This window comes from Microcebus murinus, chromosome 12 (genome assembly GCF_040939455.1).
Source record: "Microcebus murinus isolate Inina chromosome 12, M.murinus_Inina_mat1.0, whole genome shotgun sequence".
Classification (NCBI taxonomy): Eukaryota; Metazoa; Chordata; class Mammalia; order Primates; family Cheirogaleidae; genus Microcebus; species Microcebus murinus.
Genome location: NC_134115.1, coordinates 29777638 through 30031797, shown reverse-complemented (window position 1 = coordinate 30031797; position 254160 = coordinate 29777638). Strand labels below are relative to the sequence as shown.

Genomic DNA, 254160 nt, shown 5'->3' with positions numbered 1-254160 from the left:
GCCTTCTAAGCTCTCCTCCCTGCCTGCAGGCCCACAACCGCCAGCCACCTTGTATACGTCCACCAGCTGAATTTTCTAAAAGACCACTTTCACCATATCTTTCTTCTACATAAAAATAAATGCCTTCCATGGCACTCACTTAAACGCAGCAATGTTTATTCACCTGATAATCCCCGTTCAACTACACGGCTTAGGTAAGGATCAGCGCAGACTATGTGTGTGAAAATAACTTGAAGAATATAGTACATTACATTCATGTAGCATTTCAGAGATTTTGAAGCACTTCACATGTCTTAAGATTTATGTTACTTTAGTATACATACATTTTATTTCAATAAAGTGGGCTTTATTGAACTTCCAGGTCTTACTCTTTTGTCAGCTGGCTGATATGAAATGTAAACAATAAAAGTTATTTCTTTCTTTTCTTCTTTTTTTTTTTTTTTTGGAGAGAGGGTCTTGCTCTGTCATCCGGGCTGGAGTGCAGTGGTGCAATCACAGTTCACTGCAACCTTAAACTCACAGGCTCAAGGCATCCTCCAGCCTCAGCCTCCCAAGTAGTTGGGACTGTAGGAACATGCCACCATGTCCAGCTAATTTTTCTATTTTTTATAGGGACAGGGTCTCACAATATTGTCAAACTGGTCTCAAACTCCTGGCCTCAAGCAATCCTCCTGCCTCAGCCTCTAAAAGTGCTAGGATTACAGACATGAGGCTACCGTGCCCAGACTGAAATGTAAGATTTCATAGTAAATTATATTAAATATCATTACCATATCACATTATATATAAATAAAGCAGAACAGTCATCTAGTTTTTCATCACAAGAAGGCACAACAATAAGACTTTTGCCACAATTAAAACTCATTCGTACTATGTATTGAAGAGGGCAGAACAAAGTTGTATGAAGCACAAAAGTTTGTAACTTCTTGAAATCAGCTAGATAAAAGTTGTTTATTTAATTGAAGGACCTTAAAATATGAAAAATATGTGGAGTGATTGCTTGCTTTCTATTTTTATAATGTCTAAAATATAAGTTCAGAAAAAGGAGTATTTCTGGATGAAAGACCAATGGAACTCTGATCTAAAGCTGACGTTAGATAAATTTTTATTTATGCAGTGCACTGATTAAGAGCATGGCCTCTGCAGCCAGTAAGCCTACGTTCAAATCTTTTTTTTTTTTTTTTTTTTTTTGAGACAGAGTCTCGCTTTGTTGTCCAGGCTAGAGTGAGTGCCGTGGCGTCAGCCTAGCTCACAGCAACCTCAAACTCCTGGGCTCGAGCGATCCTACTGCCTCAGCCTCCCGAGTAGCTGGGACTACAGGCATGTGCCACCATGCCCGGCTAATTTTTTTATATATATATCAGTTGGCCAATTAATTTCTTTCTATTTATAGTAGAGACGGGGTCTCGCTCTTGCTCAGGCTGGTTTTGAACTCCTGACCTTGAGCAATCCGCCCGCCTCGGCCTCCCAAGAGCTAGGATTACAGGCGTGAGCCACAGCGCCCGGCCTACGTTCAAATCTTATCTCTGCTACTCACAGGTTATATGGCCTTGGAGAAGTTACTTAACTTCTTTAGATCTCAGTTTTCTCATCTATAAAATGGGAATAATAATACTGCTTGCTCCATAGGGCAGTTGTAAAGATTAAATGAATTAATATTTGCAAAATACATACTTTGCATAGGGTCTGGCCCATAGCAAACATTTTATAAGAGGTGATGCCCATTATGATGCCGATTATGATGATGATTAGGAGACATAATCAAATTTAAACACCAAACCAAGAACTTGTCCAGGTTCTTCTATGTATCCTGTTTAAGTAATTTACCTCTGCAGGGCTGGATCCTTATTTGTAAAATGGCCTCCTCTATGGTCATATGTAAAATAATTCTGTGATTATAACAGATGTGGAAATGAGCTCTCTTATCAACTAATAATAGAGTTTCAACTCAATAATAGAGTTTCAACTCTAATCCTTAGAGTCTGATCAATAATTTTTGGAGTCAGTTGAGATTCATCCCACTGCAAGAGATGGAAAACATGAGTCAAACTGGCTGAAGACAAAGGGAAACTTCTCAGCTCATATAACTGAAAAGCCCAGGGGAAGCTCCGGTTTGAGGTTCAGATTGATCAGAGCCTCAACCAGTGACACCTGGATTCAGTTTCTCTCCATCTCTTGACTCTGCCTTCTGCAGTTTTTGCTTTATTCTTAGGTTCTGTGCATGGCTTTTTGTAGCTTCAGGCTCCCATCATAATTTCTGCAAACAGGCCCAGCCAAAAGGAACCCAGCTAAAGTTTCCTTAGCCCACAAATAGGCACAAGAGATATTTTTGAGATTATAGAAATGTTCTAAAACTAGATTGTTGTGATGGCTACTCTATAAATTTACTAAAAATCATTGAACTATATCCTTCAAAGGGGTGAATTTTATGCTATGTAAATTATACCTTAACAAAGCCCTTAAAAACAGAGTTTCCTTGTATTTCTCTGACTCTTATGGGGCCACATGCCCATCTCTGAACCTACCACTGGGTCAGAGGAATGTGATGCTCTGATTGGCCAGACCTGAACGTCACACCCACTCCCCAAAGGCAGGGATAAAGTCAGTCTCATCCAAACAACAGTGACTGAGAGTGAGAGGAAAGGCTGGTTTCCCAGTTGAAAATCAGGTGAATGGCTGCTGCTTCTTAAAGCCTGAGAACTCTAGTTGACCTAGGACTAATTTAGGCTCCCAGGACCTGTCTGAACTCACATCTGGCTGGGCTTGCCATAGGCTTAACCACTGATACACGTCTGTCTGATTAGGCCTAACTTTTGTTTTTCCTGCTCTTTCCATGGGAGAGGTCAGAGCAAAGCAATATGTCATATAAGTGGGATGAAGCCCATGCCGGATTCTCCTTCTTGGAAACATTGAGAGTAGCCACCCCCAGAAAAATCCAGAATGTCTTTCTCTCCTAGTTCAAGCACATCCTCACTGTCTGCTGTATTGACTGAGCCTGGGTGCTGCTCAGGGTTTACTGGGGCTCTGACACAGGCCACAGAAGTGGCAGGTGTCCTGTCACCTCTCTGTGCCCCACTCAGCAAGCCACCAGACCAGTGCTTCCTGAGAACAGACCAGGAACAAATTCTCCACTTTATTTATTTTTTTGTCATTTTATATCCTTTATCTCACCTCTCCTCTGTCTCTCAAACTTGATTCTCAATGCTTGTGACTGTGGGTTCAAAGGAGGGATGAGGTAATGGGTTAGAGCGAACTGTATCGTTTAACTGATTTTCCAGGGCACAGGGAGAAACAGTGCTTGAGGCTCTTTTTGCTTTGTTGTAGAATGGCAAAATGACAACAAAAGCAGACATATCCGGAGTGATTCCAAGAGCAGAGGTGCTGTGCTATATCCATTGTTCTTTTAATCCTCACAACAACCCCAGGAGTAGATAATCTTATCCACATTTTTATAGGTGAGAAAACTGGTTCAGAGAAGTTAGTTAAGGCCACACAGCTAGTCCGAATAAGGTGGGAACTTTGAACAACTGGCTGCTTCTCTGCTTCTAACAAATCTGGATGTCATCCGAGGCCCTCTCAGCCTCAGCCATGTCCTTGAAACCCTCTGGCTTCTGGTGAAGCAGCTGCTCCCAGCTCACCAGAGTAGAAGCTGAAAGGACCCACCGACCTGAGTCTGTAAAGCTGAAGTCTTGACTACTGGTGGTGCAAACTGACACCCACCCCCACACACACACGTGGGTGCAGAAGGATCTGTTTGGCCAGCACCATGTTGGTGGTAGTTGTTATTGTTGTTTTAGTGAAACTGAATGCCTTTTCTGGGGCATCTTTTTTTTTTTTTTAATAGCTCTGCTATTAATAGCTTTATCCAAGTTACTTCACACCTGTCTGTTAGCTGTCTGGCTCTGGAAGGCATTTGCCTTTATATCTCTGAAAGAACTAGTAGCTTGTCAGATGCACTTGCCCAGCCTTCTTCTCCACCCTGTGGTGTCAGGAGGTCTGACCGAAAAACAGGAAGAATACATTTTCTCATGTAACCAATGTGTGTTTGCCTAAGAAATGGTAAACTTAAATTTCACTGTAGATCAATGAGGCTTTTAGGGGTGGGGCCAGGTAGCTAACCGTGATTGCATACTATTATTTCCATCTAACGTAACCATCACATCATCCCTATATAGTACACAATTCTGTAATTCCCACTTACAGATGAGAAAACTAAGGCCCACAGAGGCGCCATGACTGGCCAATGGTAATAGAAGTCAGACCCCAACCCCTCACTCTTACACTATTCACTGCCTGTGTGTGTTCTCAAACCTCCCCACACGTTAGGATCACCTGGGGAGCTCTTTGAGCATTCAAGCATACCAATGTCTTATTCAAACCAAATCCAATTAAATCTGAGTCTCTGGGGGGTGGGCTGAGGCATCAGTGGATTTTATTCTTCTTGTAGTTGGTTTTAGTGCCCCAGGTGATTCAAATGTGGTGAGAATCCTGCACTACAATAGTCCCCCCTTATCCCTGGGGGACACATTCTAAGACCCCCAGTAGATGCCTGAAACCACAGAGGTGCCCAACCCTATATACATTATGATTTTTCCTATACACACATGCCTATGATACAGTTTAATTTATATATTAGGCACAGTAAGAGATTAGCAACATTTACTAATAACACAATATAACATTTCTAACAATATTCCAGCATTACAACTCTTGCACTCTGGGGCCATTATTAAGTAAAATAAGGGTTCCTTGAACATAAGCACCATAATACCACAGTAGTTGATCTCATATTTGAGAGGGCTACTGAACAACTAATGGGCAGGTAGCATCTATAGTCCGGATACTCTGCACAAAGAGGTGATTCACATCCCTGGTTAGACGGGGCTGGATGGCAGAGAGCTCATCATGTTACTCAGAATAGTGGGTAATTTAAAACTTATGAGTTGTTTATTTCTGGAATTTTCCATTTAATATTTTTGGACCTTGCTCGGCCGCAGACAGTGGGAACAGAAAGTGAAACTGTGAATAAGGGAAGGCTACTGTATTTGAAGATCCAGGGATACAAATTCACACTTCAAGTGGGTGCTTTGTTAAGGAGATGGGTGATGCTCACCTCCGATGACAGGCCAGCAGATGATCCTGGGCAGTCAAGTGTGTGTTTCCCCATCCACATCTATGGTGCAATAACACGAAGTGGTATCGTGTAATGCTAATGGCTGTAATGGCGGTAGCCAGTTTCTGGAGACAGAGGACTTGGGTTTGAATCAGTGACTCTCTTTAGCTGTATAACTTTGGGCATGTTATTTAACCCCTTTGAGCCTCAGGGGTTAATAATGGACCCCACCTTGGAAGTTGTTTGAGGAGGCGAGTGAGGGCACGCATGCGCTGGGCTCAGCACAAAATCTGGCACGTTGTGGCCGTTAGTTGCTGCCAGCTATTGATGGCAATTAGTATGCCTCCAAAGGCATACACGGAGGAGTTTGAAAGACAAATTCAAATTCCGAAAGGGTTTCTGCCTCCTCACTTCTGATCACCAAGTGTTTAGGATTAATTAGCCTCTTCACTTGAAAACTGAGTTCATTTGCCTTGGGGCTGTAGCATCCAGGGCAATTGTCCTAGAGGTAGCCCAATTACTGTGCTGAGAAGTCTGCAAACAGCCAGTGGGGCTGGGGTATGGACCAAGCAAATACAAAGGGAGCTCTAAGGGCTCTTACTCTGCAGGTGGTAGGGCCAGGCTAGGGGAACTGAGGCCCCGGAAAAAACTTTTAGCTCCTGGTAAGAGAGAGGTCCAGAGGCTGAGGAGGAGGATCAGAACAGAATGGGTGACTGAAAGCCAATTTCGGATCCGGGTAAGAAGTCAGGAGGTTGACAAGGATCCAAGCATGACCTTCCCCCTCTTCCTTGGGCTTTTTGTTTATGCTGTTACCACCTTACAACTCTGCTTTTCATTTATCTGAATGTTCATCCTCTTAACCCCCACTCAAGACTTGCCTACTCTTTGACCCTTTCTGGACCTCTCTATATAAAAGTTAGCACTGTTTCCTCTGAGTGGCTCTAAGCTTTTTGCCTGCCATTGTTAGTTGCCTTTGTATGAACATATCTTATTTAAAAATAGTTTTTTTTTGAGAGAGAGAGAGTCTCACTTTGTTGCCCAGGCTAGAGTGAGTGCCATGGCGGCAGCCTAGCTCACAGCAACCTCAGACTCCTGGGCTCAAGCGATCCTCCTGCCTCAGCCTCCCAAGTAGCTGGGACTACAGGCATGCGCCACCATGCCCAGCTAATTTTTTCTGTATGTATTAGTTGGCCAATTAATTTTCTTTCTATTTATATTAGAGATGAGGTCTTGCTCTTGTTCAGGCTTGTTTCGAACTCCTGACCTCGAGCAATCCACCTGCCTCGGCCTCCCAGAGTGCTAGGATTACAGGCGTGAGCCACCGCGCCCGGCCTTAAAAATAGTTTTTAGTTTGTAGTGGATGGAGACGACATGTTATACTTCTATTCAACTCCTTCTCCTACAGAGATTAACACAAGTGTTTGGCTCTTCGTCACTTTTTTTTTTTTTAAGACAGGGTCTTACTCTATCGCCCAAGCTGGAGTGCAATGGCATCATCATAGTTCACTGCAGCCTCCAACTCCTGGCTCAAGCAATCCTGCCTCACCCTCCCAAGTAGCTGGGACTACAGGTGTGTGCCACCACACCTGTCTAGTTTATTATTATTTTTTGTAGAGATGGGGTCTTGCTATGTTGCTCAGACTGGTCTCAAATTCCTGGCCTCAAGGAATCCTCCTATTTTGGCCTCCCCAAGTGCTGGGATTACAGGCATGAGCCACCATGCCTGGCCCTTTTTGACTCTTAGTAGATAAAAGTGCATTATTTGCATATGCAACATCACAGAACTCAGAAATCAAAAAAGGCTTAAGGATCTGCTAGACCAGGAGTGACACATCTCATCTTGATCCATAGGCCAAATTCATGCAAGGTGTTTTATCTGGCCAGGCTGGCGCTCTTTTGTTCTTTTAATACAGCTGGTGCCCAAATTACAATGGTTTGATTTATGGTTTTTTGACTTTATGATGGTGCAAAAGTGATATGTATTCAGTACAAACTGTACTTTGAGCACCCATACAACCGTTCTGCTTTTCACTCTCAGTACAGTATTCAATAAATTACATGAGGTATTCAACACTTTGTTATGAAATAGGCTTTGTGTTAGACAATTTTGCCCACCTGTAGGCTAATGTAAGTGTTCTGAACACATTCAAGGTAGATTAAGCCAAAGTATGATGTTCGGCAGGTTACATGTATTAAATGCCTTTCCGACTTAGAGGGGTCTGTTGGGACATAGTAACCTCACTGTAAGCCAAGGAGCATCTGTGCCAAATGCAAATGCCTTTAGGTGGGTCGAGCCTGTCCAGTCCATTGCAGTCTGGCCTATCCCCCAATGCCTTGCCATTTTACACAATTGATCTGCACAATCCCTAAAGGAATCCTAGTTTGTCAGCCCTAATTTGAGCCTAGCTCCCCCAATTCTTGGATCTTCCCCACATATCTTATACATGGCTCTCATGGAGCTTGTGAGCAAGTATGTACCATTGATGGAAAACTCTAACATAGTTCTTCCTGAATGAAAATCCTAACTTAGAGTTGCTTGCTGAAATTAACCTGCTACATATTAACCACAGTAAATCCTTTTGGTAGCTCACTTTTTACTGCTGAGTGCTTTTCCCCTTCCCAAGCATTCCATCGCAAGGTTGAGATAAGCTTTTTTAGAAGCATTTCCTAACCTGTTCTTTAGGAAGAAGGCATGTAATTTAGAACCGCATTTGACTGTGCTTCAACTATGCTCCTCTGAAAATGACCTTCTTGGTAAACATTCCCCTTCATTCTTGTAAAATAAGGGCTGCAACATGTTTGCCCAACCTTTTGTACTTACAAGGGAGATTTCTCAGACATCTTGGAATAATCTTACACATCTGTCTGGCTCATCAGATTGTGAGTGATTTGAGAGTCTGGGATGCACCAGTACCCCAGAAGGCTGGACTCTGAGTATATGATAGATCTAAGTAGATCTTATCTCATGTTGCCCCATTAGGCCTAGATATTTTCACAGCTTCATGCTGTACAGAAGTTAGCTTGTGCCTGAATGCACAGGAATGCAACCCCAGCAATTATTTACCAGATGGAACGTGCTTTTTGTTTTGTTCTTTCTGTCTTAAGGGAACTCTGTCAAAGTTGCTGGTTCTAGTTTTGACGGAGTGGATTTTTAAACCTGTTATAACCTGATGAAGGGGGAAAAATCCCCTATTTTTCTGTTTTCAGGACAAATAATCTCCATATGAAGGGCCATCTGGAGAGCTGGGTGTATAATAAATCACTGTTAGCGCCAATTATACTTACTGGGGCCCAGTTATTATCTTGCAAGTCGAGACAGGAGAATATGGTATTGGCTTCTGAAAACAGTATTGTCAAGAACTTCCTTGTAGGAGAGCCAAGGGTCAGGAAGACCCCAGGCTGGGAGTCTGGGAAGACAGGAGCTGCTCTAGTGGGAGAAATGGAAGACCATTTGAATGTTTCTCTTCTCCTTCAGCTATAGTCCTCACAAAAATAAAATATGTTCTTCTCTATGTAGCTATTCTTACATACTTTTAAAAAATATTGTCCTTTGCAAGTTGTATGGATCCATTGATCTTAATCAAGATGCTGGTTTTCAAGTTAATGCCACCTAATAGCTGAGGCACCTTCAGTGAGTCATCTAACTCCTTAGCCTCTCCTTACCCATTTGGAAAATATGGCTAATGGAAATGACCTAACATGGCTAAGTGCCTGGTATGGAGGTAAACAATAAAGAAGAATTCCCTCTCTTGTAAGAAAAAGAAGTCCAAAAGAAGAATAAGTCTACATACAAATAATTTTATATATCATAATTGTAAACAGCAAAATAACTAGATAGACCCTAAATGTTAAACAAAGGACTGTTTAAATCAATGGTGTACTGGAGATATTGCGCTTCTTCTATTAACAATTTCTACTCTCTCATTTTTCCCCATTAAAGGCATGGAAAGTCAACCCAGACAGGGCCATTGCATCCCATCTCTTTAATCACAATGATTGGTGCAGAATGAATACACGATCCAGTCCAGGTTAAAGTCCTTCCCTTAGATTTTTTTTTCTGCTGAAAAGACTTTGTATTTCCTTTTTCATGGAGAATTATATGATTGATGCCCCCTCGCCAATCATGGGGGAAGTCTGGAAGAAGATTGAGCGGGGAAGAACTATGGTGACATCAAGCCTCTGGTCCCTAGCACTTAGGCCCCCAGGGCTGCCTGGTTCTTGCCAGTCAGTGAGCAGGCCCAATATTCTTCCATTAAATCCTCTCTTTCTTCATGCTAGTTGGGAGTTTACTTTATGATTTTATGTTACTCGCAACCACAAGAGTTTTGTTTTGTTTTTGAGACAGGGTCTTGTTTTGTCACCCAGGCTGGAGTGCAGTGGCACAATTAAGGCTCACTGTGACCTTGAACTCCTCAGCTCAAGCAATCCTCCTGCCTCAGCCTCTCAAGCAGCTGGGATTATAGGCACATGCCACTATGCCTGGCTAATTTTTTTTTTTTTTTTTGAGACGGAGTCTCGCTTTGTTGCCCAGGCTAGAGTGAGTGCCATGGCATCAGCCTAGCTCACAGCAACCTCAAACTTCTGGGCTCAAGTGATCCTCCTGCCTCAGCCTCCCGAGTAGCTGGGACTACAGGCATGCGCCACCATGCCCGGCTAATTTTTTCTGTATATATATATTAGTTGGCCAATTAATTTCTTTCTATTTGTAGTAGAGATGGGGTCTTGCTCTTGCTCAGGCTGGTTTCGAACTCCTGACCTTGAGCAATCCGCCCGCCTTGGCCTCCCAGAGTGCTAGGATTACAGGCGTGAGCCACCGCGCCCAGCCCCTAATTTCTTATTGTCTTGGGCCCTTTCCAAGTGGTTCCTTGATGTATTGGGTGGCAGGTGTGCAACCTCGTGGCAGTAGGAGAGAGTGAGCTTCAGATTTGCATGCCTGGGTCCTTATGCTGTGATCAGGGTTGGTACTGACATTTTTTAGCAATGGCTCTGGGTACCTGGTTGACATATACTATTGATGTGTGTGGGGAAACTGTGGCTTTTTCTGGCTCACTCAGAACTCAATGATCTTCCGTTGTGACTTACTCCCAGCCTCTATCTGGACTCTTGGTCAAGCAGGCAAGGGGCACTCATAGAGATCCCATGTCTAGTTTTTTGTTTTTTATTTTTTATTTTTTTTTGAGACAGAGTCTCACTTTGTTGCCCAGGCTAGAGTGAATGCTGTGGCGTCAGCCTAGCTCACAGCAACCTCAAACATCTGGGCTTAAGCAATCCTCCTGCCTCAGCCTCCCGAGAAGCTGGGACTACAGGCATGTGCCACCATGCCTGGCTAATTTTTTCTATATATATTAGTTGGCCAATTCATTTCTTTTATAGTAGAGACGGGGTCTTGCTCTTGCTCAGGCTGGTTTCGAACTCCTGACCTTGAGCAATCCGCCCGCCTAGGCCTCCCAGAGTGCTAGGATTACAGGCATGAGCCACCATGCCCGGCCTGGTTTTTTGTTTTAGTTGTCAGATATCTTTTATTGAAATATTTTTCTTTGTAGTTCATAGCTAGCTGAGCATTATACTGAACTACTATTGATGTTATGTATGTATCATACTGTGTATGATGTCATGAAGATGGCATCCACCAACATCGCAGCCCTCAAACTGGGCAGTTTCTGGGGTCGCTTTAATGGCTCTGGAGAGTTCTCCAGCTAAACATTGGTGCAGCATCTGTTAAACAATGTTGACAATCTCAACAAAAGTGGTATTTCCTCTGTGCTTGGTGTTTTTCTGCTGCTTTCTGTCTCTGGTTCCTTGAGGGCTTTGATAATCAGGGCAGAGGCAGAAGGTACCACCTCAGTCTCAGCCTATCTGTTCTGAATGCCTGGTGCATTGTAATCCTTCGAACTTTCCAGTCCACCTGTGGCTTTGACAATGTTGTTATTAACATTTTATGGATACAGACTCAGGGGGCTGATCTTGGAGGCCAGGGTAGACATGGCACTGACTTCTCCACCAGTGTATCTCAGGTATATGACTTTGATTTCATCGGGGTTGAACTTGGGCAGCATGGCAGAGATGGCTGATATTGGACAAATCCAGATGTCAGATGACCGAGGAAAGGTACACCTTGGCTTCCTCCAAGCCAAAAGGCCCATGCTGTTCTTTTATTCTTCTTCAGTGTAATAGGTTGGCAGGGACCACTTGTGGGGTGGGGGGTTGGGGGGTGGCAGGGTGGGATGGGGGTGCATGCACGGGTTGAAGGATGGGTCACTTTGCTGAGTTTCAAATTAAGAGTAGGACACAGGCTCCTTTTCTTCTTGGGATTCCTTTCTCTCAATTTATCTGCTACCTGTGATCTCAGTCCCGAATGGAGAGGCCAGGACACATAAAACTCATTTTTCTCCTCCAACTGCCATCCTTTCTTCCCCTGGCATTCCTTTGGTTTGGAAAAGAAAAACTTTGCATCTTTTCTGTGTTTCAGGGACTCCTCTTATGATAAATGTCAGTTCTCTCTACCAATGGCTTTAGAGTTCAGGTTCACTGTTCTGACCCTTGATGTGTTAATGAAAGCTATAGGAATTTAAAGAATTCTTTTCTTTACCTGAAACCTCTGACTTTTAAAGACAATCTTTCTAAGGACTCAAATTTGGAAGTCAAAAGCTAGAACTATTCTTTTTTTTTTCTCTATTTACATTCTTGCTATAAAAATCTTAAATTTCCCTGAGGCATAAGAGATACCTCAGGTTAACCAAGGGAAAAGTTATTCAGGAAATTAAAAGAGGAAAATACATTTAAATTACATTACCGTTATTATATTTTTCTAATTTTCCATAATATCTTTTGCCTTTCACCCAAACTCTCTGTCAATCCCTACTCAAATTGCAAAATGGAGTAATGATAATAATGATTGCTGATTGAATACTTAGTATCAGTCAAATGGTGTTTTAAACTTCACAATAACCCTGCGGATTTTCATAGTCCCACTAAACAGATGAGAAGCTGTGCTTAGCAAAGACAACTTGTACAAGGTAGCAGAGCTAATTTGGGGGAGAAAAAAACATTTAGAAAACTCATCTGCATATTGTTTGCTTTTTCTCACTGGGCCAGAAGTCAGACATTTATTCGAATGTCTAAAACACAACTAGAGGGCTGGGCGTGGGGGCTCACGCCTGTAATCCTAGCACTCCGGGAGGCCTAGCACTCCGGGAGGCCGAGGAAGCCGGTGGATTGCTTGAGGTCAGGAGTTGGAAACCAGCCTGAGCAAGAGCGAGACCCCGTCTCTACTATAAATAGAAAGAAATTAATTGGCCAACTAATATATATAGAAAAAGTTAGCCGGGCATGGTGGCACATGCCTGTAGTCCCAGCTTCTTGGGAGGCTGAGGCAGAAGGATTGCTTGAGGTCAGGAGTTTGAGGTTGCTGTGAGCTGGGCTGATGCCATGGCACTCACTCTAGCCTGAGCAACAAAGCGAGACTCTGTCTCAAAAAAAGACCAAAAAACCACAATTATAAAAAAATCCGTTAAATAAGTGATGTTGCTGTTTAATGCATTGCTCAATACATGACAACCGTTACTATTTAATGTTACTTCTACTGATGACCAGGAAGGTAAATATCTTAGTTTGCAAAGAATAGCACCCATCATCGGCAAAACCTTGGTACAGTTTGAACAGCTGAGCAGGAAAGTAGGTGAGGTGCTTTGGGAAGACAGGAGATCCTGGTTGAAGTGGAAACAAGGAATTGGGTTTCCCCTTTTCTTTCAAATGGGAATTAAGGAGACCTGGGATCTTTCTCAGGCTAGGCCAATACTGGGAGGAGGGTATTAAAGGTCCTCTCTATGGTTTAGTTTCCTTCCCCATAAAATAAGGGATCTGGGTGTCACCAGATGATTGCTGAGGTTTCTCCCAATATGAGGAGTCCTGGGAAAATGGCATCCTTAGAGATGGGAAAGTCGAAACAGCCCTGACAGACAGTGGACTTCATCTTCACCCGGCCACCAATGTCTCTCTGCCTTTTGTCCTCCTCTGACCTCCCTCTGCTCAACCCCAATTCAGGGGAGGGAGGAAGGAAGAGAGGACAGAGAGAGAAAAAGTGGGTGTGGGCAGTGAGAGAGATGACAAAATGGCAGATGATGGGAGAGTGGAGGGAAGACATAGAGATCACACACATACACTTTTTAGAGAAAGCACATGGGGAAAAGGCGGGGCACAAAGAAAGAACATTTACGTTCTTTTGTTCATCAAAAAAAAAAAAAATTGCTGACATTTATTAAGCTCTTGTCCTAGGCCTGGAACCTTGCTTAATTTGTCACATGTACCATCACATTTAGCTCTCAAAGCATCTTATTTTATAGATAAGTGAGAAACCGAGGCTTACACTGGTTTCACTGCTAAATTAGTAAGAGGTGGGACTAGGAATTTGCCCAACACTGCTAAATTAGTAAGAGGTGGGACTAGGAATTAAACCTCAGTATCTTTGACTCCAGAGCTTGTGCTCATAAACTCTAGTCCATATTGCTTTCCTGCCAGCCTCTCCTCTCAGCAAGGGAATGTCACTATTTCAGGTAAGGCCGACTTAGTATTTAGACTTGATCTCATTGCTGACCTAGTTTAATAGAATGATGAGTTCACCACCCACAGGCAGACAGACACACAGACAGGCAGGCACCTGCCTACACGCTCACCCCTTGATAACATTCAGGAAGGCTCAGTGAAAAAATTCTAAACAATGAATAATAGAAAGTCTTTTTTCGTTAGGTGCCATCACATAGGGACAGCTGTTTCAGTTTCTTAATTAACTCTGGCTTAGTCTAATACTGAAATTAACTCTTGTTCCTTTTGGATGCAAGACCATTCCTGGACACATGCCTAGATGACCACAGATGCCTGAGGTTTCTTGGGGGATTATATATACATAAATAAGTGGTGACTAGCCCTCCTTAACTATCAGGTTATTAAGTATGAAATGTCTGATTTCCTTAAGTACTAAATTTGACAGTTGATATCTCTGACATTTTACTTTGACACTTATTTTATTTTTATTGTGAAAGTACATCCTCAGTCTTTCAAACTCATGTTTTGCCTTGTGATTATCCTTCAAATTTTTTTAGAGCAATTTTTGTGAAACTGTGGATAAGTCAAAAATTCCTGTTATTAACTATTTTCAAATATGAATTCCGTTATGGAAACAATGGAGTGCAGACGGCTCGAAATATCAATGAAGTGTTTGGGAAAGATGTGGCAAATGAATGCACAGTACGGTGATGGTTCGAGAAGTTCCTTTCTGGGGATTTTATTCTTGACAATGAGCCACATGGGTGACCTGAGACTAAGGTGGATAATGATGAGCTGAAAGCTGTAGTGGAGGCGAATCCATCTCAACCTACACGTGAATTAGCGGCAAGATTTAACATTACTATTGCAACAATATTGGACAAATTGAAACAAATTGGCAGGGTCAAGAAGCTGGATAGATGGGTTCTGTATGAATTAAATGAGCATCGGAAGAGAAATCATCTCGAAGCTTGCCTTCCTTTGCTGTCACTAAATAAAGCTGAACCATTTCCACATCATACTGTTGCATGTGATGAAAAATAGATTCTTTTTGACAATCGAAAGCATTTGATACAATGGTTGGATAAAAATGAAGTGCTAAAACACAGCCCTAAGCCAAATATCCATCAAAAAAATCAGATGTTGTCTGTTTGGTGGTCCAGCGCTGGTATCATCCACTATAGCTTCATGAAACCTGGTCAGTCGATCACAGCGGATGTCTACTATGACCAATTGGATGATATGACGAGGAAATCTGTGATTAAGCAGCTGAGATTGGTCAATGGAGACAGGCCAGTCCTCTTACAAGACAACGCTTAACCACATGTTGCACAAACAATGCTGCTCAAACTACAGAGGCTGGACTTGGAAACTCTTTGTCATCCACTGGATTCACCAGACCTTGCACCAACTGACTACCGCTTCTTCCAGGCTTTGGACCACTTCTCGCAAGGAAAAATATTCTATCCTCAACAAGCCGTGGAAAACGCTTTTTGGGATTTCATCACCACTTGCTCTCCAGGCTTCTTCACTGCTGACACAAACGAGCTACCAGCAAGATGGCAAAACCGTGCTGACAGTTTTGTGCATACTTTGACTAATTGCACTGCTTCCTGTTTGAGATACAATAAACGACACTTTTGATTCAAAATCAGACATTTCCTGTTTAGTGACCTTCATCCATCACATTTTCTCAGTATCATACTTATCAGAAAACCAGAGTAGGTCTCATTATGGGATACATCTGGGTCACCCGGGATCATAGGAATTACAGTTGAAGATCACAAAGCTGTGCTGTGATGATGCCCCATTGGGGGCCATCCACATAGTGATGACTTCCCTGCCTGACATTTCAACTGCTGAGTTTGTAAGGAAACTTGGGAAAGACTGCATCAGATCCCTCTCCAGTATTCTCCAAGGTGCATGCACCTTCCCTGGATCTTTCCCTGTTTCAATGTAGGGATATCATATGGGTTTTAGAATCAGTCAGACTCATGTTCAAAGTCTGCTTCTTCCACTTACTGAGTGGGAAGCAGTAGGACAAATCCCGGGCCCTTGGAAATGCAGTGGTCTCTCCTGTGAAAAGGAATCACAATCTAGGGTGTTGTGAGAATCAGGTGAGCCATTGCTCTCGAAGCACCAGCACACAGCCTGGAGCACAGTAGGTGTTCACTCTCTTTCCCCATGTTTTGATTACCTATTGCTGCATAAAATACCATCCTGGACCTTAGTGGCCCTAAGAACTATAACCATTCATCACGAAGAACTTTAGTGAGCTTTACTTGAATGACAACATCCTTTGCTTACAGTTCTGCAATCTGGGCTGGGCTCAGCCAAGTGGTTCTTCTAGTGGTGTCACCTGGGGTTGCTTATGTTCTTGTTCCTCATCAGGAGGCTCAGCTGGGGCTGGAAGTCCAAGATGGCTTCACCCACGTGCCAGGCATCTAGGCTGGGATGTCTGGAACAGCGAGGACCTGTCCAGGTATCTCATTCTTCCTATGAGGTCACTCTATCAGGGTGACTAGCAGGGCCAACTACACAGGTGTGTAACATAAATAGTCACACAGGACCCCATGATTAGAAGGGCCTCTGGTTGGTATAATGCTCTGTTGTCATTATCCTGAAATTCTTATTAATTTTTAAACAAGGAAGCCTGCCTTTTCATTTTACACTGAGTCCTGCAAATTACGTAGCCAGTCCTTGCAGCTTTCTTTCCACAGTGGCTCAGAGCACCAAGGAGGTGAAAGCAAAAGCTGGCAGGCCTCTTAAGATCTAGGCTGGAACTAGCACAGTATCACTTTGCCATATTGTATGGGCCAAAGCAGGTCACGAGGCCATCCCTGATTCCCTATTCAAGGGGAGGAGCAGGGAAGTCTTTGGGGCAATCCCTGACCTCTATTTCCTGCTTTCAGCATTCCCATGAGCAACTGAATACTGATAGGGCTCTTCTGGTGGGAAGAAGCAGATACCTCGACAAGCTACCTCATAAAAAGAGGGATCTATGGTAGAGACTTAGAAATCTCTCAGAAACGAGGAATGACCACTCCTTGGTAAAGCAGAAAGAGAGTTGGAAGTTCAAGGTCTGAGGCTATGCTTTGCCTCTCTCGGGTCACATTGGCTTTCTTGGTCAGCCAGCCATGGCCTGGGGAGGGGTCAGGGGAACTGGCCACTCAGAAAAGACCCCTTACAGAGATGGTGGACAAGGCAGCTCTCTGCAAGGGGCTGTGAGTGACCTTATGAAAATGCTTTTCTTTACATTTTAGCCATTTATGAAACACCAATAATTACATGCAAGACAGTATCTGGGTCTATGGGGATACAACTCTGGCCCTAGGCAAGAATGGCTTATTCTTTTCAGTCACATAAGGGTATATCTTTTTCACTCTGATTGAAGTACAGGGACAAAGGAGGAATCAAAGATTTATTCTTACTGTTCCTTTTGCCCAGGGAATCAGTCCCAGGCATTGGTGCCTGGGTCACATGTCCTCAGGTGACTAACAACACCCACCTACCATGGGGGTACAGAAAAATGCATTCTTGTGCTAAAATCCCAATAAACCTCATAGAACAGCTGAGTGAAAGAGGACAGACATTGTGACCTTATCTTACTTGGTTCAATCCCACTCCAGGTAAGATGGCAGACAGAGAGCCTAAATTCCTACATGGTTAGCCCCATCTCTTGACCTCTCTCCTCAGCATGCCCCCACCTCCTCCAAGTCCACCTCCTTATGGTTCCTTCTTTCCCTTTCATCAGTCAGTCCAGTGTCCTCACCCCTGTCTTAGGAAACCCCATCTCATCCCCCACTACACAGCTCCCCACCTTGGTTCCTTCTTGGTCCTTTCTTGCAAACTCCACTTCAGGCCTCAGCTGGTGCTATGGCTTTCCTCTGCCAGCCTTGCTGGCTCTGAAAAATGAGGGTTGAGGTTCAGTCTACTGGAGGGAGGAGACGGTAGGTGATCAGGTCCCAGGGCAAGTTCCCACCAGTAACAGCTGTGGCAGTTTTCTTCATTTGTTGGATAAAAAACAAGCAACTTCAAAGTGAGCTTTTTTCCCCAGTGATAATACAATCTAATGTTATATGACCAGCTCCTTGCAAAACAATAACACCAGCCTATACAACCTCTATTCCTCCCTGAAGTGGCATTATAACCCTCCCATTTTATAGGGCCCTGTCTTGAGTACTCAGACGTCCTAATGTCTACTTAGATAAGAACTTCCTGATCTTTGGCCGGGTGCGGTGGCCCACACCTGTAATCCCAGCACTCTGGGAGGCCGCGGTAGGAGGATCGCTCAAGGTAAGGAGTTTGAAACCAGCCTGAGCAACAGCAAGACCCCCGTCTCTACTAAAAATAGAAAGAAATTCATTGGCCAACTAAAATATATAGAAAAAATTATCCGGGCATGGTGGTGCATGTCTGTAGTTCCAGCTACTCAGGAGGCTGAGGCAGAAGATTGCTTGAACCCAGGAGTTTGAGGTTGCTGTGAACTAGGCTGATGTCAGGGCACTCTAGCCTGGGCAACAGAGTGAGACTCTGTCTCAAAAAAAAAAAAAAAAGAACTTCCTGATCTTCAAGTCCCTTCCCTGATATAAAGAGGAATAGCTCCTGCCCTCAAGGAACTGCAGTCAAGAGGAAGGGATAGTTCTCTATGCTGATAAAAAGCTAGAGAGTGAAAGGCCAATGAGTGGTGGGAAGTTTCCAGAAGCAAGTGCAGGACGAGGGTGGATTAGCCTATGGCTGGGTGTAATGGAGGGTGGGACCTCCCTCAAACCTCACCCACAGGTGTGTGCACACGTGCCCCTCCAGGAGTGGGGGCGCTCCCTTGGGGTGGGGGCTGGGCCTTATCTCCTCATCTCTCCAGGAAGGGCTTGCTGTGAGGATCAGAGGTCTAGCAGGTGCAACCAAGCATGGGCACAGCCGCGGGTTCCCTCCGGAGACTTCACTAGAACTCCCTCCTCCCCACCCTTTCATCCCCAACACACATTTAGCTGCACATTCTGGGTTCCCACCCGGAGGAAAGTCATGAAGGAGATTTTAGGACTGTGCCCATCTGCCAGTATGTTACTTGATTCCTATTTCGACTCCTTTCCCCACAGCTTCACAACGTGAGAAAAAAGCCCCCAGCGTCTTGAATCCCTCGGTTTATGCTGCGTGGCATCTCACCTTGCCACCCTGCAACCGCGCGGTGGAACAGGCCGGCGGGCGCCGACACCGCCCCGCGCGCATGCGCACTACACCCGCGGGAGGCGCTCGGTTGATTTCTCCAAGCCCCATTCATTCTGCTTCCCTTTGCTCAATGCTCTGTGGAATTGGGCCATCCAGTTTCTTAATCAATTGCTGGGTTCCACGCGATCCTCTTTAGAAACTTTTTGCCTAATGCACATCTAGGGGCGTTCACGTTTCGCCTGCGGGGTTGGAGCCGGTGGAGCCGAGCCAGCTGGGGAGGCGGCAGACAACCCCCAGGCCTCTTGGAGTTTAATTACTGCAAATCCGTCATGGCTGCCAAGTCCTCTCTTTCTTCTTTATTATTAACGGGGAAACTTGCCGCCCGGGGGCTTTGTTTCAATTGGAAGCCCACGTGTTTGATGCCCTCCAGGGGCACTTACCGGCTGGGTGGACACAGGTGGGCTGTTGGACTGCGTGTATTTACTTTCCAGAGGAATGCATTGGAAACGTGCTGCGCACAGGCCGCAGGGAGGCAGAGTCAGGTTGGGGGTTTCGGGAGCCACTGAATACCCTCTGGGTTCCACTGATACCCTTTCTTCTTTCCACCCTGAGGCCCTCGCCCTTGGCCTTTGCCAGATGTAAGCTGGCACTGCAAGTGGAATGGACCAGGCATTTATTTTCTGGTAGGTTAGGCCTCTGTCCTGCCTGCACCTTTGGCCTGATTTTGATCAAGGTTGCCAGCAGCGGATGCAGTGTGAAGGGGTGTTGGCTAAACTTTCTGGAGGTGTCAATTGTAAATAGTGCTACCTTACATTTTGGACAGCCTTTTTGAGTTTCCAAAACACGTTTCCATGCATTAATTATTTCACTGGGTTTCCTCAGTAGGATGGAAGAATGTGGGGCAACTCTTAAACCTTTCTGTGAAAAAAATCCCTGAAACACAGAGCAGTGTAGTGGCTTGGCCCAAGCTGCAGGACTAGGAAGTGGAAGAATTGAGAAACCAGGACTTCTGATTCTTAGTCCAGAGACTGTTGGCAGTCACACAGACTTTTTTTTTTTTTTTTTTTATCTCACTAATAACCCTGACAATCCTGCTTGATAACAGAACACTTTGTTCATCCATGTCCTGTTCTTTCATTGCATAACGGAACTGATGATGGTTCTGATTGCTCAGCGGTAACTTTTAGAGCCATAACACCTTGAAAATCACTCCCTTATCCTTGCTACCAGTGATTTGCAATCGAATATGTGCGAAAAAGAGTAAAGGTGAAAACTGTTTAGTTGTCAAGCTAACGCTGCAAAAAGCATCATCAAAGTAGGCACCGGGTTGGATTGAGTAGCATCGTTCTAGAGACAGCAATGTTCCCCAAAGATGGGCTGTAGCATCGGGATTTAGGGATGAGGAATGTGCCTACATCTTCAAATGGTTTTCAACCAAGGCTATGCTGCATTTTCTCTAGTAATTTCATGACTAAAAACTTAGTGACTATGAGAGATTTAGTTCGTTTGTTTTTTAAGAGACAGGTCTCACTCTATCACCCAGGCTGGAGTGCAGTGGTGTCATCATAGCTCACTGCAGCCTCTAACTCCTTGGCTCAAGCAATCCTCCACTTCAGCTTCCCAAATAGCTGGGACTATAGGCCTGCACCACGATGCTTGGCTAATTTTTTTGTAGAGGTCTTGATATGTTGCCCAGGCTGGTCTTGAAATCCTGACCTCAAGTGATCCTCCCACCTCGGCTCCCCAAAGTGCTGGAATTATAGGTGTGAGCCACCATGCCCAGCCAGATTTAGTCTTTTAATCAGGCTTTACGAGGTTAGGTTTATGATTGTTAAAGATAGGGTCCAGGATGGTTCATGGGAAAGCAGTAGGAAAGGGAAAAATCCTCTTCTTACCCATGCATTAATTATAGATAAAGTCAAGAGTGAATGGAAAGCCATTCTTTTGGGACCAATTGACTCCACTTGTTTATCCTCCCTCAGGTGCTGATTTTAGCCAAGAGCTACAAGAAATCATCACTAATAGCTACCTTAATTCATTACTTTGGTCACTTACATTCATTGAACACTCATTATAAGCAAGGCACTGGGGACACAATGATGAGCAAAAGACATCATTTTGATGCTTGTCTTTTTCTACTCAAACCTAGTTTTATTCCATTTCCTTGTTGCCTTCATTCTTCTCCCACTGGCCCCCAACCCCAGTTCTATAGCTCTGATTCCTGATCATTTGTACCATTTGTGGCAAGATACTCAGAAGATGAATTGCTGGTACAGCAAAACATTCCACCTTCATCTATTCAATCCACACTCTCCTTCAAGATATGATAAGCCCTAAGTCTTCCTTCATATCTCCTTCACATCCCCTCCTGGGGATGGTCCTGCCAGGCCAGTGGTTGTGAACATTATATGAGTTAGACTATAATCTTGGTCTCTACACAGATTCCTTCCCCTGCATGAGTTTGCTTTAAAGCAAAATGTCCTGTAGTGAGCCTTGTGGTTTAACTACCTTTCCCCTTTCTTCCTGATTCCCTGAGGTACTCCCAGTTCCCTTGTTGTTAGCCACATGGGTGTCGACCCCACTTTTAGCTCGAGGGATAAACCTTGGTTAGCATGGGCCAACCACATTCTGGAGTTTAAGACAATGCATGGCATGACAAGCCCAATCAGGTCTACGCAGGATATTCATGTTTAACTTTCCAATTAGAGTGAACCCAAGGATTTCTGCTGGGAATTCTGGGACACTGAAGCTCTCTTCTTTGTGGGGCTTGGTGGCATGAGATTGTGAGGCTCAGGACTGCCTTTGCCATGATGGATGATCCCAGAATTTCCTGGGAGCACTGCTGAAAGCCTGAGGGTGGTCTTCCAAGAGGAAGCAGAGATGGAAAATGGAACTAGGACATGTTGTGTGGGTCCTAAATCAATACTTCCTCTGAATTATTCTGTTTGTTACATGAGCTAATAACTCTACCACCCCCTTTAAAAATGCCAATTTGAGTTTCGTTTTCTGTTACAAAAAAAAGAAACCTACCCTTAGGCTAGTAGAGTTTCCCAAGTGGTGTGCCATGGTGCACCCATGGTGCTGGGTTACAGATACTCCTTGATGCTGATCATCTTAGCCCTGTAGGAGGGACTCAGGACAGCCAGAGCTCCAGGACTGGTCATTTCCAGAAGCAAGTATCCTTATCCATTTACCTCAGTGACACGGCAAATAAAAAGGTTTAATGTGCCTCATTATGGCAATTTTAAAATACACGCAAATATTATTTAAACAATCTTCATTTAAAATGTACAGCCTGTTTTCCTTCCTCTTGAATGTGGGCTGAACTTGGAGACTTGCTTCTAAACAATAGAATAGGGCAGATGTGAGGGTGTGTGGCTTCTGAGGCTAGGTCATAAAAGACATTGCCATTTTTACCTTGCTTTTCGGAATCACTCAACCTTGGGAAAATTGGCTGCCATGTCATGAGGACACTCAGCAGCCTGGGGAAGAAGGCCACCTGGAGCAGACTGAATCCTCCATCAATAGCCACCACAACTTTCCAGCGATGTGAATAAGCCACCTCCTTTAGACTCAGTCAAGCCTGCAGATGGGGAAGCATTTTTCTTAAGCCCCAAAAGGAATACACAGCAGTCATACCTTGGATGTACTCAGCACTCTAAGAATATATTTAGAAACTGTAGGATTTTTTTGTTTTGCTTTTGCAAAATGATACATAATCAATAGTAGCTTTTACAAGATAATAAGCATGTAAAAATACATTCAAAACAAAGGTTCCCTGTCTTTGAAAACATACTTGTAACCACAATTATCAATGACAGCTCTAAAAGTTTGTTTTCTTTTTAAAACAAATCTGTTGTCATGGCAAGCACTACTTACAGAACAGAATTCTGGAGTATAAGACAATGTGTGGCATGACAAGCCCAATCAAGCCTATGCAGTATATTCATGTTTAATTTTCTTGACATTCTTACGTGATAGTGACAGTTGCACCCTTGACCTTGCTAAAGGAGGGGAGGCATGAAGCTTATCAGAAGATTCTCTAATAAGCTTTCATAGAAGGATTTTCCAAAGTAAAATCAAGAAGGCTATCAGGACATAAAAGTTTTCTCTAATTTTCAGGAAACAAAAGGCCTAATTTGCTTTACTTTTAGGAATGTTTAAAATACTTCTTTCCTAATCCCATATTTAGGATACAAAATCAGAGGACCAAAACCCAAGTTCTTTGTTTATGCCATTACTTTAAAAAGTGGAGCCATGCCCCCACTTAACTATCTGGAATTGAGAAAAGAGCCAGGAGTTAGCCCAGAAAGAGCCTGAACTGCCAATATGGATGAGTCTGTACTCACCAACTCCACAAGTTTCTCTCTCAGGTAAGCCCATGGGGCTCTCAATCAGAATTCTGTCATTCTTACTTTAGACTCAATTCTCACTTCTTTGGGTATCTATATTCTGAGTCCACGGATCAGAGGCATCTAGTTAGAAAAGTTGGAAGCTTCTAGAATGGCACTGTCCAATATGGTAGCCAGTAGCCCCATGTGGCTGTTAAGCACCTGAAATATGGCTAGTCCTAACTGAGATGTGTTCTAAGTATAAACTATGCAGCAGATTTCAAAGACTTAGATTAAAAAACGAATATAAAATGTCTCATTAATAATCTTTAATATTGATGATACATTGAAATAATATTTTGTATGTATTGAGTTAAATAAAATATAATAGTAAAGTTAACTTTACTGGTTTCTTTTCATGATTATTTTTTAATGTGTCTATTAGAATTTTAAAAACCATATATGTTGCTTGCATTATATTTTTATTGGGCATTGTTCTTCTAGAAGCAGGCCTACTCATACTTTATTCATTCATTTAGTCAATTAACACATTCCCCCCCCTTTTATTTTTTGAGACAGGGTGTTGCTCTGATGCTCAGGATAAAGTACAGTGGCATTATCATAGCTCACTGTAACCTCAATCTCCTGAGCTCAAGCAATCCTGCTTCAGCTTCCCAACTAGCTGGGACCACAGGCACACGCCACCATACCCAGTTAATTTTTAAATTTTTTCTGTAAACATGAGGTCTTGATATGTTGCCCACGCTGTTCTTGAATTCCTGGCTTCAAGCGATCCTGCCTGCAAAACACTGGAATTACAGGCATGAGACACCATGCCAGACTTAACAAATATTGAGGGTCTTCTATGTGTTGAGTACAGGGTTAGAGAGTAAGAATGCTTCAATGAACATAGTTCTGCACTCATGAAGCAAGTATACCCACTGTGGTACAAGAGAGATTGGAAAAGAAAAAAAACCCTCAAAACCCAAATTGACACCGGTATCTAAAAGCAGGGAACATTTAGTCTTGAATATCCCAGAATATTAGGGCTATTAGAGTGAACAGCCAACCTTACGTAAGTTAGTGCCTAATCCTTTTTGTTTTAGGGCAGAATCTAAGATAAGAAGTGTTCATAATGATGGCCATCCTTGAGCCACTCTGGAAAGATGGTATGCTATAGGCTCTATTCTAGTTTGTTTTGTACTGTGGCTGCATACACATATGTATGATCTTCCTCACTGAACAGAGAAGCTTTGGAGGGTAGTGACAATGTTTTTTGACCTTGGTCTCACCCAGTGTCTCCCACACAGAAGGTACTAAATACATATGGAATTAAAGTATGTCATGTGTACTCATTTAAGAAAGCAATTAGGTTTATAATATACTTTAGAAAGAGTTCTTCCTCCAGTGCCTAAAGAATAAATGTTGGGTATGTAAACTAGTAAGTTTAATTATTATTATTTTTTTTAAAAAATCCTTTCTGCATACAAATTCATGCATACCTGATAGTATAAACAAAAGTTCTGGAATATCCAAACTAAATTCTCTCTTATGACCACCAAGGTTAAATATGGCATAAAAAGTGCCACTATATGACCAAAGCCACTATTATGTATCTTTCTTCTTCTCTGAAGTGCTTTGCGAAATATTAAGCATTGTCAAAACAAAATAAAACACAAAACGCGAGTTGCAAAGGGAAACATTTTGCCTGTAATTCATATTACATTTTTAGATCAGTCAAGGTCATCTCTTATATTAAAAATATATAATTTAATTCTCAAATAATAACTTTGTTCATCTTTCTCTTAAAGTACATTGTCAAGAGAATTCAAAGCTGAATATATCTTGTAGCTGATGTACATATGCTGACAACACAATGTTCTGAAATGAAAACAGAGATATTATTCTTTTATAAAAATAAACTTGGTCCCAGAGAGGAGAAAAAGAGAGAGTAAGCAAGAGCAAGCATAAGAAAAAAAGCAAAGCATTATAGGGAAATTGTTTCCATTTAAATGAATGCAGTATCCATGATTTTTGGCTGACTGTCCAAGTACCATGTATCTTCTAAATCAGTGCTTTGAGTGTGTTCATCTATAAATGCATGTTAAATTAACTTATAGCAAAGCAAAAATAACTATACAACACTTAACCACCATTACCAAAAGGGTAACAAAAAAAGTTACCCCAAAAAAGTTACCCTACAAGTTCACAAATACTCGATAGATTCTCAAATTTCCAACCATCATGATTTTTAGAATTTTAGTAAGGCTTCCCCTTATAGATGTATTGAAAATGTTTCCCACTCCTACAAGTTCATCTTCCCTTCCCATAAAGAGTGAAGTTCAATTTGAATAGGTTTGTGAACAGTTTTTCTATTTTGCTTTGGGCAGTTTGAGCTTATCCTGTAAATTCAAATATAGGCCAGAGGAAGTCACCTCTGTCAGCTGGACAGTGACTGACCAGCGAGCAGGAGAAGCTACCTATGCCTTGTTTTGTACAATACTGTGAAAATACACACTTTAATAAATACACAGATCCTCCATCTGCCTCCCTTCCCTCTGTAGGGCCAAAATCTGGTCAGAGTCCACCTGGGTGTAATTCCATGGTTCCTTGGATCCCGAAGCTTTCAGAGTGCTGGTGGTTCAGGGAGTACGTGGCTGGTCCTGGGTTGCAAATGTCTTATGTTTTAAGTACCAGTGAGTCCTTCTCCAGGGTTGCAGGGCCCCAGTCTCCATGCATGGAGATGGCTTTGCTTAGCTGCCCTGTGACAACTGGGTTTCACATTTCCTGAAACTAGATCTGTGGAAGGAGTCCCTGAAATTAAGATAGGAGAGAGAGGGCACACAGAAGTAAGAAAGATCAATGAGCCTTTTAAAGGGAGGGAGGGCGGAAATCACCCAGCAGAAGGGGACATCAGTCATAGAGAACCAGTCAATAATAAGTGAAAGGGCTAAGACCCCTTCACACTGTGGCGAAACAAACAAAACAGAAAAAACCAACACAGGCCATCATTTGGCTCTGGGAAGACCACTGGCACAAGACCAACACCAAGGGTTCCGGTGGAGGTCAAAGGGAAGGTCTGGGGAGGACGGAAGCAGAGTGGAGCAAGCTCTGGCCGGCTCTCTGATCCCAGGCCCCACTCCCGCCCCCACCCCCAGGTCTGCAACTCCCCGCGTGCAGCAGATCACGCCTCAATCTGCTGGGCCTATGTGCTCGCTTTTATCCCCCAGGAGGAAGCCTCCTCTGCCCTGCTCTTACCTCTTTTGACTCTCCACTCTGAATATGGGCTTGTAGAGTTCTGGAATTTTCCGCTCGATCATTGGCCTAAGGCTCTCTTTCAGCTTGTTGTAATTCTTTTTGAGTTCCTGCTGGTACTCCCTCTGGTCTGCGGTGATAAGACGCTTGTTTTTCTCTACTGCCTCCCCACATCTGAGATGAACATATCAGGGTGGGGGAAATGAATGAGTTTGACAGTGTTTAGAAATTTGGGAACAATGAACCTATTTAACATTTTTTTTGAATACATTTTAGGGTGTTTTCAAACTTGGTGGCATATCAGGATCACCTGTGGAGCTTTGCAAAATGCAGATTTCTGGGCCCTACCTCTGACTCCATGAGTCAGAACTGCCAAGGGGTGGCACCCAGAAATCTCGATTTTTGAAAAGTTGCCCAGGGGATAGTGATGCTGAGAAGCTCTGGCTTGCTCTGTGCCAGGCGCTAGGCAAGGAGCTTTATATGCATTAGATGTTTAATTTTCCCAACAACCCAGGAAAGTCAGTATTTATCTCTATTCTATTCCCGAAGCTCAGGAACGTTAGTATGTTTGCCCAAGATAACACTGCGAGGAAGTGGTGGATCCAAGGTTCAAACTCAAGTCACTGCAGAAGAGAACCTGTTATGCTTGCAAAAAACTTGCTGTGGTTTATGGCAACATGGCAGACAGATGCCATCCGGCTGCTCCTGCTATGTACACATGGAAGTGCAAGGAAAGGGCAGCAAACATTTGTTGAAAGAGAAAGGGAAGCACCAGGTGCCAGAAGAGAAGAGAAAAGCCCGAGCCCGAGGGATAGCACGAGCTGGTGCCATGGTAGCTGACACTCGAATTGCCCGCTGAGATTTCAGGATTGCACATGGGTCCTAGTGGTTAGGTGGAAGGGATTTCAAAGCCCACACAAGATCAGTGATGCAGCCTTGGCCAGGGCAAAGTGGAATTCTGGATATGTCACCTGTAGGTAGTTCAGAGCCTTGAAGAGCCACCACATCTATGAAAAGGGGGTTAGAGAAATGCTGCAAATTGTCCAAAGAGGTGGAATGGAAACTTGCTATCAGCTTAGGGCTTTTCAAGGGGGGGGGGGAGAGAAAGTCACCTTGCGAAATTGAAATTCTAGGCTTTCAGCACATATGGTTAAAAATTTACATTCCTCTACTGTATGTGCTCCAAGGTGAGATATTAACTGGAAAACCAGTCCAAGATGATTGAAATCCGTAGGGCTGAGACAAAGCAATGTAAAGCTTCTCTAGAGGAATACTTTCAGAATCAGGGCATATGGGCCCCACCATAGAACCAGCAACTCCTGCCAAAGATTAGCTCACAATAAAAAATTACAAACCGTATGAAGGAACCAACAGATGCATCAAGCAGAAGATACATCAAGCCCAACAAGAATTAGAGATAACAGAACAATGTAAAAACCCAAAGTTAATATAGAGAGGAAATATTAATAAAATGTATAAAATCCATGATAATAAAACAAATAGGGAATATGAAAAGAGACCGGGCAAATTTTAGAAAAGGACCAGATAGAACTTTCAGAAATAAAAATGTAGTCACTAAAAGAGAAAATCCTCAATGGATTAAATAGTTAAATAATAGACTAGACACAACAGGAGAACTAATAAAATGTGTGGCAGATCTAAGGAAATCACCAAAGAAATTATAAATTTTAAAAAGTGAAAAGAAGTGGTTAAGAGACATGGAGATTAGAGGCCCTACCCACATCTGACAGAATCTCCAAGGGAATGGAAAATGAGGGAGAGGCAACATTCAAAGATTCAACGGCTGATCATATTCGAAAGCTGTGAACAGACACAAACCCTCTAATGAACAAAAGCAGATCTATACCCAGCCCCATCATGGCGAAACTGAACAGCATTAAAGACATAGAGGAAATCTTCAAAACTCATTGTGGTTATCTGACTTATAATCCATTAAACCTAGTGTTTCAGTCTCCTACACAGTATGGTACACACCAAAGAAGAAATTAGTAATACCATGTTACTTAAACATGATAAAGTCTTGTCTTTTGTTTTCTACTCTTCTACCCAAGGGAAGTTACTAATCAACAAACCTCAAAGGGGTAGCATAATGGTTGTAACTTAGCTTACATGCAATAATTAGTCATATTTCTATTATCCTTCAGATGAGTAAGATTTGGGTTATCAACATGGCTTAACCTATTTTCCTAATAGTGGTGCTAGATTAGGGTTAAGTTAAGGAGATACCCAGATGTTGGTAATCCTCCCTGTTAATACCGAGCATGTTTTCAGGATGACAGTCAAAGAGGAAGAGGGTGGCATGTGATAATGGCAAGGAAAAGCCACTTGGCCTGGGCAAAAAATCAAACCTGTGACCACAGTATCATCACGGAAGTAGCCTGCTACAGAAGCAGGACTTGATTTAACTCACCCAGAGACCAAAGAACTCCCTTAACTGGATTTTCACCTATCTTTTAAGTTTGGCATTAATTGAAGCAAATTATAGGATACCTAAAGGTTATATATAAAAGGTTTTAGGGAAGACCAGAAGGGGAGGTATACAGCCTTTGAATCCTGAGAAATCTATATCACCCCTTATTATTTTTTTTATTGCTTCTTAACTAATAGTTATGGGTACTACTTTGTATAAAATAAAATAAGTTTCAGGATGACTTCAAGGCCAAGGCTTATAACACTGACAGACTACAGGAGGGGCGATGAGGCCTGCAGAAGGTAACTGCTAACTTGGGGATGTCTACTCTGACAACTTTGGCAGAATTAACTAAACTCTCTGTAGTTTTTGCCTGTAGAAATAGTAGTGGTTAGCTAACATACACTGATTGCTTACCATGTGCCCAAGACGGGGTTAAATGCTTTACGTGCAGACAGAACAAGAATTGAAACCAGCTGCTACTCATTACCATGATGACGTCATCATTAAAATCTTCCTTTTTTCTCATCTGTAGAATGGGGGGTCCTTTGTGACTGCCTCAGTGAGTAGAACACGGTGGAAGTGGTGCTGTGTAACTGGGTAATGAAGGGTAATGTGGCTCCCTCCCCTTCTAGGAGTCCTGAACCCTGCTGTGAAAAGTCTAGTTACCCTGGAGGTGTGCTACCGGAGAGACTGTGGACAGAAAGACGGTGAGAGAGAGAAGAGCCCTCACTGCAGCGGGGAGGCACGGGCCTGGGAGCGCACAGCTGTGTTGTAGGGAGTGAACCCCAAGGCAGACAAGGCCCAGCGGCAGCCTTATTTCCCGCGGTCCCCACTGAGCCACCTCTACCTGCTCTGGATGAGCTGCCCACGTGGCCTGTGTGGCTGCCTCCCTCAGGACAGTGTCCCAGTGGCCCTTCGTGGGAAGAGGGGTCAGACTGAAGGTATGGGCTTGGGGAGGTGTCCGACCTGGCATCTGACACCCGGAAGCAGGTTCTGAGGACCTGATGAGCACATCAGAACCCAGGTTCTCCAGAGCAGACTAATGAACAGTCTCCAGGGCAGGTTCACATTACGCTGGCCTTAACCTCCTTCCAGCCCTGGGCTTTTGTCCTGAGGAGCCACAGTGCCCCGGGGTTCCCATGGTTGCTTAATATCCTCTAAGTCAGTGTCAGCCCCAGCCATTCTCCAGCGCAGTGTCCCCAGCCCCAAAGCAAGAGAGCAAGAGGACCAAGAGCTCTTCCAAGAGCATGGAGGAGGTTGGCTAGGAGAGGAGGGCAGAATCACACTGCAACAAAAACGGAGTTTTCCTCTTAGAATCACTGCAGGTGGGATGGGGGTTGGGGGAGAGCCGTGTGTGTGCGTGTGTGTGTGTGTGTGTGTGTGTATGCATGTGCAGGCTGTTCTACTTGGTTTCCAGTTTCTGTCTAGCAATGCTGCCCCACTAATACGAGGTATCTATGACCCTGTGAAAGTGACAAAAATCACTCGTATGTCACCACTGTTGATCTGCTTCTGAGCAACCTCTCGGGACATTTCAGGCTTTGTTTTCCCACCAAATATTCAGATCTCTTTCCACCTACTGCTGCTGATTCCACCGACACTATCCGCGCAGTGTAGTATGGCCACTTGGATGAATGCCCTCTCCTTCCTCTTCACAGACCTTAACTCCAATTTCAAAATAGCACCATCAGACACCTGTTTTCCGACTCTGTGACTGTGGATACGCAACAGAACCCTGGTGGGGTGTATCTGAAACCACTTCTCTTAAAGGGAGCCTGTAACTGGTACCATTGAGTGCTATTTTCTATTTAAATATAAAAATAAATTTAGAATCACTTAGTCTTCATGGGAGTAAGAACATTCAGAAAAAGTAAGAAGAAGAAAATTTAAAACTGAATTTCAGCGCCTAAAAGTGGGTGCTTTAGGGGAGTGGAGAGGGAGATGGAAACTTGCATCTCTGTCTCGGCTTCTGAACGCCTGAACATGCTGCTTTCACTGCAGTGGCGTTTTAGTATTGCAGGAAAACGCAGAAGCGGATTGAGGTCCCAACTTGGCAATGCTCTGAAGAGTTGCAGGACTAGCTGGACGAGTGCTGGCTGCAGCAAGTCTGCTGCCAGGATTCCTCTGGCTGTTTCTGCTTCTATTGCAGCTGAGTCAGAAAGGCCGCGGCCCGGCGGGAAGCAGCCTTGGTGGGCCTGGTCAGCGCCCATTTCTGCCGTTAGTTCTCAGCATCGGAAGTCTGTGCTCACTGACCTACAGCCCACGTCTGCTGAGAAGCTGCAGCTTAGTGGCCGGGAAACCTGAGAGCTGTTCAGCCCCCAAATATTCTCCACAACTGTGTCACCTCTGCTGTCTCAGAGCAGAGCCGGGGAGAAAATACCCCAGTGCAGACAACTTGACAAAACAGTTACTCTATTCATCAAAAAGCTGTACCTTCCTGATTGCGCTTGGGAAAGAATTAAGCAATGGGGGCAAAAGGAAGGTTTCCTTGTCTACTACTTGTATCATGGGTGTAATTTATATGCCATAACCTTTACCCATTTTTAAGGGTAAGTTTGACAAATTTTAGAAAACGTGTACCCTTGTGCAGCCATCACCATGGTCTTACCCACTACTTCTGATCTCCATGACATAAAGCGGAGGGAAAGTCTGGGCGGCAGTGTTGCATCGCCTGCAGCCGTGTCCCATTTCTCCCGGGACTTAACCCTTCCATGTGCTGTAGCATGGTGCTGGCCACTAAGCAAGGGCTCAGTAAGGGTTTGCTAAATGAATGGATGAGCTGACGTCTATAGTTGGTTCAAAGTGTAGCAGTTTGAGCACACTTGCTGCTTTGGAGGGAGGAACGGGAAGGCAAAGGAGGTGAGTGACAGCAAGGATGGCCTGAGGGATGAAGCCCTCAGGGAGGGAGGGGAGGGGAGGGGGCTGGAAAAGGTAAAAGGGAGGTGGGCAATCCAGCAACTTCTATCGGCTCTCTACTCAAGTTTGGTCCAGTGTAGCAGCAGCAGCAGCACTTGTTTAGAAATGCAGAGTCTCAGGTTCTACCTACTGAATCAGAATCTGCATTTGACAAGATCTCCAGACAGTCTGTAAGAACGCGAAGTTTGAGAAGGACTGATAGACAGTCTTGTGGCATTTCTAGAAAACACAGCAGTGCAAGCAGCAGCAAGAAAGGCAGGACTGTAGCCTGGTTTCCCACACGGAATCACCTTTAGAAGGGTTAGAGAACAACATTTTAAATGATGAATTTGATTTTGAAAATCCACCATTTTTGCAGGCAATCTGGGCAGAAAGATAACATCTTCGCTCAGAGTCTAATGCACGACTTTGTTAAAGGACCGTCCCTAGGAAAATCCGTTTCCTTTCGTATCCCTTGCCTTGGACTAGTTTCACTCAGCCCCGTGTTCTCTTTGTAGCAACTTTTCCTGGGGCTAGGAGCTAATTAGAAATGCATTTTAGAAGGGATTTCATAAGGACATTTTAACTAGGTGGAGTTGGGCAGAGGATCACACCCGTGAGATGCTGGATTGCAAGGTTTGCACTAGTACAAGAAATCCATGTGACCTCTAAACACAATGAAAACCACTTCCTCTTTGAACAAGTTTCCTTTTACATTTACATTCTATTCAGAGACTCATTTACTAATATTACTGTCTTTCGAATCTTTCCTCCTTGTCCTAACATGCTCCAGAGAACGTGCTGCCCTAGCTGGACTTGGAGGAGTCCGGACGCATCATGAACTTTCCTGACTGTGAGCCCTGTGGCTGTGTCGGTCCCCTCACTAGTGTAGCAGTCCCTCATCCGCAGGGCACACGTTCCCAGACCCCCAGTGGACACCTGAAACCACAGATAGTTCTAAACCCTACATACACCATGTTTTTCCTCTACATACATACCTATGATAAAGCATTTTGTTTTGTTTTTGAGACAGAGTCTCCCTCTGTCACCCTGGGCAGAGTGCAGTGGCATCATCGTAGCTCACTGTAACCTCAAACTCCTAGGTTCAAATGATCTTTCCACCTCAGTCTCCCAAGTATAATAGCTGGGGCTAAAGGGGTGCGCCATGACACCTGGCTGATTTTTCTATTTTTATCAGAGACGGGGTCTCGCTCTTGCTCAGGCTGGGCTTGGACTCCTGAGCTCAAGCAATCCTTCCGTCTTGGCCTCCTAGAGTGCTAGGATTACAGGCGTGAACCACTGGGCCTGGGCTAGTTTAATTTATAAATTAGGCACAAAGATGAACAATAACTACTAGTAAAATAGAACTAGTATAACAATGTATTGCAATATAAGTTACATGAATGTGGTTGGTTGGTCTCTCTCTCTTTCAAAATATCTTATTGTATATATTAGTTTCAGACCACCAGTAACTGAAACTATGGAAAGCAAAATCACAGACAAGGGGGGACACTGTAATGCCTCCCTCTTCCCCCTCTCCCCTTTCTTCCAACCATATGTTCAAGACAAGGTTTAAGAGGTTTTTCTACAAAGCCTCCCCCCAAACACTCCAGTCTGTCACTGATCTCTCTTTTCTGATCTCTCTAATCCTATATTTAGCACACGCATAGGGTTCTCAGCACCAGCTACACTGTGTTGCTGTTTAGCTCTGCAGAGACATGGCCTGTCACCAAAAGCAGAGGAATACCCAGGTCTCGGTGTTCCCATAACTAATGTCACAGCTGGGTCACAGTGAGTGCTCTGTCAACATTTCATAGATCCTTCTGCAGGTCCAGAGAGGCCTGGGCCACTGCCAACTTTGGAGGCCTTCAACCATAATTAATTTTAAATGAAAATATGTGAAAAATAAATAGATCTAGAAAATCCCCCAAATATTTTTTGTTATATAAATATGTACTATGTACTGAAGAAAAAAATTTACCTTTTTTGTAATGTCAGAATTGCTTTCAAAGATAGGAAACAATTCAAATATCAAAACATTAATAAATATAGTCTATGCATGTGCATGTGTATACACATGTACACATACATATACACAGAGCCACACATGCGCATTACCAAGCAGCTGTGCTTTACTGCAGGACAAAGCTTGTCCCCTCCATCACAGCAAAGTTGCGGACCTATCACGTCACCCGACACTAGCAGGCTGGCAAGTTTTCACTGAATTTAGCAAACTTTAACTTTTTAGCTTCCTTTATCCCCATCTACCAAGTGAGGATATTTCTACATTTTATATGCCGCTCTAAAGTTCATGGATGAAAAGAAGTATTGGTACACATTTTTTTCTGTTGTCATTTGTTCTTATAGATGAAATGCCCTCGCATCCTTCACAATCATTCTTTTAAGGACCACAGGGGACCCAATATATCAGTCTGCGTTGCAACAGATTACAAAACCTTACCCAAAGACCCACTTCTTTTTTTTTTTTTTTATTTCGGCATATTATGGGGGTACAGATTTTAAGGTTTCAATAAATGCCCATTTCCCCCCCTCCCCCCACAAGTCTGAGTCTCCATCATGACCATCCCCCAGATGGTGCACATCTCACTCATTATGTATGTATATACCCGCCCCCCTCCCCCCTCCCACCTGCCCAATACCCTATTACTGTAGTACCTATGTGACCACTTAGGTGCTGTTCAGTTAATACCAATTTGCTGGTGAGTATATGTGGTGCTTGTTTTTCCATTCTTGGGAAACTTCACTTAATAGTATGGGTTCCAGCTCTAACCAGGAAAGGAGACCCACTTCTTATCCAGGCTACACTGGCTGCCTTTGAGGCAGCTCCATTGCAGAATTCAGGAGCAGAGATGAGGCTTGTCTGACATGGGGAAGTGTCACTGAGGTGATACCTTTGAAAAAGCCCAGTTTTAGAATCTTGCCTCTATCTCTCAATTGGAGGCAGTATCTATTTTTGAGTTTCTAATGATAAGTTATTAGATGATTTAGGAAATCACAAAGACTGCCAATGCCAAGAACTTCTGGGACTCTACTGTGTCAGTGGAATATCAGCACGTTGAGGCAAGTGTGGACAATTTGGATTCAGAAGACCTGGTTTGCACTCAACTCTGCCTCTAACTGGCTGTGCAAACTTAAGAAAATTATATCCTATCTCTGAGCCTCCAATTCCTCCTCTTTAAAATGAGGATAATGATGATACTTATTTTACAATGTGAAAGTGAGGTACATGGGAAATGACAGACATGGAAACACTTTACAGTTTGTAAGTTACTTATTACTAGTACAAGTAGTGTTGCTCTACTGCAGTGGTTCTTGAACATTCAGTGTGCGTCAGAATCACCTGGAAGACTTATTAAAACACAGATTGCTAAGTCCCTCCTCCAGACATTCCAATTTAGTAGGTCTGGGTGATACCTAAAACTTTGTCTTTCTTGCAAATTCTCAGGTGATGCTGAAGCTGCTGGTCTGGGACCACACTGTTGAGAACTACTGCTTTAATAAAATTCCCAACCATTTTCCTTCTTACCGCATTATGAATTCCTTAAAGCATAACCTCAACTTGTTGTGATGTCGATAGAGTTTTGGGTCAGCTGGAATTTCAGCCAAGAACACTTGGGCTACTTCCAGTGGTCCCTGATGGAAAAAACAAAAAAAATACTGATAGTGAAGAGAAAATTCAATTACTTGAATTGTTGGCATGACTTAGTTTAAAAATTTAATTTTGTACTTGGTTTGAACCAAACAAAAAAATCAAGAAAGGTCTTGAACTTCTCAAGAAACTTTGATTACTTGAAAGTCTAGAGTTTTAGGGAAACAATCAGAAGTACAAATGTATTTTCTCAAAGACTACTAATAATAGATTTTCTTTCACATATAAAGGCAATAGAACTGCATTAAAGAGTATGTACTTTGAGTTGCTTTTATAAAAATGGGGCTTGCCTTGATCCATCCATTCATATTCACTCATTTCATCTAGTTGCCCCAGTGGCAAACAGCATTTGGATAATTGTTGGTTTGAGTCAGAGATATCCATAGTATATATGTAGTCCATGGTTGTGACCTTATAAAGTCTTCCATTTTCATCAAAGGATTGGCACTTGCAAAGGCAAAAGTTTCCTAATTTTTTCTGATCTTGGAAATGCAATAGGCATTTCTCTTCTTTACCATTGCTGCTTCCTTGATGCTAAGCAGACAGAATTTTTGCAGGGGAATCCAGTTGTGCTGAGTGAGAAAAGACTCATGATGCTCATTGAATATCTGAGTGTGGACAAGAATGGATCTAGAACTGAAATTAAGGAGGCCACAGCGTATTAGGGCTAGTACCTCCCTCCAACTGAGACTCGTTCAGCTCCATGCTGAACTTGGGAGTTAGCATGATAACAAGTCTGAAAAGATACAGTCTTGTGTGATGTGGCCCAAGAAGCCTGGTCCCAGGTCACTCTTGGTTGGCAAGGTCCTTGGCGTGCTGGGTTCATCTGGAAACTGACCCAAGAGTCGGATGTTCTAGACCAGGGATTCTCAAACTTTTTAAACAGGGGGCCAGTTCACTGTCCCTCAGACCACTGGAGGGCCGTTGGAGAGTGCGGTGCACATTCCACACATGCGCACTGTGTGCCCAGGATGAGTCAGCTGCTAAGCAGGACAGGCAGCGGTGGCAAAAACACCCAGTGGGCCGGATAAATGTCCTCGGCAGGCCGCATGTGGCCCGTGGGCCGTAGTTTGAGGACACCTGTTCTAGACCCTTTCACCTCTCACCTACAGGTATTCGTAGGTTAGTCTCAAGCCCTGGAAGGACTCTGCCTAAATGCGGCATGACTAAGCACTCCTTACTGGCCCCCAGATCTAGATTGTATTGCCACATCTGGCCCCATAGTGGAGACTCCTTTGAGAAAATGGTACTCCTGGTCTATTCATCTCTAGGTTTTCTTTCCTACCTTGGGTTGTTGCATGAAAGAGAAGAGGCATCCTAAAAGTCTTCTAAACCTCACAAGTGTTCAGGCTAAGTTTAGAAACATCTGTGTGTTTATATTGGATCAGAGTCCTCATCAACTCCAAAGAAGGAGGGTGGAGATATATGATAACCAATGTGATAAGAACCAGAGGAGCTGCCACCAGCTGGTTTTGTTACCTGGTTTACAGTAGCTCCTACAGAGCCTTGCAGCACCATTTGAAGCATCTTTGCATCAGGGGGCTCCTGGTTAATGGCAACCGCCAACTGCAGGGTCTTCTTCTTCATATCTTCAATGGCAACTTCAATTGGTGTCAAAACAAACTGAACATAGGACAGAAATGTAGGCAAGTCATTGTCTGGACTCATATGCCACAGATAAATCTGGAACTATGATGGGAGGGCACCTGGATTAGAAGAAACAGCTAAGGGAAGACTTTTAGAATAATTTAAAATAATCATAGTAGGTTAAGAAGAAGGAAGGGCTTAACATTTCTTGAGTACTTATTATGTTCTGGGAACTTTACACACATTTATCATTTACTCCTTTCAACACCCTTCTTATTTTCTCCATTTTACAGTCAAAGGGAGATTGTAAAGTTAAGTAAGTTCCATAAAATGACACAGGTAGTAAGTGGGGAGATCATAATTTGATCATAGTTATGTCTATGTTCAGACTTCATGTTTTTTCCACATTGTCAGATATCCTTTCTTATTATCGAACAAGTTACTTGACTTAAAATTGGGAAAGCTATTAGAAGCACAGCACTCAAGATTTTCTTCCCCATCATAATACAAGCTTCTGATATCACTTGTGCCTTCTTCAACTCACCCTAAAGGAGAATTCCTAGTAAATGGAATTCTCTCAAAGGTCAATCTAGCTACTAAGTTATCCTGCTTTGGGGTAGGGTCCTTCCTGAATGTTAGGGGTGGAGTCGTATCACCCCCAAATTCATATGTTGAAGTCCTAATCTCTAGTACCTCTGAGTACTAGAGATTAACCTTATTAACCTTATTCAGGATATGGCCTTGACAGAGGTAATCAAGTTAAAATGAAGTTATTAGAGTAAACCTTAATCCAATATGACTGGTGTCCTTGTAAGAACAGGAAATTTGGACATGAGCATGCATAGAGGGAAGATGATATGAACAGACACAGGGCGAAGATGGCCATATCCACAGCCCAGAAGGATCTGGAACAGACCCTCACAGCCTCAGAAGAAACCAGCCCTGCCAACACTTTGATTTCAGACTTCTTTTCTAGCCTCCAGATCTCTAAGATGATACATTTCTGTTGTTTAAGCCATTCTCCATCTGTGGTATTTTGTTATGCAGCCCTAGCAAATAGACACACTGAGGTTTTCGGGGAACTACAGATGGCCAAGAAAAGTTTTGAGAATGCATTTTGGTGCCATGATTTTATTTTTGTGCCATGCCTAACATGTTTCCATGTTTAAAGGTCTGAAATGATAAGAAGTACAACAGGTGCTTTCTAAACCTACCTCCTCTTGACTGAGTCACTAGGTCTGACTCTCTTTGCCCTCTGGGAAACCCACGGTCTGATGCAGTTACTTTGCTGAATGCTAGCTGGTGGGTTACTCTCTAGGTAGTTCAGCCACTTCTACTCCTGCCCGATGAGGTATATATTCACCACAATGCATCTGTGTTTGCTCACCACCTCAATTACATCTGTTATACTTGTTATTTTAATGACCTAATCTAATTAAATAACGCACAAGCTGATAAACTATAGGTGTGAAAAGAAAAAGAGTTGCTTGTATGGAATCCAAGCTGAATGCTTGGGCAAGACATTATGAAAGGGAGTTGCTATAAAAATTCCTGTCATGTTAGGTGTGCACAAGACAACTATAAAAGGCTAGGGGAAAAAATTGTAAAAATCCAGAAGCCTTCTGCTTTCCTATTGCTTAACGAGGATCGTTAAGCCCTCACCTCTGCTTTACAGAAAGCAAAAAACATCTCAGACAATGCACTCTGGGCGTGGTTTATACAAGAAGGACAATGCTGAAGTGTGATCAGCCAACTCATAATCACAGAGAAGTCTGTGACCCTCTATAAAAAAGGATGACAAATAAATGTACATGTATGTGCTTTAAAGAAAAATAAAATATTTATGGCATGTATAATTCTGAATGATTCTGTGGTTTGAGAGACTTTCTTAATCAGTGCTATTAAAATGAGTACAGTCTTCTACTGTGCATAGAAGTCTTTCCTGCCAATGTATAAATGAAGAGCCTGAAGATAATTAGCTTGTGCAAAGTCACAGGAGGAAGCTGGCACTAGAAGCCAGTGGGTCAACTTGTCTACCTTGTATCGTGTCCTTCCTACAGCACATCTCCAACTTATTGGGGCTGCACACTTGTGGTTCTTTTCTCTAATAATTAACACATATATAGTTGAATCACCTATGAGCTTTTAAATATATGAACATTTTATATAAATATTTAAAATTTAAATATACTTATCTCATACACATTTATAATTAGAATATAAATATATTAGATATTATAATTAAATATGTAAACATATTTATACTAAAGATATAACTTTAAAATATTAAATATAAACTAGTGCTATAAAATATGTAGCTGACTAAATGGGATTCCCTGACACTGTGAGAGTGAAAGGATAATCACATTATCATATTTCAAGTGCGTCCCTTTTTGCTTTTAGTCCAGTGCGCCATGAAGGAGTGAGCGCTCAGGTCTGTGTGTCCTGCTAGCAGGTCGCCCAGGCTGCCCCCCTGCACCACCACGTCCAGTGGTGGCTGTTCCCTTCTGGGAGCCATTACCTCCTCCTTCTGGATGACGGCGATCCTGGTCTTGATGTAGGGGAAGGCGTGCATGGTGGTCAGCACGGTGTTCCTTCTGTACTGCTCGTGCAGCTCTCCCCGAGGCCGGCCCTCCAGGGTGAAGGGGGTGGTGTACATGAACCTTCTCAGATTGAAGTTCTTCTCAAAGTAGGTGACCCGGTCTTTCATCTCATACTCGTCAAAATAGGGCTCTACGAAAGTGATCTGTATGTAGGCCTGCGGGGGGGACGGGGCGAGGGAAGGAGAGGTGAGCTACTCTGCAAACAGCCATCCTGGTGCACGGGAGGTGCACGGGAGCGGCATGCTGGAACACAGCGCAGCAGTGCTTTTCCCAGGTCAGGAAAGCTACAGACACCAGGAGCCGCAGCCGAGCATCTTGCCAGCAGCCATTTCTTCTGCCCGACCCCAGGGAGACAAAGGACTCTGAGCAGAAGGAGAGGGGAGTGTGGCTGCGGGAAGAGTCAGGCCCACTGGCCGCCCCCTCCTAGAAGAGCAAACTGGTCCAACAGAAGCCTTGGTATGAGAGTTTGCAAACTGCTATTTAAGAGACATCAACATTCCTTGTCAGAATGACTATGACCACTGCACACTTATTAGAAAGCATGAACTGGCAAACTAAAAAAAAAAAAAAAAAACCTAATACCAAGTGCTGGCAAGGATGGAGGGCAGCCGGGACTTTCATACGTGAATAATAGGAATGCAAAACGCACAGCTACTTTACAGAACAAGTTGGCAGTTTCTTATGCAGTTAAATTGCACTAACCGTGCAACCCAGCAATCCTGCTCCCATATGTGTACCCAAGAGAAATGAAAACATATGTGCACACAAAAAACCTGTACACAAACATCTACAGCTACATTATTCATAAAATAGATGAAAACTAGAAGCAACTCAAATGTCCTCAAGTGGGGAATTGACAAGCAAACGGTGGCGCGTCCACACAACAGAATACTACTCGGCAATAAAAAGGAACGAACCACTACAATGTGGATGAATCTCAAATGGATTAGGCCAAGGGAAAAAAGCCAGACTCAAAAGACTATATGATTCCATTTATTTACTGCAGGACTCCATTTTGTACATCCTGGAAAAGGCAAGCCCACAGAGACAGAACATAGATCGGTGGCTGCCAGGGATTGAAAGTAGAGAGAGGATGATTAGAAAGGGCCCAGGGAAATATTTTGGAGTGACGGATCTGTTTTATCTCTTGACTGTGGTGGTGGTTACACGTGTTTGTCAAAAGTTGTAAGGCTAAACACCAAAACGGTGAATTTCACTGCATATACCTCATTTATACCCCCCCCCCATACACACACAGAGTGAAGAAGGGTACTTATTAAGGAAGAAGGCCTCTTTAAAAAAAAAAAGGGGACAGTGAGCACAGACATTGGGACACCCATCCCTGAAGGGGGTAGGTGGGGTCACTGACCTCAGACTGTAAATCACTACTTAATCTAATGAAGTCTGGTCATAATTTTGGGTTTGGACTCTCATTCCAAGCTCTCATACCCACTTTGGAAGTTTTAAAAGAGGGGAAAAGGACACTATGTCAGGGAGGTCACTGGTGATTTTATATAACTTGTGCTCTGCACAGATCACTGTGGGCATGCAGCCGATCCTGTCTTCCAAGGACCCCAAACTCCTGTCTGAAGTTCAGTTCAACTCTTGCTATTGCTTTCAAGCCTAGGCTAGGAAATGTGTCTTAAGTGAGCAAGTGTTCTGATAAAAATGTAGAAAAGACAAACTCTTAGATTTGGCCATTTCTTCCCTACTTGCATCACCCTCATAATATCCTGGAAGATGGGATTGAGGGAAGAGTTTGGACCTTTTGTTTTATAGCTCTGCCAGATGCAATTGGTCCTCTGTTTCCTGGGCCCTCAACACCACCTTGCATTTGCATTATTTGGAGGCTAGAAAGCTCATTCATGAACATATCTGTCTGTGGCATGGCTGGGCAGGCAGGTAGCACCCTGTGGGATACTAAAGAATACCTCTGGTCTTTGTTCACATTTCCTGGCACAGAGCTTCAAAAACTCTTGGAATGTCCTGCGTGATAGGTGTGTCTCTGTTATGCTAATGAGGTGATTCTTGGCAGGCCCCTAGACAGCTTCTGGATGCCGAAGCATCACCAAAAAGACCAATCATGTGATGAGGGGGTTGGAACTTTGAGCTAGCCTGACCTCCAGAGAGAGAGGGGAAGGGCTGGAGACAGTTCAATCATGCCAGCGTAACGAAACCCCAATAAAAACTCTGGACATGGAGACTCGGTGGAGCTTCCTGGTTGGTGAACACCTTCCAGGAAGGTGACGTGCCTGGATTTCCCAGGAGAGGGCACAGACACTATGTGCACCTTCCCAGACCCTGCCCTGTGTGTACTCTTTATATAAAACTATAATTGTAAGTGTAGTACATATGCGAGTACTTCTGTGAGTCATTTTAATGAATTATCTAACCTGAGGGTTGTTGTGGAAACTCCCAAATTTGTAGCCGGCTGGCTGGTCAGAAGTGGGGTTGAGCCTGATGTCTGAAGTAAGGGCCATCTTGGGGAGGACTGAGCCTTTAACTTGCAGGGTCTGATGCTAACTACAGGGCGTTGATATCAGAAGTGCGCTGCAGTACTCCCAGTTTGGGGTGAAATGGACCATACCCCTGTGTCTAAGTGAGAAGACAGAAGGCCAAGCCCTTGGTATCATTCCACCAATGGCACCGGGACCCTATGCTTGGCCAACAGGAATACTTACTTGCAGCCTAAAGAAGGTTGTCACTTAAATGCTCTCAGTGAGACAACTGTATCTTTTTTTTTTTTTTTTTTGAGACAGAGTCTTGCTTTATTGCCCAGGCTAGAGTGAGTGCCGTGGCGTCAGCCTAGCTCACAGCACCTCAAACTCCTGGGCTCAAGCAATCCTCCTGCCTCAGCCTCCCGAGTAGCTGGGACTACAGGCATGCGCCACCATGCCTGGCTAATTTTTTCTGTATATATATTAGTTGGCCAATTAATTTCTTTCTATTTATAGTGGAGATGGGGTCTCGCTCTTGCTCAGGCTGGTTTCAAACTCCTGACCTCGAGCAATCCGCCTGCCTCGGCCTCCCAGAGTGCTAGGATTACAGGTGTGAGCCAGTGCACCCGGCCTGACTATATCTTTTAAACATGTTTTAAATTGAGAGTTTAAAGGTTTTATAGAAAGGCAATAAAGAGCAGTTGTTAGGAGTATAAGTTCAGGGATAACAGACACTAAGTTTGAGTACTGGCTCTGCTCTTTGCATTATCTTGGAAAGTTTCTGGTCCTTTGTATGCCTCAGTTTTCTCATCTGTAAAATAGGAACAATGAAACCTACTTCAAAGGACTGATGGAGAATGAATTGAAATGATATATGCAAAGGGCCTAAGAGTTCCAGACACACAGCTGGTGCTTAATCAACAATAACTCCTGTTACAATTCCTGTGTCTGAGTATGTTTTCTTTCAGATCTGACCAATTTGTAGTTGAACCCTAGACAAAAATATTTGGCTGTGTTTAAATGACTCAGGGAATCCAGATGAAAGAGGCCATTTTGTGTTCTCAGGGTAGGATATGGATTTAGAACCTGATGGTTAATTTTTGCAAATTTTTTTATACCTTGTTTGGATCCAACTTGCTTTTGTCGACAGGAGTAGAGTCTTTTATCACTTCCACAAATTCCGCACCAAAACACTGACCATAAAATCCCTAGGTAAGAAGAACCAACAGTTTATAAAGGTTATTCTCAACAAAATGCAACTCTTTGTCTTCTCAGAAGTGAAATAAGTTTGGAACAAGTACAAGGTAGAATTTGTTCATTGATTATTGAGAGTCTCTCTGAGCAAATGAGCAAAGTTCAGCATTTCCTGAGACAAAAATAAAAATATAAGGAAGTTCAGCACTGTCAATTGATATATGCTTCCCTACAATAGCTATGCTTGGCTTCTAATTCAACCAACCTCATCATATTTCCACTCTGGGGCATGATTTATTTGAATCAAGTAAGTCCCATGGTTGTTTAGTGCAAGGAGTAATTAGGCAACAAGTATTGTAAGTCTTACAGTCATAAGAGAGCATATATTCAAAACAATAGTGACAGTGTGTAAGGAATAAATCTTTGGTTAACTGTCATCAGTTTAGCAGACCCCAGTCACTCAGCCTGAGAGGGTTTTGCTTTGGAGGCACCCTCTAACTTTCTTCCTGAGTTCTTAGTCCTTGGCCTTTCACTGTCTGTTTCCTTTTTCCTGATCTTTCTTTGGGCTGTTTCTCTTTTCCTCCATCCTTTCAGCCTTTCTTCCCAGAACATGCTGTTCTTTTCTGTTACATTATGGACCGAATGTCAACAGCAGGTTGGAGCTGGGGCTGGCCACAAGCCGCTGTACAGCTACTGTTGAGCAGCTCTGTATCAGAATGGAAGAAGTTGTCCAGTGACACCAGAAGGATGGCCACACCATTCTCCAGGGGTGATTCAGTAATTCGGCCAGATTACTTCAAAGTCAAGATGCTAGCTTTCAAGCCAAAAAACTCTGTTACTTCCTATCTGTTAGCATATATTAGTAACATCTGGAAACATAAGAAAGCACATGCCATTGACTGAATTTTGCATAGACTTGAAAATAAACTTTTGCCATACAAATTTACAAACTTTGGAAAGCATACACGGGATCTTAGGGGAAAACTATCCAAATCTTGCTTTACCTCAGATCTCACCTACTACCTTCACGTTAGACATGCAAAGTGGAAAAATTTATGTAGAGATCAATGATGAATCCATGATTTATGATTATGTACTTACTTGGGGTGATGACCCATTCTAACATTTTGCAAAGTACATTTTTGCGAAGTACAGTGTCAAGCACACAGAATCACTTGTCTTACCTCCAGTCTATGGGAGATCTCAGGAAGCTTGGTAATTGCAGGCTCTTTGTAAACAAATTCCTGCTCATCCAAATCCCCAAATTTGGATCCATAGAAACCAACTCGGAAGTAGGTTCCAAACATTCTCTTGTGATCCTGATGAACAAAATATGAAATTATTAGTTATAAATTATAGTTATGCAATTCCTGACGATCCATTGGGTTGCAAAGGCAGGAATCTTTTATTGTGTTACAGAGTATTTTATTCCAATGGCTGATGTACACAGAAATAATTCCTTTAACTAAATGTAATGTTTATGGGGTAAACTTTGCAAATAATAACCAAAAGACCAGATTTCAGGGCCTTCTTTGAAATGAATTTAAACGATTCTCACATTTCCTGGTTACAAAGGAATTTGAGCTGCCTTCTTTCACACTCGGATTTCTGGTCCTCTATTTGCAGCCCTTTTCTGTTTGATAGGTGAGAGCTAAAGTAATGAAGTGCTCAAGGCAAATCACTCCCTCAAGGGGAAGGAGGGCTAAGATCTTTAGCATAGGGTCACCTGCAGCCAGGTAACCCAGGGTCCCCAGCTACCTTGTTAATGATGTTGTCAAAGGCCTTCTGCAGCTTGTCGTGAGTGGAGGTCAGCTTCCGGAAGTCTCGATGGGCTTCCAGGATGGGGATGACCAGCTTGTAGACCTCGTTAACCGTCTCATACAAGCCTCCCTGGGAAAAGAGAAGAGAATCAGAGAGAATTCAATTCATTGGAAACTGATGAAGAGCAACTGGAGTTCATTGTCCAAACAATGCCCTGGAGAATCCATGTATTGTTGCAATACAGCATTTTACAGGGCAGGAGGGATGTCTGAGGGTCTTTGGGACGGTTGTTAGCATTCAAGCTGAACTAGACGCATCACTAAGTGGTTCTGTGTGGTGATATTAAGCAGAGAGAAGGGTTTTCAGGGAAAAAAACAGGAGAGGAGTTCGGCAGCAGAGGCTAAGAGTATTTCAGCGAGGCAGCTTTAGTGTATTTAAATTTCACCAGAGGTTCTTCTCCAACCACATGCTAAATGTAAGCCCTGAAGAAATTAGTAACATTCAAACCAATTACTTTTCCTGAATTTGAGGAAAAACAAGAGTATATATTAGCCATTTTCTGAATCCTGAAAGGGAAAGCAGGAAAAAGGAAAAGATACTTAAAGCAATAATGAAAATACACAGACATTATAGGGAGGAAACTTGGAAATGAAAAGTAGAGAACAAAGAAGACCATGGGGATGAAAACAAAATTGACCAGCTAAATACAGTCAAGTCCTAAATATCTACTTGGCTTAAAAATTAAAGGAGGAAGGACATTCAAATGAAAATTGACGAGAGGCTTTCCCTCTTGCCCTGAATCTCAATGACTTAATAATCTAGGTATGTTTCCTCTTATTGGGAATGTTTAGACCCAGGTTAGGTTAATGAGGAGAGTCTCAGTGATTTCTGCTCCCGCTTTTCTCCGAGTGGTGCTGGTCTGTAATGCCCTGGACACAAGTCAGTTCCTTCCCTCTCCTGCAGTCGCTCCACCCCTCGTTCTTTCTCTATGGGGAGAGAAAACATGCCTCCTCCCTTTCTTGTGCAATACCGGGCAAGCCATTTCACCTCCCTGTGGCTTAGTTTCCACCCTATTAAATGGAAACAATCCTGTGAAACTGCTGCCCAGCCAATGAGCACGGGGCGAAAACCAGAACCTCGCTGAGATGAAAGGCTCTCTCGCCTCCCTCGGGTGCTGATGCAATTTGCATACTTCAAAGTCCTCCCCAGCTTCCCCGCCCTGCACACCCTGCACACCCTGGCACGCGTCCTGGGGAAGCGGGGCTGACCGGGCTGGCACCCAGAGTCCCCACGGAGCACGCGACACTGACCGTGCTGAAGAGCTCAGCCGCCTGCTCCAGGAGGCCCACCAGGCCGCTTTCAGTGAAGTACCGGCCGGAGCACACCCCGTCCTCGTCGGGCGACAGCGTGTCGTCAGAGACCGCGGACTCCTCCAGCACATTGGAAGAAATATTCTGAAAGAGATGACAGAATAAGCCCAGGGAACAGGGGACCAGACTGGGAAGAGACCGCAGGCATCCGAGTGCAGGAATGAGGACGCGTGGTCAGGTCCTCACCTGGCGGAGCTCACACCAGGTGTGGCACCCCACCCGCCAGGGTTTCTGCCTGCCCTCCGTTTGGAAAGGACACTCTGTGCAACTGGTCCCCCCAAATCTTACCATTTCCTTTTCTCTTTAACTATGAGGAGGTTGTTATATAAAGGACGTTTTACGTCAATGTAGTAACATCCTTGCGGCAGATTTAGGAAGGTAATAGCAGTATCTGAGAATGTTGTCCATATCTACATTTGTGAAATAAATATCACACTCTGGGACAGAGAATTTCAGTGACCTCAGTTCCTAGGAATTCAGTGACCTCGGAGTTATTTTCCTTGCACACATTTATTATCTCCAGTGTATAAGTCTTTTCCAAAGGCTCACTTTTATTAGAGAAGAACAAGGTCGGAAACCAAAGTATAGAGCATTGAAGAAATCAACGCTGGATATCTGTTTTTAATGCTGCTCCCAGAATCCTTTCATCCTTCTACAAAGTGAAGCATCCTGATTTGGGGCAGGGAGGGGTGCGTGTGTGTCATAACTCCAGGTGTGGGCCTGTGGCCCTGGCTGAGCCTGTCAGAGCATTCCATTTCCCTGGCCATTATCACCGGTGCAGGGATGGACACAGGGATCAGCAAGATGCACTAGACTTTCTCTGCAACTGCTAGAAAGGAGATATCTCTCTTTGCTGCTGGACTTGAACCTGGAGATGCCGACCTAAACCTTAATGGGTGTGGGAAGCCTGTGAAGAATGAAGCCGACACAATAGAAGGCAGAGAACGTAAGTGGTGATGACACTGAGGTCTGATGACGTGGTTTGGGCCTCCAGGACCAGTTTGGCGGGCGCTACTCCAGGCTTACCTCTCTCATGAAGGCTGACGAATTCCATTTTTACCTGAGGACACTCTGGGTGGGGTATTCTATCATTTGCCAGCACACATTTCCAAACTGATCTGGTAGGTCTCATTTGAGAGAAGTAAGAATTCACTTATAAGCATCGACATCATTTGGTTTCTCTTCTGCAGCTGAGAACACCTAACTCATCATGTTCTGTACCTCATGAAGGCCTCACACTTCAGTTTCTTTCTTTTTTTTTGAGACAGAGTCTCACACTGTTGCCTGGGCTAGAGTGCTGTGGCATCAGCCTAGCTCACAGCAACCTCCAACTCCTGGCTCAAGCAATCCTGCCTCAGCCTCCTGAGTAGCTGGGACTATTAGGCATGCACCACCATGCCCGGCTAATTTTTTCTATATATTTTTAGTTGGCCAATTAATTTCTTTCTATTTTTTAGTAGAGGTGGGGTCTCGCTCTTGCTCAGGCTGGTTTCGAACTCCTGACCTTCAGCTATCCTCCCGCCTCGGCCTCCCAGAGTGCTAGGATTACAGGCATGAGCCAACGCGTATGGCCCACACTTCAGTTTCTTTTGCCTTCCTTTTCACCTTATTCACCCTTTCCCTGACACCCAGGCTGGGCCACATTATAAATACAACATCTTGTGCCTCTTTTTTTTTTTTTTTTTTTTTTTTTTTTGAGACAGAGTCTCACTCTGTTGCCCAGGCTAGAGTGAGTGCCGTGGCGTCAGCCTAGCTCACAGTAACCTCAAACTCCTGGGCTCAAGCAATCCTACTGCCTCAGCCTCCCGAGTAGCAGAGACTGCAGGCATGCGCCACCATGCCCGGCTAATTTTTTCTCTATATATTAGTTGGCCAATTAATTTCTTTCTATATTTAGTAGAGACGGGGTCTCGCTCTTGTTCAGGCTGGTTTCGAACTCCTAACCTTGAGCAATCCACCCGCCTCGGCCTCTCAGAGAGCTAGGATTACAGGCGTGAGCCACCGCACCTGGCCTTGTGCCTCTTTGTAACAGTATTTCTCATAATTGTTATTGAATAAAGAATAGAATACTTAGTTATATTGTGTCTATCTGGCTACAATGTCAAGTTCAAGAGGATAGAATACGTGTTCAATAAATATTTTCTAAAGGAAGAAATGAATGGATAAAGATATATGAAAAGATAGAGCTGTATGCCCCCATGTAGAGATAATATGGAGTTTTCTCTTGGTTCTATAATAACTATTCTGTATCACCTTGGCATGTCTCATTATAAGCAAATCAATTGAATTGTAGCTAAAATTAGGACAGTAAGGGCTACTAAACGTAAAAGTCAATGAAATACACTTAATATTTAAGTGATAAATACTAAATATAGTAACTGGGAAAAGGGCATAAAAGAATGATAAGAAATAGTTTAGTCAATGAAATAAGAGAAGGGGAGGATGCAATTCAACATAAAATGATAAACCTAAAGATTTTCTGGGAATTGAAAGAGTACTACTATAATATTTATCCTTGATAATATCAAATGTCCAAAATAAATTTGATGAAAGAAGCAGATAGGTCTAAACTCATTTTTATAACTTTCTTGTTCACTTTTATGTGATTCAAAGTTAGATGCAATATTTTTATGCTTTTGGAGAAGAATTGATTGATTGGCTTTTATAACAAATATTTCTGAATTGAGAGTAAAATTCATTTGCCAAGCATGAAATGAGAGAATAAACATGTTTGTTATTGAGGGCTGTAAGGAAGGAAGAGTTAATAGGAGGTGAAACCCAGCTTGGCAGATGAAAAGCACTCTGGGAAACCAGGAGCTCTTTAGGTTTAGATAAACTCTTTAGGTTTATCACTTTATGTTGAATTGCATCCTCCCCTTCTCTTGTTTCACTGACTAAACCAGGAGCTCCTGGCTCCACCAGCAGTACTTTCCACGACGGATTCTCTAAGGCTGGGAAAGCTACTTTGAATTGTCCTTCCCTTCTGGTTCACACTGTATCATAAAATTGTGTTGAAGAACAATAATGAGAACAAGGCCTTTCATAAAATCAGCCGTGCAAATTCAAACAAGAATAATATAGACACTTACTTGTCAATGACTTTGTAAATCTGGCTTGAAAAGTGCTCTATTCCTGCAGCTATATTGTTCGTGCTTTCAGGGATGGTCATCTCTCCAGATTATGTCTCTTTCAAAAAAAGTACTCAGCATTTTTTTTCCCTCCCTAAAGACTGTACTAAATTATTCAGTGAGGACAGTCCAAGTGACCACTGTGCATCCCAGCCTGAGCCAGCTTTTAGGGTTGGCAGACAATTTCCTTTTGCCAACTATGGGTAATTTCTAGCTTATACTAAGAAAATACTGATTGAGGCTTTCCTGGGTCAATTTGATTCTTCATTTTGGATTAGAGAGTGGGCCCCCACTAAGTTGAGGAGTGGAATCAAAGGAATGAGTCGTAAAGGAAATCCTTTTCCCAATGTTCAGGAATACTTTCACGGATGTTAGTATTCTGTGCCAACCACAAGTCTTTGAGAAAGAGTTTAAATGACCTTAGAAAAACTGCTCTCTCAGTTCCTTCATCTGTGAAGTGGGAGTAATAACACCTTCCCTATAGACCTGCTTCACAGGTTTATGGGGAAGTTCAAATGAGATCACACACGTGAAAGTGTTTGAGAATGTCTCCTACAGTGCCTGTTGACTCTAGGTACCATTATTGTAAACAATAATTAAAAAAAAAAAAAAAAAACCCATGATGGTAAAGCAATTAGAAGAGGCAAGTGTAATACATTAACACGGGGTTTTGCAGGGTTTTTTTCAACCTTGGCATTATTGACATTTAGGGTCAAAAAATTCTTTGCAGAATATGCAATTTCTGTGCAATATGGAATGTTTAGCAGCATCCCTGGCTTCTCCTACTCCCAGTTATGATAACCAAAAATATCTCCAGATGTTGTCAAATGTCCCCAGAGTGGGGGGAATAATTGCCCCAGTTTTTCTACGGAGAACCACTGCTGTGTAGGAAAAGCTGAACTTGCCCCCACCTGGAAGCTGACACTGCCCACCGGCAGGTAGCTGTGGTCCTCCAGCATGCTCAGGTACTCGGCCACTAATGCAGCTGCGTGTACCAGGCACATGGCGGCCTCCGTGTAGCACTTCCTCTTGGTGTGTTTCTCTGCCATGTTCTGGAGCCAGGTCAGCCTCAGATCAGGAGATGTTTGGTAACTCTTGGCAATTCTGAAGACCGATTGAGAAACAGCTTTAAGGACAACTGGTTAATGACACTGTTCTATTGTGTGTGGTCGCTTCCCTCCTGACCCCGAGTCTTTGCACACATTTTCAGAAAACGAAAGAAAGAAAAAATATTTATTAGTTCAACTGTTTTCATTCCATGTGTAGGGTATGCTAGACCCCCAAGAAATAGCACTTAGTAAAAGCCCTATGGATAAAAAAAAGACTTGAAAAAATGATGTCTACTATAATGGATCTCAAGCAATTTTCTTCCTTTTCTTTCCTTTCTCTCAAAATAATAACAGAAGACAAAAGTACTACCCTTCTTACAATGTTGCATCAGAATAATTTTGGTCCTGTAGTTTCTTCTGAACAAGGACTGGAAGGCAAAGTTTTTTTTTTTTTTTTTTTTTTTGAGACAGAGTCTCGCTTTGTTGTCCAGGCTAGAGTGAGTGCCGTGGCGTCAGCCTAGCTCACAGCAACCTCAAACTCCTGGGCTCGAGTGATCCTTCTGCCTCAGCCTCCCGGGTAGCTGGGACTACAGGCATGCGCCACCATGCCCGGCTAATTTTATATATATATATCAGTTGGCCAATTAATTTCTTTCTGTTTATAGTAGAGACGGGGTCTCGCTCTTGCTCAGGCTGGTTTTGAACTCCTGACCTTGAGCAATCCGCCCGCCTCGGCCTCCCAAGAGCTAGGATTACAGGCGTGAGCCACAGCGCCCGGCCGGAAGGCAAAGTTTTAAACTACAGAGTAAAATATGATTCTAAAGTAAAACTATACATGTATATCAGAATATAACTGGAACAAAACCATATAGGAAATAATTCATATAATAGTTGATAATTCTTTTCTCACATTCTATGGTAAGTAGAAGACAGGGTAAGTAGGGGATAAAACAGGTACTTCACTTTAACTTGGGGAGATCTTTCCAAAAACTTATTTATGAATCAACCCACTCTGAATGTTTAATTTCTACCAATTTCCACATATGGTTTTGGATGTCATTCAAAACACTGCACCCACGTTATCTTTGGTAATAACACTAGTAAGAACTCCACAGTGACAAACCCTAGACCCGCAAGTGATGCCCTTTGAGTGTGTCAGGAAAGCTCACCTGTACATGAGATCCATAAGCATCTCAGGATCTTCCTGAAATTCCCTCATTTTCACTGTGTCGTACAAGATGCTATTCAGATTGCAGAGAAGCTCCTCCACCTGCAAGAGGCATAAGGCCCCAAAATAATCTTGGTTTTGTTGTCCTGGGTGACGAGTTAGGATTACATCGAAAGCACAAGGGGAAGCCACGGAAAGTGTCTACTCAGAGAGCAGCAGAGATCGGGGTGGAGGTGGAGTCTAGCCCCATTCTCCCTGGCTTTGATCTTCACAAGTCTAGGTGCTTCTGAGGCCCAGATGTGAGCTGGCACTTGATATCCATGCATTAGCCCTGAATCCTTATGCTATCTCCCTCTCCAATACTTTTTTCTTTAATTGTTATAGTTTGAAGTAGTTTTAGTTATTTGCAACCTGAAAAGTTCTAAACCCTGCTCTGGACCATCAGGGCTTTTTATATCAAGAAAGAGGCAGATTAGGACCTTAGCTTGGGTTCCACATCTCAGAAGTTTTCCTGGATCTTCCCAGGGCTTCAGAGATTTTAGAACCTCTTGCAGCCACTTGTTCTTAACTACAAAAGCCAACAGAGAAGTGGCCAGGGGAGCCTGCAGCACAAAAAGGATGAGGACAATGGCTTCATCTCTAGACCTAGCAGGTGGCTCGGCCACAGAATGTTGTCCTACCCACCCCATCCCCTCTACCAGCTTGCCAGGGCTCCTAAAATTTCCACCACTAGATTGATTTCACTGAGTGGAGGCACTGAAGACCTCTATTAACCTGCCCATATTTTGCTTGGTCTTGCTGGTGAATATCTGCATAAATGATGAGATTAATTGAAAGGAGGGTGGTCAAGAGGAAATGAGAGAGGTAGGGTTTGATGCAGAGAAAAGGAGAGAAAAAAGGTTCTGAGAATGAGGGTGTGAAATTGCTAGAGCAGGCAGGAGACTGTGCAAATAGGGCTGTCAGACTAAGGGAACAAAGAAAAAGTCATTCATTCATTTTCACTTAATTGAGAACCTATCATAGAGTAGGCCAGGAGTTGGAGTTAAAAGATAAATGAGACATTCTAGAGTTCCATGGGCATGTAACGGAGATGGAAGAGATTACTGTCCTTGCAAGTTTCCTTAGGACTAAGCTTGTTTAGGAGCTGTGTCTAACTGGGCCCTTCCTTACTCTCAAGTACCCCTCAGCAGTAAAGCTGGTCCTTTATCATCCCCTTAGACCCAATTCATTCTCTCCACTATGTACAACTCCCACTTCACTTTTCCCCTGCCCAGCTCAATCCTACCCCAGCCTTTCAGTATTAGTCCTGGCCCCTGGCCTTTCCTGGCCACCAGGTTGTTTATTAATCACCCTTCCTTTTCTCTAACCTTACACGGCATTTACTTTCCTATCATACACTTGGCACTTAAGTATCAGTTGTCTTGTATTGCCACCTAATTGTTTTGAGACTGAGCTCTCCAAATAGACCATTAACATCTTGAAGCTGGGGATAGTGGTGGATTTTTTTTTTTTTGTACTTTTCAGAGCACTGAGAACATATGCATATTGGATAATAAATATTTGCAAATTTTATATATTTATATATAAATTATATATGTATGTATATCTAAAATAGTTGGCTGATCCCCAACCCATGCATGAGACAAGGTATGTGCTTTGAGTCTACCTGGGTGGGAAAAGGAGTGGTCTGCATGGCCGTGTCCTCTTCTGAATAGGCCAAAATGGTCCTCAAGGATCTTCTCAGGTGCTCCTCATTAAAGTCTGGTGCTTTGCCCACCAAGGATGCCAGAGACATGGTGACTTGCATCTTTACTCTTGCAAAGTTCTGCATCAGTAAAAATAATAATAATAAAAAAAGATGGAACAAATCAGAGGCACTTGGCTGGTCAGTAATTGAAAGCAGGAAGGCCAGACAAAAACAACTGCTGATGTTTCTTTTACATCATTTCCTTTTCTCTCAATAAAATGTGAGCTACACTTTGCACAAGATTCATATTGTTGTTTAAATGGTTTAAATGGATCCTGCTCTCACATAAATCTGTCAGGCCCCCTTTAAATTTTCATTGAGGACTGGGCTGCCTCTGCACTGCGCGCTGGCAGGTTCCTACGAAGTTGGGTCTGCATGTCCTATTGTGCCAAGACTCTCTTCTTGGGACTGTATTTAAACTGAGAAGAGGAATGGGACCTCTGTGGCGAGGATTTCTAAGATTTTGGACTCTGCGTAAACAGCAACTTTTTCTTTTTCCTTTTCTTCCAGGCCCATGGAGAAATATGACTATCCCAAGGGCCCCTGAGGAAAGACCTAAAGCAGTGGTCCCCAACCCTTTTGGTGCCAGGGACTGGTTTCATGCAAGACAATTTTTCCATGGATGGGGCAGGGGGTGGCGGGATGGTTTTGGGGTGATTCAAGCACATTACATGTATTGTGCAGTCAAACCTCTCTGCTAATGATAATCTGCATTTGCAGCTGCTCCCCAGCGCTAGCATCACTGCCTCAGCTCCACCTCATCATCAGGCATTAGATTCTCATAAGGAGTGTGCAACCTAGATCCCTCGCATGCGCAGTTTACAGTAGCTTTCTCACTCCTATGAGAATCTGATGCCTGCACTGATCTGACAGGAGGCGGAGCTATGCAGTGATGCAAGGGTTGGGTAGCAGCTGTAAATACAGATGAAGCTTTGTTGGCTTGCCCTCCACTCACTCTTGTTGTACGGCCCAGTTCCTAACGGGCCACGGACTGGTACTGGTGTGTGGTTTGAGGGCCGAGGCAGGTGGATTGCTCAAGGTCAGGAGTTCGAAACCAGCCTGAGCAAGAGCGAGACCCCGTCTCTACTATAAATAGAAACAAATTAATTGGCCCACTAATATATATAGAAAAAAATTAGCCGGGCATGGTGGCGCACGCCTGTAGTCCCAGCTACTCGGGAGGCTGAGGCAGGAGGATTGCTTGAGCCCAGGAGTTTGAGGTTGCTGTGAGCTAGGCTGACGCCATGGCACTCATTCTAGCCTGGGCAACAAAGCGAGACTCTGTCTCAAAAAAAAAATAATAATAATCGTTAATATATTCTAAGAACCTTGCCTTTCTTCCATGGGCCAATTTATCTTTTAATATCATGTAAGCATGCTTACTAACATAAACCACAAATGGAAATTCCAAAAGGACACAACACAATCAAGACAAACGAAAGCAAATGTTGACTGTTCTATAATAAAGCTGAATTCCAAAGGCTTTTTAGCTGTGATTAAAACTCAAGTCTAGATGATATGGATCATTTAAAATTCTTTTTCACCAGGCATTCTAGTACCAGCCAGTCAGAATTTAGAAACAGGACACATTCTTCTGAATTCTTAATCCATCTATTGCATTTATTCTCACAGATGAGAACTTTTAATCTACATATATTCTTCTACTTCTTTTTGAAACATACTGATAGAAACCACTGCATTCATCTTTCTTGACATTCACTTTTAGATGCAAATTAAAATGAAAGCTGCTATCCATCTAGATACTCAATTGTTTCTTTCTCACAGGACAGAAGTAAATTGCAATACTGCAATACTGCAAACTTTTTCTTATGCTTTGCATTGATTTTCTCTACTATTCTAGGTCACCCGGCTGGTCTGAAGCTTTGTTGGCTTGCCCTCCACTCACTCCTGTTGTACGGCCCAGTTCCTAACGGGCCACGGACTGGTACTGGTGTGTGGTTTGAGGGCTGGGGACCACAGTCCCAAAGGCTTTTAAATAATAATCGTTAGGCCGGGCGCGGTGGCTCACGCCTGTAATCCTAGCACTCTGGGAGGCCAAGGCGGGCAGATTGGGGCTTTGCATTGATTTTCTCTACTATTCTAGGTCACCCGGCTGGTCTGAGCTCTTACACTGGTGGCTCCAAAACTGAACCTCATGAGGAGGTAGAGGGTGGCGCAGGCCTGGCTCCGGGTGACGTCCATGCTGCTGCTGCAGTGGTGTAGCACACGCTGACACAGGTCTGCACACTGTTCCACCTCCTCCTCGAACAGCAAGTCTCCAAACTAGGAGAGACACAGGCGGCCATTAGACATCACTTGGCACCATGACATGCTTTCTGGACTGTTGAAATATGCAAATGTCTGCTTGGACAAGCAAAAAGCCCAGAAGAGTTAATGCATTGCTTCATAAAGATAATGAGCTACGTGAGTCAGAGGATGAATTTAAGCAATAGAGCCGACTTAGAATTTAATTATGAACTGTACAACTAAGGTCAGGGCTGTGTTATTAACTGCATTCTTAGCCAGCTTGCGTTCATTGGTGAAGTCACAACTATGAAGGAATTAAACTTGAGTTTCCTGAGTTCCTTGGAAATTACTGGTGACTGAGAAAGAGAAAATGGTCCTGATAAGGGTGAGCAGAAGAATTCTACTTTCTAAATTTAAAAGATCCCGCATAGAAGGCAGCAACTGAGATCTTCAACAAAAGAGGAAAAAATAATCTGCGTAGACCATTTCACTCAAGGATAATCTCCATTCTTTAGGCTATGAGAAATTCATTTCTAAACCTTGGGGAATTTTCTGACATGACATTTTATAAAAGATACTCATGGGAGCCAGATATAGAGCTTAATCTCACTCAGATGAGGTATTAAAGAAAAAGGGTGAAGTTGCTAAGTCGCTCAATCGATTTTTGCTCTCATGTCCCAGAGCTTCAGTGAGCAGGCATTTCAAATTTCCAGATTTAGGCCCACATTCCAAGTATGAGAGCCACTGTGTTCTCTCTCCATGGTGACTTCCCATAGAACAGGTGCATCAGTATTCTTCCTAGGAGGACTTAAGACCTTTACTGCGATGCCACTTAATGCACTCTGTAGGTTTTGGTCTACCTGAAGAGAAAAGTGTGAAGCTAGATGAGAATCTTACTCTTAATGAAGAGTAAGAAAACAAGCGTCCCACGTTTACCTTGGCAATGAGGGCACGGAGTGTCGCAAAGCAGTGAGTCAGGTAGGTGGTGCTCTGATCACAGCTCAGAGAATTCACCAGGACCCTCAGAACACCTCCCAGCAGGCTGTCTTTACAGTCCAGGGCCGAGGTCGCCTAGGGGAATGGAACAACAGCATCGCTGAATCCCCGCACTGTGCCAGTGAGCTGGGGGCGTAGAGACACAGGGACCCTGCTGATGACCAGCACAGAGACTCTGATGTTTCATCTCTTTTGGTGGCAGGTATTAAGGGTTTGGTGAGCTCTTATGGATGGTTGACGTGTCATCTGTCAACCATCAGAGCCGAAGACCTCTTTCCAAATGACTTTACTTCAATACTCCCAATTGATTTGGGATTTATACCAAATTCTGGGCTCCTAAATGAAGCAGTAAAGCATAATCTCTCCCCATTCTGAGTGACAGATTCTGGAATATTCTTTCTTTGTACACAAGCTTTCCTTTGGGCTTTGAAACACAATTGTGGGCTTCCCAGCACTACAGGGACTGCTTGATGGCAGCGATGTTTCCAAATAGAAGCTTATTTATCAGCTATAGCAGGACTAACAACACCAAGGATAATAACAAAAAAGTTTCAGCTGCTTTGAAAACTGCACATACGTTTTGAGGACTGGTGTTAGATATGTAGCACTCAAAGTTGAGCTGTATAAAGACATACTCAGGCCGGGCGTGGTGGCTCACGCCTGTAATCCTAGCACTTTGGGAGGCCGAGGCGGGCGGATTGCTCAAGGTCAGGAGTTCGAAACCAGCCTGAGTGAGACCCCCGTCTCTACCAAAAATAGAAAGAAATTAATTGACCAACTAAAAATATATATACAAAAAATTAGCCGGGCATGGTGGCACATGCCTGTAGTCCCAGCTACTTGGGAGGCTGAGGCAGTAGGATCGCTGAGCCCCGGAGATTGAGGTTGCTGTGAGCCAGGGTGACGCCACGGCACTCACTCTAGCCTGGGCAACAAAGTGAGACTCTGTCTCAAAAAAAAAAAAAAAAAGAAAAGAAAAATAAAGACATACTCAGTATGATGCCAAAACGTCATCAAAGACACCACATACTTTTTGTCTTTAGTTTTATACAATAATTACTTTGATTTTAAACAACTTAAAAGTTAGATAATTCACATGCCACTGTGTTTCAACAATATTTTCTCTAGCTCTAAAAAGCAATACTATCTTTTATATCTGCCCCCTTCTAAAATTAAAAAAAAAAAGCAATACTGAATCTACTCTAATAAATGACTTCTCAATGGAAATAGGTAAGGACTCATTTTTCAGGGTAACTAAAAACTCATTATAACCTAGGCTCCTTGGAAATATTTGGAAATATCATACAGAAGATGAAATTAGTGCAGTGCAAAGGTCACAGTGACCCTATGCTTGTCTGTAGCAAGGATGGCAAATTCATGGTACAAATGACTTTCGTTTACCAATTTGAATCTAAGGCAGGCATCATTTATCACACTTGGCACTCTCGTTTTACCTCGCCTGGTCACAATTATAGCTCCCATACCATATAGTGACCATTATTCAACTGGAGTTAACCCATCAGAATAAACCTAGGTACCCTCCCTGTTCTAGATACTAAACTATAAGCCCACCACCCACATTATAAACTTTGTGTATATTCATGCAGATTTAACCATGAGGGTTAGTTTGTCAAACACCTGACCTTTTCCAAGTCAGCAGTAAGTCAAAGAAACCAGAAGAATGTTCGGTATCTCTGGAATTTGTAAGGTGGACACTATTGTAAACAGAAAGCTTCCCAACTTCATTTTTTTAAAAAAGAGAGCTTTGTGATCATGTTTTCTTTCACAATTTTGTATAAAGAATTCTTTATTAAATTCTACTTAACATATTCAAATTGCACAAATCAGATTAGGTGTTTGTCGTCCTCACCTGGATAATGTTTTCCTGCATATCCAAGATGATTAAATTTGCTTCTGTAGCCAGATTGCCACTGATCAAAGCTTCTTGATCTAACTCTGCCTTTGTTCTAAGAAACAAAAAGAGGTCAAATTAAAGTGCATATCAAACTTGGCCAGGTTCCGATGATAGCAATCTATGCACAAAGGCATAAAGAAATCTTCAGAATAGTCAACCTTGAAATGGAAACAAAGCAGCTGGCTGTGAGTAATTAAGGAGTGCCAGGGCTTTCTGTGATCCATGTCTTGTTAGAAAGATTGTTGACCTAAAGTCTCCAGGCCATCCTCATCCACACTATTATTAATGATGATGACAATTAAAAATAACAATATGGGTTGAGAAGCAATTATTGGTTGCTACTAGCAATTATGCTGTCCCATTAGACTGTTGCTTAAAGCCTCAGGGTCATGCCTACATTTCATTCATGAAAACCTTCCCAGATCTGAGCAAGGGGAAGCCCCTGCAACATGCAGGAGAAAGGGAGAAGGGATGAAAAGGGAACTTGGCAAACGGTGGTGCTGCTGGGTTAGGCAAGGGTGGTACTTCAGAACAGGTTCCTGGAGAGTCTGTCTCTTAATTTCCCCAAGACCACCTTGGCATGCTCAGCCAAGTGTATGGGGTTTTTTGTCCTTTTCCGCTGGGAAGCAAGGGTGCATTCCTACGAGGCAGGTGATCTAGTATCCTACTGGCCATTCCTGGTCATTTCCCACTAGGAATAGGAAATTGCCTGGTGCTGCTTCTCTATTAGATATCAGAATGTTTTATGCACTAGAGCTGTGGTTCCCAACCCCCAAGCTGTGGACTGGTACCTGTCTGGGGCCTCTTAGGGATCAGGTCCCAGAGCTCCATTTCCCCCAACTCCCACCCGATTCATGGAAAAACTGTCTTCTGTGAAACTGGTTCCTGGTGCCAAAAAGGTTGGGGACCGCTGGAGAGTCAGTCCGTCTACTCTCATGAAATCCAAGTGAAGCCGGAAAGTGGTATCTTGGATCACCATCCAAATTTAGTTGTAAGGAAAGGTAGGTATGAAGAGTTGCTGCTCCCAACGTGCCCAGTGGCCAAGATGTTACTACTGGGTTGCAGCATCAGCTCCAGTGTCCTGAACCAGGATTACCACTTAGCTGTTCTGGAGTCCCTTTAACCCAATAATGGGGCAATTGTAGTTGCTTACATAGTATTGAGGGCTCAGAGTAAATATTTTTGTGTACTTTAAACATTTTCATGCTTAGGATAGGATCTCTGGTCCCAAGCCCACTTGGCATGTTTTTCTCATTCTTCAAATGATAATGTATGTGTAAAATAAGTGAAATCTACAAGCTCTTTTTAATTAATTTACTGGCAGGTTTAAATTTAGAGCAACACTGTCCGATAGAAACAATGGCGGCCACATATGTGATTTTATATTTTGTTGTAGCCGCATTAAAAAAATCAAAAAGAGGTGAAATTATTTTCAATATATTTTATTTAACCTAAAAGATCAAAAATACTGTCTACATGTTATCAATATAAAAATTACTAGTGGAAGCTGGGCGCGGTGGCTCACGCCTGTAATCCTAGCACTCTGGGAGGCCGAGGCGGGCAGATTGCTCAAGGTCAGGAGTTCGAAACCAGCCTGAGCGAGATCCCTTCTCTACCAAAAATAGAAAGAAATTAATTGACCAACTAAAATATATATACAAAAAATTAGCCGGGCATGGTGGCGCATGCCTGTAGTCCTAGCTACTCGGGAGGCTGGGGCAGTAGGATTGCTGAGCCCAGGAGTTGGAGGTTGCTGTGAGCGAGGCTGATGCCACGGCACTCACTCTAGCCTGGGCAACAAAGTGAGACTCTGTCTCCAAAAAAAAAAAAAAAAAATTACTAGTGAAATATTTCCCTTTCTTTTATTTGCAATAAGACTTCAAAATCTGATGTGTATTTTCCCCTTATACCTCATCTCAATTCAAACTAGCCATATTTCAAGCATGGTTTGAAAGCCATGTGGCCAGTGGCTACTGTATTGGACAGCGTAGATCTAGAATGTCCTGTTTTTCCCCCAATTTTTTTATTGTGGTAAAATACACATAACATAAAATTTGCCATCTTAAACATCTTTAAGTGTACAGTTCAGTGGTACGAAGTACATTCATATTGTTGCGCAACCATCACCACTACTAATCTGCTTTTTCAAAGGCCCACCTACCATCTGCTCCTTTAAAGTGGTGGTTCTCAGACTCGTCTGCACAATACTTGGGAGTTTTACCAAATACTGATTCCTGGCTCCTGCTGGAGTTTGTGACTGAATTGGTCTAGCATACACCTGGGCACTAGAAATTTTAAAAGCTGCCTAGATTGAAAATTACTGCTCTAAAAGAAACAGAACCAAAATAACTAGAAATGATTAAAAAGTCACCAGAAAGAGAAAGGTGAAAAACACCACTGTTATAATTACAACAAGTTTTCCAAATAGATATATGTTGAACAGTTATAATTTTACTATGGCTTCCCTATGGTTTCAGGCCATAGTCCCTGAGGATTTGTAGATATGAATCATTAGCCCTGACAAGGAGCATTCCACCAGTGAGGTCAGAGCTGAGAACCGACCTAGAGAGAATCGGGAGGCCATACATGGTAAGGCCCAATATCGTGTGTTACTGCAAGCAAAAGGACACATGAATTTACACAGTTTAGGCAAAACATTCCTTGTTAGGCTCGCTGAGACGATGAGCTAACCACCTAAGCAGTTCTGTAGTACCTATGGCATTTATTTATTTATTTATTTTTTGGGTTGTTTTTCCTTGCCTGAACTAGAAGGTAATATCTTGTAAATCAGTTCAGGGAATTTAGAGCAAGAATACTCAAAATAAATACCCAAAACAAATAGGCATTTTTAAAAATACCAACAACCGGGTTTTCCAAGTAGCATCTATAATAAAAATGTATTTATCTTTTTAATGAGTTAAAATAAATTTGACTCTCAAAAGTGCCATATGTGACCCAGAATGATTCATTCTTGTGGTAACAGCAAAGATATAAACTCATATTTATTTGCAGAACAACATTGCTATTCAAGTCTGCCCCATTGCACACCCCATGATGGGTGCTTCATACACCATGGGGATACCCTACCTACGCCTGTCAATTGTATGTGTGTAGGGGGTGTCTTTAACCATACAGTGTCTTGCTCAGTACATCCTGGGATTCATTAGGCTACCTGTGGCTAAGAGGTATAGGAGATGTGCTATGTATCCAAACACATTATATTTAATTTTAGCCATCATATGTCTAAATTGTACATATAGCAATAAATATCAATGTACATTAATATATCTATCTCTACCTATCTATGCCATATATTGCAATCCAAGTAGGATTTTTCTTCTTTCATTTCTTTATAGTTTTTCCCCTGATAGCAATATATATCATGATACACATCCAGTTTAGGAAATACAGCCAAGCATAAAAAACAAAATACCAGTTATTTATATTCCCAACACCTGAAGAAAACCACAATTAATATTTTTCATAAATTTCCTTCTAGCCTTTTAAAAAGGTATTTATTATATGTCATTAGAGATTTGAGATTATACTCTAAAACCAAGGGTCTATTCTGCTTTGTTCACTCCATATTATATCATAAGCATTTCCCATGTCATTAAAATTATTTCAAAACATTTTTATGGCAACCTAATATTTTGTTATATATTTCCCTATTCTTCAGCATGGAGAATATTTCCAATTTTTTTTTTAAATATAAGTAATGCTGACATAAATATTCCTGAATATACATCTTTGTATACATTTCCAGAATGGAAATATGGGTTTGAAGTTATATGGTCTTGGGCACTGTATCCTTTCTCTATTTTCCTGCCCCTCCCCATACCCCTTATCAGTTGCTTTTATTAAGCCATTTGAGGTTGCTAAATAAATATTAGTTTTCTTTAAATGCTTATCAGTATGATACATTTTTAAGAGCTGGAAATCACAACTCATACCTTTGATTATCCTGGGTCCCTGGATGAACTGTATTTACACAGATAATGATGTTTCATTTTCTTACCCTTGGAAGGATGCAGTTGTTTCAGTAATACAAGTAGCCTGGGAAAAATAGTTTTGAACTTTAAGTAAAAGTAACACAAAGTTGCCGAGTGACTCACTTATCTAGCTTCTCATTAGCTTGCCGCCAATGTGTCTGCTCTTTCTTCCATCTCAAATTTTCATTTAGGCCTGAAAATCGGTCATTCCCTAGGAGTTAAGAAATGCATGATAGGAATTTGATTAGCATGAAACCCTCCAAGATAACCAGAAGTTCCTAACAAGCTTAACCGCGGGGCCTCAGCACCACTTCTGCGGCTAATTATAGTCCACGCTGGTTGCTGGTGGGAGACAAAGTCGCTGTGCCTGTGTTGGGTTGGTCTGCTCTTTGATTGATAAGACTAGAACTTTGGAAGAACCCCTGTTTTTTGGTGGGGTTGGGGAGCACATTGCTCGTGAGCAGAGGGGCTCGAAACACAGGTGGCTCACTGAATTATTGGGAAGGAGAGTGTGGGTGTCCAATGAGGGTGCCTGACCACAGCTGAAAATGCTGAGCTCCCGCCAAGTTCCCTGCCATTGTGTCCCATCGAACAGGACAAGCTGTCCCTCTGTTTTACTGTGAGCACGGTGAATAAGACTGACGGGACATGGGCATTTCACTCTTTTCTAGAGTGATGAGCTCAGCCTTTTGGAGATCTTTCCTGGTGTGGTAGGCTCCTTAGATAACTAGAATACTCTGAAACCATTTTGGGGAAGTGGTTCTGCTCTAGTAGCACCCTGGACGATTTAGGGAGATGATCTTGGGCCCAGAACTATCCAGTTTCTTGATCATGCTCCGGAGAGACTAGTCAAATGTCACCTGGAGAGGTCTCAGCTTTGAGGAGACACTTTCCACCTCATCCATGACCCACAATCTTGGATGTGACCTTTTACCATCAAGTTTTAATTAAAACAGGTCATGTGGGGGACATTTTCAGGCTTCCTGTGATCACAGAACATCACTTTTTCTTAGAGCCACAAGGATATCATTATATATGTTAAGCACAGAATCCCAGAACGTGCTGTCTCTGATATTACCATAAATGTCTCAAACGAGTCATGGCATCTGTTCATGTTGGAAGGACATCACTTCCCACAAAGCGTGAAAGACCATCTAACAGGAGGCAGGGAAGGGCGTGTGCGACACACCTGGAGTTCGGCGGCGCATCATCTCCCCGCGGGCCCCTTCCCCACGGAGCAAGGCCTCTTCCAGCCTGGCCTTAACATCCCTCGACTTCTGCAGGACTTGGGTACTGACTTTGTCAGAACTCTGTTTTCCCTGGACAGGACAGAGAGGAGGACATTTAGTTCGGTGAGATCTCTGTTGATGTGGAGAATTGTCAAAACAGAACATTCTGCAGTGATGTCGGCCAGTTTTGCCATGTGCTACACAGAGACGTTGTCCTGGGAGGTCCTGTGGCTGAAATTCTGTTAACAGGTACAGGGCTCTCTTTGCAGAAGGCAGAGACCCTTTCCTTGTAAAATGGTACTATCTATAAATGCAAACAGGTTATAGATTTAAATACAAAAATAAGAAAAGATGATGATGCCGCCATTGCCCAAACAATGGGGAAGAGTAACAAGGCAAGATTGAACCTCGGAGATAAGAGCTGGTGTAAGATTGAGCCACTCCACGCTTACCTTGTACTCAAAGCATGAGACACAGATGAAAAGCAGATCTAAAATCCTGTTAAGTTGCATTGACGGCAGGTCAGCAATCCACTTCCTAATGAGGCTCTGGTCAGCATTTTTCATGATCCAGAGAAAGCAAATCATGAGGTTGCGGGTGGTGTCGGCATTCAACATGTTATACTGCTTGTAGGGCTGGAAGGAGGCAGATGGAGGGATGGAGGCAGGGGAAGAAGTTAAACAACAGAATAATTGAAAGTGTTCTCTTAGAATGCTGTGGCTGTACTTCTTTGGCCAGGGACCCGTCTCCAGGAGCCCTGCCTTGTGTAGGCAGGAGAAGCTGTATTCTTGGAGATGGGCTGCTCAGCAAAGAGGCTCAGTGGGGCCAGTATCAGAGCCGGGTGTTCAGCCACATACCTGAGTACCCTCCGCCTTAGGAGCAGTGTGGTGTGCTGATGTGCCCTGGTCTTCCACCATGCTCTACCATCTCAACAACACAAAGGGACTTTTGTGTTGCTAATATCCCCAGGTATTTCTCCTCCATGCTGGATAGCAGGAGGGTTGGACCCATAGAAGAGAACTAACCTGGCTGGGTGCCATGAATAACCTCACTGTTCAAGATTTAGCTTCTTTGCTACATAGTCCAAACTATAACATAAGGGTCATGAACTGCTCAGCAAATTAATCAAATCTGTTGGTGGAGTCCGCTGTCATGGGACTTTAACTACAATTTATGTTTGCCTGGGGGCAGGGGTGTGGGGGGTTCAGGCTATTTGCTTTCATGCTTTGGCCACAAGTATTCATTCTAGAGTGCTGAGCGCACTTTCTATTACTCATCAAATCAACACAAACAACAATGAGAGGCTGCGCCCTTGGTTCACGCAGCGCAGCTAATATCCAGAGGAATGCAGTGGTGAAATGGCAATGAGGTGTCTATCTGTGAGCATGTCAGGAGGATGTTAGTTTTGGACGGAAACAACAGAGGTTACGAAGTTACTTTAACTTCAGTTATTCTGAGTTTACTGACAAGAATAAAGGACATCTTGAGGTGTAACTTCACAGGCAATAGGTTCTAACAGGTGAACTTTGGGCTTTTGAGTTTCCCCCTTAAAGGCGAATAATGTAAACGGCACACACCGCCGCCAGCAGCTAAGAATGTTGGGAAGATGGATATTGGGAAGGTGGAGGAGGTCATAAAACACACACTGTTTTTCAAGCTGTAAGATCAGTGATGTCAAAAATCTCAAGTGTCTTTTCTCTTTCTTGTCTCCCTGCCTCTCGGCCTCCCCAGTTCTCATGGGGATAGGAGGTTGCTGAGTGCCAGGGGGAGACAGGAAAGTCGTCTAGCAAAGAAGAGTTAGGTCGAGACACAGCCCTGGCAGCAGACAGCCAAGTTGAGCTCATTGCAGATATAAAACAAACACTGAAATGGCACATGGAGTGAAGCTGGAGGATGCAATGCTGCCTTGACAAGGGACGGTCAGAGCTCATCAACGCACAGAGGTGAATCCCACCGTAAGTGGATCAGAGGGTGCATTCCTGAAGAACCCCTTCCTTAAGCCACAGGGTCAGAGCAAGGGGATAGAGCCAAAGAATGCTCCTCAGGCTCCCGAAGGGCCTAGAAACGCTGTAGTCTTTTGCTTACGAAGCACTTACCCTAAGCTACCAGTCTTCTGAAATCTTTTTCTGGAGGTAGGCACAGAATTAATAATAAACATGTAGAATAAACACAGCTCAGGGCCCCCCCCCCCCCGGAGGGAGCCCTGGTTTGATCTCCTTTTGCAATGATCTTAGATTTCCCAAGCTTTCCTCTTTCCTGGTTTCTTGAACCTTGAACGCAGCACCACTGGGACTGCCTGAATTTGGTCTGCACCCCTCTCGCTGTTGCCAGAACGCTGTCTCGCTTGTGTGTTCCTCGACTGGCAGCCTCACGATGACTCCTTCCAGCACAGTGAGGAAGAAACCATCACTGCCGACTCTAAGCTGGGTTCTCCCATCAGAACACGGGAAAGACACAAAATGAAACTAAACCAGACAAATATGCACCAACATACCAAGGAAGATAGCATTACTCCACTTGTCTTCAAATAATGATTCCCAGCTATGGCCAGGGCCACATTCTGGTTGATTGCACTGACCCCTTCTTGTTCTTCATCTGAGCCATTGGTGCGGCTTTTCCCACTACGCACATCTGCAGCTGCAACGAAAACATCAGCACTGGAGCCAAGCCAAAGGTGATATTTCCCTATGTCCCTATCCAATAAAGTGACTGATACTTCTTACCACTACAGTCAGCACAGTAACTTTAAACCTGGCATTTAGCATTATTTATCTGCCACCATCTAAAGAAAAAGCAAGGAGGCGAATAAAAGAGACAAAATGCCCAGCACAAGATTATGCTAGAAATTAATTTTTCAAATTGTGTAAATAAAAGTTTTCAGAATTTTCATAACACTTTTATTTTTGAGACAGAGTCCCACTCTGTTGCCCGGGCTAGAGTGAGTGCTGTGGCGTCAGCCTGGCTCACAGCAACCTCAAAGTCCTGGGCTCAAGCAATCCTCTTGCCTCAGCCTCCTGAGTAGCTGGGACTACAGGCATGCACCACCATGCTAGGCTAATTTTTTCTATGTATTTTTAGTTGGCCAATTAATTTCTTTCTATTTTTAGTAGAGATGGGGGTCTTGCTCTTGCTCAGGCTGGTTTTGAACTCCTGAGCTTGAGCAATCCACCCGCCTTGGCCTCCCAGAGTGCTAGGATCATAGGCGTGAACCACCATGCCCGGCCTACACTTTTCTTTTTTTTTTTTTTAATTTCAGAATATTACAGGGGTACAAATGCTTTGGTCACATACATTGCCTTTGCATAGCCCAAGTCAGAGCTACAAGCGTACCCATCCCCCAGATAGCTCCCACCCCACTGTTAGGTGTGAATTTACACATCCCCTCCTCCCCCACCACCCACCCGACACTGATGAATGTTACTTCCATATGTGTGCTTTAGTGTTGATCAATTAGTACCAATTTAAGAGTGAGCACATGTGGTGTTTGTTTTTCCAACCTTTTTCTATAATACAATACTTTTTAAGCTTTATTCATATATTTTAAATAATGACCAAATAGGAAGGAACCTACAATTACAGAATTAAGCAAGTACCTTACATAATAATAAGTAATTATCACAAGTTCAGTGATGATTTATTAAATTTCAAATGTTTAAAAAGAATGTTAATTTACTATATCTATGTAATACAGATATATCCATATTTATAGTTAGGTCTACCGTGTTTCTCCGAAAATAAGATAGGGTCTTATATCTATTTTTCCTCAATAAGACACCCTGGGGCTTATTTTCAGGGGATGTGTTATTTTTTTTAAGTACGGAACACAATCTACATTTATTCAAATATAGTTAAGTCGTCTTCTCCTGGAACATCATCATAACTCTCCAAACCCCGAATTCCATCCTGAATTTCTTGTGACTCTACTTCCTTTAGAACCATTGGCCCCAATCTCTCATGTCAAGCAATAGAGCTCTCATGGGGCAGATGAGAAGGGCTGCTCGTCTTCTTTACTGCTCTGAGACAAAATGCATGGGTTGTGCAGACACGCTGTGTAGCCATGCCCATCACTAGGTCTTATTTTTGGGGTAGGGCTTCTATTGAACAAATGCTTAGAAATCCTGCTAAGGCTTATGTTATGGGTAGATCTTATTTTCGGGGAAACACAGGACATGTACGTAAGCAGAAAAAGGATCAACCATTTAAAAGGCTTTTTTTTTTTAAAGAATGCTACCAATCATGCACACACAAACTGTTTGTTCAAGTGGTTCTGAGAAAATTGTGTTAAAACACTTGCAACTGATTGATTCACTAAAAACTCGTGTTTTATTAGACCTGTCAACACTATAGCCATTTGGACCTTCGATTTTTCATGAAAGTTTGAGAGTAAACAGCATTTTCTCTGCTAAACTTGTGAAAATAGAACCCGATTATTTATTTATTTATAACCCTATTTTTAGAAATAATAATTCATTGTTGTGTTTGAAGGCAATTGGGTCCTTAAACAAATGGTGAAATAAATAGCAGGTGGAAATTATGCAAGACCTGGTAACATTATCACGACTAATGTAAAAGATACATTCCCAAATCCTTTTAATATGCACAGGGTCACAGTTACAAGAAAAAGAAGGAAAGACATAAACATTTGCAGTGCAAAATGCTTTTATAGAAATTCTCTGGTTCCATCTTTATAACAGCTCTAATAAGTAGGCATCATTATCACATTTTTACAGTCTATAGAGGAAGGAAAGGCATAAAAGTTGGACTTTTCAAAGGTCACATATAGTAATAAATAATGGCTGGAGTTTGAATTCAGATGTCTCTTTTTGAAAGATGATATTCTTATTAGTTTATCAATCTAATGAGTCTATATTTAATAGATGTGCTATATTACCTGGAATAATAGGACACTTTTTACTGCTTTCCCTCTTGTTAGCCACATCATGACCATAAAGTAAAGAAGCCTTTGAGGCTTAAGAGGCTCAGAGACCAAGTGTTAAAAAGTTCTGATTCCAAGTGACTGATACGGAAAATTCTAATCAACAAGAAAGCTTTGCAGAATGTGTGCTAAAGTGGTTCCCTGCTTTGAGAACAAGCAAGTGGTAGCTCTTGGAACTTTCTAGAAACTTCCCAGCAATGAATCTTGAAATGGATTCCAAGTCACACGCCGTGCTCTGCCTTACATCTTTAAATTTTGAAAACAATTCTGTTCTCAGTTCCCTCCAGTCAGGAGCTACTAGAGGAAGCTACCCATCTCATTGTGCAGCTTGCTCACCCTGTATGTCACACGTATGTTTCTGCAATTTCCTCGCCTTTCTGGCCCCAAAATACTCAACAGACCCTAACCCCTGGCTCTCACCTTTCTTTTCATAGTTCCACCTTTAGCAGTTTGCTGGAGGAATGTTTTTAAAGAAAGAAGATAATTACTTCCATAGGAAGGATTGTCTTTCATTTTGTGATTTGCATGAATTGAAGGCAATAAGTATTTGGTCTCATTTTTATGAACTGAATACTTGAAACCATGGGGTGGGGAACCTGTGGCCTTCTGATTTCAAGATTGTTCTTTTTTAAGCACCAAAGGAGGCAAGGAAAGCTCCATCTTTCTCTGCTGCACCCCTTTTAATAAAAAGATTTGTTCTATATAATTTGGATTCAGTCAAAAGGCTTCACCAAGGACCCAGAAGGCCACATGTGGCCCTAAGGCCACAGGTCATTCACCTCTAATTGGGGAAAGCAAGTAGCACCCCAAAGGGATCAGAATTGTGTGTGTGTGTGTTGGGGGGAGGGCAGACAGATAGACTGTCTTTCTCAGATCTCACATAAGAAGTTCCTTTATTTGGAAGGGTTTTTCCCCCTCTACATTTCATAATCCATGCTGTAATATGTAAAATAGACTCAGCAGGTTCAGAAATCCCTTTAAGACAATTTTTCCTTTCCTCTTGCTGCTAAGCAGGAGATATTGACCTCAAAATTAGCCACTTAGTGACAAAGGCAAAGTTTCTCTGCTATGGCAGAATTTCCTAACACTAACAGACACTACGATTTTTTTTTTTTTTGCATGGAATAATTGTTAGGGTTCATTCGAGGCTGCTTCTTTGCTTCAACATCCATAAAAGAAAAGGGATGGAATGCCTTTATTTCAAGGTGTTAGAGCAGTGATCTCCAAAGGGAGTAATTTTGTTACTATTTTGTCCTTTGTGGGACATGGTTTACAAAGTTCATCATATACTAGCCAATCAGCGAACGAATGAACGAACAAATGAACAAACAAATAAGTAAATAATTTCTAAAAAGAAAACGCACATGGAGCTATGTGCCCTTTTTTTCTTTTTAACTGACTGGGGCCTGTGTTCAAAAGGTCTGGTGACCACTGCTGTGAAGAGTTGCTCCTATCAGCATGTTAGCACTAGAGCTGATGACAGGGACCTCATTCTGGTGGGACATTTGGCAGGGGCCCCCATCAATCTCAGGTAGGAGACAGAAGAGATCCTTACCTGTAAAGTCATAGAGCTGTGGCAAAGAATCCAAAATGATGCCAACCAAAGGCAGGTAAAGGGCGGCAATTTTGACTTTCACCTCCGGTTTGACACAACGAGGGTCCAGGTCATGAGAACTTAGCAGGCTGTGGATGGCGCTGACAGCTTTTCTTTGCACTTTGCCGATTCTGTTGGCAAAACACAGAACGCTAGAGGTTATGGTGAAGGGAGCTTGACCAAAATGCTCTTGGACAGTAGAGCTAGATCAAAATGCTTCTAAACAACAAGGCGACAATGTGGAAACCAAGCAAAAGAGGGTAGAAATGTATATTAAATAGAATCCAATTTGTCTGTACTCTTTATTGTTTCCTATCATCTGGTTTGCATTTAGGGTTTGCTCTTCTTTTCCTCCTTCAGTATATATTCTTTTGACATTCACCCAAATCTCCATTTATGGTAGACAAATTGTAGTATATTTACAGAGGAATAATACATGCAGTTGAAAGAAAAATATGAACTGCTGATATGTGCAACCACACTGAAGGATCTCAGCAAAGGAATGTGAAGTTCAGTAAGAGGTCATACCAGCTGGTGATAAAACACAGAATAGTGGTTAACTGTGGGGGGAACATGACTGAAGGGGGCAATAGGAATATCTTGGGGTGCTAGAAATATCCTTTATCTTGATCTGGTGGGCAGTTACCCATAGGTAAAAATTAATTGCACTTTACACTTAAGATCTAGGCCCTTTATTGCATATAAATTATACTTCAATAAAAAGTAAATAAAATAAAATAAAGCATCTAGTAGAGTATCTGAAACCAAGCTGAAGATGTTCAATTTTTAAAATATACCTTTTCTTTTCAAATGGAACAAGGTTACATCAGAATTGAGGCTTATATGGAAAATATAAGCCAAAATTTTAAATGACTCAGATTTGCACACTGTGGCTAAAATAAGATAATTGTAAATTGCATTTCAAGTTGTTTTTGTTCTGACTACCAGCTTAGTCTGGAGTTCTGGCATTGGTTGTGTTTTGAATAAGGCAATACAATTTGCTAGCTTAGCACAAAGATGCTAGATAATTTCCAAATGCTTGAAAAACACTTTGGATTTAATAACATTTGTGGGTGCACCCAGGCGTGGGGGGTTCCAGGGAGGCCCACTGGAAACTGGAGCTGTGGCTTCTTATAAGGGTCCAGGTACTGAGATATGTCTCATTGGCTCTTTCCTCACAGCTGGGCAGGTGTTGGTAAGTCTATTAATTGTCTTGGCAGCAAAGAGAAGTGCTGATCAATAGAAAGTATTGTTAAAGGGAGAAATTTTCCTGAGGTTTTAGCCCCACATGCTGAAGTCGTGACAGTAATTATAATGACTTTGCAGGAGAGTAACTGACAACCCAGCAATCAGGGATAATTGTGTTGCCAAAGGAATGACACTGTTAATTAGTTACTCTCTGGGGGGTAGAAAAGGTACTAAGTGTGTGTGTGTGTGTGTGTGTGTGTGTGTGTGTGTGTGTGTGTGTTTGAAGAATGTATCCATCTGATTAAACATAATTACATGATGATCTCTAATATACTCTACCCTGTTGCTAGTAATATATCAGCAACAAAAACAGATGCCAGGGCTGTTTCTAGCCAGAATGAAAATGGAAAATAGAAGTTATGCTAATGTAAATACTACAGATTATTTTCAGAAATCACTTAAAGCAGTGCTATTAAAGAACAATTAAGAAATGCGCGTGTGTGTTTGTATATGAAGGCAATTTTCTTCATGTTCAAACTTTCTTCTCAGCATCTTCTCAGCGTATGTGTCAGTGTACTTTTTGTTGCTGTGGAAATTTATGTCAATTATAGAGTAGGAAATTCAATTGCGAAAACTGGGAGAAATTTAGTTAGGGTTGAGAGAAGATGGAATCGAAGCCATGGAAGATGAAGCTCTCTAAGGCTATTCTCAGAACCTGAATTTGTGTTAGGAGGTAGAATTTAGAGCTAAGAACATGAGATTTTCCCCACTGCCCCACAAGGAGACAGAGACATACATTCACTTGTGCTATGTCAATAGGTGCAAAGAGCTTGGAATATATTTGTTACTGCAGTTGCACAAACTTGATGTACTCCTGTAATTGTTTTATGCAGGGATATCGTGTTTCCTAAATTATAAACACTTTGAGAGAACTTGAGAACTTCCAATTAGACAAAAATCCATTATATACAGCAATGCTACCATTAATTAGCATACTTTATTCTGGAAACTTCTTTTGCAATAGAATTCATAGGAGTAGGTTCAGCAGGCAGGGAGATGGTTTGGTATGGTAGAATAAGTCCTGGAAAGGGTCTCAAAAGACCACGGCTCTAGATTTGGTTCTGCTATGTAATGTTGGGCAAGTTCTTTCAATTCTGTGTGCCTAATCTGAACACCAAAAGGACTAAAAAAAAGTTATTCTGTGGTTCCTCTCTCTCCCCTAATTTTTCTACATTCCCATCAGTGACACCTTTTGAAGACACGGATGGTTCTATTCCTCAGAACTGACGGACAGTAGAGTTTTTTTGCCAAGCTCGGGAATTTGGACTGCAAACTTTATTAAGGAGCATCCTTTTTTTTTTTTTAGCTTCATGTTCCATTTTAAATGTCAGAAACATACCCTTCCCCTTCGCAATCCAAGGCAGCAGACAGTTCCGTAAAGAGCAGCCCGGTGAGGAAGTGCTGCTGGCGGTACTCCGGAGTCAGGTCAAACATGCTGGCGATCTTCTGGTCCTGGAAACTGGAGCAGGAGCTCGAATTCTACAGAAGCACAAGGAGCAGTTTTAGGAATAATGAGAACTGGAATTAAGAGAGCAGTGCCGAGTATTTATGGAGCATCCCTTGCTCCAGCCAGACTTTGGGAGATAGGTACTGCTAGTATCCCATGTGACAGATAAGGAAACTGAGGCATGAGTGGTTACATCACTTTCCCATTCCCACAGATGGAGGTCTGAGAAGTGAGAAAGATGAAAATAAAGCACTCAGAGTCTACTGAAAAATGAATATCACTTCCTTCCCTACCTGAAGTTGAAGATTAAAATCCTAGAATAAAATCTGGATAGGGAAAGAAGAACCACATCTAATCTTGTGTCTGTGAGCAGGCAATTCCTCTAGAACCAACCACTCCCTTTATTTAAGGCCCCTGTTTACTCAGCTGCATTTCTGAATATGGCTTAAGCACATTGAATTTTGTTGGCCTGGAACTAGAAGTGGTATCAGGCAGGGAAGTGTCAGATTCACCAGTCGTAGGTAATTCCTGTCCTGTGTTCTTTCTTATCCTGGGAGCACACTTTATATTTCACTAACAGCATCTAAAGTGCCTCTGAAAATCCTTCACCAAGCCGTGGGGTTTGGTAACTCCCTGGGGCAGTCAGAAGGGGAATGTGGGGAGAGGATAAGGCAAGGTTAGGTCCAGGGTAGTCCTAGGATGGAACCTGCTGGGCGGGATGCAGCAGAAAGTTTACATATTTGGAATTGCTGCTTGTAAGTTGGACCTTTTCCAGTCCACGTTAAGATGGTCACGTAGCCCACATCTGGGTCATGTCATGTGGCATGAATGGCAAAGATTCTTTTCCATTAATAAGACAAGACTTCACCTTTGTGCTAGTGTCAAGGAATATGCAACAGAAATAGAACCTAATAAGGAGAACTTTTGCCTGCTGCTCCGAACTACTGATTTGCTCCCTGTAAATGAAATATGACTATAAAACAGCAATTCCTTAAAGTTGTTCTAGAGGACACTAGTCCTTTGAGCAATCTATGGGGTGGGAGTGGGGTTTCCATATATCAAATCACTTTGGGAATCACTGTTTATTACACGTCCCTCCTCTCATTTCCTTTTCCACTTTTTGGGCATTTACAATTTACATTCACTAGTTCAACATTCTTGGATGGCCTAATGCAAAGAAACCTGGTTGACATAGGGTCTCCCAAACTTATTTGACTTTGGAATCTTGTATTTGCATAATATAATAGTTGGTTAATATCAGACCAGGGAAGATATGAGATTTTTCTATGAGTTTCTGAATTGTCATAGTGCTTATGGATTCCTTGCTCTACTTGGCCTGATCAGGGACCCATAAGCCTAGGAAAAAACCAGTTACTGAGCCTGTAAACTGTTAGCTAAGATGGAGTAACTTTGGGTACCATACTTGATCTGGTTTGATTAGTTTGATTTTTCTTCTAATTAATAAGATGAACCTTTATAGGAAATACAAGATTAAACTAAGCTAATTGAATGAAATAGCTTGAATAAATCTGCTAGCTGGTTACCTGGGAAGATATGGAGGGAGAAGGCGATGTTGGAGCAGTATCAGCATTCATAAAAAAGAGGTTCAGATTGAGGTAATGTTCATGGCTACAGAGGATTCTCAGGAACTCCAGCCTCATGGAAATGAGCGTTGGAAGGTTATTGAGCTTGGCTGACAGCTGGGAAGAAAAACAAAAAAGAGGAATGAAGACTTTACTATAAGGCAAATGGAGCTGAGGTTGGCAGACACAAAAATATCCTTTCTCCCCAGATGAAGGCAATCAATTTAATAAAAATTAATGGGATAGGCCGGGCGCGGTGGCTCGCGCCTGTAATCCTGGCACTCTGGGAGGCCGAGGCGGGCGGATTGCTCGAGGTCAGGAGTTCGAAACCAGCCTGAGCAAGAGCAAGACCCCGTCTCTACTATAAATAGAAATTAATTGGCCAACTCATATATATAGAAAAAATTAGCAGGGCATGGTGGTGCATGCCTGTAAGTCCCAGCTACTCGGGAGGCTGAGGCAGGAGGATCGCTTAAGCCCAGGAGTTTGAGGTTGCTGTGAGCTAGGCTGACAGCACGGCACTCACTTTAGCCTGGGCAACAGAGTGAAACTCTGTCTCAAAAAAAATAAATAAATAAATAAAAAATTAGTGGGATAGTGCATCAGATGGCAAATTCTACGTTATAGGGAGGCCAAATAAGTTTTCATTCATTACTGTTTCCCTTAAAAATTTTAGCCTAATAGCTATCCAAAATGAGGGTTCTTGCCCTGACTCCCACTTTGTCAACCTTATAATACCATGGCAGGTCTGTGTTGAAAATAATCTTGCGGTATGTCTTCAGTGTAACATAATATAATTAATTTTACAAAAACTCGACTGTGTCTGAGAAATTAAATGAAAGGAGTAGACCTCACACGGGGCCATATGAAACTAATAGAATATGACTGGATGACTTTAATGCCAAATGTTCTTTTGTACTTTCTAATTAAAGGCCCCACTGGAAAGTTCTCTAACCAGTTTCCTAGAGGAAGGCATCAAACAACTTAGGAAAGTATGTACTACCTGTGAAAAAGTCCAGGAGCTTGCCCAAAAGCAAAGTTTGCCCAAAAAGTCAAGGAGCTTGAGAAAGAAGGAAATAGAGGAGAAAGAGAGAGAGGAAGCTGGAAGACTTTTTAGAAAACATCTTCCTTTAAAAAAACAAATAAACCAACCATGAAACAAGCAATGAAAAGCAGACAAAGGTGACTGTCTGGAAGAGGTCCCTTGCTTTCCTCTGGTGAGTTAAACAACCAAAAGACCCAGACTCAGAGGCACCTCCTCTAAAGGCAAAGTAGGGGAAGAAGGGGGTACTGGTGACCTGGAGCCCCTCAATATTTCATCATAAACACCCTCCCACCCCAGCATAGGAATTCGAAGCATGTCATCCTTGCACAGGGATATGCCTCCTCTTCACTCACTTGGAGAGCATTTTTCTAAACTATAGAATTTAAATGAACACATATTTTCAGCCACTTGAGGAGAAGCCATTGTGTTGTGGGGCATTTTGCCTATAGAATTGATCCATGGTTAGAAATTTGCTTAAAACAAATGAATTTATATATTACACATGAAATAAAACATATGCCTTCCACGCAAGAACAGTTTCCAGAACCCATACCCTTTCAATATGTACTTCTGGCTGACTTTGGACGAGCGGGGCCACCAGCAAACTGAACTGATCAGAACCTGGTCAAATGCCCATCACTGAGAGTCTCTGGTAAAGAGGTGTTGGGTTAAGCTTGAAAGCACAAGAGAGCTGCACTTCAAAGAAGGCCCCACTTTGGGTATCTTTCATAGGTCTCTTGAGATATTGTTAAAGACATAAATTTCAAAACTAATTTGAGTTAAGTTAGCAAAGAGGAGTAAAGTGCATTCCCAAAACACCTTCCCCAAAGGTAAAGACCCACAGTGCCAGCACCAGTGGCCCTACCCAAGCGATGGGTGTTAACTTAGTACTGCATTGTAGGCGACCGAAAGTAATTGAAGAAGTAAATTTGTCTATTGTTAGTGACTGTTAATAAAAGATTAAGGTTATATCCATTGCCATGAAGTCTTTACATGGCAGAAAACATGACAGGATGTTTGACTCAGGGTATACAAACTGATAAAATCCGACAACTTTGGGAAAATACCACTTGCCTCAGGTATGAGGTTCATTCTGTATCTAGAGAGCTGGGACCAGCGAATTAAATCACCATGAACTGGGGTCAGTAGCCTTGTTAGGCCTCAGTGCCACTAATGGGGATAAGCAATGTCCACGAATGTCACAGGCAGACGTAGAGCATAGCATCAGAGCGTCAAGATCTGGGGAAGTCCAACGCAGCCTTGTCTTTTTGCAGAGGAGGAAACGAATACCTCAAAAGTTCATGCTACCCAGTCCCAGGGGTGACTAATGGCATCATGGGAGTTAGAACACAGGTCTCCTGACCCCCGGTCTAGGGCTATCTGGCAGGGGAAAGGAAGAAAGAAAGAGTAGGCAGCTAAAAGAAAAGGAAAGAATTTAAAGAGAAAGATTGTGAGCAAGAGAAAAGAAAGAGAAAGAGAAAATGAAAATGTGCATTTTGCAGGGCAGGCAGACTTCCACTTTGGATTGCCTTATTTCCTTTTTTGGGACTAAAAACTGCCCATGTGGGACTAGCAAACCCTGGGCCTAGAGTGGTATTCTAGTATCTCTTTCCCGTATATCCAACTTAAAGGTTTGAAAACAGGTTAACTTGTATTTGAGATGCACCCAGTGACCTGGAATCCTAATCCTAAAAACCTCAAAAGGAGGGCAACAGGAGCAAAGTACCCCTGTGCCATTCTGTTCTGGGGCATCCTGGACAGACCATGCACTGTAGGGGCAGGAGGTCAGGGTGCATGGGATTGGTGATGCTCGGGGACTTCCGAGATTCCTTAGGATTCTTTTCTGTTATTCTGCTTCCTTGTCAGGACTTCCTTTAGAAAACTTAGTCTTTTTGTTTATATAGCGGATGATGGTCACATCATTTTCTTAGATAATGCCATAATCTCCTTTCATTCTTATATAAGCTCCAACACTATATGGTGCTTCCAAAACTTGGAGTGAGTTTGATGGATGATCTAGTAGCATGCATGTGAAGCAAACTTGTTAATAGAGATTATTTTTGTATTCTTTTAAGTATTTGCATGAGCATATTCTATGACTGTAAATAAGGCCATTTTTTAAATAATAAAATCGTGTTAAAATAATAATACGGTGAAAAAAAAGAAATGTTAGTGGTTTTTGAGGGGAGGGGTTATGCAAATGAGCCAAAGATCCTCTCTGTGTGTTGGCTCCTGGGCTGTTCATTTCTTCACTACAGACATCCATGGGTTAGCTCACACCAAAGTCAAATTTTCACACATCCAATTATTTAAAAAATAGCCCCAACAAGCAGATCTTTTAGTGCCTGTCTGCTGTGCAGATTCCATAAAACCTCTCTGGACAGCTGTTTTTCCTATTGATAAGATAGAGCCTTGTATTATGTAATAGTTACATCCCACCAAGCTGCTAGTGCCCACCCAGCTTTCTGACCTAGAGACTCCCAACTGAGCCCTGTAGCAACCTCACCTGGACATACAAGCCCCACCCTTGCGGGATGAGAAGAACAAAATGGCTAGCTCCGGGGACCACTCACCTGGTTGCAGTAATGTTTGATGAGGTTAAACACAAAGCCACGGTCCATGAGGGAGAGAAGGTCATACAAGAAGAAAGCCAGGCTGATGTTGATCTTTTCCGCTTGTTCGTTTTCCTTAAACACAAACATACAAACACCCAAATCATTTTGTGGTAAAACCTGAACATGAACTCCCAGATCCCTGGTGGGAAAGTTAGGAAAGGCAGGTCTTTTATTTCAGCCACTGTCCCTCTGGGTGACACTGGGCAAAGGAGATGAGTCTGCAAAACATCTTAGCAAATATAATTTAGCTTTTAACTGATGCCATGACTGTTGGGTTGGATCAAGTAATTCTTTATATACTGCTAGTACATAGGTGCATTTCCTTCTGGTCACTTTTTTTCCTACATGCATATTCGTATGTATATAATTGAGCTCGTTTTCTATATTCAAGATTGGGTCCTCAAATTTTTTGAAGCCTGGTAACTTTTTTTGTAACTATTTTTTGGGCAAGCTAACTTGAAATGTATTCATTGTCTTCAATGAGACAGTTTCTTAATTTATAAGGATTATTGTAGAAAATCCAATCAGGATAAAAGAATCAGCTTTTGCCTAAGGAATTTTCCCCCCAATTAGGCAGCATTCCCAGCCTAAGAGAGGTCAGAGTCATACTTGGTAAGGGTGAATTTCTGCCTGGATTGAGGCTAGGTTTTTTAAATTTTAATTTAATTAATTAATTTTTTATTTTTTGAGACAGAATCTCACTCTGTCACCCCAGCTAGTGTGCAGTGGTGTCATCATAGCTCACTGCAACCTCAAACTCCTGAGCTCAAGCAGATAGATCCTCCTGCCTCAGTCTCCAATTTTTCTATTTTTTTTTTTTTTGTAAAATGCTCAGGCTGGTCAAATTCCTAACCTCAAGTGATCCTCCAGCCTCCACCTCCCAGCGTGCTAGGATTACAGGTGTGACCCACTGTGCCTTGCCTAATTTTATTGTCTAATTATTTTGTGCTCATATATATGAGGAATTTTACAGCACTTCAGAGCAATCAGCGATTCACTTTTTCATGTTTATGTCCTTTATTCTCAGAATGACAAATCAATTTCCTCTGACACTATTAAAAATATGACTTGAAACTATTTTCCTCTTGTTATGATGCACAGTTTGCAAATTCAGGCCATGCTGACCAGTCACTGGGATGGAGGTGGATCTGGTAAAGAGGTTTCTGCAGTGCCAATGAGAAATCCTGGAGCTCTCAGCACCCTCCCACATGGCTACCCCTGCTGAGTACTCTGCATGACTGTCTGTATATCTGGGCTTGGCATCTCCAGTGTGGCTTTGCTGCTAGCTGTGTGACTTTTGGAAAATTTATCAACCTCACTGTGCCTTATTTTCATGCCTGCCAATATGAAGATACCATTGCTGTTCTAACAAAGTTTGCCAGGAGGAATAGCCAAACGAAAACCTTCTCCCAAATTCTTGGCAGCATTTAAATTCTTTTTTTTGTTTGTTTTTTGTTTTTGAGACAGAGTCTCACTTTGTTGCCCAGGCTAGAGTGAGTGCCGTGGCGTCAGCCTAGCTCACAGCAACTTCAATCTCCTGGGCTCAAGCAATCCTCCTGCCTCAGCCTCCCAAGTAGCTGGGACTACAGGCATGCACCACCATGCCCGGCTAATTTTTTCTATATATATTAGTTGGCCAATTAATTTCTTTCTATTTATAGTAGAGACAGGGTCTCGCTCTTGCTCAGGCTGGTTTCGAACTCCTGACCTCGAGCAATCCGCCCATCTCGGCCTCCCAGAGTGCTAGGATTACAGACGTGAGCCACCACGCCTGGCCTCAAATTCTTAATAATGATAAAAGTATTAATAATAAACACTGTTCCCTAAATTTTATAGTTAACTTTTAACATTTTATTTCATTTTATGTATTTTTGAACTTTTATTCTGAAACCATTTCAAAATTATAGAATAAGTGCAAGAATAGTACAAAGAACTACTATATACCCTTTAAGAGTTCATCAATGTTTGACATTTGTTACATTTGTTTTACATTCTATTTCTTTCCAGAATTGTTTTTTCTCCTGAACCATTTGTGTGTAGGTTGCAAATATCATGCCCATTTACCCCATAATACTTAAGGATATTTCCTAAGAGCAAACATATTCTCTTTCTTATCTATATTGATATAATCATTTAAACTGTAATCCATATTGCAATTTCTTTATAACAATTTCCCAGCCCCATCCCTGGGTCCAGTCCAGTATAACATACTGCATTTAACTTTCACCACATAATTATATTTTAATTACTGTTTTAAAAGTTAATGCTCATTTTTCTCTTATTATGAAAGTAACACGTTCCAGGTAAACAATTTAGAAAGTAAAGAGTAAAATACACAGTTACCTTCTGAGGTTTTACTAAAAGGGCCGCGATCTCCGAGGTGACCACATTAACAATGGTAGTTATGTCATCTTTGAAACGGTCAGAGAAGCGAGTCCTCCGAAAACTGTCCCGTTTGTCCATGTTATGTACATACTGGGCCATGCTTTTCACCTATAGAGGGGGTGGGGGGAAATGTCAACATGGAGATTGGCGACCTGCTTGTACAATGTGGAAAGGGGGCAACACTCGGAGAACAGCTCTTTAACAATACACTTTCTAACACTGTGTCTGCGCTGGTGGTGCCCAAGCAGCCTCCGGACTGAAATGCTCCCGACCCACGAATGGTTACCATGGTGGCGGGAGGTGGGAAGGGTGTCCTCTTCTTGACCCCAAGTCAGGGGGCTCCCTTCTTGCTGCTGACAAAGCCAGGGCTTCATTCTTTAGCTACAGTGTTAGAAAACTCCCCTTCTCTGAACTGCCTACGTCCTGGAAGGCAGACCCGGGCTGGGCTCCTGGAACCACTAGGGCACCACGCCATCACAGCACGTCACACATGGCACAAAAAGGAACGTTTATGATCTTGTTCTTGATGTGAACTGGAGTCTTTTCTGTTCCTGAAACTACAGTAAGGACAACAGGGGAGAAATGTTCCTCCTATTTTGAGTTTTACAGTTTTTCTTAAGGGAGCAGAGTTTTCCCAGAGACGATTCTGTGGTTTCCAACAGAGTTATTAATACTTCCTGCTTCTATAAATCTCAACTATATTATATGTTGAGTAGGATTTTGTTGGCTAGCTGGAAACTTAGCCACTATTGGAACATTGCCTCTAGAGGAAATTATGCTTTGAGATATGTGTGTGTATTGTATACACACACACACACACACACACACACACACACACACATATAAAATCTATGTATGTGTCCATTGGTGACTGCCTGTATTATGACTAGGATAATACCAGCTCACTGCCTACCACAATTTTAAGTCAAGTTCATGCTTATCTTTTGGACTTCTTCTTGGGACCAGGAGATTCATGGGTCAATACAATCCGCCTTTGATACCATCTAAGGTTGAGTCTTGCCCTTGTTGGAAGTTGGTTAGAACTACTAGCAACATAGGAAATACTGGGAGTTCTTGTGGTTGGGTGCCTACACTCTGAGGTCATTTTCATGAATGTGTCCAGGCTAGTCAGAGAGTCACTGCAAAAAGAAATGAGCCTGGAAGTTGAGAAGTTAAGAGTTGAGACACCCACATTCCATTCCCTGCCCCTACCCCAGTCTGGGCTGGAAGAAAAGGAGACAAAGATAGTTGTATAGAAACTGACTTCCACTTCCAAGAGCTATATGGGAGAACTTTTATGTACTAACATCAGATTTCAGTTTCTAAGGATGGCAAGTTTTGTTATCACTGAGACAAACAGAAAGAAAAAACACAGAGAAGGCGAAATAAGAAGAGAAAAAGGGGAGATAGACTTTATGTGTTTCCTGTTTTCAGATAATACCACAGCCAGCTCAGGGAAGACTTGAGAACATCCCAGGTTGTGCTAATACACTTGTGCTAATGTCCAAGTGTAAGAACCATGGTTTCTCTCCACTGCAGGGTCCTGTTTCGTTCAGGACGCATGGATGTACCCAAATCTCATAAAGCTGAACACACTTGGTGGGATGACCTTGATGAGGGGTGGAAACTGGACCCCATCTTTGTTCAACAAAAGTGTCTCTCTCACTACATGCTCCTAACAAAGGACGTAGGAAGATACGACCCCTTTGTTTTGGGCAACCCCAATCCCGAGTCTCTGCTGGCTACCCCACCTCAGCACCAGGCTGTATTCAGCTCCTGCCTGCAGAGTTTGGCCATCCTACAACCAAATAAATAATTCTCACAACACCGTTGTTCCAACTAATGGCCTCTTTCCAGACTGTCAGCAACTTGCCAGCTACTCTGTCTTCTGTGTCTCCAGAGAAGAATACCCAGTAGAAGAAATACTAGCAGATGCTTGGCCCATGATTTGTGGGCTGGGGAGAGGCAGGAAAAACTTCCCCCCCATACTGGCCTTTGTGGCACATTCAAAGTAGGGAGACCTCTAAAGAACTCCTTTAGTGCAGAACTTTGTGTCCTGAGTGAGTAAACTAGGTCACCCATGTATCTCTGGGTCTCCAAGGTCTGGCTCAGCAGTTTCTAGAAGCACAGGGATTTATTCATTAGCAAGTGCGGAATTCACCCAAGGATTGTGTTTGATAGCTCCAATGCCAAAGTGGTTGTTCATTAGCACTTGGGCATTGACACAACTAAAGGGTGTTAAAGTTGTTGGCTAAGCCTAAGGAGGCTGTTGTTTCTCTCTCTTCAAGCTTCTTGGGGGGAAAAAAAACTGTTTTGGTTTTTGAACAACTTCCTGGGCATCAGTCAGGCAAATATATAAACAATGCATGGAGGACTGGGTGCTCTGTCTGCATCTGAGATCAATTTCCTTGTAAAGTCCTGGCTAGGGCTGATAGTTTCCATTTGTCTCTCCCCCAGCCCCCGGATGGATTTCTTGCCCTTCTCTGCCTGTCTCTGAATGCTGGGGAGCTGGGCTCTGGACCGCCCAGAGCCTCTGGACTGCTGGGGGAGAGACAAATGGAAGCTATCAGCCCCCTTGTCTTCTTGTTGGAGTTGGCTAATGTGAGGCACCTGCGGGGGGGGGGGGGGGAGAGGGCGAGGGGGAGAGGGTAATGAGGGGTGCACAGAGCCCAGGCATTACTCACTCTCACTGCCCTCATCCCTGTCTCAGTGGGGCTCTGGCAGAGGCAATGTTTTGCTAAGGCTCCAGCTCCTGTCATGTGGACCTTCTCTGCCTCCAGCTTTCTCTATGCCTCAGTGGCACTGTTCCCTACCCTTGATTCTTTAGAGCTAGGACAGATAAAAGCTCTGGCCATTGCTGCACCCCAGGTGCCTCACCAACCCTCATTGGCTGCTGTAACCGTGTGTACACCCTGGGCAGAGTCCTTTTGATCAATGCTTTTCAGTGAACCCTTTTGAGTAAGGCCAACTCTGTCCTGCCAGGACCCTGCCGAGCCCCGTGTAACTGGTGTCTTGGTTGACCTCCCTGTGGGCAACCCCCTCAATGTGCTCATATTAGCAGGGGCTTCCTTCCCAATTACTTCATCTGCTCCCCATAAGGGACTCTCTGGAGGTAAGAAGGGCTATGTGCTTTAGCTTTCGCTTTCTCTCCTGGGCCCACCAAGTCCTAGTAAATAAATGTGCAAGATTAGAAAGTTTTCACCTTTCCTTAGCTCCCTGCAGTTGGGGTCAGTGAAGCTGTATTCCTGAAGCCTTTGGTGGACCTGGAGACCCTCTTCATGGCCAACACCCTTCCCCCAACCCCATCTGTAAATTTGGGATAATAAAAACTCCTTTTGCCTCGAGGTTGGATGAGGATTAAATGAGATAATGCTTTTTAAAATGTTTAAAACAGTGCCTGGCATATATATAGTAAGATGCACAATCCATTTTAGATGTTATTATTTTTTCTTCCCCAGGGATGCCAGCTGCTACTGGGACTCTATGAAGGACAGAGGCATTGTTACACTGGCAGAGAATACAAACTGCCTTCAAAAGAAAGCTCTAGATGCCACAAGGAACCACTCAGGGTTAGCAAAGCTGTGTTCACTAAGACTGGGAATTAATTATTAGCATGAATCATCATCTCTAGATAGATTTTGACCCAAGTGAATCTTCTTTATGGAGAAACTTGATGGTGGGGGGGATGTGTAAATAGAAGCAGGATATACAGGGCATGGCGTGTTGGTTTTGATAATTCTTGTGCCTCAAGACAAAAGAGAGGAGTGGGTTTTATGGCCAGTCCATTTCCTGCCAGAGCACAGAGCTCATGTGTCACTGCTAATGCTCTTGCCCCAAAACTTGTGGGCTGCAGCCACCCACCTTCATCAGCCTGGCTTTTGGACTGTAAAAACTTCCAGTGCTGGCTGGGTACAAATTCCAAAAGACCCCCCTCTGCTTAGGATTTACAGAGCAGAGGTGGCGTGGACCAGTGGATCATTATTGTGTTTAGAAGTCACCTGGGACAGGTAAGTGCACACTGCTGGCCTCCACCCCTCCTAATTTTAGGAGTTCTAGGGAGGATCTCCAGAATCTGTTTCATTTTTACTAAGCACCCCCAGGTGATTTTGTTGTAGGGATTTAGAGCTGTGCTTTCAGACGTTTCTCAAACTAGGGGTTGGGGACTTCATGAAACTCTGAAAGGTTTGAATCCTGGATCCATTTCTGTGGCATAAGCCTGACTTCTTTTTACCTCCACTGCACATCACTTCCCATTTCCTCCCCAGGGTGTTTTACTTCTGTTTCTTTTGACCCTTTTGTTCTTTCTTTTTTTTTTAATTTTCAAATTATTTATTTATTTATTTTTTTAAATTCAGTTCAGCATATTATGGGGGTACAAATGACCCCTTTGTTCTTTATGTCCTGTTGTTCAGCATTGCTTTCTTTTTCTTGTGCTTGAACTTACATATAAAAACTAGAGCTTAGGTGGAAACCCTACCATTTCTCTCTCTCTCTCTTTAAAAAATATGATTCACTTAATGTCACAGGGGAAAGAGCCCAGTGAATATAAAGCTAACACTATCGCTAAATCTCAACTGACTCCTAATCCTCTGAATTATTTTTATATACATTTTTACATAGGTGGTGTCTGTGCTTTTATCCTTTCTTCATTTAACACCATTTCACTGTGCATTGATCAGCATTGGCCAATGCTTATTCTTAGAGGCTTTGTGGTAAAACCCTACCACTTGCATTAATAATGATACGAAAATAGTTAAGACTATTATTCTCCTTATTTTAAAATTAAGGAATTACAGCTGTACCTTTTGCTTTTTTCGCTGAAGAAATGACAGAAGTTTTAGGGCAAACAGATACACAAATTTCATACTTTTTCTAACAAATATTAGTTGGCACCTGTATGATACCAAGCAGTGTGCTGGGGCTAGAAATGGGGTAATGAAGATGACAGATCCAAAACCTAGAAATCTACTGGCTGAGATGGAAAAGCAATTGAGATAAGTACTAGGAAGGAAAGAAACAGGAAAGGTGTTTAAAAGGAGATAATAGGTGGAGACATATTACAGCATACAGTAGTCAGAAAAGGAGTCTTAAAGGTGGTGTCATTGAAGCTGAAACCTAAAGAGAAGGACACTGTGAGCTGGGGGGGTTGGGGAGTGAAGGGTCAGGAATGGGGAGAGAATCCAGAAAAGGCTTTGAAGCTGAAAAGACCTCTTCAAAGAACCAAAAAGGAAACAACGCGGCTGACTGAGGGGGGACCGTGCATGAGACGAGGCTAGAGATGGAGGTAATCGACAGAATTAGCGAGGGCTTTTCTGGCCATGATAGAAATTTGTGCTCTATTCTCAGCACACTGAAAGTCACTGAAGGGGTTTAAAGAGGGGAGTGGCATTATCTGTTTAACATGGGCTGCTCTGTGCAGAATCTATGAGCCAAGGGCAAAAATGGGCACAGACAGGAAAAAGAGGACGACGCATGGTGGCCCGGCCAGGTGGGAAATGGGGAACATGATGGGAGGCAATGGGTTGGAGGTAGATTTTTAAGGTAAAATCAGCAGACTTTATGGAAGGTGAATGAAGGGGTGAGAGTTCAAGGAATGATCCCAGGTTCTTAGCAGGAGCAACTTGGTGAACAAGACGTCAATTCCTTTCTACCACGTTTCCCTTTTCCCTTTGCAGTTAGTTCTGAACGAGCAAGAATCTCACCAGGAGCTCGAAGAAGAACCAGGCGTACTTGAAGACTGTTTCTCTCACCATCCCAGTGCTGACCACCATCTGCAGGGCAAGTTCCTCGTGGAAATGCTGCACAACAACCACAAAAACCAGGTGATTATTCACCAACTCCTCTTTCCTTTACGTTTTTCCCTCCAATTTAATAGCTTGTCAGTTCCTGAACATGTGTCCTAGATGTCCCAGGCCAAGTCAATGCCGAAAAACCCCGAGACCAAAGGCCACTGAGGTGGGTAGAAGGTTGGCATTGGTCCTGGATAGGAGAGCTGGGTTTGAAGGAATGGACTCGGAGGAAAGTGAAACTGCCTCCTATGGGGGAGCACTGCAGGGTAGCCGCTGAAACTGGTCCCATCTCTCCTCCTCTCAGATGCTGTTGCACACCCTCTATGTGACCACGGGTGAGCCATTCCTCTCTTTGCCCTCAATTTTCTCATTCATAAAATCAGGCAGTGGGAGAGCAGTTCTCCAACTAGAATGTGTATCAGCATCCCCTGTAGGGCTTGATAAACACAGGGCGCTGGGCCCCACCCCCAGAGATTCAGTAGGGTTGCGGCAGGGCTGGGGATTCTGCATTCCTAAAAAGTTCCCAGGTGATGCTGCTGCTGCTGCTGGTCCAGGGTCCCACTCTGAGGATGACTGTCTAGATGGCATCCAAACTCCCTTCCAGACTGGATAATTTTTGTTTTTGTAATCCCCCGATGGCATTGTGGGGAAAGGTGCTTGGTTGGGTTTATGAGTGTATCTCCTGCATTAAAAGGCACAGTGCGGCCGGGCACCCTGGCTCACGCCTGTAATCCTAGCACTCTGGGAGGCCAAGGCGGGCGGATTGCTCGAGGTCAGGAGTTCGAAACCAGCCTGAGCAAGAGTGAGACTCCGTCTCGACTCTAAATAGAAAGAAATTAATTGGCCAACTAATATATATATAGAAAAAATCAGCCGGGCACGGTGGCGCATGCCTGTAGTCCCAGCTAATTGGGAGGCTGAGGCAGGAGGATCGCTTGAGCCCAGGAGTTGGAGGTTGCTGTGAGCTAGGCTGATGCCACAGCACTTACTCTAGCCTGGGCAACAAAGTGAGACTCTGTCTCAAAAAAAAAAAAAAAAAAGGCACAGTGGTGTCAGCCTGAACTCACAACTTCCAAATTCCTATGTCCCAGAGTCAGATGCTTGAAAAGCCCCGCAGCTCCACTTTATAGCTCACTTCCCTTCAAGTCCTCTGACTACTCAATGTAGCAGATGGGGACTTACATCTTTCCCCATTTCCCAGCTTATCTGGCTTCTGGTGAATGCTCCAGACAATAGTTTTGATGGGGAAGAAAGAGTTCAAGACTGAAGGCAGGGCGACCACTTCATCTCAGTGTGCCTGATACTGTCCTGGTCTTAAAATGGAAAGTCCTGCATCTTGGAGACTGCCTCAGTCCTGGCAAATCAGAATGGCTGGTCACCCTAACTAAAGGCAAAATCGATGTCTGGGAATTTTCTGTGCTTTCATTCATCTTATGCCCAAAAAACCCAGATCTCATTTTTTTTTTATTGTTCAGTGGGTAAGAAAGCTAAAACAATATGACATCCTTATGTATGAGTTACGTTTTTTTTTTTTTCTTTCTATCTTTCATAGAAATGGTGGAGTGGGGTGTGGAGGGTGGTCTCACTATGTTTCCCAGGCTGGTCTCCAACTCCTGGCCTTAAGCAATCCTCCAGTCTTAGCCTGCCTAAGTGCTGGGATTACAGGCAAGAGCCACCATGGCTGGCTGAAAGTTAAGTTTTAAAGTCAACCCCTAAAGTAAAAATTGATTAGGGCAAAGATTGTTCTTGATAGTCTTTTAAATTACCCACAGAGTATAGTATACCTGCAACCCAATTTACTAATTCTTATGCACATTAAAATTTGAGAGCTACTTAGCTAAACTAAAGGAAGACAAATGGAAAATCTCTGTGCTTGGGAGTTTTAACTACCTAGATCCCCAGTGGGTTAATGGTGATGAATGGAAAATGTTTAGGTACTTCAGCTATTAGTTGGTTTCACTTCATTTTGTGACATTAATCAAACCTTAATAATCTTAATACAAGTTTACTCATTTGTTTGCTGTTGTGAGTTTTAAGTGAGGCTCTCCCATCTGGGAGAGGCATGGAGTTGAATTTTAATCTAGCATGTGGTCTAACTGTGCACACTATGTAACTGGGCTACACCTTGATTTTCCCATTGCAGGAAAGACATGCCCAGCTTCCAAGGTAGCCTCTGGAAAATAGGTCAGTTTGGCTGCCAGAGTCTTATGGCAAGAAGAGATTAGACAAGGATAAGCTGCTGCTTAAAGTAATTTATGCTGCTTCTTGGGCTGCATTATTACAAGAACACCTTGCTCTAGAGGTTATAGAAAATAGCCAAGCAGCAAAACCCTGTTTGCCGAGAGCTATTAAGGAAACATATTGGCTAAACTTCTGTCTGAAATGAAATGACTCTCTTCTGGTCATTTGAGGTCAAAATATGGCAATTGCAAACCAAACAGGACATGCCTTAAGTAAGTCAGGCTGCAGGCAAATAATGGTTTTAAGAAAGATAATGGTATTCACACCCAGTCACTGCAAAGGGACTATGACAGCCTAATGCCAAATTTTAGAGTTAAGTGACAAGTTTGTTTTTAGTCTAACCATACCTTTCACTTTTCCTTTCATAGTGAACTCCTGGTACCTCTCCCTGGACACGTGGTGCTGAGTGATGGCAGTCTGCAGCTCCAGCCTCCCAGGCTAGATCCCTCCCTCATCCAGCCCAAGGGGAGCGGGCTGAGGCTCATTCCCTCCTCTGAGGCTCATTCCCTCCTCGCCTGCTTTTCATAAACATTTCCCTGCAGTGTCAGCTGTTGCAAATAGCTTCTTGTGTTATTCTTTGCAATGAGCATGTTTACATTTTAATCCGGGTCTTGAAAAACACTCAAGACTTGACTTAAGTAGCTACTATAACAGGTGCCCCAGAGAAGAAAACTTGGGACAGACCGCCCATGCCTCAGACCACCCAGGCTGTGACTATGATTGGAGGAATTTTGTTGGTTTAAGAAATTCTGGTAAGCAGTTTCACAGCTTGTACAGTTTCTGAACTCATAGGTAAGACTGATGATGGAGAATTATGAGAAAGCATTTCATATTACTTTATATAGTATCGAAATAAATGAAACTTAATTATTGCCTTTCACTTTTGTCAAGGATGAATTGTCTCCAGCTCACCTTCTACTGACAAAGGGGCTCATGCTGTGGTTCTTAAAGTGTGGATCAGCATCAGCCGGGAACTTGTAAGAAATGCAAATTCTTGGGCCCCAACTCAGATCTATTGAATCAGAAACTCTGGAGACACAGTCCAGCAATCAGTTTTAACAAACCTTCAAGGTAATTCTGATGCATGATAAAGTTGGAGAACCACTGAGTTAATGGGTAGTCAGGTGGTCAAAAAATGGAGATTAAGGTAGAGCTGCAAAAGTGTGTGTGTGAGATAGCAAGGTGGAGAACAAGGTAAGAGAGCACTCTGATGGTGTCTATTTTGAATCACAGAGGGAGAGCATGGACAAATCCTTTTTTCCTTATCCTGCGATTATCCTCATACTGCCCTGCTCAGTACCTTTTTGCTGGCTGGCCTTGGGGCTGCAGTCGAACTTGGAACATCATTATTGCCAGAGCAGTAGTAAGACATCCTGTTACAGTTGCGGTCAGCAATCTGAAACACACAAACCATGGCTTCATAGTCAACCGACAGTGGGACAATGGAAAGGTGAGCCAGCTCCCCGGAAATCATAACCTCAGGATTCATTCTTTTTTCATAATTCACTTTTAATATATATATATTTTTTTTATGGTTTCAAAGGTAAAACAATTGCCATAAATAAGTATAAAACAGAGAAGGTGAAGTTACTCCTGATTTCACTTGCTCCTGAGATAATCACTATCGTTAGTTTGGTGTGCAGCAACCTATAGTTAAAAACCAGTTAGGAATCAGGGCCTGCTGAATAGTTTCTTCCTACGTTCTAAGTCTGACTTTCTTGGGAGAGCAGGAAAAAGGTGTGGGCACAGTGCCTCCCTGTGGTTTAGTATGGTGCTGTACTCAGTCTCCTAAACTATAAACCGTCAAAAACCACTCTGAAAAGAAGTGGAAAGGTCATTTTCTATTCTTTTGGTTTGACAAAAATTTCTCCCCTTGCTACAAAATAATTAGAAAATTGTTAACCCAGACCACATAGAAATATAATATTTTCATTTTCATTCAGGAAAATGATAAAGATAAAGGCTGTCAATCATATCTGCAGGCTACCTCTTCCCTGGGCAATCAGAAAATGGGACCTTGAAAACGAGGTTGAGCCATGTTATGCCAGCAAATGTTTAACAACCAGCTCTCAGCGGGAAGGGGCTAATTTGTAGCATTTGCCAATTTCTGTGCTGTAAATATCTCCATCATGGCTGATTTCCATCTACCAACATGACATCATGGAAATGCAGAGCTGGGAAGAGATGTACAGTAGCAAACCATTGTATCACATTTCTACCATATAGATGCAACTGGTGTAAACACCTCAAGAATACAGATAATAGCAACATGTAGCAAAGTAATTAGAAAGGGATGAGGTTTACCTTTTTAAATTGAACTTTTAACTTTGGAATGATTAAATTGTTATAGTTATTATTAGATTTATAGACAAGTTGCAAAGGTACGACTTTGCAAAGGAACAACAGAGAGTTCTTACATGTCTTCCATCTGGTTTCCCTTAATGTTGATATCTTATATAATAGGGGACGTTTGTCCTAACTAAGACATTGACACTGATGGCTTACCATTAACTAAACCACAGACTTTATTCAGACTATACCAATTTTTCTGCTAATGTCTTATTTCTGTTCTGTAATACAATTCAGGCTACCATTTCATTTCAATTACCTTAGTTTTTTGGGGTTTTCTTGAGACAGAGTCTCACTGTATTGCCCAGGCTAGAGTGAGTGCCGTGGTGCCAGCCTAGCTCACAGCAACCTCAAACTCCTGGGCTCAAGCAATCCTTCTGCCTCAGCCTCCCGAGTAGCTGGGACTACAGGCATGCACCACCATGCCCGGCTAATTTTTTCTATATATATATTAGTTGGCCAATTAATTTCTATTTATAGTAGAGGCGAGGTCTCTCTCTTGCTTGTTTCGAACTCCTCAGGCTGGTTTCGAACTCCTAACCTGGAGCAATCTGCACGCCTTGGCCTCCCAGAGTATGGGATGAGAATTATGTCATAATTTAAAAAAAAAATTCCAAATGAGAGACGTTCAGCAATCTACCTATTGCTCCTCAAACCTGTCAAGGTCATGAAAGACAAAAGAAAGTCTAAGAAATTGTCACCGGCAAGAGAAGCCTACGGAGACATGACTGCAACATGTCATGTATTACTCTGGATGGGATCCTGGAACAGAAACAGGACACTAGAGAAAAACTGAGAAGACGTGAATAAACAATGAACTCAAGTTAATGATAATATTGCATTAATACTGGTTCATTAATTGTGCCAAATGTATCATTCTATTATAAAATGTTCACAGGGAAACAGCACAGGGTCTATAACACATTTCTGTACTACAGTCACAATTCTGTAAATCTAAAGCTATTTGATAATAAAAAGTCGATCAAGAAAAAAATAAAGAATTCATGGAAGGAGAGATAATATAGGGCAAGTCATCAACCCTTTATTTGTTTAGAAAATTTGGTGTTGCTCCTTGGGATCTTTATATAGGACAATCAACCTGTGGCTGCTAATGAATGTCAAAGGAAGATGTTTAAAAAAACCCTCACACAAAACAAAATTAAAAACCACCTTTCTAGGCATTAAGAAAAGCAAAAGCAAAATTTATTTTCCTTGAAAATAAAATTTCTGGTATTCACTAACTCCATGTGGCTAAACCAGCGATGCTCTGAAGTATTTTACCAGAGCTAACTAGTTCTGAGCAGATCCTCAAATGCCAGTCTTGTCACCGCATCTTTCAGGTGGTCTCAATCCACCCAAAAGGAAAGCACGTTCGTTGCTCTAAAGCTGAAGATTAAAGCGTCTGACCAAGAAGAGGGCAGCAGTTGTGGTTGTTTTTGTGTTGTTTCTCCAATTTGTATTTAAAAAATAAAAAAGACCTGTGTCCCCTTCCAGGGTTTGACATCTTCCCTACCTTTGAAGACATGATGCTCTTCACTTCCTCGTCCGCCGCGGAGTGCGCGGTCCCGGCGAGGTCTGGGTTACTGCTGCTCATCACCCGGGCCTGCAGCAGCTTGGAGCTCACGGCAGCAGCGGACGTGCGCCCGTACGTGTGGTAGCGGGGGTCAGGGAGGGCAGGGGGGGCACCTGCACCCCGCCGGGCATGGACATGTCAACAGAAAGGGGACCAGAGTCACTTCCTGACTTAAGAAGGAACTGAAGAGGGACAGGGTAGACGAAAACCCACTAGATTAGGCCTTGGAATTAAGGTCTTATTATCAAATGCTAGGGTGGAGTGGAGAGGGAGGCATTCTTTCGTGGGGGAGTAGATAGGGTCTGAGGCACTAGGGAGTGGTGAAGACTGCGGTAAACTGGAGCCGCTTGTCTCACCCAAAGGCAGAGGGTGCTACTCAGCTCCAGCCTATTATTGCCATGGGGAATCAGACTCGCCCCCGCCCCGCGGTTGCCAGGGCTTCTGATTTCTCATAAGAAGCTGAAAATATGGATATTTTTTATTTACTGACATTTAAGTGATGACAACTTTTTAATTCATGCAGTCAGCTTTCCTGAGATTCAAAAATCCATAGAGTCACCTGAACGTTCTGAGGATCAGCATATGCAATGTATGGATATGTTTCATCTTTAAGTACTGGGATGTTTTTAAAAACACTTCTGTGAGTTTATCAGATACCACCAGAATTTTAAAAAACTCAATCAAAATTACAAATTTACTTGAAATGAGGGTTCACAGACTAACATAAGTGACAAGTTTATTCAGGCCTGGAATTTTGGGAACTCATGGATTCACTTCTTATATCATACGGACCATGGGGAAATCGATTATTTCAAAAGTTCAGTTTGAGGAAAATGAGAACAGGGATTTATTTTTTCATAATGAAAAGGTTAAGAACCACTGTCACTGGATGTATGTTATTTTCCTTATCATTATTATCCTAGAACCCTAGGCATTAGTCGGCACTTTTCCATCTTTTAAAAAAGAGATCCCCAACTGAACCACAAATTATAACAGCAACTGGATAAAGACCAGTGAGAGTTTATCAAATAGGCAAAGTGGGCCTAGAGCATAAAAAGAGGCCAGGAAGAAAGATCTAGAGAGAAATTTTTTAAATTTCAGCATTCATGTAAGTTTTGTATCATTCTGAAAAATAAAATGGAACTTTTGGGTGTTTTATTTTATCTTGGATGACACAGCAGTGGGGTGGAGGTGGGGGTGCCCTGCCCGCCAGCCCCCGCCCTTGGGGCAATGCTACCTGACTTGGGTAAGTCCCTCTGCAGCTCCGGCAGGCGGAAGACGTAGTGCACGTAGGAGGCCAGCAGGCAGTTCCGCCCGTGCTGGTCCTTGCTCAGGTCCTTGCTGTTGTGCAGACTGTTGGCGATGGCCACCACGGACTCGAAGGCAAACTGGGAGAAGTTGGCTGAGAAATCAAGAGAAAAAAGGGCAGTGCCAATGTGTCCTGACCACCGACCAGGGTAACCAGGCTGGTCGGTGTGGTGGCCCCGGCAGGGGAAGCTGTTCTGGTGAGCTCCAGGATGCAGGCTCTGTCTGCCATAGATGATGTCCCCACTCCCTCTTTAGATCTTCCTCCTGCTGCCACTGAGTGGCATGATGTTTTTCATGACAAAGACATGACTGTCCAGATGTCTTCCCTCTCTAAACCAGGCTGTAACTGGTGCCACTCAGCGGGGGCTGCAGACTGACATTATCAGTATCACCAAGACACTACTTAGAAATGCACAATCTCAGGCCCCCACCCTGGACCTACCGCGTGAGAATCTGCATTTTTATAAGGTGCCCAGGTGATGCGTATATACGCTGTGATTTGAGATGTGCAGTTGCACAACCCAGATTCTTGCGCAGATTAACCTAAAAATGCATGTGCATCATGGCAGTCCCCACAGGAGGTGAATACAAACTACTGATTTACTGTACATGCCCTCTGGGTCTGGCGTACCAAACCTCTAGCATTTGGCTCAAACCTACTTATCCAACACACTATCCTTTTCTACTCATATTCAACTTCCCTTAAAAGGAGGCAATCATCCCATTGTCCTGTCACATGGCCACTCTTTCTCACCTCTGTGACTTTTTGCATGCTGTTGTCCTCACCTAGCAAGCCTTCCTTGCTCCTAACTGCAAAATCACACCAACCCTTCGATGCTTAGCACAAGTTCTACCTCCTCCATGAAGCCTTTGACAATTCATAGTACAGGGCTTAAGTGTAACTGAATTAGGTGATTCTCTAGCTATTTCTGGTGGGAAACTCAGTCTCTCTGTGAAGGCTGGAAATCCTTCATGGGCAAGGTGCATTTCTCATACTTTGTTGTCCATCCCCTCCCCCCGCTGTGCTAGACACAGAGCAGGTTCTGAATAAAGGCTTGCAGACTAAGTGCCTCCACTTAGTCTGCCTGTGCCAACACTCCGTGGTGCCCTCGTGCAAGATGGCAACTTGCTATGGAGAAAAAGCTTAAAATATGTAAATAAACATTTTGTTTAGGGACAAGTCTGCATTCAATAGCTGGAAGACACAAAGCAGTGTGCCACATAAGTGGGGGCATGGAAGGGAACTGAAGGAGGGCAGGGGTTTCTGCTCTGCGGGAATCGAGCTGGAGAGGCAATAGCTGCCTGGAGGAACAGTTAGTCTATGACTCAGGATGTCTTTTTTTTTTTTTGAGACAGAGTCTTGCTTTGTTGTCTGGGCTAGAGTGAGTGCTGTGGCATCAGCCTAGCTCACAGCAACCTCAAACTCCTGGGCTCAAGCAATCCTCCTGCCTCAGCCTCCTGAGTAGCTGAGATTACAGGCATGCGCCACCATGCCCGGCTAATTTTTTCTATATATATATTAGTTGGCCAATTAATTTCTTTCTATTTATAGTAGAGACAGGGTCTCGCTCTTGCTCAGGCAGGTTTCGAACTCCTGACCTCAAGCAATCTGCCCGCCTCGGCCTCCTAGGACCCAGGATATCTTATCTGCATAACCACAAAAGATGCATCTTAGGATGTGATGCAAAGCACGGATAAGGAGGACATGCCCTTCCCAGCTCTGAAAGCTCCCCCACTTCTGTGTCGCAGCCCATTTCAGCACTTGCTCCTACTCCATCGCCTGACTGTGCAGCTGGCCTCGTTCCCAGCACTCCCGTGCTCTTCTGGGTCTCTGCTGGTGCCATGTCCACTGCATGGCCCCACCTTGGGCGCTTTCACTCTACCCCTCCTTCCAGGTCACCTTCTTCAAGGGGCCTCCTGCGTCCTCCCAGGTGAGTGTTTTCGCTTTCTCTTCTTCGATACCACCCTTCCCACCACCCCCGCAATATTTCACTGCGGCCCTTTGAGGACTTCTGTCCTGTGCCGCTGGCTCTTAGCTGTGTTGTGGGTCCTCCGAGGTCTGAGATGCTCTTAGTTATGGTCGCAAAGGCTACAGATTTTAGCACAGTGCTGGGCACGCGAATGGTACCCCAAAACATCTTCTGCACTGGAGTGCAAAGGACCTTATCAGCACAGCTGAAAACAGTGGCAAATGAAGATGCCTACACCAGCCAGTCCACCCTGGACCCTGGTCATGCCTCCAATATAAGCTTTTGACATATACTGTATTTAATTTGCTAAAACTAAGCATTTAAAATAGACTGTCAGAGAGAAAACAGATGAGTGGCTGCCAGGGGCTGGGGGCGGGGTGAATGGGGAGTGACTGCTAAAGGCTGTGGGGTTTCATTTAGGGTTGATGGAAATATTCTGGAATTAGATAGTGGTTGGTGATAACTGCACAACCTTGTGAATATACTAAAAACCACTGAGCTGTACACTTTGAAATAGTGAATTTATGGTATGGGTATTGTATTTCAATAAAAAAGGTGGTCACATTGCATTTCAATTTAGAGAGTTCCTTCCCTCCATTTAATATGCGTTGTCTTACTTCTTTAAAATGTTCTATTTCTTTGTTAGTAAAGAAAACAAAAATATTAATATCTTAGAGGCAAAATAAAGCCATAAATTACTAGGAAGATAATTTGAAAGACTGCCTGTAATCATGCAATGGAGTTTATGGGGAAAAAAAAGCTATGATATTAAGAACCCTGTTTTAATGTTTCTTTTTCTTTTTAAACATGCAGAGAGTCTCAATAAAATAGCACTGAACTTGGCCTCCCTTGAACTCACATCATCAGTGGAAAGGAAGATCCCATTGTCCCCAGACTTCTGGAAGATGATGTTTCATTAAACAGGGCAGCGCCTGCCCGCTCCTGGCCTCTCCCAGCCCCGCAGGCTTTACCTGTCTGGCCGGCGATGACCATGGGCTGCACGGACAGCTGGAACAGCTTGTCCAGCACCAGGTGCAGGAAGAGCACCAGCGGCTCCAGGCGGGAGGAGTTCAGGCAGATGATGCTGAGCTTCAGCTCGTGCTCCAGCGCAGTCTCACTGATCTTCTGGTCCAGCACGCGGATGGGGAAGGTCACCTGGCTCTCCAGGGAGTGGCAGAGGGTGAAGAACTTCTCCAGGTGATTGTCCTGGGAAGGCAGAAAGCAGGCATCATGGGGTCTTATCCCATCAGTGTTCACCAATGGATTCACAAACACAATCGAATAGCTCTTTTTTTTTTTTTTTCTTTTTTCTTTTTTCTACTGTGCAACCCACTTCAGTGCCAGGAGCCTACGGACACAGGCCAGGCAATGGTTTGGGGCCACAGTTTGCTCTGGCATGGGACACTATGAGTCGAATAGCTCTTTTTTTTTTTTTTTTTTTTGAGACAGAGTCTCGCTTTGTTGCCCAGGCTAGAGTGAGTGCCGTGGCGTCAGCCTAGCTCACAGCAACCTCAAACTCCTGGGCTTGAGTGATCCTTCTGCCTCAGCCTCCCGAGTAGCTGGGACTACAGGCATGCGCCACCATGCCCGGCTAATTTTTTATATATATATCAGTTGGCCAATTAATTTCTTTCTATTTATAGTAGAGACGGGGTCTTGCTCTTGCTCAGGCTGGTTTTGAACTCCTGACCTTGAGCAATCCGCCCGCCTCGGCCTCCCAAGAGCTAGGATTACAGGCGTGAGCCACAGCGCCCGGCCCGAATAGCTCTTTATGGGTAGAACTGGTCCTATCCAGGGTTTCAGACCACAGGTTCTAAGACATGATGTTTCAGACCAAGGCTATGAACTTTGTCATAGAATACGGTACACAAAATAGGACCCCTCAATAATTATTAACTAAAGACAAAATAGCGTAGGCTCTGGCACGTTCTGTAAGCAGAGGTCAGCACACCAGGTAAACACACTGCCGAGAAAGGGGCCTAAGCAGATGACAGTGGCAGGCAAAGAGGGAGTATGGATTTTTTTTTTTTTTTTTCCAAAGGCTGGGAAATTGGCAGAATTACAGAGGGGAGTGAGATAACAGTAGACAAACTCTTTCAGATCCAGTCTCCCCATAAAGTTTCTCAATTGACAGCTACTAGGTTCTCTCATTTAGGTGCTAAACATTTTTGTAAGGTCTTTTTATTCAAATGACAAATGAAACCTGAGTAGGCTTGCAAGTCTCCACAAAGAACTAAGGTTGTTTTTCATTTATCTGTAGACAAAGATTTTCACTGATTTTTTTGTTTTGTTTTGGTGCCTGTCCTTAGAAGGTTTCTCTGCTGCATCTCCGCCTTCACTGTTAGCCATCTGGGCCTGATCTGAAGTTGGCCTTGATGGTCCTTACCTGGGTATGAACAGAAGACACAGCTTGCACTTCAATATTAAATACTCCCTTATGTCCTTCAGCCCATTTAATGGGAGGATTCTGTAAAGGGACTTTCTGTGTTAAAGAGGAAAAAAAAAAAAAGATTAGTAATCCAATCCCCTTTTCTGTTTATAAACAAATACTGCAAAGCGATTTGACTATAAATGCCAGGATTATACAAATACAAAACTCTCCTGAAAACTATTGTAGCTAACCTTGGAGTCAGGAACTCTGGGTTTAAGTTTTTAATTCTGCCCCAAACTAGTTATTTTTACTTTGACAAGACAATTAAACTCTCTGGGCCCCAGTGTTTTCGTGCCACAAGAGGAAGAGTGAACTGAGTGGTGTGTCTCTAAGCTCCCACCCAGCATCTATGATCCTGGATTCTAGAAACTGAAACAAAAGGAATCTTCCAGCAATTTTTCTATTAATCAGGAATGTCAGGACAAAGTATAGAATGTCTTTACAAGACGTAAAATTTTAAAGCTTTTGAGCACCCGCTTAAAAAAGTGTTTCCAAGTAGCAGGGATGCTTGGCTCCTGATTTAATTACTCATAGTGACTCTTTTATACCATTTATGTATCAATATGTGTGTAGGCCTGAGAGAGAGTTTCTTGCTTTGAATTCGCATTGGAATTGAATTCCTCTGGAGGTGCCGTTCAGTGTTGAGTGAGGAGGGCCTAGCCTGGGTTTTATCTTTTTCATTTTAATGGAAGGAAGCGTGCTGTACGTGCAAGAGTGGATGGACGTGTGCATGGGACGGAGACCTTTGGAGCTATCTAAAGCAGAGTCACGAACTGGGGCCCAAAGCTCGCCCCAGCCCACAGACAAGTTCTGTTTGACCCACAGAGTGTTGGAAACTTTTTTGAATTAGTTGCCAACATTAGGAAGTTAGAAAATTTCATATAAATGACTGCTTTTCTAACCTCATTTGAGAACTGGAAGACATGAAAACACTAGCCTTGTATCCCAGCATGGAACCAATCTGTACAGCCGAGGGGCAGCCAGACCTTTAGATGGGGCAATCTCCAGAGTGAACAAATGCCACCAGACCCTGGCATTCATCTATGTTACTCCTGTGGGCACAAGAGTTTGCCATCTATGATCCCAAACTGAACTGTCCTATGGAAATATAATGTGAGCCATAGATGTACTATTTTCATTTCATTTCATTTTTTGAGGCAAGGTCTCTCGCTCTGTTGCCTGGGCTAGAGTGCAGTGGTACCATAATTGCTCAACCTCAAACTCCTAGAGCTCAAGCAATCCTCCTGCCTCAGCCTTCCCAGTAGCTGGGGCTATAGGTGTGCACCACCATGCCTGGCTAATTTTCATATTTTTTGTAGAGATGGGGTCTTACTATGTTGCCCAGGCTGGTCTCTAACTCCTGGCCTCATGCGATCCTCCTGCCTTGGCCTCCCTAAGTGCTGGGAATGCAGGTGTGAGCCACTGTGCCCAGTCTGAGTCCTTATCTTTCAAGATACATACTAAAATGTTTACAAATGAAATGATATGATGTCTGGGATTTGCTTCAAAATAATACTTATTAATGTAAACCTATACAAGGGACTGAGGCATGTGATAGTAGTGCTGATGTGGGCAGGATGGAGAGTCCCCTGGGGTCTCTTTAAATGGGTGCAATGCGGCAGAGTGGATGGGCAAGAGGGAGTGCAGGAAACAGGAAGGGAGAAGGCTATTGGCACTGGGATCTTTAGAGGAATAAAACTGGCCTGGTCGTATCCTCCTGGGGGCTGTGACAATTGATCCAGAGAAGGAATGGATGGAATCTGGCCTGAGAATCTTTCATAAGCATCCTTGCTAGGAGCAGTTGTTTATCACAAGTGGGCTCAGTTTGCCTCCTCTTCTGCAATTTATTTTTCTGAGAACCCCTCTGTGGTAGATAATGCAAGGTAATGCCGCCTTGGATACAGGTTGCCTCTACTAAATGGTCTGATCTGGTGACATCTAAATGCATGAGGTTGCACAGGCAGTTGTTACCCCCTCCCGTCCTATCAGAACAGTGTGCTCTCTCAGAAGACACCGTGTGCTCCAGAAAACATGATGAGCGTTCTCAGCCACATCTAAGAGAACAGGAAGGGGGTCTGGGGAGGTGGTCCAAGACCACGGTGGGACAGGAAACAGCTGGTTACCTCGGCAGAATGCATGGAGTAGTTGGGTGGCAATTTTTCTAAGGCAACCGGGAGACAGTAGGATCCAGTTTGAAGACGTTCATTTAAGAGAATTGGCAGCCACTGAAACAGATGATGTAAAGAATAAAGTGGTATTTATTACAGCACATAATTCCGGCAATTTATCTAGCTCACAATAATCAAATGCAACTAAACAATGATTAGATATTGACCGGGGCTCTTTTTGGCAGTAATTTCTATCAAGTTCTTTGCATTTAAAATTCCCTGAGAGCTCCTGAGATGGTAATATCGATGATTTACTGCTTTCAGAGCCGAAGCAGTAGCATTTTTCTTCACAGCCAATGTTTGTGTGTGTCTGAACAACATTAATGTTTATTTTACCTTTTATATTTTTTAAAGAAATAACTTTTATTCCCCCTTGGGGGGGAAAAGAGCTAGTTGTATATGTGAAGTGCACATATTAAATTTAGAAATAATGGACATTGCAATGCTTTTTTAAAAAAAAAATAAATATTCTTTCAATATCTATCACCCGCTAGCTTTCCATTCCTGAAATTTGACATTGGCTAAGTCAAATCATTTCTGCTTTTTGCTGTGATCTGGTTTAGCATGTTTTGCTACTTCTGACAAGAGAAAAGCAAGTGAATGGAATTTCGTTGTTTATCTCTGCAGGGACCTTGGAAGCACCAACAACTGCAGGGTGAGCCGGCAAGCTAAAAACAACTCACTGAATATCCCAGGAGACTTTCCACGGAGGCTCCTTGCTTCTGCTGACAGCTGATGTGATAGAAGGTGAACAGGAGGTGGTGATTTACTGTGAGCTTAGCAGGGAGCTTAATTTTCACTTCTTCATAAAAATCAGGAGACCTGTTTCAAAAGCACATTATACACAAATAGCTTTTAGCATGAATGATGGCTTCTCTGACTATAAATTGTAACACCACGGAACCATTGCTCCTCCGAACTTGCCTGCTTGTTGTTAGTACTTTTCATTTTACATTGTTCTGCTCCTAAGCTGCAAGTCCTTGAGCCCAAGCCTATGTTATTAGATACCCTTCACTTACATTAAACCTTGAGCCAACGAAAGGCTTTGTCAGGAAAACAACTCCCCCCACGTGATGGAAAAACCCAACAAGGTAATTTGAAAAGGGGATGAGGTTCTGAGTCCTGCTGTGACCTCCCCTGTCCACCTCCACCCTGAGAACAGAGCTTGGCACCCTGTCAGCCATCATCAAGGGACCACAGAAACAAATGGATGATGCAGGGAGGAAATTTCACTGAATTACGGAGTCCTACTTTACTGAGAGCTTCATGTACATTACCTCACCTAATCCTCATCCCGACCTTGGGATGTGGTCAAATGAAGCGCTTAAACGGGCCAAGGTTAGCAGGCCAGGATCAAACCCAATTGACACTGCACAGATGTCCCTCCCTTACCCGTGGAACATGAATATAACAGTGTAGACATTATTCTGTGACTCAATTTGCGGATACAGTAAGGAGGGTTCCATGTTTCCTCTGGACAACTTAGAGTATGGACTGGAGCAGGTGTGGAGTGGTAGGGAAGACGGGGACACAACAAGGCAAAGCCCCTCCAGTACCTCAAAGCAAGTTAGGAAATTTATTTATTTAACATTAGACAATTTCTCTGCTTCACACTAGAACAGAAGGCTCCAGAAGGGTCAAAGCCATATTGGATTCTTGAAGATATGTTCTTCTCTCACTTTTAGTTAATGGCAGAGCTGTGCATCTCCAGCACAGAATCATGGAACTGGCATGAGTTTCCTTTGTCCCTTAGTCCCTGAATTATCAAAGCTTTTGGGAGGAATCACCCAGGGGACTCAGAAAAGCCAGGAGATAATAAAACAATCTTGGCCTATGTTTAGAACTCTGAAATATACTCACTTATTATGGTATGTAATGGCTGTGTACACTTCCTGCAGAAATTCAGGCCCACTGGACTTTCCAAAGATGACCTGTTCACCAAATACAGAAAGGATCAAATTGGACATTTGGGTATAGAAAATTGACAGTTGTCAGGCCAATAGGATGTTCTGGTCTCACAGAGCTATAGTTTGTACATTAAGAGTTCTGGATTCTACAACTGGTCCAACCATACCAGTGCTGAAGAACTGGCTATGAAAGGGAAACTGAGGTTTTAAGAGGCTTTATTAGTGACCAAGGCCCACAGGTTTGTGAGATTGGAAAACCAGCATTCTCTCCACTCTGCCTTATTACCTAGAGGTCTACACAACAGGGCAAAAACACATCCTTTTGCCCTCGGTGAGAAAGCCCTGGAGCAGGTGCTTCTCTTTCCAAAGACATGGGCCTGGGCACTGGGGGTGATGTGGATCTTCACTGCCCTGTCCACATGTTTGTAATATTTACAAAAAAGATATCTCCTAAGGCTTGAAGCAGCCTTTAGGATGCACATGATTGACAAGCAGACTTACCTTTGAGCAAAGAAAAAAAGCCACCTCTTCTAGATGCAGTAATCCCCATGCCAGGTCCCAGGGCTCAGTGGGTGGAGAAGAGGCTAGAATTTAGCCCCCACTGGCTCCTTGGCTGGGTATCTTAGCTACATACAGGATGTGCGGCAGCCCTGGTGGTAACCTGCCAGGGGCCAGAGCAGAGGGGACTAGGAGGATCCTACCACCGTTGCAAGAGGACACCTTGCATCAGGAAGATAGGTGGGACATTGGGAAGAAGGTTTAAAAAAAGGTAGATATTTAAAGAATGGAAGCACTGGGGAAAAAATTACTTTAGTAGAAAAGCTTATTAACTGAATTCTATGGCTTATGGAAAGTCGTAATAACTAACCACCATCTCATTTAATGGCAGATGGCCAAAAAGAATAAATTCTGGCATTTTGGGTTCCTGAGAGTGTAATCATGAGACCAGCATAAACTGGGCCTATTCTCTTGATAACAGAATGTCAAGTTACCTTGTAGGTATAACAGAGCCCCAAACTGCAAGTCATGTAGCCTAGGTGTGCGGGATAGAAAAAGCTTTGACCTCTAACAACACCGGACCAAGAAGTCCTCCCCGTGGCACCAAGAAGACTGAGAAGTGACTAGAACCTGAATGCTAGAACTCTTGCAGAAATGAGGGATCTGTTGGCTTGGAAGGTCCATGGCTAAAATCTACCTCAACAAATCTTATTGTAAATGGTCCAATTTATAGCCCCCTATGCAGACCCTGCCAAGCTGGTATTCCTAAATCCTTTCCCTTGCCCTCTGAGCCCCACACCCCAAACTTGGGAGACAGATTTGAGACTGTCTCCTGTCTCCTTGCTGGCTGGTATCATAATAAAGTCCTTCTTTTATCAAAAGCTGGTGCCATAGTATTGGCCTCTGGGCATCGGCTAGTGAGACCATTTGTTTGATAACAAGAGCACACTGCATTATATATTGATTGATTTCTTTTTTGCCTCAGGGTGAAGGCCCATTCCTAAAAGGTGTTGAGCTGGTGTGTGATTATTATTATTAGGCAGTACTTATATTTATTCATAGATGTGGTCTGAGGCTTGAGTAAGCGTGTCATGCAGTGTGTACATGGAAAATGTTCGGCAAACACAGCAGACACACCGGGCCAGCTCTTTACTTTGCATGCTTTAGGAGTGGCGTGGTCTTCTGTGTAATGTGGAAAGACTATGGTTTTTTTTTCAGTCCTTTAAAATGATCTGTATTTAAAAGTCTCTTTCTTAACTTAGTCTGTAGACTTTAGACTGACTTTGTTTCCCCATCAGTATCATGGGAACGAAAGCCCTTTTGCGCCTGCTGAGTAGCGTTGGCCTGGAATAGACATACTCTGTGCTCTGATGGGCCCTGGGTTTGGTCCATGTGAACTGACAGGGGAGTGCAGCCCACCCTGGCTTGGGGCAAATGTTTATTTCCCCCCTTACTGGCATAGCGCTGCCGGCGTCTTCTCCACACATGAACTGAATCTTTATTGTAATGTTCCGGGCAGATGCTAGTTTGTTAGCAAAGTTCAGCCTCTGTGGGTAGACGTAGAGAAGATTCCTGGAAAAGAAAAGGTAAAGAATCAATGAACAAGGTCTAGAGTTTATTTTAACCAAGTTCTTCAGTGAATGCTGAGGTCCACGCTCATGGGGTGACTGTTCTGAAGGAGTGCTTTCTTTCACAAGTGAATGATTGTTGGGGGAGTCAGTGAATTACTGTTGATTCTTCCTCTTCAGCTGAAAATAACCAACATTACTCTCTGTTTTGCTACATGCAAAGATAAGGCTGCCCCAGCTTAGAAGGTCTTCATGTCTTAGAATGTGGAAATTTGCCTAGAGGTAATCGTTATCTCTGATAACACAGGTAAGAAAGAAAAAATGGTTCAGTTCATTTTAAACAAAATTCATGGCCGTCGATCATGGCCTATGTGATTCCTCCTCTTTTCTTCTTTTTAATATTTATATAGTAGTTTCAACTTCTTACTGGCATTGCACTTTTAGTTTAGCTTCTTTTCTTATCTGAGATGATGGTTCAAACCTCCAAGCTCAACTGCTGTGTAACAATAACAACAAAACAACAATATGAATAACATATCCATTCATTCAACAACTTTAGGACAGGTACTAGGCTAAGCATACTTTGCATACATTTTTCTTTCTATTTGCATTATTACCAGTAAATTCCACTAAAACGTAAGCTCCATGAGGACACGGATTTTTACCTGATATTTTTGATTCACTGATATATCTTCAGCAGCTAGAATAGTCCGTGGGACATAGTAGGTGCTAAGTAAATCTGTTGAATTATGGAATGAATGTGTATATATCTGATGAAGTGTATTCCTGACTCAAAGAAACAATAATAATGATACTAACACTTATATAGGACTTATCCCAAGTCAAGCCAATGTTCCAAATATTTCATATTTCTTAACTTATTTAATCCTCATACTTTTTCTATAGATAGCTACTATTATTATTTTCATCATCCCCATGTTATCATCCCCATGTCACAAAAGAGGAAAAAATGAGATATAAAGGCGTTAAATAATGTGTCCCAAATCATATCTCAAAATGGCAGAGTCGGAAACTGAACCCAGACAGTCTAGTGCTAGAGTCATGCCCTTATCCACTGTGCTATATTCCCACTAAAATGGTAAGGATGGCCTTTGCATACTGTGTTATCTTGACACCTCTTAGGGACAACCTTGCCTTAATTTTCTGGGTCTTATCAATAGTTGATTGTTAACTATATATTAAATGCTGGTTCAATTAGTTAGCGTCAGTCATGTTGCCCTAAGGGCTTCCAAATGACAAAATGACCTCTGTGTGAACTGGATACCACAAGAACAGTGACCAAGAGGGAAGTCCAGGTTACCAAATTATCCTTCCGTGAATGTAGGTTCGTGTAAGACTTTATAAGGATTTACATGTTTATTGACACCAGGGTTTCTCAGCCTGGCCACAATGGATGTTTAGGGTTTGAGCATTCTTTGTTGTGGGGGACCATACAGTGCATTGTAGGATGTTCAACAGTATCCCTGGCCTTTACCCACTAGATGCTAGCAGTATCTCTCCCCCACTCAGTTGTGACACTCAAAAATGGCTTAGGACCTTGTCAAATAACCCTTGGTGGGCAAAATCACCCCAGTTTAGAACCACTGATCTATGCACATGAATTTGGGCAGTACAGATCTCTACAACTACACCAGGCAGATTTCTCATCTTTAATAGATATAGTCACATAAAGTAATCAATGCTACCCTATTGGGTCCATATTTAAATGCAAATTATATTCCTTGGAAAAGAGTGAAGTCAATAGTCAAGTATGAGGTAGAAGGTGAAAGTTAAAATCTATTTAGCCAGTGAAGTCTGGGGTAGTAAGGAACCAGAAAACTGAAAGAGAAGGACTAGGCTGACACGGATGCTATTCTCTCAACTCTAACCTCTTGGTGGTGATAACAAGATTGATCCTGCGTGTGTGTGTGTGTGTGTGTGTGTGTGTGTGTGTGTGTGAAAATGGTCTTTTTGTACCAATGTTTGCATAAATCCAAGGATTTTCCCACCACTCTTCCTTGCTACTACTACAGTATCACCAATGACAACACTAATCACCATGACCCTGGACAGGACCGAGTGAAGGGGCTGAGTGGACCTGCTCCTGACCAAGGGCCATCAGACTGCCCCAGGTGAATCCTTTAGGGCCAGATGTACAAACAAAGAGGGAGGCGTGTCACAAAGCTGACATGCAACACAGGACCCATTCAGAGTATCCCCTGCAAACCACGAGGGGCTAGGGGGTGGTTTGTGCTCAGAATCCCTGTACAGAGTCTGGTAAGAAGGATGTGAAAACATTTTCCTGACCATTTCGAAGTAGGTGCAATTCTCAGAGCTAAGCGTATGCTAGATTAGAGGGGCTAGCGTTGGAAACCAGGTCTGTTTTTAAAAGTCACATTATGTAGTCTAGCCTCCCTTTCAGAGTGAGTTTGAAATTTTTATTGCATAGTATATTTCATGGGAAATTTATTATTGCTAAAAGCGAAGATCTTTCTTTCACTGAGTGTCATAAAACCTCTTACACCAGATATTGAGCCAAGGCCGATTCCATTAGCCTGGTGGTGACTGAACGTCACACCCCCAAACCCACATTTCCCCAGACCCCCGTGTTCCGCAGAGGGTTCACAAATGTCTGGGGAAGAGCTGGGGTGGGTGATCAAACACAGCTGGAAAAGACAAGGGCAAAGCAAGGTAAACAGGTGAATGTGCACTGGGGAAGATTCTGCTCGTTTCTCCAAATGTTTTGACCTCGGAACTCATATTATTTATCCTTTCATGGTATATTTCAAAAATTTAATATTATGTGGAATCACTTGGAAAATCATTGAAATAAACTTATCTAGTTATAGAAGAGTATTCCACATCAAGGAAGGAAAAGTTAGAGCACAAAGATTCTCTACTCAAATACCTTGCACGATATCCAGGTATCCAAGAAGAAAAGCAATACTTGGAACTATCAAGATCACACAGGAGCTGTTACTTTGCAAGTGCAAGTTCAAAGGCCACAGAGGCAAACCAATAACGCTCTTACGTTTCACTCTGCCCCCATCTCTATATTGGGTGATTCACAGGAGGCAGGAAGGCGTGACAGTGCTGGGAACAGGTTTGTTATGTTCCCGGCACTATGTCCCGTGACCATTCCAGGCTGCTGTGACTTTTGCACAGTAGTATCATCACAGCAGCCTGCGAGCACACACTATTGCCCTCGATTTTTGTTTCCAGCTCTTTCTAGCCACCATCCTGCCCTCTTGTTAGTCTCTTATCAGAATCATAATTGGTTGCAAATGGTCAACTGCATTGATCACTTCTTACATTCAAATGGACAAGAAGATAAATGCAAAGCAACAATTTCATCAAAAAGAAATAACTTTAATTTAGATGATGGGAAGACTACCCAACAAGCTCCAAATATCAGTGAAGTGTAGATGGCCTACCCAGAAAAGGGAATGACAGGCCATGATACAATAAAGGGATTTGCATAGAATTCTGGGGTGCTTGAGTCCTAACTTTTAAAGACGAGAAAGCCCGTGATTAGCCCCAGCGCAGGCAGAGGGTCCGGTGCAGTGCTGTCTCTACTCTCCCACATGGCTATCCCAGCAGCACCGCCCAGTCTTGCTCTAAATTAAGGCAGCCCAACCCTGACGTAGGTAGATACAGTTGAACCACGCACGCCAGCAGGAGTGGACGTGGGTGCGGTAATGGACGACGGACGGCAGTTTACAGTGGGGGTGTGGGTGTGTGTGGGGTACAGACCCCGCTCTGCTCACTGCTCACGCTTGTTCGTCTCCATGGCAACAGTCAAATAAGCAGAGCAGCAGTGGGCCGGGAGTGGTTAAAAGTGTTGGCTCTGGGACCAATGAGCTGGGATTTGAATCCAGCTGTCGCCTCTTTCAGCTGTATGGCTTTGAGCAAGCTACTTAGCCTTTCCAAAGCCCCAGCGGGGCTAACAATTGCACTGATGTCATAGGGCTGTGGTGAGCGTTAATGAGCAACAACTTAATAAATGACAGCTATTATGATGATTATTTCCTCCATGCAGCTAATAAGTCAGATACACACTCCAACCCACACAGCCCTGTGTCTCCACTCCAAACCACCCCCGCGTCTCACCTGGACCACTGCTCTGCTTTCTCAGTTGAATTTGACTTCTACACTCGCCCTCTACAATACTCCTCATGTATTGGTCAGAAGGCTCTTTTGAAAATGTAAAATAAATTATGCTAGGCCTCCACAAGGGCCTCCCGAACTTTTTGTCATGGGTCCTACATGATATGGCCCTAGGCAATGTCTCTGACCTTACCTCTCATCACCCTCCCACATTGGCCTTCTGTCAAAACCTAGAACATTCCAACTTATTCCTTCCTCAGGGCTCTTGTACCTGGTTCCCCAGAGAGTGCCTTGGTTCTCTAAATGTCTGGTTCTTTCTCATGTCTTGGGTTTCAGCTCACATGTGATATCCTTGGAGGTCTTTCCTGCCATTCTATTCAACTGATGTCCTCCACTCTCTCACACACACTCTCTTTTATAATCATACGATTATCATATATTTAGATGATTATGAAAGCAATGTGTACCCATTTGTTTCAATCTTAAATAATTGAAAAGTGCAGAAAAGTATAAAAGAAAAAAATAGCAACCAGCCAGTATACCACTGCACTGAGAAAAATCAGAGACTTTAGCATATTTCCAATTTAGACTTCTCCCCCATACATTAAACATTTTATCACATTGTACAGACAAAGATTTATCTTGTTTTTGTGTCACTTAATGTTGTTCAATTATGACCATTTCCCCAATGTGACTAAATATTCTTTTTTTTTTTTTTTTTTTTTGAGACAGAGTCTCACTTTGTTGCCCAGGCTAGAGTGAGTGCCGTGGTATCAACCTGGCTCACAGCAACCTCAAACTCCTGGGCTCAAGTAATCCTTCTGCCTCAGCCTCCCAAGTAGCTGGGACTACAGGCATGTGCCACCATGCCCGGCTCATTTTTTCTGTATATATTAGTTGGCCAATTAATTTGTTTCTATTTATAGTAGAGACGGGGTCTCGCTCTTGCTCAGGTTGGTTTCGAACTCCTGAGCTCAAACCATCCGCCCGCCTCGGCCTCCCAGAGAGCTAGGATTACAGGCGTGAGCCACCGCGCCCGGCACTAAATATTCTTAATAAACATCATTTCAATGGCTGCATGATATTCCATATCATGAATGTGCTGTAATTTACACTGGTCTCCAAAAATAAGCATTTAGGTCATTTTCCTTGTTTTCAATGAAAAAGCTGTGATGAACACTTTATCTGTCTTGCCCCCTTGCAAGTGCAGCATACTTTTGAAGATTCCCTTTGAATTCTCCATCATTCAGTTTCTTCATCTGTGAATTAATTGAAAATAAGCCAATCTTTCTTTAATTCTGTGATTGAAGGAATAATTAGCCAGAGTTTGTAAAAAATGCTTTGAAGTAGCTGGAGGAAAGGGGCTGTGTAAATCGTGGTAGTATCCCTGCCAGCCACCACCCTTGTCTCTTATGTTCCAACACAGGGACACTGCCACCCTGTCCCACACACCTGCAACACTGGCAACAATTTTGCACATTGGTTCCAAAGGTGACGCTTCACTCCTGTGTTCAAACATCACCACCACAGGTATTCAGCGTCCTGCCCCCCTCCCCCATGCACTTTCCACAGAGCACACAGCTGGAAGGAAACTTCGAGAAAATTCAGTCTAACCTCTCTTTTTTGCAGGCCAGGTAACTAGCTCCCAGGAAGGTTAAATGAGTTTGCCTAAAGTTTTTTTTTTTTTTTTTTTTTTTTTAAGAAGATGCATCTGCCAAGGATCATCATATTTCTTATCTGCAAGAACAGTAAGTGATATGTTTTGTTAAGCTGGCATGCTTTTAAAGAAATGAATGTAAGAGGATAATAATGTTTTCTCCTGGGAGGGAAGATCTGCCTGCATGGTCAGTAATACGGAGTCTAAACCTGATAAACAGGCTCGCATGTTTCATACACAATAAATTACGGGTCTTGCATTAGCCAGAGAAAAGGCTGAGCATTATGATAGGGTATCCCAAGGCCTTCGTGGGAATCATTTGTTAAGGCAGCATTCTTTTGGAAGCTTCTTTAGTCCAGGTCCAGGGCATGTGCCAGGCATTTGGTATCATCTTGTCTTTCCCCAGATGTGGACAGAAGTTGTGTTCTTCAGTCGCAGGCATCACAGCATAGAGAACAGGGCATTTAATCTTCAGCAGCGATTTTCTTTCCAGAGCCCCTTCAGATGGCTTTTCTTGATTGCAAACTGTTTTGGAAACTCCAAATTCTTTCCACGGATTCAGCAACAAGTCCTCAACTTATTTTTAAACTCCTATACTTGAGCAGCTCTAGGGGTTAACTTGTGGAATGTAGTCATTTTTAGATCAAATTGTACAGCAAACACTCTCTTGCTCTTACCATCTTGGGACCATCTTCTATATCCTTTGCTGAGAACAGCTTAACCAGGGGACCTTGAAATCATCAGAGCCACACTGCGAGAAACAGCACTTCGGCTTCTCCTAACTTTAGCCTATTCTTTATCCATTGCAAGGAAACAAAGAGAAAAACCTGCCCCGGTTACTTATTCCCAAGATGACATCCATGTGCTCTCCCAAGGACTTCAACAGCTTGGAGCCGAGCTCAGGGAGCAAGTGAGCTACAGCAAGAAGCATGCTGGCCACCTGATTAAGCAACTGGACACTTTGAACACCTTTTTCTTTTTTCCATTTTGGAGACAGGGTCTTGCTCTTGTCACCCGGGCTAGAGTTCAGTGGCATCATCATTGCTCACTGCAGCCTCAAACTCCTGGGTTCATGGGATCCTCCTGCCTCAGCCTCCCAAGAAACTGGGACTACAGGCACACACCACCACGCCTGGGTAATTTTTTCTATTCTTGGTAGAGACAGGGATCTTGCTCTTACTCAGGCTGGTCTCAAACTCCTGACTTCAAGTAATCCTCCCGCCTTGGCCTCCCAGAGTGCTGGAATTACAGGCATGAGCCACTGCACCTGGCCTGAACACCACTTTAGCTGAGTTTTTAAAACAAATCAGCCAGCAGGAAAGGACAGAGGGCTTTGAGAGGAGAGCTGAGCGGTTGGACCGGAGGAATGAAGGCCTCCATGGTTGGTTGCCAAGCTCCTGCATCAACTGGTTGCAGGAATGATGTACAGGGAGAAATCTGATGAGATGTTGAACTTGCTGGAGCAGAAGTTGGAGGATGCTGTGTTCTTCAAAACAGGTGGGCTTTCTGTGACAAAGGTGATGGATGACATCATGGTGAGTAGATCATTATGGATCATTTGAGTTGGTCATTATTTTAATGGATTGGAAAATAGGCCACAAGGGGTAGGATTCATGAAGTTGGGGATTTTCTCCTATGAAAAAGCCTGGTTAAGAAAAGTGGAGGTGCAAATTAACCCTTCATGATGCAAACACTTATGCATCTTCCATCCTGGAAATGATACCCTAAACCCTGTTTGGAATAAAAAAATTTTGTGTCACTCGCTCCCACACCTTCCAAGGAGCACGTGGAGGACCAACCAGACATGTCATATGAATCCTAGCCTTCTGTACTATGAGAGTATTTTACTTACGGGCCCTTGAAAACTCCCAAAGAGGGCCAAAGGACTCAATGTAGATGTTCAAGGTCAAACGATGACCTTGATGCTTCTTTTCTTGTGTATATCTTGGAAATTGGAACTGAAGTGAATTGAATGCCTTATACCCAGTGTATTATGTTCAGTGAAAATTCAGAAAATAAAATTTTATCTCTGACAGGGCTGTAAATATGCAAAAATTGAATATGTATGAAAGGCAAGGGCTTGAAAATGATGTGGGGAAGTGAAAAAAAAGTAGATTTGACTTTGAAATGGAATTGGTGTCAATTTTGGTTTTCTCTCTGTTATTTTAATATAGAGGCTTGACAAAGTAATAATATCAAATATGTATTTTTTCAAAGTAAATGAGAAAAAAAATTCCTGATTGTATGGCCTGGGTTATCTTTACTGTCTTTTGAATCTCAGTAATTTAAGCTGCTTTTATACCAGGGGAGACAGGTTTGTACAGAGGCCTGTGATTAGTGTAGCCCTTACCAAGTAAGATAATGGGTAGAAATGTCACTTAAAAACTGCAAAATGCTCTACAAATGTAAGGTGAACAAGTCAATTTCTTTACCTGTAATATAAGGGTTGGGGTCAAATGTCAAATGCAATGATCCCTAAGAACTGCTTTGCAAACTGCAGACTATCATACAAATTAAGATGATCTTCTTCCCAGGATTGTGTGAAACAGCGGGGTGACTTTTGAAATGCAACTTTAATCACTCTGCAGGATTTTAATGTTATTTGGGGAATCGATCAATCTCTCTGGGATTCTCTCTCCATCTTTCAATACATCCCCTTCTCTGTCTCTCTGTCTTTAATTTGTGTATCTCCCTCTGTCTCTCAGACTCTCCCAGTCTCTGTGTCTCCCTGATTACTATCCCCCCATCCCTCCCCCTCACAGCTTCTCAGAAAACAGCGAAATGCTCTTGTTGAGGGAGCACTCCACTCCCCCATTCCATGTAGTTACCAGGAGTTTGACAATTTCCTACTCTGAGCTGGGACTGGATTGTGTGCAGGGCCATTTCAACTCTCAGGTTGACAAGCACAGTGCCTAGGATCTATGAATACCTTAGGATTCCCCAAAAATGTTTGAGACCCCAAAAGTGATTAGCTCCAAAAATATGAAAAGTAAAACCTCAAAATCAAAATGAATGAATTTTTAATTAAATGTTGACCAAATGCAAAATTCTGTCAATTAGCCAATGGCAACTCTACTGTGTTTAACCTGCAGGGAAAAATTTTTCCCTACTTTGCAAGCAGTTATAAAATTATATACAAAGCATATGTAATAGATGAGGAAGTAGGTACCTCTTAATATGTTTTAAATAACATGTGGTCAGGTGCTTCCAGCTTAAGGAGGTATTAAAAATGCCTTAGGTCTGGCCACTGGGGGTAGAGAATAAAATACCAGATAAATTGGTTTTTCTAATTTATTCATTTTCTTTCTTTCTTTCTTTTTTTTTTTTTTGAGACAGAGTCTCGCTTTGTTGCCCAGGCTAGAGTGAGTGCCGTGGCGTCAGCCTAGCTCACAGCAACCTCAAACTCCTGGGCTCAAGCGATCCTCCTGCCTCAGCCGCCCAAGTAGCTGGGACTACAGGCATGCGCCACCATGCCCGGCTAATTTTTTTCTATATATATTAGTTGGCCAATTAATTTCTTTCTATTTATAGTAGAGAGGGGGTCTCGCTCTTGTTCAGGCTAGTTCCAAACTCCTGACCTTGAGCAATCCGCCCGCCTCGGCCTCCCAGAGAGCTAGGATTACAGGCGTGAGCCACCGCGCCTGGCTTATTCATTTTCTTATAGCTTGAAATACAAATTTTGGTTTAATAGCAAACTCCTAGTAACATGAAGTTCTGATACAATACCATTGAAACAGCCTTCTACATAAAACGCCATTTTTCTAAATAAACACTCTCCAACCCAACAATTTCGGCAATTTCAAAGTAATTTATTTTTCTTTGTTTGTGTTTTAAAATTTTCCCTCTCTAACCCTTTTTTTTTTCTTCCAAAGACAGAGCCAAAAAATTGATGAGCTATTTGCTGAAGTGGGAATGCAGCAAAACCAACTGCACAAATGAGATGCTCTCATTCAAAAACTACGGAAGAAGATTGCTGCTTTTCACTCTCTATAGCAATCCGTTGTCAACACACTGATTCCATCGGCGTGAACTTCAAATGCCTACTAATATCAGTAACATCTTATGACTATCTGGTGTCTTTTACTCAGGCATTCAACAGAAAATTGCAAATCTATTATAGACATATTATTTCAAGGTACTTATGCAAGGCAAACAGCTGAGGAGGGAAAAGAACTGATTTTAATTTATCATTCATATTTCACTGCCAGGAAAATCTATTTGAAATGTAGTAATAAGAATAGCTAACATGATTTCATCCCTACTATGTGCAGGCACTGTTCTAAGCCCCTATGGCAGATACTACTGTTAGTCTCGTTCGGCAGGTGATAAAACCGAGTCACAGAGAGGGTGCATAACCTGCACCAGCAAACACCACGAGCAAATGGCACAGTGCACTTCAGATCTAGCTGCTCTGAAGCTAGACCCAGTGTCTGCACCCACTGCGACTTCTAAGAAAAACAGTAAACAGTCTCTCTTTGGTCAATAATCAAATTCACCAGAACTTTATTATAATGTGGTCTTACGATATTTACAAGGGCTAAAGAATGTTTCCCTAAATAAACTTAAGATTTTTTAAAAGGTTCGAAACAGCATAGTTGAGACTTCTCCCTCCCCAACCCCCACCGGGTTAACCGGCCAGCTGCGGTTGCAAGAACACCTTCAGTGCTTCTTTCTAAATTTGCACCATTTCCCAGGGCAGGCAGCCTTCTGGGACTCTTATGTGTGCCCTGGAAAACGTTTTACCCTCTGTTTTTTTTTTTTTTTTTTTGCTCTGATTTCTGAAGGTAGAGTTTGTTTTTTATTTATTTATTTATTTATTTATTTATTTATTTATTTATTTATTTATTTTTGAGACAGAGTCTCACTTGTTGCCCAGGCTAGAGTGCCGTGGCGTCAGCCTAGCTCACAGCCACCTCAAACTCCTGGGCTCAAGCTATCTTTCTGCCCCAGCCTCCTGAGTAGCTGGGACTACAGGGACAGACCACCACACCTGGCTAATTGTTTCTATTTTTAGTAGAGACAGGGTCTAGCTCTGGCTCAGGCTGGTCTTGAACTTGTGACCTCAACTGATTGTCCTGCCTTGGCCTCTGAGAGTGCTAGGATTCCAGGTGTGAGACACTGTGCCCAGCCTGCATGTTCCTTTAACAGAAAGAGGGAGCACATTTTTTCCAGGCTTTGCAAATAGTTTCCTAAAACAAATCTGCCAGCTGACAAAAACACATACACATACCAGAAAATTTCCAATTTCTGCTGTTGCTAAAGCAGACTTTTTTTCCTCTTTTGGTTTGGGGCAGGCTCTTTAATAATCCTCTACCCATTTAAAGAAACAGCCAATGAATAAATCAATATTATTCATTAAAATGCTTATTTTATTATTCCTGATGTTTTTTAACATTGCTAGATGCCTTGGTTTGGGCTGGAGAAGAAAGTACCAGAATAGGGAGAAACAGCAGGTCTACTAAGCAGCAAATTGTCCAGGTGCCCCTAGCGATCTCTATAAACATATACCTGCCTCAGGCACGTGGTGAGAGAGAATGCTTGTCTGGGTTTTGGAGGCAGAACAGGCAAAGGTCTCAAGGAGGCTGCATGACAAAGTTGCATCGTGTGTCACTTCGTAGATCAGCGTGGTTGTGTCTGGTTCTGGTGTCTCCTAGGAGACTGGGGTTTGCCTCCGAAGACAGGCAGTCACTCCCCTAACCCTCGTCTCTTTCAGCACCGAGCATAGTGCCTGACGCACAGTAGGGGCTCACAAATACTGCTTAGGGGCGTCACCTAATGCATCACCATCATTCACAGGGGCAACACGTGTTGCTAGGCGTGTGAGCTTTGCAAAGGAAACATGTTCTGCTCCATTTGTCCCTGAATGGCCCTGGGTGATAGAGGAGCCGAGGGGAAGTGTCCCCACTCCCCGCACTCACAAGGGTTAACAGTCTTCTTATGGACTTTGCTTCTTCCTCAGCTAGACAAGAGTCTGCACAGTTTTGGCTGCTGGCCTGAGATATGCATTCTTGTGCTGGGGTTTGGTTCAGTTTGGTTTCCACTAAAGTCTGGGAGAAGACATTAGAAGTGAAATAAAAGAAGCGGCGTGTCCTTCTCTGCACCTAACCAAGCATGTTGGTGGGATCACACCCCATATTGACAATAATTCTGTGCTCAGTGCCGCGCACGCTGGTTCCTGTAAAAGTCAGTTACCCTGAAGGAGCAGACAGCCCTGAGGCCTGTTGCCTGGGGTCCCATCTGACTTTGCAGGTGGCATCTTCAGAGCTGTGTGTCTGAAGCCACCCATACCATGGCCCCACTGCCTCTGCGCTGAGCCTGCCTTGGGCTTATGTTTAGCAACAGCGAGTGTTACTTCTGCTGCTTTCTCCACTTTCTTTTCCAAACTGCCAAACGCGTGACATCCCCCAAACAAGCACACGAATCACTTGGAGGTACTGACATGTCTAGGGAATCTCTGGTTAGGTAAATGCTAAATTTCTGGGTAAATCCTGATTCTCACAGGGTTCTTACGGCTGCAGGGAAAGTTCCACACCACAGTCGAAAACACCAGGTACAGTGTACAAATGCAGGGTTTGCACGAGAGCTGTTCAGGGAAGACCGTTGCCACGACATCCTTAACCTGGAAGCATCGCCACCATCCTGTTCCTATGAGTAAACACACCTTGGACATAAAGAGGAAAGCTTTCTACCCCTCAGTCCTCACTCCTCACCCCTCTACTCTTCTATTCCACTTTCTTAGTCCTATTACAGAAATACTGCTCTGCCTACTGAGTAGATCTTATGAACTAACAGAGTTGGCCTCATCTGCACGGAATATAGCTTGTCAAGTGGAGCCCAGCCTCAATTCCAGGAGCAGGGAAACAAAGCAGGGAAGGAAGACTATAACGTGATTATCAATGTGCTAGGGGGCAGTTCCAATGGCAGCTTTGTGGCATTTGAAAGAACTGCAGATAATCTTCTAGTCTCGGTGATCAGGGACACAGGCCCCCCCTCCCCCGCAAAGGCATCAGAGAAACAGCTGGGGCTCTTTTCCAGCCATGACTGGGCTGAAAGTGGTCACCAGCGCTCTGTCCTGACCTGCACAGGGCCAGGGCTCCACTCTCAAAACGAGACTACAGAAAGACTGGTTTATCCATGATTAATACAGTCCCGGATGACGGAACCACATCACAACCCTATCTCTAGAGAAGGCCTTCTCTGGTCACCTATGTGGAGTTTAATACCTGTTGGAGAAAGACCATATGGGGCAAGTCAGGGCAGCCACCCAGGCCCCAGCAGGACTGTGCAGAGGAGATACCTGTCTAGTAGCTGGAGGAATTAGGGCCGTGCCTGGCGCCCCCTGGTGGTGATATGGTGCCATCAACCCTCTTGCAGAACAGACGTCAGCAAACCAGGCTAATCATCACCCAGCCTTGTCCCCTTCCACACCCCAAGCCCAAAGAGCATTTCCCAGGTGAGCTCCAAAACACTGGTTTGCATCTTGATGGGAGAAAATAGTACGAGCCTCTGACATCCTCAAGCAGTTTACAATCAGGATGTGGACCCATACCACAGGCATAAGTAACAACAAATATTGTAGAACATTTCCCATGTCACAAAGCATTTTCACGAGTAAAGTCTCTACCAATCCTCCCCCAAAGCCCCTGAGGCACGTGACACAGCATTATCCCACTTTGCAGATGAAGAAACTGAGGCTCAACCTCCTGGCTCTGACCCCGTGTGTGTTCCCTGGCACCACGGCTGCCTCCCGCAGGCTGAACGGTCCCCTGCAATACCTCCCCCGTCACTCCTCCCCAGCAAGCTGCGCTTCAGTCTAAAGAAAACGCCACTGGTTTCAAAATAACGGGAGGAGAGGGGATGGGGGAGTACAAGTGTTATCGCGTTGCTTATCGGCAAAGTGAGGACAAACCACCGATTGGACGTTTGTTCTTTGCAAAAGGGGAAGCAGACGTGGATGGAGTCCTTCACCTGCAGGTGAAAGAAAACCTGCCTGAGGTGAACAAATGATCTCCGCCCCTTCACCTGTCACCTGTCTCATGGATGCCATAAAGGAACCAAGGTGGCACGTGCATTGGCAGAATCCAGCCCCGCAGTCACGAAGTAAAAAGTGCTGGGACCGGGAAATAGATGTGGAGGTCAAAGACGCAAGAAGGGCACGAGAGAACACACTTCCAAGTTTTAGATGAGCCGAGCTTGAGGAGCACAGGGAAACTTCTGGAAAGGGGGCATAAGGGGAGGCCAAGTTCCCACCCTGACAATAATGGGAGTGGGAGGAAGAACAAAGAAGTGGGTGGGTCAGAGAGGGAGAAAGAACAGATTACAATAATTGAAGAATAACTTCCACATCCCTATGCTGGGGGGCAAGTTCATCCAAACCTGAGCCAAAGAGAATGAGCCAGAATTCTAGGTTTCTCATTTCTGCCCCCTCCCCCCAAATTCAGACAGACAACATAGAGCATACTTGAGCATGTCACCTTTGAGAACATTAATGGGCGCGCTGAGAGAATAGAAATGTAAATCTATTACTACGATGAAGAAAGCGGTCTGCTCCTCTCTGTGGGATGAGGGAATTGCAGAAAAGCTGCTGAACTTGTCTTTGATGGGAGAAAAGCTGGGCCATGTCACCCCTAGCAAGTAAGTGGAATGACACAAAAGGAACCATTAGCTTAGGCTTAAAAGCTGTAACTCTCAGGAAAGACGAGAAAGGGGCTTTGAGAGTTTCTTATTGCTAAGTGTGTAATCATTAGCCTGGGCATGGAAACCCCTTAGAAATCATTGCAGTAAGTCATTGAGTTCCTTTAATGTTATTCTCATGAATCCATAATATTTTTATTTCCACAAACAGTTGCGTAGATCTCAGTTTACATTTTGAAGGTGGTCGAATAAATAATATGAAGAAAAGGAAGCAGGACTGACCAGTTTAGAGAAGTTTTGCAATCTTTCTGGTGTTTAGGCCAGTGGGTGGAGGAAATTTAGTTTTTAATTATAAAAGATACATGGCATCTAACTAATTAGCTGTGGCTTTAAAAAATTACCTTAATACACTGTCAAAACTCAGTGCTTTGAACTACCATAGTTCTGTTTTACTTTGTGCAGTGGGGTTCAGTGGCACCCCCTGCCCACACCCACTTTTTCCCTTCAGAAAACCCCAATGCAGAATCTAACATTTTGCTTTAGGGCAGGCTGCTTTCTGCTGAGAAGGGCCCCGGGCAGCCATTCTGAGGCCTGAAACCACAGGACACCCATGAACAGAGAGCTGTTAAAATGCCTTCACTGTAGAGAAGGCCACACCATGGGAAGAGTAGATGAATGCGGACTTTTTGGGGCATCTGAAAAGTACACAGGAAAGGCAGAACTAATGATAAAAAAAGCTAAAAAGTAGAGAGGATTCTTCCCTTAAATAGCCAAAGAAATAAGAGGGAACAATTCCCTGAAGGCTATCACATCAGAAGAGAACAAGCCTCTTTAAAAGACTCATTTTAAAATGAAAATTAAAAAAAAAAACTAACAAAAGTACAGAAATCAAAGAAAGCAAGCCCTGTCTCTCTGCACCATGGGATGCGTTTCTTGGTCCCCCTCCCCAGTACATCTTCCCCAAAGGGCCAGATGTCTAACGTCATAATTTACTAATAAAAGAAGGCAGAAGCCGAGATGTTAAATAAAATCCTTTGCAAAAAATGATAACAGGAATCTCTTGGTACACTTGCATACTTTTCAGCTGTTCTTGTTTTTTTGCTTTAAGGGGAAAAACCCAACATGTGTGTTTTATTTTAATAAATCATGACTCCACCTGTTCTATAATGGAAAAGGTAAAGTGTGTCTGAATCTAGAAAGTGAGCAAATTGTGCCCTCTAGTGGCTGAATGTTGTACTGGAACGATAGCTTGGCAAAACCTTCCAACTGTTGCTAAGCAACCTTAAGTCATTGGTTTCCTCTTGACTTTTTTTCATTCTAGGAAACGAGGATTGCAGAGTTTTGGAGCAAGGCATCAGGAATGTGGGGATCGTGCTCCTGATTTATTACTGGGACCAAGTTAATACTAGCATCAGGAATTGAATCTGCCTTTGTCTCCATTCCTTGGCTAGTTCCAGGGGCCAGATTTTGCCTGGGCTGCTGCTGCTCTTCCTAAGTAAATGGTTTGTTTATAAGAGGTTTCATTCCAAAGGCAACTGCTTTGGAATGAAACCCACGGACTGGGATTCCAGATTGTCTTATATTTAGGGCAGAGTTCTTTAAACATTCCTTTAAAGGGTCAAAAGCAGAAATTTATCCAATAAATAGGCTTACACACGTGTGAAGTGCTATATGTATAAGATATTTCATTGTGATGTCATTTGTAATAGCAAAATATCAGAACTGTCTTAAATGCCCATCAGTATAATATTAAATAAATCATGATATGTCCATATAATGAGATTGAATGCAGCTGTAAAAAAAAACAAGAGGCAGGTCTATGTGATCATGTGGAAGTGCTCTCCACAATATACTTCAGTGAAGAGATCAAGGAGCAAAGCAATGTGAAGATTAGGCTACATCTGTATTATGATAGGAAAAATGCACGGTTGTATTGGCTTATATATACATGGCCCATCTCAGGAAGGACACATAAGAAACGGAAAAATGGCTGTCTCCAACTGTCAAATATAGGACCAAAGTGTAAAAGGTACATGATTGTAATCTGTTTTGTTCACTAGTATTTCTCCAGTGTCTAGTACAGGGCCTGGCATATTATTGGCACTCAATAATAACTTGTAGAATAAATGAAAGAATAAAATACACACACACGCACACACACATGCTGTTTCCAAAGAGGAAAACTGGATGATTGGATGGCTGGACGTGAGACCTGGTAGAGAGAATTTTTACTCTAAGCACTTTTGCACCTTTAAAATTTTGAACCATTAGGGCGACTTCTGGGGCCCCCCTCTCTTGGGGCCCCAGAACCTCCTCAAAAATTTTTTTTTGAACCATTAGAATAGGCTACTGATTCGAAAACAAATTCAAACAACTACAGAGACAGAAGCTATTCTTTTGATAGAGACTTAAGTAAGATGTTATTTTGATGGTGATTGAAAGAGACAAGGGCCTGTCATAAACTGTAACACCAATCACTAATTAGCAGCGACGGGGGAGTATATACAGCATATGCCAAAACAGCCGTGGTCTTCACTACGGCAAGGTTTCCTGCTGGGCTGTAGAGTCCTGATAGACCACTATTTGCTGTCTGCCAAATCCATCTCACCTGTACCCGGGACCTCCTGAATGGGAGGGTGTGGGGTGGGGGCTGGGGCACAACCACCCTCCCCCCAGCACTGAGAGGATCCACGCTGGACATAGAGCTAACTGGGCTTAAACTGGGGATCCGTTTCCTTGGACGAAATTAAATCTCTTTCAAGGATAATCCCCATGCCCTGACTCCTCCCTAGCCTCTACATTCAGAGTCATTTCTGGTTTATTCCTTTCCTTAGAATTCCATTCACTAGATCATAACTCCCTGTGCCATTCCTTTCCCCCTGCAGGGTGTAGGTCCGGGGTCTTCCCTAAGGCTCCAGTGTGGCCTGGGAGCACCTCCCCGTTGGGCCAGATCAGACTACTGGTCTGGGAACACCCAGCTCAGTGGGAGGAGGCCTGGAAACAGCTAATTATCCATCAAAGAACTCATGTTCCAGCCGATATGCTTGTTCTCGGCAAGCACAGTCCTCCACAGCAAGTCTGATAATTGGATAAACAAGACCTCAGGGGCTGGAACGAGAGATGAAAATGTACTTTCTGTGGCTTTCTTTAATGTAATCACCAGTTAAAGGGACGGCAAGGCGCTTAACAAGCTCATTACAAACTCAGCGCCTGTGATCTCTGCACAGGCCCTGGCGGCTGCAGGACAGGATGGCCTTGAAGGCCCCGCTGGGCCTTGGCCTCGGCCCCTGCTGATTTCATCCTGCCCCCACCAGAGCGCAGCTGGTGTCTCTATTCCCAGCTGTTGGGCCCCATGGAGAGTAAGGCAGGAATTGGTTCAAACGAGTTCCTAGGTGAACTAGTATTTTCTTAATCTAGGCACAAAGGAATGCCAAACTCAGATTTGGGTAATCTTTTTTGATCAAGCTAATTTTTCTAGCTGTTCTGCTCTACTTAAAGAATTGCTGTCCTTCTGCTTATGATTCCTGAGAGCCTCTTGCCGGGCTCTGGCGCATGGGGCAGCAGTCTAGCTCTGGGTCTCTATCTTGCGGAGCTTGGACCCGGTACTGCAGAGGGCCCAAGCCCCTGGTTAGGGAGACCCCAGTCATTGCTGGGATGAACACTTCTGGCTCTGGAAGTTGTTCTCTTCCGTCAGAGCAAGTGTTTGTTTTACGAATGTCCAACCCTCGCTGACTCATGGGGGCACTTCCAGAGTCCTGTGCAGTTCTGGGGCAACTGATCTAGATCTTTTCCTTAAAGCAACTTGAATACGGCCCAGGCAGCAGGGGGCAGCACGGACATAGAATGCAACTTGAACGGGGCCCCTTGTAGTGCCATGCGGTGACCCTGACTGAGGACACCTGGAGGGGCAGAACAAAGACAGGAGGCACCTGAACAGGTGGGAGGGCGGTGGGGCTGGGGGCTGGAAGGCAATGTCAGCCTCTACCAGGCCAATTTTTCTTGCTTCTTTCAGAGAAGAAAAGGTAACTTGAGTTCTACTCATATGGTATTAAACTGAATCACCAATATAAGAATTACGTATTATGTGACTCTTGTCATCCATTGTACTCAGGGCCACACAGCACCTTCCATTAGGACCAGGTAATAGTTCCCTCCACCCAAGGGAAGGCTGCAGTGTATGTTAAAGGTACACTAATTTGAAATTCTTCAGTGTAGGCATTGATTGGTTGGTCTAACAGACATATTCTCCACAAGTTCCAGGTAGATCAACTTTTTATAAGTCAAGCTATATTTCAAACCCATGAGGCAAGTGAATCTTCTATAAAAGAAAGAATTGTCTGAATTTATCTGCTCTGTAAACCTTTAATTTTCATCTATTTGACTTCCTTAAAGGGATACAGATACGATCAGGATTATTGGCATGGAAATAGCAATGTCAATAGTGCAAGTTACCCCACAAATCAAACTCTAGAATGATGTCCAGAATTCTTTAAGTCAAAGGAAAACTTTTCTAAAAGAAACAGGAACTGCTGTCCCTACCTGTCCCACACTCTTGGGAGAGATAAGACTTTAGGCATCACCTGTTAGTGATCCATAGAAAATGAATTTACAGATCTTTGTTTGAAAGGAGACTTTTGTTTGAGGGGATGGAGGGAGGGGATAGAAAAGCCATGATGTCACACGTTTTTTGAGCTATGGGGAGATGACAAAACAAACAAAAACAACAAAAAACAAAACCAGGGGAAGACTGATTGACAGGAAAGAGAAGATGAGGCAAACTTAGTCAACTTAACCAATTTTACTTGGGGTCAGACCTGACTTGATTCTTTCCATTTCTATTTTGTGAATAGGAGTGGAGGTGTAGGAAAGGACTGGGTTGCCGCCAGGGCTAACCTAACCCAAACCGTTATAAAGCACGTGAGGATTGGAGAAGAAACACTAAAAATTTAACAACAGCATGAGAAATTTAGACGAGATGCTTCTTAAGTTCCCTAAAGTTTTCATGCAATGAGATTCTGCACCATGTTTGTTCTCTCTCTCTTTCCTTCAACAGACTATAAAATATGGCAGCCTGGAGCCAGGAGAAGGTGCTACAACCAAACTGGAGGGAGGTATCCTCTACCATTTCCAGGAGTAGAGACCTGGTTTCTAACGGGGTGGCCTTGGCATTTCTACGGTGTCCAGTCCAGCTAAAGAATATTCAGTCTGTACTTGTGGGTCTGTTTCTCATGATGCCAAGTTGGGTCCACAGTGATCGGTTCAGACTTGTCCTCCTCTGCCCTCCCACGTTTCTGAATCATTCAGTGCACTAATGCGTTCCAAGTCCTGCTGTGATGTAATTAAGGGATAATGTTTGCAGCAAGGAGTGGAGAGAGTTGTAAATGCCTGCCATGGGTGATTAAATGCTGAGAGGAAGTTGAATAACTGCAGGATTCATCTGGTGCAAGTTTAGTTCCAATGCCACAAATATATATATATTTTCCAATTATAAGATAAGGTTTCTAAAGAGATACAAACACAGCATCCATAAGCAAACATTTGCATGCCTTCATCGTCCTCTAGAGAGAGGAATTCGAATTCCTGCATCATAGGAATGCTACTCTGGGAGATCAGACTTGCAGGCTGAGTTTGTATTTAAGGAATGAGGATTGCAAATGAAGAGTTGCTTCCGGAGGGGTTAAATGGGGGAAATGTGTGCGCACCTCACCAACACTGAAAGGAAGAGCAGCATCGGTTTCTAACTGTGCGAATGGTAGTTTGTGTTTCTCACTGCAAGGTGTGGCCTCAATGAATCACTACTTATCCTTTCCTGGGCTCAATGTTGTACACCTGGAAATGTGAGGGGCGGGGCTTGGATCAGGTGAGCTCTGGAGTTCTTCGCATTTCAGTCCCACACACGTCATGCTGGATAGTGTGCGTGAGGAACTGGGGAGATGGGAACTCCTAATACAGCTGGCAGGATTGCAAACCCATAGATAGATGTTTGGAAAAAAGTGGCAATATGACTAAGACTGAAAATGTATTAATACATTGCTTGTGACCCAGAAATTTCACTTTTGGGCATATTCCTCAAGGAAACTTTCACATATGTGTTCCGAGAGACAAAGACAAAAATACTTTGTCTTTGTGAATAGGAGTGGAGGTGTAGGAAAGGACTGGGTTGCCGCCAGGGCTAACCTAACCCAAACCGTTATAAAGCACGTGAGGACTGGAGAAGAAACACTAAAAATTTAACAACAGCATGAGAAATTTAGACGAGATGCTTCTTAAGTTCCCTAAAGTTTTCATGCAATGAGATTCTGCACCATGTTTGTTCTCTCTCTCTTTCCTTCAACAGACTATAAAATATGGCAGCCTGGAGCCAGGAGAAGCTGCTACAACCAAACTGGAGGGAGGTATCCTCTATCATTTCCAGGAGTAGAGACACAGTGTTTGTAAGAGCCAAAAATTAGAAAAGAAACCCATAAATGTCTATCAATAAGAAAATGGATAAATAAAATATGGCCTCTTCACACAAAGGAATACCATACCATAGTCATAAGGAATAACATAGCTCTACAGAAACCAATATTGATATTTCTAAAATACAAGCTGTTAATTAGTTCCCATTGGTTATATTTGTGAAAATTTGAGTAACTCAAAAGAAGAATGACTATAACTGAGTGTAACACATTGAATCAATAAAATTCATGAGTCCATAGTCAAACCCAAACCAAAAAGAAAAAAGAAAAAAATCAAACTGTTGAGAAAAGCAAAGTGCAGTATAACACATACAGTGAAGTCATTTATGTAAATTTTAAATGAATATAAAAATAATACCATCCAGTGTTCACAGATACATGTGTGTATAAAACCAGAGAAAACGGAAGAATACATATAAGTTCATGATAACGACAATGTTTAGGATGCAAGGTAGAAGTCGAGTCTGTGACCAGAAGCTGGGGATAAAGAAGACTTCAACTTAATTACTATGACTTTATTTCTTTTATATAAAAAATATAAAAAATAACAGTGCCATTTCCGGATGTGAGGAAAAGATACGTGCTACGTACAGCATTCTTTTCTGCATTAAAAGAAATCTTCTCAAAACACAAAATAAAAGTGCATGAGCAGCAATGCCTTAGGCAGTTGTATGTTGACAAGCACTCTCTCCCAGACCCTATGGGACAAGTCAGGTGGTACCACGTGCAACTCAGAAACTGAGGCAGGCCAGGCGTGGTGGCTCAGGCCTTAGCACTCTGGGAGGCCAAGGCGGGAGGATTGCTCAAGGTCAGGAGTTTGAGACCAGCCTGAGCAAGAACAAGACCCCATCTCTACTAAAAATAGAAAGAAATTAGCTGGACAACTAAAAAAAAATTATATATATATAAATAAATAATTAGCCGGGCATGGTGGCACATGCCTGTAGTCCCAGCTACTCGGGAGACTGAGGCAGGAGGATTGTTTGAGCCTAGGAGTCTGAGGTTGCTGTGAGCTAGGCTGATGCCACGGCCCTCTAGCCCAGGCAACAGAGTGAGACTCTGTCTCAAAAAAAAAAAAAAAAAAGAAACCAAGGCAGCCCAACCTGTTAGGTCTTTAGTGTCTAGCTATGTGCTCTCCAATATGGTGGTCACTAGCCACATGCAGCTCGTTGAATTTAAATTAAAATTAATTAAAATTAAAGATAATTAAAATTTCAGTTCCTTTATTGCACTAGCCCCATTCCAAATGCTGAATAGTCACCTGTGACTAGTGGCTGTTGTGCTGACGGCCCACTTAGAGAACTTTTCTGTCATTGCTGTAAATTCTACTGGACAGCGCTGGTCTTGAGGTGACAACCTATCTTTTCAACTACTAGAATATTTCAGTCCCATTACTCTTTCTCTAATATATCCTTCTGCACAGAGAAAAGCCAAGGTAATGACTTGGAGGATTTTTTAATTTCTGGAAAGAATATGTCCACTATAATCCTAAATTACAATTATGTCTTAAGTAACACTTTCCTGTTCAAGAGAATTAGATAAACCATTTTTTGAAAGAGATTTAGCAATCATCTATAGTTTTATAAACAGCACATCTCATCTTCCCCAAAACTTAGGAAGTAGGAAGATAGATTGAAGGATTGATGAAAGTATTACACAAATAAAACTTAGAATATGAGTTCAAAAGTTTTCCAAGAGCCTGTGTTTCTCACCTGTACACAGTGTGAGGGACATACACTTCTCGTATTGGAAATTCCAAAATCTCTTTGTGTGGACGTGTCCGGTTTTCCGGAAAGGGTCTCACAGGCAACATCTCCGGAGTCAGACAACAATTGATTGTCTCTGGAGCTGAGGAAATCTCCAGCTTGAGTGAGACTAAAGAGAGGAAATAGGACTGTTTTAGTAAAGAAAGTGTCATGTCATGAGGGAGTCAAGAATGATTGTTGTACGGCATTGCTTTTATGAAAATAGGATAAATTGTGATAGTGTAAATGTTTTGGAGCTAATATCCTTTAGGTGGAGAAAAAGTATGTTGTGATAACTTTTGAGATTTAGTTTTTATAAAATAAATGACACGAGAAATTGTAAAATAAGTAGAAATGGATTAGAGGATTTTTAAAGTTCTCTCCAGAACTATCATACTATAATAGTGCATAGGTTAGTAACTTCCCTGCATTGTTGGCAGTAAAAGTTAGTAATTTTTGAACTGGGTTCCCTTGTACCCAAGAGGGCTGCAGAAGTACTTTAGGGGCTTTTGAGCTGAGGATAGGGAAGGTACTTTTACTTTCTACCAAAGTATCTCACATTTACTCTTTTTTTTTCCCAATACTAAAGGTTCCATATAATATTTTATTTGACGAAAGGGGCTCCTCTCCTCAAACAATTATCTGATTATCTGAGAAATCAGATCTAAAGCTTAAGGTATATATTTACAGGATTGATTCTTTAAGGAAAATAGAAAACATTAATAGGTTTGCCAAACATGTACACCAATTCAGATTCTTGACTCCTGATGCAAAAATCCCATGTTTCACTTGGTAAATATGATTTTATAAATTCTAGCATTAGACAAATAATGCATCTAATCACAAATGGTATTGGTACAGCAAAGGAGGACAAAGACGAGCCATTCACACCTGGAATTGACTTGACTCGTCTCTGCAAGGAAGATGATCTCTTGTAGTCGGCTAAAAACTTGAACAAGTCTTCATCACTGAGGCGATCTCCTTCCTGCCAAGAGAAAGGTCAGGGTTAGTGTAGACACACCATTGACTCCGGGGTTAGGGACCAGTGATTTCTGGGAAGATTGTTACCTTTAAGCTTTATTCTCACAAGTCTTTCATAGAAATTAGCGTTATAGGCAACTCTGAAATCATTTACTAATAGCTCAACTTCTTGTGAACTATTCCTTCCCAATCACTCCCTGTGACTCAGCCTCTCACCTGTCCTTCTGGGAACAGGAGTTCTAGTGCATTCTAAGGAAGCCTATTGGGACATTAGAAATCTAGGCCAAAATCTTCTCCCCCCTCAACTCCCCCCCCCCCCCCCCCGTGATGCTAGTTTTACTTCCTGGAACAATACAGAATAAGTTTACTTTCTTCTCCAAAGATTTGAAGGTGGAGAAAACATCTTTCCTATCTCATTTTCTTCATACTTGTCTTGAACAAGAAGCTTAAGCATAAATGACACCCTCCATGTGCCCGCCATGGGACACGAACTCTGGCAAGGGCCACACATGCATGATCTCCAATCCTTACAGCAACCCGGTAAGGTAGGTAGGTACATATGTCTTATTCCCCATGAGAAAATTCAGACTTAGTTAAGACAAGTATCTTGGCCCCCAAGGTAATACAATCAGGAAGGGGTGTTTCCCAAATAGAAACCTTTTCAGACCCTTTCGATTTCTATTATGTGGCATGGTGCACAGGCCCCGTCAGCATCCCTTCTGTGTTTGAGTTTAACATAAACCCTTTAAATGCCTCATTAAAACTATTTAAACTATGGAAACCTTTCCAAAAGAGTCAAACCACGTCTGATGTTTTTTTTAATTGTGGTAAAATGCATATCATTAAATTTACTATCTTAACCATTTTTTAAGTGTACAGTTTAATAGCATTAAGTACATTCACAAAGTTGTGCAACCAATCTCCAGAACTCTTTCGACTTGCAAAAATAATCTGAAACTTCATACTCTTTAAACAATGACTCCCCATCCCCTCTGACCCTAGACCTGGACAACCATCATTCTACTTTCTGTCTCTATGCATTTGATGACTGTAGGAAGTTTTTTATGTTTAAAATAGTCTTGATGTTTGCTGAGCTAACAGAGAGCACCACCTGGCATGGTCACACTCTAGGACAAGTAGGCAGCCCTGGAAAATTGCACGTGGAACAGAGGTGAGAACAGCAGGACAACAGCCAGGCCAGGAAACCCTGACCCACAGCCTAATAAATGAATTGACTAAGATAATGCAAACAGGGTAGTTTGTATCCCCCTCTCAATTTAGACAGCTAATACTCATTGAGCATTTACGTATTCTAGGCACTCTGAGAACAGCTCTACAGCCCTCATGTCACTGACCCTCCCACAGCCACATGAAGTCAGCACCATCATCCCTGTTTTGCAGATAATGAAATTGAGGCTTGGTGAATGCTGTGGTTTGAATGTCCTCTCCAAAACTCATGTTGAGGCTTGGTCCCCAAAGTGGAAGTGTTAAGAGGTGTATCCTTTAAGAGGTGATTGGATTGTCAAGGTTCCGCTCTCATGAATGGATTAATACATCCACAGATTAATGGAATAGTGAGTTAACAGATTAATTGGTTGTCATGGGAGGGGGACTGGTGGCTTTATAAGAAGAGAAAGGGAGACCTGAGCTAGCACACTCAGCCCCCTTGCCATGTGATACCCTGTGCTACCTCGGGACTCCACAAATAATCCCCACCAGCAAGAAGACCTTCACCAGATGCAGCTCCTGGATCTTGGACTTCTCAGCCTCCAGAACTATAAGAAATAAATTCCTTTTCTTCATAAATTACTCATTTTCAGGTGTTTTGTTACAAGCAACAAAAAATAGACTAAGACAGTGACTTTAACTACCTATACTCTTCCTGTGGGCTCCAAGGCCCATGACAAGATGGGGACAAATCCAGGCACACCATCCTGTGAAGAGATACCTGCTTGAAAAAGGTGTTAATGGTCATGGTGGTGGTTCTGAAGTTGGATCCAACCCCATTTTCCTCCAAGGAGAGGGCTCTTTCAGAAAGTCTTCTAGACTGGGCCAAAGTCCTCCGTTCACCCACTGAGCTTCTCCCTTTAAAGAAATCAATTGTCATTTTAAAGTATGCCTTTCTGTTTGAATACACAGCAGTTATTAACTTTACCATATATAAGATATGTTTAAAGTCACTGAACAAGGACATTGAACAGGGCCATCCCCACGCGGAAAATAGGGTAGACCAGATGCCACTTAGCAAGAGTTCAGAGCTGCAGCCAGAACAGGATCTTCTGATAAGCTTTATTTAGTCAGCACAATGTTTGCTTTTGTTTTATTTTTATATTTGCATTCCACTGGGAGAGGCATGTACTCAAATGCCCCTGAAGGCATTTGGGCTTGTGGCCCAAACATGCTAGGGTCAGCCTGCGTACATTCTGAATCTCAGCTTTCCTCTGCTCTCATTGTGTGGACCAGGCTGCAAAACTGAGTTTCTGCCTTGATGGACCTGTCTAATGCGAATTAGGACTCCAGAACACACCCAAACTTGGGCTGGCACCCTGGTACTCTGCTTAGTTGTTTCTTATCCCCTTTTGGGATTTGGGTGGAGATCTTATTGCTTTTCTACTCCAAAACTCAGGGGTTCTGTTGGAAATAATCAAATTGCTTAGAACTCTAATAGTTCCAATTCTTGCCCTTTTAACCTTAATTTGTACCATGCTGCTGAATTGGGATTTCTTTCTACTGCTACCCACCTAAATATGCCATATCATCTCAGTATAATATGCAGCATCTTCTAGTTGCTTCTTAAGAATCAGTATCTGTAGTCAGGTTAATTTATCCTTGATCTAGAGATTACTGAGGTCTCAGCAGGCCTACCCCTGAATTACCTAGCTTAGTGTACCCTCTAAGCTCTCTATATACCTGTTTCAATTAAGACTATCTGGGTCTGCATGGAAGTGGGCACTAAAAACAATTGTGAGGCCAGGATGCAGCACGGTGAGGTTTGTTATTGAGAATTCAGAGATAACCCAGGAGCTCTGACTGGTGATTATGCAACGATAACTCCAGAGTAGCAGCAGCAATAACAAAATACCCTTTCTTCCAATTTCCTGCTAAAGGCAGCATTTCAGAAGTAGCAGAGCTAAGGAATGCATAAGAAATGTGAAGAGAGACCTAAATATTTGCTTGATACAAAGGTATTTGAGCAAACAGAAACCCCACCATAGGAGGTGGGTGGGGGTGGGTCTACTTGAAAACTTTGCAACCCTCTATGAAAATTTCCATACTCAAACAGTTTAAGAATTAATGATTCAGATCAATGGTGAGGTGATGAAAAAGAAATATGCTAAATAAATTAAAACAGTAACGATATATTCTTTTGGCACTCACTTTTTCATTTCACTGGGCAAAGTAAACTTTAAGGGATTGGATATTGTGCTGAAAAATCTGACTTTTGCTTTTTGGAAGCCTTGGACACAGAGGCTTTTCCTATGTTTAAGACACAACCACAGTGTTTCTGTTTAGCACACTAAAGATGGTTACTACATTTTCTTCTTTATTTAAATTTCCCTTTTCAGAGGTGGTGGCTACCAAAAATTAACTTTTTAAAGTGTCAAACTATCTAGAAAACCTTATGATAAGAGTATATTTAATCTCCATAAATGCTCATGATAATTTTTTTTGAAGATTACTGTCCAAGCAAGCATGTGTAATCCAGTCATAATAGTCTTTCATTCTATTTCTCTCCTTCCTCCTTCCCATCACTCCCCAAAGCTACTGCAGCCCCAGAGCTGGTACTCTGGGAGCCTTCCCCTGGCCCCTGCAGATGAAAATCTTACCAACCGTGGGCTCCACATCCATTACCTCCCTGTCGAGGGTGGAGACATTGAAGAAGGTTGCTAAGCTTATGGGCGCCCAGGCAAAGGGCATCCGGTATTTCCCCAAACGTTGGCAGAAGGATTCAGCTTGAAGTTTCAGTTTTTCAATCTTTTCTTTACTCTAGAGGAAAATGGGAAGAAACCAGCTGTAACAAGCATCAACACTGAGTCCCCTGCCTCTGACATGGATGTGACAGCTATCCCCCAAATTCAAACCTTACTGATTAAAGAAAGAGTGCACAGGCAGAAAAATGACTTCTGGGGCCAGAAGTCTAGCTGGAAATAGATTAAATAGATTACGAAGTGAGAAGTTTAACGAAAGTCTACATTCAATGAAAATACTACATCTTCAGCTAAAAAGAAATGTCCAAGGCTTGTTATACCAGTTAATCTATGAATGATTCTTTTGGTAGCTGGCTATGTGACTTAGATTTGCACCAAAGAATCTAGGAATAAAAAGTGTAGAGCTATGATGACACCACTGCACTCTAGCCAGGGCTATAGACCAGAGACTCTGTCTCAAAAAAAACCCAAAAAAACAACAACAACCCACAAAATTTAGTATGTTATCTACCAAGCTCCCAAGTGAATCTGTTTTTCAAAAGTTGCCTTGGAAAACTCCAAAAAATTCTAATAAGTTTCCTAACAACTTCTTATGAGATTTAAAACACTTCCAAGGTATTCTTCTAAGTTTGGAATAGAAGATAGATTTTTAGAAAAAGTCTTGAGTTCAACAAATCTTACTTGCAATTTATGAGTGTGTAGTAGAATACTGATTAGGTAAGTCTTATTCCAGAAAGGCCATGTTTTAAAAACCATACTGGGAACCTTTGCAAACTGCTGCTAAGAAAAGATGTCCTTTTCATAGGCTCAACATCTATGCTGTGCTAATGAATTTATGATGTATGGTAGTGATGACCAATTCCTAATTATCCACACCAGAAAGGGCAACGATCCATGCTGTTGAGGAAGGCCAGGAGATCTCTGGCACTGCCTAGTTTTGCAATCAGCTGGATCAGAGCCTCAGAACCAAGACAATAGGATGTGGCTTTGCCCTCACTAACTTATATAGTCATATGTTGGTGTATATCATCATTAGTGAGTTCAATAATTTATTTCTTTAAAAAGCTATCATCACTGACCAATTTCTTTTTCTTCTTTCATTTAAATTCAATGTATCAGTATCTCATATAGGGACATATTATGGACTAAATCCCATTAACTATTTTGTGAAACATTTCCAAAAATACCTGCTCCTTCTAAGATGTCACCATTTAGCAATATTCAAATTATCATACCTTTCCACCGTCACTTTCTTTGATAACCATGTAGGGTTCTGCACAGTCTCCAATCTCTCCCTGCTGAAGGACTTTTTCAATCTACCAACAAAAACAACATAAAGAACACGAATTACATCCATGTAAAGGAATCTATGCAACAATCAAAATTATGTTTTATGACAATACTTGAAGACATGGGAAGATATCTGTCATATATGTTTTTTGATTTAAAAAAGTTAGTATGAAGGGTACCACATGGTTTTATAAAAAAAATCATAGAGGCATATTAAAAGGATGATAGCAGATACACAGCAAATGTTAATAGTAGTTATCTTTGCACGGCGGGATTATGTGTGATTTTTATTTTCTTCCTATTGCTTAGTGTATTTTTTATTTTTAAACAATAAACATGTATTATGTCTACAATAAAAAATGCAATAAAAGTTATTTTATAAAACAAAACCCCTGAGACATGTGTAGGCAGTGGAAAGCTCATTTTCTTTATTATTGCTTACAATGTAAAAAAGAGATATGGTCTCTGTAAAAGTCAGGTTGGGGACCAAAACCTTCCACAAAATGAATAAATGAACAGAATAAATTATCTGTAATTGTCTCCACGGTATTTCCTATTAGGCTAATTTTCTGGATTTAGCAGACTTGGAAAGAAAGTGAAAAGCACAGGGATGTGGGGTGTCTCTGTTTGCCGCCTGGCTGGTGACAGGAGTGGATGCTACTCTTGTCCAGCGTCTTCTTCCATCTTGCTCCAGGCGGAGAGCTGGCTGGCTACTTGCCATCAAGTTGGGTACCATGTTTAGGAGAAAGGCAAAGAGAAATTGGAAATTTCCTAAGTCCCTGCTAAAAGACAATTTCACTTAGATGTTGAAGAGAAAAGCAAGTAGATTTAGTCCCATTAGCCAACGTCATTAGTTCAAATGACCCTTGAAGAAGAAATCTGGGTCAACATATTCCAACAGACACATACTCTTAATAGGTGCTATCAGTGAGGCACAAAGTATTTAACCAGAGTACCCTCCGGAGGGGTGTTTCATGGGATTTCAAAGGAAGGGGCATGGGGCTGCTCAGTGGATACCTGTTTCAGGGAGGGGTCCAAACGGGAAGTCCCATTTCTCACAAAAGAAGTTAAAAACCCCTCCCCATTGCCACTGCACAGAGAGAAGGCTGATCCCACTGAGAGATGCACAACGTTGAAAACACAGACCCATAAAGCTTGAGCTAGAAACTGACCAGCATTCCTGTTAATCAGCAATCATTCACTCATTCATTCAGAAAATCCTTGTTGAGTACCTTCTGTGTGGTAGTAGCTGGGGAGATAAGGTGTTGATAAGCATAGTCCCTATTTTCCAGAGCACACACAATAAGCATTGTCCCTATTCTCTGAAAACCAATAAATACGGTCCCTATTCTCCTGAAGCTCATAGTCAGGAGTTTATAGAACAAATTGGAAGGAAACTAATTTTTCCATGAAGCCAATGGATTAAAAATGTGGTCTTTAAAATGAATTTTAAACGAAGATTGAGCTGCAGGCTGATATGAGAACCTATTGTTTTGGACCTTCGTGATTTATGTAAAAGGGTATGCCATGAAGTGCATGAGCCTTCATAACCATGGAAGGTAAGGAAAAGGGGCCTATCAGAATAACCTGGGATATTTTTAGGGTAGAGAGGCTACTTTCTGCTTTATTCAGGAAGGCCTGGTTCAGTGTCCGGCATGTCTATTATCAAAAAGCTTCAGGTTCATTCCAGGCCTTACTCTCCATCCCTTAGTTGTGAAACAAATACTTTTTTTTTTTTGTTTTGGTACAATTTTTTTTTTTATTTTAGCGTATTATGGGGGTACAAGTGTTAAGGTTACGTATATTGCCCCTGTCCTCCCTCCCCCTTCAAGTTTGAGCTTCAAGCATGTCCATCCCCCAAACATTGCACATCTTACTCGTTGTGTTTGTATATACCCATCCCCTCCTTTCCCCACCATCTGCCTGACACCTGATAAATGTTACTCCTATATGTCCACTTAGGTGCTGTTCTGTTAATACCAATTTGCTGGTGAGTACATGTGGTGCTGGTTTTTCCACTCTTGAGATACTTTACTTAGTAGAATGGGTTCCAGCTCTATTCAGGAATATACAAGAGGTGCTATGTCCCCATTGTGAAACAAATACTTTTATCTACTTCACAAAATCTTGAATTAAACCTTTAGGCCTGAAATGACTCCTTAAAGCAATATTTTATGCAATCCCAGAACTAGATGACTCTTCCTGAAATACAGTTAAGAGCCTGGTGTTCAGGTTGGGAATAAAATCAAGAAAGGAAGTAGCTTCTTTTTATCAAATGACACCTGTCTGGACATCATATTACACCGTTTACCATATATTTAAAGGGAAAGAAGCAACAACGATGGTATCACAGTAAAGAAAACCAAATGGAAAGCAAACCAGCGACTGTCTTGCTATATAGATTTAAATTTCTTCAATATATCCAGACAACTTAGAGTATGTTTGTTATTGCCAAATGAATGCATTCACACATTTGAAAATTTTGGAACATGTTTAGTAAGTGATAGTAACCACTTGGTAGCCACTGTTATTTGGCAGACTACTATGGACTAATCAAAATAAAGTCATTCACTGAAAAGTACAGTTTTAAATAAAATTTGGCTCTATAGAACTAGTGTTGGTTTCCTTGGTTTCCAAGGCTGAGAAAGAATTTTGAATTTGACTACAGGGCTGCCATAGTGGGCTTTACGCTAATTTTTCCTGTATGTCTAAGTAATATTGCAATGACAAGAACACACATTAAAGTGTGATGACCATAGATATGTCTTTTTAGCAATAGAATTTTAACTATACTTTCCATAAGCTTAAATGAGTTCCCCTCAAGCTGTAGTAAACTCTTATAATCTTTGTAAAATGATGTAAAGGAAGCTAGAATGGAAAGCACCTGCTGCCTGTTTAGTGGCTTCCAGGTTACTTGAATTTTTTGGAATCTATATGCTACTGTCACCATGAGGTCATGCGGGAATCACTGAGACTATGGACATAAAACAGTGTCCTAACTAGAAAATGTCCTAAACACAGAAAGCCGAGTGTACATCAAATCAGACACCTAGATTTGTTGTTGTGTTTCATTTTACAATTTCGGTTTAAAGAGTCAATTAGACTGATTCTTTGGCCTTATAAGGTAGGTGAAATACCCAATGTTTGTTGACTTATAACCAGTCATTTTGGTGTATAGAGAAAGATTCTGGGGTGTTTTCTTTGTTTGTTTGTTTATATTTTGTTTTTTATATCAGCAAAGAATACAGTCTAGAATGAAAGTTTCTTCTACTTATTATGTGACAGATTTTGACTCTCATTTAACACTCAGTCTGTGACATGATGATAAAAAAGGAGAGTGAAACTTGGAAACCACAGCCCAAACTGTAGGATCCTGGACTTGGGAACATTTAACTGTGGGTCTCTAGAAAAAGTAAACATCATTAGGAAAGTCTACAGAAGAGATGTTGTGTCTTTGTCCACAGTAGCCTCCCAGAGCCTGCTAGCTGAGGGAACTTTTTTCAGTTAGGAGGGAGGGTAGTGACATGGTTTGGATGTTCTGCCCCTGCAAATCTCATGCTGAAATTTGATCCCCAGTGTTGGAGGTGGGGCTGGTGGGAGATGTTTGGGTCATGGGTGCAGATTCCTCATGAATGGCTTGGTCCCCTCCCCGCCATAATGAATGAGTTTTCTCTATATTAGTTCACGTGAAAACTGGCTGTTTAAAAGTGCCTGATATCCCCTCCTCTCTCTCTTGCTCCTTTTCTCGCCATGTGACATCCCTGCTCCCCTTGATTGGAAGCTCCCTGAAGCTCTCACCAGAAGCAGATGCTGGCGCCACGCCTCTTGTACAGTCTGCAGAACTGTGAGCCAACTAAGCCTCTTCTCTTTGTAAACTACCCAGTCTCAGGTATTCCTTTACAGCAGCACAAAATGCCCTAACACAGGTACATAAGGTGTGCCAGGCTTTGCTCTGTAGTCACAGCTACCCACTGAGTCACGACTACCCACTGAGGTCACTGTGATAATCCCCACTCTTCAAATGAGGAAACGAAGTCTCAGAAAGGTCAGGTCATTGCCAAAGTCATACAGTTACTAAGTTGTAAAGCCAGGATTCAAACCTAGGACTGCCTCACTCCAAAACCATAGTCTTTGTAGTATCTAAAACAGAACTTGTTTGTAAGGGAAAAGGGGTAAGTTGAGAAGGGAACAAGTGAATCTCACAGAGGACATGCAGACACGTGCTGACGTCTCTTTTGCACCAAACATGCAGGGAATAATGCAACAATGGAATCCTCAGGATGTGCAAACAGGAATGTGGTTAACTACCTTGACTACTAGGTAGATGTCCGAGGATGGATAGGTGACCGAGAAGATCGCAGATCTCGCCTGGCTTGACGCGGCAACTGAGGGCGTGTGAGCTCGCAGAAATCCTTTGAACTGGTCGGAGTTCAGGTCACAGTGAAAATTTTCTGAGATCTGTAAATGAGCAGCAAAGTGAAAAATAAGTCAGACCTGCTGTATTCACAGTCTAAACGTGTTTAAAAAAAAAGAGTGAAAAAGCCACAAAGAAATTTCACTGAAGGAACAAGTGTAGTCATAGATATGGTTTATGATGAGTGGCTGCTAGAAAATCGGATAAATGTTTTGTCACAATTTCTAGATATTCTGGAGCCATTTGAGAGATGTTCCTCGAAACATTAAATATTTGGTTAGCCCACCAGTATTTCCTGAGTATGAGTGATGTGCTAGGTACTTCACTATGTAAGCGCAGGATGTTGCCTCTGCCCTCAATTAGTTTACAATCAAGAATGAGGGAAAAAGGAAACATAACGAACTACAGTAAAAGCAAAATACAAGTCACCAATGGCATACAAGAAGAAGATCCAAGGAGTGACAGGTCATTTTCAGTTGTGGTGACGAGGATAGCTTTTCATGGAAGAAGCGTTGGAGAGGGACGGGCCTTAGAAGAAGATTCTGACGGGCAGAGGTAAAGGCTGAAGGTGCTCCAGGGACAGAGAACAGCCCAGATAAATATCTCAGAGGCTGGAATGCCTGGAGGGAGCTTAGTCAACAGCTGACCAGCTTGGCTATGCATAGGCTGTAGAGGAGAAGAAGGCACATGAGAGCCACGGTGAATGTCTGACATAGAAGCTAAAGAGTTTGTTCTTAACATTGTAGATAGTGAGGATCCATCAAAGATTTTGAGCAAGAGCGTGACGTGAATAGTGAGTGCTCCTTGGGTCACTGGGTGTATTGTTAGGTAAAAGCCACTGCATGGCTGGGTTCTTCCTTTCATCTCTAAGAGAGTTTTGTTGAGAAGTGGCTGCCCAGGCAGAGACTACATTTCCCAGCCTCCCTTGCAATAAGGGGTGATCATGTGGCTAAATCCTCTCCAACAAATTGTGAGCTGAATCGAACTTTTAGGCCTCTTCCATGCCTCTTTTCCCTTTTTGGGGGGCATCATTGGCAGTGGCAAGAATGATTTGGGGAGAGTACATAATTGAAGATGGAGGAGCCACTGCCAGCCTGGGTTCCTGAATGACTGAGTGGAGCAGAGGGATCCCCTAACTCTGGATTGTTAAGAAACAAAGATAAGAAACTTCTTGTTCTTTTAAGCCCATGGTTTTCAAAATGTGGTCCCTGGACCAGCAGCTTCAGCATCACCTGGCAACCTTTTAGAAGTCCAAATTTGTGGGCTCTACCTGGAGCAATTGAATCAGAAACTCTTGGGGTGGAGCCCAGTGATTTGTGTTTTAACAAGTCCTCCTGGGGATTCTGATGCATGCTCAAATTTGAGAACTACTGAGCCACCGAAATTCGAGGTCTACTTGTTTTAGCAGTTAACCTACCTTAACTAATAATACAAATCTCAGTGATTATTAATATTTATCCAAGAGATACATGTTTTCTTAAACACAGAATGGTTACAGGTAAAGAAGGGCAGAGGTATCTGCCTTATTCTGGTTTTGCTATTGCTGTCCTCTAGGAGTTAGAAAATGACTAAACAATAAAACACTCATGGAAAAGTCTTGGGTCACTGTTTCCATTAAAAGCACATTATATTTGGTAAGGTCTTCACCCTGTGGCAAATTTAGACTTTTACTGCACAAGATGACTTCCATTTGTGATGAGCCCATTTCACAGGGCGAAGAACTCTCAAACCCAGGAAACGTTACATGCACATTCCAGCTTGTTAAACACGCACTTAAACTGGTTTGTTTTCCACATAATCCCATGTGCTGTTTCATTTGTCTCCTGTCCCAACCACCTTCAGGAGGCCACCACCTCCTGAAGGCCTTTCCCTCAAAGATTCCTCAAAGTACATAAATGATGTTCCTAGATCATTGCTTGAAAAATTGCAAAGGCTGAACAGAACTGGACCCATCAAAGGTCATTTGTTTTCATATCTGATGTGTTCTTGCTGCACAGAAATGAGATTTAAAACCATAAACCCAAAGAATCATGAACAGTGTGCATGCTTCAGGGATATATTCTTTGCTTTCTTACCTTTTTCCTTTCTTTAACATCGTAGAGGGCAAGGCTGGCAAACAGAGGCTCAATTTCTATTTCAAACCTGTCAGAAAAAGAGAGGTAAATCTATATAGCTTTCATTTAGATAACTTTGAATTTTCTGAAAATGCTTGGATATATATAAACTGGTTAAAAATGGAAATAGTTTCCAGAAGGATTTGGAAAACTCCACACAGATGAGAATTACACTAGAATTATTAATGAAGAAACACGGGAGGTTAATGGAAAATTCCTGATTATTTGAAATCATGGTGGATGTTACCACAACATGCTGGATATTTTTGGGATATCTCGAAAAAATGCTTGTTGGTAGCCCTGCAAGAGAGAGTGGCTAAATAGACCCTTATGCTGATCCAATTTCTTACCACTCTACCTGCTGTGTTTTCAGAGGATAGAGTCTCTGTTGTAGGCAGTGAATTGTCCACATTTCACATTTTACTGGTAGGATAGGAATCTCTATTATTTAATTCTAAGGGATGGGGCTCTTCGGTCAGTAACAAAAGAAAAGTCAACTGCTTTACCGTGGGGCAGTCAGAGGAAGATTGGGCTCTGACCTGGATGAAGGTCTGGCCCTTCCTAACTCCATTACCGAGGGGCTGCTGAGTTGAGGTGGGGGAGGGGATTCAGCACAGCAGTTAAACACTGAGGTGCCCGGACCCCACAAGAGCTGGAAAGAGCCCTTGTATTGGCCCTAATCGCCAATTTCCCTTGACATGGTGGGCTTGCCGAGAACACACACCTAAAGCAGAATCCCAGCACATGTCAATAGGGGTACAGGGAATGCAGATGAGCACCTTCCAAGTTTCCCGGCTTAGCAACCTGTGACCTTGGACGCTGCCTGCCGAGGGCATCAGTAAAGAGGCCCTGGTCCACCATCACTCAGAGGTCATGCAAATGAGGCCACATTTTGTCTCCAGGCATGCGTGAGAGGATGTCCTTATCATTGGATAGCTATGTCTCAAAAGAGGACTTTTTAGAAGAATATTTGGACAGAGAATAAGCACAGACAAAAGGGTTAGTTGGTGAAAGGAGGTGGTTTGGAATAATGGCAGACTCACAGGACACTGGGTCAGAGAGACCTGGGCCCTGTTCCTCTTCTACCACCTGCCAATTCTGGGATCCTAATCAGGTTACTTATCTTCCCCAGTTCCATTTATGCATCTGCAAAATGAGGCAAGGACACTTGCCCTTCCCATTTTCCCAGCTTACTGTAAGGTTCATGTAAGGCACTGAGTGTGAATATACTGTAAAAACAATGTGGAGCAGCACTAGTTACAGTAGCCAAAAGGTGGAGGCAACCCAAGTGCCCAGACAGATGAATGGATAAACAAAATGTGCCCTACACATGTACCTATAATATTGTTCAGCCTTAAAAAGGAAGGACATTCTGACATACGCTACAACATGGATGAAGCAGAAGACATCATGCTAAGTGAAATAAGTCAGTCACAAAAGGAAAAATATTTTGTGATTCCTCTTATATGAGGTACCTAGAATAGTGAAATTCAGAAAGATGGAAAGTAGGATTGTGATTGACAGGGGCTGGGGAGTGGGGGTACTGGAGTTAGCGTTTAATGGCTATGGAGTTTCTGTTTGAGAAGAAAACAATTTCTGGAGATGGATAGTTATGATGGTTGCAGCACAATGCGAATGTATTTAATGCTACTGAAATATACATTAAAAATGATTAAGATGGTAGATTTTATGTTATGTGCATTTTAGCACCAAAAATCCCAAGGTGGAGGATTTCCATGTTGATTCTTCCTATTATTAGGTAACAGCACATTAATCAGGGCAGTCCCTGTGCCTTCTTTCACCAGCTATTGCCTGGTATGGTCAACCTGTGCCAGGTTGCTCCCTATACACAAAGGGTATGAATATTGCAGGAATATACCTACGTAGGCACTGAGTGTTAAGTTCTCTGTGGTTCAGAGAAAGAAAAGAGGAATTGACATTTATTAAAGATTTAACAATTAGGCTGTGATAGTACTTTTACACAAGTCAACCTCTTTACTCTTCACAACAGTACAAGGCAGTATTATCCTCATTTCACACAATATTGACATTGAGAGAGATTAAGAAATTTGTCAAAGGCCACAAAGTTAGGAAGTAGCACAGTCAGGTTTTGAGCCCAGCCATTTCTGATCACAGGACCTGGGCTTTTTCTACAAGTGTTTCTCCAAGTGTAGTCCGCAGAAACCAGCATTCTGAAGCACAGGAAGAATTTGTGAACATGCAGGATTCTTGGTTACCACCCAATACCTGCTGAATAAGAAGCTCTCAAGGGTGATGATTATTGGGGGTCTCCCAAAATCTGCATTTAAAACAAACTCTCTGGGTAGATTTTATGCATGCTAAAGTTTCACCACAGAAAAGACTAAGAGCTGAGGTTACTTTGCATAAGATGGTATTAAATCTTACATTAAATGATTTCCCAACTTAAAATACAAAACAGAAAAATACTTTGTTGCCATCCTGTTTTTTTCTTACTGCTATAAACATTTGGAAAACTGGCCCCAGTCTAGTTCTTTCTGTATCCTTGAGGCTTTATTTATTTCTCAAAAGCAATACAGAGACAGTTAAAAATCTCCATGTCTTAAAAGAAAATTCCCTAGCTGCTAAAACCTAGAGTACTATAAATAGAATTCTGCATATCAATGTCAATGGGAAAACATCTGCCATTAATATTACTCTTAAATTTTTACTATTCACGCGTTCACATTCTAGGCTTACCTAGAAGAATTTGTTTCCTTTCTTTTATGCAGTTTACTCAAAGTAGTTATACCTGGGGCCTTTTCATTGGTCCATTTCCTCTTGCAGGTGTATTTTAGTACGGATACTATTTAAGACACTTGAGCAGGCCAAGTGCACTGGGCAAACACATCCGTTCTACTTAATTTCTGCTTTGGCAGTTGGGGAAACATCACTAGAAACTGGACTTGACAATTTTCATTAAGAGAAACCCAAGTGACTCAATTTTTTAAAAATAACATATGTTCTATCTTAGTGGGCCATGTTTTCCCACCTGTAAGTACAGCTGCCATTGACTTGTTGGAAAGGTCTAGAAGGCTTGGTGACAAGCATCCTCCAATCCCAACTGGCATAGTTGCTGCATCTAAAAGTAGCCTGACTGTACATCCTGTGGGGGTGGCTGAGTGCCTCAGACAATAGCGTAGACTTCCCAAACAATGAAGAGGGGAACAGCCACTTCCACTCAGTCCTACCACTGGCCTGATGGGCTAGGAAGCTCTCACTTCCAGGTTGGCTCGCAAGCGTTAGAGTTTGCCTTTCTGTGCCCATTACTTGATACAGAGATGGTTCATAGGCTGCTCATTTCTGTGTATAAGACAAATGCCCTTATACCCCCATGCATAGAACTGGCTGGGGCATGGGGCTACAACATCAAAACAGTACCCATATCTGTGTGAACAGCCATGCTGGCTTGTGTTCGGAGGCAGAAGAACTTGGGGGAGGCTATGTGTTAAAATCACAGAAGTTTATAGTAGGTAGGAACTTTGAGACCAGCTGGTCTAACAATTTCATTTACAGGTAAGAACTCAAAATCCCAGGGAAGTTCCCCAGAACTGAGACAGACACAGGATTGAATCTAGAATCCATATGCCTAAGTGTAAACCAGGTGCTGCTTAAGGGATCCAGGAATCGATTTTGAGAGATGGATCATTCTCTTAATAGCAGATGGAAAAATGTTATGATTATGTACTTTTGCTTAGGCAGAGTATTTACAACCTTAATATTTTCAAAATGGTTTCTTGGCTCCAAGTGGAAGAACTAATTCTCTAACGTAGCAGTCTGCAAAGAGGAAGAGAAGTGTGGGAACACACGAGGGGGTACATAAGATACTCCACTGGAAGGCAGGAAAAAATGCTAGATATCTTTAGATTTATTTATCTCACCTTTAAAATTTCTCATGTATGTTTTATAATGTGGATAAAATATATATATATTTTCGGCATATTATGGGGGTACAGATTTTAAGGTTTCAATAAATGCCCATTTCCCCCCCTCCCCCCAAAAGTCTGAGTCTCCATCATGACCATCCCCCAGATGGTGCACATCTCACTCATTATGTATGTATATACCCGCCCCCCTCCCCCCTCCCACCTGCCCTATACCCTATTACTGTAGTACCTATGTGACCACTTAGGTGCTACTCAGTTAATACCAGTTTGCTGGAGAATATATCTGGTGTTTGTTTTTCCATTCTTGGGATTCTTCACTTAGTAGTATGGGTTCCAGCTCTAACCAGGAAAATATAAGATGTGCTATATCACCATTGTTTCTTAGAGCTGAATAGTACTCCATGGTATACATATACCACATATAATGTGGATAATATTTTAATATGCAAGCACAAAACAAAATTAATACATGTATACAGAGGACATGTGACTTGTTTTTTTTAATATAAAAGTACACAATCACAAAGTTTAGAGACAACTACTTTAAAGTAGATGTGGCAAAAAATTGGCCCACAAGATGAAATTGAACTCCAGACACGTTTTGTGTGAATTGTGTGGTGTTTAAAAAGGAAATGAGTTAAGTGAAGTTTCCCAAGAATGGAAAAACAAGCACCAGCAAATTGGTATTAACTGAACAGCACCTAAGTGGTCACATAGGTACTGCAGTAATAGGGTATTGGGCAGGGGGGAGGGGGGCGGGTATATACATATATAATGAGTGAGATGTGCACCATCTGGGGGATGGTCATGCTGGAGACTCAGACTTGTGAGGGGAGGGGGGGAAATGGGCATTTATTGAAACCTTAAAATCTGTACCCCCATAATATGCTGAAATAAAATAAATAAATAAATCAACAATAGATAAAAAAATAAAAAGGAAATGAGAAGATAGTTAGGGAGTCAGAAAATTATGCTGAAAAAATCTGGATTTTCAGCTTCTCTTGAATAGAAAAAGAAATAAGACAATTGATAAAAATGGGCTTGTTTCCTTGGATGGCAAGTGGCTGTAGCTAGAAGTGGGTCCCCATTAACACAGTTTGCTACAGTCCCCACCACTCCTTATTGCTCCCTTGCACTGAACTGGGTTTCAATTGCATTGATCATTGTATTTTGACAATGGTGTGCTGGTAAATGTTTAACAAACAATCTCTGGGGGACAAAGGGTGCTCATCTGTAGCATTTGCTGATTTCTGTGTTGTAAATACTTTCACCGTGGCCAATTTAAAGTTACCAATGTGACTTCAATGAACGCGGAGTTGGGAAGAGATGTGCACCATCAGCTTTTGTGAGTTAGTACGAGTTGACTCCTGCAACCCACTGACTTTACTGTGCTTTTTCCTTAGTATAGGCCATTTCACTCAATTATCTTACATGCCTGACCTTGGTAGACACTTGTGTTTGCCTTCCCTATTGTGGAAGAATGACTGTCAAAGCTTGGTAGGAACAGCGTCCAGAAACAGACCCCAAACTCCGCTCTTTCCACTACTACCCCACAGCTGCCCACTGTGAAAAGTGTGTTGGGAACTCCTCCCCGATTCAAGCTCTCCGTTTGTCTCTAAAAGGCAAAACAAATCTCAAAAGTAGTGATCACACATTTTCTGATACTTACTTCAGTGTCAGCAACTTGATCAATATTCTGTTGCCCAGATGTTCCCTGGGACATTCTGGTACCGGACGTATTTCCACAGCATCCTCCTATTATTAGCCACATTACAAAGAAATCGTTAGTGAATTCCATGAGGAGCTCCACTTGGAGTTAACCTGGGGAAGGGAAGGCTGCCCTCCATGGCTCAAATCAACTTACATTTGTTTTATTTCTAATAGCAGAATAACACTCTGCCTTTCACAAGAGTTCGCCATCCAACCCCCAACCTTCTAAGCCAGCATTTACAGCAAACATTTTCTCCTTTCAGAAAATCAAGCATTTAAGACAAAGAGACTGAAGGAGGAAGGAAATGTGAAAATGGACATGGCTTAGTAACATCCACCAGATGGCATTGCAAAATCTTATACCTATTGTTTTTTTTTCTGTTGTTGTTTTTGTACTCATTTTTTTTTTTTTGCCTGTTTTAAATACATTTAGTCAGAATATTTCTCCTGCCAAGGAGTTTACTAGTAAATAGGTGAGTTTCAGACTTGAGATCTGAGTCAGCATGGTTCACTTTAGGCTGTAAACCATTAATGCTGTAACAGATTCTCTTTCCCAGCTCACTGTTTTCTTAAATAGATAATAGAGATTGAAAAGTGAATTTACAGGTTCTATACAGACATGTAGGTAGAACCTGCAAAAGTTCTAGCTATGGGAAAGCTTAGTAATGACAAATTAAGAGCTATACCTATTTATTTCATCACATAGGGGCTAAAGACTTACAGAGAAATAAATCCTTACTGAAATTTTAGCATTTAAATCTGAATTTCACTGAATCTTAATTACATTCACGTTTGTGAAATTAAACAGTGCAAATGCTTGAAAACTTTAATTCCCACTCTTGCAGTAGGTTATCCAAACACATGAGCGGTCTGCTGCTCACAAAGATCCAAACAGAGTCGTTTCTAATTGTCTTTTCCTGGCTATAAATGGAGCTTCCCACCAAATACCCCAAAGCAACCATAACATTTTTACAAATAGCAGTAAAGTCACCTTCCTGGTAAACCTGTACCCAGTTTGGTGGAATGCTAAACTCATCACTACTCTAATCTCTCTTTTCCTTTCCTACCTTTGGTTTGGATTCTAATCTTTGGAATCCATTTTTTGTTTTGTTTTGTTTTGTTTTAGAGATACGGTCTCATTCTGTTGCCCAGGCTGAAGTGCTGTGGCATGTGAGTCATAGTTCACTGTAACCTCAACCTCCTGGGCACAGGTGATCTTCCTGCCTCAGCCTCCGGAATGGCTGGGACTACAGGCGTGCCACCATGCCCAGCTAATTTTTTAATTTTAATTTTTTTTTGTAGAGGTAGGGTCTCAAAATGTTGCCCAAGCTGACCTTGAACTCCTGGCCTCATGTGATCCTCTGCCCTCACCTCTTAAAGTGCTGGGATTATAGAGGTGAGCTACCATACCTGCCGTGGGATCATTTCTTAAAAAACTTTTCATTTGGAAAATTCTAAACATATACAAAAGTAGAGAGAATGATACAATGAACTATCATTTATTCATCACCTAGCTTCAATAATTTCAACTCATGGGAAGCCTGGTTTCAGATGTATTCCTACTTACTATCTTCCCCCACACAATGCTGGATTATTTAGAAGCAAGTTCGCAGACACCATATAATTTCACGTGTAAATATTTCAGTACTTTTCTCTAAAAGATAAAGACTTTTAAAAACACACAACAATACCATTAAAACTCCTAAAAAATGAACAATAATTTCTTATTGTCACTAAATAATTGTATCAGTTTCAAATATCCTCAACTGTCTTAAGGTTTTTTACAGTTAGTTTGCTAAGTCAGAATCTGAATGAGGTCCACGTATGACATTTGGATGATGTATTTCCTAAGTCTCTTCTCATCTATGTGAATTTCTTGAGCATTTACAGCTATCTTAAATATGAACTCATTTCCAAAGAAGCAGAAGGTGCAAATGTGAAGCTTTAGTGAATACCTATTGTTTTATCATTCTGAGAAATATACATAAATGAAGGGAATAAAAGAGATAATGAGAGAGAAAGCACGAGAGATGATATTCTTCCATCTATTGACACACGGGATCTTGGAGCTAACTCTTTATTTGCATACATGTGATTTCATTATGTGAGCCAATAAGTGCCCTCCCCTTTTTTTTCTTAATTGGTTTTTAGTTGAGTTCTGTCACTTGTAACCAAGAGCCCTCAGGAAACTCTGCTATGGTTTGGAGTACAGTAGTATCTTTCTTAGGGATCAATACTTAGGATGCCTTTTGTAGAATCTGAGTGAATCTAGCAAAGAACTTGCCTAGCAGAAGCTTGGTGGCTGAGTCCCACTTTTGTCTCCCCTGTAGACTCAGCCATAATTTGGATACAATAATTTACTTCTCACTTTCCTTACTGGGAAACCAAGTAATGATAATACAAAAAAAATCTGATTAATATGTCATAAAAATCAGCATCTTATAATAATTTCCAAGAAGGTGTAAATTTACCATTCTTCCATAGGACTTACTTTGAAAGTACAAATTATAAGTACGAATGCAATTTCTGTGGGAACAGCTTCAAAATATTAAAAGGCTGGTATATAGGCCCTCAAGCATTTTAGATATACCAGTTTACAAATAACTAGCATGCCAATTACAAAGCACTCCTCCTTACCAATAAAAGCTGATCCCATTAGGACTTCTGCTAGAGTCTTTTAGTCCCAACTGAGTTTCTGCATTGTTTCAAAGACCACAGAACAAAATTTCTGCAAAAAACAGTCTATGTTTCATTCTCATAATCAATTCAGATGGGACATCTTCCCATCTAATGCCACCAGGGAGACTTTGACAAGCTAATGTCTCCCTGGACATATTCTCCTCATCTTTTAATTGTTTTCTCTTTTCTGGCATCCACTTCGGGTCCCTTTAGTACATGTCAGCATCTCCATCACGGAATTGGGAGGAAGAGGAAGACAAGTGAAGGTCAAATCATCAGATTTAATATTTCTTGACAAATCTGGTAAACAGTTTTCATGTTGCAGATACAAACTGAGATGTTATAACATGTGATTTTTAAAAGATCATCTTTGGATTTCATTTACATATACTAATATATGAGGTAGATATGTAGATACATAAACAAGCAAACATAAAATTTGGAGTTTATGGGTAAGCATCCCCAATTTTATAATTTATCCGTTGAATCTTGAACAAGTTGTTTAACCTCTCTGATTCTTATTTTCTAATCTGATGAATGGAGATGATAATATTGCCCACATTATTCATATTCATTTATTTTTAAAATTTATTCTTTTAAATTGACAAATAATTATATATATTTATGGGGTATAATGTGATGTTTTGATTCATGTATATATTATAGAAAAATAAATTAAGCTAATCAATATATCCATCATTTTACCAACTTATCTTTTTTTATGTGTGGTGAGAATATTGATAATCTATTCTTTTCGCCCTTTTATTTTTTTTTATTTTTTTGAGACAGAGTCTCACTTTGTTGCCTAGGCTAGAGTGAGTACTGTGGCGTCAGCCTGGCTCACAGCAACTTCAAACTCCTGGGCTCAAGCAATCCTTCTGCCTCAGCCTCCCGAGTAGCTGGGACTACAGGCATGCGCCACCATGCCCGGCTAATTTTTTCTATATATATTAGTCGGCCAATTAATTTCTTTGTATTTATAGTAGAGATGGGGTCTCGCTCTTGCTCAGGCTGGTTTCGAACTCCTGACCTTGACCAATCCACTGGCCTCGGCCTCCCAGAGTGCTAGGATTACAGGCATGAGCCACCGTGCCCGGCCATCTTTTAGCCCTTTTAATATATACATTATTACTAACTGTGGTCACCATGTAGTACAATAGATCACTAAAACTTGTTTCTCCAGTCTAACTGAGACTTTGTACCCTTTGATCACCATTTCCCTTACCTCCCACAGCCTCTGGTAACCACCTTTCTACTCTGTTTCTGTGACATTCACTGTTTTGGATTCCACATATTAATTTATTTTTAATCTGTTTCATTCAGAAGAGGATTTAACACTGCTGACAGAACTGCAAATAAAATAGATGAGAAAAGGAAGGTGGTAAGAAAATAAGAATAAATAAAGAGAAAAATAGTTGGAATAAATTCAGGACACCAATCAGTAAGCTGCCACATTTGGCCGAGGTGAACAGAAATTTACTCTAAGAATTTAGGAGAGTCAGTTACAAAATGGGCACAATCTCTAAGTGTGCATGTCATCCTCAATGGAAGCATAATTCTCTTCTGAAGACTTGGGGATAATTTCCCTTTAGATCCTCATTGATGGAGGAGCTGGATGATGAATAGGTCAATGTCCACAGCAGTATTTCCATGGTGGACATATCATATCTCATGACTTCTGCTTCCTTTATCATCCTCTTTGCTGACCAGTGGTAAGCTCACCCAAGGGCAGGTCAGCAAGCACAATTCACAGGGGTGGGGCTTTATAAGAGGTGAGAACGAGGTTCTCTGATGGTTTTGCTTAAACTAGGGACCAAGTTTCAAATATTTAGAGGCATGGATGGATGGCATATCTTTTATGCAAAGTTTCCTCACATCTTATTTCTTACAACAGAAGTTTTAATACAATTGGACAGCAGAGATATAGTGGTAACCTGTTGTGGCAAAACTCAGATGTATAGATAACCTGACATGCAGAAGGGAAAACTGAGAGCCTCACATAAAATATGAGGTGCCTAAACAGACATAAGGCTTGAATAATGATCATTCCTTATTCCATCTGCAGGCAAAGTGTAACTTATCAAGTTGTTCTGGGTCAGCTCCAGTAAATAAAGAAGTGGCCAATCAAGATCTCAAAGTCATGCACGCTGGGAGATGGTTGTGATTATTTTAGCCTGAAACTGTTTTCAAAGCAGGTATCTCTAGTTGCTCACAGAGACCATTAAAAAATAGCAAAGCAGTAAAGAACATCAAGGTTTAAGGAATATATGTCTTGATGGATTAGTTGCAAGTAGACCCTTGAAATGCTGTGAGGATCCAGTGAGATAATACCAGTGAACCTGTTTTGTAAAGTGCCACGAAAATCCTAGTTATTATTATCAGAATCCCATCTGTCTGAGGATCAATAATAATTGGCTCTGCTACGACCCAGGCTAGCCTTAGTGAAAAACACAATCACAAAAAACATACAATTAAGCATCCTGACATCGAGGACTGCTACACAGCAATAACGAACAATAAAATCTTCCTCACGACTTTCCGTGTCTCCACTGAAATTCTCCAGGATGGGGACAGTGGGACCCACCTCGTCCACAGATGGGTACAGGGCAAAGAGCTCGGCCTGCCGATTGGTCCTCCGGGCCTCCTCATTCTGCTTCTCAAAGTCCTCGGCACTCACGTGCTGCAGGAGGTTTTCCAGCCGCGGGTCAGGCTGCAGGCTGCGGAGGTCAAAGCCACAGGCGGTGAGGGGGCCTTTCCCAGACACATGGCACAGCACCTTCAAGCGGCGGGGCCCTGCCTGGGAGAGAAAACAGTGGGGCTAAGACGAGGACAAAAGAATCTGGGATGTCTCAAGACTGCTACAGTCTGGGGCTACACAATCTCAGGCCTTAAGTTTTCTGAACAGACTGGGGATTTGACGAGAGTGACGTCGTATCTTCCTGGCCGGACTGTCCTAGAATCGCATGTCTCCTTCCCAGCTGGAAGCGGGCAGTCACTCGTCAGATGTCCATAAACCAGTCCCGGGGAGAGGTTTGGAAATAGCACTGTGTTCCTCTTAGCTGTTGGCGCGTTCCTTCCTGGAGGGAGGGAGCCAAGTCACTTCATGAACCACACTCGGGTCTCACGCTCAAGCGGAACAGAGCTGGACGAAGGTGGGAGGAAAAGGAGGCTGCACTGGGGAATAAGGAGACCCCCTTCTTAGTCTCCACGCCAGAGCCTGGATTTGAAAGTGGAAAATAAAGTGACCTGTGAGGCCTTCCAAACCCAACTTTCTATAAACTCCAAAGCTGAATGTTAGGTTTCCAAAGACAAAGTTGTGGGAGCGGGGAACTCTTTTCTACAGGACTTTAGTAGTAGTAATAGGAATAAGCACCAAAAAAAAAAAAAAAAAAAAAAGGAAAAGGAAAAGCATTTGGTATTGAAGCAGTATCTGCTTTTAGTTGTGCTTGTCTTAGTGTGTTTGAGAAAAGCAATCTTAAATTAGTGACAGGGTGGATGCTTTACTCCATTAGAAATGTCTTGGTAACTGAGGGCTACTTGCCTAACCGAAGACCCAGCAAGGCATAAATAACTGTAAACAACTATATGTTGTAAGACTGTAGCTAGATCAATGATAAACATCTACAAAATTTATGGTAAAATGTTATTCTCAAAGTTCTACCAAATGGACATACTACTGGACAATTTCTCCATCCTATATATGTTTTTTGTGGCATCTAGCCTACCTCATAAAACTGCTACTCCACTAGATGATATTACCCAGACTAGCAATAATCAATATTAACACTTTAATTAGTAATATTGTAAGCCTTCTCATTTTCATCATTTTTCATTTTATCACATTTTTCATTTTTTAACTTAGCTTTCTGACTCTGCTTATGCCTTTCAATAGGTTCTCAATGATTTTCTGCTCCTCAATAATGAAAACATGCTTGATCCTGTCACGAACACATTTAGCACACATGGAACCACCATAGGCCCTGCTGACATTTTTTGTTTTGTTTTAGACAACCTCATATGAACTTTTGGTCTCATAGCACGAACCCCTCAGAGCCTGCCTGCAGACACGCCGGATGCAGATTTTAGTGCTTTTCCAACCTTCTTGGTATAAAGGTAAACAACTCCATCACCAGGGGTTGGGGACAGCCTAGTTTTGTTAGAGGCTATATTGTAGGAAAGCCTACCACAGTATGTCAAGCACTGGACGTTCTGAGGGCCCCTAAACCAGCTCAAAGGACTGTTCTGAGAGCTCCTGGTTCCTGCAATATCTCAGGTGGTGTCTGAGAAGGAAACAGATGAAGAAAAAAATAGCTTCCATACCTAGACAGTGTCCCCAGAAGAGCTAATTAGTAATACTTTTGTTTGTCTTAGAATTAATAAAAGTTTGGAGAAAATGAGTTTAATATCCCAAGTTTATTTAAAAGGATGTCAAGCTATGTATGTGTCAAAAGTCCTAAAAATGCTCATATCCTTTAATGGAGAAATTTCACTTCTAAGAATTTATCCTAAGGGTCTAACTGGACAAGTGTGCAAGGATGCGAGGACAAGAGCATCTCCAAGACACTATTTGTAATAGCAAAATAACAGAAACCAACTAAATGCCCCCACAAAAGAGGAGGCATTAAGAGGTTTTGGAACTTTAATACAATGGAAAGTTATGCAGCCATTAAAAAAAAATGTATTCATTGGAAAAGAAAGATAATCACAGTATATTGTTAATATGAAAAATGAAGTTACACAATATTTACATAATATTATGTACAATATGACCTAATTTTTACGAATATGTGTCTACCATGGAGTCATAGCACATATGTATTTGACTTATATAAATTCAGGCATTCGGCCTCACCGTTCCACTCAGTAAGAATGTATACAAGAATGAGAGTAGAATGGAAAATGTTGCTGGCTGTCTTATAGTCCAAGCATCTCTCCATGATGATTGCTATTCTACTACATTAAGACATACAACTTTGGTACAATTTGGCTCTTTTTGAAATTTTTAATTGATACATAATAATTGTACATATTTTTTGGGTACAATGAGATATTTCAATGCCTGTATACAATGTGTAATGATCAAATCAAGGTAATGAGCATAGCTGTCACCTCAAACAATGACCATTGCTTTGTGTTGGGAATGTTCAAAATCTTTGCTTCTGGTTATTTGAAAATAGAGAACAAATTATTGTTAATAACTGTAGCCCCCCTGCAGTGCTATAGAACTGTGGTCCCCACCCCCGGGCCGAGGACTGGTACTGGCCTGTGGCCTGTCAGGAACCAGGCCGCACAGCAGGAGGTGAGCCGCGGGCAAGTGAGCAAAGCTGCATCTGTATTTACAGCTGCTCCCATCACTCACATCACCGCATAAGCTCCGCCTCCTGTCAGATCAGCTGCAGCATTAGATTCTCATAAGAACTCCAACCCTACTGCTATAAACTGTGCCCTCGAGGGATCTAGGTTGCATGCTCGTTATGAGCATCTATGCCTGATGATCGGAGGTGGCACTGAGGCAGTGACGCTAGCACTGGGGAGCAGGTGCAAATGTAATAAATGTGATGGCTTGAATCATCCCCGAACCATTCCCCTTCCACCCCAGTCTGTGGAAAAATTGTCTCCCATGAAACCGGTCCCTGGTGCCAAAAAGGTTAGGGAAGGCTGCTATAGAACACTAGAACTTATTCCTCCTATCTAGCTGTAACTTTGTGTCTGCTATATCCATACCATCCATATCCATACCATCTTTCCCAGCCTCTAGTTACCACTATTCTCTCTACATCTATGATATCAACTTATTTCATTCCTATATATGAGTAAGAACATACAATATTTATCTTTCTGTGTCTGGCTTTTTTCATTTAACATAATATTCTCCAATCTCATCTACATTGCTGCAAATAACAGGATTGCTGGATCATATGGTCAATTTGGCTCTTAAATCCATCCAATTGACTTAGTCAAGTGCCCTGTTAGTCTGTTGTAGGACAGAGCATGTTTATGTATGTGCTGGTCTTCACCTATTGTCTCTCAGCTCCAAATGCACCCTTGTATACTCTGCTCTGTGATGCTGGGTGTGGGACTCAGCAGACCGTGTTTCTGCTTTGTCTGTGGCTCCTGTAGGCTTTGTCAATAGGGAGCACTACAGGGACGCTGGATGCTTGGAGGAGGGAGAAGTGACTTTCAGTTCCTCTCATCTTGGTTCTACCCTTCAGGTTCTTTTGGCACTTCCAGAGCTATCCTCATCTTACCTTCTTGAAGGTACCAGCATCAGCTGGGCAATCTCTCCTCCTAGGAGGTCTGAGTCCAGTCTCCATGAGGTCTTTCCTCTGAGATGCTGAGATACCACCAGCTGGGCAGTGCTCCCTTCTCAGAGATTTGAATTCTTGCTCTGAGGCTCCTTCTAGGTTCTAATAACTTCTAGGTTCTAATAACTCTAAACTATTCCCCTAGACCTGTGGTCCTCAAAGTGTGGTCCGGGGACCAGCATCATCATCATCATTTGGGAAATGCTAATTCCAAATTAGCAGGCCCTACTCCAGACCTGCTGAATCAGAAATTCTGGCAGGGTGCCCCCAGCAACCTATGTTTGAACAAGCAACTCCCACCCCACCCCACCAGGGGATTCTGCTGAAGCTCAAGTTTGAGAACCACTGCCCTAGATCCCAGCCCCAGGGTGGTGTGCTATTTCCTGTAGTTATGATTTCAGTATGACCTCCACTTTTCCCTTTTGGTTTTCTTAGTCCTCCAAAACCTGTATAATCAATTTCCTGTGTTAAATTTCTTCTGTTGAAATACTTAGTGTGGCTTCTGTCTAGCTAATACAAAGCACAATTTAATAGTTGGTCATTATGTAGTGCAAAAACTGAATTTAGTCAAAATTAACAATGAAAAATCCCTTACATTTTCTATGGAGTAGAGCATACAGTTATGCCATCCCTTAGTATGCCTGTCATATTCAGCACTGGAATTGATGGCTGGCTCCTCTGTGGAGCTCATATTAAGTAGTTGGCTTGGCTTTAGGGACCATATTGTTTGAAAAATAAATATTATTTTAAAGCCCCTAATTATATTGAGCATGGTGAGATGCATATGTTATGAGGACACATGAATGTCGAAAACTTTACAAGACGTTCCGTGCAAACTTGCACAAATTTTTTCTTCTTGGTTTTTTCTCATCTATAAAATGGGCAGATTGGACTAGAGCACTGGCTTTTAAAAACTTACTGTAGCAAAACATACATAACATAAAATTTACCGCCTTAATAATTTTAAGTGTACAGTTCAGGAGTGTTAAGTACATTCACATTGTAGGACAACCATCACCACTGCACACTCCATAATTTTTTTTCTCCTGCAAAGCTGAAACTCTATACCCATTAAACAACAACTCCCCATTCCTGCCTCCCCTCCCCCATCCCCTGACAACCACATTTGTTTATCCATTTGTTCACGGATGGACGCTTGGGTTGCTTCCACCTTTTGGCTATTGTAAATAATGCTGCTGCGAATATGGGTGTAGAGAGCTTAACTTTTGGGGACATGAAATTTATTTGGCTGTTGTTCTTTTTTGCTATTTTATGCAAATGAATGCTTGTTTTCTTTTGTGTCTCCTAGTTTGTTAGAGTATTTTCTGGAGTTCTTTACATGAATCCCAAAGCTATTGCCAAATGGGCATTAAAAAAATTAGTTACAAGTTAAAAGTTCATTTCACAATACATATACTTCAACCCGACTTTTTTTTTTTTTGAGACAGAGTCTCGCTTGTTGCCCAGGCTAGAGTGAGTGCCCTGGCGTCAGCCTAGCTCACAGCAACCTCAAACTCCTGGGCTCAAGCGATCTTACTGCCTCAGCCTCCCGAGTAGCTGGGACTATAGGCATGCACCACCATGCCCGGCTAATATATATATATATATATATATATATATATATATATATATATATATATATATATTAATTGGCCAATTAATTTCTTTCTATTTATAGTAGAGACGGGGTCTTGCTCTTGCTCAGGCTGGTTTCGAACTCCTGACCTCGAGCAATCTGCCCGCCTCGGCCTCCCAGAGTGCTAGGATTACAGGCTTGAGCCACCGCGCCCGGCCTCAACCTGACTTTTAAACTGTAACTATTTTATAATAATAACTAATGACAACAACAATAACAGTGACCAGCATTTCCTGGGCACTAAGTGCAGTTGGCATTGTTCTAAATCTTTACACATATTAACTCACTTAATACTCAAATAGTCTCATAAACTGGTTAGTATTATCAACCTTGTTTTCCAGGGGCAGAGTTAAATTACCCTGCCTGAGGTTTTAGGGTTAGTATGTAGAATCAGGAGGAGAATGAAGGCAGCCTGGCCTCAGTGTGGAGCTTTGAGTCACCATGCAGTCTGCCTAGGGGCACCCCTGAGTCTCTGCAGGAACTGTTCTAGGGATGGGCCCCAGGTGTCCCCCTCCCCCAGTTAGAGCCCTTCCACTTTTATCTATTTTAATCACTGAACTTCTTGGTTTTTGTTTGAACACCAATTTCTGTACCTACAAACAGATTTGGAAAAAAAATAACAGTGACTCAGATGGTACAGTTTCTCTTATTCAAACATTCTGTGAGTCTAACCTTTATTCTGGTTTTACAAGCCGACAGCATGCCCTGGGCAGAACAGCGCAGTAACCCAGTAACCATGTTGGTTGATGGGAAATACCTGAGCGGTGGGTTCATTGCACTCCAAGGTTTCTGACTCAAAAGTCTGTTTCTGCAGCGTCTTGTGAAAATCTTTTCGAGATCCAGTCTTTTTAAAGCTGCAAATCTCCGAACTTCCTTGGTTTCTTTTATTGTTGATATTATTTAATTGGAAGACAGAAAGAGAGAGAGAGAGGCAAAACCATTAGATTAAAATAAAAGTAATGGCTTAAGTGCAGACATGGTGTTGAGAGAGCTTTCAAAGAGAGGACCAATTGTAATTCCTCACATCTAATTAAGCACCAGGCCTAATACAAGGCTCTGTTGTAATGAGATACAAACTTGCCTCCTGGCTGGCTCCTTATTAAAGGCAGGAATGGCCTGGGAAAATGCCACTTCAGAGGTGCGGTCATTTCAGCTGTGGGGCATTTGGCTCCAAGCTGAAGCTAAACTATGACCCTAGTGTATGCAAGAGGCTGGAATAAATCTAGCAATGTGCAGAAGCAGCAAATAGAGATCGTTTGATGATAAAAATAGAGAAAACCATTTAATCTCCACATTAATGTTCTTTATAATGAATGACAAAGGCAAGACATGCTTAAGAAAAAATAGAAATAAATGATTTATCTACTGAAAGTCTTTGCTAACATTAGAAATCTCCACTCTACGGACTCCATTAAAATTGTGTTTAAAAAATGTGTAGCTATGGAAAGGGTTTAAAATAGAACGTCTAGCACTGTCACTGCAGAAGTGAGACCGGCATGAGAAAGGCAACAGATATTCAAGCGATGAGTAGAGAAACCAGTGTGTTTATTCCCCATTTTTATGACTCAAAGGCTTCTTGGAAAACATGTCGCAGGGTCAAATGCACAAACATGCACCATTTTGTTTGATTTCCCGGACTGTTAGAAAAACCTCTGGGCAAGCGGGTAAAGGGATATAAAGTGAGGGCAGTATGTATTGGGCAGATCGAATGCCAGACAGATAAAGCAGGAAATGTAGGAGAGTGACTAGCAATGATCCAATCAATACAGGGTATATAACTCCTTGGAAGGAAGGGGTGTCAGAGGGAGGGAGTGGCACCCACAGAGCAGGTGTTTGGTAATTGCTTAAATTAAAATTAACTAAAGAAAGAATGAGATGTCCCAGGGTCAACCATAGGGAGAACAAGACTCTCTCCCCGGATTTTACCATGCTCTGAAGATAAGCAATTTGTTTTGAGCAAAAGGAGACAAGAAACCACCTAGAAAAGAAACACGATCAGCTCAGTGACTAATTCAAGTAGAAGTAGACTGTCACTGGCCATCCACAGTGTCTCCTGGCCATCTGAATTGCCCTGACCCAAACCTGTATTGGCAGGCCTGGCCAAAAAGCAGGCCAAATTGGGGAAATGAAAAAAATAAGTAAATGAAAAAAGTATACTCTGAATAAGGAAATGAGACTAAATATTTAAAAAGGATTTTGAGAAAAATATCCAGAATAATTTCTGGTTTGGGATTCCTAAACACCAGCAAAACAAAAATTAAAATATAAACTATATGGTTCATAAACATCAATGAACCAAAAGTATTTTGGAGACTCTTTTAAACAAGTCCTCAGAAGTAATAACTATTTAAACTATTTACGAACATTATTTTGGTTCCAGTTGCTCTAAGTGTGCAATGGTAGCAGTAAAAACAAGTAGCAATATATATTAGCAAAATTATTTTGTAAGATTTATTTTCTATTAACAGAGTTCTTTGAAAGAAATCCTTACCTGGGATTTTATAAGCCTGCTAATTTCTTTCTTTCTTTTTTTTTTTTTTATAACTAAGCTCAAACACATCTTTATTAATCAAAATAGGAGCCATTACAATCAACGCATTTTTGCCAGCAAGAAATGTTTGCTTATTCCTGTAGCAAAAGAAGCCATGCTTCAGGATTCAACAAACTCTTGGAAAGCATTTTCTGCATCTTGCTGGTTGTGGAAGTGTTTTGCCCACAAAAAGTTGTCGAGATGCTTGAAGAAGTGGTAGTTGGTTGGCGAGAGGTCAGGTGAATATGGTAGATGTGGCAAAACTCCATAGCCCAATTCGTTCAACTTTTGGAGTGTTGGTTGTGCAACAGGCAGTCAGGCATTGTCGTGGAGAAGAATTGGGCCCTTTCTGTTTACCAATGCTGGCTGCAGGTGTTGCAGTTTTCGGTGTATCTCATCGGTTAGCTGAGCATCCTTCTCAGATGTAATGGTTTCACCGGAATCCAGAAAGTTGTAGTAGATCAGACTGGCAGCAGACCACCAAATAGTGACCATGACCTTTTTTTAGGTGCAAGTTTGGCTTTGGGACGTGCTTTGGAGCTTCTTCTCTGTCCAACCACTGAGCTGGTCGTCGCCGGTTGTCGTACAAAATCTACTTTTTGTGAAATGTCACAATCTGATCGAGAAATGATCCCTTGTTCTTGTGTACAATAAGAGAAGACACTTCAAAATGACAATTTTTTAAATTTTCAGTCAGCTCATGAGGCACTCCCTTATAGAGGTTTTTCACCTTTCCAATATGCTTCAAATAATGAACAATTGTAGAATGGTTGAGTTCTTAGGCAACTTCTCACGTAGTTGTAAGAGAATTGGCTTGATGATTGCTCTCAGTTGGTTCTCGGCTCACCTCTCCCTTGCAAAACTTCTTGAACTAATACTGCATTGTTCATTAGCCATTCCTTGGCCAAATGCATTGTTGATTTGGGAGTTGTCTCCACTGCATTACAACCCCTTTTGAATAGATAATTGCTCAGATTTGCCTTTTGTCTAACATCATCTCCAAAGTTTGAGTTTCGGCTCCCATCCTTCACTTGTATACTGCCAACAGATGAGCCCAATCAGGTCTTGCACCCTGGCACTGGCCATTGTCACCAAGGTCATTGGCAGCAGTCTGTCCTGGCTTGAGTGCAGGGGGAGGTAGACATCGATCTTCTTGGTTGCTGTTGTACCGACATGACCCTTGCCATCAAATTTGGAATACTCATTAAAGAGGTTATTCAACTGCAGAGGGCACTGCTCCAGACGTACAGATAATATTGACTGCTTTCCAGAACTTGGAGGCTTCTCTTTGAGGGACTTTTTTTCAAACAGTGACTTTAACTCCTGGGCTGATTGCTTAGAATTTCTTTCTTTCCACTGAATATTTTTGCATTTGATCTGGTTTTGTCTCTCTTTTCAGAGTCACTCTAATCTTTGAGCTGTGTTTGAGCGTCTTCTAATACCAAAGTCCCAACTTGAGGTAATATCGACTGACTGGGCATATATATAGCCCTGAGTCTCACCATTGCTTCCCTGAATTTCTGACCCACTGTCTCCAGGCATTGAAGGAGGATGAATCTTCTCTAGGTCAACATCATGATCAATGAGAACCATCTCACACATTCCCGTGTCATCACTGGTCACATGTGACTGTCGAATATGAGCTAGAATGATAGTTGGATTGTCCAAGAAGGCCATCCTTTCTGTGGGCCAATTTCCTTAAAAGGCTATTTTCTCCTCTTCATATTGTTTCACGAGCTCACCTACCATGTGAAGGTTACTGTGAAATACTTCAAATTCCATAAGCATTCAGGGCTGCAGACTGTGGGAAGAGAATGTTCCAAGCACAGAATTAGCTGAAAGCAGGTATGAGCACACAGATGAACAGGAAAGGGGCTACCAGCATGCCCCATAGGCTCCAGAATCTTGCAGGTGTGTAAACTGAAGCTGCTTCCACACTACGGGCCGGGTCGGCCCCGGGACACGTTCCTGAGGGGAGGGCCCGGCTCCCCCACGCCTCCCGGCCCCTGCCCCGAGCTCTGCACTCTTGGGATCCAGGGGACCGGCGTTCCTCCAGGCCTGCTCAGCTTCCGCTTCCCGGGTTCACCCTCATGCCCCTGCTGCTCGCCGCTGCCGGCCCGCCCAGCAGCAGCCCTGTTGCCCCGAGCGCGCTACGACCCGGAACCCAAGCCTGCTAATTTCTTAAAAGTTATCCTCACTAATGTACATTTAGGCAGCAATGTGTATATGTGTGCTGTGTGGGCAGGCTTTCCTAAAGGCATTCTATAAAATGTCTGATTCTGGACTCTCTCTAAGGGCTTAAAGAAAAAAAATGCTAACATAGGCAAATAGGAGGTTGTGGCCTAAATTATACTACCCCAAATAACAACACACTGAATCTGTGTTTATTTTTCCTGATAATTCCAATCGTAAGGGGAAATATTACCAAAGAAATCACCTAACATGCATTCATTCTAAGATCAAATCAGTGAGTAAAAATTCAAATTTCACATTTTGGTATTTACCCTTTGCCTGTTTTAGGACCTGCAAAAGGTATTAATGTCAAAGGTTCAATATCACGTGGCTGTTAACAAGGAAACCTTCTTAGGCCACAGAAATAAAAATTAGGAAGTAACCTAGCTTAAGACCTTTAGAGTGGCAGCCTTAGTGACCAGAACTATATCTGCTTTAGCTTTATTTTTTGTCTGACAGTAAACTGTACCTATTTCCAATAGTGTTTACTTACAAGTGAACATCTCACACACACAGAGACACACACACACATCACACCTGCTTCCATCATCCTCAAGTTACTTCTCTCTCTACACCTCTGTTTCTTCACAGGGTCAGGCACGGACATGAAGTGAATGCCAAGAAGTTATCCCCAGCTTTAAGATTCATGGTAAAAAGTTTATACACTAGATCTGAAAAACTTAAAAGACGCTTAACTTTTAGGGACCTGAAATTTATTTGGTTTCCTTGGCTATCTTTTGCAAATGCATGCTTGCTATCTTTTCTGCCTTCCATTTTTAGAATGTTTGCACCCCACAGCCAGTGACAAATGGGCATTAAACAAGTTAGTAATGGGATAATATTAAAAGTTTATTTCACAATATATACACTTTAACCTGATAGATATGCCGGCCTTCAGGGTTTTTGCTAGGGAAAGCATAAAGACTAGCATCTTCCGTGACCGTGTGTTTGAAAGCAGAGCAAGCTTCTCTCCCCTTCCTCATACTAGATTTAGCATCTACTTCCCCGTTTTAAATTCTCAGAAAGTTGCAAAGCTCCCTCACGGCAGTGAGGGTGAGGCTGGCTGTGGAGAAGACGAGGGTTGGCAAGCATGGAGAAATGACTCATTCCAGAAGTGCTGGCCGCAGAGAGAGCTACCACTGGTAGGTAGCGCGACTGCTGGCTCAGTGCCACTGGCTACAAGAGAGTAGAGTCCCAGCCTCATTACCAGGCCCTGGCGACTGAGTAAAGGCAGCCGAGCTCCTGCTGAGCCTATGTGCAGACAGGAGGAGGACGGGGAAGCAGGCCAACTGCTAGAAAAGCCACCTTCATGAAATGAACACTGTTGCTTCCCAGAACTGTATTCCTTTTCTTCAAACACTATTCTTACACACTTGAAGACAATCCAAAGGCCAAACATATTCTGGGAGCATTCTCTTTCAAGGCAGTGTGGTGGAGCAGACAGAATCGGGGCTGTAGAGCCAGAAGGACCTGGGTTCAGATGCTGGCTCCTTACGTCCTAGCTAAGAGCCCTTGGGCAAGTGACTTAATCTCTCCGAGCCACAGCTTCCTCAAGGGTGAAAGGGGGCAAAATGTTGCTCATTTTGAGGGCCCACAGTGAGGATTAGAAATAATATATGTTCATTTCTTTTCCTCTTTTCTTTATCTTCACTTTCTTACCCCGTCTCCCCTTTCCTTCCCCTCGTTCCTGTACAACCTGGTGCTAGCATCCTGAGGTGCCCCAGAACAAGGCAGCCATCCATGCTGTGCCTCACGGCGGGGGGGGTGGGGGTGGGGGGGGGCACCTAGCAGCGAGGCCCAGAATGGGACGCTGGAGCCCAAACAGGCTGAGGAGGACCTTCATTTAAAAAGGATGGTCCTGGCATGGGGAGTCAGAACCCACACGGTATGAGGAGGTCGTCCCAGCCTGGGGCAGCCTGGCACGTGTGAACAGAGCCTGGGCAGAGCCTTAGTGTGTCTGGGTCAGTGGGGAAGGAGTCCGTGCACACGGGTCGAGACTGGCTCAGTGATATCTGCAGCCGGGCTGCTCTTTGTTCCTGCATAGGCTGATGAGCCTGGCTTGCTTTTCACACTTTAGAAAGCAAACAGCGAAGCACCTTGACAGCCAGCACAACAAATGCATGTCATAATCAGCAATTATTGATCAGGGAGACATTTTTATGATGTTTTGGGGAGTAACTGAATTATATGCACTGATGTGTTTGAATTTTAATTGTTTACCAGTTCACTGGGAGTAAAATATGGAGTAATAAAACAGATGATACCCCATTCCTTGATATCCCAGCTCTCCTTGAGCACGACCTTCCTTCAGAATTACCTTAATCACTCTGAATGAGAGACAAAGTCTAAAGGCTTTTATGATGCTGCCCATAACACTCATGAAATGTTTCACTGTCGCTGCGAATAATACAACGAGAATAAACAGTATGTAAACAAGTTTAATCACTTAAGAGTTCGGCTCTCTGCCAAGACAGCAAAAACGTTCTGAAGTTAGTCCGTCTTTGTTTCATTTAGAGAAAATAACAGAGGAAATATACTTAGAATATTTAATATCCCCCAAAGGATGTCATCAGACATTAATCCACATAAAATACATGGAAATAAGATGAGATAAACAAGCCAAGATGGCAGCATGCTAGTCATTAAACCGATAGTCATCTTCGAAAGTCATGGAGAGAAAAGTACTATTACTTTTAGAGCAAGGACACCAAACTTGGGGCTATAGACATGAAAGACAGAATGGAATTCATTCAAGAAATCTTCCAGTCTAAGTAACACAGACAAACATTTCAAGTAAGAAAATACATCTCCCCCGAAAGGAGATAATGTGTTTTATGTTTCTGTGTAGTTTAATCTCTCCCCATCAGGTTAAAAAGAAGTTTTAGAACTTTCCTCTATCGTTCACGGGCAGCACTATTTGTATGATTTAAATGTCTCAATTACAGAATGTGAGTGGCAAATGCCCTATAGAATGATGAGAGTGGGAGGGAACACAAGTGGCCATTACTCCACTCCTCTGTGCCCTAAGTGGAATTCAAAGCCATTATCACAGATAGCAAGGGCATAAAAGCCTATCTCCAGATATTTATAGAGAAATGTAATATCAGCAAGGAGATAATTGAGAATAAAAGAGCTAACTAAATCAGTGTTTGACTGCATGATTCTGGATGACAAAGACATGTCCATGGAGGGCAAAGTGGCTTCATTAAGGAAGGCAGGTCCTTCCACTCGCAGTGCATTAAAACGTATGGGATAGAGTTTTTTGTACATTCCTTCGACATGCTAATGTAAGTGCTTCTTCTGATATTTACTACTTAGTACATACCATAAATAATAGCTAGTATTTATTGAATTATTACTAAATGCCAAGAAATCTTCTGAGTAGTTGACATATTTTAATTAATTTATTGTACATGACAAAGCTTATGAGGTAAGTACTATTCTAAATCTTATTTTCCTGATGAGAAAATTGAAGCACAAAGAAATATGTTAATTGGCCTTCGGTCACACAGCTAGTAAGTAGTGGAGGCAGGATTTGAATCCATTTACTCCTGCTCCAGAGAAACCACCATTCTACAAAATAGTATAATAAACCATAGCAACTTCCCAGATTTCTATCCATCGCTTTTGAAGTACAATTATAATTGATCCTTTTTAGAGTACAGTTCTGTGAATTTTGACAAATGCATACAGTTGTATAACCACCACTATATTCAAGATACAGAACAGTTCCAGCACCGCCCCCAAATTCTTCCAGGTCCTTTTGCAGTCAGCCCCATTCCCCACTCCAAGACCTTGGTGACCTTTTTTCTGTCTCCATAGCTTTGCCTCTTCTGGAATGTCATATAAATGGAATCATGCAGTTATCTTTTTTGTTTGGTTCCTTTTGCTTAGCATAATGCATCTGAGATTCATGCATGCTGTTGCATGTATCAGTAGTTTGTTGCATTTTATTGCTGAGTAGTGTTCCATTGTTTGGATTTGCCAGAGTTTGCTTATTGATTATTATTGATTATTATTACCCAATTGAGTATAATATGGGTTGTTTGCAATTTTCGGCAATTATAAATAAAACTACTATACATATTTGCATACAAATTCTTATGTGAATACACGTTTTCATTTCACTCAGGCAAATACCTTCAAACAGGATTTCAGATTGTGTGGATAAGTGTATATTTAACTGGGATTTTAGAATACCCAACTGAAGAAAACTCAGTGATAGGAAGCTGTATTCAGAAAGTAGGCATAATAGCTTCCAGATTAACATGATAACTAGAATAAGATTGGAGGAATTTAAATATTTTATTTTAATTCATAATGTCCAGCACTGGCAGGAATATTATGAAGGGAAAGTGTAACTTCTTGCCTGCTTGGTAATGGAACAAATTAGCATAACTTTTCTAAAGAAGAATTTGGCAGTACTTATCAGAATGTACCATGTGCACTGGTTTCATTTCGACCTTCAGAAATACTCACACACATGTGTAAGGGCAAATGTGCATAGATATTTGCAGAGGTATTATTTGTAACTGTGGAAAATGGAGATAACTAAAATGCCCATTAATAGAGAAAGATTCAATAATGTGTAGTACATTCTCTCATATGTACTCCCTTGGAATATGAGGCAGGATTCCAAAAGAATGGGATATAACTCTGACATGGAAAGTTCAAAGATGTTATTGAAAAAACATTATTTATATATATTTATAATGTATAAATACATACATGTTTACATATATGTATCTACATACATAAATATAAGTATCTTTATGTAAAAAACATATATAGCCATATATATTTGTGAGGGCATGAAGAGATCTGGAAGGCTGCACGCTGACCTTTGTGCAGTGAAGGGTGAGTTGAAGGGAAGGGCAGGGAGCTGGCGGGGAGTGAGGCATGAGACTTGCCTTTTACTTAATGCACTTCTGTGTTACTTGACTTCTTTCAAAACAGGCACACATGATTTGGCACGTAAAATAAAAATTAAAGGACAGCTAAATAATGAATCACTAATTAACAACTGGTCAGCAACCCCTATTGCATCCTCCTCCAACTTCCTAGCAAACCACCTATGAAGACACAGAAAAAATGGACACTCATCCAAGCTTAATGTTACTTAATGCCTGAATCTGGACAGAATCTCTGTGGATCAGATGGAGCTGGAGAGAGAAGGATGTATATCATACTTGGTCTCCCCAAAGGGGGCTCACTGGATAAAGATGGGAAGGTGTGTATACCTTCCTTCCTGCCAGTCCTTGAACAATTAGTGACCACACAGAAATCTGAATTCTTCTTCATTGCAGTGGCTTATCTATGAAGGCACTCACAGGATGCACCTGATCTCACTCATTTGAACCACCACCTTCTCCTAGTCCTTCTCCTGCCATTCTTCTGTAACCATACAGAAATAACTCATAGCAAACGACTGTGCTGAAAATGTATTATGCAGTACTGAGAGATGAAGAGCATCTGGCAATAGTGTACTGGATTCTCCCCACAAATAGAATATTATAGATACACATAGAGACAGAATAATCGCTTGGAGGAGTGTGCTAGGAATTGTAGTTTTCACAGAGTATCAGGTGCAGACTAGCAGAGAATCAGACAGAGAGGTAATAAAAGACACTCCTTCAATAAAACACTCATCAAAGCTTGCAAGAAACTGACAATGAGTTTTGAAGTTGCACACTTCTACCTGTCCACTAGCTGATTTCTGGGAAGGCGAACTGGTGTGTTATACAGGTGTGCAGAGAACTGGGCCAATGGCAATCCCCATCCCTAGTATGTTGCCACAGGTAAAGTTAAAGCAGATATTGTTTTGTTTTATGGGGAGAAATGCAAAAACTTGCATAGAATAAATATGTGGATAATCATTGCTTCTACAGAAAAGATTTAAAAATGCAGACAAATAAGAGAACAGAAGCAACAATCAAGTGGCTAGTGGTCTGAGTTAATATTTTAATCCTAAACTCCTAGAAGATAATAATAGGTTCGTGAATTAAATTTTAAGCATGACACCAAAAGTAGAAGTCATTAGGAAAAATATATCAATATAGATTTAACTGCATAAATAATTATGAATGTTAAAAATTATAATAATATTAAAGGACAGAAAGCATGCTGGATAAGGAATTTATAATATGTGACAGAGAAAGGGTTAATATCTTTAACAAACAAAAGTGCTCTTAAAGATAACCAAGACCAGACAAATATATTCACAGAGATGCACAAATTTCATAAATAAGCAGAGCCTCAGGAAAAAATTATAAATGGCCAAAAAATATATGGAAAAAAGATGCCTAATAATGTCTAATAATCAAAGAAAAAAGATAAAAGACAGTCTTTTTACAAATAAAATTGGAAATATTAATATATCATAACATCCAATATTCTTGAGGATTCATCAATATATTGTTAATAATCTTTGGTCTATTATTCTAAATCCTTAAATTTGTACATACCCTTAGACACAGAATTTCCTTTTGTAAGGATTTATTCCAAAGAAGAAAATCATAAATGTGCACAAAGTTTTAATGAGTTTTACTGCACATAAATCTGTAGTAAGTTTTATACTTACTGCATTATAAGTATAAACCTGAAAAACAGGGAGTTACCTAAAATTAAAATTGGTTAAATAAATTTTGGTATAAATACATTATATAATCATTAATGATGGTGTTGAGGAAGAATATTTAACAGAAAAGAGAGATAATCACCTCTTATTGTGAAAATTAAAGATGTATGTTACAAAAATAGTATTATAATCTGATTTAGTTTGTATACAAACATATATAAAGAAACACAATTCAAAGGCTACACATCAAATGTTAATGGTGGTTATCTGTCCATAGTGAAAGTGATTGTTTTTGCTTTGTTTGCTTATAATTTCTAAAAGTTCTAGGATGAATATTCTAAACAGAGTCCTTTTTTTCTTTTAAGTTTGAGCAAGATAGAGAAAAAAGAGGATTCCAATGAGCTTGCATTGCCATGAGCAATGAAAAAGCGAAGGTCCCAAATAAAAAATAAATCTGAAAACTATTAACAAATGTATCAAAATGGGCCTTTCTATGGACTCTTCTCAGATTTTTTTTTTAGATTTTTAATATCCAGAAAGTACCTCTAATAACATTTAAAAGCTTGAGAACAATTTGTTCTGAAATCTTTTATTACCAGCAAAGCATAATCTCATTTGACTGCCTGGCAAACTTCATTTTCCATTCATATTAGAACAGATGATAGATTAGCATCTAACTTTCTCTTAATTACTTTTTACAGGCGATGCTTTCTCTTTCTCAGCTATTGAAAATAGTATGCCTACTGACACCACTCCAGAAACATCAGCACACATTCAACGGAACACTTCCAGGAACTGGATAAAACCCAATCTCCAACGTCTTTCGTTTTTTATTCCCATAGAGCAGTAACTCTTACTGGAGCATAGGAGAGGTGAGGCTATCAGAATCTCAAACTACTTAGGTCGTGACAAAGGTTCTCTGGTGTGACTCTAGCGGGGTGTGCACTAACTGCAGACAGTCCCCTCCCACTGCCCAACACTCACACCCACACGGGTTGAGAATTTCCCTGTGCATAGGCGTTTCCCATGAGAGGGGGCTGTCCAGGTCAGTGGCATGGAGAGAAAAAACTCAGAACAATGTCACAGAAGGTTTGGTTAACTCAAGGAGAGAAACGTCCTTTGCTGGAAAGGCCAGCACGCAGTTTATTTCTTGGTCACAAAAATTTAAATGCCGCCTTTGAATCTGAGGCCAAGTTTCAAATCACTTATTTTTTCCCCCCCTTAGGAATTCGTCAGAATGAAATTAAAACAAAAAGGCTCTATTGTTTATGCTTAAAATGTAAATTTCTTCTTCTATAAGGGAATGTATAAACAAACTGTGGCACTCCATACAATGGAAGATTATTCAGGGCTAAAAAATGCATTACCAAGCCACAAAAAGACATGGAGGAATGAAGTGAAATTACAGAGACAGTAAAAAACATGGGTGTTGCCAGCGTGGGAGGAGGGAGGGGTGAGTGGGTGGAGCACAGGGGATTTTGGGGGGCAGTGGAACAGTTCTGCATGATACTATTAAAGCAGATGCATCTCACTATAAATGTGCCAAAAGACACAGAATATACAACACAAAAAATGAACTCTAGTGTAAACTATGGACTTAAGTTAACAACATATCAATATTGGCTTGTCAATTATAACAGATGTACCACACTAAGGCCAGATGTTAATATGAATAATTAGGGGAAACTGTGTATGTGGTGGGGGGGGTGAGATAGTGAGGGAGTATATGAGAATTCTCAGTACTTTCCATTCATTTTTTTCCGTAAACCCGAAACCATTCCAAAAAGGCCAATTAAAAAAAAAAATTTATATATAAAGAGGAGAGGGGAAATAGTAACTTACTTCTGGTTAACGATTAGCCACTCCCGAATATAGGTCTGAACACAGTCCCTGACATGAGGGTCCAGTTCAACCCTAATGAGATGGAAAATGAAATAGAAACATGTTATCACTGGGTAAAGACAACAAAACAACCCCTTATCATAACCGAGGAGTACAACATGACTTTAAATCCGTATCAGTGAGAATGCTAAGGCTGTTCTTGCCCATTCATTCCAAGTGTCTGAAGTATTCCTGAGGCAACAGCATTTTACTTTGATGAGATAAACTTGTTGGTATTTTATGCTTTGTGGGTTTTCTTTATTATAGAGAATCATGTTAAACTATAACTAACCCTGAAGGCGCTCTGACACAAGACAGGTAGAACTTGCTGTAATCAGATACATGACAAGAAAAATAAGTATAAATACCTCTTTCTGACAGGGGTAATTTGGACATATTTTTTTGCGCTTGTGTAACCTTGTCAGGACATGCACGTTCTCCTTTTTGAAAGCCAAGAAGAAGAACAGTTGTCTTAGGCTTTGATGAATTTGCAGACACTGGCTTTGGCCGGTGGTCATGAACTTGGTGGTTCTGTCCTACCTACTCAGGAGTGCACGGTGAAAGAGAACTCTGCTTGTGTTTCAGAGTCTTGAGATCGGAAAGAATAACAGTAGCCTTTTGCTGTTGTTGCAGATAACTTAGTGTTCAAGATAAACACATCTTAATTTTCTCATTTGTGAAAAGGGGACAAAAATGGTACCTACCTGTGGACTTACTGTCAATATTAGATGAAACATTGTAAAGGTTAGACGACATGTGGTCTAACCCTTACTGCCCAAGTCTCAGCTTAATCTCTTATAGCTATGTGACCTTGAGCCAGTCAGTCAACCCTTCTTTGCCTCGGTTTTGTCACCTTAAAGTAATAATAATAAGAGTGCCTCCTTTAAAGAGTTGTAAATAAGTTAGTGTGCAGAGTCCTTAGAAGAATCTGGCACATAATAAGATCTATATGGGAAAGTTCACATATGTACCATTTACTATGCATTAGGCACTGATGTGACCACTTTACATGTATTAATCTGGTTAGTTTTCAATCAGCCCCATAGGGCAGGCACTATTATTATTCTCATTTCACATAAGAATGGGATAATAAGCATCTTGTTCCAAGCCACACAGTAAGTGGTAGAACAGGGACTTGAATCCTTGCACAAGGCAGCTCACCTGTAGAGGTCATGTTTATAATTACATGCTACCTAAGCTCAACATAAAGTTCTGGGCTAGGCGGAGGGTGTTCAACAGGAGTCACTTATTGTTTACTCCGATGATAACAATGATACCATCCCTTGCTTTAATTATACAGAAGACTTTTTGGCAACAATTGAAATAATAAAGGTTGTTTTAAAGTCATCAGATAGATAATGTGTTAGCTATAAATTATGGTGACAAGACAATAATATACTCAAAAATTGATGCTGAGTAAAAATAACCTTCTTTATCAAATTTAAAAACAAATCATCCTCCCTCTAAATTTATTGTAAGTATTTTAAGCAGGTTTTTCCAAGATTCTGACTGTGTTTGAAGACAATGAATCATAAATTTTACACAAAGAAATAAAAGTAAATGATACTTTACTGAGGGTAAAAATAATAGGTGTTACCTATATTAAAGTCACACCTGAATAAATGGACTGACAATGGGGAAAATATTTTTCAAGGATGATAATGTTTTTGTTTTCTGGGAAATGAGTATTTTTCTCACATTAGAGCTGTGCATATAGTCAGCTCTCCTATGGGAATGAGAACTGTCTGAATAAGGAGTGTCACAGTAATCCCATGTCTCTGTCATCCAGCCTCCTTAAGCTATATGAAATAAGATCCAAAATGGAACTAGAGTACCTCAGAGTGGTGAGGACAGGGACTGTATTTCATGATCTTTTTTCTGGGACTTTTTGGGGAAGATGAGACTGTCCAGGAGGATGTGCATCTTAATTTTGCTTTCAAAATGAATGCAAATAAAAGTTCATCCTAGATCTCCAAAGGGACATTGATTTTTGTACTATGGAAGCAATAGGAGTTTCATTTAGCTATAATTCCATAGTTAGTTTGATACTAAGAGCTAATGCCTAAACCTTTAAATACATAGACAAATCCCCTGCAGAAACTCGAGACCTAAGTATCTGTCCGCATATTCACTCTACAGAGTTTTCCCCACTGTTTTTCCATTGGAAAACACTTACTTCAAGGGAAGGGACTTTGCCTTATTTATCTTTTCATTCCAATACCCAGCACATAGTAGATGCTTGATAAATGTGAGCTGACCTTCTAACTTGATCCAGTCTCTTAACATGGAAGCAGATAAAATGCTTCTGAATGGTTTCTATGAAAGCTCTTGGCATTTTTACAAATGAAGAGACTAAGGCTTTGATGGGTCATGTGACTCATCCAAGGTCACGGAGCTGGTACCCAGGCAGTCCGGTTCCACAGCCTGCATTTTTCACACTTCCTGAGCATTCTGTCTTGTCCCACTGTATCCCCTAGTCTCCACACAGCTTTTCAAAGCCTCTGGCCAAACCAATTTGAAAACTATCTACACCTAGGTGAGTATCATATAGTTGCCCCACACATTTTAATGAATTGGGTAATTTCATTTTTTTAAAAGAAGTTCGGATCTAGGGCATCTCCCCCCTTAATTGATAATAGGCATGACAGTCACAACCCCATCTACATTTTGAGAAAAAGATTTACCCTTCCTCCGGCAAAGAGGGCTGCAAAGTCCTAAATTCCTTTGGTGTGAACACCACGTCCAAGTCGTCATCGGTGAAGTCGCCCAGCTCCTGGGCAAGCTCCACATCCAGGCTGTTCAGGTGTGTCATCAGAAGTCCTTCAAAGTCCACCGGCTCCACGGGTTCATAGAACTGAGGCTGAAGGGGTAGAGAAAGGAAAAAGTCGGTTCCCACGCAGTTTTCTGGTAAAAGCACGAAGGCAAGAGTAGGTGCTTGCCTTGCCTTTCGACTTAGTACTTCGCTCTTGGTGTAAAACGAAGTGACTCCGGAGGAGCTGTCAAACCCAGAAGCAGTGATATGGAAAGCAACGCAGCACAGAAAGTCAAGTCATAACACGACGAGCAATTAAAATCATACCCCAAGGCAGAATTTTTCTCTCTGTAATTGCAGCTTGATGAGGAATCCTAAGGAGATCCAAAATGAGATCACAAGGCTTTGCTGAATTTTTATAATTTCTCCTGCAACAGCTCTCTGAGGCCCCTGTTTTATTTACCCAGATACAGTGAAGTAGGGAACGAAGGCAATTTTCCAGAAATTCAGGCAAACCCAACACTCCTTTGGCTGAGTATTTAGGCACAGTGTTTCCTTTGGCCTGAGTTATCCTATAGATTGGTTCTCGAAAGCACTTCATATTTAATCACAGCCGACAATGAACCAGACTCAATGGCTGAAACACTCCAAGACAGTGATTTTCAAATGTCGCTGGGCTGACTGGTGCTGGTCTGGAAGGAATTTTCCCTGAACTGCAGCTACATGAGCAAACTCAGGGCAATTTGCTGGTTAAAGCTACTCGGTTTAAAATAATTGCTCCTTGCTCTTCAATTTTATCCTTCCACTTTGGGGGAGGGAGAGACTAAAAGAAATGGTAGAAATAGATAGCAATTTTAAGGGATTTTTTTTGTTGTTGATAAAATTAAAAGTTCGCAACCTTTTGTCAGTCCCCAAACAAAATATTTTTTCATTTCTGTGAAATCCAAAGGCCAAGAAACCACTGCCTTAAGGAAGTAAAAGAATTACTTAGATTAAGTAGATTCATGTAATAAAATAATAATAATAATAATAACAGCAGTAGCCCTATGGAGTGTTAACTTATGGCAGACTATCTGGAGTCATCAGCCCAAGAGGGGGGATTCCCTCTACCTGGAAATGGATCAACAAAACAAACACCCCAGATTCTTGACTTGTACTGCCTTGAAGTGAGAGAAGTACAGATTCAAAGGAAGTGCTAACAAAACCGGTTTTTCATCCCTTTGAAACCACACACCAGTAAGGGCTTCATGTTGGAGAGGAGAAACAAGGTGTTGCTGAAGAAGCAAAAGGAAATAAGATTAGAGAATGGAAATGTGGCTTGCCCAGCCCCCTCCCCACCCTTGCCTTCCCCCATGCTGGTGAGGACATGAGTGACTGTCTGGGATTCTTGGAGGTGGCTGACTTACATAATACCCTGTACCAGGCAGAAGAGAAGCAACAGGACACTTGCAGGGGCTGACAGCAAAGCACTCCCCGAGTTCCCTGGGGCTTCCAGGTGATATGAGAAAGGACAGAGAAGTTTCCTTTGGTTCTGACCAGGGACCAGGAGGTCAGCTGAGGAGAGACCGTAGTCCTCACAAGGGTGCCTCTCAAAATGAAGCAACATGGACCAGCAGGAGCTAAAGGAGCCAGAGATCAGCCCATGCAGGAGCCAGGTAGGGACTGAGTGTGCAACTGGCACTGCTGAACTCTGCCACAGGGAACGACAGGCCTCATCTTTGCACAGAACCAGTAAATCTGCCACAGCCACCTACGTAAGACCAACTCCAGAGGAGAAAGTAGACTCTTCCGCTCCCCTGCCCCCACCCCACCACCACACAGGGAATAGTTTAGAGTCAGGGATTGAAATGACTTCCATAGGAAATAAGGAAAACTGCATTTTTTTACATTCCCAGTCTTATTACTGTAAAGTTTATACCTATTGAACTAATAATTATTGAGCACGTACCTATGTGCAAAGAAATTATACTAGGCCACTGTATACATTATCTCATTTAATCCTCACGGGAACCCTATGAGGTGTACATTCTTACTACAGGTTGAGAATCCCTTATTCAATATGCCTGGGACTGGAATTGTTTCAGGCTTCAGATTTTTTTCATATTTTGGACTATTTACATGTACATAACAAGATATCTGGGGGATGGAACCCAAGTCTAAACACAAAACTCGCTTATGTTTCATATATATCTTATACGCATAGCCTGGTAATTTTATACAATATTTTAAGTAATTTTGTGCATGAAAAAAAGTTGTGGTTGCCTTTTGACTGTGATCCATCACATGAGGTCAGGTGTAAAATTTTCCACTGGTGGTGTCATTTAGGTGCTCAAACATTTTTGGATTTTGGAACATTTCAGATTTTGTATTTTCAGGTTAGGATGCTCAGCCTGTATCCCCATTTTACAGATGAGGAAACGAGGGCTAGAGATTTAATATTTTGCCCTTGATTACATAGCTAGGAAGTAGCCCATCTGAAATTCCTAAGCAGGCTCATGTTCTTTTTTTTCTTTTTCTCTATGGTCTTAACCACTACAATCTTGATTGTTCTCCTTTGTGGGCCTTTCCAGGAATCTGTATTTTCTGAAATAATTAAAACACCAGGCAATAGTGTGTTTGGAAGCAAGTCAAAAAATACATTCACCATGACCCACTCTGAGCTTCTCATGAGACTGGCTGTTCAAAGTAATAATAAAATATTTAAATAAATAAATCAAGTGATACTAAATGGAAATTTATTATGAAGACCATCAATTACTCAAGCAGAGGCCCTGAAAATATACACTTAAAAATTATATTGAAGCACACTTTGAAGCAAGGTGAAATGAGCAGTAATAACTAGTAAGTAGAAGCCTCAGAGAAATGAAGCTTATGTGAAATTATCAGAGAGAAAAAAAATCAGTTCCAGCCAGAGTATAATACTTGACATGTCCCTGAAATACAAAGCCACAAATGATGAAAAACCTGATAGCTGATGGCAGCACCTGTTACCTATGGACAGATTATCCAGGGAGAAAAGGAGGGATGACTCCCTCATTCAGCATTATTTGCTAAGCATCGCCTGAGTTCAAGTCAGGGTTAGGCATTAGGAATACAGGGGAGCACAGCTAACCCCTCATGCAGCTGCACTCTCATCAACCATGAGATGGGGAAGTCTGCAACCTTCTCACATGTAAATCATGCCATTTTGGGGAAGAGGGATTTGATAAAGAGCATAGTATCATCACCGAGCACTAATTGTGTGGCAATGTGCCAATGCAATATACCCAATTGATGATAAGGCCATAAACTCTTGAGGTCTGAATCTAGTCCAGGACCAAACCGACGGTAAACACAGCCAGTAATGATGGAATTACTGAGTATAGTGCTAGCACCACTCCCAAGGTGGCATTTAATAGTTTGTCTCCTTTACCCTTTCTATACTGAAACTAAAGTGGGAGGAATCTGGTCATTCCAAATGTGATGTAAACTAGTCTTGCTGTTGGCAAGTGGGTGGAGAACCCAGCTAGGCCTCTGAGCAGTTGTTCCTCTTGCAAATTCAAACAATAACCAGGAACCACGAAAGATTTCTGTTCTCTAAATTATCTGATGTCTAAATCTCAAGAGTAGGTTTTACTATGAGGCAATCAAAACACACACGTACATAAGCACACAAACACATATACGGATGCCTTTTTTGTGATAAGCAAATGAAGAAAACAAACATTTAAGAGGTTTACACTGGCAGTGTATTTAGATGGTGATGAAGTTTGGGAATACGGTCGGGTAGGGGGTGGGAGATATTCTAAGATCAGTCCAAGGTAAGACTTGGGCCCTTGGAAGCTTAAAAGCCAAACATGAAAATGAACTATTTTGTTTTCAAAATTAACAGCAGAGCTGTTGAGTTGTATGTGACCTCCTAGTCAGTGGACAACAAGGGCTAGTTTAAATGGTATGATCCAAGTAATTTCAAAAAGGTCACCTTTACACTGTGAATTATACTGTGTATATCATTTGTTATAGGTAATGACATAAGAAAAAATCAACATAAAAAAAAAACTCCCTTTCAAAATAAACAAACAAAAATACATAAGCCTGTAAATGATCCTAAACCAGGCTTTACCTGTTGTGATGGCTTCACAATGTGTCAGTGTGGCTGGGCTGAACTACATTCCCCCAGGTTCCTGTTCTAATGTTTCTAGACAGGGTGAGCTACAAGAGTTTCCCCTTGCTAGAGCTGCAGGACAGAACTGAGGCTGCAGACACTCTGTAGCATACACACTCCTCCTTCTAATCACACAATCGAACACCAATTTAGGTGCTTCTGTAAAAGGATATTGCCAATGCAATTAAAGTCCCTAATCAGTTGACTTCAAGTTCATCAAAAGGGAGATTATCCTGGGTGTGCCTGACTTAACCAGTGGGAAGCCTTTTCTAAGAAGGTAGAGGCTCTCTTAAAGTTCAGGGACTCCAAGCTTCAGCTCATGGCCATGTGGTTCCAGCCTGCTTGCAATCTTTCCTTCCTATCTACCCTGTCGATCTTGTGCTTGCTCAGCCAGCGGGTAAGTGAACACCTTCATACACATGCACACGTATCTCCTTACCAGTTTTGCAGTTCTGGTTGAACCCTGACTAATTTACCTCCTTTCACTCATTCAACAAATACTATTGGGGTCCAGCAGGGATCAGATACTAGGCAGAGGAAACATGGTCATTGCCCTCGGGCACATTTTAACACTTTTCTCTAGTGAAGGCTTGTGCAGTCTTTTTAGTTATGTTTTTCAGAGTTCTGGTCAATAGGCTAGAACTATACAAAAAAGATTACAAATATCCTAAATGCTTAAATTATCCACAGCCCAAGATTCGTTTTTTTAAATTAAGCAAGTATGAGCTTTCCCTCAACCCCTAATGCATATCAAAGTCTATTTCTCCTGAAAGGGAGTAAGATTCGATCTGTTCTGAAATGGAAAATTCTGACAATGCCAGAACTATGACTGTTTAAAGTTAATCTACATAGCACAGTGTAGTACGCAGATAGCATAGTGATAGCCGATTCGAATAACAAATCTGAACAATATTTCACAAATAAGGATGCTGAAAGCAGAAAGAAAGGTTAAATGACCCAAATCACACAGACCCGTTTACAAAGACTTGGATTCTTTGTCCCAGCCCTGGGAAGGCTTTGTGCCAGTCTGGTGGGTATGGAAAAGGGGCATGATGTCTCCAGGTGGTCAACCTGTATCCTCATGCATGTTTAGCCCTGGGAGGGTGGTCCTCACATCAACTTGGCTGTTCACAACAGACAAGTCTTGTCAAAATCACCCAAGACTGCCACGTAATCAAATTCAGTGGTCTCTGCTCAGTCTTGGTTTACCTACAGCATTGGACACAGTTGATCACTCTCTCCTTTTTGAAATACTTTCTTCCCAAGGAGGGCAACCCCTTGCCCCAGTCTGTCCCAGCCTCTGAAAATCCCATGTACTGGGAAACTCCTTAGTCCAAAGCAAATTGGGACAGTTGGTTACTCTACTTTAGGGATACCACTTTTTCTAGGGTTCTCTTCCTATTATGTAGTGCCCTGGTGTTCAGTTGTAAAACATCTCTCCTCAAGATGCTTTCACTCATGGATGATCTCACCCACTCTCATGGCTTTAAGTATTGTTTTGAGGTACAAATTTATATCTGCAGCCTCAAACTCTACCATGAAATTTTCCAGTTGCATCTTAACATCACCATTTGGTAATCCAGTAGGCCCTCTCAAAGGTAACAAATTCAAAAGTAACTCATAATTTCCCTGCCAATCTGCATTTTTCCACACCTTCTAAGCCTCTGCACACCTCCACAAGTGGCAATTACATTCCCCCAGTTGCCCAGGCCAAAAACTTTGGAGTCAATGTTGATTCCCCTCTTTCCCTTACGTTCTACAGGTAATCCACCAGAACATCCTGTCCATTTTCCTTCTGAAATATATCCAGAATCCAATCTCTTCTCACCTTCTCTTCTGCTACCACCTATTCCAAAGCACCATCATTGCTTTCCTGAGTTACTGTGACATCTTCCTAACTGCCCTCCCTTCCCCAGTCTGTTTTCCACGTAGCAGCCGGAGTGATTCTTACTAAAAGTCAGATTGCACCGGGCTTGTGCTCAATGCTGCCAGTGGCTTCCTGTCTTAATCAGAGTACGAGCCAACAGTCTTCCACAGTCTCTGAGGCCTAAGACCCAGCCCTGCTTTCTCTATGGTCTCGTTCCCCACTGCCCCCTCTGTTCAGGGTACATCCTGCTTCCTTGATGTTTCTGGAGCATGCCACACTCTCTTGCCTTGGGGGCTTCGCACTTGCTGTTCCTTCTGACTGGAATACCCTGTCAAGTGCATTCGGGATTCTGCTCCAGTACCTCCTTTCTAGATAGAGGCCTTCACAGATGACCCAATTTAAAATAGCACCTCTCCTGTGTCCCTATCTCCTTTCCCCGTTCCATTCTTCAAAGCCCTGGCCACCTCTGATACAGTCTACACTTGCTTGTCTATGTCCATCTCCCATTCTCAAATGTAAGCCCTGTGAGAATGGACACTTTGTTATAGTCATGATTGTATCATCAGCTCTTACAGCAGTTCCTAACCCACAGTGAAAACCAACAAGTATTTCTTGAATGAATGAATAAGACAATGCTCATGGCTCTCTGCTATCTTTAAATGAAGCCAAAGGCAGTGAGGCTCTTCTGACTTCGGGGATTTCACAATACTGTACCTCACGGACTAGATTAAACACTTTCCTGCTTCCACCACCAACAGCCTTCCACTGATGCCCCTGAGTAGAAGTTGCTGACATGCCACGATGGGCATCAATCTATTTTCACCGAGGCTGGTTTGATTCCCCTGTTTTACAATGACAATCATGAAATGCCTGCTTTGTGTGCAGAATGCCTGCCCGTCTTTCATTTTATCATCCACTGTGAATTGGCATGAAAGCTGTCTTGAGATTTTCATTTTCCATCATGTCCCGTCCAGTGCAATCAATGAAACCTAAGTGTAGCCCAACTCCTTGGATGAAGTACAAAAGAACAACAGAATCAGAACCAAAGAGGGCCATGTTTATCAAGCAATTCACCATGTAAATCATCCTTTGCTGTAAAAGAAATGGTTGCTTTATTGCACAGAAACCTATACACATAACAAGAATAAATGCCTCCTAAGGTATGAGATGGCCTTTTTTATAAAATGTAAATGTTATATACAAACATGTCGTGTAACCATGGCGTTCTGGTACATATCCAGGATGTGGTTTTTTTACATCCTTTTCTTCCGCCAGAGCCGTTATGGTCCAGTTGATTCACTCCATTTCATTTCAAAACATTTCTGTTCTCGTTTTAAAAAGTAGGATGTGTCCCTCCATAAAGACCGTAGCTTAATATTATTAACCAGGTACACAATGTCTCAAATCCTCCTTACTTCCTTAGGGCACAGATCCCAGTCCTTTCTTCTCTGGTATGGTTTACCTTCTTCTCTACTTTCAACAATAAGAAAATAGTATTTTACAGTTTCATTTGAACAGAGACATCGAATATAGAGTTGTCTGCCTACATAGGTGCCTGGCATCAGAGGGTCTCTGGTTGCCCTGTTCACATGGCTGTGGCCATGGAGAATGCCGAGGCCAATGGGTAAGTCTACACGCACAGGGAGATTTACTAGCCAGAGCAAATCTCTATGGCTCTAGTCACAAAGGATTCTGGCAGGAGTATCAGATAGACCCAGGGCAAGTTTATCATCATGTCCAAAAAACCAACTCTAAATGATGGATTCCCTTCATATTAAAAATTAAAAATATGTAAAAATATTTTATCTACTTTAAAAATGTATATACACACAATCATCACAGCTAACATTTATAATTAGAGTTAAAAAACAAAAAAGTCCAATAAAGCAAAAAGGAAAAACATCACACACACACCCTTCCTCTCATTTGATTTATCAGATTTATGATGGAAGCCACCACATTTATATAAGCATGTATCTACAAGATTAACAAGTGGTCCTTCCTTACCACACATTCTGCAATGGTGGAGCACAAAAGAAACTTGAACCTTCTTTATATTCTTTCACGTATTTGAAATATTTCTACCTTTAAGTTTAAAGTTCTTTAAATGACCCTCAACTTGGGCCACAAGTTAAAGTCCCCAGGGAACTTTAAAATACTGATGCCTGGTCCCCACCCTAGGGAATCATGACTTAATTGTTCTGTGGTGGGCCTGGCATGTTTCTAAAGGTCCCTGGGTCATTCAAATATGCAGTCAGGGCTGAGAGCCCTTCCTCTAAGTCTTCTCAGCCTCCTACATCAAACCTAGTACATCATGTGTCACCTCCTCTGAACACCTGCCCCCCTGAAGCCAGTATAGATCCTTAAATTCTCTGTCCTCCCAAATGGATCATAAAGCCCCTCACAGCTGAAGCCATCTTTTATTTATCTTCTTCTTTTACTCTCTCACTATCTGGCACTCTCCATGGTGCCAAATACAGAAAACAGCAATATTAGCCACTATTTTCATAGGATATAATTCTATATTAACCCTAATGGGGGCAGGATTATTATGCCACTTTTGCAAATGAGGAAACTGAAGCCTTCAGCAAGGTTAAGTAACTTGTCCCAAATTATATAACTAATCAGTGGCAACTGTACTTCGCCCCAGATTCATCTGACTTCAAGTTCTTCACTCTTGCAAAACAGCAGCAGCAACAAAAAACTTGCAATTGATCAGGTTTTAAATAACTTGACTTCACTTAATTACTTTTTAAAATTAAACAACCATTTGTATCAGTATGTGGGGTTGTCGAAATGGTGGTTATCTAAAAAAAAAAAAAGGTAAGAGAAACAATGGCCAAAAGGCACTTGGTCTTATTTTTCAACTAACCAAAATAATACAATCAATAGTCTACGGCCTCTCATTTAAGACAAGCTTTCTAAAGCTGCTTCAAGGTCAAGAATATTTAGATGATAAACAAATCCTTTGCCTTGCTAGAAATGAATCTTGCTGAAATGTTCTGTTATCTCTCTATGAAAAGAAATAATATTTTAAAGGTAAAAGGAAATCACCATGTAATTTGATGATTTCTTTGGGGGAACCTTCGGGGAGATGACTCAAGGGAAAGAACAGCCACTTCATTCTGACATTACAACACGACAGAAAGTAAACATTAGGAGATGGGATTTCCTAACAGACTATTAAAAAAAAAAAAAAGGAATAGAATTTAAGCCCCTTGGCTCCCACAAGCCTCTTGCTTTTTGGGTAGAAGGAACAAGGGTAGCAGACTATGCTACAGTGGAGTAGAGATAGGAAAGGAGATCCAAAAGGCATATAAATGGGAATAACCAGAAGTGATATATTTTAAAGGATATTCATGTGCAAATACAACCAGGATTAAATGACAACGGGTAGGAACATACGATTCTTGTATAGTTTAACATTTTTGCTTATTTTTGCTACTTTCTTCATATCCTCTCTTAGAAAATGGGTAGCTAAGCCACATGTGAACTTGATTACCTAGCTAATGAAGTAATGCATCAAAATTCACTTTCATCAAAACCTACTGAGAAGGCAGTGAATTACCAAAAAAAAAAAAAATACTTGCAAATATTAAGCAATTTCTTTTCTTTGTAACTTTACACAAACAAAGAATTTCTCCTGAAAAAATTTCAGGCTGCAGCATTAAAGTCCAGCGTGGGTGGAGAGAAGGGGTTAAAGCCTATTAACTAAACTTCCTTAAAGTCTTTTAATAGTGGTGTCCACACTATTTCCCAAGACAATTACTTACTGTAGAAAGCTGTAGTCTTAATTTACAAAAAAGCAAAGCACCAACACCCCCTCCCACACCTTATCTAAATTAAAAAATATATCCAGTCACTTTTTAACTAAATTGGGCATATTTTGGAATACAACTTGAATCAGAAATTTAAAAAAAAGTTTTGGTTTTCAATGAAATATATATTAGCACCAAATGAAACCAACAAGCATACCTAATTTATCTTGGTTTAGAACTCACCTAATACATCTGAAAACGTGGACATTATGCACTTGATGTGCTTTTATTTTAATCTGCAATTTTGAAACAGTCAGGAAAAGTACAAATAAAAGGGCAATCTAGCAAGCCACCGGAGTCATAAATAGATTTTTTTGAAGAAATGGCATCACAAATTACCTCTTGCAGTAAAAGGTGCTATACGTTTTTTAATACTACTATTTCATTAATGACACAAGACACAAATTATCCTTTTGAAATAACCACAAATCACTCCAGTAAAACATACCTTTAAAAGATACACAGTTACACGGCGTGTAAATTGTCACAGGAGACAAAATGGCGTCTACCGGAAACCGAGTGGAAGGTTACAAAATTTCTAAGAGCAGAAGTGGTTTTGAAGTAATAAGAAGAAACAAAAAATAACCTAACCTCCTCAAGATAACCACTAGAAGCAGCAAAAAGTGCTGCTGTGCCGTGTGAGGAAGTGAGTACAGGAGGGCTAGAGCTCTCTCACAAAGGAAGTGAACACTCACTTTGGTTTTACAGAACCATCTCATTGAAGTCAGATTCATCTCACTTGGCACATGTTTGGTATTTAGTCCTCAAATAATATAACATACCTATGCACGATCAACAGTTGGTGTGAATAGAAAAATGTAGAAATCTTCAACTTAAAAGCGGAATATGTTTTAAAAATGAAGGTTTGTACATACTGTATGAATCCAGTGACGGTATCTGAAGTTCCAGGTAGGGCAAAATTATAACAGAAGTAGATCAGTGATTGCCTGGGTTGGGGGCTGGGGTTTGGGAGAGGAGACCAACTGCAAAAGGGAACCAGGGAATTTTTTTTAGGATAAGGGATGTGTTCCATATCAATTGAGTAGAGGTTAAGTGACTCCAAATTGCCCAAATTCATCAAATTGTATAGCCCAAATGGGTAAATTTTGTTATATGTAAATTATATTTCCAAGAAAATAACTTTGCAGAGTGAAGGTTTGTAACTTGGCTTTTCAGAATGTGGAATACACTTTTCCAATTAAAAGCAAACCACAAATAGTGGTACGTTTCCAGGTTGTCTCTCTTTCCCAAATATGAACCATAATTTGGCTGAAATTGAGTGGCCTGGGTGCCTGCTAAGTCTAGAGAGGTCAGAACCATGGCCCAGGAAGGACCTATTTGCACTCTAAGCCCTGGCTGATAGAGGGAGAAGGAATATTGTCTGATGTGAAAAAGGAGCCATGCAGTTAGGAATCAGTGGTTGAAAAACATAAGGTGGTGGTAGGAAGATCTAAGGAGAGTCAGGAAACAAACATACACTGGGCACTTCTGCACTTGACTGTTTTGGTAAGTAAATTTGTAACTCATACTTACTAGTTGAAGAGAGGGGAAGCCAGAGGTACTTATGCTCTGTCGATGGTACTGGCCAAGGTTTGGTGGGAGAGTAAACTGTTTCCTTATTTCTGCTGAAGAATACCTTGGATCAAAATAGAAAAATCTAGATGAAGTGATTGTTTTTAAAAATCATCACAATTATAGATGCAATCTTTGCCATCATGTTATAAACCTATGCTCTGGTTGGGCGATGGGCGTAGCTGACTGTTGGTGGACAAGGTAGTTATTGTCTGACAACACAAACCCTTGAGAAGTCCACAGAGGCCAGGAGGCCTGCAATCGTGGCTTCTGCCCAGGACTGGAGGATGATGGCAAGAGAAGAAAGAGTTTGAAGCCCAAGAAAAAGATCCAGGGCATTTGGCTCCTTCTCCCCTGGCCATTCAAAGGAGTTGGCACTCCATGAGGACTCTGGCTAGAGTCTTTTAAACCCTGAGCTTCCATTTTGATTCAGCCATTCTCATTTCCAGCAGCTGAACCCTTTAGGTCGGCTGCCTGCTGTAACAGAGAACTGTCACATGAACACTTCTACCTCCTTGCTGGGATCTTACATGCTACCTGGAATTTCCAAGGACAATATTTTTTCCAAACTGCTCCTAGTGGAGTGATCCTCTGCATCACTCATATTGACACTGCCTAGTCCTCAACCAACACTCCTGGTAGCCAAGAGCTACACATGTGATAGAAAGTTGCTCACCATTGTCTACACACACCTGTTGGCATGAGATTGCTGGCCAGTGAGCCCCAGCTTACAAACAGGTAGACTTCTGAACACTCATTTGTTACCCATTTGTTTGAAACTCTGAACACATTTTCTCATTACCCCATTATGTTGGTGGTTGGCTTCTCAGGCTAGTTGACAAAAACATACTTGAACCTCAATGAGGCCAAAGCATACAATACCAATACCACTATTGATTATAACTAGAAACTAGCAGAGATTACTGAAGATCAACTGAGGTCATATATTTTAAACATGCTTTGTATCCAACAAGGGCATATATTAATATCTCAATTTTAAACATTGTAATTTTAATTATTATAAAGGATATTATGTTTTCCTTGTGATAATGTGCACTAGGGCATAATTATTAACCACCCTGCATGATGAGGTTTCTAACATGGTCTGCTGTGCTCCTGACCTTGGCAATGTGATACACCCAGAGAGGCAGGAAACCTGGATTGTGGTCCCAACTTTGGTATCTATTATTCCTCTATTCCATTTATTCCCCTATTCCATCTATTATTCCTCTTCAAGAGCACCCCAACTCCCTTTCAGGATGCCCACATTCATGCTGCGCACTGTCTAGGCAGAAATAAAAATCAAAATGGTGGGCAAGACCCAAAGAGGACAATTATCCTCCTGTCCAGGAATCTGAACGATGAATGGATGCAAGAATGGAAGAAAATGACTGGTGCACTTCACGCTAGTGGCAGCCTCTCACATTATCATGCAGTGAAACCCCCGAGGAAGTTGTAACAGCAAGCATGAGTTGTACTCTTTAATTTTCTACAGCTTCTTCATCATTTCATTTTTAAGGAGTATAAGAAAACACTTGGATAAGGAGTAAATATGCTATTAGCCATCAGGGAAATGCAGATAAATTCACAGTGAGATGCCATTTCACAACCACTAGGATGGCTATCCCAAATAATATGGGCAATAACAAGTGCTGACAAGGATATGGAGAAACTGGAGCATTCATACATTGTAGGTGGGAATAGAAATGGTGCAGTCATTTTGGAAAACAATTTGGCAGTTCCTCCAAAAGTTAAACAGAGCCCCTATATATCCCAGCAATTCCACTCATAGGTATGTTCCCAAGAGAAATGAAAGCATATGTCCACACAAAAACTTCTACATGAATGTTCACAGCAGCATTATTTATAATAGAGAGTGGAAACGATCCAAATGTCCATCAACTGAGGAATGCATTAACAAAAAGCTGTGTATACAACAATGGAATATTACTCAACAATAAAAACCAATGAAGTACGGACATACATCCCAACATGGATGAACAGTGGAAACATTATCCCAAGTAAAATAAGCTAAAACAAGACACTATATGTTGTATGATTCCTTATATGAAATGCCCAGAATAGTAAAACCTATAGACAGAAAGTAGATTAGTGATTGCCGAGGGTTGGGGGGATTGTAGAGAAATGGAGGGTCACTGCTAATGGTATGGGGTTTCTTTCTGAGGTGATGAAAATTTTCTAAAATTGCTTTGGTGACGAATGTACGATTCTGTGACTACATTAAAAATCGTTGAATTGTACACATTAAATGGGTGAATTGTATGGTACATGAATTATATCTAAATAAAGTAGATAGATATAGGTATGTACGTGTGTACACATATGTATGCGAGTATTCTACAGAGACAAGAGTGAAACTGCAAAATTTAGTGTGACAACTAGAAATGGAAGAAAAACTGCAGATTTTGTCTCCAAGTGTTTGATAGGTTGATTTTAATTACAAGGTAGATAGTCACCAATTTTTTAAAAATTGAGAGATTACACCGCTGTCCAAAAGAAAGGGCCCATCTTGCATGAACAACGGTGTAGCTTGTGTTTGGCAGCACAGAAACTAGAACCAACACTGCAATCATTTATTTGCTTACTGAAGAAGATGACCATAAGTCACGGAGGACCAAGACAACCAAGGCCCTTTTCTGTGATCAAGCTGGCCTTTTCGTAGACAAGACTGACTTCCCCTGAGACCTCTGCCCCCAGGTCCTACCCCAAGAGCTCTCAAGCTACATGTTTTAGTTTCATGGCCATTCTAAAACCCTTGCTATCATAGACCAGAGTAGTCTCTCTGAAATGGGAATATCCAAAAATGTTCAGGAAAGGAACTGGCATTGTGAGAAGATCAAAGAGGCAGGAGGGACAGGGTCTTGTTTTCACTTGGAAGCAAAATCTATTGTCCTTCGTCAAAGCCCTGGTAATTTTTTTGCATCAGGAAATCAGTATGTTCCTGCTCTCTAGTCCTTAAACAAGGTCAGCTAAAATTTCTGTTCCTGCCCTCCATGTTAAGAATGTCCTAATTCAGACCTATACAACGAGTCTTTTCCTTGACACTTGAGCCTGGCCCAATATCTAACACCAATCCCATTTACTCTCCCTACAGAATCAATTATACAAAAGGCAATTAAACCTGTCACTTCAAAACTGTCAAACACAGAGATGAATTGTTTATCCTTCAAATGAAAACAGTGAATCATCCCAAATGGAAAAGAATTGCTTCATATCACTTAAAGAACTTCAAAATAAAATCTGTCTAGCGGGTCCCTACACACATATTAAACTAGCAGAAATAGGCCAGAATGACAAAACTCCATGTTGGCCAAGCTGTTAGAAAACCTGCAAGCCTTACTCCCTAGGTGGGGCTGTATATTGGCTCCATGTCTCTGGAAAGTAATACTGTAATGTGCAGCCCGAACTGTAGAACTACCATTACTCTTTTAGCTAATCATCCTACTTTGGAGACTATACTCCATGGAATTCATACAAACAAAAGCATAATTTGAGCAGAAGTAAGCGTAAGAACTCTGTATGTGATGGCATGATAGCAAATAATTGAAAATAACCAAAGCATCCATCACTAGGGAGAACACTGAGCAAGTAATAGTATAAAATACATTGGATGTCATTTTATAAATTAAAATGACAAAAATATAAATCAGGTTGACCCATGGAAATATGCATATAGAGTACAAAATAGTATGAGGAACCAAATACAAATACATAACAATCTGTGTGGAAATATATTACAAGGATCAGAAATCCTTTTGGTAGTCATATAGAAGAGGTAGTTTAATATTAATAACTTCCTCCCTCAATTCTTTCTCTTGTGAAGTTGCTTAAATTCATAATTTTTTTAAAAAAAATGTATACATATAAAATAGTGTGCAGGCAGGGACTACTACTTAGGATTTTTAAAAGTTATGTGAACATCAGCTATTAAGTTTACTATCTAGAACTCCAGTCTGAAAAGAAGGTTTAGCACACCAGTGTCCAAATCAACTCCCTTCATCTCTATCCTGGTCCTAGTGAAGGAGGAAATCTGTCCATGAATAAGGACAGAGCCAGGGCAAGAGCTCACCCAGGCTCTGTATCCATGCAGGTATGGTGTGTGGGTTTTCTTTTCTTCTGCATTTGAGTCTCAGACCAAATTTGACATGTCCAAGATAATTTTCAGGATGCTAGGTTCATATCATGATAATCTTTCCTTAATGAGCTAAGGAGCTCTAAATGGTTTATAAATATCATCTTATTTATTTTCACAAATTTTACTAGAAGGGAGTCTTGGGGTTTGTTTCACATGTTGGTACCCATACTGGGGAGTCAGAATGGTGGTGATGGGCTGGTGAGAGGGGGTGGGTAGAGAAGCTCTATGTTTTTATTCAGATCAATGGATAGTTGTGGTATGACATTGGGACTAAGAAGCAGAACTAATCATAGAGTAGAACTTGCCAGGTGTGACCTCTGGACCATTTGCATCAAATGATCAGCTACTTAACAAAAATGCAAATTCCTGGACCCTATCCCTGGTCTTGAATTAGTAGCTCTTGTGGCCTGGAAAGCTGCATTTTAAGCCAGCAACTCCAGGTGATTTTTATGTCCAATAAAGCGTAAGATTCACTGAAAATGCAAGACTGCCAGAGAGTGGTTGGTTCATTCATTCACTCGTCAGACATTGATTGAGAGCACACTAAGTGCTCGCCTCTCTGCCAAGCACTAGGGAGTCAAGTCAAAGACGATGTTGGTGCTCCTGGGCAGCTTGGTCCAGTGGGTGGGTGGAAGGAGGGAAAATGCATAATTGAATAATTATTGTGCAATATGATAAGGACTGTAATACAGGAATGTGTATAGTTCCTTGTGGGGAAAGAGGAGAGAGTTATTAACTCAGCCTAGGAATGCTTAGGAAGCTTCTGAGAGGAGGAGACCGGAACTTGATCTTGAAAAGAAAAATTATAATAGTAGCAGAAGGTCAGATGGAGAGGATAATGTATTTTAAATATTGTTATTTTTTACCATTTCATGATAGCTAGACATCAGGTTTCCTCATTTCTACTTCAAGTATTTTAACCATAATACTGCTCCATTTCTTTACAATAGATGTGTCTAAAAGAACAAAGAAAAAGAAGAGTGAAAACTTACTGGCGCAGTCCTGGGTTTGGCCATTTGCCAGCTGTTTGCGTTCAGGCACTTTGGTTAACTGGGCTGAGTCTTAGCTGCATGACAAGTAAACTGATGGGGCTGGGCTATATGGTCCTGGGCACCTTTCCAGCTCTCACTGGCGAAGATTCACAAGAATCTCCAAGCAGAACAATCAGCACCACGATCTACACCAGCAGCTGTGCTAGGAAACCAAAGAGCCCCAGGAAGCTTCTCCCTGGTTTTCCACCCTAAATGAAAATTCATTCACTATCTGCTGGTATGGCCAGCAGCCAAAATGATTGGAAGGATTTTAAAACTAACTCAAGGAAAATCCTAGTCTATAAGTATTTAAAGAAGTTTGGGGGACTCTTGAGGTTTCTCTGAATCTGACATGTTGCTTAAATCTGACATGTACCCACAAGCACATGGTATAATGACACCTTGCAAAACAGCCATTGTTTCCGGACTAGAAATGATTTACGCCAGGTAAGCAGTGGAAGAATGGTACTCTTGCCCCTTGCCACAAACCTCCTCTACTACAAGGTTAGGGCAGTGTACTCTTAAAAAAAAACAAAACAAAATCAAGGTTTGAAAATTTGTTGTACGTAGAAAAACTGGCTCTGAATGATGTCACTATCAAAGGATTAGATCACGGTGCGGGATAAGATATGAAAAACACAGGGCTAGTTCAAGAGTGAGTAGTTCCTGGAGTTGAACACATAAAAGAAAACTAAGGTTTATTCTGAGATGCATTCTTGGATACTTTCAGTAAAGTACACTCAAATTTAAAAAGCTACAAAATGAATATGTAGTAGATTTTATATATCTGTATATTTGTATATTAGATATTTGTATATCTAAACATCACCATCCATGTGTGTATACCTATCTCTCCATACATTCATATACACACATGCGTACGCGTTTTCAGCCATAAAGTGTGGGATAAATTCCTCAGTTCTTCAGCCTGTGGCCTTAGGTTTTAGAATTTCTCATATTTTCCATTTCTTCTTTTAAACAGGCATGCCATAAACGTACAACTTCTGTAACACTGATTCAACACGTGAAAATATGACTACAAAGAGAAGTCTCCTCCTTATTTATTAACAAACTGTGGAACTTATATTTCTTCCTCACAGGGGAGTCCCAAACCCCTTTCACTTGGAAAATTCCTCTGAAGACAGAAGAAAATTTATTAGATGACTTAATGTTTTATGGTTCTAGCAGTAAGCATAGATTCCTCAATGTTTTGACTGTCTCTTTAAGACACCTCCTCTCCCCAGCACTTATACATCATCATGTCAGTTTCCTTTCTGACATAATCACCATCTACTGATGAAGCAGCCTAATCACCTAAAAGAACACCTGTAAATACTGAGTGTTTTTTGTTTGTAACTGTTTACATAAAGAAGGGTTTCTCCAGAAAAGTGTGTTGAGACATAAAGAAACAGATCTAACATATGTAAACTGAAGTCTCAAAGGAGGAGAGACAAAATGGGAACAGAAGTAATCTTTTTTTTTTTTTTTTGAGACAGAGTCTCGCTTTGTTGTCCAGGCTAGAGTGAGTGCTGTGGCATCAGCCTAGCTCACAGCAACCTCAAACTCCTGGGCTCGAGCGATCCTTCTGCCTCAGCCTCCCGAGTAGCTGGTTCTACAGGTATGCACCACCATGCCCGGCTAATTTTTTTTTTTTTTATATATATATATCAGTTGGCCAATTAGTTTCTTTCTATTTATAGTAGAGACGGGGTCTCGCTCTTGCTCAGGCTGGTTTTGAACTCCTGACCTTGAGCAATCCGCCTGCCTTGGCCTCCCAGAGAGCTAGGATTACAGGCATGAGCCAACGCGCCCGGCAGAAGTAATCTTTGAGGACCTATTATTGACAAAAATACTAAAGTCGCAGATTCATAAAGCTCTACAAACTCCCATCAGAATCATTGCAGAGGAAATCAAAGCTAGACACATCATAGTAATACTTCTAAAAATCAAAGAGAAAAATCTTTAAAACATCCAGGGAAAAGACACATTACTTTCAATGTGTAATAATAAGACTGATAATGAGTTCTCCATTGAAAAAATGAAATCCAAAAACCAATGCAATAACATCTTCTAAGTGCTGAAAACAACTACCAATCTAGAATTTTCTACTGAGAGGAAATACCCAGAAGTACGAAAGAAGTAAAGATTTCATTAGACAAACAAAAACTGAGAGAGTTTACTACCAGCAAAGCCATACTAAAAAAAAAAAAAAAAGTAAAGAGAGTTCTTCAGGTAGAAGAAAAGCAATCCCAGATGGAAATACAAAACAACAGATAGTGCTGAAAGCAAAAAAGTGCACCAAAAGGGTAAACATGTGGATAAATCTAAATGATAGTAATATATCATATAAATACAATAATGACAATGTGGAGTTTCAAATATACATAGAATTCAAATACATGTCAATGATACACAAAAGGTGGGAGAACTAAATGGAACTCATGTGTTTTAAATTCCTTACATTAGGAAATGGTAGAAGCACTAATTATTATTAGAATTCTAATAAGTCAAGCGTGTATTGTTGTAATCTCTATGGAAACAAGAAACAGGTGGGGAAAATAGAACAAAATCCACAGTAGGATTATACATTTAAACCCAAATATGTTAGTGACTATATTAAATGTGAACAGATTAAATTCTCTAATTAAAAATCAAAGACCATTTGTACATTAAAAATTATATGCTACATATAAGAGACACATTTTATTTTTTAAATAAATTTATTAAGTGTAATAATAGGCAATAAACTGTACATATTTGAAGTGTACAATGTAAATTTTGACATATGTATAGACCCACAAAACTATCATTGGAATCACAAATTTTCCTCATGCTTCTTAATTTTTCACCTCCTTCACCAGGTAACTACTAATTTGCTTTCTGTCACTGTGGATCAGTTTGCATTTTCTAGAATTTTATGTAAATGGAATTATACAACATCTCTCTTTTTTTTTTTTGGTCTGACTTCAACAGAATTTTTTTCCTTCAACAGAATTATTCTGAGATCCATCTATATTATACTGTGTATAGTTTATTCCCTTTTATTACAGGGGAGTGTTCCATTGTATGGACATCCTACCTGTTGATAGATATTTGAGTTGTTTCCAGTTTGGGGCTATTACAAATCAAGTTGCTATGAGGATTTGTGTTCAAATCTTTATATGGATATGTTCTTTCATTTCTTTTGAGTAAATACCCTGATAAACCGTTTTACAAAGTGGTTGTACACTCTCACAGTACCAGTTCTTCTATATGCTCACCAACACTTGCGCTTGTTATTATTTCCAGTTTTAGCCATTATAACAAACGTGTTGTATGTGGTGATATCACAGCATGTTTTTAATTTGCATTTCCCTAATGATGTTGAGCAAATTTTCATAAAGTCACACATGTTAAATATAAGGACACAAAAATAATGAAAGTGAAAGCATTTAAAAAGTTATGCAAAGCTAGCCAAAAGAAAGAGAGTGTAGCTATAGTAAGATATCAGACAAAAAGGACTTTAAAGCAAGAATATAAAGACATTTCCTAAAGATAGACATTTCCTAAATGATCAAAGGCCAATCTACCAGGAAGATATAAAAATTCAAAATATGTATGTACCAAGTAACATAAGCTCAAAATATATAAAGCAAAAACTGCAAAAGATAAAAAACATCAAATCCATAACTATAGTAAAAGTTTTAAACATGCCTCTTTCAGAAAGTGATGAAACGTGCAGATAAAAAAAATCCCAGAGATAAACAGGATTTGAACATGATAAACAAACTTGAACAAATTGACATATATAGAAAACACTATACCTAACTGCAGAGTCCATGTTCTTTTCGTACACTTCAAATATTTACCAAATTGACCATAAAGCGAGTCTGAACAAATTGTAAGGTCAGAAATCATATAGAGCAGTTAGTCTGAAGCCACAGTAGAATTAAACTAGAAACCCACAAAAACATTCTAGCTTTAAAACTCCTAAATACTTGTTTTTGCAAATGACATAATTTTAAAAATCATCTTCTTTTCATTTATGTACATAGCCTAATTAAATGGAATTTTTAAAACTGTATAAAAACCAAAAAGAAAATAGCAAGACAGAAAAATTATATGTAATGTCTAGACACAGTCATAGGCTATTCTATTTTTGTTTTGAGTATGTAATATACTTTACATTTTTAAATATAAAAAGTATAAAAACATGGTAAAATATCTCCCTCCTACTCTTGTCTGCCAGGTACCCAATTCCCTTCCCATAGACAATCTAGGTAAAAGTTTCTTGTGTACCCTTCTGTACATATACAGTATACAAGCAAACACATGGATACATTCTTTCTCTCATTTTCTTACACAAATGAGAACACAGTATTTGAGATTCATCTATGTTGTAGTGTGTACCAATAGTTCATTCCTTTTTATTATAAATGAATATGCCACAACTTGTTTATTCATTTACTGGTAATCTACATTTTGCTTTTTTCACTTAATATATAATACACAATAATGCCCTCATTCTTTTTTTTATAGCTAAATATGTATTCTACTATATAGGTGGGCAATAATTTCTTAACTAGGCTCTTTTATACATTTTTATTGTTTCCAATTCTTTTTTGCTAGCACAAATAATGTTCAGAAAACTGCACATATGTTAACTATTACATGTAGAAATATATCTGTGGAATAAAGTCCTAGAATTGGAATTGCTGGGTGAAATGACTTATATATTTTTCCTTCATAGTATCTTACCAATGAACACTACAACCAGTAATATAAGAGAGTGTACAAAACGGTTTCATCAAATTTAAGGAGTAAATGAACTAAATTGGCTATTCTGCCTACTGTTACCTGTAACTGTCCTAAAGAATCAAGATCTGTTTACCTGATAAGCAAAACCAAGGTCCCCTATCGAAGGGCTCTTTTCTTGACTTTGTGGGCTGGAAGTTGCTATCTAATATAAAGTTAGTCCCTTTGTTTATGGGGCAGCTGTAAAACTCAGGACAGTGCAGTGACCTTCCAGCAGGCTGAAAATCTGGTGTAGACATACTAAATTTGAGGACTCTAGGAGGAGGCCAACTTGGCAGCTGGACAGAAAGGTTTCAAGCAGAAACAAGAGGTCTAAGGTGCAGGCCAGGCGTGGTGGCTCATGCCTGTAATCCTAGCACTCTGGGAGGCTGAGGTAAGAGGATCACTCAAGAGCAAGACCCCGTCTCTACTAAAAATAGAAAGAAATTAATTGGCCAACTGAAAATATATAGAAAAAATTAGCTGGGCATGGTGGTGCATGCCTGTAGTCCCAGCTACTTGGGAGGCTGAGGCAGAAGGATTGCTTGAGCCCAGAGATATGAGGTTGCTGTGAGCTAGGCTGACGACACGGCACTCTAGCCTGGGCAATAGAGTGAGACTCTGTCTCAAAAAACAACAACAAAAAAAGAGGTCTAGGGTGCAGATGTAAGTTTGGCTAGGTTTGAGAGTGGGGTTGTTTTCCCAGGAGGGGTGAGAGATCTACACCTCTCCATCCATGGTTTCTCACTCATTTCCCTAGCGACCCATATCTAGATTACCAAAATGGCTGTATGTGGTGCCCACACAGTATGGTGATAATCTGCGGTCTTGGAACAAAGCCACCCACCTTGGCTAAAGAGTAACCGAACTAATCTCTCAGTCCAGGCCCAAATGGTCACTCATTAGTTTTGGCTTTGATTCCTCTTTGATGAGTCTAATCTCCGTGGAAAACTCAGGTAACAAAAGCTCAAGGAAGATTTTCTAGAGAACAGCTCCTGAAACGCTGAACAATTTATGGAATGAACTTTTGCCAACTTTGTAGAATAAAAATAGGTATACTTCTGACCATTAAGAACTTCCAAGTTATTAGCATTGTGAAGGGTTGACTAATTATTTAGTGAAAATAGCACATTACGCCACTATTTACAGAGTGCTTACATGACACTGGGCCCTGTGCTCAGCTGGCGGTAAGAGCTTCACGGAACCCACACAGCATGGCTAGGAACCAGCCTCATTCAGCAAATGCAAAACTCAAAGATGGAAACCTCTGGAGGATTTGAACCCAACTCTGTCTGCCTCCAAAAACCATGCTTCTAGTCAATGTGCTTATTATACAAATATAAGCTTTGAAAACGTATTTAAATCTAAGTACACTTTATAAAAACATATGGAAGGAAAACCAGGAGAAGAAAATGCTATTCATAGTTATGCTAGAGAGGTAGGATAATAGGTTTCTTTCTTATTCTTTTTTATTTTCCAAAATGCTTGTGCTGGTTGCCATAATTTTATAGCAGAAATTGTACACATGCATGCTCTCTCTCTCTCTCTCTCTCCCACACACACACACACATACACACACACACACACACACACACACACACACACACACACACATTTTTAACCTAGTATGAGAAATTCGTTAAGTCTCTTAAGGGCTCCTTTCATCATTATTATTTTGTTACTAAGTCTCTAGGCGGTTCAAAATAAAACTGTGTTCCAGCAAACTTTGAGCCCTTGTGCCCACTTTCTGATCTACCTGGATTCGATTAAGCTCAACACACTCTGTTGGATGCTATTGATTAAAAACACCTCATTTCTTCACTCTGATTTGTGATTTATCTACATTATTTGTCCCAGGAATAGCCGGCTCCTTGGCCAATTTAGAGGCCACAGGCTGTATATTCATGAAAGGGCCTGTAATGGCGCTATTTGTTTTCAGATGCGCTGGCCAGGACAGTGAATTAGCGGCATGTTTGTGTGACTTAGTGAGGTGGCTTCAGTAAGACCCGGAAAGGATTCTGGCCTTTGCTATTCGAGGTGATTGCAGTTGTGAAGTACAAACGCCTTTACTATAAGGGGAAATGGGGAAGTTTTAACTTCCTCCTTTCATGAGAGTTTGCCTGTTAAACTGTGAAACTTTTGCAGGCAGTTGAGAAAGTTTTTGTTTGCCCTTGAACACAGCCTCAACCAGTGGCAGACAACTGAACTAAGTTGAGGACTGCAAGGTAATTGTTGGTGTATCTTCATACACATTCTCTTTTTCAATGGTTCCCAAAATGTGGTGCCCGCAACAGCAACGTTGACATCTCTGGTCTAGTTAGAAATGCAAATTATCATATCTTAGCCCAGATCTAAATCCTAAATTCTCGAGATGGGCTCAGCAATCTGTGTTTTAACAAGCCCTCCAGATGACCTGGAGGCACACACAAGGTTGGGAACCACTGATCTATTGCTAGCAGACAAATTCCAGCTCCATCTGCCAGCCTTCCCTTGCCCCTTATCCATTTTTCCTCAGTGACTTAGGACTCAGCCACATAATTACCCATTCTCAGTCCAACTAACCCTGCCCAGATAGTTAATTTGAAGATCAAGGTTCTAACAGACATCCATTTAATATACCTACTTCCTACTTAGCCAGCTTTAACTAAGATTTGCCATTATGTACAAATAGTTATGCACCCCAAAATAACCACTTCCTCATTCCCTCCTTCCCCAGTGTCAAACTGTCTCCATCTTTTCTCAAAATTTGTTTTAGTATGGGGGATGGGAACAATGCTTCTTAAATCAAAGAAATTGCACTGATCCTAAGTTATTAAGCTATGAAAGGTTAACTAATGTTTACTTAAGGAAAAAACTCTGAAGTGAAGAGGAGACAGAGCCTAGAAGGGTGAATATTTTGGAGCAAGAGAACAAGGGCAGGAAAGTTGCAGAATGAAGAGAATCTTTTAGTTGAGAACAGTAGAAAGGAAGGATGAAACAGAAGCCCAGATGTCTGACATTGATTTATTCTTTCAGCAAGCGTTTATTGCGCTCCCACCTGTTCAAGGTTCTGTGGATACCACAGTGATGAAAGCAGACAAAGTCCTTGCAGTTATGAAGTTTATCTTCTGATGTGCATCGATGCCTGAGCTTCTGCCACTGTTATGTAGTATTAAAATAAGCATTGACCTATCCAGGGACCCTTTCATCTCATGGCGTTTCATGACAGTATGTGCCCAAGGCAAGAGAAACTTTGGTGCCTTTAAAGTAGGGCATATGATGGCTGAAATGAGGAGGAATTCTTTTAAAAAGGAAAGGCATGAAGATCCCACCCGAGCTAACCAAATTTAGCCATTCACAGAGCAAAGGTAATCTCCCTGAGGTCTAAATTTTATATCTTTATGGGTTCCAGGAATCATGCACATTCTATAAAGCAAATGCATCCTCATAACAGCTTTCCCATGGGATAAACACTCTATTTTACAGAAAAAGAAGAATTGAGTGACTGGATCAAGTTGTGAAGCAGAACCTATTCTGGCCTAAGAACTGAGTCTTTCTCGTGCAGGTTTCTTCTTGCCTGGATCAGCATATGGATGCTTACTTAGCACTCTGCCTTTCCCAGAAGCAAGGCCCAGTCTTCTGCCAACATTTTCCAGGAAGCCACCTTGTCCTTGATCATTTCTGCAAATATTCTTTCCTGCTGGGCTCAGAAAGAGCCTCATTCATGTGTTCTATCCATTATTTGCCATGAAAATCCTAATGTATCCCTAATAAAATTTCTATCTAGATATAAAAATAAGTTCCTTTACTCACCCCTTTCTAAAGTGTTGGTCATGCTAGTGTGATAGATGCAGAAGTAAAATCCCTCAAATCACTTCCCAATAATAAGTGAAAGTACATTCTGTGTACTGAACAGTTATTCGAGATCACATCTATTAGGGTATTTGTTTTGGTCAAATTGTGAGGCCTGAGTTATGGACCAAGAAGGTATTTTAAGTCAAGAAGCTTGAATAACAACACCAATTCTCCTAATTTTAGGGGGAAGAGGTATCTTATACAGTATTTTTCACCATGTGCAATATTAGAATAGTACTATGTTTATTGTATAAAAAATATAGCAACATTTACACTAAGGAGTATAAATTATTCTTAATATTGATAAATGACAAGATACTAGAGGACATGAATGGTGAAATCATATGAACTCATATGAACTTTTTAAAAGAGACATGGCAAATGTGAAGATTGTCTATAAAGAAATGTATTTCCTTCTACCTTGTTTGACAGTTTCTTCCTTATCACCTATCTTAAAGTCAAAATAGTCACAAGAGTCTCAGAATCATTATAAGGATGATTGGAAGACATTCTGTTTAGATTCCTAAAAATGATTCACGATACTTGTAAGTGGGCACTTAGATAACAATCATTCCTCTTATATGTTGATAGTGTTCTTTATTTTTTCCTTTTTAGAGAATTTAAATAGAAAACCTCCTGATATGCAAGCTGATACTGCAACAATAATGCCAACTTTAGCAAGCTTGGAACTGCTCCTTTGCAGTCTCTATTCTAGAATTCTTTTCCTTCTAGCAGGGACCCTCAAAACTTTAAGCATGCACAAGAATCATTTAAGGAGTCTGTCAACAACGCATATCACCTACAGATATTCTGACTCATTTGTCTGAGGACAGCCAGAATCTGCCTTTTAACAACCCCAGGGGTTCAGATGCAGTTAACTTAAGCAAACTTTGAGAACAAGCCATGACTGCCTTATGAACTCAAAGCCAATGGAAAACCTGGTTGAGAAACCTATCTCGCCATTAAACCAACCTTGAAATCTCAGGACATAACGCATACTTGGTGCTCACTCGAATGGAAGTAGGAAGAGAATGTGAGTCAGTGTAGTTTTGTTTGTAATTGCTCACTTTCCCCTATAGGGAAATGATTTATCCATAATGCACCAAGATCAAGGTTCCTAGGATACCCTAAGCAAATGTTTTCCTCCTCACCACTATGTAAACAAGTTTTTCAAGGCACTTTAGATTAGAAAAGTGAAGAACCAGGAAAGAGAAAGTAGGAAAGAAGGAAAAGAAGGATTTTTTACAGGAAAAATAAAAGAAAGGTAATAATGCTCATGCAAGTAGGATGAACTGGACTGTAAATGCTGTATGCTCATAGGGTCTGCTTCAGAAGGCATGTACTCAGCTAAGCCAGACACACTGTCCAGTAACCAAATAGGAAGAGTTGGGAATTATTCATTTTCTAGCCTCATAGTCTCTGTAGAGTACATGACGGTTTAGAAAGATGGTCTTTTTCAGAAGTCTTAATCCATGACAAATTGAGGGATGGAATTGTATCTCAGTGAGATCTTGCTGACCAAATTCTCCTTCAGCCACTCATATGCCTAACAAGGGTTTGCAAATTCTGCCCTGGGTCTGGCTATTACATTAAGAAAGTATCTTATTGTTTACATCATGATTCCTATTCAACTGCTCTCCTATGCAGTTCCCAAATAGTGAACACATAAGGAAAAGCACTTTCCTAAAAAGAGCTTTACTTTTTAACTTCCATGAGGGAACAACAGTTAGCTTTAACTTTCTACAGTTCTAGAATACTTGTGTTTGTAAAGCTTCTTGTATTTGAACACATCTCGAAATCTTGGCTATACCCAATGCACAAGCAGGTAGTTATGATCCCTGAGGGTGTTCAGATGCTTTTGCACCGGGTAACTGTGCATTAATCAAGTGAAGGTAAAGTTAATCCATGGTAATTAACAGGAATAACACTTTAGAAAAAAAATCCTAAAGCCGGTTTCTGGAACGAAGCCACCACTCCTAGCGGGGAGGCCGTGTGGTGGGCACGTAGCCCACATCTACAAGACTCTTCTTGTGACTTCCCTTTTGGTCAAGGGCAAGAGACTCTCCACAAGAAGGCAGCTGAACATGTCCCCAGCTTTGCTCATCTCTTTTATTAGCATAACTTTTAGAATCGTATGAAAGTCAGCCTTCCCTGTCCCAGAGCCTCACTTCCTATGAAATAGGCAAGACAAGTCAACGAACGCTCATAGAGGTTAAGGAATTGCCCAAAGCTAGCAAACCTTGCAAGAGGTAAAGCTGGGATGAGAACTGAGTTCTCTTAATGCCCAGGGAAATAGACTGTGGTTGTTTTTTCCAAAAGAAAGTTGCTTTAAAAAGGTATAATGGGCAGAAATCTATGTGCCATGATGTAAAGGGGAAGAAATCCCTGACCAACTGTCACTTGCTATGCTTATATTTCCTACCAATCTAAAGCACACAGAGAATAAGATATAAAGTAAACCCTATTATAGTGTCAGGTTACTACATAGATGAATCTATTCCCACCTAATCTCAGACAGGGACACTGTGGGAATGAAGCCTGAACTATCCATAGGAGCCTAGGGAGCTGAGGAAGATAACAGGTCCCCCAAATAATGGTGGGAGTGAGGGTCCAGCCCTTTTCCAGGAGGGATGGAGAGTAAAAAAAGATAAAGTCAGGTTTTCAAAGCTAGTCTCTCAAAAGGGACATTTTGAATCAAACTCCTGTCCTCAGGACAGAATAAAGCACTCTATTCCTGGGGACACCCTAGGACCAACTTCGCTCATTTCCCAGTTTTCCTTAGATTAGGAAATAACAACTAGCTTAAATGCACGTTGCTACTAATAAAAGTTAACGATGAAGCCTACACAAATTTATGCAAGGAAGTATACACAGGAATGATTTTTAAAAAACCAACCAACCTAACAGGACATTATCTTCAATATCCTCATGCTAACTTACATATTAATAGTAATCATTTTCCTATGAATGATAACCGGGGTTCAAGTCTTGCTTCATCACCTACTAATTGTGTGATCTTGGGCAAATTAGTTGGCCCTGCTAAACATATGGCGGGATGGGCAGAGACATGGAGACACACAGGGAGTAGGCAGTATGCAGAATTGCAAAGCAGTAAAAGCTACAAGCGAGGGGGAGCCATGAATTGGGAAGGTGCCAAAAGGGCTGGTGGAAGAGGAAGGAGGAATTGGTAGAGAAAGGACAGAAAGAGGAAGACCCTGAGTCTTAAACCTGTCAAGCTCTAAGAATCACTCTTGGGTCTGCAGACCCAATGTGCTGGTTAAGTAGTTTCCTGTTCTCCTTACTTTTTGGTGTACCCTTATAATAATGCAACATTCACGAGGTAACCTGAGAGTATCCACAATCACTACAACCTGGAAAGTGTATGATCATGAATATAATACTATTACAACAACTAACAATGCTAGCCACACTTAATGAGTGCTTGTTGTCTGACAGGACCTGTTTTAATTAGCTCATTTAATCCTCAAAACAACCCTATGAATTAAGTATTAATATTATTATTTTCTACATTACAAATTAGGAAATTGAGGCCAAGAAAAGTTAAGAAACTTGCACAAGACTTTACTGGTAAGCACAGAAAAGAAAGGAGAGACAGAAGACAACCTCACTGGAAAATTTTATCACCAGGGACATCTTAGAGAAAGTTGCTATAGGAGTTAAGCTTCTGGTATTTTCCTTCCCTGGGAGCTTAGCCATGGAAAGCTTAGCATGTGAAGGCTTTCTGAAAAAAGCATATTAAACATTACTGTGACTACTGAAAAGAACAGGTTTTGGCCTGTTACTGAGACTTTGAGCCCAGCTCCAATATCATTAATCCCTTCATGGGTAAGTAGTCCTGGAGTATGTTCCAAATGTAATTAAAATACCCATATTAGCCGTGGGTAAAAGGTTTAAGAGCAACTACTGAAGATTGATTTTTTTTGTTTGTTTTATCAACTATGATTCTCTTTTTGAGTAATTTTGTCTCTTCATGTTTCACCAAATAACAAAACTCAAGCACAATAAAAGTGAAGCCCTTTGAAGCCCCAAAACTGTCACCATATCTAGGATTTTTCTGGGATGTGGAAGGAGGAAGGCAGAAGAGGTTCGTGGAACAGAAATTTCATTTAAGTTTTGATTCAAGAACTTTCCTCATCAACTGATTCATATTTTATCTTGACAATCACTCTCCATCCCAGGCTCCTCTCTGCTTCCTTGTAAACCTGCTCAACTCTCATCAGAAAACCTTCCCTCCATCGAGTGGTCTGCCTCAAGCCCCCGTCTCTCCCCTTCCCCGACCACCAGGCTTCCACTGCCTTCATGTCCTCTCACTCCCAATCCAATGTTCTCAGGCTACCACCCTCAGCCCTCTGGTAAAGCTGCTCCTGATACAGCTGCTAACGACTTTTCACGGGATAGCCAGTACCTTCTTTCTAGTCCTCTTCTAATTTGATCTTTCTGTTGCCTCCTCCATCCCTCATGAAACTCTTCCCTGGGATTATGCACACATACCATGATATCAAGTCTGCTATTCGATTACCATCCTCGATTTCTTGAATTGCCTTTCCTCTCCTTTACACCCCTTAAATGTTGTTTATTCCCAAATGGTAGTACTTGGATAAATTTGGGATTGAGGGTAGAAGTTTCCAGGTAAGTAAATCTGTTCCTAAAACACAGGGAAGTATTAAAGAAAAAGAGAGGCAATTCAAACAAGGAAAAACCCAGTATTATGTGGTATTAGAGGGTCCTGTTTTGATGAGTCTATTGGGAATATTTTCTGTAGAGTAGATAGATTGTTATAAATAGTCTTTTTCTCAGAGGAAACCAGTTTCTTTAATTGTCTCATTCCTTAAAGAGACAATGTCAAAGCTGTTGAGCCCCAAGGCACCCCCTTTGGGTCATTTAGCACACATGGAAAAATTTTCCCTAAAGAATGCAGAAAGGAATTTCTATAAAGAAATTAATTTATCCTCTTTTGCTCAACTGAAAACAGTAGCACATGAGCCTTGGCTATTTCCTGTCAGTTTCATAATAAACAACCCAGCCCTCTCTTGCCCTCACATCTCGAACCCCACATGCTCCTAAAGATATGATAAATGCTTGTGCCAGGACATAATGACCACTTAAAGGATCCTCAGTGTGTAGAATACAGGGGAGGAGTTCAGTCTGTTACAGATATGGCTTTTCCTTACAAAGCCTGTTTTCTAAAATAAGGGATGGGGCCTTTAGGCCAACTGCAACTTTATGGAGCTTTCAGGCTGTTAGGAATTGTCTAGATGCTATAATTAAAAGTAATAGTGTATCCTTTGAAGGGCCAAATAGGGCATGGCAGACATGACACACTCTCACCAGCCAGGAGCGGAGAAGAAAGCCTGGATATTATATATTAAACTTTTGAAAGAAAATTTATTGAGGCTGTCGGATTGCTGATGACAGTATATAAAATATCACTGACTGTTCTCTTTTCATTTACCTTTGTGGAGTAACAGGCTGTGGTCAGACGCAGGGTAAACCTTGGATGGTGACTTTGCCCTCTTCCACAGTTTACTGTTGGACAGGAGGACTCGGTGTGGCAAATTGTGGATGAGGTGAATGCCCTGATGAAGGCAGTCCTGACCCCCAAAGTCATGCCATAAGGCTCTCTCTGGACTTGAAAGTTTGCCATTCATTGGCATTGGCCCAAGATCCTGTACGACACCCTAGCAGTCTTTTGCCTATAACTTCATCCCGTCCTGTGAGGTTCCAGGTAAAGAAAGTGTTTACAGCAGTGACAACAGTTACAAAGACATCAGGTGCCAAGAGAGCAATGAGAAGATGGGTTATTGGGTTCAAGTTAGGAGAGCGTGGCATCTTCCTGCCGGTCTGTGGTGGAGGCAGTCCTCTTTCCATAAGCATGCATTCAGTTTTGCCCTTCCTTACTTCACTCTGTCACCTAGAATAATGTAGCAATGTCACACCACAAATGTCCCTCCATAAGAATACCAGTGAGTCCCTATTTTCCAAAGTTACTTCTGTTCCTCAGGCTGAGATCCATGTTTGGTAGCAGCATTATCTCAGTAAAAACACAACTAAGTCTGTGAGTAATAACCCACTAAGTACCTACCAGCCACAAAACCAATTCATGTTGAAGGATGAATCAGCAAACGGTTGGTTTTGAAGGTGGTTTGGGGTGGGGAGGAGAAGAAAGACAGGGACAGTTAGAACCCTTGGAGATCACATCTGGACAAGAACCCCAGAATGTGCTGGATGTAAGTGGAGTCAGGGGAGGACCGGAATAGGAAGGTGGAAAATTGAAAGGCAACATCACTTGTGCCACCATTTTGGTCAGGCCCTGATAATGGAATCAGATAGAAGAGAAAAAGCAGCATTTGACATAGGCGAATGGTGTTTCTCTGAAAGGAAGAAAGGTGAAAATTGACCAAATAAAATTGGTAATGAGTCAGGGCATATAACGACAGAAAATTCAGTGTTGGAGGCTAAAGGGTTACATGAATCTGTTTTGTCTAAAGGCACAGGCCAAGGAGAGTATAGGGAGAAAGGGGCAAAGCCAGAGAACGCAGCCCTTCCGGGGCTCCTGTGACACAACCCCAGGATGGAAGGTGAAGGTGGCAGTTGGTAACACCTCAGTGAGTGTGGTCACAGAAGAGACACCTCAAATGAGGCTCTCAGCTCCACCAAGTTGTCCAAAGCTCTGCACTGTACTTAACACAAGATTCTTTCTCTTTCAACACCAACTTTGCCCAGTTTGTTTCCTCAACTTTATTTTTCTTTAACTTAGAGCTCAGAAGAGAACTTTTAAATACAGCATACAATGGGACAATGAAACAGAATTAGAAACACTTGAGTTTATTTATAAATGATGATACTGTCAACAGAATTTAGACTGGAAATGTTTATTTCCCCAGAGACTGCCACCCTTTTGAAACAAAGATTTCTCTGCCATAAAACTAGTTTAAATATTTAAAAAATGACAGATGGACACCACTAAAGATTTGCTGTCAAAAATACCCTTTCAGTTAGATTAACAAATGTAAGTAAATTCTATGAGCTCATTAACCTGCCATATTTGATTAATTTATGAAATGGGGAAGTAGTGAAGAGATAAAATTGAAATTCACTGTTTCTCCAGATGACTTTAAAGGGACATTAAAAAGCAAACAGCAAATTCAAATTAATAGTACGTTAAATAAGAAAATACTTCTTTCTATACATTAGGTGTGAATAACAATTAATTTATGCAGAACTGTATTCTATTTTAGCTGTAAGTGTGAAAATATTTTTACTATGTGTCAAAAATAAATTATTCAGGTCATTTAAAACCTTTTATATACTCAATATTCCATAGCTGTAGTTCACATGTGATCTTCACTGTTAATTAAGGAATTCTAAATTCAATACTCAATCTTGAAGAGAAAAAATTGATGGTAAATATCACTTTTTCCTGTGGTACATACCATCCTTTATTTAACTTTCTTGGACTTGTTGAAGGTCTCATTTAAAAACTGACAAATTACCTATGAACTACGTGCCCACAATCTCTGGATTCAAAGCAAGACTACTTAGAAAATGGAATCATTTTAGATATATTTTAAAATTTTGAGTATGTATATGCCCTTCCTTCTACCACAAGGAGACAATCCTTTAAATTCTCCTATATTCCATTTCTGCACCTCTCCTGCCTCTGTCAGATTAACAGTAGGTCAAAGGGATCATTTTTTGGATGCCCAATTTTTAATTCTGTTTGCTTGCCTAAATTGTCTGAATTATCTTAAAGTCCCATATCACTTGGTCCAGTGAGTCTGAAATTTTAGCAGCAACTTGGAGCTGTCCAACAGTTCTTGGTTTACATTTCTACTCTGCCAGTGACCTGGAAATGTGTGAGGATAAAAGAGATATCTGGGTAAGGGCCTGGTTCCTGGCATAGTGTAGATGCTTCAAGATATTAGATTTTTCCTTTAGTCATAGCAATAGAGCAAATAGAGCCAGGCTATGATAGAGAATATCATAAGGTATAGGTTGGCTCATTGGGGTGCTATTGAGAGAACCCTTCAATTTTTTCATGATTTGTCAAAATGCCTAATGATATCATCATTAGAGATGTATTCTGAAGTCTTTAGAAGCTGCCTGTTAAAAAAAGAACATATCCTGAAAGGCTAAATAATCCAGACTGGTTTAGCTGAAAATGGCCTGTAGCAAGCATTACAGGCAGCATGTGGAGTGTGAGGCCTCAGAGGCCTGGGACCTGCCAGGAGCCAGCAATGCCACCTCAGGCAGTGGGAGAGCCCGAATGATAAACTCACCTGATGTGGGCAGAACAAGTGGCCAATGGTCAGAAAACCCAGGTGTCCAGTCTCCTCCAGAGACCTGCCCTCCCCCTGGAGGGTCCTTCCATCATTCCCTTAGAGGGGGGTCACCTGACCCCAGAACTTGGTGAGGCCGCAGCCAGCCTTCCTTAAAACGCATTGGCCCGACTGTCATGACCAACCACAGATGGACTAGGAAGGGAACGCCAGTGGGGCCTTCAGGGGCTACGGTGGGAAGCGCCTCCAGCAATTTTGAGCTCCCAACCTCCACAGCTGGGAACAAACTCTAGACTTGAGAAATGTGTCGGGAAGAAGCATGCAGACCTGGGGAAGGCTGGACATATTCGCTGGTCTCTTAATTCTTTTAATAAATATTACTAAACATCTATTATGTGCTAGGTGTTGCGCTACGCTCTTAAATTTCAAAGGTAAGCAAAACCTACCTTCTTTTTTGTCTTTTTTTTTGAGACAGAGTCTCGCTTTGTTGCCTAGGCTAGAGTGAGTGCCGTGGCATCAGCCTAGCTCACAGCAACCTCAAACTCCTGGCTTAAGCAGTCCTTCTGCCTCAGCCTCCCAAGTAGCTGGGACTACAGGCATGTACCACCATGCCCGGCTAATTTTTTCTATATATATTAGTTGGCCAATTAATTTCTTTCTATTTATAGTAGAGACAGGGTCTCGCTCTTGCTCAGGCTGGTTTCGAACTCCTGACCTCAAGCAATCCGCCCGCCTCGGCCTCCCATAAAGCTAGGATTACAGGCGTGAGCCACCGCGCCCGGCCAAAACCTACCCTCTTGAAGCTTATAGTCTACCAGGGGGTGGAGTAAGTAAGCAATCACAAGAACTAGGAGTTACAAATTGTGACAAGTACTAGGAAGAAAGAGTAGAGAGTGCTCTGGGTATATAAGAGGGGAAGTCTGATTTATTAAAGTTTTATCTGAGATCGAATTAGTGGGTTGTGACCAGTATTTTTTAAAATGCAATAGAAGAAAACAATAATAGAAAATGCCAAAGTACATTGGAAATAGTACAAGTTGAATATGGTTTCTTGAAACCTTTGTTTCTCTCTGTGTATCTCTATGTGTGTGTGTGAGAGAGAGAGAAAGAGAGAGAAAATACTAGATTGTTAAGTGTATTTCCTTCCATGGATTGTGTTAAAAAAAACACACCAAAACTTTGAAAGCTAATATTAAAGACCAAGTTAACAAGATTTGGAGTAGTAGATATCATGGATTGTCCTTGGGGTTGGGGACGATGGAGCTGTGGAGAGAAAGGGAGATTGTGGGCCAGGCAGTCCCTTTCGTTGACATATTCTTACAGAGAGTGGGGTGAGCAACACATTTGGGTATCACAGTCATCTAGAGTCTGGCAAGGAGATACATAGAAAACCCCGCCTTTCCATACTCCATTTCATCCTGAGCCACTTGAAGCCACAAGGGGGAAGGTAGGGAAGAAGGGAAAACATAGCTTGTGAGTGGAAACACAGCACTGGTCCAAACTGGGGCACCCTGGGAATCTTGAGATTAAACAGATCATGTGTCAACCAGCAAATATTGGGCTGTCGGGACTGATCTGGTCTTAAATTTCACTGGTAGCAGCAGAGAGACTAGAACCTAACTCTGAACACCAGGGCGGGTCTCTTTCACCATGATGTCTTCCCCAGTAAAGAAAACAACAGTGACCCAAGTTCCGTGGGTCTGCAGTCCAGTTCATAAGGACAGCGGCACTCGGGATCGGGGATGTGCACTGGTTTTAAGGGGCCAGATGCAAATGGAAATGCATTTGTTACAAAGAAACATAGAAAGGTCACCTCTCAACATCTCAAACATTCTCTCTCCACCTTGAAATCAAGTTTCACGCATTAGACCACTGAGTTGATGAAGCCCCTGCAGGTTGGGCGCGGTTTTTAATGGGTTGTTTCTAGTTTTGATACTGTGGTGTGGGAAAAAAGGTCAGAATCTTTAGTTTGAAAAGGATCTTTGTTCATAGCTAATTTCAGACAAAAGTCAAGTCAGTTTTGGCCTTCTCTAATGGAAAGATAGAAAAAAAACCCTTAAAATCGTATTCCAAGCTCTGATGAAGAGATACTACCACAGGTTTTCTGATGCTATAAGGCTATCTGTAGTTCTGTTTAGAGTGGACAGGGTCCACCTCTCTTGAAAGTTAATCTGAGGTGAAACTAAATATATTACAGCATGTAGAAAAACCAACCTCCACAGACTCCATGGGAAGTCATGATGAAAACGTATTTCAGCAAGAAAGTTAGCTTGTTGGTGGCAATGGTTAGCAATAACAAACAAGAAGCAAGTGGTCAAAAGCACGGGTTTGGTCTCAGCTAGTTCTGGGTTGCTATCACAGCACCGCCACTCACATCCCTGGGTAGGGTACCTAATGTCCCTCAGCCTCAGTTTCTATGTCTGCATCCTGGGCAGAATGAGAACATCCTTAACCTTTTGGGCTGTTACAAGAATTAAACAAGATAATGCACACATAGAGCATAATAAGTGCTCAATAAATGCAAAAATTAGTTTTTTAATTATTAATAATCACATTGTCTCTAGCTCTTTCCTTTTGACGTGACAAGAAATACATCACTGGTTTTTCAGTTTCTCCTAGTTTACATTTGTCTTCTTCTATCAATGAAGACAAATTACAATTTGATTTTTCCACAGTGGATCTTTCCATTTCTTCTCAGTAAAACCGAATTTTGAAAAAAGGCCTAGTCAAGTTTCTATCATTTTTGGTAGGCTTGGGTCTCAGATTTCTTCTCAAGGTCAGTCTAGAGCATAGCAGTCATCCTTTTGGGTGGATCCATTAGGGGACGAATTTTTTACAAAGAGAGACAAAGTGATGTTAGTCCTGAAATGAATTGTAGAAATCAGCTAACATAATTCCATCTCTAGGAAACTGAGACCCAGAGAGATGAAAGGTAGGATTATTCCAAGGTTCTGCAGGTTGTGTGCAGCAGTGCTGGACACCTGTGTTTGAGAAGTGGCAAAAGAACCTGAATCATCAGAACTACTTGACATGAAGGCTCAAGCTGCCCTTCTCTGTGAAGCAGCAGCTGCAATTTAATTTTGGTAAAAAAAAAAAAAAAAAAAAAAAACTTGGAAAATTTTTTACCTATCTTTTCCTTTAATGTGGAATTAGAATTTGCTAGTTTTTAAATCTCAAGTGAGAAATCGATGACTTATACCAAATCACTTTCCCTTTTCCAAAATAGGAAAGAGAAATAATATTTGTTAAACACATATATGGTAAATAATTTCCACAGTCTCATTTAATCCTCATAACAACTCTATGAAATAGGTTATTATCTTTTTGCAGATAAGGAAATTGAGGAATTATCTAACATTATATTACATATTGATTGGTGCATTTATTATCTGTTTAGACACCTTTAGCATGTAAGGTTCATGAGGGCAGGGTCTTTCTGTATCACCAAAGTCTAACACAGTGTCTGGCACATAATAAGTGCTCGAGAAATATTTGTCACATGAATGGATCAATGAATTAATTCACTAATAAGGGAATATAATAAAGAACTAAATATATGACTTAAATGTAAGTAGTATATAACTCTGGCAGTAAAAAAGAAATTATGCAGAATAAATGAATAGTTTCTTTTAGGTGATCTTATACTATATATTAATTACTTTCTTCAGGAAAATATACATTTAATTGCTTATAGAAGGCTAGTTTATACATTCTTGGGTTTAGCTGAAAATGTTGGTAATTCTTATGAAGATGGTCTCAAATTGGAGCAAGATTTCTCAGAAAAGCATTCTTTTTAAAAACTGTGGCCACCAGGAAACTTAAGGAATTAATAGTAGTTGTCTAAATCAAATACAGCACACCTTTAGGTTCACTGACTCAATCATAACAATGGTTTCAGTCCAATCATTTGAGGCTGATTTATTCTTGAAGATACATATGAAAGACTGACCTTACCAGTTAGTATTTATTTGAACACAAACCGTCCTTAATAACTTTCCCTAAGAATTGAGATAAAGTTCAGGGATGCCAGAAGTCAAAGTATCTCTAAACTTCATTTCAGAGACAGGCACCACACGAAACCTTCCAAAGGACAACTAGCCATATGTACCAATGGACACCTCTGAGCCTGCAATTCCATTTCTAGCATTTATCCTGAAGGATCATTAAGGATGTAAGCAAAGATGAATGCACAAATGTATTCAGTGGAGTGCTGTTTCTAATGGTGAATAATTGGAAATCAAGGTAGCTCAGCAGAGAATCAGTTAAATAAATTATGCTCTGTCATCATAATGGAATGTTATTCATTCATTAGAAATGTAATGAAAGCATATTTAGTGACATGGAAAGTTGTTTATATTTTTAGATAAAACAGTGGGTTATGAAATGATAGATAAGCATGCTTCCAGTTTTGTAGGAGATGTGTATGTGTGTGAATCTGAAAAAATATATAGCAAGCTGTTAAAATGGATTAACTGCAGGTCAAAGAATTTGAAATAATGTTTATTTTTAAAATCTTTATCTGCATTTCTCCTTTTCCTCAAATTAACATATATAGCTTTTGTAATAAGAAGCCATTCTTCATTTTAGGAAAGAATAGGAAGCACGTCTGCAGGTTTGCAATCTATAAGTACAGTTGCTAGTTTTCAGGGCCCCCTGCTTCTTCCCTTCAATGGTTCTGCTCTGTCAACATTTCCTCTCCCATCTCTAGTGTAAACGTTCGCAGTGATCCCATGTGATGTGTTACTTACAGGGCTCTATCAAATCCTCTTTGTAGCCTCTCATAACTGTCAGGAATTTCCATAAAAGTTACTTTTTGGAAAAGGCAATAGCATGCATCTATCATCTCTTTCAGTGCTCAGAAAATGTGAGGCCCAGGGGAAATTTAAGGTCCAACTTTCCCTTTTGCCTTTAAATCTCTTTCTTTATAAGTTTAGTATTAAGCACGCACAGTGTGTGTATGTGTGTGTGCATGTGCAAGCGTGTGTGTGTGTGTGTGTGTGTGTGTGTTAGAGGGACAAGCTTTGTCAATTCTCAATGTAGCAATGTTCTCAAACAATGTCATTTCATTCAACTTCATTTCGTTATAATGTTGATGAGAAAAAAAATTATTCCTAGCTTGGCCACTGTCTCTGTAGAGTCTGCATGCTCTCTCCATGTCTGTGTGGGTTTCCTCCAGGTACTTTAGCATCTCCCATATGCCAAAGATGTGCACGTTGGGCTTACCGGCTTGTCCACATATCAGTGTAGAGTGAGTTTGTGTGCGCCCTGCAAAGAGCCAGTCCTGTCCAGGTCTGGCTCCAGCCTTGGCCCTGAGCTACCAGGATGGGCTCCGGCCACCTGCAAACCTGAACTGGAATTGGCGGGTAAATCATTATCTTACTTGTTTTCATTAATCTTTCTTAAATGTATGTATAGCTCACATTTATTTTAGTGTTTAATATTAGAAAGGTTTTGGTCTTTATTTGGAAGTCTGCTGATGTTTCTGTGACCAGAAATATAGTATAGGAACTTAACTCTTGTTTGTATTAATTAGCCTATGGAAAAATTGGTTTCCTTATGTATGCTTCACATAAAGTTGCAGTTTCCGAGAACCTACTGACGACATGAAGTGGGGACTTACCATATTGTGCTTATAGAGGAGTTGAAATCATACTTTAACATTGTTATGGTGGCTGTTGTTTTAACATTTCTCCATCTCTCATTTCTAGTTTGTTTTACTGTGCATCGACTTTTTATTGTCTTTTTGGGGGCATCTACCAAGTATGGAACCCTGTGTCAGGTGTACATGTTACTTCGCTGAACAATGGCAGAAATACGGTATTTGTTTCCACTTTACAGGTGCTTCATGGATGTGTGTTCAGGGCTTTTAGATTTGTGTAGCATTTTCATACCTATTATTTCATTTGATCCTGATATGTTGGTACCATTAGTACTTTTGTTTTGCAGATGAGAAAACTAAGACTCAGGGAAGTTAAAGAACTTGCAAAAGATCCCTCACTGAGAATCTGGAAGTGAGATGGGAATCTAACTTATCTGTCTCCCCAAACTCCAACTCAAAGTTCTACACTGTTTTCTCTCAGCCAAGGAAGGCTCTGGGAGTTGTTATTCCTATTACTACAACTGCTACCACCACCACAGATTATTACATGATCAAAAGGCGAAGAAAACAAAGAGTCCACAAACCCAGAATCATGGAAAGTAAAACGACTTAGCTTCTCCTCTAACTCCGCCTCCCACTGAGGAGAGGGGAGTATGACAGCCTTCCCTCAGTGGGGATGAACATCTTAGAATGCTCTGTCATATCAGAAACATCTTGTTTCCTCTCAAATAAAATATGAATTCTAAATGAATGCTGCAGAAGCTGTTAAAAATATCTTGATGTTACAGTTTTTCCTAAATTATTTTAAAATTAGTTGTTCTAAAAAACAAAAAAAGCTGGCTGAGCAAGCTGGCTCCTTATCAATTTGTGGGATTTCTAGGAAGTGTCCAGTTGCACACAACACTTCTGGTGTCTTGGATTAGATTTTCCTACCATCAGCCTCCCTGACTTATGGGACAATGACGCCCTATATTCTTCCTGTCTCCTCCTAGATCTCAGGTGTGTTCAGCTGTACTTTTTGGCTTTTACTTCCTTCGTAGCCCCCATACCCAGATCTCTGTGATTTAAACCCACAGTTTTTATCTATCTGCCCACAGCAAACCAAACCAGGTCTATACTCTATTTATTGAACACGTTGCTAATGGCTCCTTCTTTGTGACTGGGGCCTGGTGGCACAGAACCCCAAAGACTCATGCTCCCCTTTCACGGTGAAGCATTGTTGCTGGAAGAGTGTCAAGTAAGAACTATCTTCCCCAGCCCTCCTTGCACGTCAGTGGATCTTGTGAGCAGTGCTCACCAATGGAGTGTGAGTGGAAGCCATGTGTGCCACCGTTGAGTGGAGGTATTTAAGAATTGGATGCGCAATCTTTCACCCTCTCTTCTTCCTGGCCACTGGCTGGATGATGCCAAAAAACCCTGAAAGTCACAAGATGGCAGAGCCATAAGATGGAAGCAGCGTGGGTCCCTGAGTCACTGCTTGGAGGAGAAGCACCAGCATTAGATATAAACATGAAATAAGTTTTTGTTGGGTTAATTCGTTGAGATTTTGGGATTATTTGTTCTAATAGTTTACCTTGATTAATACTGGACCTGTAAGCCCCAATATTCCCCTCCGTTAGGCCAGGCTCCTGGAATCACATAAACTTGAATCTACTACGAGTATTAGTGGGTAGAGGTGCCAGGATGTCACAGTGGAAGTTCTGTCACTAATCTATACCCAAAGCAATTGTTGAACTGTGCAGACATGACTAGCAATATCCATTAGCCCCTTCATTGTAACTCAGCTAACCTACACCCACAGCAATTGTCGGGGATAGTGCGGAAACAACCAGCAACATCCACTAGCCCCTCTTCGTTCTAACTCAGCCCTAGTTTTGTTGGAGACAACCATGTGCCCGGTTAATCAAAACCACATTTGCAGCCTCCCTTGTAGAGGGATGTAACACAGTTTTGAACAATGAAAGATATAAACAAAAGTCGTTATGTGAGCTTCTAGAAAAGCTTCTTTAAAGGGAGCAGAGAAAAGCCAGGCGCAGTGGCTCACACCTGTAATTTGTTTAAGTCACTGACTAGTTTGATTGTCTGTTACTTGCAGCAGCGAAAAGCAATTCTATCTGATGACAGGGGTGATCCAAGACTGCCCACAGCACATATCTTCCTGATATGTTAGTCTCTCTGTCTTCCTGCTCCATTTTCTTCTACTCATTTTTTTTTTAATCCTTCCCATCCCAGAACTTACACTGGACCGCAGGAGCCACTGAAGTTCTAAGTTCATTTGGGAACTCTTGAGAACAAAGAGCTTTCTGACTCTTTCCTTAGTCATTTAATTTAGCCTCACATACTGCACCTTTGAAATGACATATGCCAACCTTTAGGTACCTTCTCTCTCTGATACCCTCAAAACGCTGCTTCATCTCTGACATCATCAGACAGCTCTGCAATCTGGGCTCCATCAACATAATTATGGGATTTAAGAGAAACCCTAGAAGTTAAGTTTATTCACCTGCCTCCAGGCAGGACTGTGTTTGGCTCTTCCAGACATATAGTTGTCTTTCATGAGCTAAAATGTCTCTCACAAAGCATGACTCACTTGGTATCTCTGAAGGCATCAATTTAATCTGTTCTCAGTTTCTCTGCCAGTAAAATGGGTATTGTGACACAAGTAGGGAATGTCAAGACCTTCTGCTTAAACAGTCTGAAGTTTGAAATGAGATGGGATTATTTTCTTTGCTGAGTGCTGTGGTAGATTAAAATGGCCAAATATTTTTCAGCTGTTCCCATCAAGAGGTTGAGTCTATTTCTTTACCCCTTGCAGCAGTATAGCCTTAAGACTTGCTTTAACCAGTGACAGGGGTCAAAGTGATGTTGTAGAGTTTCTGACTTAAGTCGCAAGAAGACTTGTAGCTTCTACTGTCATCCTCTTAGAATGTCCCTTCCACCATGTAAGGATGTAAGGAAGACCAGGTAGGCAGCTGAACAATGAGAGGCCACTGGAAGAGGGAAAGGCTCAAACTGACAGTCAGCACTGGGGCCCTGGACTTGCGCAAGAGGCCATCGTAGACTCTACAGCTTCACTTGAGTTACCAGGTAATTGCAGCCATATCAATGACCACAGGAAGACCAGCAGAAGAACTGTCCATCTGAGCCCAACCCAAACTGCCAACCCACAGAATCATGAGAAATGATAATTGCTGTTGTTTTACATCACCAAATTTTGAGATGGTGTATTAGTTTCCTAGGTCTGGTATAACAAACTGGCATGAACTAGATGGCCTAAAACAACAGGAATTTATTCCCTCACAGTTCTTGAGGCTAGAAGTCTGTAATCAAAGAGTTGGCAGGGCCATGCTCCCCACTGAAGGTGCTAGGGAAGAATCCTGCCTTGCCTCTTCTAGCTTCTGACGGTTGCTGGAAGTCCTTGACATTCCTTGGCAGGTAGCAGCATAACTCTGACCTCTGCCTCTGCTTTCTCATGGCTGTCTCTGTGTCTCTTCTTATATAGGTATTAGTGATTGGATTTAGGGCTCACTCTAATCCACTATGACCTCATTTTACCTTGTTCACATCTGCAAAGAGCCTATTTCCAAAAAGTACACGTTCAACATTAAGAAATCTTTTGAGGGGGACACAATTCAAACCACAATGGATGGTTTTGTTGAGCAACAAAATATAATTATAAGTATGCTCTTTCCTATAATTTTTCTACTTCAAACATAGGGAGAAAAATGTAAAGATAATAAAATGAAAAGGATAATCATGTTCTGAATAATAACAACATACAACAGTGACATCAGAGTTTCGAAATCTCCTATGTACATAATAATATTCTATTTATATAGTATATAAAGTATATATAGTATATATATAGTATATAAATAGAATATTTTACTTATTGTTAGAAGTCTTAATGGTGGTGCAAAGCAAAATTTGTTAGACATTAGACAGCACTGGGTATCCCAAAGAACTTTGCCCATTTGTAAGTTACTGTGGGAAGAAAGCATTCTTCCTCTCCAGGATCAGAGCATCTTTCTGCAGCAGTGTGTGTGTCATATCTGTATAAAAGTCCCAACTTTGTAGGAGCCTTCTAGTACCGTTGTCCCACTTCTCTTCTGCCTCATCCAAATTTTTTAAAGGAGTGGCGTCCATCAGCTTCCTCTCTTTCCGCTGCACTGACTCCCTCCATGACCCTGTGAAATCTGACTTCCTTCCCCAAGCTCCACTAAAACTGCTGTTTCAGAGGTTTTCAATGTCCACCTTCAAGGCAAATCCAATGGCTCTCTCTTTGCTCTCATAATTTGGCATGTGACCATTGCGACTGGCCTGTTAGCTCCCTTTTCTAACACTACAGCGGTCTGCCGTGCCGTATCCTGGACAAATTCCCGCCTCCTCTCGTTTTGTGGCTCTTCTTTCTTATACCGATTGGCAGTGACTTTTCCCCAGGCCCATTCCTCTTCTCTTCCCATTACACCTTCCCACTTAGAAATTTATCCACTCTTCAGTCCCCATCCCTACCTCATCGATGACTTCCTAATCAATATTTTCCATCCTAACCTATCATTCAAGCCCCAAGCCTCATAGCTCAAGCTGCCCAACAGAAATGTTCTGTATTTTATACTTATCTATATTAGTACTGATAGGCTAAGTTATGCTGTGATAAGCAATCCAAAAATCTTAGTGATTTACAAAAACAAAGACCTTCAGAGGGCAACTGTGGCTCTGCTTGAATTGTCTTTCCTCCAGGATGCAGGTGGACAGACGGGCCTCCCTGTGAAACACTGCTGACTATTTAAAATAGGGAAAAGAAAATACGGCAAAGCCCAGGCTGGCTCTGCCCCTCCAAGGGACCACATCACTTCCAACAAGGTGAAAAGTAAAATCAACAAGGAGATATGGTAAATACATGTAAATATACAGTCTACCACATCCTCTTAAACAAAAACTCTGCAAGAGAATTACAGAATCATCCTCCCCAAACTAACCCTAATTCTCAATGTTCACTGGCACCATCTTTATCTCATTTGCCCAGAATGGAAATCTTAGTGTTATTTCTTTTATGCAAGTTACTTTTTCCAATTACAAAGCACTCTTTGATGAAAACTTGGAAAATACACATACATACATCCACACCCCAAACACAAGTATATAAAAATAATCAATAATCCTACTACCTAGGGATAATACTCATGACATTTTCTTTTTTTAGACAGAGTCTCACTCTGTTGCCCCAGCTAAAGGTCCGTGGCGTTAGCCTAGCTCACAGAACCTCAAACTCCTGGGCTCAAGCCATCTTCCTGCCCCAGCCTCTCGAGTACCTGGGACTACAGGTATGCACCACCATGCCCAGCTAATTTTTTCTATTTTTAGTAGAGATGGGGATCTCGCTCTTGCTCAGGTTGGTCTTGAACTCCTAAGCTCATGCGATCCACCCAACTCGGCCTCCCAGAGTGCTAGGTTTACAGGGGTGAGCCATCATGCCCAATCATCATTATGACATGTTGACATATGTCCTTCTGGTCCTCTCCCTGTCATACATATTGATCTATTCATCTCTGTAATGGATATGCACATATTTATTTTTTAATAAAAATGATATCATACTATACATATAGCTTTGTGGCTGCTAAAAAGTTTATCAAGATCATTTCATATTTTCCTTCTTATTTTAAAATATCTATATGGTAATGACTTGCTATCCAGCAAGTTGCTATCGAGTGACTTAAATATCCAGCCTTAAGCGCTCCCCTGAGTCTCAAATTCCTAAACAAAACTGCATAGTAGGTAATTCCATCTGAATGTCTAATATGCATCTTAGACTTCATCTGTCCCCAATTAAACTCTTGATTCACCCTTAAAGTCTGGCTCCTCCTCCAGTCCTTTCAACCTCTTAGAAGCATCAATATCCACCTGTAACTCAAACCACGGAGACTTCTTGCTCTCCCTCTTCTCTCACTGTCCCGTCCCACATCTAATCCATCAGTGCTAGCTCCAAAATATATCCCAGAGCTGCTAGCTTCCCGACTTAGTTCTCTAGTCCTGGCACTGTCATCTTTCCTACCTCCCAACTGGTCTCCTTGCTTCTCTGTGTGGCAGTCAGACTGATTTCTTGAATGCAAGATCCAATCACATCATGCCCTGCTCCATAAACCTTTCCACTGCACTGAGAATAACACTGAAATGTTTTCCACTGCCTCTAACACCTTTATGTGATCAGGTCTTTGCCTACTCTCCTCTTCACTTCTCCTCCTCTCCCCTCACTCACTCCACTCCAGACACACTAGCTCTTGCTTTCTCCCAACACAGCAAACTTACTCCTGCTCCCACTGTGCACTTGCCAAACTTCCCTGTCTGGTCCTGGCCCAGAGGTTATCTTCTCACGGACACTTTCTCTGACCACCCTATCTAAAATATCCATGCCCGCTACATGGCCCTTTTACATTCTCTACATAGCACTTATTTTATCTGATGTTTCCTTGTTTATTTACTGGTTTGTTTATTCATTGCCTCCCCATTGGAATGTTACTTCTTTTAGAACAAGTACCCTGTCTGTCTTATTCACGATTCTATCCCCAGCACTTAGGGTAGTGCCAGGCACATAGTAGGCTATAATCAATATACATGAAATGACTGAATGAATAAATATTTAGTTGCTTCCCAAGTCCAGCTGATTCCCTTTAAAATGTCTGTAGAAATAGGTCCTTTTATCCATTCTAATTGCCCTGATCTAATTCCAGACCTCATCCCTTCACATCATCTCACCTGGGAATGACTATCCCTTCCTTACCCTCCAGTGGAGCCCCCTCTGATCCAACCTGCACACTGCTAGCTATTCTTCTCACCACGTCAGTTTCACCTGTCAGTCACCTCCCTGTCCTTCAGAGCCTGGCCTCACCTTACCTCCTCGGAGGTGTCGCCCCCACCCCAGGGCTACAGATTTCTCTGCCTCCCAGTTCCTTCCCTTAAACCCCACCAGCCACACACACTGTCGCACATGCTCTCTAACTTTTGCATTTATGTTAATCTGCTCACTGCAGCTGAGTTCTGGGGGCTTATACTGCAGTTTGTTTGCTTTTTAAATCTTCCATAATGCCTAGAAAAAGTCATAAGCAATAAAAAAAAATTATTGATTTGAATGAAATTCTTGGATGGGGAACAGGATACAGGAGGTAAACTGGATTCCTGTGAGAATAGGTAGCGATTTGGAGTGAAAGAGTAAGGTATTAGAAGGTAGAGCAAACCAGCCAAAATGTCAAAGGGAGGTGACAGTCTTGTTCTCACAGACAACAGATGGCCACCGTTGTCTTGAAACAACATTTATGTTAACTAGCAGGACAAGGGACTCCTGCATTGTCAGTGGACTTTGAGCCTGAGCATAAGTGAAAGCAGATTGCAATTGAGTGTGGAACTCCCGTTTGCCTTCCCTGTAAACCATGGACTCCAGGTGGGTAACTTCCTCATGAGAGCCCAGCTTCTCTAGAGTGTTCTCATTACACAGCAAGCAGAGGACTGAGTTCAAAGAACTTAAAGAGCTTCACCAAAGGTGTCTGCTCTGTGCAGAGTACTGTCCTGTGTGGTAGCAAGGCAGAGATTTGGGGAAAAGCATTTGTACCCACAGCAGGGCAGGGACCATGTCTCCCTGAACAAACAAGAGAGAATCAAGCCTGAGCCTTCAGCCAAACCAACGCAAAAATATCCACATCAAGACTTGTGAGCAAATAACATACCCACTTTTGCTAATCCACATACTTCCCTTGATTGAGTCTCCAGGCAATGAGAACAAATTTCTATTCTGTGCTTTTAAAACCATATATTTAAAAATAAACATGTTATCAACTCAACTGCTTATCTCAGGTCAAATGCAAATCATGTGTACATTCATCTGAGGGAGAAAAAAATTTATTTTGAAAATTTTCCTGGCTATTCCAGGAAATGAGTAAGTGATATAACATAAAAGAGTAATTGGAAAACGTTATCAGATTATACACATCTAAATAACTGTTGCTCTGTATAATTTCACGTGAGTAGTGCCATGCAATTTATTCAATAAAGCTGTCTTTCTGGAGTCACTTTTGGAACTCCTCTTTGCAATTACTTTCAGAGCTACCTGAAGAGGTGCCTAAAACACAGCTCTATTAATTTACAGTTGCATCTTATCTTTAACTCAAACTAATATTACTCAATTTATTAAGCATGCTTGAATGCTAATGACTTTGGCTCCTTCCGAAAGCTATACAATATATTGTTTACAGCTATACAATATATTGTGTTTTTTTTTCAAGAATAACTGTTTTATTACCATGATTTGTGAAAAGTAATAAGGTAGACAGTTCAAGGAAGGACACAGTGCCCTGTTTTAGGTTCCAAATTTCTTCTTTTTGATGGGTGGTGGGAGCTGAGCGATGATGAGTACACACACAACAAAAGTATCTGTTTGTGACAGTGCTTACCTCCAAGGGAACAGAAGGGAGACTAGAACAAAGGGGACTTCACATTTATATATAATGTTCCTTTTTTAAATTTAAAAGCATCTAAAGCAAAAGTGATAAAAATGTTAACATTTGTTAATTCAGGTCAGTGGGCCCTTAGATACTTGCCCTATCTGTATTTTCCATAATTTTCGAAAGCTTTCAGGTAATAAAGTAGATTCTCCCTCAAAGATAAAAGGTTTTACACCATTGAGCTTGTTTCTTTAAAATAAATGTACTCCAGTCCCTGAGAATAATTCTAAAAGGATTTCCAAAAATGTTTTGGATAATGCTATGAGCCTTAGTGGCATGACCCCAAAGACGAACACTTTGAAGGCAGCACGGAGGGCTAAGAGGCAAGGGAAGGCTCCCTTCTTTTTCCAGTTCTTAATTTTAGATTAATCTCCTTGCTACTTGCAGGCAAGGCCCATGACTCACTTATGTTTATATTTCTAGGGCCGCACATACTGCTTAGAACACAGGAACCCTCAATTGCTGGAGGGAGTGAATGAATGAATGAGCCATCAAACTAACCAGCCTAGGATTTAAAAGCCTACTAATTTAACAAAGGATGGGAGAAAAAAGGTAGGTTTGATTACAGTTCTGCATTTCTTAACCTAGCCCCGGTTTAGCAATTTGTATTTTTGGTCTCTATCATAGGAGAACAATGAATTTTCTCCTTAGAACGATGAGAATGATAGGAGAAATCATGAAACTTTTTGAGGTTTCTGAGCAGAGTGATGCTAATGTTTCATGTTAAACCCAGAAGCCAATCCTAGAGGGAAAAGCATACCAAAAAAGTGTGAAAGAAGTTTATACTCTCTCTACTCTTATCCAAGTGAAAACACATACAATGAGTTACAGAATCTGGAATCTTACTTTGTGATAGAAAGGGATTCTGATTTTCCATTTGCCATTTTATTTAAAAGAGCTAGGATTTAGGCACTCAGAGGAGGGGGTAGATTGGATTACATCTGTAAGCCAAGTAAAAAGCATAGTTCAAAGTCTGGCAACTAAAGTTTACAACAAAATCAAGAAAAGAACTAAGCTGTTAGAACAATCTACCTTCACCATTATCTCACCTGTTCAAGGAACAGAGGCAGAAATTGAACAAGATAGAGTTTATTACCATCTGTAGTTGCATATAAGACAAAGAAAAAAGGAGAAATGCATGACTATTTTAATCCCTTAAGAATGACTTCAGAGGTCACTCAGAGACCTAGGAGACAAGCTAAACAGGAAGAGGTTGGAGGCATTTCAGAAAAGGGGTCAAGAATGGCAAATAAAGATTTAAAAGAATGATAAAATTCAGAGGGGGTGTAAATGTGGGGAAAGGAGTATTCTTAGCATCACTGGTAGGAGTGCAAATAGGTATGAATTTTCTGGGAGTTGATCTGGCAATCAACAGCTTGAAAAATGCTTCTTTCCTTTGACCAAACAGTTCCACTATTAGATACCTGTAAGGAAGCCTCTGCACTAGCACAGAAAGATGTATGTATAAGACCACTCCATTAAACTCTATACATTATTGTGAAAAACTGGAAGCTATCTTAATGCCTAATAATAATTAAGTCAATAAATCATCATGTAATCCAATCAAGAGAATTTTATACAGCCTATATAAATTATGATATAGCTCTACATTGATTTATATGGAGAGTTGTTCATGGTATTTGTAAATTGAAAAAACATTATAAAGTACTATGTACAATATGATCTCATTTTTGTAAAAAAGGACATTCATCTAAATGTTAACAGTTATAATTTATAGGTGGTAGAAATGTGGGTAACATTTTTTATTTTTCTTTATTATACAGCTGTCCCTGGGTATCTTGTGGGGGATTGGTTTCAGATACCAAAATCCACAGATGCTCAAGTCCTTGATATAAAATGGTGTAGTATTTGCATCCTCCAGTATGTATGCTTTCTTTTTTTTTCTTTTTTTCCTTTTTGCTGTATGTATACTTTAAATAATCTCTAGATTACTTATAATAATACCATGTAAATGCTATGTAATATTAATAGTTATTGTACTGGATTATATAGGGAATAATTAAAAGAAAAAAAAGTCTGTACATGTTGAATACAGATGCAACCATACATTTCTGCATGAATATTTTTGACCTGCGATTGGTTGGACCCACGGATGCAGAACCCATGGATGACTGACTGTACCTTCTCATTTACAAGGAAGAACACGGATGAAAAGCATAGAGGGCTGGAGAAACTCTGATTCCGCAGCCACCATTTCTCCTTTTCTAACCCTGTGTTTGATTGTGATGCAGTGAGACCTGATGGAATGTCTTATACCCTAGGCCAAATTTACCAATTTGCCTGATTTCACCAGACCCCCTGCCTACAGATGTGTTCACGCATGCTTTCAGAGATGTCAATCAGTTTTTGTTCTGTGTTCCCCTGGAGTGTCAATACAGCAAAGCATACCACTTTGGGTGGGTTCCAGAAGCACAGGAACCACACTTAACCACACTATATAAATAAACTTCAGGTGTTTACCTAGAGCCCAGAGAGCCATTCTGGCTACTGACTGGTAATCAAGTAAACTGGATGCCATGGAAACAAGGATAGCACATTGCCAGTGCTTTCACCCTTTATCAAATTGGCCAAAACATTAATAAGCACCTGGTTGTTCCCCATTGAAAAGAACCAACTGCTCCTGCTTCTGAGCCTTTTCCAGAGAGAAGCCTGAGTATTGTCACATCCCTGCCTTCTCATGGTCCCTGTTAAAGAGGATAGAAAGTTTAGGTGTTGTAACATCACCCAATACCCTCACTAGCTCTGTGTGGGGAGTTGAGACCGGAGACTGGGTCTCCTGAGCTCTACCTCTCTCCCTAGGTAACCACATGATGTCATTGTATTTTCTTTCCACAGGTCTGCAAAGAAGTAAACATTAGCTTCACAGATACATGTGAATAGTCAACGCTCAATGAACTCCAACTGAAGAATATTTCACCCTGGCACAAGGTCCTTCCAGCATATGTTCTGCAAGCCATCTTCAGAATAGATCTAGATATCTAAAGTTCAAATGGAGCTTTTCCAAGAATCTGGAAGGAAAGGATTCTAAATGTGAAAGACTAAAGATCCTGAATTCGATTGCCCGAGAGCCCCTATTGGTCTTTTGTCTAGGAAACATCAGACAAATGAAGCAATTCCTGAAAACACACCACCTCCCTCTACCAGCCACCCCCACTACTAAAGAACAGCACTGTTTTCACTGTGGACACACATTTATACATGTGAACACATATATTTTTATGCTTGTATTATCTTTGCAGACAAAATTAACAAATCCTTCTCAGGAAGCTCTCTATACCTCATCCTATTCGGGCCTTTACACCCAAAATTATTGGCGTTGTCCCTGAATGCAATCTTTGTATGACTTTACTCTCTTTTCTTAGCACCTTTATCTTCCATTAAATCATTCTCTATGATGATTATTATGCCTAATACTCTGTTCCTTTTTTCGAAGGATAAAATGAAGCTATATAAATGCTTAGTACAATACTTGGTACACAGTAAGTAGCCAATAAATGTTACTTATTTTATTACTATTTTAAACTAAAACTGAGATGGCAGCATGGTATAGCGGTAAAGAGAGAGGATTCTGGAGCCAGGCTGGCTGCATTCCAATCCCAGCTCTTCCCTTTATTAGCTGTTTATGATGTTGGACAATTTATGTAACTTCTCTGTGCTCAGTTTCTCCATGTGTGAAATGGAGACAGTAAGCGTTCTTCATAGAAGTGAGTGGGTTATCACATGTAAAGACTTAGACCCCTACTGGACACACAGCAGGTGTTATAGAAGCATAAGACATTGATTTTTATTCCTTTTAATCCTGAATGTCCACAAGATCATTAATGTTTTTTCTGCATTCAACACCCTTGTTCTTTTAATCCAAAGTTCTTATTTTACTTTAATATTTGATCAAATTCTACATCTATTCTGTGTTTGAAAGACACCAAGATTTTGTTTAGTGGGTTTTCAGAGTATTAGTGATAATAAATTCCAGTAAGAAAAGAAGGTCACTAAGAAGACTGGATGCTCCTACACAGACTGTGTTATGGCACTTAATGCAGCATGCCTGAAATCCCGAATGCAGAAATTATTATGAACTGCCTAATTCTAGTCTTTCCTTTGCATACAAGAAGTCAGCAACAATTAAAGTGAAATGAAAGACAAGTATACAACACTTAATAAGAAAATAAACTTCACTTTTCTACCTTAGAGAAAATCAGTGGTAGACCCTTTCTCTCACATCTTTTGGAGCTGTGGGTTCCAGAGAAATGCTTAACTGGAACAAGTTATACAGTTACACTCGGTGCTCAAAACGAAACGAGTCCTACATGGTGATTTCCAACACATGACATTCAGGCTTTTCAACAGCGTGAGAGGTCAAGGCCAACCTGGGGGAATAGTCATTGGTGGCATTCCCAGGTTCCTCCTTGGCTCTGGCCCTGCCCCTGCAGTGGGCAATGCTGCTTCCAGGAAGCCACAGAATTTAAAAGCAGTGGGCAACATTCTTCTCTGACTATGAAATGTCTGCTCACTCCTTCTTGGGAATGGTGTGGACAGAACTGAACTCTTTACAGATAATATTTTAATATGTCAGATTTGAACATTTCATTAATAGGAAGCAAATTGGTTTTACCGTAAAAGTATTTTTAAGGGATAGTTTATATCATTTTTTATTTTTTTATTTATTTATCATATTATTTTTATCATTTTTTATTTTTTTATCATTTTATCATTTTATATCATTTTTAGTGGAAAGGTGAAAAAATATGAGCATATGCCAAATGTCCTGATGGCCATATTTCAACAATCTTACTTTTGTAATTTGATCTACTAATAAAAATAATAGGTAGGCATGCAAGGGAAAATATTTTCTTTTCCAACTTTAAAATTGCAAGGCCGGGCATGGTGGCTCACGCCTGTAATCCTAGCACTCTGGGAGGCTGAGATGGGCCGATTGCTCAAGGTCACGAGTTCAAAACCAGCCTGAGCAAGAGCGAGATCCCGTCTCTACTATAAATACAAAGAAATTAATTGGCCAACTTATATAGAAAAAATTAGCTGGGCATGGTGGCACATGCCTGTAGTCCCAGCTACTTGGGAGGCCGAGGCAGTAGGATCGCTTGAGCCCAGGAGTTTGAGGTTGCTGTGAGCTAGGCTGACACCACGGCACTCACTCTAGCCTGGGCAACAAAGCGAGACTCTGTCTCAAAAAAAAATAAAATTGCAAAACATCACATTGTTAATTTGTTTACATATCAGAAACAGAACAACTTTCCAATGCTGTTACTAAAATTGCGATTTAAAAAAAAAAAAACAATTCCCCACACAATTCCCCCGAACAATTGCTTTGAAAGGAAATTCTTAAGTTACTTGGGTCAAAATACTATAGAACCAATTAAGAGCACAGTCTTTGGAGCAGTTTGTAATCCCATATTGCTGGTTGTGTGGCCTTGAACAAATTACATGGCCTTATGCAACCACATCTCCAAGCTTCATTTTCCTCTTCTGTATGAGACTTCACTTGAGTCTCATAGGGTTTTGTGAGGATTTAATTAGATAATCCATTAAGTGTATAACATAGTGCTGGGACATAGCGAGTAGTCAATATATGGTGTGGATTTTAATATATTAATACTAGGTATGTCCTTATTAATCCACTCCTTTGAACAATAATTTATCTAAGCTCTTTAGCACAACTATTCCACCCAATACACAAAATGCTTCAAAAGGGAAAATAGAACTCCAAGGATGGGAATATCTAATCCATGTTCTTGCCTGAAGATTATAGAGAACCTTTTATATTTTATTTAACTTGAGTGTGGTGCTTCTTGGTCAGATTCTATCACATGTTCTGTCCCACTGAGTGTGTTTGGTGTTCTCAGCACCAGGATGGAAGGCACACAAGGGACAAATCTGGCTCTAACCAATTGGAGAAAGCTCCAACCAGCCACTGGCGTCTCCATACTCAGCCCAAAGTGGTTTCTGCCTGGGAAGTCCTCCAACTTCAGCTTTCTTTTCTACCTTTCTTTCTTAGGATCTAAGAGATGATGATGACAATGAAGCTGATGGCAATGCTGATGTCACCAGAACTAATATTTATTTAACATTTATTCTGAGTCAGGCAAAGCACTTTGTACCTATTATCTCACTTAATCCTGTCGACAATCATGAGGAGGTACTATGTTTATCTCCATTTGACACATAAAGAAACCAAAGCTTAGAGAGGTTAAATAACATGCCCCATGTCACATAGCTGGTTAGCAGAGAGCCAATTTGCAAGCAGATCAGATTCCAGCCAGGGCCTTTATTCCTAACCCCCAGCCTACACCAACCCCACAGCTGCTTGCAGGACTGCCTATAGGACTAGTCCAGGCTCTGGCCACTCACCCCAAATCAATCCCACCCAACCACACAGTCTCTAATTTTTTTCTGCTCAAGTCACAATTCCTGACCTAAAAATCACAAGGATGGAGGAGCAGTGGCTATGGCAAATAATACATCCATCAGTAACTTTATTTTTTTTATTTATTTTTTTTTATGTGACCTCTGGACTGAATCATCAGTAACTTTAGATTGATTCCCTACATCCCCCAAATGAATCGCTCCTCCTGGCACACAACAGCCATGAAATCTAATGCAGAAAAAAAATTCCCATAGGGAGACAGATCCCTGACATACATACACTCTATGCCTTTTGACTAGTGCCTTTTGCCCTCCAACATTAATATACAATAAGTTACTATTAAACTCATTTTGCAGATGAAGAAATAGCACGGTGAGAGAAATGGTTTGCTCACAGCTACACAGCAGTTGGAAGTAAAATCATCAGTAAAGCTCAACAAGCCCTTTGGAAGTCCTTACCGCCTCCCTTTTCTGGGCTTTTCATTCCTTGTCGCTCAAACCTCTTCACACACTTAGCAGCACAAAGATGAACGTACTGTGGAACCAGCCTTTCACAGGCTCAGCGAACAGAAGACTAACAAATCTGAGAGCAGTGAGGACAGCAGAGTAAGGTGACCCTTCAGGAGGAGTTTCCTATTATCCTTTAACTAGTCTAGATTTCTTAGAGCAAAGGCATAAATATCCCCCAAATACTTGTCAGCAGTTTTCAGCAGAGGGAAAACTGCAGTTAAAGCACCTCTTCTGAGAACTTAGAACTGTAAATGTGCTTACATTTAGTTTGTGCAATTTTGATTAGGAATTGGACGGTGAGTTGGGAACCTTGTGTCCTTATTTTTTTGCTGCAGTTGCTGCAAATCTAAAAATGCCAGCCACAGGCCATTCCCTTTTGTTTATTTAAATAGCGAATTTTAAAAATCACTTTTTCCACTTCATGATTCCTTTGGACCAGGGAATAAAAATAGCGATGTCATCAAGAGCCAAACGTTTTCTGGAATAGTAAACCAAGAGGGAAAACAGCCCTGCTCAGGATGACAGAAGTCTTGAAGCAGCTACCTTAAAGCAAAACTCTTCATTTCAGCCACGTCGTTTTCCCCCCTCCCCTTTTCAGAACAGCCTCAAAGGAAGGAGCAGGTAGTTAGAAATTCCGTGCTGTCCCCAACACGATTCCCCTGCGCCTGTCACACTCCTGGGGCCCAGCCACCTGTCAGAACCCGAGGATGGCTCGGGCGAGGTTGCTCGGGGAAGTGACCCTGGGCACCAAGGACAACGGGAGTTTTAGAATTCTCGGGAGGGTTGGGATTCTCTGGGAGGATCTGAGCCCAGCGCGCAGGCTGTCGCGCGCCCTAGGGCTCCACCGCAGCAGCCTCGGGGACCGGTCGCCCCGGGTCTCAAGCGCGCCCCGCCGCGGACTCGCAGGGACTCGCCGGGCCGGCCCCCGCAGCGCTGTCCTGGCCGCGCAGGGCTCGCGGGGCAGACCGGCCGCGAGGCGCGTCTTACCTGTTGATCTTGAGCGCGAAGGCGCGGCGCTCTGCGCTCGGCAGCGTGGCCATGGCGCAGCCGCGGCTCAGAGGCCTCTAGCGGCGCGGGGTGCGGAGAGCCGGGGCCGGGCGCGCCGCAGAGCCGCCGCGGAGCATTCCGAGCCCGTCGCGAGCCTCATCTGTCAGTCTGGGCTGGAAACTTCCGCAATTTCACCTTCTGCGCTCAAATCGCCCCGGGGGAGGGCCCAGCCTCCCTGTGCCCGGCCCCGCGCGGCACGCAGGGAGCGGCGGGGAGGCGGGTGTGAGTGCGCGCAGCGCGGAACTGCGGCCCGGATACCCCGACCGACGGCGCGCTCTTCCCGCGGCCCTGACCTCGGGCAGAAAGGAGCGCGGGCGGATGGCCCGGCGGCCACGGAGCGCAGCCCGGAAACTCCAGCTGCCCGAGGCCGCGAAGCTGCCAGGGCACGCGGGCAAGCGGGGGGAGCCTGCGTCTTCCGCCCGCGCCGCGAAGTTGGCGAGGACCGGAGACCAGCCGGGGGAATCCTTAGGCTAGGCCTTACTAAGGGTTGATCATTCTTGGGAGTCCGCAGAGTTTAAAAAAAAAAAAAAAAAGTCAGTGGAATTTATGAGGATACAAATCAACTTTTTGCAAGCTATATGCCCATCATTCTTCCGGGGACACCTTAAATAAATAGCATGGATCCAGCCAAGGAATAAATTGTATGCGTTGTTAGGAAAACAATTTTTTACACCCTGGGATAAAAGCTTGCTTTTGCAGGGTAACACTGAACAACACAGCATTCCTGTGATTCAAGAGTACACTGCGTCCAGGTTTATTTCCATTTCCTCTCAGTAGACTGAGAGGTCTACTAAGAAACCCAGCCTCTCTCCACTCAAGGAAGAAATCAGAAATGTCCCAGTGTTGACTTATTTCAAGTTGCTGGCTTGCTCTAAGTTCCACTCTCTGTATAATGCCTCTATTTGTCAACTTGCCCTTAAAAAAATACTAAGGCAAAGTAGTATGTACTAGATGTGTAAAATACACACTGGATTTTGAAGACCGTACAGAAAAAAATAATGCAAAATATCTTGTTAATGGTTTTTACGTGGATTGCATGTTAAATGATACTATGGATATATAAAAAATGTATTATTAAAATTGATTTCACCTGTTTGTTTTTCCCTTTTTAAAATGTGGCTTGCATTAAAGAAAATGGAAAATTACAGGCTGGGCATGGTGGCTCACTCCTGTAATCCTAGCACGCTGGGAGGCCGAGGTGGGTGGATCGTTTGAGCTAAGGAGTTCGAGGCCAGCCTGAGCAAGAGCAAGACCCCATCTCTACTAAAGATAGAAAGAAATTACTTGGACAACTAAAAATATATAGAAAAAATTAGCTGGGCATGGTGGCGCATGCCTGTAGTCCCAGCTACTCTGGAGGCTGAGGCAGAAAGATTGCTTGAGCCCAGGAGTTTGAGGTTGCTGTGAGCTAGACTGGCGCCATGACACCCTAGCTTGGGCAACAAAGTGAGACTGTCTCAAACAACAAAAAAAAAAGAAAAATTAAATTACATATGTGGCTCACATTTGTGGGCCTCATTATATTCCTATTGAACAGTGCCAGTCCAATACAATCAAATTTGGAACCTACTACCCAAATGCCTAAGGACTGAGTTCAGGCTTTCCCTGATGGCATTCCTTCCTTTGGTTTTGCCTGTGTCAGGTAATTCAGTAGTAATTTTTCAGAGCTGGTTAGGCAAGTCTCCCACCTCCACCCACCCACTGCTCCCTAATACCAATGCCTTTTAAAGCACTTAAAACAAAGTTCATAAGTATAACATTACATAGACTGCATATGAAAATAGACCCAAAGAAAAGAAAACATTTTTGAAATTCAGAGTTTCTAACTTTCAAAATTCTCCTAAGTATATTTACTACACTAGAATTTATGAGCAAATATTTGGATAAAAAAAATACTAAGAGAACAATTCTGAGTGCTTCTTCAAACTAGGAACCAATGAATGATTTGTAGAAAATCACTCTCACATCGGAGGCTTCTGTACAAAAAGCCAGCCTTTCAGATGGGCTCCTGTCAGTTTCTGAATGTTTATTACACACCCTTTCATAGAGAGCAATAATATACGTGTTTCACACAATCACAAATAAAGCTTAATGAGAACATCTCAAATTTCCAGAATTTGCCATCGATGAAACTTTTTTTGGGTGAATGGGGAGAACCATAAACTCTTCTATCTTACCTCAGATCATGCTGCAGTCAACTTAGTATGTGGTACCCAACTCTAAAGCTTAGGCCAGGATTATTATCATCTATGCTGTCAATTTCCTGATGGTTAGAAATGACTCCAAATTTCCTTAACAGTCTTCTAATGATTCACCATGAATGTGTTATCCAGTGATTTCACCAAATGCCTATTTTGAAGCTTTATTTGCTCTTAGACACATTCCCATATTGCTGGCAGACAGCCACCGCAGTGCCTCTGTTCCTCATTTTCACTGCCTCTTTCGTTCCCTGTAGTTGGGCCTCTCCCCTCTTCACCCCTCTGTCCAGAGTGCACTCTGGGATGCCTCCTCCTTTCCATGCTTGGTGATCTCACTTGGACTTCCTCTTTCTCTGTATCTTTGTGTCATTCGATTTTGTTTTTCACCTTTATACAATTCCTCCCTTGACTTCTATGACAGATATTATCTCAATTATCCTAAATTCACCTCTAGTTTTCCCCACATCTTCTTTTTCTTATCTTCCCAGAAAGTCAACCTGTTTCTTTACATTGCATCTTACCTGTTTAATGTAACAAACAACTAAATAACACTTAACCTTATATCATGCACGGATCCAAGTCCTTTACAAATATTAATTAATTCATTTATTCATAACAACCATTAAGTAATAACATTATCCCCACTCTGCAACTGGGGAAACTGAGGCTCAGAGAGATTAAGTGATTTGCACAAAGTCACAAACTATTAAGGGCAGAGCCATTTCCTATCCTAAAGTTTTGCCTATCTCCCAAGTATCTCTACCTGAATATCTTCAAACTCCACCAAACTCCACTAATACAAAACCAAAATTCTCCATTTCTCCTACTCAGCTGGAAGATAGTTAGCTCTCCAGAATCATCCATTTCTATTCTCCATAATTTATTTCTATTTCTATTCTCCATAATCAACCATCTATTGGTGGCACTACTTCCTTATTTCCTAGGTTTAAAACTCTGGAGTCATCTAGTGGGAAAATCTGGGCTCTGGCTTCAGCTTTTTACTGTGTGATCCTGGGTGAGTCACACACCCTCTTTGGATCACAGAGGCCTCAGTCTTAGAATGGCACCATCTGTTTGCCTCTCTCTGAACTTTGGAAACATGTCAGCTCTAACTTCTTCCTCTCCTTTACCCTTTAGGTCTAGTCACTTGCCAAGGTCCATCATTTATTTTTTTATAAACATTACTCCTTTATAAATATCATTGTTCTCACTGCTTCCATTCTGGTCCATCCCTCATACATTAATGTCTAGATAACAAAAATAAGATTTTAAGTGGATTTCCCATCTGTAGTATCTCCTTATTCTGATCTAATCTGACTCTACCACTGGTTTAAACTTCCTAAGATACCTGTTTCATCATGTTTCTCCCTGTTCATTTAGCTTTGGTGGCTTCCCATAGCCTCTATGACCAAGTGTGACCTTCTCTCACTGGCTCGTAGGCCCACTTCAGATACCCACCAGCTCCCTTCCTTACCTTGGGGCAGGGAAGATCTCCAGCTTGTGCCCTGGGAAGGCAGTGTTCCTCTCTGCCAGGGACCTCCCCTGCTTATGCTATTCTTCCTGCTGTCCTCACTCTACATCACATCCAGTCTCTCCCCGTTCTTCAAAGTTTGAGTCAAGTTGTCATGTTCCACCTCCACCTGAAGGAGTATCTCTTTCTGTCTGGCAGCACCCTTTAATTAGTTAAAAGTTAGGTCATCCCCAATAAACACAGCCCTGTGGAATGCAAGATCCTGCATACAGGACTATAGAAAAATAGTGTGATCATTTTCATATCCCCTCTTTTCTTCCAGAACCCATTTAAGACCTTCCCAGATTTTGTTCAAATGTCATCTGCCATGACAATCTATTTAACATCGCAATGTCTCCTTCCCTTGTCCTAACACTTTTAACTCCTTTTACAACTTTGTTTTTCTCTATAGCCCTTATCACGAGCTGACATACTATATATTTTATTTATTTGTTTATTATCTCTCATGCTTCTAGAATATAAGTTCCATGAGTGCATGGATTTTTGTTTGGTTTGCTGCCCCATCTCTAGTTCCTGGAATAATACCTAGCACATAGTAGGTGCCCAATAAGTATTTATTGAATAAATGGATAACTGATTCAGTATTGAACACAGAACATACATTCAATAAATACTCATAAAGTGAACTTGAATGGACATGGCCAAGTTTCATGTGTGTTGCAGAAGGAAGTGAGAGTCTTCACTTTTTTTATTCTTTTGAAAGTATTTTCAAGAGTATTTTAGTTGTGCCCTTCTATGAATATCTTCCAACTCTGCTTTGTATTTATTTCTTGGGTTGAAAAAATCAAACCAGCACATAGATTTTTTACTAGTTAGTAGATATCTTTATTATTGTCTTATAATTGAAGACAGTTACAGAAATATTTGTGTGCTTGTATTTAAAACCAGCTGCTAAAGATTAGACGTCAGAATTCAGAGTTCTAATTTTCTCCACTTCATTCTTTGTTTTGTCATCAAAAAAGCTTGTAAATATGAAAAGAACAAAGATTAACTTTCCTTTAAAAATAATTTTAATTGAGTTATATATATACACATACATATTTGCATTTTTATTTTATTTATATTATAAAATATACAAATATAAAATGTATTTTAAATATATTTTAATATATGTTAGTATTTTAGATATAGGATTTAGAGCATATTCTAATGTACAATGCTGTCTCATATTTAATAGGAATATTTGCACCATAGCATGCTATAACTAAAAGGACCTTGGGTTAATTCGTCAATGAATGAATGAATTTATTCATTCATTGTCATTCATGTGCCTCCTGTTCATTCCCTGAACATTTACCAAGTGGTTCCCATATGTCAGGCACTGTACCAGGTGATAGTAGGGGCCAAACAATTAACAATACTTGTTCCCTGACTTCCCAGAACTCACGGGCTAGGAATGAGACACATGTAAAGAGGGAAAGAAGGGGCCCGGGTTCCTGTGACAGAGCAGGAACATTTTGCTGCACACCACTCTGGGCGAGTGAGGAAGCACAGAGAGGAAATGACTTGTTCTTGTGGAGAGGGTGGCGGCAGGGAGATTGACGCTGAGGAAGAATGACTTTACAGACGCAGTGACACAGGAACTGGGTCTTAAATGACAAGTTCACCAGGCGGAGAAGAGACTATGCAGGATATTGCAGGCAGAAGGAGCACTTGGGGCCAAGTCAGGGAGGCAGGAGACACCCCTGCCCATCCTGAGATTTAGAAGAATGACGGGTGCCCAGGGGCACCAGAGTGAGGTGGCAAAATGAAGCCTGGGAGGTGGACAGGGCCTGAGTGTGAGGGTCCCATCAGGGAATTCAGACTTGACCCTACAGGCTATTGAAAAACCACTGAACATGCCCGGGCGCGGTGGCTCACACCTGTAATCCTAGCACTCTGGGAGGCCAAGGCGGGTGGATTGCTCGAGGTCAGGAGTTTGAAACCAGCCTGAGCAAGAGCAAGACCCCGTCTCTACTATAAATACAAAGACATTAATTAGCCAACTAATATATATAGAAAAAATGAGCCGGGCACGGTGGCGCATGCCTGTAGTCCCAGCTACTCGGGAGACTGAGGCAGAAGGATTGCTTGAGCCCAGGAGTTTGAGGTTGCTGTGAGCTAGGCTGACTCCATGGCATCACTCTAGCCTGGGCAACAAAGCGAAACTCTGTCTCAAAAACAAAAACAAAAAAGAAAAACCACTGAACGGTGATTGCTGCTTCTTTATGTAGATTATTATCTCTTACAGGAGACCTCTTGCCGCCTGACAGTCCACCATGAGGACACCGCTGATGTCCAGCAGAGTATGGGGCAAGAGGTGGTGACCATCATACCTCCTGGCCCTGGCCCTGCCATCCCCACCTTCTTCAACCTGTGCTCGCACACTGGACACTAATGAAGAAATACATAATTATTTGCAGAAGAGTTTAGGCAATTTTCCCAAAGTCATATCTCATGGAGAGAGAGAGAAATTATGAGGGACAGAAAGTCAGGTCCTGATCTTCTTGTCTGTTCACTTCTGCCCAGCCCACCCCCCATGGCTGTGGTCACTGTTCCACTCCTAGCTTTTCCCTGTACTTCCCTCAGGCCTCTCCATTTATCACGGTCCCATTGGTCTACTTTCTTCTCCCTGAAGAATCGATTACCCATCCTTTGGTTGGTTCTTAAGTCTGGACAATTTCCCAGGCATCCACTAAATGTTGAAAAACGCATCCCCCCCCCTCCCAGTTTCTGCTGTCACTGCAGAGGGAAAAGTTGGGCTCTGATCCATACTTGGGGGGGGGGGGCGGTTCAGTGGCCAGCTTCTATTCCAGGCTGCAGTTGACATTCTCCTAAGGAAAAATTAACTTCCTCTGAAGACTCCCATCAGATCTATATGGAAAAATCATATACTCCCCGTTCATTTATCTTGACCTTACTTCTTGTAAGTTAGTAACATTGGCCTTATTATGCTGAGATACTCCTGCCCTCACCACTATGCACATTACAAAGCCGTGAGCATGCTGGGACATTTCTTCCCAGTCTTCTTTCCCTATGGACAGTAAATGTGTCACTCTTTCATGCTATAGTCACATTGCTATAAAGTTTCTATTTTGTGTTTTATACTTATTTAACCCTATTCATTTTTCTGTGTCAATCTTCTGTACTTATTAATTTATATCCTTTATCTTGATGCCTTCAAATATTTCCTTTGTTCTTTTTTGTTGTCATGTGTTTACACGTCACCACCAGCTCTGTGGAATGAGGGAGTATAGCAGCCATATCGCTGTATTAATCCAGCATCCATTCTCTGCATTTCTGGGAACCGTATCTCCATTTTTTATGGGGAAATATGCTTCCCCCATTTTCAGACCTCCACTCCAGGAACAAAAGTGTGTATCGAGCCCAAGCATGGCCCGTCAGAGGATTACACCCTGTCCCCCATAATTAGGTCAGAAGATCAATTAAAGTTAGTGAGCCTTAAATGCAGAACTCTTGTTGGAACCATTTGGAACAGAAGCTTCCTCATTCTGTGGGGAATGAAATAGGATGAGAAGCAAGCCGGGAGCTGTAGTGGCCATCTAGTCACTACCAGGGATAGCTGCCTGAGATGGGAAGAAAGTGGAGGTAAGAGATGGGGAATAGGAGACAGATTCCTGATTAATTAATTCCACTTGACCACACTTGGAATTTCAGTTCTTCGAGCAAATAATAAAAGCTAATATTAATTGAGTAGTTATTGTGTACCAGGTATTATTGACGAATGTATTGTTTCAATTAAGCCTCATTTTGAAAATATGACATAGGCCCTATCATTAGCTCCATTTTACAGAGGAGGAAATTGAGGCACAGATTAAGTAACTTGCCCAAGGTTACTTAGCTGATAATTAGTGGTATCAAGATTGAAACACAGGGGGTTTGACCCTAAAGGCTACCCTGTGACAACTACACTATGCCACCTTCTGATAAATTGATTTTTTTTTTGCTAAAATGAGTGAGCTGCAAAGAGATTTGACTACTAAAATGGAACACAGGAAAGCAAATAAATAAAAGAGCCATATTTTCTCATGAGCATTACAATTTGCTCTTTCTTACCATGTGTTTACTAATTTTTCATTGATTATATATGTTGTAATTCATGTAACTATGTCCTTGCTTAGGAGGAGGCAGGATAATGTGGTTGTTGTTGAGATCTTGAACTCAGAGGTCCAACTACCTGGATTCCCATCCCAAATTTTTCCTTACCAGCTGTACGACTTTTGGCACATTACTTAATGTCTCTGTATTCAGCTTCTTCACCTGTAAAATAGGGGTTAATAGTGGTACCTTTTTCACAGGATTGTTATAAAGATTAAATGATGTAAATAAAGCACTGGTGACATGTAGCTATTTCTATTATTATCATTATCTGCATCTGTTAGTAATGTCCATAGTAGCAAGACACTAAAAGTTCAATTGAAAATGGCTTAAAGTCTATAATGCTAGCATTTTGGGAGGCCAAGGTGGGAGGATCGCTTAAGGCCAGAAGTTCAAGACCAGCCTGGGAAACATAGTGAGACCTGTCTCTACTATATATATATATATATATATATATATATATATATATATATATACAAACACATATATATATGTGTGTATATATATATATATATATATATATAAATTAACCAGACATGGTGGTGTGTGACTGCAGTCCCAGCTAATCAGGAGGATGAGGCAGGAGAGGATCATTTGAGCCCAAGAGTTCGAGGCTGCAGTGAGCTATATGATGCCACTGCACTCCAGCCTGGGGGACAAAGTAAGACCTTGTCTCTAAAAACAAACAAGCAAACAAACAAAAAAATGTCTTAAATATCTAAATGTTTTACCAAAGTAAAGCAGAGAAGATGATCCAGAACTGGGTCGGCAACTCAAGAGTGCCATCAAGAACTGACTTTCTGTCCCTTCACTCTGCCACCCTCAGCATGATGGCCTTTGGTTGTCATTCCAATGACCAAGTGGCTATAAGATGTCTCTCGTGACTGACTGTGAGCAGCCCCGGCATCACAAAAAGGAAGAAAGAAGGAGGCCAAGGCTTTCTCCATGGGAGGCTCCATCATTCCTAGACGTCCTCTGGGAAGTTTGTCTATAGTGTTTGGTGGCCAGAAATGGGTCGATGCTCCCCTACAGCTGCAAGGAAGGGAAAGAAAGAGCATCGAGGTGAAGCAAAGTGGATAACCATGGTCGGCTTAGTACTATTTTGATTCCTTCTCTTGAGCTGCCCAAACAAAAGCGAGATGAAGGAGAGAACAGGCATCGTGTAGGCAGTGAACAGAGGCTGCCGTGCCCTCATCGAGAAGATTAATTAAGATAATGTGTGAAGCACAAGCACAGGGCACGCTGCTGGATACCAAGCACACTCTCAGAACATAATTTTTATTATTATTTGACATTTGTGCTGCTCAAAAGCCATATAAATTCATTTTCACATGTTTATTATCTCCTCATGACAGATTCCCAGAAGTGGAATTTATTAGGTCAAAAGTTATAGACTCCTGCCAAAAGTGCCTGAATCTAACCATAAGGAAATAGTAGACAAGCTTAACTTGAAGGACATTCTACTAAACAACCACTTATTATCTTCTTTAAAAGAATGTCAGTGTCACGAAAGACAAAGGCTGAGGAACTGGCACGGATTAAAAAAGACTAAAGAGACAGCATAAATAAAGCCAATGAGGGATCCGGGATCAGGAAAAAAATAATACTACAGAGAACATTATTGGAACAATCAGCAAAATCTGCATATGAACTGTGTATTTGATAATAGTATTGTATCAAAGTACTATTTCTTGAATTTGATACTTACACAGAAGTTACAGAATGGTATGATGTCTACAACTTACTCTTAATGGTCATCAATGATGATGATAATTATAGTAGTAATAATAAAATAAGACTATAAATAACAATAATAATAAAATAATAAAACAATCGGTGAATCTAGATGAAAAGTAAGCAGAAGAACTTTTTCAAGATAAAAAGTTAAAGATAAAATATTACAAACATAATTTTGGGTTTTGTTGGTTTGTACCACTTTATAAGCAATGTTACGAGAGATTCTATTTCATAGCACCCTCACTGAGTATTTTTTCTTACTTTTGCAACTTCAGTAAGCTGAAAATACATGACTATATTTTTTCTTTATGTGTTTATTAGTTAGGCGAGTTGCATATTTTTCCATGTTAGTTCACTGTATAGTTGTATTTTCTTTTGTGTCTTTTCCCCTTGTATTAATATATTAGAGTCTTAGTGTTTTTCTTATTGATTTGTATTCACCTTTTAAGTAATATGTCACTACTATGGGATATCTCTGTTTAAGTAACTATTATCTCCCTAAATACCTCACACTACTTGGAGGACTGAGACTAGACAGATTTTTAAAATCTTTAGAAATTTTGTTGGCCCCTGATGGTGTCTAGACCAAAGTTTACATGAATTTCTGAAATGCCTTTTTCCTATTTTGATATTCTCCAGTATCTCATCCTTCCAGCTCACTTCACCTTGACTCACACTCCTACGTATCATCATAACAATTCAGGCGTCATGGGAAGCACCGGGACATTTTTAGAAGAGAGCAAAGCAAGCCATGTTGTGGTCTCTGGCCAGACTTGCCTGGGTCTGTTGCTCCTGGTCCCAGCTCACAATTAACTGCACAGGACCACAGACTGGTCACAATATGATGGCATATTCCAACTGTATGTTCTCTGTGATTCTCATGAACAGTGGGGCAGCATGGGGCTGGTGCAGAGTAAGAGGTAGAATTTGGATATTAGATCCAGGCAAAATAACTGCCATGTCCTTAAACCCATGTCCAACCCATTGGCAATTTGTGTCTTTTAAGACAGAAGCTCTCAAACTTTAGGAGTATCAGAATCACCTGGAGAACTGACAACAAACACAAAGGCCCTGACTCATTGAGGTAGAATGAGGCCTTGACCTCTGTAGATCTTGCCAAGTTGCCCAGATGATTCTGTTACGAGCCAAAGTTTGAGAACCTTTGTTTAAGAGCCATCAAATAAAATGAAAATAGTCCTAAAAGGTATGATTAAAACTTTTATTAGCTGAAGTTTTCACTTGGATTATTTGAACCCAGAATTGAGAAGAATAGCTTGTAGAAATGGAAGGTAAAATAGGTAACCTGAGAGGTAAGGTAGCTAAAATGGGGATGTGAGCTCAGCAAGGAAAGAGAGAGGGCGAAAGGGGAGCCTAGTGCTGGCATAGACAGGCACACTATGAAATTAGGATGCCAAAATCGTTTTCTGTCTAGGAATAGATCACCATTTAGCAATAAACTTTTAAAAAACTGAGTATGCTAATGTAAATGCCCATGTAACCCATGCAGCAAATGTATGGCTTGTAGATGAAATCAAAACATGTCTTTATTATGGTTTTTCATAATGCCTCTTCAAAGTGCATTCAGTAGGCTAGGTGGGATTGCTGACGCCTGTAATCTTAGCACTCTGGGAGGCCGAGGTGGGAGGATCACTTGAGCTCAGGAGTTCGAGATCGAGACCAGCCTGTGCAAGAGTGAGATCCCATCTATACTAAAAAGAAAAAAAAATAGAAAATTGGCCAGGCATAGTGGTGTGTGCCTGCAGTCCCAGCTACTTGGGAGGCTGAGGCAGGAGGATCACTTGAGCCTAGGAGTTTGAGATTGCTGTAAACTAAATTGACACCACAGCACTCTAGCCTGGGTAACAGTGAGACTCCGTCTCAAAAAACAAACAAACGAACAAAAAAACGTAAAGTGCATTCAGTATGGGTAATCCTTGCCGTTCCCATATGGAAGCATGGGAAGATCCCACGACTTTACCCTTACTCTTGGGCAAAAGTGCTTAGTTGCCAACATAATTTCGAGTCTGACACCAGAACGTCTAGCCAAGATAATAATCAAAGCTCCACCTTATCTTTAATGGCAAATCTTCCTCCAGCTGGGATGTGCTTCAGACTATCAGCCTGGTGGGAAAGAAGAAAAGAGAAGAAGGCATGGTTGACTTCTTCTCTCTACTTTGTGCCATTTTTCTTTTCTTCTCCCACCCCAGCTGGCTAGACAGCTTCTGCCCTCTTGCTGTTGGAGGAATGGTAATGAATAAAAAGCTCTCATAGAATTGATGCTGGTGTTGCACTTTCTATGCTTGATGTATATTCAAAACTGACTCTCTCATTTTCTTGGGGCTTTCTTGGGTCTTTGGGTAGATGGTTTTCCTGAAGACTTCTCTCCTATAGGTCATTTCACCTGGTTCTGGCATCTCTATTCCTATTGTTTGCTTGCAACTCATTTGTAACTCCCTCTAGTTTTTTGCTGCTAAAATCCTCCACTCTATGTGACTTTATGGGAAAGAATCCTAAATGACCCTTGGCTGGATTGCTCCCATATGGGAGCATCTGGTCCATTGAAATCCTCATGAATTCCTTGGCCTGCCAAACCTAGCTGATTCCAATGCAACCTCTACCCTCATATCCCAGGCTGCTTTAGCATTCTTGGGCCAAAGTCAGGCAGCACCCTCTGGCTCTCTTAGCTTTAGGAAAATGATCATGTCAAACTCTCTGAAAGGTGTCTTAGAAGCCTTGCAAGGAAGCAGCAGCCCTTGTTCATTTATCCACCCTATAAGCAGAAGTGAAAATTCTCCTTGGTAAAATGCTTTCCAAAAAAAATCTCTTCAAAAATTCTGTGGGATCCAAAAGTGATGGAAATTGTTCTCAGACTTTCCTTAGTAAATTCTGTGTATGGTGATCTGGTTTTGGAATATCTTATTGGTTGTATTTGGTTATCCCATTGAAACTTCTATTTCAACATCCTGTTACTATAGTTTTAGATAGTCTGCCACTAAGCCGAATTTAGGGAGGTAATAGTTCAGGGTATTCTTTTCTCCCCTAAATTGGGAGCCTCTTGCAGAGAGGAGTAGATTATTGGGAAATGGTAAACTGTTAATGCTTTATTTTGTGTTTTATTATTTTATTAGTAAAATTTGTTTCAGTGCATAACATACATAGAGAAAAGTTCACAGTAATAAATGTAAAGCTTGATGAATTTAACAATGTAAACATACAAATGTAACAGGTCAAGAAAGAGAACATTAGCAGCTTCCAGAAGCTCCATCTTGTGCCTTCCCAGCTGAGCTCCTCCAAGGGAAACAAATATCCTGTTAACACTGTAGATCAGTTTAATCTTCTTCTGAAGTTTATGTAAGTGGAATCCTTTCCATATAGTCCACAACGTGTTTGTGAGATTCATCCATATTGTTGCTTCTACTTGGAGACTTTCATTTTCATTTCTGGGTTGCCCTGGTATGAAAGTACCTGGACAATTAATATTTGATCTATGAATTTCTTTCCTCAAGGGTAGCTCAAAGGTTGACTGTGGCTTCCCTAAACCTTCCATGATTCCAACTTGAATTCACAAGAGGACTCTCAAGTTACTCTCGAGATTTGCCTTGGGTATCAGGACAAAGCAGTTGAATTCTTTGCAATTTTTCTAAAAACTATGGACAAAGTTATGCTTTTATCAGGGAAAGAGTTATTGTTTCTCCCCATTTTTTATATTTTATTCTATCAATTTGCTCTTTTAATTCAGCTAGAGTCATAGAATGTTTGGTCTGGAGAAAACTGCATCGTCTGAGAAACATTTTGCATAAATTTTGATAACGTTATATGAATTTCTATTTCTTAATGAATTATGCTAAGAAGTTTTATCACATAGGCCCAAAGAAAAAATTGCAATAGATCTATTTACAGTAACAACTGGAGATTAGAAATACTTTTCTGAATATTTTCTTGCATTGTACTTTATGTAATGGAATTTTTTCAGTAAAAATGAAAAGCTTCAAAGCGTGGTAGATTTTTATATGAGAATAAGGTGGCCTTTTAGTTTATATTAGAATAAAAATTCAAATTTTAAAATTTCACAATCAAATTAAATAATTTTGAAAATTTGTCAGCATTTACTTCATGGATTAATATTCACACTATAATTTAGAATGTGGATGTTAATAATAAAATAGATCTATATTCTGAATAATAAATGACTTTATTAAAGACTTTTAATAAAGTCTTTATTAAAGACTTAAAAACTTTTCTTTTACGAAATCTTATTTAACAAATGCTAAAATATCATTAGGACATTATTTTAAGTGAGAAAATCTTTTAATTGAGACAGAAGTATTTGTGTAACTTCACTCATTCATTCAATAAAATATTTAGTGAGCACCTGGTATGTGCTAGGCACTGTATTAGGCTATAGACTTGTCTCATAAATAAAATAAATATTGCCACAGTCCTCAGGAGCCTATAGTCTAGTGTAGTTGGGGAATTTCTATACAGAGTAATTACTGCTTTGGTAGGGCAAGCAGGAATGCTACTGAAGTGCTACTGAGGCACATAAAAGGCACCAAATCAATCCTTGTGAGATCACGGACTCTTTCCCAAGGAAATGATGTCTAAGGTGGGTAAGAAGGTAGCCAGATACAGGTTAGAAGAGAAGATGATCCAGAAACTTGCAAAGGCTGAAGCAACTAGTTGCCATTCACTGACATAAGGCAAATAGCATGGAAGACTGGATTGGAAAATGGAAAGGGAATGTAATTAAATGAACGAGAGACACGAAAATGAATACTTGTGAAGACCCAGCAAGAAATGATCATTAAGTCAGTATAGTGGACTGGAAAGGGGTCTAAAGTCAGCCTGACTTTGATTCAAACCTTAACTTTACCACTTAATAGATGTGTTAAACAAATCCTTTAATTTTCAGAGCTTTTTCTTTCCTCTTTGTTTTTTTGTGTGTTTTTTGGGGTTTTTTTTTTTTTGAGACAGAGTCTCACTCTGCTGCCCGGGCTAGAGTGCTGTGGCGTCAGCCTAGCTCACAGCAATTTCAAACTCCTGGGCTCAAGTGATCCTTCTGCCTCAGCCTTCCAAGTAGCTGGGACTACAGGCATGTGCCCCCATGCCTGGCTAAGTTTTTCTATTTTTGATAGAGTCGGGGTTTCGCTCTTGCTCAGGCTGGTCTTGAACTCCTGAGCTGAAACAATCCACCCGCCTTGGACTCCCAGAGTGCTGGGATTACAGGCGTGAGCCACTGGGCCTGGCCACCTTCCCTCTTTGTAAAATAGGGATAATAACATGGGCATTATAGAGTTGTAAAGAGGATTAAATGGGATTATGCATGTAAAAGTGCCTAACACTTATGAGCACTCAAAAATTGGTACAAATATACAGTTTGATAGAAGAACTAAGACCCAATGTGAGATATATCAGTAGGGTGACTATAGTTGACAACAATCTATTGAATATTTCAAAATAGCTAGAAGAGAAGACAAATACTTCATGTGATGGATATCCCAAGTACACTGATTTGATCTTTACAAATTTCATGCATGTATTAAATTTCACATGTACCCCAAAACTGTGTACATCTGTTATGTATCAATTTAAAACATTGGAAGTTTTGGTATTTTGGAAGAAAATCAAAGGTAGGAGAATTGGTAGTAACTTTGAACTATATTCAGAGACTAAAGCCAGGAAGATAGAAAGAGTTTTACAAGAACCCTTTGGCTATATAGCTAAAGATACTAGCAGTTAGGTTCCTTTCCAGCTGACAAGTGAGTCATGAAAGTGAATAAACTTGCTTCTCAGATATAATAGAAGTGCAAGTCAGAGTTGTAATTTCTGTTCTGTGGACACAATCATTGACCAGATAGACTGAGCGTAGGCATGGCCAGTAGCAAACGTAGAAAACAAGCCTGTTTCTCTTAAAACACTTCTAAGCCAGCTTTTTGTTCCCGTGTAAAAATACAAAATAGACTTCTGAGTAAAGGTGATCAATGAAATACGTGCATTTACTTTGGCTTTCTCCTGAAACATAATAAAATGACAGTAAAGGGATTGTGTTTTAAGGGAGAAACTGACAATGATGATGGGATTAGGAGGCAGGAAAAGAAAAGCAAGATTTTGGAATTTAGAAGCCATATAGACAAAAGGCAGCTTATTTAATAGACTTGAAAAAAATGATCCCTAAATTCTCCTTGGAAAAAGCTGGGAAGTACCTAACTGCATCACAGACATCCCAAAAGGCTTAGGAATGTCTGGCAGGGATGAAGGGGGGTTAAATATAGGAGGATTGGGTTATGGGTCTGTTTAAGATGTGGTTAGATCTCTAGATCTGTTAGAGGCAAGGACCCTCAAAGACCCTCAACTCCCCTATGACTCGTCCTACGCACGGGCTTCGCCCTGGAAAATTCCAGCTATAGCTCCGAGAAGAATGCATTCCATGACGTGCTGACCACGGGATGCTCCAGGGAGTGCTGACTGCAATTGTTCCCGACCACCTGCCAGGTTGGAGTTGAGTAATCAGTCACAAACAGGATACCGATAAGACGCTGATTGGGACTGATTAACCCAGACCCAAGCCTCATCATCACCCCACTCTATTTTTCTGTTTCTACTTCCTTGATTCTGTATGCTTATAAAACCTACTAAGAATCTAAGTAAAGTAGACCTTGACAACCCTTTGCTTGGCCTTGTTCCTTTCTCTTGCCCATCTCTTTCAGGCACGGTCCCCCTTGACCCCACGAGTAACAAAAGGTCCCGTGGGTCGGGACAAGTGGCGCCCAACGTGGGGCTCGAGGTATGGACTTTTGTCGGATGCACGCGGTTTACAGACAGTTCTCGGGAGAATCCCTGAAGAGACCTCCTTTCCGCCGCTCACAGAATCGACGGTCTGGTGATTAGATTTTTTACATTGTCATCCCATTGAGATGGGCCATTCTTTGTCTAAAGAGGCCGTTTTTTATCAAGGATCTCAAGGCCTCGCTCAGAGAGAGAGGAATTAGAGTTAAGAAAAAGGACCTAGTAAAGTTTTTTGTGTTCATTGATCATGCTTGTCCTTGGTTTATTGTTGGTGGACCTGAGATTCACCCATACAAGTGGCAAAAAGTAGCAGAGATCTAAACAATTTACTTCTGAATCAGGGCCCAGATGCCGTCCCTGTATCCGTTTTCTCGTACTGGGGACTAATCAGAGATATTGTTGAGGGAGCAGATTCAGACCCTAATAAAAAGCAGCTGCTCTCAGTAGCAGAATTCTGCCTTGGACCCGTGTCGTGGTCCGCTTCGAGAAAGTCTTTAGAGGCGACCGGAGGGTCGACTTCCCCTAATGATCCTGAGAGACCAACATGCCCTTCCCATTGCCCCTCAGTTTGTATTAATATGCCCCCTCAGGACCCCTCGGCTGAGCTCCAGACATCTAGGGACGAGCCCCCGATTAGTAGGCCAGACACCAAGACCCTCTACCCTCCCTTGCCCGAGGGTACAGCCCCTCATGCATTTAATTACCCGGTATTCAAAAAACAACCCCTCCAAGAGTCCCTCGACCCCGAGGAAGAGGCAAACCTCAAAGAGGAGGCGGCCCGATATCACGATCCCGAATAGCCGCCTCCTACCGTGGCCCCCCATAGACCTCCTCCCTATGCGTCCCAGATTTGCGCACCTTCGTTAATGCCTCCCCTTACAATGCCCTTGCTTTTGCGTGCCAAAAAAGACTTAAGTCAAAGGGTTACGCAATTAAAGGATGTCTTACAACTTCAAAAGGAATTTGCCCAGCTTTCCAAAGACTTGTCCTCCCTCCAAGATACGCTTAAAGATTCTGTCTTCATTAGCCACCCACGTCATGAGACCGCCCAATCATACGCCACCTTAAATAAAAGATCCTTAAAGTCCTCCCATAACGCCCTAGCATTCCCGGTAGTTACCCGGTCTAGTAGGCAAGGAGACCTTGCCGCCCCTTCTTAGAGCCAGTCCCCGCCCCAGGATTCAGATAACAAGAATACAGAAGAGAAAGAAAGGGAAAGTGAAAGTGATGACCCCCCGGAGGAGACAGTCCCAGGGCCCACTGCAGAGCCCACTGAATTTCGCAGACTAAAGTTTAAAACCTTAAAAGAACTGAATTCTGCTGTTAGGACATATGGGCCCAATTCACCCCTCACCTATTCCCTCCTAGAGGCAGCCTCGGGGGGCGGCTCCCTGCTCCCCGGAGAATGGGTCAAACTAGTACAGGCGGTCCTTTCTCGCGGGAAGTTCCTCTCTTGGAAGGCCGACTTTCTCGACCGCTGTCAGACCACGGCTGCTAATAATTTTAAAAACCCCAATTCTGCATCTTAGACCCTTGAAAAGCTTAGTGGACAAGGGAAATTTGCTACTGAACAGCGCCAAAAGAGACTCCCAATTGGACTTTTGTCCCAGACTGCCGCAGCCGCCTTCGGCGCCTGGCGAACACTTCCCTCTACGGGATCTGTTCTTACTCCCCTGACAAAAATCACCCAGGGAGCTCAAGAGGGTTTTAGTAAATTTGTGGGCAGGCTTTTAGAGTCTGCTGAACGGACCCTCGGACACGAGGATGAGGATAATAGGCTTATTAAACAGTTAGCTTATGAAAATGCCAACAGCACCTGTAGGGCCATTCTTAGAGGCAAACTCAAAAATAAAGACCTTAATGACATGATTAGAATGTGTAATGTTGTTGACCCCTTTACCCATAAAGTATCGCAGGCCGTACAGCTTGCGGTTGGGGCCGCCATCCAAGGGACCTCGGCACAGAGGGACTGCTTTAAATGCGGTCAACCAGGGCACTTCGCGAGGCAGTGCCCCCTAGCCACCTCCTCTGCTGCCCCTAACCTCAGTGAGCCGCCAGGCAGGCCAGCCCAGCCCTCCTCCCTCTGTCCTCGCTGTAAGAGGGGAAAGCATCGGGCCAATCAGTGCCGCTCCAAGACTGATGTCTTTGGAAACCCCTTGCCCCCCCTCTCGGGAAACGGCCTGAGGGGCCAGCCCCGGGCCCCCTGTCCTATTCAATTCCAGTCGGCCTCGGGGAACAGCCGACAAGAGAGCCCCCAGACTCTAGACTCCTCCGAGCAACCACAGGGAGCGCAGGAGTGGACTTGTGTGCCTCCTCTGACACAATATTAAGACCTGAGGATGGTGTTCAAATTTTGCCCACTGGCTCCTTTGGACCCCCCCCCCCCTAATATGTTCTTTTTTATTCTGGGCCGAGCCTCCTCCACTCTTGCGGGGCTTATAGTCCACCCCTCCATAGTAGATAGTGACTTCACCGGGGAAATTAACATCTTAGCCAGTGCACTTACAGGCCCTCTGTATGTCTCTAGGGGACAGCGCTTAGCTCAGGCATTACCCTTGCCCCTTAATACATCCTTCCCAGCCATCGCCTCTAACCGAGGTGCTTCTTGCCCTGGCTCTTCTAATCTCTATTGGGTCCAAGCTATCACCAAAGAACGGCCCACCCTGCGGCTAAAATTAGATGGTAAAGTTTTTGAAGGCCTTCTTGATTCAGGCGCCAATTCCACGGTTATTGCCCAAGACGCCTGGCCCGATTCATGGCCACTGCAGCCCTCCCTTACGCACTTACAAAGTATAGGACAGTCTAGAGATACTCTCCAGAGCTCAAAAATTTTGACATGGGAAGACTCTGAGGGAAACAGAGGTACTACTCAACCCTTTGTAGTCCTGAGTTTACCTGTTAACTTATAGGGGGCGTGATATCCTTGCACAAATGAATGTCATTATGTGCAGCCCCAATGAAGTTGTAGCCAGCCAAATGCTTAAACAGGGATTCCTCCCAAGACAGGGTTTAGGCAAAGAGGGTCAGGAACTAAGAGCACCCTTAACCACCCTCCCTAAGTCAGACAGATCAGGACTAGGGTTCAAAGACCATTTTTCGTAAGGGCCATTGATCCCCCTGCACTTCAGACAGATAAAATCACTTAGAAAAGTGACTCACCTGCCTAGATCGATCAGTGGCCCCTCCCATCTAACAAGCTAGCCGCAGCTACAGCGTTAGTGCAGGAACAATTAGCTGCCGGACACATAGAGCCCTCTACTTCACCATGGAACACCCCTATTTTCGTCATCCAAAAAAAGACTGGCAAGTGGCGGCTGCTACAAGACTTACGGGCTGTTAACCAAACAATGGTTCCCATGGGGACACTCCAGCCTGGTTTGCCTTCGCCCGTAGCCATCCCCAAAGGCTACTATAAAATAGTCATTGACCTAAAAGACTGCTTTTTCTCCATACCATTGCACCCAGATGACTGCAAACGCTTCGCTTTCAGTCTCCTGGTAGTAAACTGTATAGGACCCTCTCCGCGCTTCCAATGGTGAGTATTGCCTCAAGGCATGGCCAACAGCCCCACCCTTTGCCAAAAATATGTAGCTCAGACAATTGATTCTTTTAGAATTCAACATCCTCAGCTATATATAATTCATTATATAGATGGCATTCTTCTCGCTGAGGCTGACGAGGCAACCTTACATCAAGTTACCATGCAGGTTGTCTCGGCCTTACAAGCTCGAGGCCTCCGCCTGTCCCCTGAAAAAATTCAGGTATGCCCCCCTCACCTGTTCCTAGGCTTTGAATTGTTCCCCAATAAGGTCCTCTCCCAAAAGATACAAATCAGAAAAGACTCTCTTCAATGCCTTAATGATTTTCAGCGCCTTCTAGGCGACATTAATTGGCTTCGCCCATATTTAAAACTCACCACAGGACAGTTAAAACCCCTGTTTGACATCCTGCAGAGAGATGCCAATCCAACCTCTCCACGCTCCCTAACTAAAGAAGGGCAGCAAGCGCTTAATTTGGTCGAGCAGGCCATAAATGCCCAGGCCATTGGCTACTTCTCCCCTGATTCCCCCTTGTACTTCATTGTCCTCCCTACCCCCTTTTCTCCCATGGGACTCTTTTGGCAGGGCAAGCCTCTTTTTTGAGTTCACCTGTCGGCTTTCCCCCCTAAAGTCCTTCCCACCTACCCTCCTCCCCAGCTGTGTCCCCTTCTCCGCTTAGCACCTCCCTATACCAACCTACCCTGCCTGAGGGGCCCCCCTCCTCTGCAGAACTAATTCTCTCTCTAGTCAACGCCTCTGTCAGGACCATCCGAGAGGCCAACAATTCAGAATATCAAGAATGTTGGGTATGCTACTCCCCCCGGCCTCCCTTCTATGAGGGTGTCGCTACATTTGGTAAACTATTATTTACTAACGACACCAGCAAACTCAGATGGGGCCTGGAGACCCATGATGGCCTGACACTCAGCCAAATCACAGGCCTAGGCCTTTGCCTTCTTGGCCCAAAAATGCTTCCCCCCGCACCCTTAAAGAAAATATGCAATCAGTCAATTACTGTTGACTCCACCTTTCAGTATATTCAGGCATCTAACACCTCTTATTTTGCTTGTTCTTCCGGCCTTACCCCGTATGTAGTCACTGCAACGTTTCTTGAGCATAGAGAATATTGTGTGTTAGTCATGCTTTTCCCCAGACTCACTATACGTCCTGCTGACAAATTGCTCAAATTTTGAGAGCGCAGCACCACAATGCCCCGAAAAAAGAGAGAGCTCATCACGGCCATAACACTCGCAGTTGTTCTAGGCCTTGGTGCCACAGGGGCTGGAACAGGCATAGCCTCTCTAGTCACCTCCAACCAGCAATACCTGCAGCTCTCTGCTGCCATCGATAATGATCTCCGAGAGCTACAGCAGGGCCTAAAATATCTCAAAAAATCCCTCACCTCGCTTTCTGAGATAGTGTTACAAAATAGAAGAGGCCTAGACTTAGTGTTCCTCCAAGAGAGAGGTTTGTGCGCAGCACTTAAAAAAGAATGTTGCTTCTACGCAGACAAAACAGGTCTGGTAGAAGATAGCATTGAAAGAGTTAGACAGAGCCTAGAAGATAGAAAAAAAACGAAGAGAACAAAGTGAAGCATGGTATCAAAATTGGTTTTCCACATCCCCCTGGCTATCCACATTGCTTCCCAGTGTCTTAGGGCCGCTTATAGGTTTTCTGTTACTCCTCACCTTTAGGCCTTGGGCATTTAAGAAACTAACTAATTTGTCAAGTCACAGGTAGACGCAGCCACACAAAAATCGGTCTCCGTATTTTACCAACGGCTAGAACAAAGAGGCTCCAGAAAAGACCTCCGTGGAGAGTCTCCCAATACACCCACTGAAGGTCTAAATTTCTCAAACCTTGCCTCAGATATGGAACGCAGTTGGTTCCAAAGGCTGTGGAGATGCCCATGACGGGATTATCGCGATGCCGTGTACCAGATGCACACCCCACCGACAGTGAGGTGACTCCATGACAGGAATATTGTAGGTCTATGCCCGGGGGCACACTTCATAATCAAAAGTGCCAGAGCTAGATGCCACCTACATAGCCTAAGACAGAGGCCTCACCTTCACGTTAATCGCCCAATCTTATATTTGAGGTGCTGGTCGAGGAAGCCCATCGCATAGCTTAAGACAGGCTCTCTACCCACCTATATTAATCTCCCTCATATTAATAAAGAGAGGGGGAGATGTTAGAGGCAAGGACCCTCAAAGACCCTCAACTCCCCTATGACTCGTCCTACGCACGGGCTTCGCCCTGGAAAATTCCAGCTATAGCTCCGAAAAGAATGCATTCCATGACGTGCTGACCGCGGGATGCTCCAGGGAGTGCTGACTGCAATTGTTCCCGACCACCTGCCAGGTTAGAGTTGAGTAATCAGTCACAAACAGGATACCGATAAGACGCTGATTGGGACTGATTAACCCAGACCCAAGCCTCATCGTCACCCCACTCTATTTTTCTGTTCATACTTCCTTGTTTCTGTATGATTATAAAACCAGCAGAAAATCTAAGTAAAATAGACCTTGACAACCCTTTGCTTGGTCTCGTTCCTTTCTCTTGCCCATCTCTTTCAGGCACGGTCCTCCTTGACCTCACGAGTAACAGAAGGTCCCGCAGGTCGAGACATAGATCCTTTCTTTAACCCTGCATATCCAGATAACCATCTGTCTCCCAGCCTGGCAGAGGCTGGATAAAGTAAATAGAGAAAGTCACTTTCTGGAGAATACTTGGCACATTTGGGGATAAGGTTCAGTGCTATAAATGGAGGGAAAGGGGCCAGTGAAAATTTATAATCCAATGTAATCCCAAATCCTTTACCCCTAATCTAATCCCAGACCACTGGAGATTGGAAAATTCTTTTCTGTGATATCTGACACCTCCAGAAGAAAGACATAAAGTTACTAATATCAAAAGTGACTAAAATAAATGGGCCAGCCAGATGACCCAAACTGAAGCCCACAGTCAACAAGCTTCACTCGTGGGATCAGAAATTCCAAGAAGATTTGAATAGACAACCAAAGATTATTATACACCTAAATAAAACCACCAACAGGAAAGGAAGAGACAAAAACAAACAAACAAACCAATTTGAAAGTAACCAAGACTACTCTGGGAGAAGAAAATATTAATATTTACAGAGGGATAATCAATTTTTATGTCCCTTTTAAAAATATGATGAAATAATTATAATATATCTGTATTATGAAATGCCATGAGTGATTTAAAAAATAAATGATGTAGTTCTAACTATAGTGAGAAGAAAAAATTATCAGTGCATATTATGAAGAAAGCAAGTTCCAGAGCAAAGCCTATGTATGTTCCTATTTATGTTAAAAACAAAAGCTACATATATATACAAATGCACAGAAAAATATCTAACACAGCAATGGAAAAGATAGTATTGGACCAAAAAAAAAAAACCCATCTGAACTTTTGTCCATTAAAGGGGTTATATAATATCAGTGAAGGTGAGTGAGACTGAGGTTAGTGAAAGAAACTCCATTTTTCATCCTAATACTTCCGTGCTGTTTGGTTTTTTACAATTACAGTACATTTGGGTATTATTTATATTATTTTAAAAACAACCAAATAAAACCCTATATCGGTTAGGATTAGTTTCAGCGGCATAGACAGAAATTTGAACAACATAAAGGTTCATTTTCCCATCCTGCAGCTCTATTCCATGAAGTCCTTAGCAGATAGGCTGCTTCCAGGTCCCTGCTCCACCTCTTCCAGGATGTGACTGTTATCCTCAGTAACCAAGACGTGCTCCTGCTATCTCTTGCACCCCAGACAGCAGGAGGAAAGAAGAAACAAAGAAAGATGCTAGGTTCCATGAAGCGGTCACACGACATGCCTGTGTCGATAACCCATTAGCCAGAACTTTGTTACATGGCCCTATCTAGCTGCAGAGTGGACTGGGAAGTGTAGTCTTCATCTCTGGAGGCCATGCATTCAGCTTAAAAACCAGGCCTGGCGTAGTGGCTCACGCCTATAATCCTAGCACTCTGGGAGGCTGAGGCGGGTGGATCGCTCAAGGTCAGGAGTTCGAAACCAGCCTGAGCAAGAGCGAGACCCTGTCTCTACTAAAAATAGAAAGAAATTAATTGACCAACTAAAAATATATAGAAAAAATTAGCGGGGCATGATGGCACAGGCCTGTAGTCCCAGCTACTCAGGAGGCTGAGGTAGAAGGATAGCTTGAGCCCAGGACTTTGAGGTTGCTGTGAGCTAGGCTGACACCACGGCTCTCTAGCCTGGGCAACAGAGTGAGACTCTGTCTAAAAAAAACAAAAACCAAAAAACCCCAGGGCTCTGCTGTGTTTAAAGAAAGGTAGAGTGGGTAATAAATAGAGTCCCTCATTCAGGAACTTTCAAATTATTATGGACATAGTTTGGAGGGGCCTCTCAAATAATGTAAAGTTGCTTTGCAGGAGGAGTGAGTATGCTGAAGGATGTTCCCTAAAGAAGGAGGATGCGATTGAGATGGAGATAAGGAAGTAGCTGAGTGGCCTGAAAATATATGCTGCCATGTATTTGGAGCGGCCTCCACTGAGACTCAACGACAAGGAAGAAATTAAATAAGAAGAAAGGAAGTAGACCAGTCTAGGGAGAGAATTCATGAATCTTTCTCCTTGAGTGAAATTGTGGTGACTGCTATGATCAGAAAGTATCCTCTCAAAATTCATATGTTAAAACTTAGTGGGCAATGTGATAGTATGAAGAGGTAGAATCTCTAGGAGGTGATTAAGTCATGAAGGTACAGCCCTCATGAATGGGATTAATGATTTTATAAAAGGGTTTCAAGGGAGCTGTTTGGCCGTTCTGCCCCTTCTACCCCTTCTACCAGGTGAAGACACAGTATTCTCCCCTCTGGAGGGCACAGAGTTCAAGGAATGATCTTGGAGGCAGTGACCGGGCCCTCACTAGACAATGAACTTGCCAGTGCCTTGATCTTGAACTTCTCAACCTCCAGAACTGTGAGAAATAAATTTCTATTATTTATAAAGTTACCCAGTATCAGGGATTTTGTTATAGCAGCACAAAGGGTCTAAGACAATGACTGAATGAGAGACAGAGCTATGGGACTCAAAAGACACTGGTCTTGAAACCAAAAAGACCTGGGTTTGCCAGTACCACAGCCTTTCAGTTAAGTGCAATTAAACACTCCTGGAGGGAATTTGGGGGAATAGTAAGAGGATGGAAGAATGGAGATATTTCATTTCTTTCTGTGTCTTTTATTTACATTTGAGGAATCATGAGCAGGTGCTGTGGATTTGGGAATACACTTCTCTAAAACTATAAAAATTAGAAAATGAAACTTAAAGCCACAAATGTCAGTTTTAATTTCTACTGACAATAGAAGAGGATATTATTTAGACTGTCTCCCAAGCTATTACACATTAATCATTGCAAAACATTTTATTTATTTATTTTATTTTTGGTTTTGCTCACCCCCCACTCCTTGCCTGATACTACCTTTTAGAGAGAATAGTGCACCACTCAAGTCGTCAGTGTGTGGGCTTTTAATAGTGTTTTCTCTTTTTTTTATTTTGTGGGAAGCTGATTTACAAGTGACTCAACTGTAAGTTAAGCCTTATTAATAGTGTGGTTTAACCACTAAAGATAATGAATTTAAACAATATTACCTACTATAACCTTTAAAATTAACATCACACTCTCTTAAAACATTGAAATGCAGCTTTTTTATCTGCCAGCCACCTTCAATATTCTGGAGAGGGAATATTATTTCATGTTCTTGCAGAGGCTGTGTATCTTAACAGAGGACTACAGTACTTGAATATTGATATTCTACTTTAACTCTAGCAGTCATAAGAATAAAAGCCATTGGCCTCTGGCCTTTGATATGTTCTCAACATGAAAATGTCAAATAAACTGATAAACTTTAAGCACTGAAAAATTTGTATTTATTTGCCACAGCTACATAAGAGGAACTGGGTTAATTTTGAAACCCTCAGTTTCCTTTTCTAGCAATAGCCACTGGTGTGTTCTTTCCTTTGCAGGAAGTTGCAAAAATGAGAGAGAACAAAACACAAAACCAAGTTGTTATTATTTTTAGCTTTCCTCTGATTTGGATATAACTACTGTTCTTACTTTTTCTTCTGGCGACTAATGTAACTTTTCATTAGGGGAAAAATGAAGCAAAGAGTAGTCAAGAATTGTGCCAAGGGACATATGGCAAGGTTGTCGTCACAAAGCTGGGCTGCTGGAATCTAGACATCTTGAGAGCTTATTTGCTGTGCTCTGCTCCCACCTGGGAGGGCTCCCACTACAACGCAAAGACTCAAAGTGTTGCCTAAATTAGGCCTCTCCTAGGCCAGGTATCCATGCACTTGGAGAAGTAGTTCAAGTTTCTCAGCCTTAGACCTTCCTCTGAATATTAGTACTGTGGTAACTGTGGTCCCTAACCCCTTGAGGGCCCAGGATTCTTGCAATAGTGAATGATTTACAAACCGAGTTTAAAATAGCAAGGATGATCTGCTTTTGCAAAATTTCACTTAATTCTTAAGAAAACAGTACATTATATTAGCTTAGATCAGGAGCCAGCGAACTATGGCCTGCTATATTTTTTTTTGTATAACCTGCAAGCTAAGAATGGTTTTTCCATGTTTAATAGGTTGAAAATATTTTTAAAGAATGTTATTTCATAATGTGAAAATTATATGTTAAAAGA

The 254160-nt window shown here is 41.8% G+C and overlaps 2 protein-coding genes and 1 pseudogene across 6 annotated transcripts; all 3 read right to left on the bottom strand.

Moving 5' to 3' along the window:
- Nucleotides 1-22460: 22460 nt before the first annotated feature.
- On the bottom strand, nt 22461-228140 carry DOCK8 (dedicator of cytokinesis 8). 5 transcript variants are annotated; one of them, XM_020289294.2, is made up of 48 exons: nt 226474-228140; nt 183386-183488; nt 171956-172131; nt 169233-169304; nt 156809-156932; nt 150695-150907; nt 145391-145476; nt 139778-139844; nt 137597-137746; nt 133234-133314; nt 131897-132056; nt 130018-130154; nt 127980-128073; nt 127056-127218; nt 104371-104488; nt 102372-102442; nt 101195-101333; nt 100467-100568; nt 98299-98394; nt 96884-97118; nt 93872-94036; nt 92575-92747; nt 90013-90108; nt 86385-86480; nt 80641-80790; nt 78256-78369; nt 74599-74754; nt 72947-73086; nt 70321-70490; nt 66324-66466; nt 64282-64464; nt 63790-63919; nt 62724-62811; nt 58564-58660; nt 56634-56768; nt 55581-55733; nt 53370-53528; nt 51705-51805; nt 50398-50590; nt 46299-46442; nt 44986-45117; nt 44412-44546; nt 43152-43241; nt 39514-39750; nt 36885-37028; nt 35283-35389; nt 26410-26580; nt 22461-25965 (listed from the first exon to the last, which is right to left on the bottom strand). In XM_020289294.2, the coding sequence occupies exons 3-48, from the start codon at nt 172081-172083 to the stop codon at nt 25905-25907; spliced, it is 6099 nt and encodes a 2032-aa protein (XP_020144883.1). In that variant the 5' UTR covers nt 172084-172131; nt 183386-183488; nt 226474-228140; the 3' UTR covers nt 22461-25904. The 5 variants fall into 5 exon arrangements, with proteins under 5 accessions (XP_020144883.1, XP_020144880.1, XP_020144882.1 ...); XM_020289291.2 differs by having other exon boundaries at nt 227512-228140; XM_020289293.2 differs by lacking the exon at nt 226474-228140 and adding an exon at nt 188447-192689.
- LOC142874726 (uncharacterized) lies at nt 97231-97383 on the bottom strand (annotated as a pseudogene).
- On the bottom strand, nt 156942-160365 carry LOC105855890 (target of rapamycin complex 2 subunit MAPKAP1-like). The gene is given in 1 exon segment (XM_076008651.1): nt 156942-160365. A coding segment is annotated over 1 exon segment (684 nt). The 5' UTR covers nt 160259-160365; the 3' UTR covers nt 156942-159574.
- Nucleotides 228141-254160: the final 26020 nt, after the last annotated feature.

Excerpts from the sequence above, each read along its gene's own strand:
- DOCK8 (XM_020289291.2), bottom strand. The coding sequence starts at position 227,564 with ATGGCCACGCTGCCGAGCGCAGAGCGCCGCGCCTTCGCGCTCAAGATC. Across the intron at positions 128,074-130,017 it reads TTAACACCTTTTTCAAGCAG|GAAGGAGATCGCCTCAGTGA; the intron begins GTATCTCTTCAC and ends TTCTCTTGGCAG. Across the intron at positions 53,529-55,580 it reads TCAGTTTTGGAGCCACCAGT|AACTTTGCAAGAGTAAAGAT; the intron begins GTAAGAGCTCAG and ends TTACTGATGCAG.